The following is a 251,785-nucleotide window of genomic DNA, read 5'->3' as shown; positions in this document are numbered from 1 at the left end:
ATTAATTATCTAAGTAGAGATGGCTGGGCAGGTGCTGTGTTGTAGCTGTATGATGAGAGAGCTGGCAGATCCCATTGCGAGCCACAGTGACCACATCTGCAGCAAGTGTTGGTTGCTGGAGGAACTCCGGCTCAGAATTGATGAGCTGGAGTCCAAGCTCCGGATGCTATGGCACATCCGGGAGGGGGAGAGTTACCTGGACACTTTGTATCAGGAGGCGGTCACACCCGGTAGATTAAGTACCTCAAGTCCGGTAAGTGGTCAGGGTCAGCAGGGTGTGACTGCAAGTGAGGCAGGTAGAGGGATCCTGTGTTCAGGAACAGAGGAGCCTCAGTTCTTGACCTTGTCCAACAGGTACGAGGTACTTGCTCCCTGTGTGGATGAGGAACAGGGCTGTAGGGAGGATGAGCCAGCTGACCACGGCACCGTGGCGCAGGAGGCCATTCAAGAGGGGGGAGCAAAAAGACAAGTGGTAGTTGTAGAGGATTCTATAATTAGGGGAATTTATAGCTTCCTTTGGAAGCAGGATTGAGAGTCCCGCATGGTATGTTGCCTGCCCGGTGCCAGGGTGAGGGACATCTCTGACTGGCTTGAAAGGATATTGGAGAGGGAGGGGGAGGATCCAGTTGCTGTGGTCCATGTCGGGACAAATAACATAGGTAAGACTAGGAAAGAGGACCTGTTTGGGGATTATCAGGAACTAGGAACTAAATTAAAGAACAGGTCCTCAAGGGTTATAATCTCCAGATTACTACCCAAGACACGTGAAAATTGGCATCGGGGCGCGAGAATAAGGGAAGTAAACACATGGCTAAAGGAGTGGTGCGGGAAAGAGGGGTTCCATTTCGTGGGGCGCTGGCATCAGTATTGGAACAGGAGGGATCTGTACCGTTGGGACGGTCTCCACCTGAACCGATCTGGGACCAATGTTCTAGCGAAAAGGGTAAATAGGGTGGTCAAAAGGACTTTAAATTAGAAAGTGGGGCGGGGAGGAAAGGGTAAAACTCCAAGAAGTATGACTAATGGGAAACAAAGCAGCAGGTTAGCGTGTGGGGGGGGGTGGATTCAACTTCATGGAAAATTATGAAAAAACTGAAAAGAAAGGAGAGCCCAGGAGAGGCTATTAAAGTCTCCAGAACACAAAATAGGACATAGGACGGAGTGTTTGGAAAGGGCTAGGAATCTAACTTCAAGCACATCAGATAAAGGGACGACAATGAGAAAGGGGACAGGAAATACAGGACTGAAAGTGTTGTATCTGATTGCACGCAGTATACAAAATAAGGTAAATTAACTTGTGGCGCAGATTGAAATTGGCATGTTTGATGTGGTGGACATCACGGAGACATGGCTGCAAGGGGATCAGGACTGGGAGCTAAATATCCAAGGATATACATTCTATCGAAAAGATAGGCAGGTTGGGAGAGGGGGTGGGGTTGCTTTGTTAGGAAGAAATGAAATTAAATCGATAGCAAGAAATGATGTAGGGTCAGATGATGTAGAATCTGTGTGGGTAGAGTTGAGGAACCGCAAAGGTAAAAAAAAACATAATGGGAGTTATGTACAGGCCTCCGAACAGTCAGGATGTGGGGCACAAGATACACCAGGAGATAGAAAAGGTGTGTAAGAAAGGCAAGGTTACAGTGATCATGGGGGATTTCAATATGCAGGTAGACTGGGAAAATCAGGTTGGTAGTGGATCCCAAGAAAAGGAATTTGTGGAATGTCTACGAGATGGCTTTTTGGAGCAGCTTGTGGTGGAGCCCACTAGGGAACAGGTAATTCTTGATTTAGTGATGCGTAATGAGGCAGATTTGATAAGGGACCTTAAGGTGAAGGAACCCTTAGGAGGAAGTGACCATATTATGATAGAATTTACCCTGCAATTTGAGAGGAAAAAGCTGGAATCAGATGTAATGGTATTACAGTTGAATAAAGGCAACTACAGAGGCATGAGGGAGGAGCTGGCCAGAATTGACTGGGAGATGAGCCTAGCAGGAAAGACAGTGGAACAGCAATGGCAGGAGTTTCTGGGAGTAATTTGGGAGACACAGCAAAAATTCATCCCGAGGAAGAAGAAGCATACTAAAGGGAGGACGAGGCAACCATGGCTGACAAGGGAAGTCAGGGACAGCATAAAAGCTAAAGAGAAAGCATACAATGCGGCGAAGAGTAGTGGGAAACTAGGGGATTGGGAAGCCTACAAAGACCAACAGAGGACCACTAAAAAATAAATAAGGAGGGAGAAGATTAAATATGAGGGTAAACTAGCCTGTAATATAAAAGAAGATTGCAAGAGATTTTTACTTATATAAAGGGTAAGAGAGAGGCAAAAGTGGACATCAGGCCGCTGGAAAATGACGCTGGAGAAGTAGTAGTGGGGAACAAAGAAATGGCGGAGGAACTGAATAGGAACTTTGCGTCAGTCTTCACAGTGGAAAACACGAGTGACATCCCCAAAGTTCAAGAGAGTCGGGGGGCAGAGGTGAGTATGGTGGCCATTACCAAGGAGAAGGCGCTAGGAAAACTGAAAGGTCTGAAGGTGGATAAAGAACCTGGACCAGATGGATTACACCCCAGAGTTCTGAAGGAGATAGCTGAAGAGATAGTGGAGGCGTTAGTGGTGATCTTTCAGGAATCACTGGAGTCAGGGAGGGTGTCAGAGGACTGGAAAATCGCTAATGTAACCCCCGTGTTCAAGAAGGGAGTGAGCCAAAAGATGGGAAATTACTGGCCAATTAGCCTGACCTCGGTCGTTGGTAAGATTTTAGAGTCCATTATTAAGGATGAGATTTCGGAATACTTGGAAGTGCATGGTAAAATCGGGCAAAGTCAGCATGGTTTCATCAAGGGGAGGTCATGCCTGACAAATCTTAGAATTCTTTGAGGAGGTAATGAGTAGGTTAGACAAAGGAGAGCCAATGGATGTTATCTACTTGGACTTCCAGAAGGCCTTTGACAAGGTGCCGCACAGGAGGCTGCTCAGTAAGATGAGAGCCCATGGTGTTAGAGGCAAGGTACTAGCATGGATAGAAGATTGGATGTCTGGCAGGAGGCAGAGAGTGGGGATAAGGGGGTCCTTCTCAGGATGGCGGCCGGTGACTAGTGGAGTTCCGCAGGGGTCAGTGTTGGGACCACAACTTTTCAGGAACTGAGGGCATCCTGGCTAAGTTTGCAGATGATAAAAAGATAGGTGGAGGGACAGGTAGTATTGAGGAGGTGGGGAGGCTGCAGAAGGATTTGGACAGGTTAGGAGAATGGGCAAAGAAGTGGCAGATGGAATGCAACGTGGGGAAGTGTGAGGTCATGCACTTTGGTAGGAAGAATAGAGGCATAGACTATTTTTTAAATGGGGAGAGAATTCAGAAATCTGGAGTGCAAGGGGACTTGGGAGTCCTAGTCCAGGGTTCTCTTAAGGTTAACTTGCAGGTTGAGTCAGTAGTTAGGAAGGCAAATGCAATGTTGGCATTTATTTCGAGAGGACTAGAATATAAAAGCAGGGATGTGCTGCTGAGGCTTTATAAGGCTCTGGTCAGACCGTATTTAGAATATTGTGAGCAATTGTGGGCCCCGTATCTCAGGAAGGATGTGCTGGCCCTGGAGAGGGTCCAGAGGAGGTTCACAAGAATGATCCCAGGAATGTAAGGCTTAACACATGAGGAACGTTTGAGGACTCTGGGTCTATACTCGATGAAGTTTAGAAGGATGAGGGGGGATCTGATTGAAACTTACAGAATACTGAAAGGCCTGGATAGAGTGGACGTGGGGAAGATGTTTCCATTAGTAGGAGAGTCTAGGGCCCAAGGGCACAGCCTCAGAGTAAAGGGAAGACCTTTTAGAACAGAGATGAGGAGAATCTTCTTTAGCTAGAGAGTGGTGAATCTATGGAATTCATTGCCACAGAAGGCTGTGGAGGCCAGGTCATTTAAGACCGAGATAGATAGGTTCTTGATTGGTAAGGGGATCAAAGGTTATGGGGAGAAGGCGGGAGAATGGGGTTGAGAAACTTATCAGCCATGATTGAGTGGCGGAGCAGACTCGATGGGCCGAATGGCCTAATTTCTGCTCCCATGTCTTATGAACTCGCTGGTGTATCAGCAGTGGGATGACCAATTGAATCCATTCCCACATTCCCCACATTTCCAGGTTTTGTCCCCACTCTGAACGGTGCTTTTTTCTTCCATGTTCAAAATCCGAAGATATTCAGATTATGATAAATTGGGCGATTCCGTCAGATCCTGATGTGATGTTTGGTTTGAGTTCCTTGACTGCAAGTTCTTCCCTTCTCCTACCCTCTGAAATTGGTTTAAAACAGAATAAAAGGAGAGAGAAAATCCACAAAAACACAAAGGCAGGTTGTGAAATTGAGCTGAATGAATCCGGGAATTTGTGGGGCCAGCACAAGGAAAAAGTGACCATGAAAACTGTTGGATTGTCATAAAAACCCAACTGGTTCACTAATGTCCTTCAGGGAAGGGAACCTGCCACTCAGTCTGGGCCTACACAAGACTCTGGCCTCTATGGGAGGGGGGAGAGAGAGAGACAAAGAGAGAGAGAGAGAGAGAGAGTGAGCGAGTGAGAGAGTGGTCAGAGCAGGAGAGAGCAAATGAGAGGCATGTAATTTGCCTAAAACCCAACCAGAGCTTTGACGGAACCTCCACCTATAGCAGGGGTGGGGAATCCACGGCCTGTGGGCTGGATCTGGCCCGTTGCTCAATTTTATCCGGCCCGCAGCAAGAGTTCTAAAAGTAAAATTAGCTCCGATGCTTTGTGTAGAGTCTGAACACAGCACCAGATCTCCCTATTGCCGAAATGACTTTGTTTTCTTGCTGTCTCAGTCTCTATTTTTAGTGAGATCTGTACAAACTCATCATGACAGCACGGCTGCTCGTTTGTCTCTGTAACTGACCACGATGCTGTGGGAAAACAATGAAGTCCCGGGTGAACTTTCAGACAGTGTTAGACTTCTGGGTTAGGAAACTCGCCGTCCAATTTCGACAAAAAGAATGGCACCTGGAACGGTGAGAAACATTATGTTTGGCTGTGGTTGATGTTCTGTGGGAAGAGCTCCAAATCAGCAGATGACAAGTTGACAATGCAGTTCTATGTACTAAAGTTCCAGCCACAATGTTAATTTTTCTGTGTGTGTGGCCCGCAACTGATTTTGTCTATGTGTGAATGGCCCGTGATAAGAAAAAGGATCATCAACACTGACCTGGAAGGACCAGGGTGGCAGGTATATGTGAACACCATCACCTCCATGTTCCCCTCCAAGTCACACACCCTCCTGACTTGTCTGACATCCAGTACTGGATGAGCAGAAATTTCCTCCATTTAATTATTGGGAAGACTGAAGCCATTGTCTTCAGTCCCCACTACAAAGTGCAATCCAGAACCAACGATTCCATCCCTCTCCATGGCAACCAGACTGTTCACAACCATGGTGAAATATTTTACCCCAAGATGAGCTTCCAGCCACAAATCCACATCATCACCAAGACCGCCTATTTCCACCTCAGTAATAAAAACAGAAATTGTTGGAAATACTCAGCAGGTCAGGCAGCATCCGTGAAGAGAACAAGAGTTAATGTTTCAGGTTCTGATGAACCTTCCTCAGAAATGGGGAAAGATAGAAATGTAATAGGTTTTGAGTCAAGGAAAAGGAGATTGTGAGGGAAGAACAAAAGGGAAGGCCTGTGATCGGGTGGATCCACCTCAGTAACATCGCCCGGCTTTGCCTCTGCCTCAGCTCAACCATTTCTGAAACTCTCATCCATTCCGTTGTTCCCTCTAGACGTGACTCTGCTGACACTTTCCTATCCAGCCTCCCACATTCAACCTCCATAAACTTGAAATCATCCAAAACTTCACTCTCTGTAATCACAGACTCATAGAATTGTTTGAGCAGTGAAGATCATTCAGCCCTTCCTGTCTGTGCCAGCTCTCCAAATGAGCAATTCACTTAGTGCCATTCTCTCAATTTCTCCCTGTAACCCTGCACATTCTTCCTTTTCAGGTATCATCCAATTTCCTCTTGAATACCTCAATTGAAGCTGCCTTCACCACACTCTCAGACAGCACATCTTAACCACTCACTGTGTGAATAAGTTTCTCCTCATGTCTACATTGATTCTTTTTTCTTAAATCTGTGCTCTCTCGTTCTCGATCCTTCTACCAATTGGAGCAGTTTCTCCCTCTCCACTCTGTCCAGACCCCTCAGATTTGAAGATGTATTCAAAATCATAAGTAAGTCTCACTCCCACATCACCACTCTGCTCATTGCCCTGCACAGGCTCCCAGTGAAGCAACACCTCAATTTTAAAATTCTCATCCTTGTTTTCAAATCCCTCAACAGTTTCTCCCTCTGTTTTTCCAGTCCCTATGATGATTAAAATCATTTCCCACAGACATAACAGACAAACCTTATTCCTTCCATATTCAATGCTGATGATAGTCAGGTCCCGATGAACGGAGTGAATCTTTCAGTTCCTGATGTGATTCTTGAATTGAGTTTCCCGTCTGTTAATCCACCCTTTCTAATGCCCTGTAATAGAAATTTACAATAGCCATCACTGTCTGTCCAGGATAGAAATTGAGAAGAGACAAACATTTCTCTTGGTTTGAGCTTGCTGTGTGTAAATCCTCCCCTTCTAAACCCCTGGAAAAGGCGTTTCCAAAATCCATCCCTGTCAATCCAGGATAGAAATACGCAACATTCTCTCCTCCTGCTACCTGGACCAGGATGACCGCGCATGCGCCCTGCTGCACAGCCGCTCCCCCGGGCCGAGCAGATGGAGATTCAGCCATTTCCAGTCTGTTCGCTGCAAACGCGGGACCGTTAGTTTCTTATTAAGGCTCTGCGGCCTGCACGAAGTGTTTATTAAACCTCCCTGCCCAGTCCGCTGGCTCCATTCCTCCCGCCCACCCACTAACTCTGTTATTCTGCTGCAGTCGCCATTTTCTTACCCACTCTCTGCGGCTCCAGTCACAGGACAGCATATGCGCATGCTCAGCCCAGAGCCCGCAATGCGCAGGTGCCAATCACACTCCGCCATGCGCATGCGTAAGACCCTGGCGCTCTGGATAGGGCACATTCTGTCCCGCATTGAATGCTGGGTGAGAGGACGTTGTTGCATAAACAATAAATTATGATAATCCGATGCCGTAGCTGCCCCTGCAATGAGGACAGGGCACATTCTGTGTCGCTCCGAATGCTGGGTAATAGTCCCGCCATGGAAAAGAGAGTGTTGAATAAATAATTATGTTTTGTGATTTCATTGCGATGGAACCATAGGGGCAAGATATCAAATGATTAAATCCCTTGATTGATAAACCGAACTGCACACGCCCTGCACCATAGTTCTGTCCTGAATGTAATTACCAGCAGTTAGATGTGAACTCACTGGAACCTCAGCAGATCGGGTGAACATTTGATTTTTTTCCCCCCAGACAGGGGACATTTCAACTACGTCTTGCCATTATGAATGTGCTGATTATGAGTGAAATGCTTTGAACTTTTAAAGATGGATTGTTAATATAGTTAAAGGGCAATAATGAACCAAATGGCAATTTTTATGACAATGATCATCACCGTTACTGACACTGGCTGTCAATTACACACATTGATTGATTCATTGAATTTAAATTCCACCAGCTGTGATCCTGATTCCCAACCAGAAAATGCTGAAAGTACTCAGTGGTCATGCCGAGGCTGTGGAAGAAAAACAGTTAATAGTTCAGGTCACTGAACTTCAAACAGAGCTTGAAAATAAATTAGTGATTCAACCGATTTTAGGAAAATACACAGACAGGGAAATGAGGGGAGGAAGGAGAACAAAAGATTGGATGAATTCAGGAGAGCTGAAATAACAAAAGGGATGATGATACAAGACAAAAACTATGGTAATAGAATGAGTAAATAAACAAAAGGTAGGAGAGTCATTCTGTACCTGTTGTCATTCTGCTCTGATTTGAAATGTGTTGCTTTGCTGTTGACCCATTTGACTTCTATCCCACACTGAAAACTCTTAATCCTTCTCCACCAGAGGTTTTATTGAGCAAACACACGCAATCATACAAGAAAAGTGTCATCATTTTTAAACATTGAAATACCAAAACATAGAAATATTTACGACCCAGAAGCTGGCCATTCGATCCATCATGTCCATGTCGGCAGAAAAAGAACAAGCTGAAGAAGGGTCATTCAGACTCGAAACATCAGCAGAAACAGACCACCATGAAAATGGTTCAGTCCTGGATGTGCTTAACAGCAAAATCTATTCCCTGTCCTTATTCGTGAGCTCGCTGGTGTTTCAGGGGGCTCGATGACTGAGTGAGTCACTTCCCACATTCAGTTCATGGGAATGCTTTCTCTCCAATGTGAATGCGCTGGTGCACAGTGAGGTTAGATGATTGCCTGAACCCAGTCCCGCAGTGAGAGCACCTGAATGTCAGTGTGAACTCACTGCGTGTCATCAGGTTGAATATTTGAGTGAATTCCTTCCCACACTCGGAACAGGTGAATGGCCTCTCCCCAGCGTGAGTGCGCAAATGAGTTTCCAGCCTAGAAAGGTAACTATATCCCTTCCTACCATCCCCACATTACCACAGTTACTCCCCGATGTGATAGCGCATGTGTTTAAACAGGTCAGATGATCAGATGAAGCTTCATCCACATACACAACATGTGTACGGTTTCTCCCCACTGTGAATGGTGCTTTTTCCTTCCATGTTCAAAATATGATGATATTCAGGTTACGATTATTTGGGTGACTCCAACAGATCCTGGTGCGATGTTTGGTTTCAGTTTCTCGACTGCAAATCCTCTCCTTCTAATACCCAGTTAAATTGATTTAAAACAGAAAAAAAGGAGTGAGAGAGAACCCACTAAAACACAAAGGCAGGTTCTGAAATTGAGCTGAATGAATCAGTAATTTGTGGAGCTGGCACAGGGGAAAAGTGACCATTAAAGCTGCTGGATTGTCATAAAAACACTGGTTTATTAATGTCCTTCAGGGAAGGGAACCTGCCACCTGGTCTGGGCCTACCAGGACTCTGGTCCATGTGGGAGGAGAGAAAGATGGGGCATGGGAAATGGACTATGCACATCTATAACTCAACCAGAATGTTGACAGAATCGTCCCAGCTCAAAGCCCACACCAGCCAGAATACAAGGGCAGTGGGTGCATGGGAAAACCATCATCTCCAGGACACACACCAGCGAATTCACGCTGGGGAGAGGCCATTCACCTGCTCCGTATGTGAGAAGGGATTTAACTGATCATCTAACTGCTGAGAAACCAACGAGTTCACAAGTGACAGCAGGGGTTCGATTCTGCTGTTATTTCTGCTCTTAATCACATCCAGGACTGAACCATGTTTATCCTGACAGTTGGGGTTTGTTTCTGCTGATGTTAACAATCCCTGTAACTGCAGTAGAGTTATATATTCTGGCTATCAGATTATTTTACTTTTTAACATTTACTCTTCAAATTAAGTACCTTTCTTCTGCCTGTTCGCAAGGTTTTGAAAGATGGAACCAAACAGTGATTTACTTGAACAAAAACAAAAATACCTGGAAAAACTCAGCAGGTCTGACAGCATCTGCAGAGAGGGATACAGTTAACGTTTTGAGTCCAAACGGTTCTTCATCAGAACATCTGAACTAGGGAATAATATAAAAGACGTGAAATATAAGCTGGTTTAAGGAGGGGGGGTGGGGGGAGGAGGAGGAGGAGGTGTGGGACAGGTAGAGCTGGATAGAGGGCTAGTGATAGGTGGAGATTGCCAAAAGATGTCACAGACAAAAGGACAAAGAGATGTTGACGGTGGTGATATGAGCTAAGAAATGTGCTAATGGGGACATTATGGGTAGAAAACAGGATGAGCAAGGGACAGATAGTGAGGATGGGGTGGGGAGGAAATCAAATAGGCTAAAAAGTAGAGATTAAAAAAAATGGAGGGAAATACATTTAAAAATAATGGAAATAGGTGCGAAAAGAAAAATAAAAATATATATAAATTATTGGAAAAAGGGGGGATCAGAAAGGGGGTGGGGATGGAGGAGCGAGTTCATGATCTAAAGTTGTTGAACTTAATATTCAGTCCGGAAGGCTGTAAAGTACCTAGTCGGAAGATGAGGTGCTGTTCCTTTAGTTTGCATTGAGCTTCACTGGAACATTGCAGCAGGCCAAGGATGGACATGTGGGCATAACAGCAGAGTGGTGTGTTGAAATAGCAAGCGACAGGGAGGTCTGGGTCATGCTTGCGGACAGACCGAAGGTGTTCCGCAAAGCGGTCACCCAATCTGCATTTGGTCTCTCCAATTTAGAGGAAACCGCATTGGGAGCAGCGAATGCAGTAGACTAAATTGAGGGAAGTGCAAGTGAAATGCTGCTTCAATTGAAAGGAGTGTTTGGGCCCTTGGACGGTGAGGAGGGGAGAAGTAAAGGGGCAGGTGTTGCACCTTCTGCGGTTGCATGGGAAGGTGCCATGGGAGGGGGTTGAGGTGTAGGGGGTGATGCAGAATGAGCAAGTGACAGATAGCCCGAGTGAGGGTGGGGTGGGGGGAAGGGATCGAAATGGGCTAAAAGGCGGGGATAAAACAATGGATGGAAATAAATTTTAAAAATAATAATAGAAATAAGTGAGGAAAGAAAAATATTAAATATATATAATAATTATGTGAAAAAAGGGGTTCGAAGAGGGGGGTGAGGATGGAGGAGAGAGTTCATAATGTGAAGTTGTTTAACTTCAAACAGAACTTTAAATTCGACCGCCTTCATCCCGGTCATCATTGTAGGGGGCAATGAGCAACAGGGAGCATGCGTGGCCGCCATGTTTACAGAGGCTGCAGACCCGGATGAATGACCCGCAGGAGGGACAATAAATCAGAGATAGAGTTTGGTGTGAAATCAATGGGTTGTTGTAAAACAGGAGATCAGGGTAACAGTCAGAAACAACAACAACTTCTATTAACATCATAAATCATCCCAGTGAGCTTCACAGGGAAATTATAAAACAAAGTGTGACATCCAGACACATAAAGAGATATTAGGGCAGATGATCAAAAGCTGGGGCAAAGAGTTTTAAGGAGAGTCTTAAATAGTCGCTTGGTTGTACAGAACTTGAGTGTTACTGAGAAAACCGGCATGGTCCCAAAACCTTCCGACTTGCGCTCATCAGGGCAGGCGCAAGAATAGCTAATTTCAAAGGGAACAACAATTTATACTGCATGAGAAAAGGGTGCTGATTGGTTGGCCAGTCAGTTCTGATTGGTCATTGCCATGGATAATACACCAGGGAGCAATTGTCCCCCAGGCTTTTCTTTAAGTACATAGAAAGAAAAAAACTAGTAAAGACAAATGTAGGCCCCTTACAGTCCGAAAAAGGAGAATTTATAATAGAAAACAAGGAAATAACATAGCAATTAAACAACTACTTTAGTTCTGTCTTCACAGAGGAAGACACAAATAGCTTCCCAGAAATACAAGGGACCCAAGGGTCCAGTGAGAAGGAGGATTTGAAGGAAATTAGCATTACTAAAACAATCGTGCTGGAGGAATTAATGGAGCTCAAAGCTGATAAATCCCCAGGGCACCATAATCTCCATCCCAGAGGACTAAAGGACGTGATCATGGAAATAGTGGATGCCTTGATTGTCTTCTTCCAAAATTCTGTACATTCTGGTTCAGTCCCAGCAGATTGGAGGGTGGCAAATGTAACCCCACTATTTAACAAAGAAGAGAGGGAGAAAACATGGAATTACAGACCGGTTAGCCTGACCTTGGTAGTAGGGAAAATGCTAGAGTATGTTATAAAGGATGTGATAATAGGACACTTGGAAAATATCAACGGGGTTAGACAAAGTCAACATGGATTTATTAAAGGGAAATCATGTTTGACAAATGTACTGGAGTTCTTTGAGGATGTAACTAGCAGAATAGATACGGGAGAACCAGTGGATGTGGTGTATTTGGCTTTTGAGGAAGCTTTTGATAATGTCCCAAACAAGAGGCTAGTGTTTAAAATTAAAGCACATGGGATTGGGGGTAATATATTGTCATGGATTGAGAATTGGTTAGCAGACAGGAAAGAGAGAGTAGGAATAAGTGGGTCTTTTTCGGAGTGGCAGGCGGTGATTAGTGAGTTACCACAGGGATCAGTGCTTGGGTCCCAGCTATTCACAATATATATCAATGATTTGGATGAGGGAACAAAATGTAATATTTCCAAGTTTGCTGACGACACGAAACTTGGGAATGCGAGCGATGATGAGGGTGTTAAGAGGCTTCAAGGTGATTTAGACACGTTGAGTGAATGGACAAATACATGGCAGGTGCAGTATAACGTGGATAAGTGTGAAGTTACCCACTTCGGTAGAAAAAACAGAATGAAAAAGTATTATTTAAATGGTGATAGATTGGGAAATGTTGATGTTCAAAGGGACCTGCGTGTCCTTGTACACCAATCACTGAAAATAAGCAAGCAGGTGTAGCAGGCAGTGAAGAAGGCAAATTATATTTTGGCCTTCATTGCGAGAGGACTTGAGTACAGGAGCAAGGATGTCTTGCTGCAGCTGTACAGGGCCTTGGTGAGACCACACCTGGAGGATTTGTGTGTAATTTTGGTTTCCTTACCTAAGAAAGCATATACTTGTCACAGAGGGAGTGCAGCGAAGGTTCACCAGTCTGATTCCTGGGATGGCAGGATTGGGCCAACAAGGCCTGTGTTCACTGAAGTTTAGGAGAATGAGAGGGGATCTCATTGGAATGTGTAACATTCTGACCGGGATGGACAGACTGGATGCCACAATTATACCTCAATTGAAATTAGTTGAAACCCCCAACGATTACTACCCTATTGTTTTTGCACTCAGAAATCTGTCTACATATCTGCTCTTCTAACTCCCTTCCACTATTTGGGGGCCTATAGTGCACGCCTATCTGATGTGATTAAAGAGGCAGTGGCAGCATTTATATGAACATGAAAGAGAATAGTAGCAGACTTCAAGAGGATATAGTGAGCCTGGTGAAATGGACAGACTCATAGCAGGATAACTTCAATTTTGTGATATGTGTCGTGATCCATTTTGAATGTTAGACTGAGGAGGGCAATATGAATGAAATTTTCCAATGTTACAGTGGGTGCATTGAACAGAGAAAGCTGCAGTTTCATTTCTGTCTTGCATTTTATCTCTTTAAGATTCAATTTTGGGCTTTTTGGGCATCCTGAAAGCTGTTAACAATTGCTGTAGGGAAATTTGTCAAAAGCACTTTTCCTTCAGGAATTCCTGCATTGTGGAAATGTGAATTATCTTTGTAGAAAGAGGATATGCGGGGGTTTGAATGGATGTTCCGGTTTTTGGTTCATTAAACTGCAAATTCAGTGATATCCCTTTGAAATACGCTAGTTACATCAAGTACCCCGAGACAATTAAAAAATTTCACACTGTCTGGCTGTCAATTCTTCAGAAACATGAAGGAAGCAAAGAGATTATAAAATACAAAAGGTGAGCTTGCAGCTAACCGTTGATTTGAAGGTGTGAGTCTTGTTCAGAACGTGTCACATATTTTTAAACCTGGAAACCTGGGCTGATCCTGAAAGCAGGAATTTATCAAAAGCCACACTGGGCTGCTGCGAATTAAAATACTCTTTTCTCTAAGAATAAAAAAATGAATCTGAAATTTTAAAATATCTCCTGGATGGAATTATTCACACCCTTCTGCTTTTGCAAAACCCATGCCTGTGTGTGTGTGTGTGTGTGTGTCTGTGTGCGCCTGTGTCTGTGTGTCCAAAAATTCACTGTAGTTACTAATGCTTTAAGATAACATGATAGAAAGCCACATAGGCAGCATTGCAAGCAGTGTAGCATTAGATTGCAAAGGGAACTAAAACTTTAAGTGAAAGGGAAAACCTGTGTTAAGATGGAATTCAATGAAGGCAAATGTGAATTAACCCACTTTGAACTGAGAAAGGATTGAAAGATTACTTCCTTAAATGTCGCAAAGCCTGAAACAGGTCCAAAGAGCCTTGAGGGTCCATCGGTTTGAGTGCAGCGTAGCTTTACCGGGTTGATACCTGGATTCCAAGGGTTAGAATTTAATAGGATCAGGGTGATTTGATACAAGTTGTCAAAATATTAAAAGGACCTTATGGGTTAGATGAGGAGAAACTATTTCCACAGGGTGAGGAATCTTGGACAATGGGGTCATAGTGTAAAAATTAAAGCTTTCAGAAGTGAAGTTGGAAACACTTCCCCATGTAAAGGGCCGTAGAAATTTGGAACTGTCTTCTGGAAATTGCAGTGGATACTGAGTCAATTTTTAGTTTTTAAATATAAGAATAACCTGATCTGATGCTTTCAGAAATCCAGGTATTTTTCGGTACATCTCTGTTACTTGCTGACTGTGTGTGTCCGTGTGTATGTCTGTTCGATTGTGTGTATGTGTGTGTGTTTATTTGTGCATCTATTTGTGCATATGTGTATGCATTTGTACCTATGTGTGTGTGTTTGCGAATCTATTTGTTTGTGTCTGTTTCTGTGTGCGCATGTGTGTGTGTCCGTTTATGTGTGTGCATGTGTATGCCTGTTTCTGTGTGTGTGTTCAAGTGTGCGTGTGGGTGACTGTGATTTCTGTGTGTGTATTTTGCTCTCTCCATACCTAAGCTTCCACCAACATCATTTCACCATTTTAATTTGGTTCATGGTGGCCATTTTTACACAAAATTCCTGTTTCATCACAGCAAGACTTCCTTAATATTGTACACCAATTTATGAGACAGCGTAGAGGGAGCTTGACCCTCTGTATAACCCTGTGTTGTTCCTGTTATCAAAGTGTTGGATGCGACAGTTTTACTCCGTATCTACTTCAGCGTTATACCTGTCCTGGGAGTGCTTGATGGGGACAGTGTAGAGGGTGTTTTACTCTGTATATTAATCCGTGCTGTACCTGTCCTTGGAGTGTTTGATGGAGGCTGTTTAGCGGGAACTTAACTCTGTACCTAAACCCGTGATGTACGAGGCCTGGACGTGTTTTGTTGGAACTGTGCATTGGGACCAATATTCTGTGCACAATTATACCCTGTGCTATAGCTGTCCTTGGAGTATTTGATGGGGACAGCGTAGAGTGAGTTTTCCTTTGTGTCTAGCCCTATGCTGTACCAGAACTGGGAGTGTTCGACCAGGAAAGTGTAGAGGGAGCTTTACTTCATTTCTAACCTGATGCTGTCCCTGTCCTGGAAGTGTATCTGGGGAGAGTTCAGACAGTTTGGGCTTTCATCTGTGTCTAACACGATGCTCAGTCAGTAATGGGAGTTTGTTGGGAGCAGTGCAGACGGAGCTTTACTCTGTTCCTAACCCGTGCAGTACCTCTGTACTGTAAGCAGGGGAACTCACCTTGAATTTGTCAGCCTTGCTTCGTGGAATACTTTTGTATTAGTTGGGAATCTTGACCCAGTGAAATTTTTGCCCCTATTATAAGAATATATATTATAACACCTTCTGGTAACATTAAGGTTCCCTGAGTACTGAGTGGAACAAATCATTCCAAAATATATTATTCCTTGGTGATTGTATTGTCTAAATCCAGCCGTGAATTCTCTCCCAGTGTTATTAGTTTTGCACTGACAGGGAGGGGAATAGAATTCAGTCTCCCAGTGATTTTCCAGATTTAACAATTAACGGTTTTAAATGGAAGCTTTTTGAGGGACATTGAGGTTAAGGGTGTGTGTGGGGGGGGGGGGGGGGGGTGGGGGGGAGGAACCTCCCAAATCTAGAGCACGTTTGATGTCAAGGAGCAGACAGGACAGGAGAAGGCAAAATAGGGAAGCTTATATCAGATACTGAGAGCTCACACACACAGGCAAGCACAGGCACAAAACAACACACTCACACATACATACACACTCTCACATGATGGTGCAGCCAATCATTAGGAAGGCAAATGGACTGAGTGTCTTTATTGCCAAAGAGTTGGAGCACATGAGCAAGGAAATGTTTGATGAGGGCAATTTTAGAGGGATTTGCTCTGCAGCTACCCCATTCTCTGCATACCCTGGGAGTGTTTGATGGGGACAGTGTAGAGGGAGCTTTACTCTGTATCTAACCCCATGCTCAACATACCCTGGGAGTGTTTGATGGGGAAAGTGTGGAGGAAGTTTTACTCTGTATCCAACCCCGTTCTGTACCTGTTCTGGGAGTGTGTAATGGGGACAGTGTAGAGGAAGCTTTACACTGTATCTAACCCCATGTTGTACGTGTCGTGGGGTGTTTGATGCAACAGAGTGGAAGGAAACACTTCCACACGAAAAGGGTCGTAGAAGTTTAGAACTGTCTTAGCAAATTGTAATGATACTGAGTCAAATTTTAATTCACAAATCTACGATAGACATGATCTGATCCCTTTCGAAAATCCAAATTTGCTACTGTTCCTCTCTGTCCCTTGCTCAGTGTGTGTGTGCGTGTGTCTGTGTGTGCGTGTGTCTGTGTGTGCGTGTGTCTGTGTGTGCGTGTGTCGGTGTCTCTGTGTGTGTGTCCCTGTTGCTCTACCTGACAGCCTGTAGGTCTTCACATACATCATTTGGCCATTTTAATATGGTTCATGGTGGTTATTTACACACCAAAGTTCTGTTTCATCACAGCAAGTCTTCCTTAATTTTGTACACCAATTGAAGGGACTTTGTAGGGGGAGCTTGACCCTCTCTATCAAACAATCACCAAATCACAGAATCACACAGTGCAGAAGAGGTCCTTCGGCCCATCGAGTCAGCACCGACACGTGAGAAACACCTGACCTACCTACATAATCCCATTTACCAGCACTTGGCCCATAGCCTTGAATGTTTTGACGTGCCAAGTGCTCATCCAGATACTTTTTAAAGGACGCAAGGCAACCCGCCTCCACCACCCTCCCAGACAGCGCATTCCAGACCGTCGATAACCCTGTGTTATACCTGTGCTGCAAGCGTCTGATGGAACAATGAAGAGGAAGGTTTATTCTGTTTCTTATTTCTGCTGTACCTGTCCTGGGCATGTTTGAAAGGGAGATTGCAGAGGGAGCTTCACTCTGTACAGTCCCTGTCCTGGAAGTGTTTGAGAAGAGATTGTAAAGGAAAATTTACTCTGTATCTAACCCTGTGCTGTACCTGGTCTGGATGTGCTTGATGGGGACTGTCCAGAGAGTGATTTATTCGACATCAAGTCCCTTGCGGTTTCTGCTTTGTAAGTGATTGATGGGGAGAGTGTAGAGAGAGGTAACTCTGTGTCTAACCCCATGCTGCACCTGTCCTGGCAGTGTTTCATGGGGACAGTGTAGATGGAGATTTACTCTGTACATAAACCTGTGCTGTAGCTCTCCAGGGGCTGATTAATGGTGACTCTGTATGGGGAGCTTTAACCTGTATCTAACCCCAAGCTATATCAGCCCGAGTGTTTGAGGATAGAGTGTAGAGAGAGCTTTATTCCATATCTAACCCCGTGCTTTGCCTGCCCTGGGAGAGTTTGATGTGGAAACTGCAGAGTGAGCTTCACTATCTATCTCACCCCGTGTTATACCTCCCCTGGGTGTGATTGATGGGGAAAGTGTAGAGGAAGCATTGCTCTGTATCTAATCCCGTGCTGTACCTATCCTGTGAGTGTTTAATGGGGACAGTGTAGAGGGAGATTTACTCTATATCTAACCCTGTGCTGTACCTGTCCTGGATGTGTTTGATGGGGACAGTGTAGAAGGAGGTTTACTCTGTCTCTAACCCTGTGCTGTGCCTGTCCTGGAAGCGTTTGATGGGGCTGTGTACAGGGAGCTTACTCCCCACTTGCCTGGATGAGTGCAGCTCCCACAATACTCACGAAGCTTGACACCATCCAGGACAAAGCACTACAATTGTTTGACACCCCATCCACAAACATTAACTCCCTCCACCACCGACGCACAGTAGCAGCAGTGTGTAGCATCTGCAAGATGCACTGCAGGAATTCACCAAGCCTCCTTAGACAGCACCTTCCATACCCACGACCATTACCATCTAGAAGGACAAGAACAGCAGACACATGGGAACACCACCACCTGGAAGTTCCCCTCCAAGTCACCCACCATCCTGACTTGGAAATATATCACCGTTCCTTCACTGTCGCTGGGTCAAAACCCTGGAACACCTTCCTAAGAGCACTGTGGTTGTACCTACACCACGTGGACTGCAGAGGTTCAAGGATGCAGCTCACCACCACCTTCTCAAGGGCAATTAGGAATGGGCAATACATGTTGGCCTAGCCAGTGACACCCCATGAATAAATTTTTAAAAATAGCCCCGTGCCGTACCTGTCCTGGGAGTGCTGATGAGGACAGTGCAGAGGGAGCTTTATTCTGTTTCTAACCCCGTGCTGTACCTGTCTTGGGAGTGTTTGATGGGGACAGTGCAGGGGGGACTTGGATCTGTATCTAGCTCCCATGCTCTACCTGCCTTAGGAGTGTTTCTGGGGACAGTAGTTCAGACAAACAGAGCTTTCCTATGCATATAAGCCGGTGCTCATTCAATACTAGGAGTGCGTGATGGGAGCAGTGTAGAGGGAGATATATCCTGTATCTAACCCGTTCTGTCCTGTCCTGGGAGTGATTGAAGGGGACAGTGTAGACGACACGTTACTCTGTACCTAACCCATGCAGTACTTGTCCTGAGAGTGTTTGATGGGGACAGTTTGGAGGGAGCTTTAATCTGTATCTAACTCCGTGCTGTACCTGTATTGCGTGTGTTTCATAGGGACAGTGTAGAAGGAGCTTTACTCATTCGCTAAACCTGTGTGGTACCTGTCCTGGGAGTGTTTGATTGGGGCAATGTAGAAGGATCTTCCCTCTGTATCTAACACCGTGCTGTACCTGTGTGGGTACGTTTGATGGGGACAGAGTAGAGGGGTATTTACTCTGTATCTAACACTGTGCTGTACCTGTGTGGGTGCGTTTGATGGGGACAGTGTAGAGGGAGATTTACTTTGTCTCTAACCTTGACCTGTGCCTGCCCTGGGAGTGTTTGATGGGGACATTGTAGAAGGATCTTTACCCTTTGTCTAACCCCGTGCTGTACCTGCCCAGGGAGTGTTTGATGGGGGCAACGTAGAGGGAGATTTACTCTGTATTTAACCCATTGCTGTACCTGTCTTGGGAGTGTTTCATGGTGACAGTGTAGAGGGAGATTTACTCTGTACCTAACCCATAGAGTACCTGCCCTGGGAGTGATTGATGGGGGCAATGTATAGGGAGATTTACTCTGTATTTAACCCCGTGCTGTACCTGTCCTGGGAGTGTTTGATGGGGACAGTGTGGAGGGAGATTTACTCTGTACCTAACCCCATAGAGTACCTGCCCTGGGAGTGATTGATGGGGGCAATGTATAGGGAGATTTACGCTGTATTTAACCCCGTGCTGTACCTGTCCTGGGAGTGTTTGATGGGGACAGTGTAGAGGGAGATTTGCTCTGTGTCTAACCCTGACCTGTGCCTGCCCTGGGAGTGTTTGATGGGGGCAGTGTAGAGGGAGCTTTACTCTGTGTCTAACCCTGTGCCGTACCTTCCCTGGGAGTGTTTGATGGGGGCAGTGTAGAGGGAGCTTTACTCTATATCTAACCCCGTGCTGTACCTTCCCTGGGAGTGTTTGATGGGGGCAGTGTAAAGGGAACTTTACTCTGTATCTAACTCCGTGATGTCCCTGTCCTGGGAGTGTTTGATGGGACAGTGCAGATCGAACTTTACTCTATTTCCAATCTTGTGCTATACTTGCCCTGGGAGCTTTCCGAGGACAGTTCAGACAGACAGAGTTTCACTCCGCATTTAACCCTGTGCTGTAACAGTACTGGGAGTGTTTGATAGGACAGTGCAGATGTAGCTCCAACCTGTGCTGCAAGTGTTTGAGAGGAGGTTGGAAAGGAAACTTTATTCTGGATGTAACCCTGTGCTGTCTCTGGCCTGGAAGTGCTTGATGGGGACTTTCTAGGGAGAGATTTATTCTACATAAAATCGCTTGCAGTTCCTGTACTGGGAGTGTTTGATGGGGACAGTGTAGAAAGAGCTTTATTCCATATCGAACCCTATGTTGTACCTGTCCTGGGATTGTTTGATGTGTCGGTTTAGAGTGAGTCCACTGAGTTTCTAACTCTGTGTTGTACCTGTACTGGGAGTGTTTGATGGGGACAGTGTAGAGGGAGCTTTACTCTGTATCTAACTCTGTGCTGTACCTCTACTGGGAGTGTTTGATGGGGACAGTGTAGAGGGAGACAGAACGCAATGTATTGGTTAAGGGTTTTCTACAGTTTAGATGGAGGTGTAGAATGCTCTCCCCCAGGGGCTGATCTCAGGACCTCTCACATAGAGACCCCTCGAACCTGGTCGATCATTCCCTACTCAGCCTTCAGTGTCCCTCCTCTGGATATTTCACCTGTGGATTCATACAACACACACAGCAAAATCTATGATATGATAGGAAGCAGCAAACACTGTTACACTCAGTACACACGGTACCTTAATGCTGCAATGTTATAAAATCTAGTTAGGTAACTGTCATCGCACAGGGACAACATTTCGCTGGCTCAACATTCTCCCTCTCTCCCTCCCTCTCACCCCATCCCTCACCCCTGCTCCCTCTCCCTCCCTCTCGCCCCGTCCCCATCCCTCATCCCTGCTCTGTCTCTCTCCCTCTCAGCCCGTATTTCTGTCGCCCCCTCTCTCTCTGTCACACTCTATCTTTCTCTTGCCGGCTCACTCTCTCTCTTCCCCTCTCGCTCTCTCTCAGTTTCTCTCTCTCCCCCTCTCTATCCCCATCCATCTCTCTCTGTGAGAATCTGTCAAAAATCCAAAAACATCTGTCAGACATTTTAGGTTTGTTCACGGTGGCCAAGTTATGTTCGCTCAGCACTGGGACATTTATGACAGAGTTGACTCCTCACTCATTAGTAATTTAAATGTGACAGAGACACAGCTTTTCAGCGCACGTTTCTCCCTCCATTTTCCCTCCATTTTAAATATGGGGAAGGGATCTCACACCTTTTTAAAGACGGAGAAGGGATCTCCCTCCTTTTTAAAGACAGAGGAGGGATTTTTCTCCATTTGAAAGATGGAGAAGGGTTCTCCCTCCACACACTCACTCTCAAACACACACTCTCTCCCACACACACATTGTCCCTCACACTCACTGTCCCTCAAACACACACTCTTTTTCACACACACACTCTCCCTCACATAAACCCACTCTCCCTCACACACTCTCCCTCACTCGCACACTCTCCGCATCACACACTCAATCCCTGCCTCACACACACACTCTCTCCTTTACACACATGCTCTCTCCCTCACACACAATCTCGCTCACACACACACTCTCCCTCACACACACATTCTCTTTCACACACACACTCTCCCTCACACAATCCCACTCTCCCTCACACACACTCTCCCTCACTCGCACATTCTCTGCCTCACACACACACACCCTCTGCCTCAAACACACACATTCTCTCGCTCACACACACACTCTCTCCCTCATACACAATCTCCCTCACACATACACTTTCCCTCACACACACACTATCTTAAACAAATTCTCTCTCTCACACACTCTCCCTCAAACACACACTCTCTCTCTCACAAACACTCTCTCTCACACACGCACTCCCCCTCAAACACACGCTCTCCCTCACACTCATTCTCTCTCACACACACACACACCCTCTTTCACACACACTCTCCTTCGCACACAAACTCCCTCACACGCTCTCCCTCAAACACACACTCTCTCTCACACACGCACTCTCCCTCAAACACGCACTCTCCCTCAAACGCACACTCTCTGTCACACAAACACACTCTCTCTCACACACACTCTCCCTCAAAAACACGCTCTCTCTCACACACATACTCTCCCTCACAAACACTCTCCCCCACACACACTCTCCCTCACACACACACTATCTCAGACAGTCTCTATCTCACAGGGAGAGTGAATCCCTGGAGTGATGTTCAGTTAGCTCAGGGAGATTGTGTCAGAGGGAATGGAGCATGGAGAGAGGATCCCTGGGGTGATGTTCAGGGAGATGTTATCAGAGGGAGTGGAGCAGGGGGAGAGGATCCCTGGGGTGATGTTCAGTCAGTTCAGGGAGATGGTATCAGAGGGAATGAGCTGATCAGGGAGACAGTTCATTATCAAAGCTGAAGGGAGAATGACAGGGCTAATGGACTTAACAGAAAAGGTGGAAGTGCACGGCCAATGTGTTTACCTGGACGTGGACCGTGTATCGGTTTAACAGAAAGGGGTGGGTTTGGGTTGGGTGCGGGAAATCACTGTTTGTGTATTTAAGAGAAAATGCGAAGCCAGTGTCTCAGTATCCGATCGGCTCCAGGATCTGGGAACAAGCCTCATGTTTATGTTTACTTGCTGCATAACGTGGAACCCCGTCTTTGGCATTTTCGCGGTTCTGTCCCCCCGGAATGTCCAAGAGACCTAAAGCTCTGTAATAATTTACAGGATTTGCACTCGATCATATATCAGTGCCAGGCACTTCCCAGTCTCTGGAGACTCTCCTTGGTTTGTGCTCCCTGTTCTGCCTGTGTTATTTATTTAGCCCGTGGATCCCCGCCTTCAAAGTGTTTAATCGGATAATGCAGAGGGATCTTTACCCTGTTTATGACCCTGGCTGCACCAACCGTGGGAGTGTTGAATGGGGCACTGTTAAGGAAGTTTTCTGCTTAAATATCCTGTCGTGTATCAGCCTCTGATGAAGCCGATTCCTGCTCTTTAGAATTGCCTGACATATGACTGTGGCCACCCAGAGTATGAGTGAAATCACTGAGGTGACCCTCCCAGTTCAATCATTCTACCTCTGGCAATTGCCAGAAACAGGCAGAGGTAAAGGCCTCGATACACCGATGGGCGGCCTAGTGGAGACTTGTGGGCAAATAGATCCCAGACAGGACCAGTAAAACTGGGAGAAACGTGTAATAGGGAAAATGGAACAGTGTCGATGGGTCTTGGAGAAAGGAATTCAGCAAAGTCACAGTTAGTTCACTTTTCATTCCAGATTTATTCGCAATGTCAGAGGATATTTTACAGGAAAGTTTATTTTAAAGTTAACAGAAGTGAGTATAACGCCTGAGGTCACATTGAGAACAGAACACATGCGCTCTAAGTTGGTAAACTGTATGTACCACTGGAACATAGATCAGAAAGAGAAAACAGCGGCTTAACGGAAAGGGAAGGGAACAATAGTGAATAAGGAATGAGAAAAGTTACTTAATTACAATTGAAATCCTAACTCCAGGGAAATTAGATGCTACAATTACATTACAACCATTATCATCTCGCACATTTCATACAGGGAAACGGAAATACTGTTACAGGTTCGGTTACAGATTCGGGATCACCAAGAGAACATATTTTAAATTGGAATACAGAGATCTTAATGAACAGCTGAGGAAAAGCTACTGGGTCCGAAATTCAACCGATCACTTGATCTGTAAAAGAGGGAGAAAATAATGAAGCAGATGTTTATGATCTGGTGCATTTATGTTATAGTTTTTAGTTGTTGAAACATTTAGAAAGTTTTCAAACCGCTTCTGTCAGATTGTAGTGTTAGTGGATTGAATCTTCTCACCTTCACCAGAGTGACGGCAGTGCTATAGAAAATGCTCAGGAAGAACAAGACAATGAATGTGGAAGCGGTTGTCCAGATGTTCCCGTTATCGTCCTCATTTTCTTCAATCCACATGCGGTCTGTGGAATCTGCAGGGATAGAACCGAGAAATTTTAATTACATTCTTATTAATCGAGGGTGTCTTGTTGTTTTTTTATATATATATTAATTGTATTGTATCTTCCTCAAGCAATTGGTTTGTTCTCTAATTCAATTTTCAATACATATCTATTAATGAATTAGTGACTCTCAGCAATCTCTGTCTGTTACTAACTCCACAGCTGTTCTCACTTTACATTCCTCATCCTTTCCCTATTGGAAAACGTGTTCTTTTCCCCTTCGACACCAGTTTATTTTGGAACAAATTTCGTACTGACCTATCTTTTGATTATATTATGATGGAAATTGCAGGAGGTTTACCAATTGATAACAATTATTTTAATGATAGGTACTGATAGCTACTAATTCCGAGACTCTGAACTCTGTAAGATATCTTTGGTGAATTTTCATCTTATTTGTTTATTTGTGATGGGAATGTTTGGCATATAATTAACTTAAATCAATTTACAATTAAAACATTGCTTCAGTGTGTTTCCTGGGTCTTTATGTGCTCCCAGAAATTTTTGGAAGATGTGTCCGTTAACAAAATATATTTGTATTATTCTTTCGTCTGTAGCTTGGCATTTGCCTTTGTTTTTTAATATTTGCATATGTGTGCAGGAGTATCTCTTGCTCTGCCTTTAACTGTGTTTATGTGCCATGTTATATGAGGGTTGATGTGTGTGTTCATGTGGCATGAGTGTTGATATGCTTATTTATGTGTGGCGCTCCTGTGTGTGTATGTTTGTTCATTTGTAAATGTGTGTGTATCAGTGTGTTAATGTGACTTTATGCGTTAATCTTTATGTTCACTTATTAATGTCTGTGTTAAAGAGTTTGTTTATTTCCATGCCTGTTAATATATCTTATATTGTGCCTTTTTATATTCTATGTTGGCTATGTTAATAATGGTGACCCCATGAGCGTGTGAGTATGTTAAGGTGTGCGTTTATGTATGCGTTGATGGATATTTATAACGATGTGTTTATGTATGTTTACGTGTCCATGTGTACTAAAGCGTGTGTTTATGTTTTTGTTTTTTTATGAGTGCGTGAATATATTCAGTTGTTTCTTGTTCTGTGTTTCTGAAAATGTTAGGTCTGATCATCTGTGTGTCTGTGTGCCCGTGTGTCAATGTTTTAATGTGTTTGTAGAAATGCCTATGTAAGTGTATTATTGTGTGTGATAGTGTGTCTTTAGATCTATATTGTTGTGTTCATTGAAGCATAGTAATGAACATGTTCATGTGTATGTTTACATGTCCTGTATGAGTCTGCAAACGGGGTTGTGTACATCTGTATTTGTGTCTGTTGTGTGTGTATATATGCATATGTGTTTGTGTGCGTACACATGTTTGTAAGTGTGTGACTGTGAGGGCATGTGTGTGAGAGAGTATCTGCGTTTTTAGGTGTGTGCGTGTGTGTGTGTGTGTGTGCGTGTCTGTGTGCATGTGTGTGTGTGTGGTGTTTGTGTGTGCACCTGTGTATGTATGTGTGTTTGACTGTTTGCTGAGTGTGTGTGTATATTTGTGAGTATGTGTTTGCATATGTGCATGTTTGTGGTGTTTTACTGTGAGTGTGCATGACTGCATGTTTTCTGTGTATATATGTGCTCTTGTGAGTGTGTGTGTGGGTTTGTTTGTGTGTATGCCTGTGTGTTTGCCTGTGTATGTTTATTAGTGTGTGGGTCAGTGTTTGCATGTGCATTTGTGTGTGCTTGTGTGTGTGGCTCTGTGCATAAGCATCTGTGTGTATGTATGCTGGTGCTTGTGTACGTATGTGTATGTGTGTGTGTGTCTGTGTGTGTGTGTGTGTGTGTGTGTGTATGCGTGTGTGTGTTTGTGTATGTGTGTCTCTTTTTCCTTGTGTGTGTATGAACCTGTGTGTGTGTGGAAATGTGTGTAAGTATATGCGTGTGTGCGTCTGTGTGTGTGTGTGTGTTTCTGTGTGCCTGTGTATGTTTGTGTGTGTGTGTGTGATCTTCTGCCTGTGTGTGTGTTTGTGGGTGTATATTTATCAGCGTGTGGAGGTGTGTGTTTACACGTGTCTTTTGATTGTGTGACTTTTTTGTATATGTATGTGTGTGTGTGTGTGTGTGTGCGCTTGTGCGCAGGTGTGTGTGCTTGTGCGTGGGTGTGTGTATATGCTTGTGTGATTGTGTGTGCTTGTGTGTGTGCGAGTGTGTCTTTGTCTCTATGTATATATGTGTGTTTGTGTGTGTGTCTGTCTGCCTGCATGTGGATGCCTGTGTGTGCCTGTATGTGTGCTCGTTTATGCATGTGTTTGAGTGTCTGTAAGTGCGTGTGTGTACGCATATCTGTGTCAATGTCTGTGTGTGTGTGTGTGTGTATGTGAATGTGTGTGCTTGTTTATGTATGTTTGTGTGTGTGTGTGTGCCTCTCTGTCTGTCTGTGTGCTTTTGTCTGTCTGTGTGTATGTCAGTCTGTGTTTATGTGTTCGGGCATGTGTGCATGATCTAGTGGTGTGTGTGTGTGTGCTTGTTTATGTATGTTTGTGTGTGTTTTCGTTTGTGTGTGGATGTGTGTGCTTGTTTATGTATGTTTGTGTGTGTGTGTGTGTTTGTTTATGTATGTTTGTGTGTGTGTGTGTGTGCGCCTCTGTGCCTGTCTGTTTGCTTTTGTCTGTCTGTGTGTATGTCAGTCTGTGTTTATGTGTTCAGGCATGTGTGCATGATCTAGCGGGTGTGCGTTTGTGTGTGTGTGTGTGTGTGCGTGTGTGTGTGCCTACCTTTGTGTACGTGTGTGTATGCAATTTTGTTTGTGTCCGCGTATGCGCTTGTTTGTGCTTGTGTCTGTATGTGTGCATATTTGTGTGTGCGTGAGAGAGAACTTGAGTCAGATTGTGTGTGTGCTTCTTTGCGTTTGTGTGTGCTTATAAGCTTGCGTCAGCATGTGGCTGCGTGTGTCTGTGTTTGTTTGTGTGTGTGTGTACCTTTATGTACCAGTGTGTGCATTATTTCTGTCAGTGTCTGCATGTGCGTGTGTTTGTCTCTGTGTCTCTCTGTGTGTGTTTGTCTCTGAGATGGAGAGAGACATCTTGTTTCAGAATGCATGAGTGTCTTTGTTGTGTGTGTGTGTGACCTTCTGCCAGGGTGTGTGTGAGTGTGTCTTTGAGAGATTGTGTGTGCGCGTGTGTGAGAGAGTCTGCGTGTGTGTGTGTGTGTATTTTTACGTACCAGTGTGTGTGCATTTTTTCTGTCAGTGTTTGTGTGTGCACGTGTTTGTGCCTGTGTGTGTGTTTGTCTGTGAGAGAGAGAGAGAGATAAATCTTGTGTTTAAATGCGTGTGTGCCTTTGTTGTGTGTGTGTGTGTGTTATCATGTGCCAGGGTGTGTGTGAGTCTGTCTTTGTCTGTGTGTGTGTATTTGTGTGCGTGTGTGTGTGTGTGTGTGTGTGTGTGTGAGCCTGTATGTGTGAGTGTATTTTTATGTACTAGTGTTTGTGTGCATTTTTTTCCTGTCAGTGTTTGTGTGTGCGTGTGTTTGTGCCTGTGTGCCTCTGTATGTGTTTGTCTGGGAGAGAGAGAGATCTTGAGTCAGAATGCATGTGTGCCTTTGTTGTGTGTGTGTGCGTGTGTGTGTTTGTTTGTGAGTCCGTGTGTGTGTGTGTTTGTGTGCGTGTGTGTTTATGAGCTTGTGTCAGTGTGTGTGCTTTTTTTATTATTGTTCCACATATCTCTGAACATGAAAAACGTGGCCTGACCGTGAAGGTATGATCGATGGAGAACACTATTCTGTATTCTGTGAATGAATGTGTTTTCTGTGGGGTTCAATGAGACATCAAGCGATAGAATGCAAGAATTAAACAGAAGTACCCAGAAACATTAGGAACATAACTGGAAAAATGGGAAGGATTGAATCAGCAGTTCAGTTTTGGATTATGAGAAATCATTGGCATCTTATGATTCACAAGAACAGGAGATTGAAAAGCGTTTCAAAGTTATCATGTTGCACCATGATTGCCATGATTGAAGATTACAATATGAGCGCAGGAATCTAGAAGCCGCCTTGTACCTGAACCCATATCATAGACAGCTGTTGACTTCTAAACCCTCTGCTCTGCGACTGGGAGTTTAGTGAGTTAATGTTCCCCTCTCCACTCCCTCTCGTTGGCTAAACAATTTCCCCTCCGGTTGTCTCTGTTGGGGAGGTGCTGGTACATTGCGTTAACTAATGCCGTCCCCTCTTTCTATGTTGGTTAAGTGGAGTAATATTTAGCGTTCCCGTGTGACCCTCACTTCAGTTCCCAGTGGGTGCGATGCGGCAACTTCCAGCTGGTAGAACTTTGAATGGATGGACATTAAACAGGAACAACGGGATCTAAATGCTGCTGCTGTGTGTGCTGGTGGGAAATGGGACATTGTCAGAATTCACCTCAGCGAGGGGCAAGTTGGTGAAGTAACTTTGCAGAATTCTGTAATGGATGAGAATTATTCTGTCTCTAACCCAGGGTGTATCTGAGCTGGGTGCACTGATTGTACAAGACTCAGGTCTGAGACCTGTAAATTCCCGACATCAACTAAACAGGCCTAACATTAGCAAAACTAGAAAACACAATTAATTAAGTAGCTGTGTATTTAATTCACAATTGGAGGAAAATACTTTATTATTTCTACTAAAGTACGAAATGTAAGCGATAGATTCTCATTGACATGAATTGACGGTGTCCATCAGTGCAAGGGAAATATTCACAAAACTCGGTTTACCGCTGGATTTATCAACCGTTCTGTTGATGATCTTCAAGGGAATCGCTTCATGTCCCACCACACAGGAGTAAGAAGCGCCGCTGGCCCACTCCTCCGCTGCAATGGATAACAGGCTGTACATGAAGAAGGAGTTATTGCCGTTCTCCGCCATCACCTCGGTGTTCTTGTAGTTCCCCGGATTCACCGGCTTGTCATTGATGGTCCACTTGACGAAGATCTCTCGGGGGGAGAAACCTCTCACTAAGCAGCTGAGGGAGATGAATCTCTGAGCGGAGACATCTTCAGCCGGGGGCAGGAGGACAGAGACGGATGGTTCCCGCGGATATTTAGCTGCAAAAAATTTACAATAAATGTCAAAAAAAAAACTGGAGAATTCCAGAGAAAATGACACCGGTGGTTAGATTGTGAGAGAAATGTGTTTTGTTTTGACTTTTCAAGATCTCCATTTTCCACTTTAGGGTCTGACCGGCTTTCTAGCTCGGAGCAGATGTGGATGCAATCATTTACACTGAGAATATGCGGGATTGGATTGGAAAGTTTCATCAGTAACAGGCCATTCGGCGGAACGGTTCTGTGCTGGTGTCTAAACTGTACACCAAGCTCCTCCCACCTTATATCATCAAACCCTGCAGTACAGTTTCTTGTTCATTCACCTACTTATGAATTTACTGCTGGAATGCTTCATGTACGGGCCTAGGGATTTTAGTTAGTGGAATTACCAATCAGACTAGCTCATTAATGCACTGTACACTAATTATTGGTTCTTAAACTTACACTGGGAATTTGCACACTAGCTCACTTATTGATTCATTCTCACCACTTACGTTCTTCCTTGTGGATGGAATTTCTTAAAGGAGTCGGCAGATCCTGATGGCTCACCACGCAGTAGAACTCAGCCCCACTCAGCCAGGCTTGTGTTGAGATATTCAGGTGGCTGACCACGCTGTTAGGATCCTTTCCCGGCTGGACAGCAATCTCTGATTTCAAAGGCTTCTGCTCTTGTGTCCAATTCACGAGGACTCCATAAGGGGCGTTACTCACAATGCAGGTTAAGGTCACTGTCGCCTCCAGTAAGACCTGTTCTATTGGCGGCGGCTGTAGAGTAATTACGGGATCGGTGCAGTCGGAAACTGTGAAGCAGAAATGAATGTCAACCAAAACATCATCTTCAGAATCAGAAACCCAGTATTCAGCTTTCACTCTCACGACGGGAATATTTATTTGACCTCTCCCTGCCATGTAAAGGCCATCATTATTTGAAGGTCAGTGACTTGCAATAATTCCGGGAGACTCCATAACATTCCATGTGTATTTCCAGCCAGAACCACTGGGACTGGATAAACCAAATGCCGGTGCAACAATGTGAATAAATTCAGGTACAATTGTTTTATAGACAGATTATCACTCGTCCCGAAATCAAGGAATGAGAGAATGATAGAATGCTCACAGCACAGGAAGAGACCATTCAGCCCTCTATGTCTCTCTGTAAGGATAATGTGCGCCTTAACCCCATTTATCCTCCCCGTTCTGTCACGTGCGATAACATTTTCAAAAAAACAATGTTAATCTCTTTTTTTGAAATGTCAATTGATTCCCAGCCTCAGAAAATCTTGGGGAAAAGGAAAGTGATAATATTTCACAGTGTGAGGAAAATGTTGTCAAAATCGCCTTCCTCAGGATTTTCCTATCCCTAATTTGGAGGACTAAACATTTCTCCCCTTTTCCAATTTCATTAATTAACCGAAACACCGCAATTCGATCACTCATTAGACTTTTGTACTCAAAGGATTGCAGCCGAGACGATGAAAACTGCTATCAGCGCTGCTCAATCTGAAAACAGCAGCAGAAATAAAGTGCACATCTTTGTCGGAATTGAAGTCGTGGGCAATTACCAGTAAAGGCCTGCAGACATCGATCCTACTCACAATATGAACAATCATTTTCGGATAAAATTAAAACCAATGACTCCTCACTCACTATCCAACTTTTGAACAAAATGTCACCGTGTTTTGTGAGTTGATGGAATCCTGATCATCGGGGGATTCTGATTCAGAAAGAACATGGGTTCAATCCCCACTCCAGATGTTTGAACACAAGTGTAGCTGATACCAGAAATGTAGTACTGATCGAGTACTGTATTGTGAGAGGTACCGACTTCAACATCAACTGTTAGGGCCCGGGACTGCCTGCTTTGTCAGTGTGACATCACGTTTCCCCAAATTCTCCCAAGTTTTGCGTCGTCCACAAACATTTAAACTGTCCCCTGTAAACCAAGATCTAGATCATTTATATATATAAATATTTACCCACTTAGCTATTGTCCCTTTAATTCCATGATCTATAACTTTCCTCACAGGTCTGTTGTGTGTTGTATCGAAAGCCTTTTGGAAGTCCATATAGACCACATCAACGGCCTTGCCCTCATTAACCATCTTTGTTAACTCTTGAAAAAACTCCAGAAAGTTAGTTATACAGGATTTTCCTTTAATAAATCCATGATGACTCTTCCTAATCAATCTACATTATCCCATATGATATTAATTCCATCCGGAATAATTATTTCCAGAAGTTTCCCCACCACCGAAGTTAAACTGACTCGTCTGTAATTGCAGGGCAGACTTTTATAAACTTTGTTGAACAAGAGCATAATATTTGCAATTCTCCAGTCCTCCAGCACCTCCCCAAAATGCAGGGAACGCTGAAAAATTTTTGTCAGTGTCTCTGCAATTTCCACTCTCACTTCCCTCAGTTCTATTGGACGCATCTCACCCGGTCCCGGTGCCTTATCAACTTTAAGTGCCGACAGCTGATGCAATGCCTCCTCCTTATCAATTTTAAACCCTTCTAGTGACTGAGTTTCCTCCTCTGTCACCATGGCCTGGGCAGCATCTACCTCGTAGGTAAAGACAGCTGCAAAGTATTCATTTAACACCTCAGCCAAGCTTCTTGTCTCTATGTGTAAATCTCCTTTTTGATCCTTAATCGGCCTATTCCTCCTTTTACAACCCTTTTATGGTTCATATGCTTCTAGAATACTTTGGGATTTCCTTTTACGTTAGCTGTCAGTCTTTTTTCATAATCCCTCTTTGCTTCTCGTATTTGTTTTTACACATCCCTTCTGAACCTCCTGTATTCAGCTTGATTCTCAAATGTATTTGCTTCCCGGCACCTGCTGTAAGCACACCTTTTCTTCCTTAACTTAATTTCTATCTCCATTGCCATCCAGTGAGCTCTGGATTGGCTTCTCCAGCCCTTCCCTTTTGAGGGAACATACTTTGACTGTGCCGAAACCATCTCACCTTTGAAGTTAGCCGATTGTTCAGCTACTGTTTTTCCCACCAACCTTTGGTTCCAGTCTATCAGGCCCAGCCCCATTCTTGCTCCATTGAAGTCCGCTGTCTGCAAGTTGACTATTCTTACCCTGGATTGATCAATGTGATTTTCCACCGTCATCCAAAACCTTATGATACAATGATCACTGTCCCCTAAATGCTCCCCTCCTGTCAATTTATTTACTTGGCCCACCTCAATCCCAAGAACGATGTCAGGCAGTGCCTCCTTTCTTCTTGCACTGGACACTGCTGTAGGAAATTCTCCAGAGTATAATCTAGGAATGCTGCTCCCTCACTGCCCCTTACGGTACCACTATCCCAGTATATATTCGGGTAATGAACCCCTACCCCCTCCATTATAACTACTCGATGATGTTTAAACCTCTCTGTTATTTCCTTGCTCCTCTCTATCTTCCCACTGGCTATTCCGGTGTACACATTACACCCAGCAATGTACTTGCACCCTTCTTATTCCTTTGCACCAGCCAAATTGGCTCTGTCCTTGAATCGCCTGACACATTTTTTTCTCCAGTATTGCAATATTCTCCTTAACCAAAAACGCCACGACCACCCCACCCCGTTTCTATGCCCTCTCCTGTCTTTTCTGAACATCTTGTAACCAGGAATATTTAACACCCAATTTTGCCCTTCCTTAAGCTTACCGTTATCTCCGTTATCGCCCTAACATCATAGTCCCACAAGACAATCTACGACAGTAACTCCCAAATTTTATTAACTATACTCCGTGCATTCACATACATGCAGTGCAAGACTGATTTAGGCTTCATTGCATGCTCCCTTCTCCTGACTCCATCTATTAACTGACTATACCCTCTTTTAGTGTTAGCTGCCTCTCCCAGAATTCCATGCACCCTGGTATTACTCTCTGACATTCACTCCTTGTTCCTACGCCCCTCCTGAGTTACTTTGAACCCTCCCCAGCAGCAAAACCAAAAATGTTATTTAGTTCTAAAATCCAAATATTGCTGGAAATCTGAAAAAAAAATGTAAATGATTAGCTAAAGTGTGTCTGTTTGCTGGACAGCATGTGTCCCTCATCATACAGAATGAAATCAATTAATACATAAATAAATCCAGTCAGCATCATGTCCCAGTTTATAGGAAACTGTTGTACAGCAAATCGCTGCTGAATATTCTGCTTTACGACAATGAGCACATTTTCACGGTCATTCATTGGCTGTTAAGTGTTTTAGGACAATCTGATGCTGATAAAGACGCTGTGTATATGATAGGATTACTTCAGTGTGTTTTTGTTTCGTTTGGAAGGAAACGCAAGCGGGCAAATTGGCAAATGGGAGACATTCTCTGAATTTTCATCATTCCAAAATAATTCTTGGCTTGGACAGAGATAGGCACCAAGAATGGCCTTGAAATTTCTTGGGTTGTGTCTCTTACCATCAGGTTTGGTGATGTTTCGGCTTTGAGTGACCCCTTTATGAGTGACCAGGCAGGTATAGAGCGTGTGACTGAACCAGTCCCCAGCGGGGACTGTCAGCTGACTGGTCGCTGAGAAGTTCCCGTTCACTTCAAAGCCGGGAGAGGTGACGAAGCCCGAGTCCATGGCCTGTCCATTCTTCATCCACTTCACGTTGATTGAATTTGGACGGAAGTCAACGATTGAACAGACGATGGTTGCAAATCTGCTGCTTGTGATTTCGTCACTGGGACTCACGGTGAGGAGAACAGTTGGATGATGCACCACAATATCTGCAAGAAAATTCATATTATTTGGAAATAATTTTGCTTCAAACCAAACAATTAAAAACTGTAAAACTATTTACATAAAATCCACAGGACAGAACCAGGCCAGCCGGCCCCATAGTTCAATGCTGGACTTTAGGATCCACAAGAACTTCCTCTCGCTCTACTTCATCTTGCAGTATAAAAACCACCTTCTTTACAATCTCCCTCATGTATCTATTAAGATTCCCCTGAACAGGGTCTCAGTAACGTCTCACCTACAAGAAGTCCCACATTCTGCTCATCCTTGGTGTAAAGAAGATTCAGATTTGCCAATTGTTTTTTTTTAACATTCTGTTGTAAACATGAGCTCTAATTCTTGTGTAATCTATCAAATTATTTCAGAAGTCTGAGGACCTTTATTCGGTCCCACCACAGATTTTTATTTTGTCGAGAATAGACCACCAGCCTATTCGCTCTTACTTGACAGATGTAATCTATCAGCTCTGGTATTGTCCTTGTAAGTAGTTTAGCTCCTATTGTGACGCCTCTGTAGCATTCTCCTTACGTGGAAACCAGAACTGCATACAGTATACTCGGTGTGATATGGAGGGGATAACTGCACACAGTACACCTATTGTGATGTGGAGACCTTAATTATACACAGTACACTACGTTGTGATGTGGAGAATAAAACTGTCCACAGTGCAATAACTGTGATGCGGAGACCAGAGCTGTCCATATCACACTAAGTGTGATGTGGAGGCCAGAACTCTACGCAATCCACTAAGTGTGATGTGGAGAATACAGGTATCCACAATACACTAAGTGTGATATGGGCACCTGAACTATACACAATACTCTCACTCCATTCTAACCCATGTGATGCAGAATTTAAACATAACTCATTTGCTGACCACGTTTACCCTTCACCCAGCCCCGGCCCTGCCGCCCTGTGCATCCCACAACACGAACCTGGCATTTCCTTCACCCAGACCGAGTCGCTCCGTCGAACCTCGCAGTAGATTGTGCTGCTTCCCACCTCTGATTCGGTGATGGTTAACTGGCTGCTCAGGGTGTGGGTTCCCTCCTTGTTCAGCACTGATGGGTAAGTCTTCAATCCAGCAGTGATCGTCTCTTGATCTTTCTTCCAGGAAACGCTGGTGATTTCGGGGGAGTAGTCCGCAGCCAAACAGCCGTAGGTCACGGAGCCGGCAGTGTTTGCTTGTTCACAGGAGGAGAGCAGAGCGTAGAGGGTGGGGGGAGACGGTGTCGCTGGGAATGAAGAGTCAATTGAACAAGTTAAAAATTTGATTTGTGCTTATGAAATAAGCAAATTGTTCGAAGTTTAATATTGGTATCATTTATTTCCAAAATACTCTGGTCATAAACTGCATTTAGGAGTTGATATGCCCGACGGGACACGCCCCCATGATGGCCAGTCTTGTAAAAAAAATGAGGCACAAGTCGGAAAAGGGAAATACTGCCCATGAGACCACATAATTGCGAGTTAAATAAGGGATATTGTAACCTGGGCTTCCTCCAGCTCTTGCTCCTCTTTTGAGGAAAACATCAATCATTCCTCAAACACTTTCACTTTAGACCCTTGCACATTATTTCCACTGAGCTCTCGCTTAAAGTATTTTACTATCAACCTCTTATCACCAGCAAATGACTATTTTAATGCAGCAACATTTAGCTATCTCTGGGCCAGGATGGCGGATTATCTTCCATGAAGGACATCAGTGGGCCAGAAGGGTTTTTACACGAACCTATTCTAGTTTCTTGATCAACATGTTGCTGTTTTCAGGGGATAAACTTTGATGATGCTTGGCAGCATTTTCTCTAAAGATTATGTAACTCCGACCGGTGGATTGACTAGCTTCATTACTTACAGACAAACTTTTAGCACTTTTATAAAGCATGACCCAGAGTTGTTCAATGAGACTATTTGATAGCATGGACGGTTGGCTTTCGGCCAATCACAATTCCGAATTAACTCTCCAAAATTGCCAATCTTCAATGATGTTTACAAATAATCCATTTTAATCATAGATAGATCGGTTGATAGATAGAAAGTTAAAGAGATAGAAAGTTAAAGAGCTAGAAAGTTAAATAGATAGAAAGTTAAAGAGATAGAAAGTCAAAGAGATAGATAGATAGATAGATAGATAGATAGATAGATAGATAGATAGATAGATAGATAGATAGATAGATAGATAGATAGATAGATAGATACATAGATACATAGATACATAGATAGACGGATAGATAGAGAGATAAAGAGATATTGATCGAGAGATAGAGACAGAGAGAGACAGACATACAGACAGATAGATAGATAGACCGATCAATCGATGGATGGAAAAATGGATGCATGAATAGATACATGGGCAGAAAAAGGTGATACATCTACACTGCACAATCAAATGTTCACAGTTCACGGACTGCACTGATTAGATACACGAGAGAAGAACATTGAATTTCCACATCAAACCCACAGCCCTAGTAAAGCCCTTAGAACAAGAGTAAAACTGCCTCTATTATAGTTCATCAAATACCGTTAGGACACTTGGGATCGGGTTCTGCATTGAATTAAGTTAAATTCATATTTTTCCAGCTTTCATTCCCACCGTAGTTTGTATGAGACACTGAGTAAGGCACTATACTGTCCACTTAAGTTGCACAATTTCTTTCCAGATTCGATTATATCGCAGAAGGTAACGTTACAGTCAGTTCATTTAACTGTCCTGAAATTGTGCTTTAGATCAGGTCAATCTGATTCAATTATTATCTGATATTGAAAATGTTTAACCATCATCCCTTCATCACAAACTTGGCTTTTTTTTCGAATGAAATGTACTTAAATTAACGATCTGCTACTTCATTGGAGGAATTGAATCATTTACTTTTGCATATCTAGTTCGGAGCACTCAATATGCTTGATACTGATTAAAGTTCCTTGAACATTGACAGTGCCAACATTCTCATGTCAGATACAGAACAGTTGAATTATACTAAAACTCTATTTGCACAGTCCTGTGAAGCGTTGTATTTCCGGAATAGTAATGGTGGGATGCATTCTAAAACACCCTCTATTCTGCACTGTTCGTTAAAACTTGCATTTAGACTGGACCACCAACAAACCCCGGCTCTGATACAACAAACACTGAACAGATAAAATATCTTTCTACACTTTGCATTCCTTCTGAATTCCACAAACTGGGATACTGATCTTAATTCTGAGACAGCTTCTCAAACTTAAGGACAGATTTGTACCTTTCTCCGAGATACAAACTTCTTAAATAAATGGATCGAAATTAATTCCCTGAAATACAGGAGAATGAACCAGAAAGTTCACAACCAGCCAGGAGGCGCCTGATTCTCACACAGTGACAACACAGATAGAAACAGAACAGATGTAAACAATGCAAAAATCATTCTCTTAAAGATAGACTTCTCCAGTATCCATTAATCCGTTTGAATAGATTAAAACTTTTGTAAATTTATGACCACGTCACTTCTCTGAAATTGAGCTGATTCTAAATTGAAAAGCTCCAGCAATTTCTCCCTGTCTGTGTACAGTTTTCACAACAGCCTTAGAGTTAGTTTGGCTGAGAACAGGTACATCAAAATAATTTACATTGAGTGTAATTTATGCCTATAACAGGGACATTGTAACAGAGCAAGAATTTAACAAATCGGGAGATATTTAAACTGAACTCCGATTATTCACTGACATAATTTCAGAATTATGTGTAACCATTGAAACTGCTGAGGCAAAACAGGAAGGTAATTCATTAAATTGTACAGCAACATCCAATGCAGCTGAAGGCAGTTGAGTAAGAAACATGTTTTTTTTCCAAGTTAATTGAAAATAATTTTTAAAATTCTCCAACCATGAGTTTCTACTTTAATCCTGGACTCAGCACAGCACATTTGAGAGATTTTTTGTAATGAATTTGCACTGATCTTAGATTCTATTTTCGCGTTGTTGATATTTTACCCTATTATGTCAAATTAGTTGATAATTTTATTCTTCTTCTGATTTGTCTCTTGTTAATAATAGGCTTAATTAAATTAAGGTGACATTTCTTAAATTAAACAAATAATTCCATACACATTCGGACAAATATATTATTTTACTTTTAATAAATAAAGATTATCTAAAATTTATAAGAATGTGCTCCTATACCTACACCCGTGTAAGCTTTTCATGTTTGTGACTATGTTGGCACGACATAAAAGCTTTTCTGTTCTAAACGTGTATTTCACATGATAGATTTATAAGTGGGTAGCTTAACATTGTTCAAACACTATCCGGGTACTCAAATCGGTAATAAAAAATGGATTGCAATATCCTCTAGTCACTAAAGCAGGACTCCGGAGTTTAAATATCATCCCACATTTCAACAGCAGTTTTATTTTTAATAATTAATGTAGCCCTGGCAGTTTGTCGCCATTTTCGGAGCCTCCCCTAGATAATAATACAGCCAAGCTTCGATATACCACTCCGGTAATCCACACAATGCACGTAAATGTGTTTTAAATATATAATGAAAATAAAATGCTGCGGATGCTGGGAATCTGATATAAAAACGGAAAATGCTGGAAAAACTCAGCACGTCTGGCAGCATCAGTGGAGAGAGAAACAGAGTTAACGTTTCGAATCGGTATTACTCTTCTTCAGATCTCTGCTTCTCCATGGACAGATGCTGCCAGTCCTGCTGAGTACTTTTTCAGCATTTTCTTGTTAAATATATAATGCTGCTTATTGAAATTAAGATCCACAACCATCAATGCAGAACTGAGAGATAACAATTCCTCTGCATCACCCGAGTCACTGAAATTCAACGAGCAAAAAGAACAACGATTTTAATGAGAATTAAAGGTAGCTTCCATTTAATTCAACCCGTATATCTCACAGCTTTGCAAGATTGGTTGTTGTTCTTCAATTCAGAAGTTACATTTATAATTAAGCCAACCTGCTTCAATTGCAATGTTTGTCCATCTCCAGCCTGGAGAACTTTCTCTGAATTTGAATAGAATCATTGAGCAATTCATTAACTGCAAACTGTTTAAAATTGGCTTAGTGATAATGGTCTAAAATTGAAGGAACAACGCTGTTTGGCTGCACAGCAGAGGTTCAGCAACCCGGCAAATATATTAAATTAGCTAGCTGCAATTTACAAAATGCATTTAATATTGATAATTAATTTGCACCTTTCAACTTGCGTAAAACAGAGAGGAACCAATTAATTTAAAATCCCTGTTTGAACTAAACACTGCAGTGCGATCAGTGTGTATTACATTAAAAAAAAATCGAAATTGCTGGAACCTTTGCATTTGTCCGGCTGCTATTAATTGTGCTGGGATTTGCAGCAGGGTTGTGGATAGCACAGATTATCTGCTAAATGTTCATCGATACTATTTTTTATTGTTGTAATCTTGGGAAATATTGCCGCATTATAGCCGTTTGAGTTATATTCATTTAACTCCCCATCACAGTTAAAATTCGCTGCTTTAACATTGCATTATTACCTCAAGTATTAAATAGGAGTATCGGAAACAAAATATTAATTGTTGAATCTGCAATTAGCACTGAAATAAAAATGCATCAATACATCTATCAATATTTATTAAAAAGCCTGCCTGCTTTGTAACTATAACCCTCCTTCATAATGGTTTAAGCAGATGTGATCGACATTACACGTTGTAGAATCACCTAACAGGTCCACGAGCTTTAACTGTTCAAAGTAACCCAGGCATATACTCTCCTCAGCACTTAACACCAAATCACAACACAGAGAGGCTGAATCCAACAACTGATTAATTACCTAAGTCCTTTCAGCAGAATCAGATGCAACATTTCAAGTCAACCTGAATACATCGTACGAAATCGCCTTTCATTGAACAAGTCATTTATTAAAATAAACAGAAATATGAAACAATGGCAGAATAATTGTATTTCGATGGATCATGTTTAATGCATTCTGTTGATTTTCACGATTTATTTAATAATATCGGGCGATATTACTGCATTTTAGTGTTTCAAGTTGTTTTCATTTAAACCTGACCCAGTGTTAACTGTGTTGTTCTTAGTTATGGTAGCATTTCACTTATTTAAGATGAACATTCGTCAACATGATATTGATATTTTTCAGCGCAGTTAACACAAATAAAAATGACAAACATTTATTTTAAAACCCATAGTTTAAAATGACTTTTTGACCTCGATAGCACTCGGTTTCCTGTCTACAATCTTATTTCCAACACTTTTAAACACAATGTTTTCAGTCGATTAGAAAACTTGCAGCAATCAGATGTCACCGAGATTAAACATCGTAGAAACACCAAACTATATAACAAAACTCATGCATTTAAAGTAAGATAGGCACAAATCCTCATCAGCAGATAAAAGGCAAATCACTCAAACAAGTCCTTAAAACTCCCATAGCTTTTTTTTTGCCGAGAAGCAGAAGAATTGTTCAATCCCTTTGCAGCGTAATTAAATGAAACATTGTAAACACAGAATGCAAAGTTTCGGTTAAATCATTAATGACTAAAATAAACAGAAATGTGAAACAACGAAGCAAATTCAACAGCACAGAAAGAAGGCATGTTTCTTACCTGCAGTCACCGTCACCATGGTTCCTTGGCCCCAGTAGTCAGGATAGTCACAGTGTTACATTTGCTGGTCTGGGTCACACAATAACCAGTTCTGCACACAAGGGGAGAAATTCAATATTAATTTAAATGTTACGAACCGAGAAGCAAAGTAAAATCATGATCGGCTTTATCAAAAAAGTAAAATTGTGAAATATTTTTTAAAACTTTATAAATTACACTGTTTTATTTGTATTTCACAGAGTAACTGATGATCATGCATTGAAATCAGCAACCAATGATTTAATAACTAACACTTTAGCACCTCTTGAAACGTGTCAATTGTGGAGTTCCAGGCACAGATAGGGCTTTGTTTAATATAGTTGTATTGTAAGAAAAAATGCATTGACCAAATGCAATCAATTAGCCTCGATGAGGTTTTTTGCATTAACAGTAACGGCTGTGCCCCCCAGTATCACTGTGAGACGCACCATGTCAGAAACAGTGGTGGACTGTAAAATGCGAAATACAGAGATTCAAATCCACAGCGGTCTCAGAAACCTGATTCGGAATCCTCGAGGAATATGTCAGTCAGATATTTCAGTTAGTACTCGTCATTATGTTTATAAAGCTGATCAAAATACACCTCAAACATATGATCCCCTCTTTAGAATGACAATCAAAACTAATAAAATCAACGCTTTTACACATTTCTTTCAATGCAGTGTTACTTCTAACCATTATTTTTAGGTAATTTTTGTTCTCTTTGACATTCCTGCTGTGATACTGATCACAGATTTTAGCATGCTCCCTCTCTGGGGTTTTTGTATGAGGAGCTCGCTATACACAGCACCGTGACCCACTGTAGTACCACAGTGACACAAACCCGCACAAATACTTCTCTCACTCAATTGATTGCAGCAAAAGTTAAAAAAAAATAATAATAATTCAGTCAACAAAAGGTTTGCAGATTTTAATTGTAACCCACCCATGAGTTTTACTCAGAGTAGAGCTTTGGGCTAATATGATCCCCATTCATATGTGGCACCTGGTCGTCAATTGCGGACATTCTAACCATTAGCCATGCTGAATATCTATACAGGCTTACTTGAATTTTTTTAATTGTGTTTTTTTAATTGGTTTCGTTGATAGCTTTAGGAAATACAGCTTTCCAGTCGAGGTTGAAACATATCGCTTGATATATTTTAAACTAACACTGACCTGTGATTCACTGCAATTACTGTCCATCGGTTTCTGTACGAGCTCTGGACTTGTTCAGGTCGCTGTGAGTGTCTTGCACAGTAATAGATGGCGGTGTCTTCTGGTCTCAGATTCTTAATCTCAATATACGTTGTGGGTGAGGTTCTTGAAGGGATGATTCGACCTTCGACTCCAGGCGCGTAATACTTGGTATTGGACGGAGTATTGTAAGCAAGGAGCCACTCCAGCCCTTTCCCAGGAACTTGTTTAACCCAGTTCATATAGTAGCTGTCCAGATTGTATCCGCTCACCGAACATGATATTTTGTGGGATTCGCCGGGCTTTTTTGTCACAGGAGCCGACTGGGTCAGAACAATATCAGATCGGACATCTGTAAATGTTGAAAGAAATGTAATTTCATTAGATAACAATCCAGTAAATGAATATAAATTTACATCAGACAATAAGCAGAGTTCTGTTGTATAACCATACAGTCAGGGATACTTACAGGGGAAACAAGCCATTAAGAAGCTAAGCCACAGCGCAGACAGCATCCTTCAGCCTCTGGGTATAACTGACTTGGGAACGTGTCTCTCCGTCGCAGTAGTGGCTACGGATGGTTGGACCTGGAGCTGAACCGCCCCGTTATTTATATTGCTGGATCCAAATGTGAGAGAGAGGGCTGGAGAATGGGAGTCAACTCTCCTCCCCCAGTAACAGCCTGACTCCTCCTCTTTTTTCCTGTCTGAGTCCAGGTGTGTAAACCATTATTAACTATTGGTAATCCGTGTACCCCAAACAAACCTGGTTTTATTGGCGATTTATTGCTTGGGATTAGATACCATATTTACAAAGCACATTTAGTTTAAACTTGAATTTCTGTTGTATTTACAATCCAGATAAACACCACACATGTGGACAATGTCCAATTAATTCCAGATGGACCTAAACGCTCTCGTGAATTTTTTTTTTGAAGATCTGGCGCGATCTCCCCCGTGTCCAGAGCCAATATTTATCCCTCAGTCAGCATCCCAAAACAGATTATCTGGTGATTCATCGCAGTAGAGTTTGCTGGATCTTGCTGTGTGCAAATTAATGGTCGCGTTTCCCTGCACTACAATGGTGATTATATATTTATCTTAAAAAATCTTCATCGCCTGTAAAGCGATTTGACATACGCTGAGGTTCTCAAAAGCATTTCGTAAATGCAAGACTTTCTTATTCCCTTTGGTTACTGTTTGTTAGATAGAAGATAAAGGATACAAATGTTGCTGATATTTGTCGAGGGAAAGCGATGATGTTTCTCCCAGGGCATCGAAAGTTTCGGAATGGTATCACTTCATTTCAGATATAATCCATCGTGAAATGTGCGGCTTTGCTTTAAAGCAAACCGCCCTGAATCAGCATCCAGACTGGGATTGTAATTCAGAAGACTGACTTTCATTGGGTCAAGTAGAAAATTATTAATGGAATCAAATATTTCAGGTATTGAGATGTTTATATCTGTCTGATACCAGCTCAGCTTACATTGTCTTTTGATTAATTGCAAAGCCGCTCTAAATTATCAGCTAATTTGGCCTTCATTAATTAATGTCTCAAACACTTTACCTTCTTCTATTCGTGTTTATTCTGTTCTGCACATGCCGTATATCAAACACAATTTCCTAACCTCACATCATAAGGAATACAATTTAGATTAACATTGCCTAATGATTCATTAGCTGATGAATGTATTCCCAGTTTGTTCAGCAATACATTCAACCCATATCTCTCCTGCACAGACAGGGACAGAAACCCAGCATTCCACCATCAGGGAGGGGTGATAATTCACATTATAATTTACAGAAAACATCTGTGGCTGCTGTGCTGAAAATTCAACAAGCTGTTTCCAGCCCGCTGATCACAAATAGGAAGCCAACTAGAACCCAGGTGTTATTAGTAATGAATTGTATTTATACATAGATCTGCCCAGCAACAATATGCTCAAATAGTTCAGACTCTTCTCCATTGGTTATATGAACGTCCATTTCGAATTGCTTAATATCTTCACATTGATTCCCAAATATGTGCCTTCTCTGAAGAGCAGGGTTATGAGCCCTAGAGATGATTCCCGCATCCCGGGGCCATTGGCACATCATTGTGCACAAACCGAAGAAATAATTCAAAGAATCAGGGGCCTATCTGACTCTTTAGGAAGCGCAAAACCTGAACGTGATTTGTGGAGGCTGGGGAATATTTGAAACACCAGAATATATAAACCCTGTGGATAATCTCGAGAACCTGGGCCGGGCAGACTTACCAGAAGCACAAATGCTGTTAATTATCCCCAGAATTTGCGTATATCTGAGACAAGCCCCCCTAGGAGCTGAAACCCTGGGGATTGCTTCCAGATGCTGGGTCTATCTGACACGGAATGTTCTGGAATTACAAATCCTATTAATGATTCCTTGGTACTAGGCCTATGTGGCGCAGACACACCTTGGAACGCAAGCCCTGGCATTTTCTCCACATGCTGGGCCTATCTGACACAGACACTCAGGCGAGCACAAACCCTATGAGTAATTCCCTGTTTTGGGGCCTATATGAAACAGGCACATTAGGGAGCACCTCCTGGACTGATTTCCTGCAGTAGAGAATGCATATCCGAGCTTAAAGGGTGAAGCCACTAAACTTGAAGGTGGGAGAATCATTGTCCCACAATAGGCATTTTTTGAAAAATGTTGGGGGAAAAACAGTGCAAGTAATATTAATATGAAAGGATGACAGCGGAGAAAGAAATAGAGTGAAATTCACAGTATTTTGTTGTTGCCTCCCAGATTTATGCACATATGTTTCAGGACTTTATGTTTGAACCCCTCCTATCAGGGTTCTGTCACTTTCACAGCGCTAAAAGTGTCTTTATCAAAGTCAAAAATGAGATGTTTTGTGATTGTGACGTGGGAAACAATCCATTCTCATGATTCTCCAATTGTCTGTAGGGTTTGACATAGTTAAGCATATCTGCCACCCACACCTACTCCCATACCCCCCATACATACTTTCAGGTGACCAGATGCGTTGTACTGCACTCAAATGACCAGAAAATAATTTTATGAAGACATTGATCCCTCTGACGCACCTCTGGATTACCCCAGGTATTAATCTTTGATATCCTCATATTTCTCACCGACGTACCCGTCCGTGACGTCACCCATATACACAGCATCAGACCCCGTACGCATTACACCCAGCTCTAATTCACCATCAGCTTTCCCGATCCCTCCAGTGTTTCTCAGCTGCCAATCCGCTAATCGACCATCAAGTACGAAGTGAGCGGAAATTTCCTCAAACAAAACATTTGGAAAGCGAGGCCTTTTTCTTTAGCCCCAGGACAAAATTAGCCACCGATTACATCTCTTTCCATGATCAATGTCCGAAGATGAACCAGATCACTCGCAGGTTTGGCGCCTGATCTGACCCTGAGCTGAAATTTTCACTCAAGCTTCCCTTAAATAGCAATAAAAACTCTTCTATCTCTATTACATCTCCCGTCTCAGGTCTAGCCTCGGCACAACTGCTGCTGAACGCTTAGCATTTTCTCCTCTAAATTTTACAATTCCAATTGCTTCCTGAGAAGCCTCCCATCTTCCACTTTCTATAAATAAGAGCTCATCCTAATTTCGCCTGCCGGTACCCTAACTCGCACCATGCCCTAAACACCCATCAACCTATTCTCCTTGACGCAATGTGGGTCTCGACTAAGTAATGCATCAGTAATGAAATTATCACTTTAAAAAAATCCCTCCATTTCCTCTTCCCTCACTGACACTCTAACCTCCTTCAGCCTTACAATTACCCTTGAGTTGGTAATGGAATGGTCAATGGGAAATTGCTTTCTAAACAAGAACATAGAATATATGGATTATTAATGCATATTAGTGTTACTAAAGGACCTACATTTTACTTTCAATCAAATGAAATAAAATGTTGAAACCTAGCTCACAAAGATAATCATTTATCTTTGTGAAATTCAAATAGAAATATTAAGAATGATTTGTTTGCCCAAACACACACACACACACACACACACACACACAGGCCTGCACATACACAGAAATACACACGCACACTCACATACAGAGAAACACACACACACACACATGTACACACATTCACATACAGACAAACAGATACACACACATATACATGCACACTCTCACACACACAAACAGAAACACACACAAACACATATCCTCCCTCCATCTCTCTCTCTTTTACAAGCTCTCACACACACAAATACATACAAACAGACGTTGCTTGTTTTCTTTCGACTTGTTACCTTTAGCCAGGTGAGTGTTTTGTGTTTGGTAAACATTAGGACCTTGCGACAGCCCACGTGGGAGTTCTGTATGGCCAACGTTCCAAGCTTTGCCAACACAGCCTGTAAGTCACATGAAAGGTAAATAGGAAAACCTATCCTTAACGTAGGTGAAAAAAAAACCGAAGAACATTCGGCACAGTACACCTCAAGTATGAATTACTAAACATGGCAACCGAGTTTGTCACTAAATATTGAAGCATCAGTGAACTGTTGCTCACCTTTAGTTTTGTAACTCAATTCCGGGCCATCTCTGGATGATCGGTACAAGATGCAGCCCTTCCATTCAACACAATTATTACCCACGTAATACCAGGGCAACTCGGAATTTTACACAGCTGATGATCGGTATTAGCAAGATTAAATGTATTTCTCTATCAAAAATGATTGCAAACTGCCTCCACAAGCAAACATACACCTTCACTTATGTTAAAGCCTATCTATCAATCTACCAGTCACTCAGACAGAGGCAAGCACAGTATAAAGTGAGAAATGTTCTTGTGCAATAATAAGTGAGACAGAGTTTGTGTAACATGAAAAGTAGAATGGTTTGGTGCAGCAATACCTGAGGCTGCTGCCAATGCAGTATAAACAGAGGGATGGTCTCGTGCAGTAGCAACTGAGGTATTGCCCACTGTAAAATAAACCGGGGTCTCGTCCAAGAATTACCGAATCATAGATCCCAAGGTTAGACAGAATCATAGAAATATACAGCATGGGAGGAAGCCATTCGGTCCAATGTGTCTACGTCAACCGACAGGCAACCACTCAACATAATCCCATTTCCCAGCTCTTGGTTCATTGACGTGCAGGTTATGGCACTTCAAGCCTCTACAAGGACTTTAAAAGATGTTATACGGGTTTCTGCATCGACCACTCTTTCAGGCAGTGAATTGCAGATCTCCATCATCCTTTTGATAAAAAGGAAATCCCATTGAATCCCCTATGAATCTCCGACCTCTCACCATAAAAGTAAGTTGAATGTAGATAAACACCACCTCAACCAAGGGGAATCTGGCCTTCCTACTCGCTCTATCTGACCACTCATAATTGTATATACTTCGAATAGTTTCGCCTCAGCCTCTTCTATTCAAAAGGCAACAACCATCGCTTGTCTAACATTTAACCATAATTAGAATTCCCCAGTTCATTCAACATCCACGTAAATCTCCTCTGAACCCACTATCGTTGAATGGCATCTTGCCTGGTTTGAGGTGAACAGGAATGCACGCAGTAGTCAGCCTGTGGCCCAACCATTGTTTTCACAGTTCCAGCATAACTTTCCAACTCTTCTGTGCTATGCTCCCTCTAATACAGTCAACTGTCCCTGTGTAATATTGACCATCTGATATACTTATCCCGCAACCTTCAGGATTCTGAGGTCATGCCCTCCAATGCCCCACTGATCCTTTATACGTGCCAGTCTGGTCTCAGTACATCTTGTAATATAAAAAACACGTGGTCTAGTGCAGTTCTAACTGTGGCAGGGTCTAGTATAATGTTAACAGATGAAGGGGCTAGTTTGGTGGGACGAGTCAGTGCCCAGCGTGAATTAAACACATACGTATATTAACGGAAACCAGGAACAGATGATAACATAAATTTTTGCACGCTCTTCGTCCACTTTTTGTGTTGGGGTGGATATCAAAGCCCCCAAGATGCTAAACTTCCAGATCAAAATTCCTCCTTTATCTAAGGTCAATATAAGTACGTTAAGTGGATTTCAGTCACTTTCTTCTTTTGTGGATGCTTATTCGCACAAAAAGTTATTTTCATCTGCAATTCATTGCATTTCTGACCCTCTGGAACCTCAAGAAGAAGGTGAAGAGCTGCTATATCATAGTGACTTGTTCTTAACGACATAAATATGAGAAATAATAACTGATAGTGACATTTTTACAGTGCCGACTATGACAGCCTTTGGTCACCAGGTGGCATTGATAGCGTGATTGTTTCCATGAAAAAGATACAGATGCTGCCTCAATTATTACTGCACGATTGCATGTCTGTATTTATCTTACAGTAGGCCCTCACTCATTTATTGCTAGTTGTTCTTCATTCTCAGATGTGGACATCGCTGGCGACGCCCAAATTTATGGCCTTTACCCAATTGACCTGGAGGAGGTATTGGAGAGCCACCTCTGTGCGGAGCAAAAACAACAACAGTGCCGTTAGGATGGGAGTTCCGGGGTTTTGACTCAGTAATAAGGAAGGAAATACAATAAATTTCCAGGATACTGTGTGTAACATGGAACGGCACTTGCTGGTGTTGGTGCTTCCATTCACCTGCTGACCTTGTCCTTCTACGGAGCAGGGCACTTGGTTTTCGAAGATGCTGCCGAAGGATTTAGCTGAATGGGATGAAGGGCTTCCGTTAAGTGAAAAAGCGATAAAAAAAAACTTTCTCCTGGAGCAGTTAAAGTTCAGAGATGCTTTGAAAGAAGTGTTCAAGTTTCTGAAGGGTTTTGATAGGCCTTAACCTGACCATGTCTCCATCCATATTACACTGGGCCCAGTTTCGGATATTAATGCAATAAACTGTCTGTCCATCTATGTTTTACATTCAGCCCTGTTTCAGTTATTACGGCACGAAAGAATTTATCTGCTTATTTTGGAATCATCCATGTCCCTATTCATATCGCACTAGATCCACTCTCAGTTATTTCTGTACTACATAATGCCGTCCTTTATATTACAGTAGATCATCTCCATGTTCATACTCTACTCGGCCAGTCATAGTCATTCGTGCACTAATCAGTTTATATTACACCAGACCATATCGCTGTTTATATTACATAAAACCCCTTTTCTATTATTACTGCACTGGACACGATCACAGTTTATATTTGGCTATGGCCAATCTCAGTTATTGTTGTACAGTAATATTTCTGTGTTAGGTAAATAGACAGATGTGTGAAGGGAGAGATATGTCTCATAATAACTAAAGATATATATTGGACTGGATGGGCGGATGCATTTTATTTGCACGAAAAATACGTTTAGCCATTTTTTCATTCATTCATGGGGTGTGAGCGCCGCTGGCTGGGCCAGCATTTATTGCCCATCCCTAATTGCCCTCGAGAATGTGGTGGTGAGGTGCCTTCTTGAACCGCTGCAGTCATGTAGCGCAGATATACCCACCGTGCTGTTAGAGAGGATGTTCCAGGATTTTGATACAGTGACAGTCAAAGAACGGCAGTTACTGCCAAGTCGGGATGGTGACTGGCTTGGAAGGGAACTTCCTGGTGGTAATGTTCCCATGTAACTGTTGTTCTTGTCCTTCTCGATATTTGTGGTCGTAGGTTTAGAAGGTGCTGTCTAAGGAGCCTTGGTGAATTCATGCAGGACATCTTGTAGACGGTACACACTGCTGCTATTGTGAGTCGTTGGTGGAGGGAGTGAATGTTTGTGGATGTGGTGTCAATCAAGCGGGCTGCTTTTCCCTGGATGGTGCCAAGCTTCTTGAAGTTGTTGGAGCTGCACTCACCCAGGCAAGTGGAGAGCTTTCCATCACACTCCTGACCTGGGTCTTCTGATGTTTACAGCCATCAGAAGTTGTGTGCAATTTCTAATTGCTCTTGTACTATGTGGGTTGAAAGGATGGGCCGAATCTTCTAAAAAATCTCGCAAAGGTGAACTGGGTTGAGGGATAGAACTAAAGGTGAGCCAGAATGCTGTGCAGTTTATATTGATTAGTGAAAATATCTATTGTGTTAAAGTTTATGTAAAGTTAAAATGGATGCTAATTTATACAATCTATTAATGTCAAGAAATATTTGCACTGCTGATGTTATAGTTACTTTTTTCCATGGTTGTATGACCGAGCCTGAATATATGTATATGCATGTATTTGTGTCTGTGAGTATGTGCTTATACAAACCACACCATTCCTAATATTTGCAAGTTATTTGCACAAAGATGGATTTGCTTCACTAGCTATTTTTACAATTCTGTATTTTATTCTCGTTTATTGAAAAGGTGTTGAAATTGAATATCAGTGCATTTTTTCATACATTTGTACCAACAACAATGCTGACATCGACACTTTCACAATAGGAGCAATGGCAACCATTGGCCACCAAGTGGCAGTGCAAGATGGTTTGTCCAAAATACATGAAACAGGCACTGCCTCACGCACTAGGCGGTATCATGGTTTATATTACATTAGACACTATCCCAGTTATTACTTTTTTAAAAATCACCTGATTTGGAATCGTTGTCAAGTCCAGCATTGATTATCCATTCCTAATTGTCCTTGAGTAATGGTGATAGGCCACCTTCTTGAACAGCTACGTTCCAGGTGGTGCAGGTGCACCCACAGTGAAATATAAAATACAATTAGCTTAGAGAGGGAGCAAGTATCAAGGGGTTTAACACCTTTGAAACTGCATAGCTTTCAAAGCCCGACCGAAACGTTTCCTAGGCTGTTAAGGGAAGCAAGAGAATAAATGACCGTCATTTTCTAATTCTTTGCAACTTCTGGCATTGTGACACAGGGCTAGAGGACAGCTAATGTTGTATCCTTATTCAAAATGGAGAAAGGTGCAGACTGAATAATTACAGGACCGTCAGCATAGCTCAGTGGTGGGAAAATTATTGGAAAATGAAAAATGTAAGGGACAGGATGGATTGGTATTTGGATGGACAAATTTGGACACCACGGATTTGTGAAAGGAAGGCTATCTTTGACTAACATGGCTGAATTCTTTGAAGAAGTAACAGGAGTGTCGATGAGTACAATGCATTTGATGTAGTCTATGTGGATTTTAACATGATCATGTCCAAGATGGCAAACTAGTCATGAAAGTAAAAGCCTATGAGATCCACGGCAAAATGGCAAGGTAAATCCAAAATTTGATCAAACCCAGGAAGCAAAAATTATTAGACATTGTGCGTTTCTGTAAATTGGAGTGGTATTCCCCATGCCATAGTAATAACATTTCTTGTGTACTTGCACATTAAAGAAATGAGTTTGATTAAGAAAGTTTTAGATGATACACAAACTGGCTGTCTGGTTTTAGAATGAAGCAGGAGGTTGTAGGTTGCAAGAAGTCGATTAGTCTGGTGGACGTAAAAGTGGAATAAAGGGTAGAATCCGGAGAATTGTGAGCCAATATATTTGAGGAAGGTTAATACCGTAAGGGAATATGGTAAATGATGTGCAACTGCGAAGTATAGTGGGGCTATAGAAGGCAGAGTTTCCTGAGGGTGCCTGGACAGCTTGATAACGTGATCATAAAGACAGACAGGGTTCCTGTCTTTATTAGAAGAGGCATAGAACATAAGGGTTGAGACGTTATGCTGTAACTGTGTAAAACACTAGTTAGACCAAAGTTAGAATGCTACGTGCAGTTTTATATCTGGGACTATAGGAAAGATATGACCGGATTAGAGACGATAGAGGAGATTTACGATAACATTGCCTCGTCTGCAAGAAGTTAGCCATTATGGAGGATTGGATAGGCTAGTTTTGTTTACTGTTCATGAAAGAAGGCTGAGAGAAAACCTGACTGAAGTGTATAGGTTATGAAGGATTATGAACAGTGGATGGAAATCCCCATTTTTATTTGGTTGAGAGTCAAAAATAAGGAGGATCATAAGAAAAAGGAGGAGGTTTTGTCCATTCAGCCCATTTAGCCTGCTCTGCCATTCAAGAACATCGAAGCTGATCTGATTCTGGCCTCAGTTCCACTTTCCTGTCTTCTTCTCATGAACCTTGAACTCCTAGTTTATCAGAAATCTGTCTAACTCAGCCATGAATATATTGAATGACCAAACTCCACTACTCTCTGGAGAAGTGAAACCCCAAGACCAATGACTCTCTGAGGGAAGAAATTCCTCCTCATCTCTGTCTTAAATGGGAGAACATTGGTTTTGAAACCGTCTCTCCTAGTTACAGATTCCCCTGCGAAGGGGGAGCATGTTCTGAGCATTTAACAAGTAAAATCACCTCAGGATATTTCAGGTTTCAATAATATGACCTCACATTTCTCTACTTTTCAGTAAGTATGGGAGCAATCTGCTCAACACTTCCTCATAAGACAATCCCTTCCTCCCAGGCATCAGCCTAGTGAAGCTTCTCTGAACTGATTCTGATGCACATATATCTCTATTTACAGAAAACAAAACTGTACGCAATGGTTCAGGTAGCTCCTCACCAATGGCAAGTACAATTATAGCATAAATTCCCTACTTTATAAGTCCGTACACCTTGCAATAAAAACCATTATTCCATTTGCCATAATAATCCATTGCTATGCCCGCATGCGCATGTTTGGTGTGATCCGTGTACAAAGACACGCAGATCTCTCTGTAGAGAAGAATTCTGCAGCCTCTCAATTTAAATAATATGTTGCCTTTCGACTTATTGTGCAAAGCTAGACAACCTCATAGTTTTCCAACCATATATTCTATGTGCCAAATTTCAGCACACTCACTTAAATTGCTTATATGTCATTGTGGCCTCTTTGTATCCTCCTCAGAACTTGTTTTCCTTTCTATTTTTGTATTATCAGCATATTTGGCTACAATACAGTCCACCTCTTCATCCAAGAGTGAATAGAGAATGACAAATGTTTTCACCTAGAGGGTGATGGGAATCTAAAACTCATGATGTGAAAGGGCTGTAGAAACTTGAAGTGAAACAACTTAAAAGGTTACAGGCCAAGTGCTGGAAGCTGGACTAGACTGGTTACTACATGTTCGCTGGGATGAATGCCCCTCTTCCGTGCTATAGATTTTGACGACCATATTATTCATTGTTGTTATATAGGGAGCTTCAGGATTTTGGCCTAGTGACAGTGAAGGAAAGGCGATACATTTCCAAGCCAATGTGGCGTTTGGTCTTGAAGGGAAATTGTAGCTTGTGGTCTTTCCATCGATCTCCCACACTTGTCATTCTAGTTGGTAGCAGTCAGGGGTTTGTACGGAGCTGTCAAAGGACCGTGGGGGAGTTGCCGCACTGCATTTTGCAGATGGTACACCCTGCTGTCTTTGTGCAGCGGCGCTGGATGGAATGGATTTATAAATGGTAGCTGGGATTGCCAATCAGGCGCGATGATTTTCCTTAGATGTTGTCTAACTTCTTGTGAATATAAGAATAGCATTTAGAGAAGACCATGTGGTTCCTCAGACCTGCTCCGGGGTGTGTTGTTGGAGCTGCCCTGATCCAGGCAAGTTGAGGTATTCAATCGCTTTCCTAACGTTTGCATGGACATTGTGGACAGACTTTGGGTAGTCATGAGGTGCGTCACTCGCCATACAATGTGCTGCCTCTGGCCTTTTACAGATTAATCAAATGTGTTGCTGGTTCAGTTAACTTTATTTTCTGCTGTGGCTCCCACAAAGTTCCTGTGTGGGATTCCGCGATGGTAATGTCAATGAATAACAGCGGGAGATGGTTAAATTCTCTCTTGCTGGAGATAGTCATTGCCTGGCACTTGTCACGTCTCATATCAATTTCTGCTCATTAGCCAGAGGTTGAATGTTGCCCACTTGTTTTTTTCATCCCCGCATGGAGGCATGAACTGCTTCAGTATCTGAGGAATCGTGAATGGAACTGAACATTGTGCCAACATTAGCGAACATCGCTACTTCTGACATGATTGTGGAATAAGTCATTAATGAAGCAGCTGAAGATGGCTGGGCCTAGGAAACTCTCGTGAGGAACTCTAAATCGATGCTCTGGCTTGGGATCTTTGGCCTCCATCAACAACAACCATTTTCCTTTGTGCTAGGCATGACCCCAATGAATGGAAAGCTTTCTCCCTGATTCCCATTGACTTACATGTTGCTAAGGATCCTTGGTGCCACAATCTGTCAACCACTACCTTGCTGTCTAGGGCAGTCACTCTCATATTAGGAATTCAGCTGTGTGTCTTTGTTCAAATCAACAACGTGAATTATTCGGGAACTGAAAGGCCCTTGTGAAACCTAAACTGAGCATTGTTGAGCAGCTTGTTGGTTCTGAGCTGCTGCTTGATTGCTTCGGCAGTGACACCTTCCATCAGGTTGCTGATGGCTGAGAGTAGAATGATTGAGGGTCAATGCGTAGGATTGGATTCGTCCTGCATTTTTCACCATGTTGTAGCTTGATCAGGTTGACACCCCATTTTAGATCCTCTTGTTGCTGCATCTGACTTACTCTTCTGCAACCATCATTGAACAATAGTTGATCCCCCAGCTTCATCATAATGGTAGACTGAGGGTTATACATCCCATGAGGTGCATGTTGTGCAGGAATATGAACTTTGCTCGTGGTAATGGCTTTACTGGCGCACAGTTTTTAACTGCTAAGTCTTCTCTAAGTCTATCGTTTTTAGCACAGTGATTATGCCATACATGCTATGGGTGGTGCTCTCAGTCTGAAGATGGGTCTTTGTGCCCAAACGTATAGTGCACTGGACAATCCCACCAATATTGACGTGGAGAGATGTGTCTGTGCCAGGTATAGTGATGAGCGCTGTCTCAAGTACGTTTTCCCCTTTTGTTCTCTTTCCACCTTCTGGAGGGCCGGCCTGGTAGACACATTCTTCATGACTCGGCCAACTTAGTCAATAGTATTGGTACCGAGCCATTCTTGTTGATGGGGATTGAAGTTCCGTTCCCTTTGCTGCTCTCAGTGTTTCTATAAAATTCTGTTCAACTTGATAATGTACTGATTCATTAGCCGAGGTAGGAAAATAGCTAGTAATGAGGAAGTAGATTTTCCACACTTGCCTGATTTGCTGCCATGAGAATTCATGACTTCTGGAGTCAATCGTGAGGCCCCTCAGGGACGGTCCTTCCCGACTAATGTCCCAGCATCTCTTCTAGGTCAATCAGGCGTTTGGGATATTGGCTGAAAGGTTTGAGTATGACTATGTCAGGCGGGTTTTCCCTTTAGACTGTCACATTAAATACTCATATATTATTGAGTACACCAGACACATTTTAGAATTAAATTCCTTGTGCAGACACCCATCTATTTGGCTAAAGGTCTATGAATAGTGCTGAGATTGAACTTTGTTAAGATATTGACTTCATGTTATAAGGTAAACACGCTGACACGTTAATGAGAGCCAAGGCACGGCCGGTATAGGAGAGGAAGGGAGATAGAGCGGGATAGAATGCAGGAAACCCCGCAAAAACATTTTCAATGCTACTATCAACCGGGATCAAAGCATTCTTCGCCACTTTTGAGCACAGATAGGATCTTTATATTGTTATCCCATAACTTATAGAAATGTTCCAAATATCAATCAGTACTGGAATCCTTTGTGTGCTTTGCATTTCTCTCTGTTGTCATTTCTATGTTCTGTTGGTGGGGAAACATCTATTGCATTTCTGTCGCTCAATATTCTGTTCTGAGATTTCTATTTCAGTTTTTATTTGCATAAACGCCTCATTGGTTTCAATGACGTGTTCACAGCAGCAAAATTAGATCAACAGTCACTTATTCATTATGTTCAACTCAAAACAAGTTTATTTTAAGAATATTCGCAGATTGTATAATAAATGAACACAAATATCCGAAAACCTATTGGTACAGATGTTATTTATTTTGAACCAAATATCTCATTAAATTTAAAAACTTGTTTCTGGAGGTACTGCTGCTGAAATCAATTAAGCATCTCTGAACAACTGATTCCGTGCAAGTATTAACGCCTTAAACATAAACATTTTAAATTACTGAACAGAAGAATGACTATAATCACATTTATCCAGAAATTCTAACACACCAACATGTGTATTTTGAAATGTTCACGTTTAGTAAAAACTTGTATTTGTAAAGCGCATATCACCATTTCAGGAGGTACCTAATGACGTTAACCACATTGCTGCGCCTTTTCTTCGAATTATAATCACTTGTGTAATGTTAGAAACACATGAGGCAATTTATGCACAGGAAGCTCCCACCAACAGAGATGTGACAAATGGCCAGGTCATCAATTTATTAGTGATGTTAGTTGTGGGTTAAATATTGACCGAGGATGCAGGGGTGAACTCCCGTGCTCTGTAAAATAGGGTCAGTGGAGATACATACTGAGTATTTCCAGATTTTCTGGCCTTATCTTAGATTGAGAGCATCCGTATTATTTTACGATGTTTTGGCCGTTGTTTTCATTTGTTCTTTGGTTGTGAAAGTCGCAAGCAATGCCAGCCTTAACTGTCCATCCACAAGTACCCTTGAGAAGGTGGTGGGAAGCTGCCATGTTGAACAGCTGCAGTTTGTGCGTTGCACCTCTTATTTGACATTCCTGGAGAGGTTTTGAACCAATTGAATAGCCTTCTGGGCCATTCCAGGGTCAGTTACGACTCAGCCACGTTGTTGTGGGTCTGGCTTCTTGCGCAGGCCAGACTGGTAACGGTAAGGTTTCCTCCTCAAATGACATTAGTGAACCAGTTGGAACTTTATGACAATTCGGTTGTTCGATTATTAATAAAATTAGTATTTTTATTCCAATTTTGTTTTTAATGAATTAATTGAATGGAAATCCCGCCAGCTGCCGTCGTGGGATTTTAAGTCATGTCTCCGGAGCATTTCTGATCTTCTCTGCGTTACTAGCCCAGTTAATTTACCTCTATTCTACTGTTCCCTAGGACTGAGATGACATTACCAACGCCACATCTGAATGATCGCTCCACTGAGCATGCTTCAAACCGGCAGTTGTGGCTCACAGGAAGAGTCATGTAGAATCGAAACGTTAACTCCGTTTCGCTCTCCATAGGTACTGCCAGGCCTGCTGAGTCTTTCCAGCATTTTCTGATTTTAGTTCAGTAGTGGGTGACTGGCCAAGTATGAGAGCCACTAATGCAAGACATTGGGCATATTGCTGTTGCTATTTTGAAATTATAGCATTTGGCTCTATGTATCTAAAGTTCAGGAGCAGACTCCAGTCTTACACACATCAGTTTAGTTGTAAGGGATCATTGTTGTGCAGCCTGGTGATGTGCCTGGCCCTTTTGTAACAGTGCAATTTATTTCCACTAGGCCCATACCACAGCGGCAGGGATTCCTAAATGACCATTTCGAAACAACGAGGCAGATGGTCTCCTGGAAGTTAAGGTTTGCACCTCACTATCTGCACAACAGGGAACTGGATTACTCTCCTCTTCATCGATAATCTTAGGATAGGTTTATCATAAATGGTCCAACTTCTGAGGGAATTTTTGAATAATTAGACAGAAACTATTCCACTGACAGGTGGATCAGTGATGCTGGGGCGTAGAAAAATTCGATATTAGTACACTGATTATATTGCACAGTAAGATGTTTCTAATGATGTAACACTAAACACTATCTCCCTTTTTATTACATTAGGTTATGCATTAATTATAACTGAATTACTCTCTGTCCCTTTCAATACGCCGCAAAGCCCTGCATCAATTATTTCCACACTAGTTTTATCTCCAGTTGGTTGACACTCAGTATTATGTCAGTGATTATCGCTTTAGGCCCTGCCTCAGTTTTATTAAATTGGGCCCAGTAGCAGTAATTCCTGTTCTGTAACAGTTGACATTAATCTAGTCCCTTTATCAGTAATCACTGCACTAGACCCTGCCTCCATTTATATTAATACAGACCGGGTATCAGTAATCACTGTAATAGACCCTGCCTTGGTAAATATTAATACATACCTTGTATCAGCAATCATTGTAAAATCTCCTGTCTCAGTTTATATCAATCCATATATTGTAGCAATAATCACTGTAATAGACCCTTTCTCAGTTGATAATAATCAATACCTTGCATCAGTAATCACTGTAGTAGACCCTGTCTCAGTTAATATCAATCCAGACCTTGTACTGGTAATCATTGTAATAGACCCTGTCTCTGATTATATAATCTAGACCATTTATCACTGCTCATTGTAATAGACCCTGTCTCAGTTTATATTAATCCATAACTTGTATCAGTATTCACTGCAATAGGCCCTGTCTCAGTTAATATTAATCCATGCCTTGTATCAGTAATAACTGTAATAGGCCATATCTCAGTTTATATTAATCCATAACTTCTATCAGTAAATATTGCAATAAACCCTGTCTCAGTTTATTAATCGATGCCATATATCAGTAATCACTGTAATAGACCCAATTTCAGTTTATATTAATGCAGAGATCATCTTAGTAATTACTTTAATGGACCCTGTCTCAGGTTATATTAATCTAGACCCTGCATCAGTAATTATTGAAATAGACTGTCTCAGTTTATCTTAATCTAGACTCTGTATCAGTAATCACTGTAATAGAGATTGTCTCCATTTATCTTCCTCTAAACCCTGTATCAGTAGTACCTGTAATAGGCCCTGTCACAGCTATATTATTCTAGGCCCTATATCAGTAATTACTCTAATAGACACTTTCTCAGTTTACATTAATACAGACATTTTGTATCGGCAATCACTCTAATAGATCCTGTCTCAGTTTATATTAATACAGACATTGTATTGGTAATTATTTTAATGTACCCTGTCTCAGTTTATATGATTCCATACATTGCATCAGTACTCCCTGAAAAAGGCAATGTCTCCGTTTATATTAATCCAGACCCTCTATCAGTGATCACTGTAATAGACCCTGTCTCACTTCATATTAATCTACACCCTGTATCTTGTAATCACCGTAATATACCCTGCCTCAGCTGATATGTATCCACACCTTGTATCAGTAATCACTATAATAGACCATGTCTCAGTTTATATTAATCTAGACCGTGTATTAGTAATCACTCTAGTAGACACTGCCTCAGTTGGTATTAATACATACCTTGTATCAGTAAGCACTGAAAGAGACCCTGCCTCAGTTTATATTCATACAGACCTTGCATCAATAATCACTGCATTAGAAACTGCCTCAGTTTATATCAATCCATACATTGTAATGGTAATCACTGTAATAGGCCCTGTCTTAGTTGATATGAATTAATACCTTGTATCAGTTAGCAGTGAAATAAGCCCTGACTCAGTTTATATGAAAACAGGCCTTGCCTCGATAATGAATAGAATAGACCCTGTCTCAGTTTATACCAATCCAGGCTTTGTATTGGTAATCACTGTAAGAGACCCTGTCTCTGTTAATATTAACCTAGACCATTTATCAGTAATCAATGCAACAGGCCCTGCCTCAGTTTATATTAATCCATGCCATGTATCAGTAATCACTGTAATAGGCCCTGTCTCAGTTGATATGGATCGATACCTTGTGTCAGGAGTCACTGTAACAGTCCCTGTCTCCGTGAATATTAACACAGACATTGCATTGGTTATCACACTAATAGAGCCTGTTTCAGTTGATATTAATCTAGACCCAGTATCAGTAATCAATGCAATAGACTGTGTCTCTGTTGATATTAATCAATACCTTGTATTAGTAATCACTGTAGTAGACCCTGATTCTGTTCATATTAATACACACCTTGCCTCGGTGTCAATGGAATAGATCGTGTATCTGTTTATATCAATCCAGAGCTTGTGTTGGAAATCACTGTAATGGACCCTGTCTCTGTTTATATTAATCTACACAATTTATCGGTAATAACGGTAACAGATACCGTCTCACATTATTTTTTTCGCATACCATGTATCAGTAATCACTGTAATAGACCCTGTCTCAGTTTATATTAATACAGACATTGTATGGCAATTACTGTAATACAGTAGTCTCAGTTTATGTTAATTCATACATTATATCAGTAATCACTGTAATTAGCACTGTCTATTTTTTTAGTAATTCATACATTGCATCAGCAGTCACTGTAATACTCCCAGTCAGAAGATATATTAATAGAGACCTTGTAACAGTAATCACTGCAATAGACTCTGTCTCCGTTTATATTAACACAGAACTTGTATCAGTAATCACTGTAATAGACTCTGTATCCGTTTATATTAATACAGATATTGTCTTGGTAATTACTGTAATAGACCCTGCCTTCACTTATATTAATCAAGACTCTGTATTAGTAATCACTGTAATAGGCCCTGTCTCGGTTTATATTAATGCATACCTTCTATCAGTAATCTCTGTAATAGATCCTGTCTCAGTTTAAATTAATCTAGGCTCTGTAACAGTAATCACTGTAATAGACCCTGTCTCAGTTTCAAATAAACTGGGCCTGGCATCCGTAAACAATGTTGTAGATCCTGTCTCAGTTTATATTAATGCAGATATTGTATTAGTAATTACTGTAATAGATCCTGTCTCCATTTATATTAATCCATACATTGTTTCAGTAATCACTGTAAAAGACACTGCCTCAATTTGGATCAGTCTAGACCCTGTGTCAGTAGTCACCCTAACAGACCCTGCGTCAGTTGATTGAATCCACACCTTGTATCAGCAATCACTGTAATAAATCATATGTCAGTTTATCTTATTCTAGACCCTGTATCAGTTATGACTGTAATAGTCCCTGTCTCAGTTTATATTATTCTAGACCCTGTATCAGTTATCACTGTAATAGACTCTGCCTCAGTTGATATTAATCCATAGGTTGTATCAGTAAACACTCAAAGAGACCCTGCCTCAGTTTACATGAATACGTACATTGTATCAGCAATCACTATAATTGACACTGTCTCAGTTTATATCAATCCATACATTCTAACAGTAATCACTGTAATAAACAGTGTCTCAGTTGATATGAATCAGTACCTTGTATGAGTAATCACTGAAGTAGACCCTGACTCAGCAGTTTATATTAATGAAGACCTGGCCCCGATAATGTCAGGAATAGACCCTCTCTCCGTTTATATCAATCCAGGTCTTGTATTAATAATCACTGTACTAGACCCTGTCCATGTTTATATTAACCTAGACCATGTATCAATAATCAATGTAACAGGCCCTGTCTCAGGATATTTTAATCCATGCCATGTATCATTAATCACTGTGCTAGACCCTGTCTAAGTTAATGTTAATCCAGACCTGTATCAGTAATGACTATTATAGACCCTGTCTCAATTCATATGAATCCATACCTTGTATAAGTAATCACTTCCATAAACACTGCCTCATTTTTTATTAATCTATACACTGAATCAGGGGTCACTGTTTTGGACCCTGTCTCCAATTATATTAATACAGACATTGTATTGGTAATTACTCTAATGGACCCTGTCTGAGGTTATATTAATCTAGGCCATATAACAGTAATCACTGTAATAGACCCTGTCTCAGTTAATATTAATCAGTACCTTGTAACAGTAATCACTGGAGTAGACCCTGACTCAGTTCATATTAAGACACAACTTGTCTCAGTAATCACTGTAATGGACCCTGTCTCTGTTTATATTAATCCATAACTTGTATCAGTATTCACTGCAATAGGCCCTGTCTCACTTAATATTAATCGATGCCTTGTATCAGTAATCACTCTAATAGGCCCTATCGCAGTTTATATTAACCCATAACTTGTATCAGTAATCACTGCAGTAGACCCTGTCTCAGTTTATATTAATCTAGACCCTTCATCAGTAATCATTGAAATAGATTCTGTCTCAGTTTATCTTAATCTAGACTCTGTATCAGTAATCACTGTAATAGAGCCTGTCTCCATTTATCTTCCTCTCAACCATGTATCAGTAGTACCTGTAATAGGCCCTGTCACAGCTTATATTATTCAAGGCTCTATATCAGTAATTACTCAAATGGACAATTTCTCACTTTAGATCAATACAGACCTTTTGTATCGGCAATCACTCTAATAGATCCTGTCTCAGTTCATATTAATACATACATTGTATTGGTAATTACTTTAATATACCCTGTCTCAGTTTATATTAGTCCGTACATTGTATCAGTATTCCCTGCAAAAGGCAATGTCTCTGTTTATATTAATCCAGACCCTGTATCAATAATCACTGTAATAGAACCTGTCTCATTTCATATTAGTCTACACCCTGTATCATTAATCACAGTAATATACCCTGCCTCAGTTGATATGTATCCACACCTTGTATCAGTAATCACTATAATAGACCATGTCTCAGTTTATATTAATCTCGACCCTGTATCAGTAATCACTCCAGTAGACACTGCCTCATTTGGTATTAATACATACCTTGTATCAGTAAGCAATGAAAGAGACCCTGCCTCAGTTTATATTCATACAGACCTTGTATCAGTAATTATTGTATTAGACACTGTCTCAGTTTATATCAACCCATACATTGTAACAGTAATCACAGTAATAGACCCTGTCTTAGTTGATATGAATTAATACCTTGTATCAGTAAGCAGCGAAATAAGCCCTGACTCAGTTTATGTGAAAACACGCCTTGCCTTGATAATGAATGGAATAGACGCTGTCTCAGTTTATACCAATCCAGGCCTTGTATTGTTAATCACTGTAAGAGACCCTGTCTCTGTTTATATTAACCTCGACCACTTTTCAGTAATCAATGCAACCGGCCCTGCCTCAGTTTATTTTATTCCATGCCATGTATCAGTAATCACTGTAATAGACCCTGTCTCCATTTATATTAATCGAGACCCTGTATCAGGAATCACTGTAATAGGCCCTGTCTCAGTTGATATGGATCGATACCTTGTGTCAGGAGTCACTGTAACAGTCCCTGTCTCCATGAATATTAATACAGACAATGCATTGCTTATCACACTAATACAGCCTGTTTCAGTTGATATTAATCTAGACCCAGTATCGGTAATCAATGCAATAGACTGTGTCTCTGTTGACATTAATCAGTACCTTGTATTAGTAATCACTGTTGTAGACCCTGACTCAGTTCATATTAAAACACACCTTGCCTCGGTGTCAATGGAATAGATCGTGTCTCAGTGTATATCAATCTAGAGCTTGCGTTGGAAATCACCCTGTCCCAATTTATATTAATCTAAACAATTTATCAGTAATAACTGTAACAGATAACGTCTCACGTTATTTTTTCGCAAAGCATGTATCAGTAATCACTGTAATAGACCCTGTCTCAGTTTATATTAATATAGATGTTGTGTGGCAATTACTGTAATACAGTAGTCTCAGTTTATGTTAATCCATACATTATATCAGAAATCACTGGAATTAGCAATGTCTTTTTTTTTTAGTAATCCATACTTTGCATCAGCAATCACTGTAATACTCCCAGTCAGAGGATATATTAATAGAGACCTTGTCGCAGTAATCACTGCAATAGACTCTGTCTCCATTTATATTAACGCAGACCTTGCATCAGTAATTACTGTAATAGACTCTGTATCTGTTTATATTAATACAGATATCATCTTGGTAATTACTGTAATAGACCCTGTCTCCGTTCATATTAATCCATACATTGTTTCAGTAATCACTGTAAAAGACACTGCCTCAATTTGGATCAATCTAGACCCTGTGTCAGTAGTCACCCTAACAGACCCTGCGTCAGTTGATTGAATCCACACCTTGTATCAGTAATCACTGTAATAGACCCTGTCTCAGTTTATATTATTCTAGACCCTGTATGAGGAATAACTGTAATAGACTCTGCCTAAATTGATATTAATCCATAAATTGTATCAGTAAACACTGAAAGAGACCCGGCCTCATAAATAGTTACATTGTATCAGCAATCACCATAATTGACACTGTCTCAGTTTACATGAATCCATACATTGTAACAGTAATCACTGTAATAGACAGTGTCTCAGTTGATATGAATCAGTACCTTGTATGAGTAATCACTGAAGTAGACCCTGACTCAGCAGTTTATATTAATAAAGACCTGGCCCCGATAATGTCAGAAATAGACCCTCTCTCAGTTTATATCAATCCAGGTCTTGTATTAATAATCACTATACTAGACCCTGTCCATGTTTATATTAACCTAGACCATATATCAATAATCAATGTAACAGGCCCTGTCTCAGGATATTTTAATCCATGCCATGTATCAGTAATCACTGTACTAGACCCCGTCTAAATTAATGTTAATCCAGACCTGTATCAGTAATGACTGTTACAGACCCTGTCTCAGTTCATATGAATCCATACCTTGTATCAGTAATTACTTCCATAAACACTGCCTCATTTTTTATTAATCTATACACTGAATCAGGGGTCACTGTTTTGGACCCTGTCTCCAATTATATTAAGACATTGTATTGGTAATTACTCTAATGGACCCTGTCTGAGTTTATATTAATCTAGGCCATGTAACAGTAATCACTGTAATAGACCCTGTCTCAGTTAATATTAATCAGTACCTTGTCACAGTAATCACTGGAGTAGACCCTGACTCAGTTCATATTAATTCACAACTTGTCTCATTTATCATTGTAATATACCCTGTCTCAGTTTATATTAATCCATAACTTGTATCAGTATTCACTGCAATAGGCCCTGTCTCACTTAATATTAATCGATGCCTTGTATCAGTAATCACTCTAATAGGCCCTATCTCCGTTTATATTCATCCATAACTTGTATCAGTAATCACTGCAATAGACCCTGTCTCAGTTTATATTAATGCAGAAATTGTATTGGTAATTAATACAATAGACCCTGTTTCAGGTTATATTAATCTTGACCCTTCATCTGTAATCATTGAAATAGATTCTGTCTCAGTTTATCTTAATCTAGTCTCTGTCTCAGTAATCACTGTAATAGAGCCTGTCTCCGTTTATCTTCCTCTCAACCCTGTATCAGTAGTACATTTAATAGGCTCTGTCACAGCTTATATTATTCTAGGCCCTATATCAGTAATTACTCCAATAGACACTTTCTCAGTTTACATTAATCCAGATCTTTTATCGGTAAGCACTCTAATAGACCCTGTCTCAGTTTATAATAATACAGTCATTGTATTGGTAATTACTTTAATATACCCTGTCTCAGTTTATATTATTTCATACATTGTATCAGTACTCACTGTAAAAGGCAATGTCTCAGTTTCTATTAATCTAGACCCTGTATCAGTAATTAATGCATTAGACACTGTCTCAGTTTATATTAATCTAGACCCTGTATCAGTAATCACTGTAATAGACCCTGTCTCAGTTATTATTTTCCATACATTTACCAGTAATCACTGCAAAATGCACTGCCTCAGTTTATATTAATCCAGACCCTTTATCAGTAATCACTGTAATAGACCCTGTCTCAGTTCATATTAATCTACACCGTGTATCAGTAATCACCATAATATACCCTGCCTCAGCTGATATGAATCCACACCTTGTATCAGTAATCACTGTAATAGACCATGTTTCAGTTTATATTAATCTAGACCCTGTATAATTAATCACTCTAGTAGACACTGCCTCCGTTCGTATTAATACATACCATGTATCAGTAAGTACTGAAAGAGACCCTGCCTCAGTTAATATTCATACAGACCTTGTATCAGTAATTATTGTATTAGACACTGTCTCAGTTTATATCAATCCATACATTGTAACGGTAGTCATTGTAATGGACCCTGTCTCAGTTGATATGAATTAATACCTTGTATCAGTAAGCAGTGAAGTAGGCCCTGACTCAGTTTATATTAAAACAGGCCTTGTCTCGATAATGAATGGAATAGACCGTGTCTCAGTTTATACCAATCCAGGCCTTGTATTGGAGATCACTGTATTAGACCCTGTCCCTGTTTAAATTAATCTATACCATGTATCAGTAATCAATGTAATAGACCATGTATCTGTTTATATTAACTTAACCATGTATCAGTAATCAATGCAACAGCCCCTACCTCAGTTTATTTTAATCCATGTCATGTATCAGTAATCACTATAATAGAGCCTGTCTCAGTTTATATTAACCCAGACACTCTAACAGTAATCACTATAATAGACCCTTTCTCAGTTTATATTAATCCAGACACTCCAACGGTAATCACTGTAATAGGCCCTGTCTCAGTTGATATGGATTGATAACTTGTATCAGGAGTCACTGTAACAGTCCCTGTCTCCGTGAATATTAATACAGACATTGCATTGGTAATTACACTATTAGACCCTGTCTCAGGTTATATTAATCTAGACCCAGTATCAGTAATCATTCCAATAGAGCCTGCCTCAGTTTATATTAATCTAGATGTTGTATCAGTAATCAATGTAATAGACTCTGTCTGTGTTTATATTAATCAATACCTTGTATTAGTAATCACTGTAGTAGACCCTGGCTCAGTTCATATTAATACACACCTTGTCTCAGTATCAATGGAATAGACCCTGTCTGAGTTTATATTAATCCAGACCTTGTGTTGGTAATAACTGTAATACACCCTGTCTCTGTTTATATTATTCTACACAATGTATCTGTAATAACTGTAACAGTTACTGTCTCACCTTATTTTTTCCCATTCCATGTATCAGTAATCACTCTAATAGACCCTGTCTCAGTTCATGTTAATATATACATTGTATTTGTAATTACTGTAATACACCCTGTCTCAGTTTATGTTAATCCACACATTACATCAGTAATCACTGTAATTAGCACTGTATATTTTTTTTATTAATCCATACCTTGCATCAGCAGTCACTGTAATACTCACAGTCACAGGATATAGTAATAGAGACCTTGCAACAGCAATCACTGCAATAGACTCTGTCTCCATTTATATTAACACAGACCTTGTATCAGTCATCACTGTAATAGACTCTGTATCCGTTTATGTTAATACAGATATCGTCTTGGTAATTACTGTAATAGATCCTGTCTTCACTTATATTAATCAAGACCCTGTACCAGTAATCGCTGTAATGGGCCCTGTCTCAGTATATATTAATCATACCTTGTATCAGTAATCTCTGTGATACATCCTGTCTCGGTTTAAATTAATCTCAGCTCGGTAACAGTAATCACTTTAATAGGCCCTGTCTCAGTTTATATTAATCATACCATGTATCAATAATCTCTGTGATACATCCTGTCTCAGTTTAAATTAATCTAGGCTCTGTAACAGTAATCACTGTAATAGACCCTGTCTCCGTTTCAATTAAACTAGGCCCGGCATCAGTAATCAATGTTGTAGATCCTGTCTCAGTTTATATTAATACAGATATTGTATTTGATAATTACTCTAATAGACCCTGTCTCCGTTCATATTAATCCATATATTGTTTCAGTAATCACTGTAAAAGATACTGCCTTAATTTAGATAAATCTATACCCTGTGTCAGTAGTCACCCTAACAGGTCCTGCCTTAGTTGCTTGAATCCACACCTTGTATCAGTAATCACTGTAATAAATCATATGTCAGTTTATATTAATCTACACCCTTTATCATTTATCACTGTAATAGACCCTGTCTCAGTTTATGTTAATCCATAGGTTGTATCAGTAAACACTGAAAGAGACCCTGCCTCAGTTTACATTAATACAAACATTGTATCAGCAATCACTGTAATTGACACTGTCTCAGTTTATATCAATCCATACATTGTAACAGTCATCATTGTAATAGACAGTGTCTCAGTTGATATGAATTAGTACCTTGTATGAGTAATCACTGAAGTAGACCCTGACTCAGCAGTTTATATTAATAAAGACCTGGCCCCGATAATGTCAGGAATAGACCCTCTCTCAGTTTATATCAATCCAGGTCTTGTATTGAGAATCACTGTACTAGACCCTGTCCATGTTTATATTAACATAGACCATGTATCAAGTTATTTTAATCCATGCCATGTATCAGTAGTGACTGTTATAGACCCTGTCTCAGTTCATATGAATCCATTCCTTGTATCAGTAATCACTTCCATAAACACTGCCTCATTTTTTTATTAATCCATACACTGTTTCAGGGGTCACTGTCTCCAATTATATTAATACAGGCATTATATTGCTAATTACTCTAATGGACCCTGTCTGACTTTATATTAATCTAGGCCATGTAACAGTGATCACTGTAATAGACCCTGTCTCAGTTGATATTAATCAATACCTTGTCACAGTAATCATTGGAGTAGACCCTGACTCAGTTCATATTAATACACAACTTGTCTCAGTAATCACTGTAATAGACCCTGTCTCAGTTTATATTAATCTAGACAATGTTTCAGTAATAACTGTAATAGACCTTGTTTCAATTTATATTAATCAATACCTTGCATCAGCAATCGCTGTAATAGACCCTATTTCACTTTATATCAATTCAGACCTTGTATCGGTAATCACTCAATAGACCATGTCTCAGTTTATAATGATACAGACATTGTATTGTTAATTACTGTAATAGATCGTCTCCATTTATATTAATCCGTACATTATATCAGTAAACACCGTATAAGACACTGCCTCAGTTTATATTAATCTAGACCCTGTTTCAGTAATCACCATAATAGCCCTTGCCTCAGTTGATATGAATCCATACCTTGTATCAGTAATTAGTGTAATAGACCTTGTCTCAGTTTATATTAATCTAGATCCTGTATCAGTAACCAATGAAAGAGACCCTGCCTCAGATTATATTAATATAGACCTTGTGTCAGCAATCACTGCAATAGACAGTGTCTCAGTTGATATGAATCTATACCTTGTATGAGTAATCACTGAAGTATACCCTGACTCAGTTTATATTAATACAGACCTTGTCTCAATAATGACTGGAATAGACCCTGTCTCATTTTATATCAATCGAGGCCTTGTATTTGTAATCATTGTCACAGGCCATGTCTAAGTTTATATTAATCTAGACCATCTATCAGTAATCAATGTAACTGACCATGCCTCAGTTTATTTTAATCTATGCCATGTATCCGTAATCACTGTAATAGACTCTGTATCAGTTGATATGAATCGATAACTTGTATCAGTAATCACTGTAATAGACTCCGTCTTAGTTTATATGAATCCATACCTTGTATCAGTAATCACTGTCATAAACCCTGTCTCATTTTTTATGAATTCATGCCTTGTATCAGGAGTCAGTGTTATAGACACTGTCTCCATTTATATTAATACAGACATTGTATTGGTAATTACTCAAATAGACTCTTTCTCAGTTTATATTAATCTAGGCCCTGTATCAGTAATCATTCTAATAGAACCTGTCTCAGTTTATGTTAATTGAGACCCTGTAATCGAGATCACCGTAGTAGACCCTGACTCAGTTCATATTAATACATGCCTTGTGTTGGCAATCACTGCAATAGACCTTGTCTCAGTTTATTATAACCCATACCATGTATCAGTAATCACTGCAATGGGCCATGTCTCAGTTCATATCAATCAAGACCTTACATCAGAAATCACTATAATAGACCCTGTCTCAGTTTATATTAATCCACACCTTGTATCAGCATTCACTGTAATAGCCCCTGTCTCTGTTTATATTAATGCAGACATCATATTGGTAATTACTGTAATGGACCCTGTCTTCACTTATTATAATCAAGTCCCTGTATAAGTAATCACTGTTATAGACCCTATCTCCATTTATATTCATCTTTACCTTATATCAGTAATCTCTGTAATAGATGCTGTCTCAGTTTAAATTAATCGGGGCCCTGTATCTGGAATCACTGTGATAGGCCATATCTCCATATATATTCATCTTTACCTTGTGTCAGTAATCTCTGTAATAGACCATGTCTCAGTTTATATTAATCCAGGCCCTGTCTCATCGTGTCAGTAATCGCTGCAATTGATCCTGTTTCAGTTTATATTAATACAGACATTGGGGGTATTGGTAATCACTGTAATAGACCCAGTCTCAGTTTATATTAATCCATACATTGTGTCAATAATCGCTGTAATTGATCCTGTCTCAGTTTATATTAATACAGACACTGGGGGTATTGGTAATTAGTGGAAAAGACACTGGCTCAGTTTATATTAATCTAGACCCTGTATCAGTAATCACTGTAATGGACCCTGTCTCAGTTGATATTAATCGATACTTTGTATCAGTAATCACTGCAGTAGACCCTGACTCAGTCCATATTAATACACACCTTGTCTCGGTAATCACTGAAATGGACCCAGTCTCATTTTATATTAATCCAGACCTTTTGTTGTTAATCGCTGTAATAGACCCTGTCTCTGTTTCTATTAATCTAGACCATGTATCAGTAATAACTGTAACAGACACTGTCTCAGTTTATTATAACCCATGCCATGAATCAGTAATCACTGTGATAGACCCTGTCTCAGTTTATATTAATGCTGACGCTGCATCAGTAAATACTCTCGTAGACCCTGTCTTCGTTTATGTTAATCTAGACCCTGTATCAGTAATCACTGTAATAGGCCCTGTCACAGTTTATATTAATCCATACCTTATATCAGTAATCTCTGTAATAGATGCTGTCTCAGTTTGAATTAATCTATGCCCTTTATCAGTAATCACCTTAATAGACACTATCTCAGTTTAAATTAATCGAGGCCCCATATCAGTAATAACTGTAATAGACTTTGTGTCAGTTTATATTAACCGAGGCCCTGTATCAGTAATTAATGCAATCGACCCTGTCTTAATTTAAATTAATCTAGGCCCTATATCAGTAATCACTGTAATGGACCCTGTCTTCGTTCAATGAAAAGCCAATTTTTTCACATCCTTCAAAGAAGGTGTCAGCAATGATTTGGTGCTTACTTTCCAGTAAGTGCAAACACACGCGTCTTCTGCTTACTGAAGCTCAATGAATGATACTGGGAGAGTTTGGTTTTGTACTGAAGTTGGTGTAGGTTCAACAGTGTCCGTCTGTTCTGTAGCTTATCTCCACACCTGCGGGTAATCTGCTGGAGGGGAGGTGAATTATTGCATAGAGAAAACAATGAGGAGAGGGTTGGTGCGATGACACAAGCCTGTCAGACCCCAGTTTTCACTGAGTTAGGGTCTGTACTGGTTCCGTTGGTGAGGATCAGGGCTTGCAATCCATCGGGGAACAGATGGAGGATGTGAAACATTTCTGATGGCACCAAATTTGAGGGGATACTCCATATGTCTTAATTGTCGGCAGAGGAAAAGACATTTCTGATGCGGAGCAAGTCCGTGTGCTGCTCCTGGCATTTCTGGTGGATTTGCCACACAGTGAAAACCTTTCGATGGGCGAAAATGTCACTGCACCTCTCCAAAGAGCTCTGTGGTCATGGTAAGGGTGTGACTAAGGAGGATGCTTGCAATAATGTTCCTTCTGGAAGACAGCAAAGGGGCTCCTTTTTAGTTACTGCAATCGGGCTTGTCTCTCTTCTTGAGTACGCTCATGATAAGAGCATCCTTGAGGTCCCTCGACATGCAGTCCCTTTCCCATGTGAGGGGTATGAGGATGTAAACCTACATCAGGTGATGTATCGGTAATGACTGCACCAGATTCTGCTCTGTTCATTTTAACCCAGGCCCAGTGTCAGTAATCACAGAACTTAACCTTCCCTCACTTTATGTCAACCTCGGTCTTGCAACAACAATCACTGTACTTGCCCCTGCCCCAGTTTATATTCACCAAGGCTCTTAATCAGTAATTCCTTCACGAGACACTGTCTCAGTTTATATTAATCTCTGCACAGTAACAGTCATCGCTGCACTAGTCACTGTCCCAGTTTATATCAATCTAGGTCCTTTATCAGTACAATCACTACACTTGACCATGCCTCAATTCATTTAAACCTAGACCCTGTTACACTAATCACTGCAACTAGACCTCGTCTCAGTTTATATTCATCCATGGGCTTAGCCAGTAATTCCTTCACTCAGCCCTGTTTCAATTGATATTAATCTAGGCCCTATATCGTCAATCACTGCACCAGGCCCTCCCTCAGTTGTTATTGATCAAACCCTGTATCATCAGCCAGTGCACTTGACCGTGTCTCCGTTTATATTGATCAAACCCTGTATCATCAATCACTGCCCCTAGGCGCAGTATGAAATTATTTTCCTCCAGATACTTTATATGTAATGGCTGCAGTGGATTCTGCCTCAGTTTTACTGCTCTAGACAATGTCACTGTTACTGTTACAGCTGAACATACTTCATCTAATATTAAAATAGTCCATCTCTCTATTTCTATTAAATTATGTTAATCTCGGTTATCACCTTTAAGCCGGAGTGCTTTTAAATTACATAAGGTTGTTCCTCGGTTAGACTGATCCAAACACTGTTTATGTTAACACCACACTAGGCCTCAGCTCATTTAAGACTACACTAAACACCATCTGATAGATAGATAGATAGATAGATAGATAGATAGATAGATAGATAGATAGATAGATAGATAGATAGATAGATAGATAGATAGATAGATAGATAGATAGATAGATAGATAGATAGATAGATAGATAGATAGATAGATAGATAGATAGATAGATAGATAGATAGATAGATAGATAGATAGATAGATAGATAGATAGATAGATAGATAGACTTCACAAAACACATTTAAACTCTCTCTCTCTCTATCTGTCTCTCTCTCTCTCTCTCTCTCTCTCTCTCTCTCAACAGCTCAGCCACTTAACCTCTTTTCTTTCCAAAACAGCAACTCACTCACTTAAACTCTCTCAGACACAACCAAAATTGCTTAACCCCGCTCTCACACAGAGGCCATTTAAACTCTCTTAAACTCTCTCGTCCCTTTCTCAGACAACACATGATTCATTTAAAACATTCTTTATCCGAAGAGTCATCCGTGAGGGGTTTTTTTATTTTTTATTTTTTTCTCCCTGTGATAATCCTTAATCCACCTCCACCTTCAATAAATATGCTACAACCAATATAAATTCATATGTTGTGTTCTTTTATATGGGAAAGGAGGCGAATGCAATGTTAAAACTAGTAACAATCTATGCTGTGCTTCTTGATGCTGTCAGAGTGAGTTCACCCTCACAGGCAGGAAGACTGTTCTTGGTGATAACATGAAACTGACGGCTGCTGTTTCATTCTCAGTTAACACCACTTCCTGTTTCTCTGCTGCTGGTTCCTAACCGCACATCTCGCTTCTGAGCAGAAAATAAATACAGGGGCCACAATCTGGTGGAAACATCTGTCAAGGCGGCCTATATCTGGCCACAGAGTCAGTGCAGTGTCACACAGATCACATTGCGGTGAGATTTACAAATGGGGCTGCTGTGATCTGTTTCTATTTAGAGTTGCCATTCCAGGACATAACTGGATGTGTCTGTGGATCACTCACTGTACTTCCCCTGTTCTCTAAAGCGGGGAAATGACCGCTTGCTCCCTTATATTTTGTGCCATTTCCTCTGTTTCTTGTTGGCTTTATTTCTCAACTTATCTCTCTCACTGCCTCTTCCTTCTTTCCCTTTTCCCTCGCTCAGTTTTATGCTCTGTGTCAGTATCAGCATCTCCCTACATCTCTGCGTCTCTTTCATACACATGTTCAAAATCATTAAGGGTTTGATGGAGTAAATAAAGAGAGCCCGGTTCAACTGGCACAACAATCAGTGATCAGAGATGAGAGATTCAGATTAATTCAACTGGGTGGTGAGAAGAGAACTGATTTTTTTAACACCGGGAGTTGTCATGAGCTGGAATGAACAACCTGAAATGGAGGTAAAAGTAAAATCAACTTTGGAAAGAGGATACATACTTTAAAGCTTAAAAACTGCCCGATAATAAAAACATAGAATCATAGAAAAGTTATGGTACAGAAAGAGGCCATTCAGCCCATCGTGACTGCACAAAAAATAAAAGAAACTCGCCGCTCATTGTAACCCCGCTTTCCAGCACCTGGTCCGTAGCCTTGAAGGTTACAGCACTTCAGGTGCAGGTCCAGGTACCTTTTAAATGAGTTGACCGTTTCAGCCTCAATTGCCAACTTAGGCAGTGAATTCCAGATGCCCTTCCCCTCTGGGCAAAAAGGTTTTTCCTCATGTCCCCTCTAATCCTTCTACCAATCACCTTACTTCTGTTCCGCCTGTTAATTGACCTCTCAGTTACGAGAAACTACTCTTTCCTGTGTACCCTATCTAGGCCCTTCATAATTTTGTACACCTGAATTAGGTCACCCCTTAGCCTTCTCTGTTCTAAGGAAAACAGCCCTAGCCTATATAATCTGTCCTCACAGGTGCTATTTTCAAGCCCTGGCAACATTCTTGTAAATCTCCTCTAAGCTCTCTGCAAGCGATTATGTTTTCCTGTAACGTGGTGACCAGGATTGTACGCAAAGCTGCAGCTGTAGCTTAACCAGCGTTTCATACAGTTCCATTATGACATTCTTGCTTTTCTGTTCAATACCTCGCCCAATAAAGGAAAACATTCCATATGTTTTCTTGACCACCTTGTCCACCTGTTCCACCAACTTTTGGGGAGCTGTGAACATACACCCCAAGGTCTCGCACTTCCTCAACCTCTCAGCATCTTCTTTTATTGAGAATTCCTTTGCTTTGTCCCCTCCCCCATCTCAAATGCATTAGCTCACACTTTTCAAGATTGAATTCCATTTGCCATTTCGCCTACTCAACCAAACCATTGATGTCATTTTGGAGTCAACAGCTATTCTCTCCACTATCAAGTACACGGCCAATTTTTGCGTCATCTGCAAAGTTCCCAGTCATGCCTCCCACATTTAAGTTTAAGTTATTAATAAATATAATAAACAGCAAGGGCCCAGCACTGAGCGCTTTGGAAAAGCACTGGGAACCGTTTCCCTTTCGCAGAAACACCCATTGACCATTACTCTTTGTTTCCTGTCGTGGGACAAATTTGGATCCAACCTGCCACCTTCCCCCGTATATCCTGAGATCTCACTTTCCTGACCATTGGGGAATATAGCTAATTGGACAGACCTTTAAAAGAGCCGACACAAGGCACGATAGGTTTACGGCCTTTTTCAGTGATTTTCTGCTTTTCTTACTGTTTATCTTCCTGTTTTTAATGTATCTTCTTTATGCAGTATCATTTCGGTGCCTACCCCTGTCATTTATTGGGCCCAAATAAATTGTGATAATTACACAGTTTACCTGGTGGGCTAATCCTGCCGTCTGAAAGTGCCTGTACGTGTAATGCTGATAATTGTCAGGTATCTTTCAAGAGTTTTTTATAAACTCCAAGTGAATGTCACTGGATCGAACTCTGATCATAAAATCTCCAACTCCTGAATCTCTGTGGCACTGAATTTTGCCCCGGGGAAATTTTGCTATTTGTCATTTTCAGTCACGATGCGAATCAAGCACAAGATTGAAAATGTCGGTTTCTTTGAGCTGTCAGATTCGGCCCGTGTGCCTCTGTGCAAATCCAAAACTGCAGGATAAACTGTGAAGGAACAGATCCGTTTCTGTTCCTCTATCAGGTGCGTCAGTGTCAGCTCAGATATCAGGAACCTCCGCAGTCCCCATTGTCTCCCCCTTGGGTATAATCACTCTTAGTCAGGTAGAGTCAATCACAAGGGCCTTTGACAAGATATCTCCATGACCTTAGTGTCACACAATTCCCTCCCCCACTCATCATTGCATAGGAGCCTGCACTATCCCCAAAACACCATTGTTTCCTTCCACTTTGCTTTATAATTACATTCGGATGTTCTTTGCTCATTTACCTCGCTCAATGCAAGAGTACAAGCGGTAAAAACGGCCTCTGTCATTCATACATTGCAGGCGGCCTCTGTGATCATTATTATACCAGGCTCCAATCTGCCAGGGCCATGTAATCGCCACTTGTTTCATAAATCTAAATGGAAGAGTTTTGTTTTAGTGAACGCGCACGTTAAACGTGTGATTGTGTCGCAGGAACCCCTGCCTGGCTGGATAGGGACACTGTGCAGGATTGTTCTGTCTGCTATATTCTCTCACCGCTTCTGAGTTCAAGAAAATATTGGGAAAAAGGACGTAAAGGCAATTAAACTTGAATTTACACTGTCACCTGTAGAATCCATCCAGGTTATGGGGTCCAGTCTCTTTTTTTAAATTCATTCACTGCATGCAGGCTTCGCTGGCTGGGCCAGCATTTATTGCCCATCCCATATTTCCCTTGAGAAGGTGGTGGTGAGCTGCCTTCTTGAACCACTGCAGTCCATATGTTGTAGGTACACCCACAGTGTTGTTAGGGAGAGAGTTCTAGGGTTTTAACTGGAGGGAGACTTGAACCCAAATATTTTGACCCAGGAGTCAGAGTGCTGCCAAATATTCGACACCGACATGACCTGTTCACAGTTCCCATCGCAAACCTTATTCCAATCAGAATTCAATGGTCCATGATTCTGTTATTCGGCAAACCATTTGCAACGTTTTCTTGAATCAGTCGCACTAATGTATGACACCCTAACTTCGGTTTTGGCGCACTAGAGACCGATGGTGCTCTCAGCACACTGGATTCAGTGATGTGTTCAGTAATACATTGCAACCTGCGGCTGATAGTATTGGATGGAACACTGTCCTCGTTACTCTAAAATTCAACAATGCCTTTGCTGTAATCACACTGGGCTCTGAGTCCATTCTTAGTGCATTTCCTCCTATTTCGGTAATTATTACACTCCCTCCCGCCACTGTTCCAACCAGAAAATAACCTGCTTCTCGATCCAATTGAATACTCTGCTCTTATTTTGGGAACATTGTTCCCGTCTATTTTCAACAATAACATGTTTCTAACAATGATGAATTTGACAGTAATCACTTAGTGAGACACTGGTACCTATTTCGGATATCATTGTGCAAAGTATTGTATCCATTATCATTAAACAAAGACTTGTTTCGTCTATCTTAACATCCGGTCCTGTCTCTGTTATTACCGTACTAGATTATCTCTGTTTCCATTACAACAGGTCCTATCTTTGTTATTGCTGCACTAGCCCATTTGTCTGTTGATAATACATCGACCCTGCATCTCTTTATGCTACAAAGGGCCTGACTCTTTACATGGAGCATACAGCATAAGAGCAGAATATGCAGTGCAAAAAGGATTAGTGCAGTTGTAGTGGAAAGAGTGGAAGTAACACTCAAAGGTTGCAGAAACAAAAGAGTGAAAATTCCATGGAGATCAAGCAATGTTTCAACCCTTTCCATCCCTAGGAGTAATAAATCATAGAATTACATTTGCATTAACCTCACAACAAGTACAGTTTCAATTTGTCCACATTGCTTCCACAAATGATCACAGACTCATGGTATAGACAGGAGCTTCTGTGAGATGCTGATGTGATCATTTTCCAATAAGCTGCCCTTATTCTCGAGGTGATGTAATCCACATTCGCCCTGATCACCTGAGACAGATAACTCTAGCTGGGAAATGACATAGACAGTCTGAAATCACTTTATAAACAAGAGCACACAGCAGAATGGTTATTAATAAATAGTTACAATATTAAATGATCTTCAGTTGAAAGACATGAATTGTTTTTTTGGGGTGTTAACACATTCACTGGAATTGCAGAAAGACGGTGAGGTGTGTGTGTGTGGGTGTGTTTGTGTGTGTGAGAGAGAGAGAGAGAGACGGACAGACAAACAGGCGGACAGTGAGTTATGCGCTGCATCAGATATAGGGCCGAGCGAGAGATTGGTGATTGGCACCTTCATCTTAGTAATGAAATGGCCAGGATGCCATGACTTTCTACACAATGGCACCGAATAGAGAATGCGACCAAAATTTTTTTTCTGCATTAAAAGATCGGCAGCCACAATTTGAATTGGATAGCATGAAATATCAAAAAAATGGTGACGATGAATTATTTATCTTTGAGAAATTACAAGTATGAAGAATGATTCTCTTCGTGAAAACATACAGAACAGGTGGTATCTGATACATGATACTGCCGACTATAATGAAACTGAATATCAGGCACTGCGTTGAATTGGCCGCCGATATCATGCCGCCCAATTTTGGCCAAGGCCAGGGACCATTTTCCAGCTCATTATCTTTATTTATATTATCTCTCTATTTCACATAGACACAGCCTAGCGCAGTATTAACTGAGACTGGACCTAGCTTAATTTAAGCTAAGAAATTATCTTCTGAACAGGTAATAGAGATCTGGACTCGTGAAATATAAACATAAAAGGGGTCTAGTTTAGCATTAAAAAGGCAGGGTCTAGTGCAATAATAACTGCGACTGCATCTTCTGTAATATGAGACATGGCCTGGTAGAGTATAAACAGATAGGGCTAATGTAATATAAGCAGAGACATGGAATAGTGCAGCAACAACTAAAACAAAGCTTAGTGCTGTATATAGAGACCCTTAGTCCAGCGCAGTAAGAACTGGGACTTTGCCATATGTAATACAAAAAGAGACATGGTTTAGTTCCAGAAAAACTGAGATGGGGCCACGTTCTGATATAATTGAGGCAGGAACTGGTGGAAAAGTATGATAGGATCCATTTAGATATAAACCGAGACAGGGTCAGGTGCAGTAATACTGAGGCAGGGCGGAGTGCACCAAATATTGATACAGCATCTTCAATAATATAAAAGGAAACTGGGTCAAGTTCAATAATTACTGAGACAAGGTCCAGCGTATTAGTAATATACGTGGCCTTGTGTAATATAATCACAGGCATGGTCTGCACTGTATATACAAAGACAGGATCTATTTCAATATAAACACATGCAAGGAAACATCCAGCTGAATGTAAGCAGAGACATGATCTAGTTTTACATGAACAGAGAGATGATCTAGTGTAACGTAAACAGAAATGTGATCTGGTGGATTATAAAGTGAGGCAGTGCAGGGTGCAGTAATAGATGAGACATTAGCGTGTGTAATTTGAACAGAGACATGGACTGACGAAGTAATAAAGGAGACAAGATCTAGTGTAAGGAAGCTGACACAGGGTCTAGTGCAGTTTTACTTGATAAAGAACCTTGTGCAATATAAATTAAAATACGGCCTAGTGCGATCACTCCTAACCAAGTACCTAGATTAATATCAATAGAAACATGGACAAGTGCAGCAATGAGATAGACATGGTGTAGTACAATAGTAACAGAGAAAGGACATTGTGTGATATAAACAGAGAAATTGATATGCAGAGCATTAACTGTGAAATTGTCAAGTTTAGTATAAACGTGGCAGAGTCAAAACTGAGACACAGCCTCGTGTGATGCAAACGTGAGCATGTTCTGATTTAGTATTAAAAGCGACAGGGCCTAGTTCATGAACAATTGAGACATGACCTAGTGTCATGTTAGCCGAGAGATGATTCAGTGCAGTCATAACTGAGAGAAGGGTTGATACAGTATAAAGAGGGCCCGGATCCAGTATATCAACAACAGAGATTGGGCTGAGTAAGGAAACAAATAGACATGACCTGCTGTAAAAAGATCAGAAATATGGCCCTGTGATATGATCAGAGACGGAGTCTAGTTTAATGTGAACAGAGATAGCGCCCATTTCGGTAACAATTGAGACAATGCCTGTTTAATGTAAAGTACCTCGGCTTCACTGCCATCTGCTGGACACACGTTGCTATTGTCAATGCCGTGTAAATGCTAATTTCAGTTAATGCTTGTGATGTTATTGATAAAAATATAAATCATTCAATCATGGAATGCTTGCAGCACAGAAGGAGGCCTGTAAAGCTTAGGAGATTTTGAGATATAAAACCATTTTAGTTAAAATATCTACGTTCCCAATTCTTGATTTATAATAATGGAGTATTCAATTGTGCCTGACCGAACAAGTTCCCAATAAATGGTATTTATGAATCAAGTAAAATTTATTAAGCAATATTTTCAGGAAGAGAGTTCCAAATACTCAAGACCCACAGAGATAAATGAAAATCATCTCATCTACGGATAAAATGAGTATCCCCTTATTTTTAAACAGTGACCATTAGTTCCAGGTTCTCCCATAAGAGGAAACATCCTCTGAACATCCACCCTGTCAAGGACCCCCAGGATCTTACATATTTCAATCAAGTCTCCTGTTACTCTTCTAAACTCCAGCCTAGCCTGTCTAATCTTTCCTCATAAAACAATCCGCCCATTCCAGGTATGAGTCTGGCAAACCTTCTCTGAACTGATACTAAAGCATTTCCATCCTTCCACAAATAAGGTGACCAAAACTGCACACAGTACTCCAGATGTGGTCTCACTAGTGCTTTGTGTAACAAAAGCATAGCATCCCTACTTTTTAATTCAATTTCCCTTTCAATAAATGATAACTTTCTATTTACTAATTACTGGCTGTACCTGCATACTAGCCTTTTGTGATTCACACAGTAAGACATCCAGCTCACTCAATCTCAGAGCTCTGCAATCTCTCACCATTTAGATAATATGCTTCTCTTTTATTCTTCCTGCCAAAATGGACAATTTCAAATTTCTAATATTATACTCCGTTAGCCAGACCTTTGCCCACTCACTTTACCTATCTATGTCTTTTTGTAGCCTCCTTATGTCCTCTTCACAATTTACTTCCCTACCTATTTTTGTGTCATCAGCAAATTTGGAAACCATCCCTTCCTTCCCTTCATGCAAATTATTTATATAAATTGTAAACAGTTGAGGTCCTAGCACTGAGTCCTTTGGCACACTACTCGTTACACCTTGCCAACCTGAAAATTCCATTTATTCCTATTAGCCAGTCAACCTTCTATCCATACTAATATGTTACCCTATATACCATGGGCTTTTGTCTTTCGTAATAATCTTTGATGTGGCACTTTATCCAATGCCTTCTGCCAACCTTACTGCAGTATATCCATCGGTTCCCATTTATCCACAGGCCATGTTACTTGCTCAAAATCATGCTGGCTCTCCCTGATTACCTTGAACTTATCAAAGTTAACTGATACAGCTTTTCTTCATAGTAGCTTCTAACTTTTTCCCCATAACAGATGTCAAGCTAACCGGCCTGCAGTTTCCCACTTTCTGTCTCCTTCCCTTTTCTATCCCAAACTAAAGGGACCTCCGCTGAATCTAGTGAGCTTGGAAAAACATTAAACCATTGCATCAGCTATCTCACTAGCCACCTCTTTTCAGACCCCAGGTTGAAGTCCATCAGGACCCGGGCAGTTGTCAGCCCACAGCTCCAACTATTTACTCAGTACCACTTCTCTGGTGATTGTAATTTTCCTGAGTTCCTCCCTACCTTCCATTTCCTGACTTACAGCTCCCTCTGGAATATTAATTGTATCCTATATAGTAACGACTGATGCAAAGTACCTGTTCGATTCATCTGCCATTTCCGTGGTTTCCATTATCAATTCTTCAGACTCACTTTCTCTGGTGCAAACGCTCACTTTAATAACTCGTTTCTTTACAAAAAAAATATTCATGGAAGCTCTTACTATCTGTTTTTATATTTGTGGCTAACTTTCTGTCGTATTCTATTTTATTCTGCTCCTTATTAAACTTTTAGTCATCTGAAGCTGTTCCTTCTCTTCTGCTCAATCTACTGGCATTCCACCTATCAATGCACAATCATATATTTGTTTTCTTTAAGTTTGGTACTCTCGTTCACCTTTCTAGTTAACCACGGATGGTGTGTTGTCCCCTGGACCTTATTTTTTTACTCGCTGGAATATATCTATCCTGTGTATCTTGATATATCCTCTAAAATGTTTACCATTACTTCTCAATGAACCTATCTCAACTTAATTTGCCAATTCACTTTAGTCAGTTCTGCTTTCATGCCCTCATAATTGCCCTCATTTAACCTTAAAAACACAGTCTCGGACCGACTCCTCTCTCCATCAAACAGAATGTAAAATTCAATCATACGATGGTCACTGCTACCGAGGCGGGTCTTCACCATGAGGTCATTAACTAATCCCATCACGTTGCACAATACCAGGTCTGGTATAGCCTGCTCTCTCGAAAACTAAGAAACAATCCAGGAAGCATTCTATCAGCTCCTCATCTGGGCTACCTTTGCCCATCTGACTTTTCCCGTCCATACGCAGTTTAAAATCTCCCATGATTATTGTCGTGCCTTTCCGACAGGTTCCCATTATTTCTTCCTCTGTGCTGCCATGTGGTTACTATTAGGAGGCCTGCACACGACTCCTACCAGCGATTTCTCTACTTTACCATTTTTCATCTCTATCCAAACCGTTTCCACATCCTGCTTTCAAGAGCTTGTGTCATCCCTCTCTATTCTGCTAAATCATCATTAACTAACAGATCCACCCCTCTACCATTTCCTTTCTTCATGTCCTTCCAAAATGCCCTTTGATATTCAAGTCCCAATCCATGTCCTCCTGCAGCCATGTCTGCAATGGCTATCAAGTAGTACTTCCTTATTTGTGGATGTGCTATTATTTGGAAAGAATCAAAATTAACCTCTTTCATTGGCTTGGGGTGAGGTTCATTTGGTGTCACTTCATCTCTGTATCTAAAGCCATGAACACTGAAGGCAAATCTGCATCTCTTATTCCCTGGGCCCCCGGATGTATATTCAATTCTGAGCAAACAATACACCCTTGTAGATACAGAGCTATTGCAAACAATGTTACATATTCTTATCAATAATACAACTTATCGTATATAGCCACGTCAACACTTGTTTTAGCACCATAACAGTGATACGATACATTATTAGAAAATGTTAATAACACTTCCTACAGTTATATCAAGACAAAGGCTGCCCTCCAATACAGATCTTCTGCTCTACGGATATGGTTCATCAATTGAACCAAGTCATAGATCGTTTAGTTTTAAGATTAGGTGTCGTGTTAAGTTAAAGCTGCTGAATTCACCTTTTTTGTTTATCCGTTTGAAACTGAAAAAGAATCCCTCAATTGCACAATTGAAATAAAACAAATATAATTCATTGAATCTAGGCTTCTCGGTACCTTAAAGTAATTAAGGCAATAACACCAGTTCCTGCTCCCAGCCTAAAATCTACATAGCCTCAGTAGCAGAAACTCAAACTGAGCTGTAAAGATAACATAAATATTATTTTATATCAACATAAAACCCTATAATATTCGTAGTTTTATCACTACTTAAAGGCCATTCCGTTCGTTCTTACTGTTATTGTACTGTGAAGGAATAGTTTATCTCCTGCCACCCCCTGTCTGCTCCTCGTAGGCCAGATGTTTCCCTCCTTTTCATATAATTATCCAAACCCATTTTGAATGACTCGTTTGTCACGGCCTCCACCACATCCTCACGCAGTCCATTCAAGGTCCTATCCACTCTCTACATGAGCAAAAGCGTTTCCTCGTGTCGCTAATGCTTATTTTCCCAATTACCTTAAATCGGTGCCCCTTGGTTCTCCATCCTTCCACCAATTGGACCGTTTTCTACTTTCTACTCTGTCCAGACACATCAAGATTTTGAATACATCTATAAGTTCTACCTCAACCTTTTCTTCTCTATGGAAAACAGTCCCAATTCCTCTAAGCTACCAGTTTAACTGAAGGTCCCCATCCCTGGAACCATTCTCGTGAATCTTTCCTACTCTCTCACTGATACGTTCACACTTTTCCTAAAGTGTGGTGCCCAGAACTGGACAGAAATGCTCATGTTGAGACTTTAACAGTGTTCGAAAAACTCTTTGCTTTTGAACTCTGTGCCCCAATTTATAAAGCTTCAGATACCATACGCTTTATTAACCAGCCTGTCAGTACTAACAACAGAGACAGGACATCGTGTTATATAAACAGAACATGGACTTGTGCAGCATTAACTGTGACCTCCTCTAGCTTAATATAAACATGGCAGGGTCAACTCAAGTAATAACTGAGGGAAAGCCTCGTGTAATGCAAACAGGCACATGTTCAAGTTTTGTACAAAGGAAGACATTGTACAAGGCATTGACAATTGGGACATGAAGTTTTGTCATATAAGCTGAGACATGGTTCCGTGCAGTAATACCTGACAGTGTTTCACAGAACAGAAAGAGGGCCTTGGTTGAGTATGCTATCAGCAGAGATTGGGCGGAAAACAGAAATAAGTGAGACATGACCTCCTCTAATATAATCAATGAAACGACCTAGTGTTATTTAAACAGGCACGGGGTAGTTTGATATGAGTGGAGACAGGGCCAATGCAGAAACCATTGAGAAATGCCTGCTTCACGCAATTTGAGTAATCACGGTTTCGGTTCCATCTGCTGGACAAACCTTGCTATTGCAGATGCTGTGGAAATGCTGATTTAATTTACTGTTTCTGATATCAATCATAGAATCGAAGAATTCTTACAGAAAAGCAGGAGGCCATTTTTCTGGCCCGTGCTACCCCTCTAAAGGAGAAATTGACATAGTTCCACTCTTTTCCCCCTAGTCCAGCATTTTTTCCCTTTTCTGAAAATGATGCAATTTATTTTTGAAAGCATCAATTGAATCTGCCTCCACCCCACACTCAGCCTGTCCACTCCAAATCCTAACCACTCACTGCGCTAAAAAAAGTTTATTTTTAAATGTCGCAGTTGCTTCTTTTCCTGATTATCTTAAATCTGTGCCCTCTTGTTCTCGAACCTTCCACCATCAGGAACACTTTCTCCTTGCCTACTCTGTCCGGACCGTCATGATTCAGGATATCTTTAACAAATCTCCTTTCAAATAAGGAATGGCAAGAGAAGAGAACGCTAATATATTTGTGTTGTGGATACAAAATAATCACATATATGGTGTGTGAAAATGAGATCAAGTGAGGGCATCACAACTGATGCTAGGCGGTCTGTAATTGCGGTAAATATGTACTTTTGTTTCATCTTCTATGAAAGAGGGAACAGTTAACATATACATTTGATCCGCAAATGAGACCATAGGACTTTCAGTGGTAAATTTCTACATTTATTACATTAGCACCAGCATGTTTGATGAAGAGCTGTGGAAATTCAGCTGAATCAATCCACGGCCCAGATACGATGCATCCGACAATTTTTATGGAAATAAGCTAGAAACCAGCAGGTTCTCAGTCATAAAGCTATGAAAAATAATTGAATTCCGCAAAGGCGCCTGGCGAGCAGATAAAATAAATGCAGCGTTTATTGCACTTTGGTAAATTGTTCGCAAAAGTGAGTCAGGAAACTACAGACCATGAGTTACCCATCGTAAACCCATACGAACGGAAGGTTTGTGGGGCATGTGGAGAGAAGGAGAACCTTTCATTGTAGCCAGTAAGTGTCCATGAAGGAAAGGACCTGCTTATCTAGCTGACTGGTCACATTGAACGTGAGCAAACCGAGCTTCATAGGGGCAAGATAGACAGTGGATGTAATGCATTTGGATTTCTGCAGGCTTTCTAAACAGTTCCTCTGGAAAGGATGGGATCCTGGAAGAGATATAGCCACAATAAGAGGGGGAAATGCAAGGGAATCGGAATTAGTTGATTGATAGATTCCAGATTGTAATGATACATGGATTGTATTCGGACAGGAAGAATATTAACTGTGAGATCCCACATTGTTCTGCTTCATTCCTCATTAGTTTAAGATGATAATAAATGAAGCCAGAAGATCAATGCTTACAGCTGCAGTGGGAGGGAAAGGCTAATAAAGATCATAGGTGCACATCTGATCAGGGGAAGCTATGGGCGGATTTAAATACTTGAAAAATAAGCAGAAAGGCAATGGATAGCATTCCTCGGAGAGGAATTCAAAATTTGTCATATGGAGGTAAGGAATGAAGGAAGGAAATATCACATATGGAAAAAAATAACCTGTATGGAAAAAGAAAAAAAACTGTGGTTTCTGACTGACAAGAGTTGATTTTCTTTCAACAATGAGCAAAGCAAATGAGGCCCTGGGACGGACACTGATTCCCTCTCTCCACGTTTCCTGACGCCTTCCCCGGCATAGTGCCAGCCTTGCCGCCTTCCAACCTGCCTCTAATGGACCTGGAAAGTTCAGGTTAATATTCCACTGGGTGTTCGATCTATGGAGCAGACTCTCGAAAGCAGGGAAGCCGTTAACATTGATTCTTACAGGAACACAAGAATAGGAGCAGAAGTCGGCGGAATGGCCGTCGAGCTGCTCTGTCATTCAGAACTTGTGCTTCAACTCCATGTTTCCACCCTTTGCCCATATCCCTTAAATCCCCGAGACACTGTAACTCTGCCTATCCCGAACTTAAGTGGATGGAGAATCCAGAGGTCTCCGCGGTAAAGAGTTCCAAAGATTCACAGCCCTTTGAGTGAAGTAATTTCTCCTCATCTCAGACCAAAATGTTCGGCCCCTTATCCTGAGACCGTTCCCAGTGTTTTAGATTCTCTGACCAGGCTGTAAAGATGTGAAAATAAATTCTCTCCCATATATTGTTTCTGTTTGATATGTACAATTTCCCCCCTAGGACCAAGAACGTGAGAAATGGAGAACATTATCTTGGAGACATAGGTGGTAAAAAAGCTTTAGCAAGATCCAATGTGTCGGGTTGAACATTCACAATGTATTGCAGAGGAATTACAGAGCACAGCTAAGTTTAACTACACCCATTCTGAATGAGATTAAAGTCTGATAACTGTTCCAAATGTGCACATTGCAGTCTGAAATAACTCCCAACAACCAGCTCCAGCCAATACCTCCAATGGGGAATGATGAGAGAGTTCATGTACAGGGTCAGGTGGTAAAAGAGCGAACTCTGCTGCAAACTTCAATCCCACAAAGTATTGTTCCATATTCACAATTCATCAATATGTTTTCAAATGCAACCATGAAGTAACTGAACTTCTCTGAGGCTGGCAAACAGCACCGCCTGTAGTGGCGGTGAGGTGCCAGCAGAGGGTGGGGTTGTATCACTTTAATCACAAAACAATGAAACGGGTTTGAGACGAGGATTTGACCCTTATAATTCATTCATGCGGTACTTTGCCACTGAATAAGACCATTTATCTAAAATTCATCAGCTTGAATACTTGCATTATGTGTCATAAATGCATTGTCAGCATCCTGGAGGTTACCATTGACCAGAAACTAAACTGGGCTAGCAATATAAATACTGTGGCCACAAGAGCAGGTCAGAGAGGCTGGGAATTGTGCGATGAGTAACTCACCTCCTGACTCCCCAAAGCCTGTCCACCATCTAAAGGCACAAGTCAGGATTGTGATGGAATACTCTCCTCTTGCCTGGATTTGTGCAGCTCCTAAACACAAACTCAAGAAGCTTGACACCAAAGCATCCCACTTGACTGGCACCCCATCCACAAACATTCACTCCCTCCACCACCGACGCACAGTAGCAGCAGTGTGTACCATCTACAAGATGCACTGCAGGAATTCACCAAGGCTCCTTCGGCAACACCTTCCAAACTCATGACCACTACCATCTAGAAGGACAAGGGGCGCAGACACATGGGAACACCACCACCTGGAAGTTCCCCTCCAAGTAAGTCACCATCCTGACTTGGAAATATATCGCCGTTCCTTCACTTTCGCTGGGTCAAAATCCTGAACTCCCTCCCTAACAGCACTGTGGGTGTACCTACAGCACATGGACTGCAGCGGCTCAAGAAGGAAGCTCACCACCACCTTCTCAGGGACAACTAAGGATGGGCAATAAATGCTGGCCCAGCCAGTGATGCCTACATCCTATGAAATGAATTAAACATGCCAAAGTACCAATAAATCGACAACTGTCCCAGGTTTAAGCCTGTTGTCAATGTCACTGAAGTTGCATCCCTGTTAGCAAGTTAGTGCTGTTCTGTGTACGTGTCACTGATATGGGGCTGCAGTGTGATTAACCAGCAAACTGAGAGCCTGGTCACCGCCTGCTCACTACATGAATATCAGGATCGCAGCTTCTGTTGATTGACTATTACGGGGGGGTGGTGAGGGGCTCAGGTGTCCAGGACAGACTGAGGGGGATGGGAGGTTAGCCTGACAGATCTCAACCCCCTTGAGAATGAACTCTTTCTCACCCGTGTTCCCTCTTTCAGTGAGACGGGCAGATTCCTGGCAAAGAGGAAGATCTGAAGACCAGTGAGCCTCGATTTATCCTGGACGAATTTCTCTGCCATCTTATTGCCTTCGAATTCGCCACCGCTCACTTGTGCTTAACCTTGTCTTTGGGCGACTGCTGGTGAAATGCAGAATGGACCGACTTCTGCCCCATCGGCATCCGCCCGGCAACATAAACTGTCCTCAGTCAAATATTGCTAACAGCCGAGCGTTTGCCAAGTACCATACACTCTCTCTCCTTAATGCATTCATGGCTCATATTTCTCACCAGGTCAGTTCATATTTTTTAAAGTTTCTTAAATCGCTGCCCTCCATTTCTCCCTTTGTTCTATTTTTGGTCAAGTTGACCAGTTGAAATGACTTGAATGGCGAAGGTCTGATCTGAATGACCATGTCCATCATTTCTGATATTGCTCACGTGCTCTCTCCCTCTCACTGACTGAACCTGTTCCCACATTTCCCATTACTGTTGGGCTCATCCTGGGGCACTGTAGCCATTTGCGAGTCATGAGATCTTGGAATTTTTGAAATGTTTTAATCTTTTCTAAATATTAAAGATTTTCATTGAAATGTACCCATCATGTGTCTTGTCTTTAGATCCTGAAATGTTTTACTCAGCGCAATGTTAGTGTGAAATAGTCTGTCAGGCCCTTAAATGATCATTTTAGTATTAGGTATTCTACCGAGGATGATGTCCGCATTGAAGCTCCACCCTAGGCCCAATAGGGCTGTGCAGTACTGAGCACTGAACTCTAGCAGGTGTCCCATTTTATTTTGTTTTTCTCTTTATGGTTTGTGGGCATCACTGGCAAGGCCAGCATTTTCTGTCCATTCCTAATTGCCATTGAACTGAGTGGCCTGCTGGGGAAAAATTTTAGGGGCATTTAAGAGTCAGCCACATTTGCGGTGGGTCTGGCGTCACATGTAGGCCAGTCTGGGTAAGGACAACAGGTTTCCTTCCCGAGAGGACAGTAGTGAACCAGATGGGTTTTCACAACAATCGATGAGTTTCATTGTCGCCATTACTGAGACGAGCTTCATTTTCTAGACTTGGTGAACTTAAATTCCACGAACTGCTGTAGTGGGATTTGAACCAATGGGCATTCGGTTGGCTCTCTGGATTTCTAGTCCCGTCAGGTTACCATTAATCCTCCATCTCCCCCAGGTGGATTTCAGAGGTGGTTGAATTCAGAACCATGAGACAGGGTAAATTTTTATTTGTTTGCAGGATGTGGGCTTCACTGGCTGGGCCAACATTTATTACCCATCCCTAATTGCCCTTGAAGGTGGTGATGACCTACTGCCTTGAACCAAGGTCAGGATTTGCTGTCCACCCCTAATTGTGAGCGTCATGTCAGGGGACAGTTAAGTGTCAACCACACTTGCTGTGGGTCTGGAGTCATATGTAGGCCAGGTGAGGATGACAGGTTTTTTTCACTAAAGGACAAATGAAACCAATCCATGTGGTGTAGATACACCCACAATGCTGTTGGGTAGTTCCGGGGTTTTGACCCAACGACAGTGAAGGAACGGCTATATATTTCTAACTCAGGATGATGAGTGACTTGGAGGGGAACTTCCAGGAGGTGGTGTTCCCTTGTGTCTGCTGCCCTTGTCCTACTAGATGGCAGTGGCCGTGGGTTTGAAAGGTGCTGCCGAAGGATCCTTGGTGAATTCCTGCAGTGCATCTTGTAAATGGTCCACACTGCTGCTACTGTGCGTCGGTGGTGTAGGGAGTGAGTGTTTGTGGATGTGGTGTCGATCAACCGGCTGCTTTGTCCTCGGTCGTGTCAAGATTATTGAGTGCAGTGGGAGCTGCACTCACGCAGGTAAGTGGGGAGTATTCCATCACACTCCTGACTTGTGCCTTGTAGATTGTGGGCAGACTTTAGGCAGTCAGGAGGTGGGTTACTCGCCACAGGATTCACAGCCTCTGACCTGCTCTTGTAGAAATGGTATTTATGTCGATAGTCCAGTTCAGTTTATGGTCAAGGGTAACCGCCAGGATGTTGATAGTCGGGCATTCAGTGACAGTAATCCCATTGAATGTCAAGGGATGGTTAGGTCCTCTCTTGTTGGACAGGGTCATTGCCTGACACTTGTGTGGTGTGATTGTGACTATCCACTTGTCAGCCCAAGCCTGGATATTATCCAGGTCTTGCTGCATTTGGACATGGACTGCTTCAGTGTCTGAGGAGTCACGAATGGTGCTGAACATTGTGCAATCATCATTGAACATTCCCACTTCTGACCTTATGATGGAAGGAAGGTCATTGATGAAGTAGCTGAAGATGGTTAGGCCAAGGACTCTGCCCTGACGAACTCCTGCAGTGAAGTCCTGGAGCTGAGTTGACTGACCACCAACAACTAAAGCCATCTCCCTTTGTGCTAGGTATGACTCCATCCAGTGGAGAGTTTTCCCCCTGATTCCCATTGACTCCAGTTTTGCTAGGGCTCCTTGATATCAAGGGCAGTCACACGCACTTCATCTCGAGAGTTCAGCTCTTCTGTCCATGTTTGAACTAAGATTGTAATGAGGTCAGGAGCTGAGTGTCCCTGGCAGAACCCAAACTGGGCGACAGTGAGCAGATTATTACTAAAGTGCTGCTTGATAGCACTGATGACCCCTCACTGATGATCGAGAGCAGGCTGATGGGGTGGCAATTGGCTGGGTTCGATTTGTCCTGCTTTTTGCGCACTGGGCAAAATTTCCACACAGCCGGGTAGATGCCAGTGTACTAGATCTACTGAAAGAGCTTGGCTAGGGGTGCGGCAAGCTCTGGAGCACAAGACTTCATTACTATAGCTGGAATATTGTCAGGGCCCATACCTTTTACAGTACCCATTGCCTCTTGGGTGAGGAATGGCAGCGGAGTGGTGAGGTGGGGACATGAACGTTTTGACACAGCAAGTGGTAATGACCTGGAACTCGCTGATCACCAGGATGATCCAAGTGGAAATGATTGATTTCTGAATGAAACTGGGCCCTTGAGGCAAGGCAGCTCTCTGGGCAATAGTAGCTGCATGGGAATGAATGGGGCTGCTCTGTGGGAGCTGGCATTGACAGTGGGCTGAATGGCCTGCAGGTGGGACATAAAGGACTGACTCCAGGTGGGAAGAGGAGGGTCTGTCGAAGGTTTAAAAATGAACTGATTCTCTGCTGTACTAACTTGGCCTAACACTCGTGCCTCTCTCTGAATTCAGGAACGATCATGTTCCCTGGTGAGGGGCCGTCGGGTTCGATGTTGGGGATCGGCGAGACCCTAATGTAAGAGTTGGAGTGACCCTGACTGAGAGTCAATGTCAACAGGGCTGAGCGACATTGAAGGTCGAATATCGCTGATTTAATGTGGCTAATGTTTAGCATGTTGAGGGGAGATAGTGTCCTCATGGTAACGTTGGAATTGATTAATACAGCCTGGAATTATAAAGCTAGTCTCCAAAATGGAGACCAGGACAATTATAGCTAACCAGAACTTGAAAAAAACCATCAGGTTCACTAATGTCGCTTTAGGGAAGGAAATCTGCCGTCCTTACCCGGTCTGGCTTACATGTGACTCCAGACCCACAGCAATGTGGTTGACTCTTAACTGCCCCCGGAAATGGCCGAGCAAGACATTCAGTTCCAGGGTAGTTAAGGATGGGGAGTAAATGCTGGCACTGCCATCGACGCCCACATCCCGAGGAAGATTGAAGAAAAGGGAAGTGCTCCCTGGCAATTGACCTTAAACAGCCTCGCTCCAATTTAAATTCAATTAAAAAGCCAGGAATATGAAGCTCGCCTCAGTCATGGTGACCATGAAACTATCGTACATAGTTGTAAAAACCAATCTGGTTCACTAATGTCCCTTTAGGGAAGGAAATCTGCCATCCTTAACCGGTCTGCCCAACATGTGACTCCAGACCCACCGCTAATGTGGTTGACTCTTTTAACTGCCCCCTGAAATGGCCCAGCAAGACACTCAGTCCACAAGGGCGATTAGGGAGGGGCGTTATATGCCGGCCCAGTCGGCTCCTCTCCAATCCCGTGATCGAGTAACGCGAATAATAGATAATGAAAAATCTATAATCGCTGGCTTTGCAGAATTGACCAGAAACAGTTCGGTATGAGTGAGGCCGCTCCGGTTGGAAATCTCCCCAGCTTCTCGCAATCCACATGGACAGCGGCGGTTCAAGGAGATGGTCCACCATCACCTTCATTAGGGATGGCCAATACATGGGTGGCCTCGCCAGCGATGCCAAACCCCTGTGAACGAGGAACATAGACTGAGAAGCAGAGAAAACTGAGACACGTTTTACATGGGACTGCGACAGCGGCGAGGGCGGTGTAGTATATGGCATCGAGCGGATGATGGAAAGTGCATCTTCTGTGAGGAGCAGCGGCGAGAAGCACCCAAACTCTGTTCGACTATTGAAGTGGGCATTATTATAAGTGATATTTAACCCCCCCAAAGGCACAATTAGGGAGCCTAGAATGTGCTTGTCTAACTTTGAACAAAGAAGTGAGGTTGAGTCACCCATTCATGTTAATTACGACCATTGAACAAACACGTACAAGTGCAGCCCCTTTGACTGTAGTTTCCAATGCAGGAGAATGATCTCGGCTGATTCCCACAGAATGCTAGAAGGAAATGTCGAACACTTATCCTGTGGCCTGTCCGATCACATTGGAAGCCGCCTGTGATTCCTAGAACATTTTCAGGGCATAAATTCATAGACGCAGTCACACTGGGGAGAGACTGTTCACCTGTTCCGAGTGTGGGAAGGGATTCAGTCAGTTACACCACCTCCTGACACATCAGCGAATTCACACTGGGGAGAGGCCATTCAACTGCTCTGAGTGTGGGAAGGGATTCATTAGTGTTTCTAACCTGCTGAGACACCAACACACTCACACTGGGGAAAGACCCTTCACCTGCTCAGAGTGTGGGAAGAGATTCACTCAGTTATCCAGCCTGCTGAGACACCAGCAAATTCACCCTGGGGAGAGGCCATTCACCTGCTCCGAGTGTGGTAAGGGATGCATTGATCCATCCATCCTGCTGAAACACCAGCGAGTTCACAATGGGGAGAAAACTTTTAAATGCCAAGACTGCGGGAAGTGTTTTAAAAGTTCCGGGAACCTGATGTCCCATCAACATGTTCACACTGACGAGAGACCGTTCAGGTGCTCTCACTGTGAGACTGGGTTCAGATGGTCATCTGACCTTAAGTACACCAGAGAATTCACACTGGGGAGAGACCGTTCACCTGTACGGAGTGTGGGAAGGGATTCACTCGATCATCCAACCTGCTGAGGCACCAACGCGTTCACAAGTAACGACAGTGATTGGGATTTGCTGATAATCACATCCAGGACTGAACTATGTTCATTGGGGTCGGTTTCTGTTGAACTTCATAAACTCCAGCCCAGTTATAGGGGGCCATTTGTATTTTTGTAGTGCTCTGTGTTAAATACAGTGTATTGAGTCTTTTTAGTACCTTTAACACAAGTTATTTCCTTTTCACGGACTCTGCCTCTCCCCTGTCACCTCCATCCTCACCTCCAACAACAAGTGTGAGGAGCTCATGGAGCTTCTTTGTCACTAAGACTGAGACAATCTGATCAGCTGCCTCTGCTGCTTCCCTCCCTCACACTAGCCCACTGGGCCAAAGACCTGTCCTCTCGGGACAGGGCTGAATTGCATAGAGTTTGCATCAGGAAGTAAATAAAATAGGTGCATTTCAGGGGGAAATGGATAGCTGTATGAGAAAGAAGGGAATAGATGATTACATTGGTAGATTTAGCTGAGAAAAAATGGGAGGAGGCTCGAGTAGAGCGTAAACACCAGCATGGACTGATTGGGCTGAATGGCCTGGTTCTCTGCTGTATATCCCGTGAACTCCTGTGCAATCTAGTCTAAATCTATGGTATTATCTGTCTGGAAGCAGCATGGCATTAAACTGAAAACTAAAATCAAACTTTACCAGGCCATTGTCCTGACCACCCTGCTGTATGGAGCAGAATCCTGGGTCTGCTCTTGGAGCCACATCAAAGCTCTGGAACACTTCCAGAAAAGACACCCGAGGTCCATCCTGAGAATTAGATGGCAGGACAAAAATCACAAATAACGAGATTCTCCATCACGCTGGGTTCAACAGCTTGGAGACCACCCTCCGGAAAATTCAGCTCCGATGGCCAGGCCATGTTTCCCACATGGACGATCACAGAATTCCCAAGCTGATCTTCCATGGGGAACTGACTCAGGGCAAACAACATCAAGGTGGTCAGTACAACCGATACAAGGACACCCTAAAAAAAGAGCCTCACAAACTTCTGCTTTGCAGACCGCCTCTCCTCGGAAAACACTGCAGTCGACCAGCCGAGTTCTGGTCTCTACATTATAGGAAGGATGTGATAGCACTGGAGAGGGTGCAGAGGAGATTTACCAGGATACTGCCCGGGCTGGAGGGTCTGAGCTATGAGGAAATATTGGATAGGCTGGGGTTGTTTTCCCAAGAGCAGCGAAGGGGGCCTGATAGTGGCATATAAGATTATGAGGGGCATAGTTGGATAGATAGGAAGGCACTTTTTCCATTAGTAGAGGGGTCAATAACCAGGGGGCATAGATTTAAGGTAAGAGGTAGAAGGCTAAGAGGGGAGTTCAGGAGAATTGTTTTTTCACCCAGAGGGCAGTGGGAGTCTAGAACTCACTGCCTGAAAGGGTGTAAATGTTTTGGGTGGTTGAGTCAGAAACTCTTGTAACATTTTAGAAGTACTTAAATATTCACTTGCATTTCCTTAGCCTCCAGGGCTATGGGCCAAGCACTGGATAATGGGACTGGTGTAGTCAGAACTTTGTGAGCAGCGTGGACACAATGGCCTTCTCCTGTGCTCTATGAGTGTATGTGTGGAGGCAAGCACTGAAATTTAGTTCAGCATGTTTCATGGACCATCTACACCAAACTCAACATCCGATGTGCCCACAGGAAGGTCAGAGGCGGTACAGCTGCGGAAGTTAACCCAAGCACCACCAACAATATGAACGGTCAGTTCTGTGGATGTCATTGTTGATCCCACACCGAACTCTTCAGTCAGGAGAGGACCCACAGGAAATGATTAAATCATTTACAGTTTGGGCACTCGAACAATGAGGAGTCTACCCCAACATTATCCCTGTTCTCTGGATCGGGGAACTATACCCTGTCTGTATTACTGTGGTGCTGTTAATAAAGTCAGCGTGAGACAATCTGTTGTTGTGAGCTTGATTATTTGATGTCTGAATCCACAAGATTCACCATTTAGAGTCAACAAGATGAACAAGGAAACACATCACGGCCCAAAACACCAGCTCGATATTCCCAGGAGCAAGTCTGTTATCTGACACCTCGAATAGACAGAACAGAGAAAGATCCCAACTGTAAGAAACCCTCGAATCATTTGTAAATATCTTTCAAATGCTGACAGATTCCAGCCGCTTAGATTTCCATCACATTGAAGTTAATGGAAGGTGAGAGCGCAGTTATTCTAGAACTATGAAAAAACACTAGTTAGAGCACAGCTAGAGTACTGAGTCCAGTTGTAGTCAGCACATTACAGGAAGGATGTGTTCACACTAGAGTGGGCGCAGAAGAGATTTACCTAGATGTTGGCAGGGCTGGATAATTTTAACTCTGAGGAAAGATTGGAGAGCCTGGGATTGTTTTCTTTGGGACAGGGGAGGAAGAGGGGAGATTTAATTGAGGTGTAAAAATTATGAAGGTCCCAGATAGGAAGGACCTATTTCATTTACAGAGGTCAGAACCAAGAGGATAGAGATTTAAAGTAATTAGTGGAAGGATTGGAGGGGAGTTCAATAATGCTTTTACCCAGAGGGTGGTGGGTCTTGGAACTCACTGACTGAAAGTGTGGTGGAGACAGAAATACACAGATTTAAAAAGTACTGGGATATACACTGGATGTGCTGTAACCTACAGGATTACGGACCAAGAGCTGGGAAGCGGGATTAGACTGGATTGCTCATTTTCAGCCAGTACAGACATGATGGGCTGAATGGCCTCCTCTGTGCTATAATTTCTATGATTCTGTGGTGACAAGTGGCTCTCGTGTTTTTATCTGAGACAGGCCTCAGCCCAGTCATTTGCCCCGAGTGTTGATGTGATGGTTCAAGCGAAGAGATGCCGGGTACCGGGAGCAGCAGGAGCAATAAATAAAACCGAGGTGTCAGTAAATACTGATATAGTTTATTTGTATCTAGTTCCATTTTTATAAATTCTGCTGAATGTGGCCCTCACCCAGTGTCAGGATATTGGATCAGAGCCACCATGGAAAATGAATTTGACACCGGTGAGATAGACAATGTCAACCGGATCCTCAGTATCTCTGTAACCTCCTCCAGCCCCACAACCCTTCCTGTAAATACAAGGTGTTGTTCTTGGATTACACCCTGAGATAGACAATGTAATTATATTTTAACCTTTATTCTTCAAGTAAAGTATCTTCATTCAGGCTGTTCTCAAGGTTGTGCAAGATGAAACCAAACAGTGATTTATTTGTACTTCTTGCAGTTTAGTTACTGTATTCACTGCTCACGATGCGATCTGCTCTACATTGGGAAGACCAAACACAGATTGGGTGATCACTTTGTGGAACAACCTCCGTTCAGTCTGTGAGCTTGACCCTGAGCTTCCGATCACTTGTCATTTTAATTCTCTGCCCCACTCCCACTCTGACCTCTCTGTCCTCGGCCTCCTGCACTTTTCCAATGAAGCTCAATGGTGGCTTGAGGAACAGCAGCTCATCTTTCAATTCGGCACTTTACAACCTTCTGGACTCAGCATCGAGTTCAGCAGTTTCTGCACCAACAGAGAGTTGTCAGGATCTGGAATATTCTACCTGAAAAGGTGCTGGAACCTGACTCTGTCAGGAAAATTAAAAGGGAGTTGACAGGGATTTGGGATTGAGGAACTTACAGGGTTACAAACAGAAAGTGGGCGTGTGGGACTAAACACGACTGCTCTTTCAAAGAGGCAGCACAAGCACAAAGGGTTGAATGGCCTCCTTCTGTGCTCTAAGTTTCAATGATTCTAGGAGTTGGCCATTTAGCCCCTCGAGTCTGTCCCACTATGCAATCAGATCACGGCTGATCTGTGACCCTTTGTCTCCTGTCCCTTGATTTATACCTTGTGTTAGGAAGGATCTATCAATGCCAGATTGAAACTGAACATTGATCAAGCATGAACTGCTAATTCAGGAAGAGAATTCCAAACTTCTCCCAACTTTATCTGAAGAAGATTTTCCTAATCTCGCTCCTGAACGTTCTGGCTCTAAGTTTTAGACTATGTTCCTCAGTCCTGGATTCCCCAACCAATGGAAATTGTTCCCCTCTATCTACCACACCATTTCCAATTTATGTCATGAAAACTTAGAGAAAATCCTCCTCAATCTTCTAAATTCCAGGGAATACAAACCTCACCGTGAGATGATGAATATTGGCAGAATGAATAGGGTACTCAATGGTACAGTCCTAAAGAGTCTGTAGGGACTGGGGGAACTGGGGGTTGATGTGCATACACATTTGAAGGCAAAAGGACATATTGAGAGAGCAGTTTGCAAAATATTTGAGATCGTGGGATTCATAAGCAGATTTAATGTGTTTAAACGCATGGAAAATAAGCTGACCCGTCATAAGGCTCTGGTTAGGTCACAACAGGAGTATTGCATCCAGTTCGGGTCTCCACACTTTAGGAAAGGGGTGAGGGTCCTTGAGAGGATGCAGAGGCAATTTACCAGAATGGTTCCAGGAAAAAGGGAATTCGGTTACAAAGGGAGATCGGAGAAGCTGAAGTTGTTCTTGGAGTTACAGAGTTGAGGGGAGATTGGATAGAGGTGAACAGGATTGTGACAGGTTCAGATAAGGTGGACAAAGAAAATGTTGTTTCCATCTGGTGATGGGACAAGGATTAGGGGGACACAGATTGAAGGTTATGGGCAATAGATACAGGGAAAATGCAGGGAGGAACATTTTACACAACAAGTGGTAATAACCCAGAACTCACTGCCGACGAGCAGGCTGGAAGCAGACATGATAAATGCTTTGAAATTAAATTGGACCAGCATTTAAGAGAAATAAACATGCAGGGGGTTGAAGACACAGTGGGGCAATGAGACAGACTGGATTGCTCTACAGAGAGCTGGCACTGACTCAATGGGCTGAATGGCCTCTATCTGTGCTGTAATTACTCTGATGCATTTGTTTGACCACTCCTCATAATTTAACCCTTGGAGTTCAGTTGTTATTCAGGTACATCTGCACTGCTCTCCCACTAAGGCCAATATGGTCTATCCTTCCTAAAGTGTGATGCCCAGAACTGAACACAGTATTCCTGTCCTGATGAAAGGTCATGTTGACTCGAAACATTAACTCTGTTTCTCTCCACAGATGCTGCCAGGCCTGCTGAGTACTTCCAGCATTTTTTATTTTTATGACAGTGGTCATAAAACAGTAGACAGCAGTCTAACCAGGATTTTGAAAATGTCGGTGCTTTTCCCACAAACAGAACAGACAAACCTTTTTCCTTCCACAGTCAAAGTCCGATGATATTCAGGTCCTGAGGAATCGAATGACTCTGTTAGATTTTGATGTGATGTTTGGTTTGAGTTTCCCCGTCTCCAAGTCCATCACATTGAAAATCCTGTAAAAAGGAGATTATAAAAAATCCATCCCTGTCAGTCCAGGATAGAAATTAAGAGACAAACATTTCTCTGGGTTGGAGTTTGCTGTGTGTAAATCCTCCCCTTCTAACCCCCTGTAGAAGGAGTTTCCAAACACTGGGTGTAAACTGGGCTCCGGGAGTTTGTAATCCGGGTTTGGAGTCCTACACCGGGTGTTTGTGAATCCTCCCAGTCCACCCTCCGGCTCCATTCCTCTCCTGCACTCGGCCCTTTCTCACCCGCTGGACTTTCAACCCGACCTCCTTGATCCCGATCCCGCACCCGCGCTGCGCATGCTCCAATTCAAGCCCGGTCACGCCCCTCATTCACTCCGATTGGCCGGAGGAACAGCCGCTCCCGCCGGACCTCCATGCCCGCCCCCTGTCCCTATTGGTCTGGAGCTGCCGTCAATCATTGTGAGCTGGAGCATGTGTAGCGCGTGAAATCAGGCGTGAGGAGAGCTGGAGCGAACGGATTTAAAATGCGGGATTTACAAAGACCGAGTGCGGACTGAGAGCTGGAAAAAAGACCCGTGAGCATAGATAGGGCTGGCGGGTGAGTTGGGAGGCTTTATGAATTCACGGTCTCTGTCCTAAACCCTCAATAAGGAACCATCCTTATCCAAGGAGAAGCAGAGCGCATGTGCGGTCACCATCTTTATATGGGGCAAAGGGCAGCAGAGCGCATGTGCGGTCACCATCTTTATAGAGGGCGAGAAGCAGCAGAGCGCATGTGCGGTCACCATCTTTATAGGGGGCAATGTCCAACAGGGAGCATGCGTGGTCGCCATTTTTACAGAGGCTGCAGGCCCAGATGAATGACCTGCAGGAAGGACAATAAATCAGGGATCGAGTTTGGTGTGAAATCAATGGGTTGTTGTAAAACAGGAGATAAGGGTAACAGTCAGAAACAACAACAACTTCTATTAACATCATAAATCATCCCAGTGAGCTTCACAGGAAATCATAAAATAAAGTATAACATTCAGACACAGAAGGAGGTGACCAAAATACTTAAATAGTCGCTTGTTTGTACGGAATTTGATTATTAACGAAAAAAGAGACAAGCTGTCAAAGCTTTTCCTGTTGCACTCACCAGGACAGATGCAAGAATCCCAAATTTCAAAGGGAACCACAATTTATACTGCACAAGAAAAGGGTGCTGATTGGTTGGCCTGTCGACTCTGATTGGTTGTTGCCATGGACAATACAGCCAGGAGCTGAAATCCCCTCTGCTTTTGTTTAATTCCACAATAGGCTCCATGCCTGGACTTGTTCCTTCTGCCTGCAGAGGACAGGTCCCTGTGGATGAACATACGTAGCTTCTAGCAAGTGCAAGTGAGACACATTACTAGCTTGACTGATAATTTTTGAAATTTGGTTTTCTTCCCTCCATCCTGATGAGTACAAGATAAAATGTTTTAACAGAATATCTTTTTTTTATTAATACTCAGTTGTCTTAAAGGGGGAAAGTGTGGGAGACGGAGAGAATTTCAGAGCTTGGGGTCGAGGGAACTGAAGGCACGGACACTAATGGTGGAGCAATTAAAATAGGGAATGCTAGAATTAGAGCAGTGCAGATATCATAGAGGGTTGTGGGTCTGCAGGAGCCAAAGAGAGGAGGCCATTGGGGGATTTGAAAACAAGGATGAGAATTTTAAAATCGACTTGCTCCTTGAACGGGAGCCAAGGAAGGTCAGGGAATGGGCCTAGCTGTGAGTGAAGACACAGACAGCAAAAATATGGATGTCTTCAAGGTTACAGAGGGTAGAATGTGGGAGACGAGCCAGGAGTGTGTTGGAATGGTCCAGTTTGGAGGTAAAAATGGCCGTGATAAGGGTTTCAGCAGTAGATGAGACACTCCTGAGACAGGGGTGTGGTCAGGTGATATTACAGAGGTGGAAACAGGTGATCTTAGTGATGGCACAGACATGAGATCAGCAGCTCATTTTGAGATCAAATGTGACACCGAGGTTGTGAACAGACTGGTTTAATCTCAGACTGTTCCCAGGGAGAGGGATGGAGTTGGTATCTAGGAAATGGAGATTGGAGCAGGGACCGAAAACAGTGTCTTCAGTCTTCCCAGTGTTAATTAGTGATCAGGAAGAGAAGCAGGAACCAGAATGGGCCATGAGACTGATCCCAGGTTTAACTCAGAGAGGGAGAAGGAAGGAAGGAAACTCTGGGACATTGGGAGAAACCACCTTCATAATCGCTCATTAAATCTCCACAAAGTAAGATTTGGATACAAGGTTAACATCTGCTATTCTGTATGATCAGTCAGGGGGTTTCAGATTAATGTTTTGTCATGAGTAATCACTGAAGTGAATGATCAGACATATTGTCAACTCCAATTATAGAAATTTGTAAAAAAAAGATACAGAAAGAATTGTCCAAAACTCTGTTTGGATTTCAGCACAGGGAGGAGGGAGAGTGTGTGGGACGGGGATTTGCAGCTTTGGGGGAACAAGAGAGGAAAAAATGTTCCATAGAATTGTCTGTTCTGAATTTCTATCCTGTTCTTACAGTGATGGCTCTTGTAAACTCCTTTTACAGATAATTAGAAGGGGAGGATTTTCAGGCAGGAAACCCAAACCAAAAATCACATCAAGATCTGACACAGTCACTCGATTCATCAGGACTTGAATATCATCACCTTTGAATGTGGATGGAGAATCGTTTGTCTGTTCTGTCTGTGGGAAAAGATTTCAAACATCAGTGTGACTGGAAAAGCACCGAGACACACACACACCCGAGTGAGAGTGTTCCAGTGAACTGGCTGTGGAAAGAGCTTTAACCAGTTACACAGCCTGAAATAACATCACACCATTCACAGTGGGGAGAAACTGTACACATGTTCCCTGTGTGGACAAGGATTCAACTGATCATCAAATTTAGAGAGACACAGGGATACCCACACCATGGAGAAACCGTGGAAATGTGAGGACTGTGGGAAAGGATTCAATTGTCCATCCAAACTGGAAATCCATCGACGCAGTCACACTGGGGAGCGGCCGTTCACCTGCTCTGAGTGTGGGAAGGGATTCACTCAGTTATCCCACCTGCTGACACACCAGCGAGTTCACACTGGAGAGGGAGCATTCACCTGCTCCGAGTGTGGGAAGAGATTCACTCGGTCATCATACCTGCTGACACACTAGCGAGTTCACACTGGAGAGAGACCATTCAACTGCACGCTATGTGGGAAAGGATTCACTGAGTCCTCTCACCTACTGAAGCACCAGCGAAGTCACACTGAGGAGAGGCCATTCAGTTGCACGTCCTGTGGAAAGAGATTCAGAACTTCATCGAACCTCAAAGTACACCAGCGAATTCACACTGGAGAGAGGCCTTTCACCTGCTCCGAGTGTGGGAAGGGATTCACTCAGTTATCCCACCTGCTGACACACCAGCGAGTTCACACTGGGGAGAGACCGTTCACCTGCTCCCAATGTGGGAAGGGATTCACTCAGTTATCAAACCTGCACACACACCAGCGAATTCACACAGGGGAAAGACCATTCACCTGCTCCGAGTGTGGGAAGGGATTCCATCGGTCATCAAGCCTGCTGACACACCAGCGAGTTCACACTGGAGAGAGACCATTCAACTGCACGGTATGTGGGAAAGCATTCACTGGGTCCTCTAACCTGCTGAAGCACCAGCGAATTCACACTGAGGAGAGGCCATTCAGTTGTACTTCCTGTGGAAAGAGATTCAAGACTTCATCGAACCTCAAAGTACACCAGCGAATTCAGACTGGAGAGAGGCCTTTCACCTGCTACGAGTGTGGGAAGGGATTCACTCAGTCATCCACCCTACAGACACACCAGTGAGTTCACACTGGAGATAGGCCATTCACCTGCTCTGAGTGTGGGAAGAAATTCACTCTGTTATCCAACCTGCTGAGACACCAGCGAGTTCACACTGGGGAGAGACCATTCACCTGCTCCCAGTGTGGGAAGAAATTCACTCAGTCATCCACCCTGATGAAACACCAGCGAATTCACACTGGAGGGAGACCATTCACCTGCTCCCAGTGTGGGAAGGGATTCACTCAGTTATCCCACCTGCTGAAACACCAGCGAATTCACACAAGGAGAGGGCATTCCGCTGCACTTCCTGTGTAAAGAGATTCAGCCTTCATTCCACCTCAGTGTACACCAGTGAATTCACATTGGAGAGAGAGCGTTCACCTGCTCCAAGTGTGGAAAGGGATTCCCTCATTTATCCAACCTGTTGACACACTAGCGAGTTCAGACTGGGGAGATGCTGTTCACTTTCTCCGAATGTAGGAAGGGATTCACTCAGTCATCCCACCTGTTAACACACCAGCGAGTTCACAAGTGACAGCAGGGGTTGGATTCTGCTGTTATTGCTGCTGTTAATCACATCCAGAACTGAACCATGTTCATTATGACAGTTGTGGTTTGTTTCTATTGATGTTAATAATCCCCGTAACTGGGCTGAAGTTTAATATCTTGATGTCTGTTAAATAAATTAGTTTTGTTTCAAATTCTCAGAATGTCGAGTCCTTGATTTCTCCAGGATAAGAGGAGACTGATTGATGTCCTGTTCCCAACTGCTCCAATTTTTGGATCTTTTCTCCTCTCTAACTCTAAATTCGTTCAGTTCTCAGACCTTTGGTTACTCTCATGAATAAGTCCCAGCTCCCCACACCTCCCAGAGAGCCTTGGGATCCAGGGAAGTATCAGTATTAAAAACAGAAAATGCTGGAAATAACCAATACTTTTCCAAATGCCAATCGATTTTGTCCCGGATTATTGTCTCCAGCCTTTCCCCACCACTGATGTGAAGCTGATTGTCCTGGAATTGCTGTGTTTTTGAACAGGGGTGTATCATTTACAATCTGTCAGTCGTTTGACAACACTACTATATAAGGAGGATTGGAAGATTGTGACCAGAGCCTCCACAAGTTCCATGTGAAGGATGCTGTCTCTGACAGTGCAGCAGTCCCTCAGTGTCACCCTGGAGTGTCAGCCTAGATAATGTGCTCAGGTTTATTAATATTTCCTCTTGTTATTGATGTGGATCATTAAGAAACAATGGACTCTAATTATGTCATCCAGCCCCAGTGCGATGATGTCATGAAGACTATTAAATACCAGCGGAACCTGAGTGAGAGTCTGTATCAATATAACTCAGATCGACACAGCTTGTTGGAACAGACCTGGGGAGAAAGAGGCTCTGAATTTATCACTGGATTTTCTGTTCTCCACAGTTAGGAAAATGGTGATTCTTTCCAAACATCCAAATGACGAATCAAGTCATTAAAGATGATTTGTTGTTTTGAGCTGAATTATTTGGTAGAATTAGCGTGAAGGAGTGGGATTGACCCACAGGCTGAGTCACAACTTTAAGGACAGGAAGAGAGAGAATCTGGAGAGGGGAAAAGAATTAGTGAATTCGTAGGTGACTGGGTACTGAATCTGGAACAATGAGCAGAGAGGGGGAGGAGTGTGTGGGACAGGGATTTATAGATTTGGGGGAATGAAAGGAGAAAGAATATTCCATAGAAACTAGAATAGTCTGTTCTGAATTTCTATCCTGTACTGACATTGATGGCTTTTGTCAACCCTGTTTACAGGGGATTAGAGGGAGAGGATTTTCAGAAACCAAAAATCTTGCAAGATCTTATAGAATCACTGAATTCATAAACGATCAGCCTCTGATTATAGAAGGAAAAATGTTTGTTCTGTCTGTGGGGAAATATTTAAATTACCAGTGTGACTGGAAAATCAGCGGGACACACACACACGAGTCGGAATAGCATCTCGGGGTCAAACCTGACATCACGTGTGCAAAAAGCCTGGTTTATATTCAGACAGTTGTGAGGAAGAGGAATGGAGTTGGTAGCTCGGGAATGAAAACAATGGCTTCAGTCTTCCCAATACTCAATTGGAGGAAATGTCTGCACATTCACCACTGGATATCAGACAAACAGTCTGATAATTTAATAAAAGTGGAGAAGTGGAGAGAGGTGGTGGTGAGGTAGAGCTGGGTACTGTCAGTGTACATGTGATAACTGACACAGTGTTTTCAGATGATATCATTGTGGGGAGAATGTTGATGAGAAATAAGAGGAGGCCAAGGCTGGATCCTTAGGGGACACCAGAGGTAACTGTGGGAGTGGGAAGGGAAGACATTACAAGTGATTCACTGACTATGATTAGACAGAGAAGAATGGAACCAGGAGAGAGCAGCCCCACCCAGCTGGACGACAGTGGAGAGGTGTTGGAGCAGAATGGTGTGGTCAACCCTGTCAAAGGCTGCAGACACATCGAGAAGGGATAGTTTACCTTTATCCCAGTCACATAGGATGTCATTAGTGGCTTTGATCAGAGCAGTGGCAGGGGCAGAAACCTGATTGGAGGGATTGAGACAGGGAGTTCTGGGAAATGTGGGCACAGATTTGGGAGGTGTGAACATGTTTGAGGAGTTTGGAGAGGAAAGGGAGGTTGGAGATGGGACAGCAATTTGTAAGGACAAGGCCAAAGGTTTGTTTATTGACGAGGGCTTGATGATGTCAGATTTGAAGGAGAGAGGGACAGTAACTGAAGAGGGAGAACCATTGACAATCTCAGCGAACATGGGGAAGTTGGGTGACCAGCAGTTTAGTGGGAATAGGGTCAATGCAGCAGGAGGTGGGTCTCATGGACAAGATGAGCATGAAGGTTGCACGAGAGGAAATGGGAGCGAAACTAAAGAAAGATGTGGGTTCAGGGCTCAGACAAGGGGGATCTTTAGAGACAGTTTGTCCCGGTGGGCCAGTGAAAGGGAGGGAAGCAGCAGAGGCAGCTGATCGGATTGTCTCAATCTTAGTGACAAAGAAGCTCCATGAGCTCCACACACTTGTTGTTGGAGGTGAGGATGGAGAAGACAGGGCGAGAGGGAGAGCCCTTCAAAAGGAACTAACTTGTATGTTTAACACAGAGCTGATTTATTTGACTTTATTCAGAATATTAACAGCTGTAACTGGGTTGGAGTTTATTAACATTAGTAGAAACAGACCCCAATCAACATGGTTCAGTCCAGGATGCAATTAACAGCAAAATCCAGACACTGTTGTCACTTGTGAATTCGCTGGTGTCTCAGCAGGTGGGATAACTGAGTAAATCCCTTCTCTCACACGGAGCAGGTGAACGGTCTCTCCCCAGTGTGAACTTGCTGGTGTGTCAACAGGTTGGGTAACCGAGTGAATCCCTTCCCACACGTGGAGCAGGTGAACGGTCTCTCTCCGCTGTGAACTCGCTGGTGTACTGTGAGTTGTGATGACCACCTGAACCCAGTCCCGCAGTGAGAGCAGCTGAATGGTCTCTCATCAGTGTGAACACGTCGATGGGGCATCAGTTCCCCGGAGCTTTTATAGCACTTCCCGCAGTCTGAGCATTTGAACGTCTCTCCCCAGTGTGAATTTGCTGGTGTTTCAGCAGGTTAGTTGACTGAGTGAATCCCTTCCCACACACTGAGCAGACAAATGGTCTCTCCCCAGTGTGAACTCGCTGGTGTGCCAGCAGGTCAGATGTCTGAGTGAATCCTTTCCCACACGTGGAGCAGGTGAACGGTCTCTCCCCAGTGTGAAGTCGCTCAGGTTTCAGCAAGTTGAATGGCTGAGTGAATCCCTTCCCACACACGGAGCAGGCAAATGGTTTCTCCCCAGTGTGAACTCGCTGGTGTGTCAGCAGATGGGATGAACAAGTGAATCCTTTCCCACACATGGAGCAGGTGAATGGTCTCTCTCCGGTGTGACTGTGCCGATGAGTTTCCAGTTCAGACGGGTAATTGAATCCCTTCCCACAGTCCCCGCATTTCCATGGTTTCTCCCTGTTGTGACTGCATTTCTGTTTTGACAGGCCTGATGATCGGCTGAAGCCTCGTCCACATACAGAACACGTGTACGGTTTCTCCCCACTGTGAACGGTGCTTTTTCCTTCCATGTTCAAAATCCGATGATATTCAGGTTATGATAAATTGGGCAACTCTGTCAGATCCAGATGTGATGTTTGGTTTCAGTTTCCCGACTGCAAATCCTCTTCTTCTAATACCCTGTGGAATTGATTTAAAACAGAAAAAAGGGAGTGAGAAAACCCACAAAAACACAAAGGCAGGTTGTGAAATTGAGCTGAATGAATCTGGGACGAGGAAAAAGTGACCATGAAAACTGCTGGATTGTCATAAAACCCAACTGGTTCACTAATGTCCTTCAGGGAAGGGAACCTGCCACCCAGTCTGGGCCTACACGAGACTCTGGTGTCAAAAATAAAACAAGTATTCGGGGCAGCAGGAGACCACATGGCCCTTCGAGCCTGCTCCACCATTCAATACAATTGTGGCTGATCTTGGGCTTCAACTCCACTTTCCCGCCCACTCCCCATATCCCTCAACTCCCTGAGAGACCAAAAATCTCCCCATCTCAGCCTGAAATATATTCAATGATGGAGCATCCACAACTCGCTGGGCTGGAGAATTCTACGTGACAAAAGGAGAAAAGGAGAGAGAGAGAAAGTCAGAGAGAGGAGTGGGAGAAGCAGGGGGTGAGGAGAGGGCTTTTCATAGACCTACAAATAGACCAGAACTTTGACGGAATCTCCCAAACCCTCAACCTCTACCCATGAGAAGGACCAGGGTAGCAGGTGTATGTGAACACCATCACCTCCAAGTTCCCCTCCAAGTCACACACCGTCCTGACTTGTCAGACATCCAGTACTGGATGAACAGAAATTTCCTCCATTTAAATATTGGGAAGATTGAAGCCATTGTCTTCAGTCCCCGCTACAAACTCCACTCCCTAGACAGCGACTACATCCCTCTCCCTGACAACTGTTTGAGACTGAACCAGACTGTTCACAACCATGGTGAAATATTTCACCCCAAGATGAGCTTCCAACCACATATCCACATCATCACCAAGACCGCCTATTTCCATTCTCTACCTCATTTTCCTCCTCTAATTTACTCTGTAAAACCCAGTTCTTTGACCAAACGCTTGATCACCTGCCCTAATGTCTCCTCATGTGGCTCAGTGCTTTGTAACGTTTCTGTGAAATGCCTTGGAACATTGTCTTACATTAAAAGTGCTTTATAAATACAAATTGTTGTTGTTGATTTGGACATATATCACTGTTCCTTCATCATCACTGGGTGAATAACCTGTAACTCCTTACCTAACAGCATTGTGGGAGCACCTTCACCACACGGACTGCAGCGGTTCAAGAAGGTCAAACATCATCTTCTCCACAGGCAACTGGGGATTGGCAATATTTGCTGGTATCTATGGAGAGGGAAACAGAGTAAACATTTCAGGGTTCGCAGAATGATTTACAGGGAGTAAAAATAGTGCAGAATTTGATGGTCAATATAAGCTCAGAAGTGGAATAGAAATGGACTATAGCGCAGGAAAAACAATTCCTGACTATGAGAGATACAGTGGGAAGATAAAGCTGGGAAGGCAGCAGCACATGGTCAGAGGATGGGCAGCGGAGGAAACCTCACTGAGACACAGTCAGCAGAAGTAACAATAAAATACTAAACATAACTCAAATAGATCCAGTATTAGAGACAGAGGAAGGTGGACAATGGCAGAGAGGTGATCAGGGAGGGCAGAGGTGAAACTGAGCAATGGATGGACATGAATTCAGATCCTCAGTAAAGGAGCCACACCAGTCCCAGAGACTTGGAACCTCTCCCAGAAAACAGAGCACCGCACTAAAAGCTCTAAATTGTAGATGGGTGGTGAAAAATATTCACCTCTGAAACAATATCACCATTTTCAAATTTAAACTCTCCTGCTGGAGCCTGCAGCTGGAAAGATAGCAGAAACACTGGAGTCAGAGAAAAATCTCCCAGTTGAGGAAATACCCGGGAAGCGGAGTGATGTCACCGTGTAATTGTTGATGTGTGATGATGTCACCGTGTAATTGTCGATGTGTGATGATGTCACAGACACAGAATATCTGGGTCTGTGCAAACCAGTGATCACCACACATTATGAAGGATGTGAGTGTCCTTGAGAGGGGGCAGAGGAGATTTATCAGAATGGGTCGAGGGATTTTAATTGTAAGATTAAATTCAAGAAACTGAGTTTGTTCTCCTCGGAGTAAAGGAGCTTGAGGGGAGATTTGATAGAGGTGTACAGGATTATGAAAGATAGTTAAATAAAAGCTGTTCCCATTAGCTGATTATGAAAAGATTAAGGGACAGAGATTTAAGATTTTAGGTAAGATCCACAATGTGAGCAAGAGATTTTTTACCCAGTAACTGAAACATTCAAACTCAGAACATTCAAAGGCTGGTGCTATTCAGGTCCTGGTGAATCAAGAGACTTTCAGATTTTGACGTGATGTTTGGTTTCAGTTTCTCATCTCCCTCAAGTATCCCTTGAGTTCCCTTTCCTCTTCTAACATCCTGTAAATGGAATTCAAAAAATCCATCATGGTCAATCCAGGATTGAAATTCAGAAAGAACAAACGTTTCTCTTGAATTCAGAAAGAACAAACATTTCTCTTGGTTTGAGTTTGCTGTGTGTAAATCCTCCCCTTCTAACCCCCTGTAAAAGGAGTTTCCAAAATCCATCCCTGTCAGTCGAGGATAGAAATTCAGAACATTCTCTCCTCCTGCTACCTGGACCAGTATGACCGCGCATGCGCCCTGCTGCACATTGACCCCTATAAAGATGGCGGCCGTCACCCGGGCCCTGGCGAAGGGAGAAATCCAGACGTTTTCGGCCCGTTCTCTGCAAACACAAGACCGGTACCTTGTTACTTGGGGTCTGAGGCCTGCACTGTGTCTTTATAAAGCCTCCCTACCCACTCCGCTGGCTCCATTCCTCCTCACACACCCACTAACTCTGTTAGTTTGCTCCACTCGACATTCCCGCGCTCTGAGTAGCTTCAGTCACAGACCAGTACTGCGCATGCTCATGGATCCGTCCGCAATGCGCATGCCCCACCACACACAGCACTGCGCATGCGTCTGGCTCTGCAGTTGTGAAGATAGGGCACATTCTGCCCCGCAGCGAATGCTGGGTAGTCGATCCGCCATTGAAAGATCACGTTGTAGAACAGAAGCCTCTGTCCTGTAATCAGAATACAATGGGTGCCATAGCGGCAAGACATAAAATTGTTGAATCAATGATTCAGTGGCCAAATTGCTCCGGGGTCCACAGCAATTCTCACCTGGATGTAGAACAAACCCCGACAGTTAGATCTGAACTCAGTGTAGTCTCAGCAGATGGGGTGAGCTAGTAACATTTCCACCGATACATGGAACATTTAAACCGTGTCTTGTCAACATCTCTGCTCTGATTATGGATCAAATCTTTTGAACTTTTAAAGTTGGTGTGTTACCGTGTGGGCAAACTGAATAAAGCACTTTGCACATGTGAAGTATGGTCTCCCACTAGCAAGACTGTGTTGCTGTGTCAGTAAATGGGATGAGAGTGAATCCCTTTCCAATTTTAACTGGTGAACAATCTGTTTACAGTGTGTGTTTACCTAGACATTTTCAGACATGGATCTCGAAATCGACTGGTAATGGGTGCCTCATTCTTAGCACTACATAAGAAAAAGGAACAGGAGTAGGCCATTCGGCCCCTCAAGCCTACTCTGCCATTTAATAAGATCATGGCGGACTTGATAGTCACCTGAAATCTGTATCCCACCTATCATTGATAACCAATCACCCCCTTGCTTCCCAGGGATATATCGACCTCTGCCTTAAAAATATTCAAAGACTTTGCTTCCACAGCCTTTTCGGGAACAGAGTTCCAAAGTTTCACGACTCTCTGAGAGAAAAAAAATCGCCTCATCTCCATTTAAAATGGGTGACCCCTTGTTTTTAAACAGCGAGTCCGAGTTCTAGATTCTCTCACAAGAGGTAACTTCCTCTCCAAATCCGCCCTGTCAAGTACCCTGAGGATTTTTCTGTTTCACTGATCAGTTAAAGTAAAGCAAAATACTGCAGATGCTGGTTATCTGAAATAAAAACAGAAAATGCTGGAATTCACAGCAGATCTGGTAGTGACTGTGGAGAGAGAGACCTGGTTTTCATTTCAGGTCTGTAACCTTTCATCAGAACTGCACTGCATCTGAAATGTTAATAATGCCTCTCAATCCAAAGATGCTGCCAGATGTAGTAAGGGAACTCAAGAAGGAAATGAAAATCCACTTTGAGGATTGGAATCCAATGCGAATGAAGGGTGAACTGCCCGACTGACCAGAGACAGTCAAGGCAGCTTTCCCTTCTTTAAGACGCTGGAACAGTGACTCTAATTTTATCAGCGAAATTAACTGATCTGAGACATTGAAAGGATTCTCGTTACTGCACATCAGGAATTCAAACCTAATATCGGCGTCGGGACAATCAGAATACTTGGTAACAGACAAGACAATGAAAGGCTCGAAGGGAGATGGCACCGGTTGTAGGAGAGCTGGTTCCCGGTGACATGGATGTGTCTGCAGTGGGTGGGATCAGACTGTTTCCATGTATCTGGAATGAATGTCCCACCCGTTGTTTTGGAAGAGTAAAACTGATAGAGCGTGATATCTATCTGGGTAGCGGCAATCTGAAGATTAGACTCACTGACACCCTTGTTAGGATACCTTGTCAGTCAGGTTTGTGTAAGTGTCTGTGGCGCAATTGGTCAGCGTGTTTGCCTGTTAACAGAAAGGTTGGTCATTTAAGACCACCCAGGGGGTGAAGATTTTTACTGTTTTTCCCCCTCAGCACCTATCATTGCCACACAGTTCCAGGTTGTCATTGGGTTCTTGGGCTGCAAGATATCCCCAAACGGTGGCAGGTCTTTTGTTGTTCAGTGAGGTCCCACAAAAACAGCTTCTTTTTAAAATTACGTTTTCTGTCAAATACAATGAGAAAAGATTTGGACCCACTACGTACCTTCATCTAACCCATCAGAAATTCATGAAATTATTGGAATCAAACGAACCCATCAATTATTCTCTCTTCCTCAGCTCCACAGTGAGTGAGACAGGGAAAAGCAGGAAAGCAGCAATATTCCGGCCCCGCACTCTCCAATCACCCGCTGCCAACAGAAAGCGGCGACTGCAGCTTCAATCAGCGGGTTACTGCCCATCCCTGGAACACAAGATACTCCAACCTGGGCTAAACCTCCCAATACACCGAGCACAGGCTCAGGAAAACACAGGTAGATTATATCCCGGTCACTAAACCTCCGAGCAGCATTTACAGAATTCCCGAGTGAGTGAGTCACAAATAAAAGTCACACCAACTTTCTAAACTTTTCACTGTAAAATTCCTTCATTTTATTGAAAATCTGACTGTTATGAATCTGAAAATGAGCACCATGGGATTTGTGTTACCGAGTGACTTGTTTTCCATTGTTTGCCCGTCAGGTTTGCAATTCAATTTGTGTTGGATATTGAAGCGATTCTAATTTCAAAATGAGGACACAAAGCAGGTAAATATTAAATCCAGGAACTAATCCTGAGGAAAATCGATCACAGTATTTGGAAGGAGGTGCAGCTAAGAAGTTGAAGAGGTGAATGATGTTCTTGATGATTGAGAGGAATGCATTGTAACTTTGGGGCATTTGTTGGCCGATTACATTCCACACTTTAAAATTCTGGTCAAGCTGAGGTATCAGGTAGAAAGCAGTAGGTTTAACCATGTATGTTGGGATACAAAACAGTTTTTCATGTTCCTAGCTAGCTTAGTCGGCAGAGCATGAGAATGTTAATCTCTGGGTCATAGATTCGAGCCCCACGCTGGTGCTGTAATACTTTGAAAATCTGAATATAAGTCGTACAGACTAGAAACATTGACCCTCACTCCAGCTGCTGAGTTTTTCCAGCATATCCTGCTTTTGTTTCAGATTTCCATCATTCACAGTAATTTGCTTTTATCTTTTTAATTTGAAATCTTGCTGCTTAAATAAAATACCAACTGATCACTGCGGCTCCTGTGAAACTTACATGGCAGACATTCATCACTGAAAGCAACTGACACACGTCAAATTCAAAGTACTTTCATGTCGCATCTCTTTCCGCTTCTGTCTCGCCCCCAGCTCCCTCTCCCCTTCCAGCTCCCAGGTCAATTAGCTGCTTCATGCAGACACAGTGAATTCGTGGGAATGGGTAAAACTCGTGGGTGAAGAGATACCTGGATCTCATCTTCCCGGTTCTCCCAGATACTGGTTACAGGAATGTGCACAGTGCCGATTATCCACAGTCACTCTCCTCCCAGTTGTTCAGCTTTTTATTTGATTTTCACACTGGGTTTCAATGTGACGTAAGCAGAGCTGTGATATGCTTATATTGTTCAGCAGATGTACTGCAAGAAGATACATGACAGGCCGATGATAACAGTGCTCTTTGGACGCATTGAGCTCCAGTGAAGGATTGGCACAGTTAATGTGTCGCTCAATTAGTCTCGTGACAAATCTTGTGCTGGAAATGACAAGAAAACTCGCTGAATTTGCTCCGTGTTTAGGTTTCAAAAGAGCCGAATACAAGGTAAGAAAGTACATGTCGTTCGAGTGTGTTATAAAATGGCAGAATGACCCGTGCGGTTGCTATAAAATTATAGAAAGTTACAGAACAGAAAGGGGCCATTTGGCCGGCTGTGCTGGTTTGAAAGAGCAGTAGTGATTGTTTGATCCATCAGGTGTGATATTTGTGCCAGTGCAAACAGTAGGCAGCAAAATTCGTACTTCTCCCAGCCATATTTTGCCTCACACCAACATTTCTATAGTCAGTGCTTTGCAACCAGCCCTTGTCCTCTCCTCTTCCTTCATTCCCTTACCCCACTTGAACCAAGTGTGATGTTTTCCAGCTCTGAGGCAAAACTTAAACTCTCACTTCTCTGATTCTGGTGAAGCTTTTAAAAGTTTCCAATCAATGAAAAATCAACACTCGTTCCAACAAGTTCAATAACTCGACGTTCCCTGACCGGGAATCGAACCCAAGTCACGGCGGTGAAAGCACCAAATCCTAACCACTAGACCACCAGGGAATCTGCACTAGCAGTTTTTGCTTTGGCTTATCTACGCTGCTTTTGCCTATTGTTTTTCAGTTCAGATCTCCTTCACTACAAAACTGCTTGTTTAGGTTCAAGATAAACGACTTCTTCAGCCAATGAAAACAACGGTTTCTGTGATCTGGAACATGAAATTGACAGTGAGGTCAAATAGCGCCACAAGCTGCTCATGTATAACTTCCAATTTCCAAAACCCTCCACCCTATTCGCTGTTGGTCCAATGGAAGCGCCGATTCCCAGTCACTGGACATCAGGGAAACTACCAACAAGGCTTGACATTTGCATTATGGAGGCAACTTATGACATTTTCTTTTTCATTCCCGATCTCTTTCACCAGAGACAACTTTCTCCGACCAATTGGTCTGTTTGGGTTGAACACAAGTGACTTCTTCCCCAGTGAGAAGAACCATTGTTGATGGCTGGAACATGAAATCGGTACTTTCCTCCTTTAAGACAGTTCTTAAAGCCTCCCCCTTTGACCGAGCTTTTAGACATCTGACCGAATATGAGGCTCAGTGTCACACTTTGATATATAATGCGCCTGGGGAACGTCTTATGACGTTTCATTAGGTTAAAAGCACTTTAAAATATAAGCTGTTGTTGTAGGATATATATAGAAAGTTTCAGTTTTTTATCTTTTTACTTTTAAAATTTTGCTGCTTGAAATAAAAAAACACCAACTAATCACTGCGGCTCCTGTGAAACTTACAAGACTGTTATTCATCACTGAAAGCAACTGACACACATCTAATTCAAAACACTTTCATGTCGTATCTGTTTCTGCTTCTGTTCCTGTCTCGCCTCCAGCTTCCTCTACCCGTCCAAACCCCAGGTTAATTAACTGCTTGATGCAGACACAGTCAGTTCATGGGAATGGGTAAAACTCGTGGGTAAAGAGACACCTGGATCTCATCTTCCTGGTTCTCCCAGATACTGATTACAGGAATGTGCACAGTGCCGATTATCCACAGTCACTCCCCTCCCAGTTGTTCAGCTTTGAAACTGATTTACACACTGGGTTTCAATGTGAAGAAAGCTGAGCTGTGATAAGCTTATATTGTTCAGCAGATGTACTGCAAGAAGGTACATAACAGACTGATGGTAACAGTGCTCTTTGGACGCGGTGAGCTCCAGTGAAGGATTGGCACCATTAATGTGTCGCTCAATTAGTCTCGTGACAAATCTCATGCTGGAAATGACAAGAAAACTCGCTGAATTTGTTCCTTGTTTAGGTTTCAAAAAAGCCGAATACAAGGTAAGAAAGTACATCTCGCTCGAGTGGGTTATAAAATGTTAGAATGACCCGTGTTGTTGCTATAAAATTATAGAAAGTTACAGCACAGAAAGAGGCCATTCGGCCGGGCGTGCTGCTTTCAAAGAGCAGTAGTGATTGTTTCATCCATCAGGAGTGATTATTTGTGCCAGCACAAACAGTAGGCAGCAAAATTCGTACTTCTCCCACCCATATTTTGCCTCACACCAACATTTCTACTGCCAGTGCTTTGCAACTTTTCCTCTTCCTTCATTCCCTCACTTCACTTGAACCAAGTGTGATGTTTTCCAGCTCTGAGGCGAAACTTAACCTCTCACTTCTCTGATTCTGGTGGAGCTTTTAAACGTTTCCAATCAATGAAAAATCAACACTCGTTCCCACAAATTCAATAACTCAACATTCCCTAACTGGGAATTGAACCCGAGCCACGGCAGTGAAAGCGCCGAATCCTGACCACCAGACCACCAAGGAAACTCTTTCGAGTTACCAACAGTCACAGATTGCAACTTCTTTCGAGTACAATCACAGTTCTTGGTTTTCTGGGAGTGGGACATGAACCCACAACCCTTTGATTCAAAGGCGAGGGTGCTATGAACTGAGCCACAGCTGACACCTCCAGATCACCATGGAAGCTGCACCAGCAGTTTTAGATTTGGTTTATCTGCGCTGCTTTTGCCTATAGTTTTTCAGTTCAGATCTCTTTCACCACAAAGCTGCCTGTTTAGGTTCAAGATAAACGATTTCTTCAGCCAATGAAAACAACGGTTTCTGTGATCTGGAACATGAAATTAACATTGAGGTGACCAAGTTTTTAGACATCTGACCGAATATGTGTCTCGGTGTCACACTTTGATATATAATGCCCCTGGGGAACGTCTTATGACGTTTCATTAGGTAAAAGGCGCTTTATAAATATAAGCTGTTGTTGTTGTAGGATATATATAGAAAGGTTCAGTCTTTTATGTTTTTACTTTTAAAATCTTGCTGCTTGAAAGAAAAAAAACACCGACTAATCACTGCGGCTCCTCTGAAACTTACAAGACTGTCATTGATCAGTGAAAGCAACTGACACACATCAAATTTAAAACACTTTCATGTCGCATCTCATTCTGCTTCTGTCCCTGTATCGCCTCCAGCTCCCTCTACCCGTCCAAACCCCAGGTTAATTAGCGGCTTGAAGCAGAGACAGTCAGTTCGTGGGAATGGGTAAAACTCGTGGGTAAAGAGACACCTGGATCTCATCTTCCTGGTTCTCCCAGATACTGATTACAGGAATGTGCCTAGTGCCGATTATCCACAGTCACTCTCTCCTCCCAGTTGTTCAGCTTTGAAACTGATTTTCACACTGGGTTTCAATGTGAAGAAAGCTGAGCTGTGATCGGCTTATATTGTTCAGCAGATGTACTGCAAGAAGTTACATAACAGGCTGATGGGAGCAGTGCTCTTTGGACGCGGTGAGCTCCAGTGAAGGATTGGCACCATTAACGTGTCGCTCAATTAGTCTCAAATCTCGTGCTGGAAATGACAAGAAAACTCGCTGAATTTGCTCCGTGTTTAGGTTTCAAAAGAGCCGAATACAAGGTAGGAAAGCGCATCTCGCTCGAGTGGGTTATAAAATGGCAGAATGACCCGTGCTGTTGGGAAATATAAAATTATAGAAAGTTACAGCGCAGAAAGAGGCCATTCGGCCGGGCGTGCTGGTTTCAAAGAGCAGTAGTGATTGGTTGATCCTTCAGGAATGATATTTGTGTCAGTGCAAACAGTAGGCAGCAAATTTCGTACTTCTCCCACCCATATTTTGCCTCACACCAACATTTCTATAGTCAGTGCTTTGCACCCAGCCCTTCTCCTCTCCTCTTCCTTCATTCCCTTACCCCACTTGAACTAAGTGTGCTGTTTTCCAGCTCTGAGGCAAAACTTAAAACCACACTCCCCTGATTCTGGTGGAGTTTTAAACGTTTCCAATCAATGAATAACCAACACTCGTTCCAACAAATTGACATTCCCTGACCGGGAATCAAATGCGGGTCGCAGCGCTAAGAGCACCGCATCCTAACCATGAGACCACCAGGGAAGCTGCACCAATAATTTTCGATTTGGCTTATCTACGCTGCTTTTGCCTATTGTTTTTCAGTTCAGATCTCTTTCACCACAAAACTGCCTGTTTAGGTTCAAGATAAACGACTTTGTCAGCCAATGAAAACAACGGTTGCTGTGAGCTTTCTAAGCTTATGTGATCCTTCTCAGTCTTTCATTCCCAATTTGGTGGGAAGAATGAGGAGAGACAGGATAAATTTCGGGGTTCCGGGGAAAAGGCCAGGTAATGGCCATGACAAGACGGGCAGAAAAACTGCTTTCTCTGCTGTAACCTTTCTGATTTCATACAACTAATAATGGTGTAGGAGCAATCTCTGTAGTCGTGGCCGAGTGGTTAAGGCGATGGATTAGAAATCCATTGGGGTTACCCTGCGCAGGTTCGAATCCTGCTGACTACGTTTCCTGTTATTTCTGACTTTGACTGTACGCAGACAGAACTAATTATCGTTTGAATCGAGGAAAAGAGATCCAAACACATCCGTGATTTCTTATGTCCATTCATTGTCAGCCTTCTGCAAATCTCCAGTCGGAAATGAAAAAAAAAAGAGCCAATTTGGTGACATGATTTCATCCTGGCATTTGCCTCTCCTTAAGCCCATGTCACTCTCGGTGTATATCTCTGTTTGTTCTTGTGTGGGGGTCAATGTGGTTTAGTTCCCCGAGGAGGTGAACACATTTTTACGAGCACAAACTGTATTCACATTCGTGGTGCAACTTCACATTACAATGTTACAGTGAAAAATATCAGGATGAAAGAGACAACAGGAGTCTGTCTTTTTCTATGTATGGAGTACAACAACAACTTATATTTATAAAGCTCCTTTTACCTCATGAAACGTCACAAGGCGTTCCCCAGGAGCATTGTATAACAAAGTGTGACACCGAGCCTCATATTCGGTCAGATGACTAAAAGCTCTGTCAAAGGCTTTAAGAACTGTCTTAAAGGAGGAAAGTGTCGATTTCATGTTCCAGCTAACAGCAACGGCTCTTCTCATTGGCTGAAGACGTTACTTGTGTTCAAACGACACAGACCATTTGGTCAAAGAAACTTGTCCCTGGAAAAAGGGATCTGGAAAGGGAAAATGCCACAAGCAGCCTGAATGTGTCAAACTGCTGGGTTAGTGGTTAGAATGCGGTAATTTTATCAGTACAGCCTGCGTTCGATTCCTGGTTAGGGATTTGAAACTTATTCCTCCTGGGCGAGCTGATCAAATCAATGTGATTAATTTGCTGGTTGTAAATAACACTGTAAAACTCTGCTAGAAATGATGGAGTAAGAGTGTAAGTTTCACATCAGAGCTGGAAATGTCACAAGGGCAAAACTCGGGAATAAACCCAGAGTCGGAGTGAGGGAGTGAAAATAAAAGAGAAGGACTGTGATAGGTTACAAAGCACTGACTATAGAGCTGGTGGTGCACGGCAGAATATTATTCCCGTGTTACCCATGTCACATGCAGTTCTAATTTCCTGATTTATCCCATGCCCAACATTACCACTACAGTTTGGTGGCCTATAAACAACTCCCACCAATGTTTGCTGCCTCTTGTTGTTTCTTAGCTCCACCCAAACTAATTCCACATCTTGATCCTTCAATCTAAGATCCTCTGTCACTAATGTACCGATCTCGTTCCTTATTAACAGCGCGACCCCACCTCGTTTTCCTTTTTGTCCATTCTTCCTAAAAGTATTCAGGTCAACCAATCACACTGTTCTTTGAAAGCAGCACCAAGGGCCGAATGGCCTTTTTTCTTTGCTGTAACTTTCTGTCATTTTTTTTTCCTAATACCACGGTTAAGATGAATTTTCTTACCTTCCATATGATGCTTTGAATTCAAGACATTCAGCAAATTCAGCGAGTTTTCTTTTCAGTTATGGCAGGGAATTTGGAACCGGACTCGTTGAGCGGCAACTAAATGTTCTCAATCGTCAGATGCAGCTCACCGAGTTAAAACAGGCACTGTTAGCATCAGCCTGTTATGTACATTCTTGCTGTACATCTTCTGAGCTATAAGCTGATCACAGCTCCACTTTCTGAACATTGAAAGACAGTATGAAAATAAGCACAATTTCAAATCTTAACAACACACATATTTGTGATTTTCTGTGTGTGTCAATGTGGTTCAGTTTCCCATTTTTACCACCCAAACATTGGCCATGTTAGTTCTGTGGCTTCATGTTAAGGTGGTACAGGGAAAAAAAGAGCAGTTTTAAAACATTTCTCTCTTTTCTTTGAGTGGAGACTGTTCAGCAACTAAACCTCCAGATGTTACTGGGTGATGATTGAAGCTTTCACATGATCTTATTAAGTAGCTGAGAACGCTCGAGGGGCCGAATGGCCAATTCCTGATCATAATTTTTTATATTCTAATTCAGTGTGAATGTTGGTGAAGACAATGTTTGTGTCTAATCTGAATGTGGTAGTGAGGCCGAGTGGGCTCAGCCGCTGGTTCAGGTTTCGATCTCTCTGGTGATTTGGGCTTCACTCCCACCGCTGCCAAACTTTCTGGTGGTTTGTTATTTGAGGCGCTTCCAAAAATTCTCCGTGCGGTGAAGGGGCAGCTGAGCTGTGCAGTGTTGTATTTCAGTTGGAAGAATGAGGAGAGACAGTGTAAATCCTAGGGTGACTGGGAAAAGGTGGGACAATGGCACGGACTGGAAGACCTTCTTTCACTGGAACTCCCTGTATTCATTCTATTATTTTAAACAAACAACATGCAGCCTTTACCTCTTTGTCCTGAGTGGCTCAGGCGTTTTTGCATGTGGTTCGAATCCTGCCAACTCCCTTCTTCTCATTCCTGATTGACACAGACTGTCTGCAGAATAAATTATCAGTCAAATGAAAAAGAAAACCACCCAAATACCCCCGTGTTTCTAATTCTGTTCATCTGCAAACATTCACTACATTTGCAGTTTGAAATGGAACAATAATTGGACAAGTTGGTAACATCTTTGCTTTCTGGGTGTTTGTCTCTCCTTTGGCCTCTGTCATTCTCGGTGTATGTGCCTGTGTGTGTTCCTCTGTGTTTCAGCTCTCCGAGGGGATGGATACATAATCACCATCACAAACTTAACTCACATTAATTGTGCAGATTCATATTAAAATGTCAAAGAGAAAAATATCAGGATGAAAGATGCAAGTGGAGTTTGCAATGTTTGGAAGGAGGTGCAGCAAAGAAGTGGAAGATGTGAATGATGTTACTGCTGATTGAGAGGAATGCATTGCAACCTTGTGGATTTTGTCGGTCGATTATCTCTCACACTTTGAAATTCAGAACAAGCTGAGGCTCCAGGGCGGAAGAGACATTGATCTCCCTGAATTTTTGCATAGGAAGCAATGACTGTGTCTGCCTGGCTAGCTTGCCTGGCTAGCTTACCTGTTAAGCGTGGGACTCTTAATGTCTGTGGTGGGTTCGAGCCCCATGTTAGGCGCTGCCATTTTTTAAAGTTTTGCTGCTTTCACATGTGCAGTGTCACCGCTCAAACTGAGTCTTTCTCCATCCCGCTTTGTTAATATCACAGCCGCTGGCTTCTGAGTGAAAACTCCCCTCGGCTTCACTGGAAGCCAGAGAGCTTCGTGCTTCAGATTTGGTGCTTTCACCACCGCAGCCCAGGTTCAACTCCTGATCAGGAGCTAACTTTTTTCTTACCGCTGTGTGAACTGTCACAATGCACAGGAATTCCTCGTGTAAACTGTTAAAGCGAACCTGAAATTTAATGTAGGGAAGTGTGAAGTGATTCATGTTGGTCGGAAGAATGAAGAGAGGCAACATCACATAAAGTGTTCCATTCTGAAGGGGCTTCTGTGTTACAGAGCGAGTGGTTAGGATCTGGAATGCACGGCCTGAGAGTGTGAGGGAGACAGATTCAATCGCGGATTTCAAAAAGAATTGGACAGAAAATTCAGGTCTCCGGGGAAAAGACGGGGGACCATAATGTTCTAACATGAAGTTGCACGAATAATGTGAATGAAGTTTGTGATGGTAAAAAAGTGTTCATCCCCACAGGGAACTGAGCCACATTGACACACACAGAGGAACACACACAGACACATGCACCGAGAGTGACAGAGGCCTCAGGATCCACATACACCCAGAAAGTTAGGATGTCACCAGCTTCTCCAATTATTGTTCCATTTCAGACTGCAGATTTGGTGAATGCTTGCAGATGAACGGAAATGAAGAAATGCGGAACAGAAGCCGGAGAAACACACGGGAGTGTTTGGAAAGTTTTTATTCCATTTCACCAACAATTAATTTAATTCTGGATTCATCTAAAATAAGGAGCAGCAGACAGCGAGGATTCAAACCTACACGGGGAGAGCCCAATAGATTTCAAACCCATTGTCTTAACCACTCATCCGCAATTACAAACCTCACATCAATTTCAATCTTGTTCATATGAAATCACAGAAAGGTTATAACAGAGAAAGAGGGAGTTCGGCCCCACATATCCCTAGTCACCCTGCAATTCATACTGCGTCTCCTTGTTCTTCCTGCCAAGATGAAGATCTTAGTACATCACGGCCACGAGCCGATGCTCAGGTGAAGTGACTGAAAGAACAAATCAAATGAAATTTTGATTCGAACCCACGAAGAGAACAGAGGCCAAATAAAACACCTTAACCCAGCCGGCCACGCTCCCACTATCAAAGGTAAACTAACCATTGCCTTGGGTGGTAACAGCTCCAAAATAGAACATAACAAATAGAAGCAGGAATTGGCCATTTGCCTCTCCAGCGCCTCATAGTGTCAGAGAATCAGTGCTAAGGCTACACACAGATGGAGGCCATTCAGCCTGGGTCGGAGGAACAAAAGACTCAGGGGCAGGAGTGGGACATTCAGCCCCTTGACCCTGCTTCACCATTCATTGAGGTCACGACAAATCTGGTTGTGGTCTCAACTCCGCCTTCCTGCCTGCTCCCCATAACGTTTGACCCCCTTGTCTATCAAAAATCTGTCTAATTCTGGCTTGTGTAAATTCAATGACCAAACCTCTGATGAAAATAATTCCACAGGCGAATGACCCTATGAGAGGAAATAAATCTCCTTAACTCCGTCTGAAAAGGGAGATCTCTTTCTCTTCTGGAAACTAACTCACCTGGTCTCACTACCCCGCGTTTGTCCCTGGAGACCTGCATTTTCTGTCCAATTCTCTTTTGAAATCCGCGATTGAATCTGCCTCCTACCCATACTCTCACGTAGTGCATTCCAGATCCTAACCACTCGCTGTGTAACAGAGAAACCCCTTTAGAATTACCGGCTTCGGGACTATCAGAATACTTGGTAACAGACAAAACACGGAAAGACTCGAAGGGAGACGGCACCGGTTGTAGGAGAGCTGGATCCCGGTGACATGGATGTGTCTGCAGTGGGTGGGATCAGACTTTTTCCATGTGTCCACAATGAATGTCCCAACTTTTATTTGGGAAGAGTAAAACTGATAGGGAATAATTGTCATTGCAGTCACGGCAATCTGAAGCTTTCTCTCACTGAGCCATTGGTTTAGGATATCTTACAGAGTGCAAGCTCTTCTATCAAGTCTCTGTGGCGCAATTGGTCAGCGCGTTCGGCTGTTAACCGAAAGGTTGGTGGTTCGAGACCACCCAGGGACGAAGCTGGCACTTTTTTTCTCCCCATCATTACTCTTTAACGCTCTGATTTGTTTCGGGGCCCTGAAACTACAAGAATATCCATCCCACCTCCCACGTTGAAAACTCGGCTGTCACCCACTTAGTTCCCACACCAAGCTCTGTTTCTGGATATTCATTTCAGACATAACAAAGAATATGAACGATCGTGAACCCCCATCTAAATCAATACAGATCTATGAGGCTATTGGATTGAAACAAACCCGTCAATTAATCGCCTCTTCCTCAGCTCCACCGTGAGTGAGACAGGAAAAGGTAACAATATTCCAGTCCCGCACTCTCCAATCACCCGCTTCCAGCAGAAACATCTTCTTATTTTGCTGAATGTTATCTTCAGAAATGGTGAAGAGCGAATCTAATGTGGATGCAAGATCCTGCATTCAGTTCACATTCAACATCAAACAGGAATGGGAGCGATACAACTTTTCCACACAGTTGGGTGATAATGTTTTCCCCGAGCATCGAATGGAGTAACTTACACATGCGAAATGAGTGGGGTAACCACAACGCTACAGGAACATTTCCCTGCCTGGATCCCAATGGAGCTGTCTGGAATGTTAAACGGTGACGTCATGCAGCAGCACTTTGGGTCTTTGTTTTGAAGAAATGGAATTCGGCTGTTCTCATTAGGAATGCTGGAGACAGACTGATCAACAATGTCATCATCAAATGGCACAGCGCAGTAAGAGGACCTTCCACCCATTCTATTTATAACCAGCCTTTTACAAAGATCTTGCCAATTAGTCCCAGTTTCCTTCTCCCTTTCCATGAATCAGAAATTTCTCCCTTTCAACCATTTCCAAATTCCCTTTTGAAGAAGGAGTTTCTGCAGAATCCATGCAGTTTGCCTTAATGAACATTTCCCTTACCCAATGAAATGAAGAGTTGGACTATGGTTCCTTCTGAAGTTTTTGATATAAACATTAGTTATTTGTGCAATTAATTTCATATTTAATTTACAAAAGACGTTTATTCTGATCGGACATGTCTTCAGAATTTTCTCAGTCATGATGACCATGAAACTATCACTGATTGCTGTACAAACCCATTCACCAGTCCTTTAGGGAATTCAATCGGTCGTCCTTACCTGGTCTGACCCGCCTGTGACTCCAGACCAACAGTGATGTGGTTGATTCTTAACTGCCCTCCGAAATGGTTTAACAAGTTACACAGCTCAAGGACAATTCTGGATGGGCAACAAATGCTGGCCAGTGATGCACATGAAAGAATGAAGATCCATGATGAGGAGCGATGAAAAGTGATTTTCTACCATCTCTCCCATTCCCTTGTGTTCAATCACAGTATCAGTTGCGCCTGCCTTTAGGGTAATGCTAGTCTTTGGTTCACACTAGTAGTCATCTTTCAGTCAATAGGTAACTGTGAATTTGCATTTGTAAGCTCATTAATTCCTGTTGTTGACTAAAGAAACTGGTATTTTTTTTGTGCCTAGTCACTTTCATCCCTCCTGAATTTGAGAATGCTTTTTGAAGTTGGCGAAGGGCAAATTTAATGTGGTGGCAAGGAACTATATTCAGTTAATATTCAGCAACAAATATGAATTATGGAACTTTCCCTCACACTTAGATGTGTAAATCTCGATAGTGTTTCTACCCATTTCCAGACAGGGGACTTTTTGCATGTACTTGATAACCACTACACTACAGAAACAATGGACAGAACCACAGAGAGTGACTTAGTATATCAAACCCTGCAGTCTTACTGCACTTCCAAACCCTGGTTTGTGGAAGTCCAGTTCAGCTAAAAAACAGCCATGCGGCAGAGAAATTGATCTGAAATTAGAATCATAAAATGCCTGAGCACATCAGCAGGTCATTCAACACTTCACACATGTGCGAACTATCTCACTGTAATTCGTCTCATTTATTGTCTCTTTCTCATAACGGTGCCTTTTGGAGAAAATCATTCAAAGCCTGGAGAAGTGCCAATGACACATGGCTGTGAGATAATGTATTCAGTTATTGTTTAGCAACAAATGGGAATTGTGCAACTTCTCACAATTAGATGATTCAGTTTTGATTATGTCTCTGCCAGCTTTTGAACCAGTGACCTTGCGCATGTGAAGCAAATGTGATAACCACTATTTGTATTTTTATTCATTTATGGGACGTGGGCATCGCTGAAACAATTTGTGAGAAAATGCCAAAGGGACTTGTATAGAATTTCAAACTGTGTAGACCTGCTGCACTGCAAGATCCTGTTCTTCAGGAATAAGATTGGGGCGGGGCATTTTGGAATGCTGCAGAGAAATTGATCTAATTGTAAACTGACACCGCTCATTCGGAGGCTATTCGACCCATCGGGTTTGTGCTTTCTTCAAAGAGCTAACCACTTAGCTCCAATATCATTCTCTTCCTTCATAACCCTGCAGATTGTTTTTCCATTTCAAATAATTATGAATTCCTTTTTGAAAACTCTGAGTTAAGAAAAACAATATTGAAAGAGGTGCAGGAGCTTCTGCAGTGTCCATGCTCAGTGTGTAAAAATTAACAAAGTTTCCCTGACCCAATGACACTGAGAGTTGAACTGGGGATTCATTTGTTGTCTTCGAAATGAAGAGGAATATTTATTTATGCAATTGATTTCCTATTGAATATTTAAATGAAGTTTATTCTCACCAAGCATCTCAGTCGATATAAACAATGTAATTCCCCTTATTGTACAGCCTGTTACAGAGGCTGTTATAGAAATAGGGAAAGGTTTGCTACAGCTAAACAAAGCCCTGGTTAGATCACACCTGGAGGACTGTGTATAGTTCTGGGAACGGCAGCTTATAAAGGATCAATATTGGTCTTGGAAACAGGGCAGTGCTGATCCAGCAGATTGTCAGTTCTGGAATGTAAGTGGACATTCTCCCCTCCGCAAACTGAGGTCATCCAAAACTGCTGTCCATGTCTTTACTCACAGCAAGTCCCATTCCCCTATCACCCTCTATTCGCTGACCTACATTGGCTCCCGGTCAAAGAATGCATTTACTTCAAACTTTCTTATCCTTGTGTTAAAATCTCCCATTGTTCTCGCCCCTCCCAATCTCTGAGATCTCCTCGAACCCCACACGCCTCTGAGATATCTGTGCCCCTCTAATCCTGGCCTCTTGTACGTTCCCAATCATAATCGCTCCACCATTGGTGACCGAGGTTTCAGTTACCGAGGCCCCAAGCTCTGGAATTCCCTCCCTCCACCTCGACCTCTCTTTCCTCCTTTAAGACTCTCCGTAAAACCTATCTCTTTGAACAAGCTTTTGTTCACCTGGCCCCACGTCTTCATATGTGTGTCAGTGTCAGACTCTGTTATATAATGATCCTGTCAACAATCTTTGGAGGTTTCATTACGTTAAAAGCGCTATCTAAACGTAAGCTGTTGTTGTAATGGGGCATATAGAGAAGGAGGCAAGTTCCTCTTCCAACTTTCACCCTGATATGTTTTGATCTGAAGTTGCACAACTAATGTGAATAAAGTTTGTTCTGTTAAAAATGTGTCCATTCCCTTGGGGAACTGAACCACATTGACACACACAGACGAACGGAAAGAAGAAACCACGGGAGTGTTTGATTGGTTTTGATTCCGTTTATCCAACAATTAATTCCATGGGCACTATTAAAATCAGTAATGATGAGAACTGAAGCCGGTAGGATCTGTGCCTCTGTGAGGAGACCCCACAGGATTCCAACTCCATCCCCTTATTCACTCCGCTGTGAACACAGGACCTGCACTGACGTCACTGCTGTTTGTATAAAATCACAGATGGCTCCATCAGACGGTCATTCAGCATGTCGTCTCTCTGGAAGAGCAACTCAACTACTGTAATTCCACAGCCCACCTTTTCCCCACAGCAACTCTCCTCGTTTTTCCTGTCAAAATTCAACACCATGCATTCAATATGAGGTGGCATCTGCTTGTCCTAATGGGGCTGCTAAATGTTAAGCAGCGGTGGGACGCAAACTCACGACTCCATAAATACCTCAAGCTAGTGCCTTAGCCATCCCAGCCATGCTGGGCGAAATTTATGAATCATTTCCTTCACAAGTTTTGGCACTGAAATAGAACAAAAGCAATAGAGTAGGAATAGGCAAAATACTGTGGATGCTGGAAATCTTAAACAAAAGCAAAAAATGCTGGAAAATTCAGCAGGTCTGACAGCATCTGTGGAGAGAAAGACAGAATTAACGTTTCGACTCCGTATGACTCTTCTTCAGAGCTAAAGGGAAGTAGAAATATGAAGTCCTACTTCTCTTTAGTTCTGAAGAAGAGTCATACAGACTCGAAACGTTAACTCTGTCTTTCTCTCCACAGATGCTGTCAGACCTGCTGAGTTTTTCCAGCATGTTTTGTTTTTGTTTCAGAGCAGGAATAGATTATTCGGAACCTCAAACCTGCTCCGTCAGTTAATCAGATCATCCTGCACTTCGTAACAAACAGAAATTATCTCCACTCAAAAACACAGTGAGCTGCAGTGAAGGGTTGGCACCATTTAAACTCTCATTGAACTGGTCTGGCTCCAAATCTCCTGCTGGAAATGACAAGAAAACTTATCACTGAATTCTCTCCCGGTCTTGACTTCAGAAGGACAGGACACAAGGTAACAAAGTACATTTCGACAGAATGGGTTATAAAATGGCAGAATGACTGGGAAAGAGCATCCGTGGTGTTGGGAAACATAAAATTAAAGAAAGTTCCAACAAAGAAAGAGGCCATTTGGCCTGGTCTGCTGCTGTCAAAGAGCAGTTGTGATTGGTTGATCAGGAGTGGTCAATTACTCTTCCATTTCCAATTGCGAATTTATTGACTGTTTGCAGATGATCAGAAATAAGGAACACGGGGTATTTGGATATTTTTATTCAATTTAACGGAAAATTCATTCCACAGACCGTCAGTTAAAATCAGGAATGATAAGAAGCATAAACGACCGGGGTCAAACCTGCGTGAGAAAACTCCAGCCGATTTCCAGCCCATCGGTTTAACCAATTCGCCACATTACCTAGTGAAAGTTCGCTATTGTTTGTATAAAATAATAGAATGGAGACAGGGAGTAACAGTGAAATAAGATTTTCAGTCCGTGCCATTGCCCCAACCAACTCTCCCCATTCTCCCAACCAAAATGCAACACGGCACAGATCAGCCGCCCCCTGGCCGCACAGAGGATTTTTTGGAAGCGTCTCAAACAACAAAGTTTAGCAGCCGCGGGACTGGAACCCAAAGCAGGGAAGCCTCGGCCAGCATCTTAGCCCACTCGGCGACTCAGTACCACATTTAGAGCAGAAACAACCATTGCCTTGACCGGCATCGGCTCTGAATTAGAGTGTGGGAAAAATATGATCAGGAATAGGCCATTCGGCCCCTCGAGCATTCTCAGCTACTTCATAAGATCATGTGAAAACTTCAATCATCATCCGCTTTGTAACATCCGGGCATTTAGCAGCTGAACAGTCTCCACCCAAAAAGAAACAGAAATAAATGTCCTCTTGCATCTTTTAAAACAGCGCTTTTGTTTTCTCTGGACCATCTTAATCTGAAGCCACAAAACTATCGTAAACAATGTTTGGATGGTAAAAATGAGGAACTGAACCACATTGACACACACAGAGGAACACACACAGACATCGACACCGAGAGTGACAGAGGACAAGAGATTGTTTCTAAGGAGGGACAAACACCCAGAAAGCAAGCCTGACACCAACCTGGCTCCGTTTTTGTTCCATTTCTGACTGGAAATTTCGTGAATATTTTTCGTGAATGAACAGAAATAGGAAAACGCCCGAGTGTTTGGATGGACTTGATTCAATGTAGCCGATAATTAACTCTGTAAACACAGAGTTAAAACCAAGAATAATGAGAAGCGGGAAACCCCAATGGATTTGGACTCCGTCACCTTCACCATTCAGTCACCACGACTGACTCAATGCACAGGGTGATGTTGTTAGTATAAAATCATGGGTGGCTACAGCAGAGAAGGAGAACATTCTTGTCCGTGCCGGCTCTCTGGAAGAACAATTTAACTCATTCCATAACCCTCGTCTTTTACCTCAAAGCAATTTATTTTGAATCTGTCTCTCCTCGTCTTTCCTGTTAAAATGAAACACCGCACACAAACCGTACAATTCGATTTGAGCTGGCAATTGTTCGACTCGCTGTTCAAGCTGCTCATGTAGAACTTTCAATTTCCAAAACCCACCAACCTCATCACTGCGGCTCCTGTGAAACTGACAAGGGAACACACGGCAGAAATTCATCACTGTAAGTAACTGAACCACATCAAATTCTAAACACGTTTACCTTGAAAGGAGGCTGTGGTACAGTGGTACTTTCACTGGTTTGGGATTCTGGGGATCAAATCTCACCATGGCAAATGGTGAAATTTGTTTTCAATAAAAAATCTTGTGATCATCACTAATTGCAGTAGGGACGAAAACCGGCTGTCACAGCAATAACTCTTATATACTCTCTGGAAGAGGACTGACCTAGCCAGGGACTACCCACCCATCCAGGTTATGAACCCAATCTTTCCCTGGAAAGCAGGGAATGGAAATGTAAGACACGAGAAGGGTTCACAGGACCTGATTGTCCCAGACGCTGATTATAGGAATGTGCATAGTATCAATTATCCACATTCTTGTGTATGTTGTTAAACTTTGAAATTATTTTGAACTGATTTTCAATGTGAAGAATCGGAATGAGCTTATTTTGTTCAGTAGATATACAAGAAGGTACATGCTCATGTGCAAGCACTGCGTGTTTGAAACTCAAGTGAATGGTTCAGATCATTTCTGCAGTTGTACTAATCTGGTTTCAAATTCAGTTCCTAATCTGTTTACTGTCTGGAATTCAAAGTGTTGGATAGAAGGGTAAGATGTACATCTCGCTAGATTGAGCTATGAAATGCCAGAATAACTTAGAGAGATGCAACCGGGGTGTTAGGAATCACAAAATGACAGAAAGGTACAGCAAATAAAGAGGCCATTCGGCCCTGAGTGCTGCTTTCAAAGAGCAGTGTGATTGATCTGAATATTCAAGGGTATTCGTAATTTAGGAAGGATGGGCAAAAAGGGAAAGGAGGCGGGGTCGCACAGTTAATAACGACAAGATCGGTACTTTCGTGAGAGAGGGTCTTAGATTGAAAGATCAAGATGTCGAATCAATTTTGGTGGAGTTAAGAAACGGGCAAGAGGCAACAAACATTGGTGTGAGTTGTTTATTGGTCACCAAACTGCAGTGGTAATGTTGGGTACTGTAATAAATCAGGAAATTAGAGCTGCAAGTAACATGGATAATACAGGAATAATATTCTGCTGTGCACCACCAGCTCTATAGTCAATGCTTTGTAACCCATCACAGCCCTTCTCTTTCATTTTCACACCCTCTGGATCTCTTCTTGACTTGTTGCACGTGTGACATTTCCAGCTCTGATGTGAAACTTTAACTCTCACTCCCCTAACTCTGACAGAGATGTTCTGTGTTGCTTTCAGCCAGGAAGACAATAACATTGGTTTTAACAGTTCGCCCAAGGGCAGTAAATCTCAATTTCCTGACAGGGAATCAAACCTGAGGTGCAGCAGTGAAAGTGCTGAACCCTAACCAGTCGGCCATCGGGGAAGCTGCTAACAGAGCTGGAAATTTGGCTCATGAAGGCTGATTTTGGCATTTTTTCATTCCCGATCCCTTTCACCAGAGATAAATTTCTCTGACCAAATGGTCTGTTCAGGTTGAACACAGTGAGCCAACGAGAAGAACCATTGCTGTTTTCTGGAACATGAAATCGATAGCTTCCTCCATTAATACAGTTCTTCACCTTTGACCGAGCTGTTAGTCATCTGACCGAATATGTGACTCGGTGTCACACTTTGTTATATAATGATCCTGGGGAACACCTTGTGACGTTTCGTTAGGTTAAAGACGCTTTATAAATATAAATTGTTGTTGCAGTTTAACATACAGAGAAATAGACAAACTCCTCTTGCACCTTTTACCCTGAGAGTTTTTCCTCGTAACATTTTAAAATGAAGTTGCGCAACTAAAGTAAATAAAGTTTGTGCTGGTAAAATGTATTCAACCCCTCGGGGAACTGAAGCACATGGGCACATACAGAGGAACACACACAGACGGATACACGGAGTGTGACAGAGGCCTAAGGAGAAACAAACGCCCAGAAAACAAAATGTCACCAACTTGGCTCAGTTTCTGTTTCATATCCGACTGGAGACTTGCAGAAGACTGTCACATAAATGGATTTGTTTGGTTGTTTTTTCTTCTATTTGAATGAGAATTAATTCTACAGTCAAGCAGAAATAACGAGAAGCACAGTCAGCAAGATTCAAACCTACGTCAGGAGGCCCCAATGGATTTTAAACCCATTCACCTTAAAGACTGGGCCACAACTACAGAACTTGCTAACATGCTAATATTATTTGTTTAAAATCTTAGAATGGTTACAGCAGGGAAAGTGGGCCTTCTGCCCGCCCTATCATTGCCATTACCCAACTTTTTCTCCAGAACCCTGCAATTTACACTGTCTCTCCTCGTTCTTCCTACAAAATAATAGCATGTTTAGTTAAAACACAGAAGACTCGTTCAGCCAATAACAGTATCGAGTGTGTTAGACATGAACATGAAGTGGACAGTGAGGTGAAATAGTGCCACAAGCTGCGGATGTACAACTTCCAATTTCCAAAACCCACCAACCTCTTCAATGCGGCTCCTCTGAAACTTTCAAGGCAAATATTAATCCTTAAAAAGGGGCCGCTCCCAGATCTATGCACAGTGCTCCAGGTGTGATCTAACCAGGACTTTGTATAGCTGTAGCAAACCTTTCCCTCTTTTCTATAACAATCTCTGTAACAGGTTGTACAGCAAGAGATATTAGATTGTATATTTCGATTGAGAAAAATGAGGAGGTGCTTGATCTCACAGCCATGTGTCCTGGTCAGTGTTCACGAATATTAATCTGCAATATAATGAAAAAAACACTTAGGCCGACATCGAGGCCATTCGAAATCTATAGAATTATTGAATTCAAACAAACCCATCAATTATTCTCTCTTCCTCAGCTCCACAGTGAGTGAGACAGCGAAAAGCAGAAAAGCAGCAATATTCCGGCCCCGCACTCTCCAATCACCCGCTGCCAGCAGAAAGCAGCGACTGCAGCTTCAATCAGCGGGTTACTGCCCATCCCTGGGACACAAGATACTCCAACCCGGGCCAAACCTCCCAATTCACCGAACACAGGCTCAAGGAAACGCAGGTAGTTTATTTCCCGGTCCCTAACCTCCGAGTAGCATTTACTGAATACCCGAGGGAACGAGTCACAAACAAAAGTAACACCAACTTTCTAAATCTTTTTATTGGATGTGTTCATTTCATTTTAAGTTCTGTAGATGGGAAAATGGCCGAAATAGAGGTTGGTGAATAACAGCTTGGAACCATGTTCCTCTCGCCCACTGCAATGCTGATCCTTCCAATTTACAGGTATTTGGGGGCAATTATCAGTTTGATACTCAGATTAGCTCCGTCTCCATATTATAAGATGAATCTAGAAGCACTGGAGAAGGTAGAACCATAGAACCATAGAACACTACAGCACAGAAAACAGGCCATTCGGCCCTTCTAGTCTGTGCGGAAATATTATTCTACTAGTCCCATTGACCTGCACCTAGTCCATAGCCCTCCAGACCTATCCCATCTATGTATCTATCTAATTTATTCTTAAAACTTAAGAGTGAGCCCGCATTTACCAGGTCAGATGGTAGCTCGTTCCACACTCTAACCACTCTCTGAGTGAAGAAGTTCCCCCTAATGTTCCCCCTAAACCTTTCCCCTTTCACCCTAAAGCCATGTCCTCTCGTGTTTATTTCTCCTAATCTAAGTGGAAAGAGCCTACTCGCATCTACTCTGCCTTTTCCCCTCACAATTTTGTTAACTTCTATCAAATCTCCCCTCATTCTTCTACGCTCCAAGGAATAAAGTCCTAATCTGTTTAATCTTTCCCTGTAACTCAACTCCTTAAGACCCGGCAACAATAAAGATTTACTGGATTGATGTTAGAACTGAAAATTTTTAACTTTCAACAAATATTGAATTGATTAAACAGGTTTTCTCTAGAAAACAGGGTGAGGCATGACCTGATCGAAGCCTTTAATATTCCGAAAGGGTTTGGAAGATGCTTCCACTTACGGATAGACAAGAATAAATAAAAGTTGGTCACCAGGAAATCCAATGTCCAATTCAGAAGCAACGTCTTTAATCAAAGATAAAAGCAGAAAATGATGGAAATACTCAGAAAATCTGGGAATTAAACTATGTCTCTCCTCAGACGCTACCAGACCTGTTTAGAATTGGAAGTTCTGTTTTTATTTCAGATTTACAGCATCGCCTTTCATTTTTTTCTTCAGAAGAGAATGTAGAGCCCATTGCCAGAGGATTAGAAATCCAAGTCTGTGCTGGACACGCCTAGGTAAAGTCACACTGTGAAAACATCATTCAGCAGCTAATTATGGAAAAAGGTTTACTCGATCATCTGATTAGTTGACACAGCAGCAGTCACATCTGATGGAGAAAATTTAGAGATTTCTTGCGTGTGAAGGCATTTACTCAGTTTGGCCACCAGTGAACAATCCAGCTATAAAAGTTCAAAGGATTTGCTCCGCAATAGGCGCATTCTTACTGACAAGACGGAGTTTAAATGTTTGGTGTATGGAAGGATAAATCACTTCTTCACCTCAAATGCGAAGAATCCAGTGAATTCACATCTAACTGTAGGGGTTTGTTTTGTTGTTAATTACACCCAGGACAGAAGCATGGTAGAGGCCGATACAATTTATTGTATCAATTGATTGTATAATTTAAACCTTGACCATAAAGCTGCAATTACCATCGGATCATAAAAATTTATTGGATATGCAATTACGTCCTCCCACCCAGCATTCAATGCGGGACAGAATGTGCCCTATCCAGAGCGCCAGGGTCGTACGCATGCGCATTGCGGAGTCTGATTCGCACCTGCGCATTGCGGGCTCTTGGCTGAGCATGCGCAGTGCTGTCCTGTGACTCGAGTGGCAGAGTGGGTGAGAAAATGGCGACTAGAGCAAAATAACAGAGTTAGTGGGTGTGCGGGAGGAATGGAGCCAGCGGAGTGGGCAGGGAGGTTTTATAAACACTTGGTGCAGCCCGCAGAGCCTTAATCAGAAACTTCAGGCCCCGCGTTTGCAGCGAACAGACCGGATATGGCTGGGTCTCCCTCTTCTCGGCCCGGGGACGCGGCTGTGCAGCAGAGCGCATGCGCGGTCATCCCGGTCCAGGTAGCAGGAGGACAGAATGTTGTGAATATCCTGGACTGACAGGGATGGATTTTGGAAACTCCTTTTCCAGGGGGTTAGAAGGGGAGGATTTACACACAACAAACTCAAACCAAGAGAAATATTTCTCATTTTCTGTCCTGGACTGACAGTGATTGATTGTTTTGTAATCTTTTCATAGGATATCACATGGGAAGGATTTGCAGACGGGAAACTCAAACCAAACATCAGATCAAGATCTGACAGACTCACTCGATTCATCAACCTTTGAGAGTAAGTAATGAGTTTCAGGTCATTATCACTCATTTTTGCTCACACCCCTCCTGTAAATCTTGCTTCATAACTTAAATCTGTGTCCCATAACCCTTTTATGATCAGATAATGTGAACAGCTTTTCTTTAACTACCTCATGTAAACCAATCATTAACTTGTATACCTCTATCAAATTTCCCCTCAATCTACTTTGCTCCAAGGAGAACAACACCAGTTTTTCCAAACTAATCTAAAATCCTTCACCCGTTGAACCACTCTGGTAAGTCTCCTCTGCACCCTCTTAAGGACCCTCTCATCCTTCATAATGTGTTGTGATCAGTGGTTTACACAAACCCAGATGTTCTGTGTCCATGTCTGCGATGTCATCACACATCGACAATTACACTGTGACATCAGCACACATCGATAATTATACTGTGACATCAGCACACGCCGACAATTGCGCGTGACATCACCCCGCTCCCAGGGTATTTCCTCAACTGGGAGATTTTTCTCTGACTTCAGTGATTCTGATATCTTTCCAGCTACAGTCTCCGGCAGGAGTTTCCAAAGCTGAAAAGAGTTAAATTGTTTCACAGGTGAGTAGTTTTGACAATTCATCTACAATTTGGAGCTTTTAGTCCTCTGTTATCCGTGTGAGGTCCGACAGCTCTGCGGCTGGTGTGACTCCTTTACTGTGGATCTGATTCTGTGTCTATCCATTGCTCTGTTTCACCTCTGCCCTCCCTGATCGCCTCTCTGCTGTTGTCTAACTTTCTCTGTCTCTAATAGTGGGTGTATTTTAGCTCTGTTTAGGATTTTACGGTTACTTCTGCCAACTGCTGCCCTGACCATGTGCTGCTGGCTTACCAGCTATAGCTTCCCACCATGTCTTTCATAGTCAGGAGTTGTTTTTCCTGTGTTATAGTCCACCTCGCTTCTACCCCTGAGCTTATATTGATCATCAGCTTCTGTATCATTTTTGTTCCCTGTAGTTCATTCTGCACCCCTGAAATGTTAACTCTGTTTCTCTCTCCACAGATACTGCCTGACCTGCTGTGTATTTCCAGCATTTTCTCTTTTTATTTCAGATTTCCAGCAGCTGCAGTATTTTGCTATTATTTTATTGGCAGGCAAAGTTACTGAGGTGGAAATAGATGGTCTTAGTGATATGTAGTCAGAAGCTCAGCTTAGGGTGAAATATGACACTAAGGTTGTGAACAGTTTGGCTCAGCCTCAGAGTTGTCAGAGAGATGGATGGCATTGATGGTTAGGGAGTGGAGTTTGTAGCAGGGACTGAAGACAATGGCTTCAATCTTCCCAATATTTAAATGGAGGAAATTTCTGTTCATCCAACACTGGATGTTAAACAGGTCAGGATGGTGTGTGACTTGGAGGGGAACTTGGAGGTGATGGTGTTCACATACATATACCCTGGTCTTTCTAGGGGATGGAGGGTGAGGGTTTGGGAGATGTTGGTAGAATTGCAGATGCATAAAATTCCTTTCCTTCACCCCCTGCCTCTCCCATCTCCCTCTCTATTTCCCCCAGTAGATGCTGGTGTTTTGTATAGTCCCTGACCAGTTGGCAGGTTCCCTTCCCTGAAGGACATTAGTGAACCAGTTGGGTTTTTATAACAATCCAGCAGTTTTCATGGTCACTTTTTCCTGGTACTGGCCCCACAAATTACCAGATTCATTCACCTCAATTTCACAACCTGTTTTTGTGTTATTGTGGTTTGTCTCTCATTCACTTTTGTCTATTTAAACTATTTCCCCAGGATTTTCAATTGGGAAACCCAATGTTTCATCAGAATCTAACGGTGTCGCACAATTAGTCGTAACCTGAATTTCATCGGATTTTGAACATGGAAGGAAAAAGCACCGTTCACCGTGGGGAGAAACCGTACATGTGTTCTCTGTGTGGACGAGGCTTCAGCCGATTATCTGGCCTGTCAAAACATAAATGCAGTTACAGTGGGGAGAAACCATGGAAATGTGGAGACTGTGGAAAAGGATTCAATTATCCATCCAGGCTGGATACTCACCAGCGCACACACACTGGGGAGAGGCCTTTCACTTGTTCTGTATGTATGAAGGGATTTATTGATTCATCCACCCTCCTGAGACACCAGCTCATTCACACTGAAGAGAGGCCGTTCACCTGCTCCGAGTGTGGAAAGGGATTCACTTGGGCATCCAACCTGCTGAGGCACCAGCAAATTCACTCTGGGGGGATGCCATTTACCTGCTCCGAGTGTGGGAAGGGATTCATTCAGTTATCCAACCTGCTGACACACCAGAGAGTTCACACTTGGGAGAGGCCATTTACCTGCTCCGAGTGTGGGAAGGCATTCACTCAGTTATCCAACCTGCAGACACACCAGCGAGTTCACACTGGTGAGAGGCCATTTACCTGCTCCGAGTGTGGGAAGGGATTCAGTCAGTCATCCACCCTGCTGAAACACCAGAGAGTTCACTCTGGGGAGAGACCGTTCACCTGCTCCGAGTGTGGGAAGAGATTCACTCAGTCATCAAACCTGCTGATACACCAGAGAGTTCACTCTGGAGAGAGGCAGTTCACCTGCTCCGAGTGCGGGAAGCGATTCACTCAGTTATCCAACCTGCTGACACACCTGCGAGTTCACACTGGGGAGAGACCATTTATCTGCTCCGAGTGTGAGAAGGGATTCGTTAATTTATGCGATCTGTTGAGACACCAGTGAATTCACACTGTGGAGAGACAGTTCACCTGCTCCCACTGTGGGAAGGGCTTCACACAGTCATCCCACTTGCTGAGACATCAGCGAATTCATACTGGAGAGAGGCCGTTCATCTGTCCTGTATGTGGGAAGGGATTCACTGTGTCCTCTGACCTCCTGAAGCACCAGCGAATTCACACTGAGGAGAGGCCGTTCAGCTGCTCCAAGTGTGGGAAGGGATTCACCTGGTCATCCCAACTGATGAGACACCAGCGAGTTCACAAATAACAAACAGGATGTTGCTGTTAATCACATCCAGGACTGAACCTTGTTCATTGTAGTCTGTTTCTGCTGATGTTAATAAACTCTAGCCCAGTTATTGGGGCTAATATTCTGGATAAGGACAAATAAAATATATTTGTGTTAAATATAGCATATTGAGTCTTGTTATTATCTCTACCACAAGTTAGTTTCTCTGGAAGGGCTCTCCCTCTCCCCTCTCTCCTCCATCCTCACCTCGAACAACAAGTGTAAGGAGCTCATGGAGCTTCTTTGTCACTAAGATTGAGACAATCCGATTAGTTGCCGCTGCTGCTTCCCTCCCTTCCACTAGCCCACTGGGACAAACTGCCTGTATAATGTTCCACCTTGTCCAAGCCGTGAACCCACATCTTTCATTAGCTTCTCCCCCATCGCCCTTCCTGCCCTCTCAGTGGTCATCTTGTCCATGAGACACACCTCCTGCTCCATCGACCCTATTCCCACTAAACTGCTGATCCCCCAACTTCCCCATGTTCACTGATATTGTTCACAGTACTCATTCTTCTGGTACTATCCCTCTCTCCTTCAAATCATCACACTTTCCTCAAAAAACAATTACTTAACTCTACTGTCCTTGCAAAGTATTGACCCATCTTCAATCCCCAGTTCCTCTCTGAACTCTTGAAAAGTGTTCACACCTCCCAAATCCGTCTCCATCTTTCCCAGAACTCCCTGTCTGAATCCCTCCAATCAGCTTTCTGCCCCGCAACTGCACTGAAACAGCTCTGATCAAAGCCACCAATGACATCCTATGTGACTGTGATAAAGGTAAACTATCCCTTCTCGACCTGCCTGCAGCCTTTTATCAAGGTTGACCACACCATTCTGCTCCAACACTTCTCCACTGTCGTCCAGCTGGGTGGGTCTGCCCTCTCCTGGTTCCATTCTTCTCTATCTAATCATAGTCAAAGAATCGCTTGGAATGTCTTCCCTTCCCACTCCCACAGTTACCTCTGGTGTCCCCAGAGGACCCAGCCTTGGCTTCCTTTTATTTCTCATCAACATTCTCCCCACAGCGACATCATCTGAAAACACAGTGTCAGTTATCACGTGTACACTGACAGTGCCCAGCTCTACCTCACCACCACCTCTCTCCACTTCTCCACTTTTGTTAAATTATCAGACTGTTTGTGGATGTGCAGAAATTTTCTCCAATTAAATTTTGGGAAGATAGAAGCCATTGTTTTCATTCCTGAGCTTCCAACTCCATTCTTTATCCTATTTCTATCAGGTCATCTCTTAGCCTTCTCTTTTCCAGAGAAAAGAGCTTCAGGGTGTTTAGCCTTTCCTGGCGATTATAATGTATCTCTTTTTGGAACATTTGTGAATGAATTTTTATGCCCCTGGCCCTTGCGACGCCTGACAGCAGTTTCCAGTCTGTATGACCCTTCTTCAGAGGGCGTCTCTATTGGACAGAGCGGTTTCTTGGCCGCAGAGAATTGTGGGATTTTGAAAATGGGAAAAGAAAGCACCGTTCACAGTGTTCTGCATGTGGATGAGGTTTCAGCCGATCATCTGGCCTGGTCAAAACATAAATGCAGTCACAACTGAAAGCAGTTGTGCAAATGTTGACACTGGGAAGGGATTCATTTACCCATCGAAATTGGAAACTCATCGGAGCATTCACACTAGGGAGAGGCCATTGACCTGCTTAAAGTGTCAGAAGGGATTCACTCCGTTATCCCACCTGCAGACACACCAGCGAGTTCTCACTGGGGAGAGGCCATTCATCTGCGCTGTGTGGAAGGAGATTCATTAATTTATCCAACCTGATTGCACATCAAAGAGAGCTTTTAAATTTCAAGACTGTGGGAAGTGCTTTACAAGTTCTCAGGAACTGATCCACCAGCAATGTATTCATTCTGATGAGAGACCGTTCAGATGCCTTCTTTATGGGACTGGGTTCAGGCAATCATCCCACCTCTCTCTACACAAGCGCTCTCACGCTGGGGAGAGGCTGTACACCTGCACTGAGTGTGGGAAGATACGCATTCATTCATCCCACCTGCCGAGACACCAACGAGTTCACAGCGAAATACAGTGATTGGATTTTGCTGTTAATAATATACAAGAATGAACTATACCCATTGGGGTCTGTTTCAGCTGATGTTAATAAACTCCAGCCCAGTTATAAGGTTAATATTCTGGACAAAGATCAAATAAATCAACATTCTATCAAACACAGAGGATGTTGAATTTTTAAAAACATCTCTAACACAAGTTAGTCCTTGTTTTGGACTCTCCCTCTCCCCTGTCTACTGCATCAACACCTCCAACAAGTGTGAGGAGCTCATGGAGCTTCTTTGTCACTCAGATTGAGACAATCCGATCAGCTGCCTCTGCTGCTTCTTTCCCTCCCACGAGTACATCCTTGACCCCGACATCCTTGCAATTCTCATCCAATCTCCGACCACTCTTCCGTCTCCAAAATCATGCTTAACTCCCAAATCCATGTACAATGGTCCTGGAACTTAGGGGTAAAATGACATTGTGAAAGGATTGTTCACCGGCTGATTTGTGACGTTCTTACTGACAAGACGGCGCTTAAATGTTCTGTGTATGAGAAGAAACAATAATTGTTCACACCGCCTACTGAGACTCCAGTGAGTTCACATCTAAATGTAGGGGATTTTACTGCAGTTATTTACACCCAGGACAGTTTTATGGCAGAGGACCCATGCACTTTGTTTGTCATACCAATTGACTGAATAATTTTATATATTGGTCTTGGGCTTCGTTCGTCATCGGATCACAAAACATAATTTTCTATTCAAAAAAACGACCTCTCAATGGCAGCCTGATTACCCAGCCTTCAACAGGGGCCAGAATGTGCCCTATCCTCACAACAGCAGCTCCCTACACATGCGTATTAGGGTGTGTGCTTGGAGCATGCGCAGTGCGGCCCATTTCATGAGCTTGCGCAATACTGGTCTGTGACGGAAGCTGCTCAGTGCGGGTGAGAGAATGTCGAGTGGAGCAAACTAACAGAGTTAGTGGGTATGTGAGGAGGAATGGAGCCGGCGGAGTGGGCAGGGAGGCTTCATAAAAACACAGTGCAGGCCTCAGACCCCAAATAACAAGGTACCGGTCTTGTGTTTGCAGAGAACGGGCCGAAAAATTCTGGATTTCTCCCTTCGCCAGGCCCGGGGTAACGGCCGCCATCTTTATAGGGGGCAATGTGCAGCAGGGCGCATGCGCGGTCATCCTGGTCCAGCGAGCAAGAGGAGAGAATGTTGTGCATTTCTATCCTGGACTGACAGGGATGGATTTTGGAAACTCCTTTTACAGGGGGTTAGAAGGGGAACATTTACAGACGGTTGAGATCTGACAGAGTCACTCAATTCATCAGGACCTGGATCATCCTTTTTTAATGCTCTGTACAAACCGTTTCCCAAACCTGCCACACTCAGTCCAGGATAGAAATTCAGGGCCTGGATTCTATCGGCCTCTGAGTGTAAGCATTGAGTTCCAGGTCATTACCACTCATTGTGCAAACATTTCTTTCTCACATACCTCCTGTACATTTTACCCAAAATCTTAAATCTGCGACCCATAATCCTTTCACGATCTGCTACTGTGAACAGCTTTTCTTTACCTACTTTACGTAAACCTTTCATAATTTTGTGCACCTTTTATTAAATCTTCCCTCCATCTACTTTGCTCCAAGGAGAACAATCCCAGTTTCTCCAATCTAACCTTGCAACTAAAATCCCTCATCCCTCGACCCATTCTGGTAAATCTCCTCTGCCCCCTCTCAAGGATCCTCCCATCCTTCATAATGTGTGGTGATCACTGGTTTGCACAGACCCAGATGTTCTGTGTTCGTGTGTGTGACATCATCACACATCGACAATTACACAGTGACATCATCACACATCGACAATTACACGGTGACATCACCCCGCTCCCCGGGTATTTCCTCAACTGGGAGATTTTTCTCTGACTCCAGTGCTTCTGATATCTTTCTAGCTGCAGGCTCCTGCAGGAGAGTTTAAAGTTGAAAACTGAAATTGTTTCAGAGTTGAGTGTTTTTGACCATTCATCTACATTTTGGAGCTTTTAGTTCTCTCCTCTGTTATTTTTTAGAGGTTCCATCGCTCTGGGGCTAGTGTGGCTCCTTTACTGTGGATCTGAATCCATGTCCATCTTTTGCTCTGTTTCACCTCTGCCCTCCCTGATCACCTCTCTGCCTTTGTCTAACTTCCTCTGTCTCTAATACTGGATGCACTTTAGCTGTGTTTGGCACTTAACTGTTACTTCTGCTGATTGTGTCCAAACAAGGTTTCCACATCTACCCATCCCCTGACCAGCTGTCTTACCAGCTTTGTCTTCCCACAGTATCTTTCACAGTCAGGAATTTTTTTTCCTGTGCTATAGTCCATTTCTCTTCCACTTCTGAGCTTATATTGACCATCAAATTCTGCACCATTTTTATTCCCCCTAAATCATTCTGCACACCCTGAAATGTTAGCTCCACAGATATTGCCTGACCTGCTGAGTATTTCCAGCATTTTCTCTTTTTATTTCAGATTTCCAGCAGCTGCAGTATTTTGCTATTGTTTTATTGCAGGCGTTGCTCGCAGAACCGAGTCTAGAAACACAGACAGACCAATTAAGAGCCGGTTTGTATCAGGGTGGGTGTTGGTTACAGAAGTTGGTCCCTGGCCTCCAGTGTAGGTCCTTTCTCAACCAGTCACTGAATCACTGAATGATTACAATACAGACGGAGGCCATTCAGCTCATTGTGCCCATGCTGGCTCTCTGCAAGAGCACATTAGCCAGTCCCACTCCCCTGCCCTTTCACTAACCAGACCAGCAAATATTGCCTATCCCCAGTTGCCTGTGGAGAAGATGATGTATGACCTTCTTGAACCGCTGCAGTCCGTGTGTTGAAGGTGCTCCCACAATGCTGTTAGGTAAGGAGTTACAGGTTATTCACCCATGATGAAGGAACAGTGCTATATGTCCAAATCAACAACAACAATTTGTGTTTAAATGGTGCCTTTAACTTAATAAAACTTTCCAAGGCATTTCAAAGAACAGCATGCGTTTAAAAAAAAGCATTAGAGATTAGGACTGTACAATCAAAGCTCTCTGCTGTTGACTGAGTTGGCTGATTGATGGACACTGTAACCAGGTCAGTCTGCGTTTCCTCACGGTGAGTCTGCAGTGGTGACCTGAGCCTGAGGAGGAGGAGAGATTAACCCTATGAAGACAGAATAAAACAGCACAACTGCGCTTGCACAACGGCAGCAAACACAGCCTTTAAAATAAGGATGAGAATTTTATAATTTAGGTTCTCCTTAACCCGGAGCGTTTGTAGGTCAGTGAGCTCAGGGGTGATGGGTTAACAAGACTTGGTGCGAGTAAGCACATGGGCAGCAGAGTTTTGGATGACCTCAAGATTACAGGGAGGTTGAATATGGGAGGTTGGCTGGAAGTGTGTTAGGATAGTTCAGTCCAGAGGTAACAGAGGAATGGATGAGAGTTTCAGCAGCAGATGAGCTGAGACTGGGGTGGAGTCGGGCGATGTTACTGAGGTGGAAATACGCGGTCTTGGTGATGAGGTGGATATGTGGTTGGAAGCTCATCTTGGGGTGAAATATTTCACCATGGTTGTGAACAGTCTGGTTCTGTCTCAGACAGTTGTCAGGGAGAGGGATGGAGTCGGTGGCTCGGGAGTGGAGTTTGTAACGGGGGCTGAAGACATTGGCTTCATTCTTCTCAATATTTAAATAGCGGAAATTTCTGTTCATCCAGTACTGGATGTCAGACAAGTCAGGACGGTGTGTGACTTGAAGGGGAAGTTGGAGGTGATGGTGTTCACATACACCGGCTACCCTGGCCCGTCTAGTGGGTGGAGGTTGAGGGCTGGGGAGATTCCTTCAGAGTTCTCCTGCATCTCTCACTTCTCTCTCGCTTTTTCTCCCTCCTCCCCTAGAAGCCCGAATCTTGTGTAGGCCCAGACTGGGTGGCAGGTTCCCTTCCCTGAAGGATATTAGTGAACCAGTTGGGTTTTTAAGACAATCCAGCAGTTTTCATGGTCACTTTTTCCTAGTGCCGACCCCACAAATTCCCAGATTCATTCAGCTCAATTTCACAACCTGCCTTTGTGTTTTTGTGGGTTCTCTCTCACTCCCTTTTTTCTGTTTTAAATCAACTTCACAGGGTAATAGAAGGAGAAGATTTGCTGTTGGGAAACTCACACCAAGACCTGAGAGAGTCACTTGATTCATCAGGACCTGAATATTATCGGCCTTTGAACATGGAAGCAGAAAGCGCTGCTCATGCTGGGGAGAAACCGTGTAAGTGCGGGGACTGTGGGAAGGGATTCAATTACCCGTCTGACCTGGAAACTCATCGACACACTCACACTGGGAAGAAGCCATTCACCTGCCCTGAGTGTGGGAAGGGATTTACTCAGTCATCCACTCTGCTGACACACCAGCGAGTTCACACTGGGGAGAGACCATTCACCTGCTCCGAGTGTGGGAAGGGATTTATTAGTTCAACCAACCTGCTGACACACCAGAGAGTTCACACCGGGGAGAGACCATGCACCTGCTCTGAGCGTGGGATGGGATTCATTATTTCAACCAACCTGCTGACACACCAGCGAGATCACACTGGGGAGAGACCATACACCTGCTCTGAGTGTAGGAAGGGATTCACTAGGTCATCCCATCTACTGAGACATCAGCTGGTTCACTCAGACCAGAGACAGTTTACATGCTCAGTCTGCGGGAAGTGCTATAAAAGCTACCAGGACCTGATCTTGCATCAACGTGTTCACACTGACGAGAGACCGTTCAGGTGCTCTCACTGTGAGACTGGGTTCAGGCGATCATCTGACTTCAATGTACATCAGCGCAGTCACACCGGGGAGAGGCCTTTCACCTGTTCCGTGTGTGGGAAGGGATTCACTCAGTCATCCAACCTGCTGAGACACCAGCGAATTCACACTGGAGAAGGGGCTGCTCACTTGCCCTGACTGTAGGAAGGGATTCATTAATTCAACCTGCCCACTGAAATACCATCGAGTTCACACTGGGGAGAGACCAGTCAGCTGGTCTGTGTGTGGAAAGCGATTCACTCAGTCATTTGTGCTGCTGAGACACCAGCGAGTTGACAAGTAACAGCAAAATCAATCACTGTAGTTAATCACATCCTGGATGGAACCATGTTCATTGGGTTCTGTTTCTGCTGATGTTAATAATCTCCAGCCCCATTATAAAGGCTAATATTGTTGATACTTATCAATTAAATCAACTTGGTGTGAAATATAAGGTGTGTTGAATCTTTTTAATATCTCCAATACTCTGCTTCTCCCCTGTCACCTCCAACAACAAGTGTGAGGAGCTCATGGAGCTTCTTTGTCACTAAGATTGAGGCAATCCGATCAGCTGCCTCTGCTGCTTCCCTCCCTTCCACTCTCCCACTAGGCCAAACTGTCTGTAAGGTTCCTTCTTGTCTGAGCCCTGAATTTACATCTTTCTCCAGTTTCTCTCCCATCTCCCCTCATGTCCTCTCAGTGCTCATCTTGTCCATGAGGCCCTCCTTCTGTGACATCATCCAAAAGCACCATGTTAGTTTTCACATGTACACAGACAACACCCAGCTCTACCTCACCACCATCCCTCTCCATTCCTCCACTGTTACTAAATTATCAAACTGCTTATCCCACATCCAGTACTGGATGAGCAGAAATTTCCTCCAATTAAAAATTGGGAAGACCAAAGCCATTGTCTTCAGTCACCACTACAAATTCCGTTCCCCAACTACCGATTCCATCCCTCTCCCTGGGAACTGACTGAGACTGAACCACGCTGTTCACAATCTTGGTCTTTTATTTGACCCCAAGATGAGTTTCTGACCACATATCCACACCATCACTAACACCAGATATTTCAATCTCCATAACGCTGCCTGTCTGCACCTGACACCAGCTCATCTGCTGCTCAAACCCTCATCCATGTCCGTGTTACCTTTAGACTTGACAATCCCAATACATTCCTAGCCGGCCTCTCACATTCACCCCATCCCACACAGAAACATGAGGTCATCCAAAACTCTGCTGTCCGTGAGCTTTATCAGGCCAAGTCCCCTTCACCCCTGTAGTCATTGACCTAAATTGGCCCCTGTTCAAGCAATGCCTCAATTTTAAAATTCGTAACCTTGTTAGCAAATCTCTGCATGGCATCATCCCTCCCTATCTCTGTAACTCCCAGTCACACAACCCTCTGAGATACCTGTGCTATCTCATTCTGTACTCTTTAGCATCCCTGATTTTAATTACTCCACCATTGGTGGCCGTGCCGAGGCGCAAAGTTCCGGAATTTCCTCCCGAAACCTCTCCAGCTCTCTCTCCTGATTAAAGAGGCTTGTTAATATCTGCTTCTCCAAACAAGGTTCTGTCTATTTACCCTAATATCTCCCCATGTGACTCGATGTCAAATGATTCTTTATGAAAGTCCTGTGAAGGACCTTGGCATGTTTTGTTACATTAAAGGTATTATATGAATACAAGTTGTTTCTGTTTCACGACAGCCAGTTTGTGCACAGTAAGATTCCACAAACAGCAATCAGCCTAACTGCTTAATCTATTTTTTTTTGATGGTGTTAGTTAAAGCATGAATGTTGGTCCCACAGCACCAGGAGAACTCCCCTGTGGACAGGATGTGGAGTTGTTGAGCTCTCCTGAGCTGAGAGTGGAGCTGATTGAGCTGCCGGGCCTGCAGTGTACCTTGAAGAACCGCTGTCTGGGATCTTTCCTCTTAATTCACTGACTCCCAGCTGAAGTTGTTTCTGCAGTAAAATAGTTAACTTTGAATATCAATCCCAATTTAATCTTTGGAGCAAAATCTGTAACTTTAAATCAGCTGTAAAAGAGAATGATAATTCATGCTAATGCATTTGGGGAGGGCAAACAAAGCTGGAGAATACACAATAAACAGGAGAATATTGGGAGGGGTAGAGGAAGTGAGAGACCTCGGAGTCCATGTCCACTGGTCCCTGAAGGTGGCCGGACAGGTGGATCAGGTGGTAAAGAAAGCATATATTTATCAGAACTCACAATACACCAGAACACTCACACTGGGGAGAGGCCATTCACCTGTACGGAGTGTGGGAAGGGATTCACTCAGTCATCCCATCTAGAGACACATCAATGAGTTCACACTGATGAGAGACCATTTAAATGCCCAGACTGTGAGAAGTGCTTTAAAAGTTCCAGTGAATTGATGCACCATGAACGTATTCACACCGACGAGAGACCGTTCAGGTGCTCTCACTGTGGGACTGGGTTCAGATAGTCATCTCAACTCACTGTACACCAGCGAATTCACACTGGAGAGAGGCCGTTCACATGCTCCAAGTGTGGGAAGGGATTCACTCAGTCACTAACCTGCTGAGACACCAGCGAGTTCACAATTAACAAGGGATTGGATTTTGCTGTGAATCACATCCAGGTCTGAACCATGTTCATTGGGGTCTGTTTCTGCTGATGTTAATAAACTCCAGCCCAGTTATAGGGATTTATACTCTGGATAACAATCAGATGAATCAGATTTGTGATAAACACATGGTGTATTGAGTGTTTTTTTAATATCACTAACACAAATTAGTTCCTTTTGAACAAAGGAACATGTCTCAGGACATTGGGACAGCAATGAACAAACACAGGGGAATATTGGATACAGAGTCAAAACAACATTATATTCTTTCTCCGTGCGACCTGTCTCAGAATTCTCTCATCAAACAGACCATCAACATGAGAGGAGTTGACATTTTCAGTCATTCCAAGAGAAAATTAGAGGCTGTAATTATCCACGGATGTTGTTCTGAAATTTTACAACCTCCCACTGTCACCAAAGCTGGCAATAGACAGCTCATTGTTCTAATTGTGTTGTAGCCTCTGTCCCAGATTTTGTTCAATGTAGATTTAATGTTCAGAGAAAGGGGTGAGATTGGATGGTCAAAACCGCTCACAGGCTATGGAGAGTGATGTTGACATGAATGTGCAAAAAACAGTGTTCTTCACAGGCACCAATACTTTATCCCCAGTATTAGTCATTTTGGTCGGTGTTGTCCACCTGATAGGACAGGATGTGTCCTCATGTGTCTGTTTGTATGAGTGCGGGTGTGTCCCTGAGTGTGGAAGTGTGTGTAAATGTGTGTGGGTGTGGAGATGTTGTCTGAGTGTGTGAGACAGAGGGAGAATGTGTGTGTGGGTCTCTGTGTGTGGTTGTCTGTGCTGCTTCTCATTAGCTATAACACAAACCTTCCTCTCCAAGCAGACAACATGGCTCCTGAGAATCCCATCCAGTGATATGAATGGTACGATTCGGAGATCCTTCATCCAGGGTGAAACCACAGGCTGTCTGTGTGCTGTGTAAAACCTGACATCTACACAACCAGGCCCCACTTCTCCTGGAGCAACATGAAGTGTCTGCTGCTTTCCAGATCCATTCCTTTCCCTCACTATTATCCTCAGGTAGTTCACAAATTCCTTGTGTACATCATCCTCCAACACGCCAATTGTTTCCACTTTAAATATTTCCATCAGTCTTTTTCACAGACAGCAATGGGATTGCTGCTATCACAGGAATCAGTTCTGAAATACCGTCCCTCTGATCTTCAGGCTTCCTGGAGTAATACACTGATCCAGATCTTCCCACCTAACACAAATCCATATCCCCACCTGAGTCCCAGATTTTAATGTGATGTCATTTCACCACTTTAAACCTGATTCGGCACACCCCCTCCACACATCTTTGAGATCAGTTGTTCCTTTGTAATCTGGGTTGTTCTGAATGAGGACAATATGAACCTTCTTCCTAACCTGTACTAAACCTTGAAAGGGGGGAATGTGCCTTTAACACATATATGCTTCAAGTTAATAATTCTGCTTTGTCTGACTAACATGGTTAATTTACAGAAGGATTAGGGTATGGTCGAATGGACAGATGTCCAACGGGGACATAAGGGGACTTCTTGCTAATGTCAGGATCACAAGGTTAGACCTTATTTTTACATTGACTTTTTTAACAATTTGCTGATTTTTGATGGAAGGGAAGACAATAAGAAGGTGCTAGAAAGTCGAGGAGGTCGGAGGAAGTGCACTTGTGGTGTGGGGTTGGAGGGGAATAACAGGAACCAGCTATGGGTGCAGACCATTTTTACATAGGCATGAACATACAGGATCGAAATTATAAGCAAAGGCACATGGTTCATTCTGTAATCATGATCAATGCTGTAATATCTACAAAATACTCCAAATGTACGGGAGAAACTTGTATCGATGAGATGTCTTTGGAGCTCTCCTGTATCTGCATATTCGTCATTAAACTTGCTTTTCCATCACACAGCTGACTCATGCCGAGTGTCTTAGATAGTCCTCAGCACCCGTCTGTCGGTTTGTTACGTTACACTGGGTAATGCTTTGTTCAGATCTGACCGATATTAGTGGAATCAAAGGAGACAACTGATTATAAATGTTACTTTATTGCATCTACACAACTACAAACAATAATCTCACGCCCTTCTGCCCACAGGGGACCCTGTGGCGATGGCTGGTCAAGAGATATCCTCAGGTTCCTGGCACCGGTCGTCAACCCAGTCCATAGGTGAAGTCCGAATTCGACTGGAAGGTCCCCGCTTTTATAGTATGGTATAAACAAAGGACTTATCTTGTTTGCTACATTCTTTCTCGAGTTAGTCATGGCCATCCGGTGTTTGCAAACATTAGACAGATTATACGATATTAACCCATGAATATCAATCAGAGACCGTGGCAATCCACAGATTCCCACATGGTTCATTCACTGAAACCAGGGACTCTCCTTGTTCTAACGGTGACATTCCCTGTCTGCCCGGTTATTTCTTGAAGTTAGTCAGCCCTTGAATTGTTTGTACATTGTTTCATCATGTCCCACCCAGCTGGCCACCAGTGCAGAGGCATTGGAGGAGGACGGTTTGGTCCACGTTGTAAGAGGCTGCAGACAGGCCGAGAAGGACAATGAGGGAGTTTTCCTTTGTCACATTCACATCGGGTGTCATTGGTGACTTTGGGAAGAGCCGTTTCGATACCGTGACAGGGACAGAGATCTTATTGGTGGGATTTAAACATGGAGTTCTGGGAAATGTGGACATGGATTTGGGAGGTGATTAGGATTTGGAGTGCGAAGGGAGGTTGGAGCTGGAGCGGGGGTTTAATAGGATAGTGGGGTCAAGTGTTGGTTTTATTGAGGACAGGTGATGATGGCAGATTTGAAGGAGAGATGGGCAGTACCAGGAGAGAGAGAACCGTTAATATCATTGAACTTGGGGAAATTGGGTGATCAGTAGTTTGGAGGGAATAGGGTCGATGGAACAGGTGGTGTGTCTCATGGGCAAAGTGAGCTCTGAGAGGGCAGGAAGGGAAGATGGGAGAGAAACTGGAGAAAGATGTGGGTTCAGGGTTTAGACAAGGGGGAGCGTTAGAGGCAGTTTGGCACAGTGGGCTAATGGAAGGGAGGGAAGCAGCAGAGGCAGCTGATCAGACTGTCTCAATATTGGTGACAAAGAAGCTCCATGAGCTCCTCGCACTTGTTGGAGGTGAGGTTGGAGGAGAGAGGGGAGGGGGAGCCCTTCAAAAGGAACTAATGTCTTAGGGACAGTAAAAAAAAATCAATGTCATGTATTTAATAGAAAGCTAATTTATTTTATTTTTATCCAGAACATTAACACCTATAACTGGGCTGGAGTTTACTAACATCAGCAGAAACAGTCCCCAATGTATATGGTTCAGTTGCAAAACTCAATCACTCTAGTTACTCGTGAACCTGCTGGTGTCTCAGCAGGTTGGATGACTGAGTGAATCCTTTCCCACACTCAAAGCAGGTGAATGGTCTCTCCCCAGTGTGAACTCGCTGGTGTTTCAGGAGGTTGAATGACTGAGTAAATCCCTTCCCACACACGGAGCAGGTGAACGGTCTCTCTCCAGTGTGAACTCGCTGGTGTGAAATAAGGTTTGGTAATCGCCTGAACCCAGTCCCACAGTGAGAGCACCTGAACGGTCTCTCGTCAGTGTGAACACGTTGATGGGATATCAGGTCCCCGGAACTTTTATAGCACTTCCCGCAGTCTGGACATTGAAAAGGTCTCTCCTCACTGTGAACTCGCTGGTGCGTCACCAGATGGGATGAATCAGTGAATCCCTTCCCACATTCTGAACAGGTGAAATGCCTCTCTCCAGTGTGACCATGCTGGTGTCTCAGCAGGTTGGATGACTGAGTGAATCCCTTCCCACACTTGGAACAGATAAATGGCTTCTCTCCAGTGTGAATTCATTGGTGCACAGTCATATGAGATGATCACCTGAACCCAGTCCCAGAGTGAGAGCAGCTGAACAGTCTCTCGTCAGTGTGAACACGTTGATGGGATATCAGTTCCCAGGAACTTTTGAAGTACTTCCCACAGTCTGGGCATTTAAAAGGTCTCTCGTCAGTGTGAACTCACCGGTGTTTCAGTAGGTAGGATGAATGAGTGAATCCCACCCCATACTCGGAGCAGATGAATGGTCTCTCTGCTGTTTGACTGCACCGATGTCTTTCCATGTAATTGAATCCCTTCCCACAGTCCCCACATTTCCACGGTTTCTCCCTGTTGGGACTGCATTTATGTCCTGCCAGGTCAGATGATTGGCTGAAGCCTCATCCACACACAGAACACGTGTATGGTTTCTCCCCACTGTGAACGGTACCTTTTCCTTCCATGTTCAAAATCCAATGATATTCAGGTTACAATAAACTGTGCAACTCCATCAGATCCTGATGTGATGTTTGGTTTCAGTTTCCTGACTGCAAATCCTCTCCTTCTAATATCCTGTGAAATTAATTTAAAACAGAAAAAAGGGAGTGAGAGAGAACCCACAAAAACAGATTATGAAACTGAGCTGAATGAATCTGGGAATTTGTGGGGCCAGCACGAGGGAAAAGTGACTATGAAAGATACTGGATTGTCACAAAGAGTCAACTGGTTCACTAAGGTCCACCAGAGAAAGGACCTTCTACACAGTCTATGCCCATAAATTTCAAGATTGTGCCTGAACACCAAGGTCTAGGTCATAGGAACAGGAGTCCTAACACTGACTCCTGGGGAAATCCACTTTCAACCTTCCTCCATTCTGAAAAATCATTACTCTCTGTTTCCTGTCACTCAGTCAATTTTGTATCCATGTTGCTGCTGCCCATTTTGTTCTATGAGCTATAACTTTGCTCACAAGTCTGTTATGTGGCACTTTACCTAATGCCATTTGGAAGACCATGTACACCACATTAACAGCATTACCCTCATCAACCACACTGTTAACTCTTGAAAAACCTTAAGCAAGTTAGTTTAACATGATTTTCCCTTAATAAACTTGTGCTGGGTTTCCTGAATTAGTCCACATTTGCTTAAGTGACTCTTAATTTTGTCCAGAAATATCACTCCCAAGGATAAACTGACTGGTCTGGTAGTTGCTGGGCTGATCATTACACCCTTTTTGAACAAAGGCGTATGATTTGCAATTCTCCTGTCCTCTGTCACCACTCATGGGTCTGAAGAAGATTGGAATAATATGGTCAGTGCCTCCACAATTTCCACTCTGAATTCCCTCAGTATCCTTGGATACATCTCATCCAATCCTGGTGCCTTGTCAACTTTATCAGCCAACCTATATAATATCTTTTCGTTATCAATATTAAACACCATAAGTGTTTGAACTACCTTCTCTTTAACCATGACCTGTGCAGCATCATCTTCTTTGGTAAAGACAGATGCCAAATATTCAATTATACTTCATCCATGCCCCCTGTGCCAATGGGTAAATCACCTTTTTTTTAACTCCCTAATCAGCCCCTTTCTCCTTTTACCGGCCTGTTACTAGGTATAAGCCAGAGAAAGCGTTTTGATTTCCTTCCATGTTAGCTGCCAGTCTCTTCTCATACTCTCTCTTTGCTTCTCTTACTTTCTTTTTCCAATTTCTCTCTGAATCTTCTTTCTTTATCCTGTCTCTCGGTTGTATTAGCCACCTGATATCTCTGTTAGCAGACTTATTCATCTTCATCTTAATCTCTTCTCTTATTTAGTGAGCTGTGGATATGTTAGCCACACCTTCCTCATTTGTAAGAATATGTCATTACTATGTCTGATCTATTTCCTCTTTAAGGCAGCCCATTCCTTAATTACAGTTTCTAGTGCCAACCTTTGATTCCACTTTACTGGGTCAGATCCATTCCCACCCTATTGAAGTTGGCTTTCCCCAGTTAATTATTCTTTCTCCTACAAGTAACCTTTGCCCACAGACAGACAGGCCAACTGTTTACCTTCCAGATTTAAAGGCCGATGATATTCAGGTCCTCACGAATTGAGTGACTCTGCCAGATCTGAATGGATATTTGATTTGAGTTTCCCATCTGTCAACCCTTAACTTCAAAGATCCAGTATCAGAAATTTACAGAAACACTAACCGTCAGTCGAAGATACAAATTGAGAGAAAAACATTTCTCCTGGTTTGAGTTTGCTGTGTGTAAATCCTCCCCTTCTAACCCCCTGCAAAAGGAGTTTCCAAAATCCATCCCTGTCAGTCCAGGATAGAAATGCACAATATCCTCTTCTCCTGCTTCCTGGACCAGGATGACCGCGCATGCGCCCTGCTGCACATTGCCCCTGTGAAGATGGCGGTTGTTCACTCGGGCCTGTCTCCGAGAGGAGCCGCGGGTCAGAGTTGTCCCCTCTCCATTCGGTGTAACCGCAGGACCGGTAGCTTCTTATTCAAGATTTCAGACCTTCGCAGGGTCTTCATGAAGCCTCCCCGTCCACTCCGCCGCCTCCATCCCTCCCCACTCACCGGCTCCTTTTACTCGCCTGTGTTCGCCATTTCTCAGCGTCTTCCACCAGCTCCAGATGGTACTGCGCATGCTCCAGTCAGAGATCGCAATGCGCATGTAACAGTCACAGCCAGCTACTGCGCCTGCGCGAGGACCGCCTGTCGTGAGGATAGAGCACATTCTGCCCCCCACTGAATCGTGGGTAAATGTACCGCCATTGAAAGGCCTTTTCTGTAAAGATAATTATGTTTAATGTTCCGATGATGATTGGCGCCATAGGGGGCTAATGTATAAAATTATTAATATTGATATGGCAACCATAGTGCACGGCCCCTCCACCATAGTTCTGTCCTGGGTGTAATTAACAACAGATCAAACCCTGACAGTTAGATCTGAACTCACTGGAGTCTCAGCAGCGGCGCAGACAAGTGATTTTTCTCCTCATATTCTGACGACTGAAACTCTGTCTTGTCAGTTGGAATGTAGCAATTGTGGATCTAATCCTTTGACCTTCTAAACTGGAGTGTTAGCAGGTGGGCAGTGAGCAAAGGGTTGCACACATGAAGTATCTGAATGGTCTCCCACAGGTATGACTGTGCTGCTGTGTCAGAAAATGGAATAATGAGGTGAATCCATTTCCACATTCAGGTGGTGAGATTTCATGGCGTGATTTTGCAACATAAGTGTTCGGCTCACACAGGGATCTCAAACCCTTCTGAGAATGTGCTCTACATTCTCAACCACAGTTAGAGAAAGGTGGTGCTGTAAATCTGAAATAAAAAAACAGAATATTGGAATTTTCAGCAGATCTGGCAGTGTCTGTGGATAGTGAAAGATGTATTTAAATTTCAGGGCTGTGGCTTTCCATCAGAATTGCACTGCATCAGTGAGCAGACTTGAAAACTTAACTCTATTTCTCAATTCACAGATTCTCCTGGATGTGCTGAGTATTTCCATGATTTTCTGCTTTTATCTCTGATTGAAGAAGTTGCATATGAATTGTGCATTAGATTTATTGATGACTAATGTACATTTATTCTCAACCATCTACAAGTGGAAAACTCTTCCACTTGTCTACCCTGTCAACCCCTTTCATTATCTTAAAGGCCTTAGTCAGGTCATCCTTCACTTTCATTTCCAGAGAAAAACTTTTCAATCCGTTAAATCTTTGTGAATTTGACATATTTTCCAATTCTGCCATCATTCCGGTAAATCTTTTTTGCACCACCCCCAGTGCTTCGCTCCTTCCTATAATATGGAGGCAGAGCTAATCTGAGCATCAAAGTCACATTGTCCCAAATTCCTGTATGTTGTAAGGATCATTCTTGCAGTGGGAGAGGGAATATGGTTTCGAGCTGTTATTCACCATCCCCTGTTTCAGCCATTCTCCCATAAACTGAAAATAAGATTAGATGAAATGAGCAGATCTAATGAGCCGCTCTGTGACATTATGAATCAATTACAAAGTTGTCTCTCAGCCTTACAGTGAAGCGGAGGGTATTTTTCATTCTAAATTTGCTAATTATACCATTAAGAATACCTGTCAGAGAATGACTAGATTTCAGCATGGGGCCAGTGTAAAGCTCATTTAACATGATTACCAAGCAGTGAAGAGGTGAATTTGTAACTCACATGGACCTTGTTTGTGCATTTCCCAGATTAATAGTTGCACTGAGTCTGTTGTTCTCCCTCTTGATATATTCAAGATGGAAATCCATAAATATTTGGGCACTAAGGGATATGATGATAGGATGGGAAAATGGAGTTGAACTGGAAGAACATTTAATGGTGGAGCAGGCTCAAGGGACCTTTTGGTCCAACCCTGCTCCTATTTCTTGTTTTCTTATGAACATCAGTGTGAATCATTTCCATTCAAGCACAGCAGATGCAGCAGCACCCATCCACCTCCTCCCTTCCCTCATTCCAGGGCCCAAAACACTTTCCAAGGGGCACAGTGATTTACTGGTACTTCTTGCTATTCAGTATTGTCTATTCACTGACCACAGTACGGTTTTCTCTACATTGAGGAGATTAAATCCCAATTGGGTAACTGCTTTGTGGAACATCACCTTTCAGTCTCTAAGTGTGACCCTGAGGTCCTGGTCATTTACCAGTTTAATCTCCACCCACTCCCACTCTGACCTCAGCCTCCTGCACTGTTCCAATGAAGCTAAATGGAAGCTCGAGGAACAGCAGCCCATCATTCATTGGACACTTTACATCCTTCTGGACTCAACATTCATTTTGACAATTTCAGATCATAACCACTGCTCCCATTTTTTCTGACAGTAGGTGCTGGTAATGGTTCTTCTTTTACCATTTATCCCTCCTCTGGGCCTGTGTTGTTTCTCCACTTGTCCCATTAGTTTATTTCCTTGTCTCATTATCACCCAATGCTGCCTTGCACCATCATCCCCTTTGTCATTTAATCACGAGTTCAGGCTCGGACAAGGGGGATCTTTAGAGATAGTTTGTCCCGGTGGGCTAGTGGAAGGAGAGAAGCAGCAGAGGCAGCTGATCAGATTGTCTCAATCTTAGTGACAAAGAAGCTCCATGAGCTCCTCACACTTGTTGCTGGAGGTGGGGATGGAGGAGACAGGGGAGAGGGAGAGCCCTTCAAAAGGAACTAACTTGTGCTAGAAATATCAAAACGACTCAACTGTTCATCGCAAAGCTGATTTATTCCAATTTTATACAGAATCTGTAACTGGGCTGGAGTTTATTAACATCAAAAAGCAACTAACTTGTTAAAAATATTAAAAAGGTTCAATGCATTGTGTTTAACACAATGCTGATTTATTTGACTTTTATCTAAGCGGGCTGGAGTTTATTAATGTCTGCAGAAACACACTATAATGAACATAATTCAGTCCTAAATGTTATTAAGAGCAAAATCCCATCACGACAGTTACTTGTGAACTTGCTGATGTCTTAGCCGATGGGATGACTTACTGAATCCCTTCCCACATTCGGAGCAGGTAAATGGCCTCTCTCCAGTGTGAACTCTCTGGTGTCTCAGCAGGCCGGATGACTGACTGAATCCCTTCCCACATTCGGAGCAGGTAAATGGCCTCTCTCCAGTGTGAACTCTCTGGTGTCTTAGCCGGTGGGATGACTGACTGAATCCCTTCCCACATTCGGAGCAGGTAAATGGCCTCTCTCCAGTGTGAATTGTCTGGTGCAGCAGCAGGTTGAATGACTGACTGAATCCCTTCCCACATTCGGAGCAGGTGAATGGCTTCTCTCCAGTGTGAACTCTCTGGTGTCTCAGCAGGCCGGATGACTGACTGAATCCCTTCCCACATTCGGAGCAGGTGAATGGCCTCTCTCCAGTGTGAACTCGCTGGTGTCTCAGCAGGCCGGATGACTGACTGAATCCCTTCCCGCATTCGGAGCAGGTGAACGGTCTCTCTCCAGTGTGGACTCGCTGGTGTGCGATGAGATGAGATGATTGCCTGAACCCAGTCCCACAGTGAGAGCACCTGAATGGTCTCTCATCATTGTGAACACATTGATGGGACTTTAGTTCCACAGAACTTTTGAAGCACGTCTCACACTGTGGGCATTTAAAAGGTCTCTCATTTGTGTTAACTTGCTGGTGTCCCATGAGGTTGGCTAATTGAGTGAATCCCTTCCCACGCTCAGAGCAAGTGAATGGTCTCTCCCCAGTGTGAGTGCACCAATGAGATCCCAGTTCCAATGAGGATTTGAATCTCTTCCCACAGTCCCCACATTTCCATGGTTTCTCTCCATTGTGACTGCATTTATGCTCCGTCAGGTCAGATGATTGGATGAAGCCTCGTCCACACACACAACACGTGTACGGTTTCTCCCCACTGTGAACGGTGCTTTTTCCTTCCATGTTCAAAATCTGAAGATACTCAGTTTAAGATAAATTAAGTGATTCCATCAGATCCTGGTGTGATGTTTGGTTTCAGTTTCCCGAATGCAAATCCTCCCCCTCTAATCCCCTGTGGAATTGATTTAAAATAGGAAAAGGGGAGTGAGAGAGAACCCACAAAAACACAAAGGCAGGTTGTGAAATTGAGCTGAATGAATCTGGGAATTTGTGGGGCCGGCACTGGGAAAAAGTGACCATGAAAACTGCTGGATCGTCATAAAAACCCAACTGGTTCACTAATGTCCTTCAGGGGAGGGAACCTGCCACCCGGTCTGGGCCTACACAAGACTCTGGCCTCCATAAGAACATACGAAATAGGATCAAGAGAAGTCCTAACACCCTGTCGAGCCTGCTCCACCATTCAATACGATCGTGGCTGATCTTGGGCTTCAACTCCACTTTCCCACCCACTCCCCATATCCCTCGACTCCCTGAAAGACCAAAAATCTGTCCATCTCAGCCGGAAATATATTCAATGATGGAGCATCCACAACTCGCTGGGATGGAGAATTCAATGTGACAGAGAGAGTAAGAGAGAGAGGAGTGGGAGAGACAGAGAGAGAAGGTTACTAAACAAAGCACAGGATGTCAATAAACAGAATTCAAGTGCATGGGATTGGGGTAATATCCTGTTATATTTGAGAATTGGTGAAAAGACAGAAAACAGAGAGTCGGAATAAATGTCTCATTCTCAGGATGACAGGCTGTTTTTGTGGGATACTGCAAGGATCAGTGCTTGGCCCACAGCCATTCACAAACTATACAAATGATTTGAAGGCACTCATTTAAGCAGCACCTAAATTTTTAAACATTCTCATCCTTTTTTTCCTCCATGGTTGTGATCATTCCTATCTCTGTAACCTCCTCCAGCCTCACAATCCCCCTGAGATATCTGCAGTTCTTGAATTCGAGAATAACTGATTTTTATAATTCCATCACTGGTTGCCATTCTGTCAGTTTCCAAGACTCTAGAATTCCCTCCCTAAACCTCTCCGCCTCTCTACCTCATTTGCTTCCTTTAAGATATTCCTTCAGACCGACCTCTTTGACCAAATTATTGGCCACCTGCCCGAGTATCTCCTTGGTTTCTAATATTTCTGTGAAATGTCTTGGTAAACTATATAACAATAAATGTGCGATATAAACACAAATTGTTGTTGTTGATTTGGAGAAATATCAATGTCCCTTCCTCATCGCTGGGTGAATAACCTGTAGCTCCTTACCTACCAGCAGTGTGCGAGCACCTTCACCACACGGACTTAATTAGTTATGGGTTGAAAGGTTATGGGGAGAGGGAGGGAAATTGGAGTTGAGGCCAAAATGAGATCAGCCATGATCATAATGAATGGTGGGGCAGGCTCGAGGGGCTGAATTGCCCACTCCTGCTCCTAGTTCTTATGTTCTTATGTTCAAGGATCTATGGACATGCACACCAAGGGTCTGTACTTCCTCGGGTCCTACCATTCATCATATACTCCCTTGCCCAGTTAGTCCTCCAAAAATGCATCACCTCACACTTTTTGGGATTAAATTCTATTTTCCACTGTTATGCCCATCTGACCAGCCCATCTATATCGTCCTGTTGTCTAAGGGTTTCCTCCTCGCTATTTACCACACTAGTGATTTTTTTGTGTCACCTGTGAACTTACTGATCATACCTCCTACATTCATGTCTACATCATTAATGTCCACTAAAAACAACAAGAGACCCAGCACCGAACCCTGCAGTACGCCACTGGACACAGGATTCCAGTCACAAAAACAACCTTTGACCATCACCCTCTGCCTCCTGACACTGAGCTAATTCTGGATCCAATTTGCCAAATTGCCATGGATCACATGGGCTCTTACCTTCTGGACCTGTCTCCCATGCCAGACCTTGTCAAAAGCCTGAGAGAATTCCATGTGGACTACATCAATTGAACTACCCTCATCTACACACCTCGTTACCTCCTTGAAAAATTCGATCAAATTTGTTAGACATGATCTCTCACTGACAAAGCCATGCTGACTATCCTTGATTAATTCTTGCCTCTCCACGTGGGGATTAATTCTGTCCCTCAGAATGTTTCGAAAAGTTTCCCTACTACTGATGTTGGACTCACTGTCCTATTAGCTCCCTGGTTTATCCCTACCAATCTTCTTTAATAATGGTACCACATTAGCTGTCCTCCAGTCTTCTGGCACCCCTCCTGTGGCCAGAGAGAATTTGAAAAATAATGTCAGGGCCCCTGCAATCTCCTCCCTTGCCTCCCACAGCACCTGGGATACATCTCATCTGGGCCTGGGGATTAATACACTTTTAAGGCCCAATAAAACCGCTAATACTTCCTCCCTCTCAATACTCATTTGTTCAAGTATATCACAGTCCCCCTCCCTGATTTCTTTACCAACATCGTCCTTCTGTATAGTTAATACAGATGCAAAGTACTCATTTAAAACCTCATCTACATCTTCCAGCTCCTCACACAGATTGCCATTTTGGTCCCTGATGGGCCCTAATCTTTCCCTGGTTATCCTCCTGCCCTGAATATACTTATAAAATGCCTTTGGATTTTAACTTATTTCACCCAGCTGTGTTTTTCATGCCCCCTCTTCGCCTTCCTAATTTCTTTTTTAAGTAACCCCCTGCACTTTCTCTACCCATCAAGGGCTCCTGCTGTTTTGAGCCCTCAGTATGTACCATAAGCTTCCCTTTCTTTCCCCCCTCATCTAATCCTGTCAATTCCTCAACATCCCGGTTTCTCTGGACTTGTTGGTCCTTTGTGGGAAAATGTTGGCCCTGCACACTATTTCCTTTTTGAATGACTCCCACTGCTCTGATGATGATTTTCCTACAAGTAGCTGCTCCCAGTCCACTTTGGCCAGGTCCTGTCTTATCATATTGAAATTGGCCTTCCCCCAATTCAAAACCCTTATTTTCGATCCATCTTCGTCCTTTTCCTTAACTACTGAAATCTTACTGAGTTTTGGTCATTATCACTGAACTGCTCCCCCACTGACACTTCTACAACTTGCCCGGCTTTGTTCTCTAAAAGAAGGTCCAGCACCTCTCTTGTAAGACTTTTTATGTGCTGGCTTGAAAATCTCTCCTGGATATATTTGAAGAATTCAGCCCCCTCAAAGTCTTTCACACTTTGTCTATCCCAGTTAATATTGGGGAAGTTGAAATCCCCGACTATTATTACCCTATTATTTTGACACTTATGAGATTTGCCTACATATCTGCCCTTCTATCTCTCCCTGACTGTTTGGGGGTCTATAGTATGCTCACAACAATGTGATTGACCCCTTTTTGTTTTTAAGTTCTACCTATACGGCCTGATTTAAGGAACCTTCTAAGATACCATCCCTCCTTACTGCACTAATTGACTCCTTGATCAATATTGTGACACCACCATCTCTTTTACAACCTCCTGTCTTGCCTGAAGATTCTATATCTCGGAATATTGAGCTGCCAGTCCTGCCCCTCCCTCAGCCATGTCGCTGTGATAGTAATGATATCATATCCCCATGTGTTAATCAGTATCTACAACTCATTTGCCTTACTCACAACACTCCTTACATTAAAATAAATGTCATCCAGCCTTACCATGTTGCCTTGTGCCTTAACTTAACTATGTACACCCTGCCTTCCAGACTGACTTGTTTTTTCTTATATACTTGTATGTACATCACCCCCTACTATACCTCTACTCAGTATCCCACCCCCATGCCCAATTAGTTTAAGAGCCCACCGACAGCACTAGCAAATTTCCCCACACCTTTTAAAGCACTTCTCACACTTAAATTAAAAGATCTCTTGTCAGTGTGAATGTGGTGTCCCAGCAGTTCTGATGATGTCCTGGACCTCTTACCACACTGTGAGCAACTGAACAGCCTCTAGCCAGTCTGAATTCAATGTGTTTCAGCAGGTCAGTCCAAAGAGACAAACATTTCTCTGGGTTTGAGTTTGCTGTGTGTAAATCCTCCCCTTCTAACCCCCTGTAAAAGGAGTTTCCAAACACTCGGTGTAAACTGGGCTCCGGGAGTTTGTAATCCGGGTTTGGAGTCCTACACCGGGTGTTTGTGAACCCTTCCAGTCCACCCTCCGGCTCCATTCCTCTCCTGCACTCGGCCCTTTCTCACCCGCTGGACTTTAAATTCCACCGCAACAAAAACAAAAATACCTGGAAAAACTCAGCAGGTCTGACAGCATCTGCGGAGCAGAACACAGTTAACGTCTCGAGTCCATATGACTCTTAAACAGAACTAAGTAAAAATAGAAGAGAGGTGAAATATCAGCTGGTTTAAGGGGGGGGTGGTGGTGGGACAAGTAGAGCTGGATAGAGGGACAGTGATAGGTGGAGATAACCAAAAGATGTCACAGACAAAAGTGCAAAGAGGTGTTGACGGTGGTGATATTATCTAAGGAATGTGCTAATTAAGGGTAGAAAGCAGGACGAGCAAGGTACAGACAGCCCTAGTGGGGGTGGGGTGAAGGGATTGAAATAGGATAAAAGGTAGAGATAAAGCAATGGATGGAAATACATTTAAAAATAATGGAAATAGGCGGGAAAAGAAAAATCTATTTCAATTATTGGGAAAAATATTCCACCCGGTTCCCCCGCCCACACTGCGCATGCTCCACTCCCAGCAGGCTCCGCCCCTCTCACTCCCATTGGTTGGAGGACCAGTTGCTCCTGCTCGGTCCTCCAATTCCGCCCCTTCTTCCTATTGGTCTGGAGCTGCCGCCAATCATTCGGTGTCGAAACATGCGCAGTCCGTGGAGACAGACGGGAGCTCCAGTGAGCGGATTTAAAATGCGGGTTTTACAAAGACTGAGTGCAGATCCAGAACCGAAAATAAAAGCGTGAACAGAGATAGGGCCGGCGGATGAATTTGGAAGCTTCATAAACTCACGGTACCGGCCCCAATCCCTCAATAAGAAGCCACCATCCCCGGGTTTGCTCGGCGCTGCGGGAGAAATGCCCTAGTTAACGGCCGCCATCTTTATAGGGGCAATGTGGAGATTCGCGCATGCGCGGCCGCCATCTTCATGGGTCAATGTGCTGCAGGGCGCATGCGCAGCCGCCATCCTCACGGGGACAATGAGCAACAGCCCGAGGGAGACGTTCATAAAATGTGTGTTCACCAGGAGTTTTAGATCAGCAACAATAGAATTATAAACCCATAGTCACTCAGCAGTACAGAATTTAAGTATTGCTGAGAAAAGGAGACATATTGCTGATATTTCATGTTGCACTCCTCTGGACAGATGCAAAAAAAACAAATTTCTGAGCGAATAACAATTTGTGCCGCACAAGGAAAGGGTGTTGACTGGTTGGCCAGTCAGCTCTGATTGGTCAAGGCATTACCATGGAGAATTCACCAAAGAGCTATCATCCTCCATGCTTTTGTTTAATTCAACAAACGGCCCCATCCCTGGACATGCACCTTCTGTCTGCAGTGGACAGTTCCCTGTGTATGAATATATGCAGCTTCTAGCAAGCAAAAGTAAGCCACATTTGAGCCCGACTTATAATCTTTGAAATTTGATGTTCTTGCGTCTGTCCCGATGAGTACAAGATAAAAGGTTTCAACAGAATGTCTTTTTTTAGCAATACTCAAGTGTCTTAAAGGGGGAAAATGTGGTAGACAGAGGAAGAGGTGTAGGGAGAGAATTTCAGAATTTGGGAACGAGGGAACTTAAGGCAAGGTCATTAATGCTGGAGCGATTAAAATGGTGAATGTACAAGCTATCAGAATTGGAACAGTGCAGATATCTCAGAGGGTTGTAGGGCTGGAGGAGATTACAGAGAAAGGGAGGGGCGAGGCCATGGAGGGATTTGAAAACAAGGATGAGAATTTTAAAATCAAGCTGTTGCTTGACCGGGATCCAAGACAGGTGAGGAAGCAAATGGGTGACAGAGGAACAGGACTTGCTATGAGTGAAAACGTGGACAGCAGACTTTTGGATGGCTTCACGCTTACGGAGAGTAGAATGTGGGAGACCAGCCAGGAGTGTGTTGGGATAGTCGTTCAAGTCTGGAGGTAACAACGGCAGTGATGAGGGTTTCAGCAGCAGATGCACTGAGACGGGGTGAGGGCGGGTGATGTTACAGAGGCGATCTTAGTGACGGCACCGATATGAGGTCAGAACCTGATCTTGAGATCAAATGTAACACCGAGGTTATCAACAGACTGGTTTAATCTCAGACTGTTCCCAGGGAGAAGGATGGAGTTGGTATCTAGGGAATGGAGATTGGAGCAGGGACTGAAAACAGTGTCTTCAGTCTTCTCAGTGCTTAATTGGAGTTAATTAGTTATCAGGAAGAGAAGCAGTAACCAGAATGGACCATGAGACTGATCCCAGGTTTAACTTAGTTAGAGAGGGAGAGAAGGAAGGAAGGAAACCCAGGGAGGTTTGGAGAAACCATCTTCACAATCGCTCATTAAATCTCCACACAGTAAGTTTTGGACACAAGGTTAATGTCTGCTAGTCTGTAAGGTCGGTCAGGGGGTTTCAGATTAATGTTTTGTCACGAGTAATGACTGAAGTGAATGATGAAACATATTGTTATCTTCAGTTGGACAAATTTGTAACAAAGATACAGGAAGAATTATCCAAAATTCTGTTTGGCTTCAGCACAGGGAGGATGGAGAGTGTGGAACGGGGATTTGCAGCTTTGGGAGAAGGAGACAGGAAATAATGTTCCATAGAAATGAGAATTGTCTGCTCTGAATTTCTATCCTGTTCTTATAGTGATCACTTTTGTAAACTCCTTTTACAGGGTATCGGAAGGGGAGGATTTACAGAGGGGGAACTCAAACCAAACATCACATCAAGATCTGACAGAGTCACTCGATTCATCAGGACCTGAATATTATTGTCTTTGAATGTCGAACAAGAAATATTTGTTCTGTCTGTGGGAAAAGATTTCAAACATCAGTGAGTCTGGAAAAGCACCGAGACACATACACACCTGAATGAGAGTGTTCCAGTGAACTGACAGTGGAAAGAGCTTTAACCAGTTACACAGCCTGAAATAACATCACAGCATTCACAGCAGGGGGACATTGTACACGTGTTCTATGTGTGGACAAGGATTCAACTGATCATCAAACCTGGAGAGACACAGGGACACCTGCACCATGGAGAAACCGTGGAAATGTGAGGACTGTGGGAAAGGATTCAGTTACCCATCCCAGCTGGAAATCCATTGACGCAGTCACACTGGGGAGAGGCCGTTCACCTGCTCCGAGTGTGGGAAGGGATTCACTCTGTCAGCCAACCTGCGAACACACCAGCGAATTCACACTGAGGAGAGACCATTCACCTGCTCTGAGTGTGGGAAGGGATTCACTCAATCATCTGAGCTGCTGAGACACCAGCAGCTACACACTGGAGAGAGGCTGTTCACCGGCTCCGAGTGTGGGACGAGTTTCAATCAGTCATCCCAACTGCTGATACACCAGCGGCTTCACAATGGGGAGAGGCCGTTCACCTGCTCTGAGTGTGGGAAGGGATTCACTCAGCCATCCGGCCTGCTGAGACACCAATGGTTTCATACTGGGGAAAGACCATTCACCCTCTCCGTGTGTGGGAAGGGATTCACTCAGTCATCCCACTTGCGAATACACCAGCGAATTCACACTGGAGAGAGACCATAAGAACATATGGAATAGGAACGGAAGCAGACCATTTGGCCTCTCAAGTTTGCTGTGCCATTCAATAAGATCATGGCTGATCTTCTTGTCTTTGAATTTCCACATTCCCATCTAACCTCGATAACTTTTGATTCGCTTGCCGAACAAGAATCTATCTACCTCTGTCCTAAAAATATTCAATGACCCCACCTCCACCGCCTTCTGAGGCAGAGAGTTCCCATTCGCACATCCCTCTGAGAGAAAAATTTCTCCTTATCTCTGTCCTAAAAGGGCGACCCCCTAATTTTGAAACAGTGCCCCCTAGTTCTGGACTCACCCACAAGAGGAAACATCCTTTCCACATCCACCTTGTCAAGGCCATTCAGGATCCTGTATACTTCAATCTAATCACTCCTCCCTCTTCTAAACTCCAGTGGAAACAAGCCCAGTCTGTCCAACCTTTCCTCATAAGACAGCCTATTCATTCCAGGTAACAATCTAGTGAACATCCTTTGAACCGCCTCCAATGCATTTATATCCTTCCTTAAATAAGGAGACCAAAACTGCACACAGTATTCAAGGTGCAGTCCTGTATAACTGAAGCATAACATCCTTACTTTTATGTTCAACCCCTCTCCTAACAAAGGATAGCATTCCATTAGCCTTATTAATTACTTGCTGTACCTGCATACAAACTTTTTGTGACTCATTTACTAGAACACCTAGGTCCCTCTGCACCTCAGAATTATGCAGCCATTCTCCATTTAAGCAATACTCTGCTTTTTTGTTCTTCCTGCCAAAGTGACTAACTTCACATTTTCCCACATTTCACTCCATTTGCCAGATCTTTGGCCACTTATTCAACCTATCTACATCCATCTGCAACCTCCTCATGTCCTCTTCACAACATACTTTCCTACCTATCTTTGTGCCAAATGCCAATTTAGCAACCATGTCTTCACTCCCCTCATCTAAGTCATTGATGTAAATCATAAAAAGTTGAGGCCCCAGCACAGATCCCTGTGGGACTCCATTCGTCACATCCTGCCAATCAGAAAAAGACCCATTTACACAAACTCTCTGCTTTCTGCCGGCCAGCCAATCTCCTATCCGTGCTAATAAGTTACCCCCTACACCATGTGCTTTTATTTTCCGTAATAATCTTTGATGTGGCACCTTCTCAAATGCCTTCTGGAAATCCAAGTAGAGTACGTCTACAGGCACCCCTTTATCCATTGCGCATGTTACTCCTTCAAAATAACTCCAATCAATTGGTTAAACATGATTTTCCTTTCACAAAACCATGCTGACTCTTCCCAATTGCCTTGAGCTCTTCTAAATGCCCAGCTATAACCTCCTTAATGATTGATTCTGATAACTTCCCCACGACAGACGTCAAGCTAACTGGCTTATAGTTTCCCGTTTTCTGCCTCCCTCCCTTCTTGAATAGAGGGGTTATATTTGCTACTTTCCAATCTGATGGAACGTTTCCAAAATCGAGCGAATTTTGGAAAATTAACACCAGCGCACCGACTACCGCATTAGCCGCCTCTTTTAAGACCCTAGGATGTAGTTCACTGGGTCCCAGAGACTTGACATCGGCAGCTCCTTCAATTTGCTCAGTAACATTTCCCCAGTGATTTCAATTTCACCAAGTTCCTTTCTCCTGTCACCTTCTGATTTGCAGCTATTACTGGAATGTTTTTTGTATCCTCTATATTGAACACAGAAGCAAAATATTATTCATTTCTTCCACCATTTCCTTATCTACTATTAACTCCCCACTGTCACCCTCTAGAGGACCAACACTCACTTTGCTCACTCTTTTCCTTTTTAAGCACCTGTAGAAACACTTGCTATCCATTTTTACATTTCTAGCAAACTTCCTCTCACACTCTAATTTCTTTCTCCTGATTAACCTTCTAGCCATTTTCGACTGTTCTTTATATTCTGTCCCATCATCTGTCCCGCTGCTCATCTTTGCGGAGTTGTCTGCTTTTTCCTTAAGCTGATGCTTTCTTTAACTTCTTTTGTTAACCACAGAACGTGGGTCCTCCCCTTTATAATTTTTCATTATGGTCGGGATGTACTCATTCTGAATACTTTGAAATATCCCCTTAAATGTCTGCCACTGCTTCTCTATTCATCTCTCCTCTAGCCTAGTTTCCCAGTTCACTTCAGCTAGCTTAGCTTTCATCCCCACAAAGTTGCCCTTATTTAAGTTTAAGATACAAGTCTTTGACCCACTCTTCTCCCTTTCAAACTGGATGTAAAATTGAACCATATTGTGCTCGCTGCTACCTAGTAGTGCCCTTACTCTGAGATCATTAATTAATCCTGTTACATTACACAATACCAAGTCAAATATAACCTGCTCTCTGATTGGCTCCTGAACATGCTGCTCTAAGAAACTATCTCAAAAGCATTCTAAGAACTCCTCATCCAGGCTACTACTGCCAATCTGATGTTTCCAGTTAATGTGTAAATTAAAATCACCCATGATTATTGCCGTCCCTTTATCACAAGCACACAATATTTTCTCTTGAATACTTTGTCCTACACTATGGCTGCTGTTAGGGGCCCATCAACCACTCCCACTAATGTCTATTTTTCCCCTACTATTCCTCATCTCCATCCAAACCGATTCTACATCCTGATCTCCTGATCCAAGCTCATCTCTAACTATTGCATCAATGCCCTCGATTAACAATGCAACCCCTCCACCTTTACCTAGCTTCCTATTCTCCTTGAATGTCATGTACCCCTCAATATTAAGGACCCAATCTTAGTTGTCCTGCAGCCACGTCTCCATAATTACTATCAGATCATATTTATTTACTTCTGTGTGGGTCATCAATTCATTTACTTTGTTTTGAATGCTATGTGCATTCAGATAGAGAGCCTTCAGTCTTGTCTTTTTGTTACCGTTGTAACATCTAGTCTTGACTATTGATTTATTCTTAGGTTTTTTCTCTCAGTCCCTTCCTGCCATTCCCTGACCTCATTTCTCATATTACTATTTTGCTCTCCTGTCTTGACTCTACACCTTCAATTGCTACCTCTACCCAAGCTTGATCCCTCACCGCTCTTGTTTAGTTTAAAGCCTTCTCTACTTCCCTGGTTATGCGATTTGTGAGGACACTCATCCCAGCACGGTTCAGGTGTAAACCGTCCCAACGGTACAGCCCCCACTGCCCCCAGCACTGATACCAGTGCCCCACAAACCGGAACCCAGTTCTCCCACACCAATCTTTGAGCCACGCATTGGTCTCGCTAATCTTATTTGCCCGATGCCAATTTGCACGTGGCTCAGGTAATAATCCAGAGATTATTACCTTTGAGTTTCTGCTACATAATTTGGTACCTAGCTTCTTATACTGACTTTACAGAACCTCTTTCCTAGTTCTACCTATGTCATTGGTACGTACATGGACCAGGACAACTGGATTCTCCCCCTCCCATTGCAAGTCCCTCTCCAACCCTGAGCAAATGTCCCGAACCCTGGCACTGGGCAGGCAACATAGCCGCCTGGACTCTCACTTTTTGCTGCAGAAAACAGTGTCAATGCCCTCACTATACTATCCCTTACTACCACTACATTCCTTTTTGCTCCCCCTGCGTGAATGGCTTCCTGTACCACAGTGTCATGGCCAGCCAGCTCATCCACCTTGCACATTTCACTTTCATCCACACAAGTTGTGAGCACCTCAAACCTGTTTGACACTTGCAAAGTCTGAGGCTCCTCCACTACTGCCTGCTCAGTCCCATTACCTGCCTCACTGACAGTCACATCCTCCTGTCCCTCACTGCTGATCAAACAGATGACCCTCTTCTAAGAGGTGTGACTGTCTTCCGGAACAAAGTATCCAGGTATTTCCCCCCGTCCCTTATGTTGTGCAGTGTCTGCAATTCGGTTTCGAGATCAATTATCCTGATCCGGAATTCCTCAAGCTGCTTACACTTCCTGCAGACGTGTTTGTCATGGATCGCCTTGGCATCCAAAAGCTCCCACATCTCACAGCTGCAAGATAACCCCTGTCCTACCATTCTAACTTATGTTATTTAGTTAATTTACTTTAATTACTTTCTTCCTATGTATGCTACAATTTACTGTGTTTACTGAATGCTAGTACCACTGACAACTAAATATTATATGCTTCTTAACTACAAGGGATGTGTATTAGATCTTTATTTAAGTAACTCTATTTTATTGCTTGTTTAAAATCTTTGTTGTTTTATCTGAATTTTAAAGTGTTCAAATTTTGGTTTATTATTGTAACGTTATTTTTATTTATAGATCTACCTGAACTTGCCTGTCCTAAGCTGGTTTCTCACACACTGTCCCTTAGACTCAACACTTACCGACCAATCAACGTACCAGCTTCCTGTGACATCACAGTTGCCTCTTTCCCCCCACTCCTGCTGCCTCACAGCAGCTGCAACAGTGAAACAGCCCGTTCCTCACTCAAATCCCCCGTCTGTATTTATAGACGTTCCTCACTCAAACCTCCCGTCTGTATTTATAGACGCTCCTCACTCAAATACCCCGTCTGTATTTATAGGCGTTCCTCACTCAAATCCCCCGTCTGTATTTATAGACGCTCCTCACTCAAATCCCCGGTCTGTATTGATAGGCGTTCCTCACTCAAATCCGCACTCTGTATTTTCGACGCTCCTCACTCAAATCCCCCGTCTGTATTTATAGATGCTCTTCACTCAAATCCCCTATCTGTGTTTATAGACGCTCCTCACTCAAATCCTCACTCTATTTATAGACGCTCCACACTCAAATTCCCCGTCTGTATTTATAGACGCTCCTCACTCAAATACCCCGTCTGTATTTATAGGCGTTCCTCACTCAAATCCCCTGTCTGTATTTATAGACGCTCCTCACTCAAATCCCCAGTCTGTATTTATAGACGCTCCTCACTCAAATCCCCAATCTGTATTTATAGGCACTCCTCACTCAAATCCCCGCTCTGTATTTATAGATGTTCCTCACTCAAATCCCCTGTCTGTATTTATAGACGCTCCTCACTCAAATCCCCGTCTGTATTTATAGACGCTCCTCACTCAAATCCCCCGTCCGTATTTATAGCCGCTCCTCACTCAAATCCCCGGTCTGTATTTATAGACGCTCCTCACTCCAATCCTCACTCTGTATTTATAGACACTCCTCACTCAAATCCTCACTCTGTATTTATAGACGCTCCTCACTCAAATCCCCGGTCTGTATTTATAGGCACTCCTCACTCAAATCCCCGCTGTGTATTTATAGATGTTCCTCACTCAAATCCCCCGTCTGTATTTATAGACGCTCCTCACTCAAATCCCCGTCTGTATTTATAGACGCTCCTCACTCAAATCCCCCGTCCGTATTTATAGCCGCTCCTCACTCAAATCCCCGGTCTGTATTTATAGACGCTCCTCACTCCAATCCTCACTCTGTATTTATAGACACTCCTCACTCAAATCCTCACTCTGTATTTATAGACGCTCCTCACTCAAATCCCCGGTCTGTATTTATAGGCGCTCCTCACTCAAATCCCCGCTCTGTATTTATATACATTCCTCACTCAAATCCCCGGTCTGTATTTATAGACGCTCCTCACTCAAATCCTCACTCTGTATTTATAGACCCTCGTCACTAAAATCCTCACTCTGTATTTATAGACGCTCCTCACTCAAATCCCCGGTCTGTATTTGTAGGCGCTCCTCACTCAAATCCCCCGTCTGTATTTATAGACGCTCCTCACTCAAATCCCCTATCTGTGTTTACAGACGCTCCTCACTCAAATCCTCACTCTATTTATAGACGCTCCTCACTCAAATCCCCCGTCTGTATTTATAGACGCTCCTCACTCAAATACCCCGTCTGTATTTATAGGCGTTCCTCACTCAAATACCCCGTCTGTATTTATAGACGCTCCTCACTCAAATCCCCAGTCTGTATTTATAGACGCTCTTCACTCAAATCCCCAATCTGTATTTATAGGCACTCCTCACTCAAATCCTCGCTCTGTATTTATAGATGTTCCTCACTCAAATCCCCCATCTGTATTTATAGACGCTCCTCACTCAAATCCCCGGTCTGTATTTATAGACGCTCCTCACTCAAATCCCCGCTCTGTATTTATAGATGTTCCTCACTCAAATCTCCCGTCTGTATTTATAGATGCTCCTCACTCAAATCCCCGTCTGTATTTATAGACGCTCCTCACTCATAACCCCCGTCTGTATTTATAGCCGCTCCTCACTCAAATCCCCGGTCTGTATTTATAGACGCTCCTCACTCCAATCCTCACTCTGTATTTATAGACACTCCTCACTCAAATCCTCACTCTGTATTTATAGACGCTCCTCACTCAAATCCCCCGTCTGTATTTATAGGCGCTCCTCACTCAAATCCCCGGTCTGTATTTATATACATTCCTCACTCAAATCCCCGGTCTGTATTTATAGACGTTCCTCGCTCAAATCCCCGGTCTGTATTTATAGACGCTCCTCACTCAAATCCTCACTCTGTATTTATAGACACTCCTCACTCAAATCCTCACTCTGTATTTATAGACGCTCCTCACTCAAATCCCCGGTCTGTATTTATAGGCGCTCCTCACTCAAATCCCCGCTCTGTATTTATATACATTCCTCACTCAAATCCCCGGTCTGTATTTATAGACGTTCCTCGCTCAAATCCCCGGTCTGTATTTATAGACGCTCCTCACTCAAATCCTCACTCTGTATTTATAGACCCTCGTCACTAAAATCCTCACTCTGTATTTATAGATGCTCCTCACTCAAATCCCCGGTCTGTATTTATAGGCGCTCCTCACTCAAATCACCGCTCTGTATTTGTAGGCGCTCCTCACTCAAATCCCCCGTCTGTATTTATAGACGCTCCTCACTCAAATCCCCTATCTGTGTTTACAGACGCTCCTCACTCAAATCCTCACTCTATTTATAGACGCTCCTCACTCAAATCCCCAGTCTGTATTTGTAGGCGCTCCTCACTCAAATCCCCCATCTGTATTTATAGACGCTCCTCACTCAAATCCCCTATCTGTGTTTACAGACGCTCCTCACTCAAATCCTCACTCTATTTATAGACGCTCCTCACTCAAATCCCCGGTCTGTATTTATAGACGCTCCTCACTCAAATACCCCGTCTGTATTTATAGGCGTTCCTCACTCAAATCCCCCGTCTGTATTTATAGCCGCTCCTCACTCAAATCCCCGGTCTGTATTTATAGATGTTCCTCACTCAAATCCCCCGTCTGTATTTATAGACGCTCCTCACTCAAATCCCCGTCTGTATTTATAGACGCTCCTCACTCAAATCCCCCGTCTGTATTTATAGCCGCTCCTCACTCAAATCCCCGGTCTGTATTTATAGACGCTCCTCACTCCAATCCTCACTCTGTATTTATAGACACTCCTCACTCAAATCCTCACTCTGTATTTATAGACACTCCTCACTCAAATCCCCGGTCTGTATTTATAGGCGCTCCTCACTCAAATCCCCGCTCTGTATTTATATACATTCCTCACTCAAATCCCCGGTCTGTATTTATAGACGTTCCTCGCTCAAATCCCCGGGCTGTATTTATAGACGCTCCTCACTCAAATCCTCACTCTGTATTTATAGACCCTCGTCACTAAAATCCTCACTCTGTATTTATAGACGCTCCTCACTCAAATCCCCGGTCTGTATTTATAGGCGCTCCTCACTCAAATCCCCAGTCTGTATTTATAGGCACTCCTCACTCAAATCCCCGGTCTGTATTTATAGACGTTCCTCATTCAAATCCCCGGTCTGTATTTATAGACACTCCTCACTCAAATCCCCAGTCTGTATTTATAGACGCTCCTCACTCAAATCCCCAGTCTGTACTTATAGACGCTCCACACTCAAATCCCCCGTCTGTATTTATAGACGCTCCACACTCAAATCCCCTGCCTGTATTTATAGATGCTCCTCACTCAAATCCCCAATCTGTAATTATAGACGCTCCTCACTCAAATCCCCCATCTGTATTTATAGACGTTCCTCACTCAATTCCCCAGTCTGTATTTATAGACGTTCCTCACTCAAATCCTCACTCTGTATTTATAGACACTCCTCACTCAAATCCCCAGTCTGTATTTATAGACGTTCCTCACTCAAATCCTCGGTCTGTATTTATAGGCGCTCCTCACTCAAATCCCCAGTCTGTATTTATAGACGCTCCTCACTCAAATCCCCCGTCTGTATTTATAGACGCTCCTCACTCAAATCCCCATTCTGTATTTATAGACGCTCCTCAATCAAATGCCCGGTCTGTATTTATTGGTGCTCCTCAGCTCCCCACTGTCTCCTGCAGGTCTGCTCCACTCTGACTCCCAGCAAGGTAGGTCTCACTCGAATCCCCGACCTGTATTTATAGGTGCTTCTCATCTCCCGAGTATCTCCCACAGGACTGCTCCGCTCCAACTCCCAGCAAGGTAGAGGGATGGAGCCAGTGACTATGGAGTGGAGTTTGTAGCGAGGACTGAAGACAATGGCTTTCGTCTTCTCAATATTTAAATGGAGGAAATTTCTGTTAACCCAGTTCTCCCAGTATCCTTGGGTGCATCTCATTTGGCTCAGGTGACTTCACAACTTTAAAGTAAAAGCAAAATACTGTGGATGTTGGAATTCTGAAACAAAAGCAGAAAATGCTGGAAAAACTCAGTAGGTCTAACAGCATCTGTGGAGAGAGGACAAAACAGTGAGTCATACGGACTCGAAACATTTTTTTTTTCATTCCACAGATGATCTCAGATCTGTTGAGTTTTTCCAGCAGCGAAGGAGGAGTGGGCGGGGCTGGATGACCGAATGCTGGCAGCTGCTCCTCCAGCCAATCAGAGTGAATGAGGGGTGGGGCTGAGCCCGGATCTCCCTCATTGGCTGAAACTCTGCATCATTCTGAAAGCTGATTTGTCGCAAACTCCAGGAGAAAACTGGACCTTTCTGTTTGTGACTTTAAACAGATGAAACCCTGTGGGTGTGGAGCAGACATTTCAACATTTGTTACTGAAATGTGGGAACATGATAAAACAATATACAAACAATTCAAGGGCTGACTTCAAGGAATGACTGGCCAAGCAGGGAAAGTCACCATTAGAACAAGTAGAATCCCTGGTTTCAATAAATGAACGGGCAGAAGGGTTAGGACAGGTTAGGGAGAAGGTTAATCCTGTCATCATTCAGAACATCACATGGAAGCCCAGGCCTGGGAGAGGGGGATCCACCGCAGACATAGGAACAGGGGAATGAAAACAAAAAATGCCGGAAAAACACAGCGGGTCTGAAAGCATCTGCGGAGAGAGAGACAGAGATAATGTTTCGAGTCCGTATAACCCTTCTTCAGATCTAAAAGGAGGTAGAGATGTGGTGAAATATGTACTGATTAAGGAGAGTGAATTTGCCCAATCTCTCTTCATAAGACAGTCCCACCATCCCCGGAACAAACCTATGAACTTTCATTGCACTCCCTCTATGGCAATAATATCCTTCTGAGGCAAGGTGACCAAAACTGCACACACTACTCCAGGTGCATTCTAAACAATTGAAGCAAGACTTTACTACTCCTGTACTCAAATCCTCTTGTGGCAAAAGCTAACATTCCACGAGCCTTCCGAATAGCTTGCTGCATCTGCATGTTAGCCTTCAGCGACTTATGGACAAGGACACCCAGGTCCCTTTGTACATCTACACTTTCTCATCTCTTATTATTTAGGAAATACTCTGAACGTCTGTTCCTTCTGCCATTTTTCCACAATATATTCCATCTGCCATGTTCTTGCCCACTCACTAAGTCAAATCCTCCCATAGCTGCTTTACATCTACCTCACAACACATTCCCACCTCGCTTTGTATCATCTGCGAACTTGGAAGGATTACATTTGGTCCCCACATCCAAATTGTTAATATATATTGTGATCAACTGGGACCCAAGTACTGATCTTTGTGGTACCCCACTAATCACAGCTTACCAACACGAGAATTACCCGTTTATTCCTACTCTCTGTTTTCTGCCTGTTCACCAATCCTTAATCCATGTCAGTGTATTGCCTCCTATCCCATGTGGGTTTATTTTGCTAATTAATATGTCAGGTCCCAGTGACTTATCAACGTTCAATCCCATTCTTACTGATATTAATTTCCTTCAACTCCTTATTCTCCCTACTCCCTTGGATCTCTAAACCTGGGAGATTTCTTGTATCTTCCCCAGTGAAGGCAGACTCAGAATTATCATTTAGCTTCACTGCCATTTCTCTAATCCCCGACTCTGCATGCAATGGACCCACATTTGCCTAAAGCAGCTTTTAGAGTCTGTTTTTATCTTTTCTCTAGATTGCATTCATATGCTATTCTCCCTTTCTTTACCAGTTTCCTGGTCTTCTTTTGTTGTATTTTAAAAGCCTCCCAATCCTCAGGTTTACTACCACTTCTGGCAACTTCATAAGCTTATCTTTAAATCTTATACCATCCTTAACTTCCTTTGTCAGCCACGGTTGACTGACTTTTTGGGGGTTCTGCACCTTGAAGGAAGGTGTATGTGCTGTAAGTTATGTAATAATTCTTTGAAGACTATCCATTGCCTCTGTACATTTTAACGTATTTTCACATTCTATCTCAGCCAATTTCTCCCTCACGCCTTCATAATTTCCTTTATTCAACTTTAACACCCTTGCTTCAGAGTGAACTACCTCATTTTCAAACATAGTATAAAATACTATAATATTGTGTTCACTCGCCCCTCAATGTTCTTTTACAAGAAGATTATTAATTAGTCCTTTTTCATTACATAATGCTAGATCTAAAATAGACTGTCCTCGAGTTGGCTCCTCAACATACTGCTCTAGAAAACCATTCCCAACATACTCCAGAAATTCATCTTCCAATGCATCAGTGCTCAATTGGTTTACCCAGTGTACACGTAGATTGAAGTCATCCATGATCAATGTATAGCCTATGCTACATGCTTCTATCATCTCTTGATTAATACATTACTATTACCATTACTATTTGGTAGGCTATGAACAACTCCAACCAATGTCTGCTACCTTTTGCTAATTCTTAGCTCCACCCAAACAGATTCCACACATTGTTCTTCCAAACTGAGATCCCCTTTACTAATGCACTGATCTCATCCCTTATTATCAGCACAACTCCACCTCTTTGTCTGTCTTTACTAAACTTCCAGTATCCATGAATATTCAGTTTGCAGTTTTTGTCACCATGCAGCCATGTTTCCATAATGGCAATAATATCTTACCCCTATATCTTACTATTTGTGCCTTTTGATCATCGATTGTGAATGCTGTGCGCATTCAGGGAGAGCACCTTTAATTTTGTCTTTTTAACATAATTCTGCATTCGAAGCAGACTCCATGCTCTGCTTTGTTTCTCATGCCTTGTAGCCTCACTACTACTTCCTGTTACCCATTTTACTTCCTTCTCATTTTACACTTAAAGGAGGATGAGTAGAATAAATTAACAGTAACTTCACTTTGCTACACTTCTCCTAACTTTACCTTACTTTAGTTTACTTTATGACTATATTTCACTTTGACTTGATTTAATGTTACTTCCCTATTGCTGGTGTTCCTTACTGAAATCCAGGCAGCTACCTCTTTATAAATGTTATGGTTTTGTTTCTAGTTTTAATATATTTAAACACACTCCCGAACAGCAACTTCTCACCAACCAAGTTTTCCTGCGATGTCGCTCTTGGGTTTATTTTCAAACTCAGCCCACTGCCCGAGTAGAGGTGCTCCTCACAGGTCTGGCTGTCTCCTCTCCCAGAAGGTGAGACACGTCGGGAAGGAACAGAAGGGAACGTTTACCTGTGTCACAGCCACATAGGATCTCACTTGTGACTGATAAGAACTGTTATCGAACTGAGGCAGGGCAGAAACCTGATTGGAGGGATTCAAACAGGGAGTTCTCTGAAAAATGGACACGGATTTGGCAGATTACAAAACGTTTCAGGATTTTTGAATAGAAAGTGAGGCTGGAGATGGGGCAGCAGCATGCAAAGATGGAAGAGTGAAGGGCTTGTTTTTATTTAAGGACGTTGTAACGATGGAAGGTTTAAAGGAGAGAGGCACAGTATCTGAAAAGAGAGAACCATTGACAATGACGGCAAACATGGGGAAGTTGGATGGTCAGTAGTTTAGTGGGAATAGGGTCGATGGAGCAGGTGGTGCACACAGAGGGCATGAGAGGAGATGGGAGAGAAACTGGAAAAAGATGTGTTCACGGCTCAGACATTGGGGGAAATTTAGAGACAGTTTGTCCTGGTGGGTTAGTGGAAGGGAGGGAAGCAGCAGAGGCAGCTGATCGGATTGTCTCAATCTTAGTGACAAAGAAGCTCCATGAGCTCCTCATAATTGTCGTTGGGGCTGAGGATGGAGGAGACAGGGCAAGGGAGAGCCCTTCAAAAGGAACTAACTTGTGCTAGAGATATCAAAAGGACTCAACACACTGTTTATCGCAAAGCTGATTTATTCCAATTTTATACAGAATCTGTAACTGGGCTGGAGTTTATTAACCTCAGCAGAAACACACTCTTATGAATATGCTTCAGACAAGAATATCATTGGGAACTAAATCCAACCACAGCAGTTACTTGTGAACCCGCTGGTGTCTCAGCATATTGGATAACTGTATGAATACCTTCCCACACTCTGAGCAGGTAAATGGCCTCTCCCCAGTGTGAACTCTCTGGTGTCTCAGTAGATGGAATGACCGAGTGAATCCCTTCCCACACTTGGAGCAGGTGAATGGTCTTTCCCCAGTGTGAACTCGTTGGTGTTCCAGGAGGTTGGATGGATCAGCAAATCCCTTTCCACATGTGGAGCAGGTAAATGGTCTCTCTCCAGTGTGAACTCTCTGGTGTCTCAGCAGGCTGGATGAATCAGTGAATCCCTTCCCACAATCAGAACAGGTAAATGGTCTTTCCCCAGTATGAACTCTCTGGTGTCTCAGCAGGGTGCATGAATCAGTGAATCCCTTCCCACAATCAGAACAGGTAAATGGTCTCTCCCCAGTATGAACTCGTTGGTGTCTCAGCAGGGTGCATGAATCAGTGAATCCCTTCCCACAATCAGAACAGGTAAATGGTCTCTCCCCAGTGTGAACTCGCTGGTGTTTCAGTCGGTTGGATGAATCAGCAAATCCCTTTTTACACACAGTGCAGGAAAATGGTCTTTCCCCAGTGTGAACTCGCTTATGTTTCATTAGGGAGGATGAATCAGCAAATCCCTTCTTACACACAGAACAGGTAAACAGTCTCTCCCTAGTGTGAACTTGCTGGTGTCTCAGCAGGTGGAATGACTGAGTGAATCCCTTCCCACACTCGGAGCAGGTGAACGGCCTCTCCCTAGCGTGAACTCGCTGGTGTTTCAGTCGGTTGGATGAATCAGAAAATCCCTTTCCACACACTGAACATATGAATGGCCTCTCTCCAGTGCTTGTACACTGATGGATTTCCAGCTGGGATGGGTCATTGAATCCCTTCCCACAGTCCCCACATTTCCATGGATTCTCTCCATTGTGACTGTGTTTCAACAGGTCAGATGATCGGCTGAAGCCTCGCCCACGCACAGAACATGTGTGCGGTTTCTCCCCACTGTGAACAGGGCTCTTAATCACCATATTCAAAATCCGATGGTATTTGGGTTACGATCAATTGGACAACACTGTCAGATCCTGATGTGATATCGGGTTTGTGATTCTGGACTGCAAACCCTGTGAAAATAGGACAAAACAAACAAAGGTGAGTGAGAGAGAACTCACAAAAACACAAAGGCTGGGTGTGAAATTGAGCTCAATGTGTGGGACTGGCATTAGGAAAAAGTGACCATGAAATTTGCTGGATTATCATAAAAACCCAACTGGTTCACTAATGTCCTTCAGGGAAGGGAACCTACCTTCCAGTCTGGGCCTACACAACTCTACCAGAACTTTGACAGCATTTCCCAATCCCTTATCCTCCAACCTCCATCAGGACCAGGGTAGCAGGTGAATGTGAACACCATCACCTCCAAGTCACACTCCGCCCTGATTTGTCTGACATCCATTACTGGATGGACAGAAACTTCCTCCATTTAAATTTTGGGAAGACTGAAGCCATTGTTTTCATTCCCTGTTACAAACTCCACTCCCCAACTTTCAATGCCTTTCTGACAACTCTGAGGCCGAACCAGACTGTTCACAATCTTGGTGTCATATTTCACCCCAAACTGAGCTTCTGACTACATACCACTAAGGCCGTCCATTTCCACATCAGTCATTTTGCCGAATTTCATTCCTGCCTCAGCTCAGCTGCTGCTGAAACGCATCCATTCCTTTGCTACCTCTAAACTGGAATCATCCTAGCCTGCCACAGAAACAGTGGAGTCATTTAAAACTCCACTTCCCATGTCTTTACTCGCACTTTGTCTCGTTCATCCAACGCCCCTGTTCTCATTGAGCTACATAGGCTCCTCGTTAAGCAGCGCCTCAATGTTCAAATTCTCATCCTTGTTTTGAAATCCCTCAGTGACTACGCTCCTCACTATCTCTATCATATCCTCCAATCTACATCCCTCCCAGATATCTGGACTCATTTCATTCAGGCCGATTGAGCATCCCTGATTTTAATTGACTCACCGTTGGTGACCGTGTCTTCAGCTGCTCAGGCTATAAGCTCTAGAATTCCCTATTTAGTCCTCTCTTTCTCATCCTTTAAGACTCTCCTTAAAACTTGCCTCTTTGACCAAGCTGTTGATCATGTGCCTCAATACCTCCTCATGTGCTTCAGTGTTAAATATTCCGGTATAATATTCCTGTGAAATACTTTGGAACATTCGATTCTAATCAGTGTGCTACATAAATGCAACTTGTTGTTGTTGATTTGGACATTTATCATCGCTGAGTGAAAATCCTGTAACTCCTTACCAAACAGCATTGTTGGAACACCTTCACCACAGTGACTGCAGCGATTCAGGAAGAAGGCCCACCAACACCTGACCAACACACAACTGGGGATTGACAATATCTGCTGCTCTTGTTAGTGACACCCAAATACCAAGAATCGAATTAACAAAAAATCTCGGAAAAAAGGGCACCGTAGAAATACTTGTTACTAAAGCAACACTCTTAAATTGAATGGACGTTTGTCACTCTGTTCTCCCCCAGGATCTACCTCCTTTAACAGCCTCACACTGGAAATTGCTGGGCCAGACTGGGTTGCAAAGTGCTCGGGGTTAACCCCAGCAGCTTCTCCTCCAATTCCACTCCAGCTCAAAATTGATGCAACAAAAAAGACCCCCATTCAACACCCAACCTTAATCAAACCGGCTCCTAATTGGTCTGCCTGTGTTTCCAGACTCGGCTGCATGAAACAATAAAATGAAAGCAAAGCTCTGCAAGACTGGAACTGAAGTTAAGACATAAAATATTTTAAATATCCAGCAGGTCAGGCAGCATGAACAGATTAAGAAACAGAAATAGGGGCTCAGGTCGCTGACCTGCCTTCAGGCTGCACGATAACTCTCGGCGATGGCCGCCGACTAATGGCGGGCAATATTCCCACAATGCTAAGCGCCCCAGAAACCGCTCTATCTAAAAGTTGTTAATTTCCTGTTGGAAGGTCGGTTGCCGCAATCGGCAGGTGGCAACTATGGCGCCGGGAGAGTCAAGGAGGTGAAGAACTGCAGCAAAATACAGGAGGACGGTCACCCGCCATTATTACAGAACAATAAGCCGCGCATCTGCGCTTGCGCACCCACACCAGGGCCGGGACTAACAACTGTCCCGCATCCAGAATCACCGGGACCTGCAGCCTGGAACTGGGAGTGGGAGAAGCGGGAAGAATGAGGAGAAACAATATAATCCAACACTCACAGCAACCTGCAATCCACCTCCATTCCCGGGATAGTGAGACAGAGTTTAGAAACACTCACCAACACGACTCCAGTCAAACTTCCACGAGGAAAGGGGAAGCAGTGACTGTGCCTGCACTGATATAGCCCCAGACCTGTCACTCAAACCCCCCAACTCCGCCCAGTTCACAGCTCAACCTACCAGCTTGCAGCTTCCTGCACCTTGACTCCGCCCGGCCCAGGTTTGGGACAGTCCAAGGTGAGTCCTTCGTGTTACCAGGACAGTGGGGGAGGGGTGACCTCCTACCCTGTGCTTTGTCCCAAATGGTTCCATCCCCCCCTCCCCCAGGGCCCACTAAACACTGCATGCAGACGGCTGATGGACCTTGGATATCCTCACTGACCTGCACAGGTACATTATGCTGCACCCAACACCCGATACACTCTGTAAACAAGTTGTTTTTCTTTTTTTCTGCTGCCCCTTCGCGTAAACATCTTGTTTCATACAAGTTTTGTTAAAGACTTGTTGAATCTTGTTTAATTGCAGGGCTACGGGGCAAAGGCAGGGACGTGGCATTAGGTAAATTGTTTCTTCAGGGGGCTAATACAGACACGATTGGCTGAACGGCCTCCTTCTTTGCTGTAACCATTCTATGATTCTCTGACTTGTCCCTATCGCGCTGCTCCATTCAAAGTGATTCCCAACTTCTGCTATTGTCCCTGGGTCCCTGTTTAATCAAGTAATTCCTCCCCTTTCCCCTGCTCACCCTGTGCAGTGTGTGTGTTAGACATCCTCCGGACACCTCCCCCCACCACCATCACGGCGCCATCCACCATCAGCAGAGTTCTGCTTGTCTGGTTTTAGTTTATATTTACAGAATTGCAGGATTTAGCTTCAAACTCGCCTTAATTGAATCCAGTAAAACGGAAAAATTTTGTCCCACACAACAGGATAGATTCTTTTGTTTAAAGTCAGAGCGAAAAATGCACTTACTGTCCTCAATTAAAGAGGCTCTTCATTTTATTCCGCACCAGACCAGCATCTAAAACAGTGAACATTATCCCCCAGACCCGAATATAAAACAGTGAACATTATCCTCCCAGACCCTAATATAAAACAGTGAACTTTATGCCCCAGACCCGAATATAAAACAGTGAACATTATCCCCCAGACCCTAATATAAAACAGTGAACTTTATCCCCCAGACCTGAATATAAAACAGTGAACATTATCCCCCAGACCCTAATATAAAACAGTGAACATTATCCCCCAGACCCTAATATAAAACAGTGAACTTTATCCCCTAGACCCGAATATAAAACAGTGAACATTCTCCCTCAGACCCAAATATAAAACAATGAGACTGGAGTTTCATGAAAGAGACTTCTGTTATCGATGTGGCAAATTAATTTGGGACAATCTCTGTCTTTACAAACTCTCACAGTCTACAATCCCGACATGAATCTGAAAATGCTGGAATTCCTCAGCAGGTCAGGCCTTCATCTGTGGAGAGAGAAACAGAGTTAACGTGACAGCTCTGTGACCTTTCATCTGACCTGAGAATATATAGAAATGTAGCAGTTCATTACCAGATCAAAAGGAGACGCTTTACAGACTTCGGGGATCAAAATTTGAGTTCAACAATTTTCTATCATAATCTCTGCCCTCATTTGTTACTTATTTCTTTGAGTCCTAGTTTTCCTTTCTTATTTCTCTCATTTTCTTCACATTGCATTCAGACTGTTGTTATCGTGCCATTCACACCTAATCTAGAAGCAGCTTTTGTGTTTTTAATTGTCCCATTACCACTCCCTTTGACCTTGCATTATGACCTTTTGTCAGTTAATCTTTCCCGCCCTGCAGCCTTTCATAGACCTTTCCTTCTGTTCCTCTTCCACCTCCCCCCTTTCAATGGCTCACAGACCTGAAACATTAATTCTCTTTCTCTCTCTACAGATTCTTCCAGACCTGCTGAGTGTTTCCAGTTTTTACTCTTTTCATTTCATATTTTAAGCATTGCAGTAATTTTCGTTTCTCCATTCCAAGCACTCTACCTGACATTATTAATAATTCAATTCAGTTATTCATAAATTAATTTATCTGTACTTTATATCTTGAAAACTGATTATTTTTTTGAGCTATTTATCAGTTATCAGTGTCTTTAAATGTTACAATTTCACAACTCCTCACGTTTTCCTCACACTTCCTGGCACTAATATTAAATCTTTAGTAATCTTAAATGGAAGGGTCAGCCCAGCATTGATAGACCAGTCAGTTTAACCCTTGTGTGGGAAAGTATTTAGAAGCGGCAATTCAGGTCGAAATTAGGTCACTTGTACAATTTGTTCAGGACAATCGTGTTGAAGTAAATTTCTTGAGTTTTTGATAAGGCAACAGATAATGTTGATGAGGGTAACACGGTTGATGTGCACATGAACTGCTAAACGGCATTTGATACAGTGCCAAGTAACAGGATTGTCAGCAGAGTTAAAATCCATGGGGCAGAGGCAGCATTGGCTTTGTGACAGGCAACAACATGCATGGTGAACGGTTGCTTTTTCAAATTGAGGAAAAGTATACAGTGGGATGACAAGGGGTCGGTAGTCTGACCACTGATTTCTTGATATATATTAATGATCTAGACTTGTGTATGCAGGGCTGCATTTCAAAATTTGCAAACGACACCAAATTTTCAAGTTGTGTTTACAGTGGGGAGGATGGTGATAAACCTCAAGAGGACACAGACAAGATGATGGAATGGGCAGACAGGTGGCAGATAAAATTTCATTCAGAGAGGTGTGAAGTGATTCATTTCGGTAGGAAGAACAAGGAGAGGCAATATAAAATAAAGGATACAATTATAAAAGGAGCAGCGTAATCGGAGGCTATATGTGCACAAATCATTGAAGATGGCAGGGCAGGCTGAGAAATTAGTGAATAAAGCATGTGGAATCCTGGGCTTTATGAATACGGGAATAAAATACAAAATCAACCAAGTTAGAATGAACCTGAATAAAACACTGGTTTGGACCCAACTGCAGTATTGTGTCCAATTCTGAGCTTTAGGAAGAATGTGAGAGTGTGCAGGAAAGATTCACGAGAGATAGGAACTTTAATTAGGCGAGGTGAAGTTGGTTTGTTATCCTTGGAAGGGGAACCGTTCTCTTGCATCTTTTCTGGTCCCTCTGTCTTCACTTCCTTCCGAAATTGTAACCATTCAGTGGCGGTTGTGTTAAAAACTTTCTTTCATGGAATGTGGACAGGGACAGCATTTGTTGCCCTTGAAGCAAGTGCTTGCCACACCATTTCAGAGGGTTATTAAGAGTAACCAGATTTCAATGTGGATCTGAAGTCACATGTAAGACCAGGTAAGGACGACAGATTTCCTTCCCGAAAGGGCATTAGTGAACCAGGTGGGTTTTTATGACAATCGACAATGGTTGAATTGTCGCCTTTATTGAGACTCGCTTTCAATTCCAGATTTAATAACTGATTTTAAATCCCACCAGTTGCTGTGGTGGGATTTGAACCCCTGTCCCCAGAGCATCAAGCTGGTTTTCTGGATTATTAGCCCAGTGACATTCCCACCATCTCCCCCAATATATATTTTTATTTATTTTTAGCCAACAGTTGAGTATTTGTCAGTATTTTGTTCCATGTGGTTTCTATTCTGAGTTTCAGACAATTTCTGTGCCAAGTGGACGAGATGTTTAAAGTTCATTCATTTGCCCCTTTTCCATCTCCAGGTCCGGGAAAGACACAGAGAATAATGTCCCCTCATTAAGTATCTATTGACGATACTGAGATGGACAATTCCCGCTCCCCATCTTTCTGGTGGATAATGGATGCTAAGTTACATTTAGGTTTCTCTATAAATTGATCGCTAATTTTATTGAGTTTTGATATATTTATTTTCCCCGAAACCCAGACCCAGGGTAACGGCCGCCATCCTGTTTCAGCAGGGAGCAGGGCGCATGCATGGCCTTCTTGTGGATGTAACAGTGAGTGAGTCCATGGGACATTTATATATTCAGGGTGAGATGTGCTGATCCTCAACCTCTGGCGATACTTCAACCCCACAATCCTAATCTCTGGCTGCCCAGTGTAAAGGGGGGGTGGGGTGGGGGGGTGGGATGGGGGCGGGGTGGTGGGTTTGTTAAATCAGAGAATCTTCTCCTGTAACTGTTCATGGGCCTGTTTAACACAGGGATTTCTAGATCCAGGATGGGTCTGGTCACACTGGCTGCCGACCTCTCTTCCATGGTCTTGTCCGTGCCCGCGGGTCCCTGGTGAGGGAACATGCATTATCCACCGGTACGCTTGATACCTCCCACAACCGGTGGGCACCTCAGGGTACAGAGTGTCTCATAGACACTGGAAACAACATTCTGGTTTATTTAGGAAGGCTCCCTTTGCTTTTGCTGGGACTTTGTTGCTGATTTGAATTTCTTTCAGTTTGATTGGACCACATGTTTGGGTGAAGAATGTACCAAAGAAACTCCAATTTTCTGCTTTGTATTTCTATCCTGTACATACAGTGAATATTTTTGTAAACTCCTTTTACAGGGTACAAGAGGGAGATGATTTGCAAATAGGAAACTCAAACCAAACATCACATCAAGATCTGACAGAGTCACTTGATTCAGCAGGAAACATAGAAAATAGGAGCAGGAGCAGGCCATTCGGCCCTTCGAGCCTGCTCCACCATTCATTATGATCATGGCTGATCATCCAACTAAATAACCTGCTACTGCTTTCTCCCCATATCCTTTGATCCCTTTCGCTCCAAGAGCTATTTGTAACTCCTTCTTGAAAACATTCAAGGTTTTGGCCTCAACTACTTCCCGTGGTAGCGAATTCGATAGGCTCACCACTCTCTGGGTGAAGAATCTTCTCCTCATCTCAGTCCTAAATGGTCTACCCCATATCCTCAGACTGTGACCCCTGGTTCTGGACTCCCCCACCATCGGGAACATCCTTCCTGCATCTCCCCTGCCTTGTCCTGTGAGAATTTTATAGATTTCTATGAGATCCCGCCTCATTCTCCTGCACTCCAGCGAATTTAATCCTAACTAACTCCATCTCTCCTCTTATGTCAGTCCTGCCATCCCAGGAATCAGTCTGGTAAACCTTCGCTGCACTCTCTCTATAGCAAGAACATCCTACCTCAGATAAGGAGACTAAAACTGCACACAATATTCCAGGTATGGTCTCACCAAGGCCCCGTATAATTGCAGCAAGACATCCCTGCTCCTCTGCTTGAATGCTTTCGCTATGAAGGCCAACATACCATTTGCCTTCTTTACTGCCTGCTGCACCTGTATGCTTACCTTCAGCAACTGGTGTACGAGGACACCCACGTCTCATTGCACATTCCCCTCTCTCAATTTATAGCCATTCAGATAATAATATTCCTTCTTGTTTTTGCTACCAAAGTGGATAACCTCACATTTTTCCAAATTATACTGCATCTGCCATGCATTTGCCTATTCACTCAGCTTGTCCAAATCACACTGAAGCATCTCTGCATCCTCCTCACCGCTCACCCTCCCACCTAGCTTTGTGTCATCTGCAAATTTGGAGATATTACATTTAATTCCCTCATCTAAATCATTGATATATATTGTGAAAAACTGGGGTCCCAGTACCTATCCCTGCGCTAGCCCACTAGTCACTGCCTGCCTGCCATTTGGAAAAAGACCCATTTATTCCCACTCTTTGTTTCCTGTCTGCCAACCAGTTTTCTGTACCTCTCAATACAATACCTCCAATCCTATGTGCTCTAATTTTACACGCTGATCTCTTATGTGGGACTTTTTCGAAAGCCTTCTGAAAGTCCAAGTAAACCACATCCACTGGTTCCCCCTCATCAACTCCAGTAGTTTCATCCTCGAAACATTCCAGTAGATTTGTCAAGCATGATTTCCCTTTCATAAATCCACGCTGACTCTGTCCCATTCTGCCACTTTATTTTTCCAAGTGCTCAGCTATTACATCTTTTATAATGGACTCTAGAATTTTCCGCACAACTGACGTCAGGCTGACTGGTCTACAATTCTAGACGTTGGACCTGAATATCATTGATTTTTGACTGTGGAAGGAGAAATATTTGTCTTTTCTGTCTGTGGGAAAAGATTTCAAATGTCAGTGTGACTGGCAAAGCACCGAGACAGACAGGCCCCAGTGAGAGTGCTCCAGTGAACTGACTGTGGAAAGAGCTTTAACCTGTTACACTATCTGAAAAAAAATCTCACCATTCACAGCGGAGAGAAACTGTGCAAGTGTTCTGTGTGTGGACAAGGATTCAACTGATCATCCAACATGGAGAGACACAGGGACACTGACACCATGGAGAGACCGTGGAAATGTGGGGACTGTGGGTTAGGATTCAGATCCACATCTGTGCTGGAAACTCATCAGCGCACTCACACTGGGGAGAGGCCGTTCACCTGCACTGACTGTGGGAAGGGATTCACTCAGATAAGTACCCTCACTTCACATCAACTTGTTCACTCTGACAAGAGACCTTTTAAATGTTCTGACTTTGAAAAATGCTTCAAAAGCAGAAAGATTCTGCTGACACACCAGCAAGTTCACAATGGTCAGAAACCATTCAACTGCTCCAAGTGTGGGAAGAAATTCACTCAACTAACCCAGTTCACATCACATCAACGTGTTCACTCTGAAAAGAGATCTTTTAAACATGCCGACTGTGTGAAAAGCTATAAAAGCAAAATGGGTCTGCTGACACACCAGCGAGTTCACACTGGAGAAAGGCCATTCACCTGCTCCATGTGTGGGAAGGGATTCAGTCATTAATCCACCCTGCAGACAGACCAATGTATTCACAAGTGACTCCCGCTGTTGGATTCTGCTGTTATTGTAGCTGCAAATCACATCCAGGACTGAACCATGCTCTTTCCGACAGTTGCGGTTTGTTTCTGCTGATGTTAATAATCCCTGTAAATGGGCTGGAGTTTAATATCCTGGATAAAGGTTAAATCAATCAGCTTTGTGTCAAACATTGTTGACATATTAGTCGAGGCATTGAATGCAAGAGCAGGGACGTTATGATGGAGCAGTATAAAGCATTAGTTAGGCCACATTTGATGTACTCTGTGCAGATCGGTTTGCCACACTATAGGAAGGATGTGATTGCAATGGAGAGGGAGCAGAGGAGATTCACTCAGGATGTTGCCTGGGCTGGAGCATTTCAGCTATGAAGAGAGACTAGATAGGCTGGGGTTCTTTTCCTTGGAGCAGAGAAGGCTGAGGGTGTACCTGTTGAGGTGTACAAAATTATGAGGGGCATAGATAGCGCGGATAGGAAGACATTTTTCTCTTTAGTGGAGGGGTCAATACTCAGGGGGGCATAGATTTAAGGTAAGGGGCAGAAGGTTTAGAGGGGATTTGAGGATTTTCTTTTCACCCAGAGGGTGGGGGCTATCTGGAACCTGCCGGTGAAGCCTACATCCCATGAATGAATTTTAAAAGAAAGACAACGCTTTCATCCCAGAAATCAACTGAGTGAACCTTCCTTGAAATGCTTCTAATACAACTCTATCCATCCTCAAGATTACCCATAACTATGTTATCATAAGGTGCGAATGGTATGAGCTGGAACTTGGTCTTTTTTATTTTTCAATCCGTTTGCTAACAGAATCTGCCCCTCCCATCCCCAGATTCAGACAATGATTAACTGAGACTCAGTCTCTGATGGCGGCCTTAAAAGTGGATAAATCCCCAGGCCCAGGTGAAATGTGGGACTCAGTGCCTGAGGGAGTGGTAGAGGCAGAAACCCTCACAACAGTTTTGAAGTATTTAGATGAACACTTGAAACACCACAGCTTACAGAGCTACGGGCCAAGTGGTGGAAAATGGATGAGAGTAGATGGGCTTTAATGATGACCACTGCAGGAATTCACCAAGGCTCCTTCGACAGCACCATCCAAACCCATGATCACTACCATCTAGAAGGATCAGGGCAGCAGATAGATGGGAACACAACCACCTGGAAATTCCCCTCCAGGTCACTCATCATCCTGAAATGGAAATATATTGCCATTCCTTCACTGTCGTTGGTTCAAAATCCTAGAAGTCCCTTCCTAACAGCATTGTGGGTGTAGCCACACCACGTGGACTGCAGTGGTTCAAGAAGGCAGCTCATCACCACCTTCTCAAGTGGAACTAGCGGTGGGCAATAAATGCTGGCCCAGCCAGCGAAGCCCATATCCCATGAATGAAGAAGAAAAAACAGGGCATGAGTGATTATTGTGGCCAGTAGAATGAAACAACGCTTTAAATTATCAATACAGTAAGACCTATTCCAGATAAAAATTGTCTCTCAAACATTCAGGAAAGAATTAAACACATTGAACATATCAAAGTGAGTCAAATTAATTTGAAGAAGGAAATAGAATCTGGATTTAGAAAATATCCACAAAGTGGATGCAGGTTAACAGAGCGCTGAAGAATCTTTAAAGTCTGTGCATGAACTTTTGTTTGAACCAGATGTAATTACAACATGTCAATAATTTAGAATTGTGTGGGATGATCAGCAGATGGGGAGGATGAATCTAAGTCGATAGTTATCACATTTTAGCGGAAAAGTTTTGACATTTATTCTTGGTGGCAGCTCAAGTGTTTGTGTTGCTGATTCTGATCATTCTAGTAGCTTTAGTATGTTATCTACAGTTTGTCATTAACAAATTAGGAAAACAAGCTCGTAGCTTAGAAATAGTGAGGTTAGTCAGAAATCAATTGTGAGAAGTCAGAAAGGATATTCCCTTCTCAAGGTGGAGAGATCTGTGAGAAATAACTGTTTAATTAACCTTATAAAATCTTCAGAAATTTAATGAACATTACAGAAATAGTTCTCTCTCTCTCTCTTCCTTGTTTAGGAAGAAAGATTCCTGGGTTGATAAACATAGGACAACGTACCCTTATGATAACTCATCGGGATGGTCTCAGTAGTTATGGGATGGAATTTGTAGTGGTGATTGAAGACAATGGCTTTTGTCTTCAATTTTTAATTGGAGGAAATTTCTGCTCATCCAGTACTGGATGTGGGATAAGCAGTTTGATAATTTAGTAACAGTGGAGGAATGGAGAGGGATGGTGGTGAGGTAGAGCTGGGCGTTGTCAGTGTACATGTGTAAAGTAACACGGTGCTTTTGGATGACGTCACCTAGTGGTAGCATGGAGATGGGAAATAGGAGGGGGCAAAGAGACATCCTGTTTTTAGGATGGGTCAGGATGGTGGATTAAAAGGTGAGAGGGACAGTACCAGAAGAGAGTGAGACAAAACTGTGAATAATATCAGCTAACATGGAGAAGTTGGGTGATCAGTAGATCGGTGAGAGTGGGGTCAGTACAGCAGAAAGTGAGTCTCGTGGACAAGATGAGCACTGAGAGGACATGAGGGGAGATGGGAGAGAAACTGGAGAAAATGTAAGTTCAGGGTTCAATTTGTCCTGGTGGGCTAGTGGAAGGGAGGGAAGCAGCAGAGGCAGCTGATTGGATTTTCTCAATCTTAGTGACAAGGAAGCTCCATGGGCAGAATTTTGCCCTTGGCGTGCGGGCTCGGTGGGGCGAGTGGGGCAGTTGGGAAGCTGACCGCTGCCTGCAATCAGGCCCGGAAGGCAATTTCATACTGGGGGCCAGTTAAGGCCTGCGCTGCGTGAAACGTGAGCAGCAGTGCTCAGTGCTGCCTGTGCGGGCGGGGGGGAGGAGTGCGAGCTGGGCGAGTGTGACCTTTGTGCATGCACGCGAGAGCGATCTACATAATCTCCCTGAGGCAGAGAGCTGTCTCCGGGAGATGGATTGATTTGAAAAAGAAATTAAAGATTTTATACAGGTTATGAAACATGTCCCCTCATATCACTCTGTCACATGATCAGGGAGATGTTTTTAGTTAATAAGATAAAAGCAAAATACTGCAGGGCCGTACTTCTTCAAGACAGGCATTCCTGGAAGAGAAGTGAACTAAATAAGATAAAAGCGAAATACTGCAAAATACTTGTGCAAAAAAACAAAACTCTGTCTCTCCAGAGATGCTGTCAGACCTGCTAAGTTTTTCCAGCATTTTCTCTTTTTGTTTCATGTTTTTAATTCAAGTGTAAAATTTGATTTGCTTCAGGTGACCTCGTCCCGCCCGTGGATGAGGTTACCTGATAAAGGTAAAGGCCGCTTGGTCTTTTCGCCCACCTGCCAACCATTAGGTTCGATGGGCAGCATAAATTTGAATTTAATTAACTTCTTAGTGGCCTTACAGGCTTCTTAATTGTTGGTGAAATATTGCGGGACTGCGCGATGACGTCGGGACACTCGCCCACCGAGCGTAATTTTCTGCCCCATGAGCTCCTCACACTTGTTGTTGGAGGTGAGGATGGAGGAGACGGGGGTGAGGGAGAGCCCTTCAAAAGGAACTAACTTGTGTCTGAGAGATTAAAAACACTTGATACACGGTGAGTTTAACACAAAGCTGATTTATTTGACTTTTATCCAGGATATTACTCCCTATAACTGACCTGGAGTTTATTAACATTAGCAGAAAGAGACCCCAATGAACATGGTTCAGTCCTGGATGTGATTTCACAACAATATCTAATCAGTGTAGTTACTTGTGAACTCGCTGGTGTCTCTGTAAATGGTATAAGCGAGTGAATCCCTTCCCACACCCGGAACAGGTGAACGGTCTCTCCCCCGTGTGAACTCGCTGGTGTCTCAGCAGATGGGATGACTTAGTGAATCCCTTCCCACACTCGGAGCATGTGAACGGCCTCTCCCCAGTGTGAACTCCCTGGTGTTCAGCAAGTTGAGATGACCACCTGAACCCAGTCCCACAGTGAGAGCACCTGAACGGTCTCTCATCAGTGTGATTGCGTTGATGACACATCAGCGCCCCAGAGCATTTATAGCATTTCCCGCAGTCTGGACATTGAAAGGGCCTCTCATCAGTGTGAACTCGCTGGTGTCTCAGCAGGTTGGATGAGGTAATGAATCCCTTCCCACACTCAGAGCATGTGAACGGCCTCTCCCCTGAGTGAGTTCGCTGGTGTCCTGACAGATGAGTTGAACATCTGAACCCAGTCCCACAGTGAGAGCACCTCGTCAGTGTGAACACATTGATGACGCATCAGTTCCTCAGACCCTTTCCAGCACTTCCCACAGTCTGAATATTTAAAAGGCCTCTTATCAGTGTGAACTTGCTGGTGGGTCTTCAGGCTGGATGACTGACTAAATGCCTTCCCACACTGGGAGCAGATGAATGGCCTCTCCCCAGTGTGAGTGCGGCGATGAGTTTCCAGCTTAGACGGGTATCTGAATCCCTTCCCACAATCCCCACATTTCCATGGTATCTCCCTATTGTGAACAGTGCCTTTTCCTTCCATGTTCAAAATCCTATGATATTTAGGTTTCAATAAATTGGGTGACTCTGTGAGATCCTGACGTGATGTTTGGTTTCAGTTTCCTGACTGCAAATCCTCCCCTTCTAATACCCTGTGAAATTGATTTAAAACAGAATAAAGGGAGTGAGAGAGAACCCACAAAAACACAAAGGCAGGTTGTGAAATTGAGCTGAATGAATCTGGGAATTTGTGGGGCCGGCACGAGGAAAAAATGACCATGAAAACTGCTGGATTGTCATAAAAACCCAACTGGTTCACTAATGTCCTTCAGGGAAGGGAACCTGCCACCCGGTCTGGGCCAACACAAGACTCTGGCCTACAAGGGAGGAGAGGGAGACAGAGGTGGGAGAGGCAGGGGGTGAAGGGATACCTACAACACAACAAGAACTTTGACAAAGTCTCCAGAAACCTCAACCTCCACCACCTAAAGGACCAGGATAGCAGGTGTAAGTGAACACCATCACCTCCAAGATCCCTTCCAAGTCACACATCATCCTGACTTGTCTGGATCAACAGAAATTTCCTCCATTTCAATATTGGGGAGACTGAAGCCATTGTCTTCAGTCCCCACAACAAACTCCACTCCCTGACCACCGGCTCCATCGCTCTCCCTGACAACTGTGTGAGGCTGAACCAGACATTCATAGGGACATAGGAGCAGGAGTAGGCCCTTCAGCCCATCAATTCTGCTCTGCCATTCAATCCGATCAAAGTCTTTTTCCCACACTATCCACATAACCCTGTATGTAATTGCTCAACCTGTCATCCATTCCTTTGTTCCCTCTAGACGTAACTATCCTGACACACTCCCGGCCGGCCTCCCACATCCAACCTCCCTGTAATCCAAAACTCTGCTTACTCATAGCGAGTCTTGTTCACCCATCACCCCTGTATTCACTGAGTTACAAAGCCTCTGGGTTAAGGAGGACCTCAATTTTAAATTTCTCATCCTAGTTTTCAAATCCTTCCATGGTCTCTCGCTCCCTACCTCTGTAATCTCCTCCAGCCTCACAGCCCTCCGAGATACCTACACTTCTCTAATTCCGACCTGCTCAGCATTCCTGATTTTAACTGCTCCACCTTTGGTGTCTCCCCCAGCAGCTGCCAAGGCCACAAGGTAATCCATAAAATCTTCCTCTTTCAGTAAACTTGTCCATCTGCCCTGATATCTCTTCATGTGGCTCAGTGTCAAATGTTGCTTTCTAACACTCCTGTGAAACACCTTGGTACGTTCCATTACACAATAGAATTAATTAATTACCATTTCAGGGTGGGCAGAATTTGATGGTCAACATAGGCACTAAAGCGGAAGCGAAATGGACTATAGCTCAGGAAAAACAACTCCTGAAAGACACTGTGGGAAGATAAAGCTGGTGAGCCAGCAGCACATGGTCAGGGGATGGGCAGCAGTGGAAACCTCATTTAGACACAGTTGGCAGAAGGAACAGTAAAATCCTAAAAAAAAACATAGTGAATGATAGAGTGAGCTGGAACTCAATGCTTACAGACAGAGGCCGATAATATTCAGGTCCTGATGAATCGAGTGACACTGTCAGATCTTGATGTGATGTTTGGTTTCAGTTTCCCATCTGCAAATCCTTTGCATTCTACATTCTCTAAAAAGATTATTTAAAAAATCCATCCCTGTCAGTCCAGGATAGAAATTGAGGTGAGACAAACATTCCTCTTGGTTTGAGTTTGCTGTTTGCAAATCCTCCCCTTCTAACCCCCTGGAAAAGGAGTTTCCAAAATCCATCCCTGTCTGTCCAGGATAGAAATTCACAACAAAAACAAAAATACCTGGAAAGACTCAGCAGGTCTGGCAGCATCTGCGGAGGGGAATACAGTTAACATTTTGAGTCCGCATGACTCTTCGCGGACTCGTAACGTTAACTGTGCTCCTCTCTGCAGATGCTGCCAGACCTGCTGAGTTTTTCCAGGTATTTTTGTTTTTGTTTTGGATTTCTGGCATCCACAGTTTTTTGCTTTTATCTTAAAGAAAAGTACAGAACAGGAACAGGCACTTCGGCCCTCCAAGCCTGCGCCGATCATATGGCCCGTCAAACTAAAGCATTTTGCACTTCCAGGGTCCGTATCCCTCTATTCCCATCCTATTCATGTATTTGTCAATCTGTCTCTTAAACACCACTATCGTACCTGCTTCCACCATCTCCTCTGGCAGCGAATTCCAGACACTCACTACCCAATGCGTAAAAAACTTGCCCCGCACATCTCCTCTATAGTTTTCTCCTCTCACCTTAAATCGATGTCCCCTAGTAATTGACTCTTCCACCCTGGGAAAAAGCTTCTGACTATCTACTCTGTACATGCCACTCATAATTTTGTAAACTTCTATCAAGTCGTCCCTCAATCTCCGTCGCTCTAGTGAGAACAATCCGAGTTTCTCCAACCTCTCCTCATAGCTAATAACCTCCAGACCAGGCAGCATCCTGGTAAACCTCCTCTGCACCCTCTCCAATGCCTCCATATCCTTCTGGTAATGTGGTGACCAGAATTGCACGCAATATTCCAAGTGTGGCCTAACCAAGGTTCTATACAGCTGCAGCATGACTTCCCAGCTTTTATACTCAATACTCCTGCCAATGAAGGCAAGCATGCCATATGCCTTCCTGACTACCTTATCCACCTGTGTGGCCACTTTCAGTGACCTGTGGACCTGTACACCCAGATCATTCTGCCCGTCAATGCACTTAAGGGTTCTGCCATTTACTACATAATTCCTGCCTGTATTAGACCTTCCAAAATGCATTACCTCGCATTTGTCTGGATTAAACTCCATCTGCCATTTCTCTGCCCAAGTCTCCAACCGATCTATATCCCGTTTTATCCTTTGACAATCCTCTTCACTATCTGCAACTCCTCCAACCTTAGTGTCGTCTGCAAACTTACTAATTAGCCCAGTTACATTTTCCTCCAAATCATTTATGTATACTACAAACAGCAAAGGTCCCAGCACTGATCCCTGCGGAACTCCACTAGTCACAGCTCTCCATTCAGAAGAGCACCATTCCACTGCTACCCTCTGTCTTCTATGACCAAGCCAATTCTGTATCCATCTTGCCAGCTCACCTCTGATCCCGTGCAACTTTACCTTCTGTACCAGTCTGCCATGAGGGACCTTGTCAAAGGCCTTACTGAAATCCATGTATATAACACCCACTGCCCTTCCATCGTCGATCATCTTTGTCACTTCCTCGAAAAACTCGATCAAACACAACCTCCCCTTCACAAAACCATGCTGCCTCTCACTAATACGCCCATTTGCTTCCAAATGGTAGTAAATCCTGTCACGAAGAATCTTCTCCAATAATTTCCCTACCACTGACGTAAGGCTCACCAGCCTGTAATTTCCTAAATTATCCCTGCTACCCTTCTTAAACAATGGAACAACATTGGCCATTCTCCAGTCCTCTGGGACCTCACCCGTAGCCAGTGAGGATACAAAGATTTCTGTCAAGGCCCCAGCAATCTCCTCCCTTGCCTCCCTCAGTACTCTGGGGTAGATCCCATCTGGCCCTGGGGACTTATCCGACTTAATATTCTTCAAGACGCCTAACACCTCCTCTTTTTTGATCTCAACATGATCCAGGCTATCTACACACCCCTCCCTAGACAAATCGACCGCTAAGCCCTTTTCTTTGGTGAATACTGATGAGAAGTATTCATTTCGTATCTCTCCCATTTCTTCTGGCTCCACACACAGACTCCCACCTCTGTCCCTGAGTGGCCCTACCCTTTCCCTGGCTACCCTCTTGCTTTTTACATATGTATAAAAGGCCTTGGGATTTTCCTTAATCCTGGTTGCCAGTGACTTTTCATGGCTCCTTTTAGCCCTCCTGTCTCCTTGCTTAAGTTTCTTCCTACTTTCTTTATGTTCTCCATGGGCTTCATCTGTTCCCAGGCTTCTAGCCCTTACAAATGTTTCCCTTTTCTTTTTGACTAATCTCACAATATCCTTCGTTATCCAAGGTTCCTGAAACTTGCCATGCTTATCCTTCATCCTAGCAGGAACATGCAGGTCCTGAATTCTTATCAACTGACGTTTGAAAGCCCCCCCACATGTCAGTTGCTGATTTGCCCTCAAACATCCGCCTCCAGTCTAGATTCCTCAGTTCCTGCCTAATATTGTTATAATTAGCCTTCCCCCAATTAAGCACCTTAACCCAAGGACTCCTGTTATCCTTATCCACCAGTACCTTGAAACTTACTGAATTATGGTCAATTTTCCCGAAATGCTCCCCTATTGAAACTTCAACCACCTGGCCGAGTTCATTTCCTAATACCAGGCCCAGTATAGCCCCTTCCCTCGTTGGACTATCTACATATTGTCTCAGGAAGCCCTCCTGGATGCACCTTACAAATTCTGCACCATCCAAACCCCTAGCACTAAGTGATTCCCAGTCAATATAGGGAAAGTTAAAATCACCCACCACAACAACCCTATTGCTTTTACATATTTCCAAAATCTGCCTACATAACTGTTCCTGAATCTCCCGCCGGCAATTGGGAGGCCTAAAGTAAACCCCCAACATTGTGACTGAAACCTTCCTATTCCGGAGCTCTACCTATATTGCCTCGCTGCATGAGCCCACCGAGGTGTCTTCCTGTCGTGCAGCTGTGATATTCCCCTTAACCAGCAGTGCAACTCCCCCACCTCTTCTACATCCCTCTCTATCCTGCCTGAAACATCTAAATCCTGGAACGTTTATCTGCCAATTCTGTCCATCCTTCAACCAAGTCTCTGTAATAGCAATAACATCATAGTCCCAAGTACTAATCCAAGCTCTAAGCTCATCTGCCTTGCCTGTTATACTTCTCGCATTGAAACAAATGCATTTCAGACCCTCAGTCCCACTGTATTCAGTAATTTCTCCCTGCCTGCTCTTCCTCTTAGTCCTACTGGCCATATTCACTGGTTCCCAGTCATTTATTTCTCCTGCTGACCTATTGCTCTGGTTCCCACCCCCCTGCCATACTAGTTTAAACCCTCCCGAGTGACACTAGCAAACCTCGCAGCCAGGATATTGGTGCCCCTCCAGTTTAGATGCAACCCGTCCTTCTTGTACATGTCCCAACTGCCCCAGAAGAGATCCCAATGATCCAGATATCGGAAACCCTCCCTCCTACACCATCTGTTCAGCCACGTGTTTAGCTGCACTATCTTCCTATTTCTAGCCTCACTGGCATGTGGCACAGGGAGTAATCCTGAGATTATAACCCTAGAGGTCCTGGTTTTTAACTTTCTGCCCAACTCACTGAACTCCCGCTGCAGGACCTCGTCACTCTTCCTGCCTATGTCATTAGTACCAATGTGTACCACGACCTCTGGTTGTTCTCCCTCCCCCTTCAAAATGTCCCATACCCGATCAGAGATGTCCTGGACCCTGGCATCAGGGAGGCAACATACCATCCTGGTGTCTCTTTCATGACCACAGAAGCGCCTATCCGAGCCCCTGACTATAGAGTCCCCTATGACAATTGCTCTTCTGTGCTTTGACCCCCCACCCCCCTGCTGAACAACAGAGACAGCCGTGGTGCCACTGCTCTGGCTACTGCTGTTGTTTTCCCCTGATAGGCCATCCCCCCTCCCAACAGTATCCAAAATGGTATACCTGTTAGAGAAGGGGACAGCCACACGGGATTTCTGCACTGACTGCCTGCCCCTTCTAGCAGTCACCCATCTATCTGTCTGTACCTTGGGTGTGACCACACCTCCAAACTCCTGTCAATGACGCTTTCCACCACCTGAATGCTCCTAAGTGCATCCAACTGCTGCTCCAACCGATCCATACGGTCTGTGAGGTGCTGCAATTGGGTACACTTCCTGCAGATGTCGTTGTCTGGGACACTTGAAGCGTCACAGATTTCCCACATCCCATAGGTGAAGCACTTCACCCCAGCAACTGCCATTTCTAGAACTATTTAGTAAATTAATTTAAATCTAATAACTGCCTATTGACTGCTTATTAACTATATGTTCCCTAGGACTAGGTTTCTACTATAAATGCTCAATTCTAAGAACAGTAATCCCCTGATTCTGGTCTAGATACCCTCTGCTTATTAATTAAGTGATTAATTTATTTGGTTTAATTAGTTTAACAATGTTTTAGTTTCAAATTCAGTGTAGATTCTCTACCAGCCAATCAGGGCGCAGATTTGCCGTGACGCCACTGTTATTTTTTAAGACCCGAGGTCAGGTTTTTATACTCCCCTCCCTGGGATTCCGCCCTCCGACTCTGCTCCCTGGAACTAGGTTCGCTGCAAACGCGGGAGCGTTAGTTTCTTATTAAGGGTCTGCGGCCTGCACCAAGTGTTTATGAAGCCTCCCTGCTCACTCCGCAGGCTCCATTCCTCCCGCCCACCCACTAACTATTATTCTGCTGCAGTCGCCATTTTCTCACCCACTCGCTGCGGCTCTGGTCACAGGACAGCATTGCGCATGCCCAGGTAGGAGACCGCAATGCGCAGGTGCCAAACGCACGCCGCAATGCGCATGCGCATATCCGTGAGACTCTGGAGAGGGCACAAGTTTTCCCGCTGTGAATGCCGGGTGACAGGCCCGCCATTAGAAGCCGATATAGTTACATGTAAAAATAATTTTTTATGATCCGATGATGACTGGAGATTTCGGATAAAAATATAAAATTATTAAATCAGTTGAGGCAACAAAGTGCACACGCCTCTACCATACTTCTGTCCTGGGTGTTATGAACAGCAGAACAAACCCCTACAGTTAGATGTCAATACACTGGATTCTACGCAGGTGAGGTGAAGAGTGATTTTTCTTTCCATACACTGAACATTTAATCTCCGTCTTGCCTGTAAGAATGTGGATTAAATCTTTTGCACTTTTAAAGCCGGACAGTTAACTGGTGGCCAAACTTTGCACACATGAACTACTTGAATTTTCTCCATCAGATGTGACTGCTGCTGTGTCAACTAATCAGATGATCCAGTGAATCATTTCCACATTCAGTTCTGATGAAGGGTCATAAATTAACTGTATTCCTCTCCGCAGATGCTGTCAGACCTGCTGAGTTTTCCAGCTATTTTTATTTTTGTTTCAGCTGGTGAATAATGTTTTCACAGTGTGACTTTACCCAGGAGTGTGCGGCTCAGAATTGGAACTCAAATCCTTCTGGAAATGTGTTCTACATTCTCATCCAAGGAAAAGAGAAAAGCGGTGCTGTAAATCTGAAATAAAAACAAGACATTTTGGAATTCGAAACAGGACTGGTAACGTCAGTGGAGAGAGAAATATTTTTCCTCTCAGGTCTGTGACTTTTCAGCAGGATTGTACTGAGTCAGTGCACAGACCTGAAAACATAACTCTGACTCTCAATCCACAGAAATTCCCAAATATGCTGAGTATTTCTATCATATTCAGCCTTTATCTCTGGTCAAAGGCGTTGCTTCTGAAATGGACATTGGATTTATTGGTGTCTAAGTTATGTTGATTCTTGTCTATCTGCAAGTAGAAACATCTTCAAAACCCTTTTCTAATATTAACAGCTTCGATCAAGTCATCACTCACCCTGTTTTCTAGAGAAAATCTGTTTAACCTGTTCAATCGTTCTTGAATGTTATAACTTTTCAGTTCTGGCATCATTACTGTAAATCTTTCTTGCACTTTTTACAGGGTTTCTGGATGAACATAATGATATGGAGATGGAGCGTCCCTTTCAAAATAGGCACTTTTATCATGATTCTGTTGTGTACCTTCTTGCAGTAAATAAACAACATAAGCTCATCCCAGCTCCGCTTTCTTCACATTGAAAACCAGTGTGAAAATATGAACAGGCTTAACAGGGTGCACAAGACTGGGAAGAAAGTGTGACTGTGCATAATTGATACTGTGCACATTCCTGTAATCAGTATCTGGGACAATCAGGAAAATGAGATCCTGTAAATCCATTCCTTCTCAAAGCCTCGTGTCTTTCATTCCCTGTCCCTGCTTTCCAGGGAAATATTGAGTTCGTGAACTGACTTTGCCTGCATCAAGCAATTAATTGACCTGGGAACTTGACGGGCAGAGGGAGCTAGAGGCGAGGCAGAGACAGAAGCAGAAACAGCTGCAGCATATAAGTGTTTAGAATTTGATGTGTGTCAGTTACTTTCAGTGATAAATGTCTGCCATGTGTTCCCTTGCCAGTTTCACAAGAGCCGTAGTGATGATATTGGTGGGTTTTGGAAATTGAAAGTTGTACATGAGCAGTTTGAACAACAGGTCGAACAAGTGCCAGCTCAAGTTGTATCGTAGGGGTTTTTGTGAGGTGTTTAATTTTAACAGGAAGGACGAGGAGGGACAAAATCGACATAAATTGCTGTGGGGAAAATTGTGGGATTATGAAATTAATTAAATTGCTCTTCCAGAGAGCCGACACGGCCGGGTGGTCTAAGGGGGTTGGGTTAAGACTCCAGTCTTCCGTATGTGTTGCCCTTTCAGTCACGTCATCTCAGAATGGGCTCGAAGTAAGTGACGTAATAAGATCTTCACTTTGGTAGGTAGACAAGGAGAGTCAGTGTAAATTTCTGGGGAACATGTGGAGCCGAATGCACTCTTTCTCTGCTATAACCGTTCTGGGAGGTAATATGACTAACATTAGAATTGTTTTAAGGTCTGTAGTCGGGGCCAAGTGGTTAAGGTGATGATTTTATAATCTGTTGGTGTCTTCTGACACAAGTTCGAGTCTGGGTGAATATAAATCTTTCTTTAGTTGCCTCCTGAATTAATTGCTGGTTAGATTGAATAAAACTCTTCCAAACACTCCCGTGTGCTTTGCCTGCTTCACTTCCGTGTTTATTCATTTCTGTTCATGTATAAACATTCACTAAACTTGCAACCTGAAAAGGAACAGTAATTGGCCAAGTCGGTGACATCCTTGCTTTCCGGGTGTTTGTCTCTCCTGAGGCCTCTGTCACTCTCGGTGTCTATGTCTGTGTGTGTTCCTGTGTGTGTCAATGTGGTTCAGTTCCCCAAGGCGATGGACACCTTATTATCATCACAAGCTTTATTCACATGAGTTAAACTCAGAACAAGCTGAGACACGAAGTGGAAATCAGGATTTCTATCCCTGTATTTTGGAATATGAAAGATTGTACTTGCATGCCCGGCGAGCTCCATCGCTAGAGGATGAAACTCTTAATTTCCGGGCCGTGTGTTCGAGCCCCACGCTGGGCGCCATTATTCCTGAAAACTTTGCAGCTTCCATAGGTGATTCCCAGCTCTCCATTGCTTCGGCAGTGTCACCACTCAAACTGAGACTTTCTCCATCCCACTTTGTGAAAACCAGAGTTGCTGGTTTATGTGTGAAAACGTCACTGGAAGCCAGAGTGTTTCGAGCTGAGGATGTGGCGCGTTTACTGCCGCAGTCTAAGTTCAATTCCCGGACAAAATCGTTTCCTTATGGCTGTGTGAACTGTCACAATGAACAGAAATCCCTGATTAAATGAAACCAGGTCTGGCAGCGTCTGTGGAGTGAGAAAGAGAGTTAATCTTCCAGCTGGATGATCTTTCATCAGAGCTGGAAAAGTCAGAGATGTAACAGGTGGAAAACAAGTCCAGAGGCGGAGGAAGGTGAGTGAAAGGACAAAAGGGAAGGAATGTGATAGGTTACAAGGCCTGAGAGAGAAACGTACTAAAGGGATGAGGGTGCAAAATGTGGGTGGGAATGGGACTGATTTTTCTTCCTGTTGCTCAAACTGGGACAAATATCACTCCTGATCAACCAATCACAACTGCTCTCTCAAAGCAGCACGATGGGCCGAATGGCCTGTTTCTGTGCTGTACCTTTCTATAATTGTTTCATTTCCATCCCCACTGCTGCTGCCTTCACAGTCATTACAACCCATTCCAGCAAAATCCACCTTCTTCCCTTGTGTTCAGCTCCTTTGACGTCATGGGGCTGAGCAAATTCAGGGAGAATTTTTTTGCCATTTGGCACGAGATTCAGAACCAGATCTAGGGGATATTTGTGTCGGTGTAAACAGTGAAATCTCCCCTATTACCCCCACATTTTTCCTTGCACCATCATCTCTACAGTTATTGATTTGCAGCCTATCACAGCCCTTCTCTCATTTCCTATCTTCACCTCTGTATTTGTTCGTGGCCTGTTGCATGGGTGACGTTTCCAGCTCTGATGCAAAACTCCAGCTCTCACTCCACTGATTCAGGCGGAGCTGATGTGCGTTTTCAGTTTTCAATCAGGAAGTAATGCACATTTATTTTAATAATTCGCATGACATTTATAAGCGCCGAATCCTAACTACTAGACCCCCAGGCTTGCTACTTCACAGCCCGACTTATCCATGCTATCTGTGCATTTTATTTTCATTTCACATCGCTTTCACCAGAGACACTTCTCTCCCACAAAATGACACGTTTATGTAGAACACAAACGACTTCTTCAGCCAATGACAACAGCGATTGCTGTTAGTTGGAGCAGCATTCATTGTCACACAGTCCCGGGTTGTCATTGGGTCCTTAAGTGACAATAAAGGGCAGAAATCGCCAACTCTTCTGTTACCCGGCGAGTTCCAAAAAATATGTTTTTTATTGAATATTCATTTTGAATATTCTCCACTCACACGCTGCCAGCTGAAGGATATCCTCATTTTGCTGACTGTCCACTTTGTGAAAGGACGAAGAGCAAGTGCAATCCGGCTGTTAGATTCTGCATTCAGCTAATATTCAAGAACAAGCAGGAGCAAAGCAACTTTTCCTCTCACCTAACTGAACAAGTTTCAACAATGTTTCTGCCCGGTTTTGAACCGGGGACCTTTTGCGTGTAAGGCGAACATGATAACCACTACACTACAGAAACTCGACACACAAGGAGCCGAGTACACCTGACTGTAATGCAGTTCCACAGCAGCACTTTAGGCCTTTGTTTTGAAGGAATTGAATTCGGCTGTTCTCATCAGGAATGCTGGAGACAGACTGATCAACAATGTCATCATCAAATGGCACAGCATGTTGGGGAGTTATTAGATCATCGCAGCGTCTTTTTTAAAGAGCAATCAATTAGTCCCAATATTCTTCTCTCTTTCCATAAGCCTCAATTTCTCTATTTCAAGTAACTGTCTAATTCACTTTTGAAGAAGGAGTTTCTGCAGAATCCATGCACAGTTTCCCTGATCCAGTGACATGAAGATTTGGACTTGGGTTTCTTCCAGTCCCTGGAGGAGTGGATCCGAATCCCAGCGCTGCCGGAGTTTAAGTCACATTCCCACTTTCGGGCACTTTAGGAATTCCCTTTCGGAGAACAAGAGGAGATTCTAGTTTAATATAGGGCGGGTTGCGGTCCTTTATTTTGTTTGGAAAAACACGGAGAGGCAATAAAAATCTAATGTTGTTGGAGTAAAGGCGGGTGTGTGGAATTGGTTGAGCTGCTCTTCCAGAGAGCCAGCACAGACACGATGGGCCGATTGACTTATTTTGCAGCCGTTCCTGATTTGATAAGAACACATTTGAGCTCGCGAGCAGCTGTTGGTCATAATTCAAAGTTTACGGTGATGGATTTCAAATCCATTGGGGTTTCCCCCTGTAGGTTTGAATCCTGCTGACTACAGTTCACATTATTAATCATTTTAACCACGTGCCGCCAACCTCATCCCTGCGGCTCCTGTGAAACTGACAAGGCGACACACGGCAGAAATTCATCACTGAAAGTAACTGACACACATCAAATTCTGCTGCTTTCATGTCACACCTTTTAACTTCCTGTTCTCCCTCTCAGACATTTCCAGGTCTATCAAATGTCACCCACCTGGGACTTAGCATCCACCTCGGTCTATTAAATATGGTCGACTTTCCCGTGTGCTCCATTTAGCCGGTGGCTCCATAGCTCAGTGTTTGGTCCGCTGGTTTTATAAACCAGGGGTTGCGAGTTCAACCTTCACTAGGGCCCACGATTGATCCTTAGCTGAGAATACCGAGTTATGTGGAAAGCTGAAAAACCGCAGAACACTATATAAGAAAAAGTTTGCTTTTTGAAGCATTTTGCTTTTAAGTTAAAGAACTGCGGATGCTGGAAATCTGAAATAAAAACTAAAAATGCTGGAAAAACTCAGCATCTGACAGCATCTGTGGAGAGAGAAACAGAGTCAATGTCTCGAGTCCGTGTGATCTTCTTCAGAGCTGAAGAGAAGCAGAAATGTTCACTTTTTATACTGTTTACGAGGGGGTGGGGTGGAGCAGGTGGGGAGGTCAAGAGGAATTGACAAAGATATTATGGGCACAAGACAAAGGGAGTGTTAATGATAGCGGTGAGGGCTAAAAATGGTGCTGATAGTTGCATAAAGGTAAGAAAGCAGAATGTGTGAATAGCAGAACAATGATCAGCACTCTGTGAAAGAACAACATAGAGCAATGACAGTTGGCCATTTAGGGGCCTCTCTCTTCACCTTCCAAGGGCCCAAACACTCCTTTCAGGTGAAGCAGCGCTTCAGTTGCACCTCCAATTTGGTCCATTGCATTTGCTGCTCCCAATGTGGTCTCCCCTACATTGGAGAGACCAAACGCAGACTGGGCGACCGCTTTGCAGAACACCTTCAGTCTGTCTGCAAGCATGACCCGGACCTCCCTGTCACTTGCCATTTTAATACTCCACCCTGCTCTCATGCCCACATGTCTATCATTGGCCTGCTGCAATGTCCCAGTGAAGCTAAACACAAACTGGAGGAACAACACCTCATCTTCCGATTAGGCACTTTCCAGCCTTCCGGATTTAACACTGAGTTCAGCAGCTTCAGATCATGAACTCTCTCCTCCATTTTCACCCTTTTCAAAATCTCTTTATAAAAAAGTATTTTATTAACATATTATTCATTCATTTATTCATTATTTCACCCCACCCCTTTTTATTATCCCCTTTTCTATCTTTTTTCCCCAATTATCTCCCCCTCCCACATCCCACCCCCAAAAGGGCCATCTGTTACTCGTTCCATGTTGTTTTTTCACAGAGCGCTGACCCTTGTTCTGCTATTCACACATTCTGCTTTCTTACCTTTATACCACTATCAGCACCTTCTTCAGCCCTCACCACTACCATTAACATCCCCTTTGCCTTGTGCCCAGGGCATCTTCGTCAGTCTCTCCTTAGCCCCCACGTATCGCTGACCTTCTAACCAGAATTACCTGCTCAACCCGTCCCGCCCCGCCCCCTCCCCGCCCTCTCCCCGCCCAGCCCCGCCCACTCACCGTCCCGCCCCGCCCCCTCCCCGCCCCGCTTAAACAGGAGAATTCAAACAATTTCTACTTCCCTTCATCTCTGAAGAAGAGTCATACGGACTTGAAACGTGAACAGTGTTTCCCTCACCGCTAAGTCTGTGAGAAAACTCAAAACTGTTGAGTTTTTCCAGGAATTTCTGTTTTTATAATATATCAGAAGTGACTGGACAACAAGATGTAAGACGGAGAAAAATGTAGTAAAGACTGAAGTAACTCAGTTAGTCGTAGTAATTTTTCAAAAGCAACAAAGCAGAACACGTTTGAAAAGGTGAGAAAGATGTGCTGATGTTCAAAGAGACTCGGCTGCACTTGTGCAAAGAACGTGGAAAGTTACATTAGTCCCTACAGCACAATTGATCAGCGTGTTCGACGAACTGACAGTTTGGTGGTTCTCAGGGACGAAGCTTCCAATGTTTTTTCCTCCCATCAACATTCATTGTCACACAGATCTGGGTTGTCAACGGCGTCAAGAAATTTTCCACAAATGTTGCCAGTTCTACTGCTCTGCAGTGAGTTTTGAACCAGAGAATCTTCCCCATGTAAAGCAAATGTGATAATCACTGGACTACAAAAACTATACGCAGCTCCTTGCAAAACGACCTAGAATATTAAACTTTGCTGTCTTATTGCAGTTCCGAACCTTTTTTTATGGAAGTACAATTCGGCTGAGAACCTGAGCCATGCGGCAGAGAAATTGATCTAACATTAGAATCATCAGATGACACAGCACATCAGCAGCTCATTCAACACTTCCCACATGTGCGAACAACCTTGAAGCAAATCCGTCCGCATCTTTCTTTCTTTTTTCAGAGCCATGCATTTTTCAGAATATTACACAAAACCTGGAGAAGTATAAATGTCACATGGTTTTGAAATGTTGCATCCAGTTACTATTTAACAACAAACGGGAACGATGCAACCTTTCTTCACACTGAATTCTGTTAATGCTTCTACCCCATTTCGAGCGGGGAAACTTTCCGTGTGTGAGAGACCGTGATCCCTATTACCCTACACAAACCCTGCAATGTAGCGGGGAAACTTTCCGTGTGTGAGAGACTGTGATCCCTATTACCCTACACAAACCCTGCAATGTGATGAGCCCAATTTAACACACAGAAGGCAGAGAGCCGGGTATTTTAGGATTAGAACGACGTAACTAGTGGAGTGCCATCAGGATCAGTCTCAGGGACTCAATTATTTACTATCTACACTAATGACATGGAGGAGGGAGCAGAGTGTAATGTATCCAAATTTTCTGACGATACAAAAATAGGTGGGAGGTCAGGTTGTGATGAGGACTTGAAGAATCTTCAAGGGGATATAAATAAGTTGAGTCAGTGGGCAAAAGTTGGCAGATGGAGTTTAATGTAGGAAAGTTTAAGATAATACACATTGCTAGGAAGAATTGAAAGGCAGAATATTATTTAACTGGAGGGAGACTCCAAAAAAGTGCAGCACAGAGGGATCAGGGTGTTCCTATGCATGAAACATAAAAACTTGGCATTCAGGTGCAGCAAGTAATTAAGAAGACAAATGGAATTTTGGCCTGTTTTGCTCGTGGTTGGAGTTTAAAAATCGGGAAGTCTTGTTACAGCTGTACAGGGTGTTGGTGAGGCCGCACCTGGAGTCCTGTGTACAGTTTTGGTCCCCAGGTTTAAGGAAGCATATATTGACATTGCAGGCAGTTCAAAAGAGATTCACTAGGCTGATTCCTGGGATGAAGGGGTTGACTTATCAAGAACTGTGAAGCAGGTGACGACTTTATTCGTTAGCGTTTAGCAGACTGAGGGGTGATCTTATTGAAACGTGCAAGATTCTGAGGACGCTGACAGATGGATGTTGAGAAGATGTTTCCACTAATGGGGGAACTGCCAACTAGAGGACATAGTTACAGAATCAGGTGCACTCATTTAAAACTGAGATGCGAAGGAATTTCTTCTCCCAGAGGGTAGTGAATGTTTGGAATTCTCTACCCAAGAGAGTTGTGGAGGGTTGCTCACTGAGAGTATTTAAAGACGAAGTAGATATATTTTTGAAATATCGGGGATTGAGGGCTATGAGGAGCTGGCAGCAAAGAGGAGTTGAGGCCTAGGGCAGATTAGCCATGATCTTATTGAATAGTGGGGTAGGCTTGCAGGGCCGAATGGCCGACTCCTGCTCCTATTTCTAATGTTCTTACGTTCTTATGAAACGTGTCTCTGGTGAAAGAGGTCTGAAACGAAAATAAAAGGCACAGGTAGCATAGATAAGCCGGGTTGTGAGGCTTGTGAGCAGCTTTCTTGGTGGTCTAGAGGTCAGGATTCAGCGCTTTCACTGCTGTGGTTCAGGTTTGATTCCCGGTCAGAGAATGGAGATTTACTGACCTCGTGCAAACTGTTAAAATGAGTCTGAGTTGTTTCTTGATTAAAAACAGAAGACGCTCATCTCTGCAATAATCAGTGGAGTGAGAACTGGAGTTCTTCCTCAGAGCTGGAAATGTCACCCGTGCAACAGGTCGAGAACAAATATAGAGGTGAAGATAGGGAATGAGAGAAGGTCTGTGATAGGTTGCAAAGCCCTAACCAGAGAGATGTTGCTGCAAGGCAAAATATAGCGGAAATAAGGGAAGCTTTATTGTTTACACCGACACAAATACCTCCCAGATCTGGTTCTATATCTTGTGTTAAGCGGGAAGAAAGCTTCTCCCTGAATCTTCCACTTTTTAGCTGCACCTCCTTCCAAACAGTGCAAACTCCTCCTGCATCTTCCATCCTGATATTTTTCTCTGTGAAATTTGAAACTAATCTGAATAAAGTTTGTGATGGTAAAAATATGTTCATGCCCTTGGGGAACTGAACCACATTGACACACACAGAGGAACAAACACGGACATATACATCGAGAGTGACAGAGTGCAAGGGAGTTTCTCGAAGGAGAGACAAACACCCAGAAATCAAGCCTGACACCAACCTGGTTCCGTTTTTATTCCATTTCTCGCTGCAACTTTTGCGAATCTTTGCAGACGAATAGAAATTAGAGAACGCTGGAGGTTTTAGATGATTTTTATTCAATTTATTCGGACAATTAATTGTGCAGGTACACTGTAAAATTCAGGAATGATAAGAAGCATAATTGGCAGGATTCCAGCCATCCTGTGGAGATCCCAATGCATTCAAAACCCGTCACCTTAACCACTCAGTCACGAATCCAAGCCCCAGATTTGCATTAATGATTTTTGTATAAAATCATAGACGGCTACATCAGACGGTCATTCAGCATGTTGTTCACATGCCGACCCTCTGGAAGAGCAACTCAACGACTGCAATTCCACACCCCGCCTTTTCCCCACAACAACTGGTATTTATATTGTCTCTCCTCGTTCTTCCTATCAAAATAAAACACCACACACTCCGCTGGGTTTAATGTGAGCTGGTCTCTGTTGGTCCAAATAGGGCTGATCCCAAAAGGTAGATCACCTGAACGTTTGGCAGTGGTGGAATTGGCCTCTGTCAAGACTGGAGCCTTAATCCAGCGCATTAAACCGCTCGGCCACACTACCACGTTGTATATGGCTGCTCCTAATTTCCTTCACTTGTATTATCATCGAAATAGAACAGAAGCAAAGGAGCAGGAACATGTCATTGGGAAACTCGAACCAGCTCTGGCAGTTAATCAGATCATCCTGCACTTTGTAACATACAGAAATCATCTCCATTGTTTTTTTTTCCTGTGGTGACTGTGCGTGTTTGCTCAATGAAATGTTGGTAAAAGGTATCGACTGAGGAAAATGAGGAGATGATTGGTCAGAATAGACATTTGTTTTCTGAAAATTCGATCTGAAGTCAACTATTTTTAAAATTTGAATAATTGTAAAAGAATTCAGAATCCAACCCTTCATCTCAATGAGTCAGGGAATCTTTGTTAACTTTCACACACTGAGCATGGACACGGCAGCAGCTCCTGTACCTTTTCAATATTGTTTCTCTTAACTCAGAGTTTTCAAAAGGGAATTGGACAATTAATTGAAAGGGAGAAAAAATTCAGAGTTATGGAAAGAGACAAAGAAATTGAGATTAACTCGAAAGCTCTTTGTGAAAATCTGACATCGATACTATGGGCCTCTTGTAAAGTTGTGCCTTTTGATGATGACATTATTGGATCAGTCTGTCTCCAGCATCCCTAAATAGAGCAGCTGAATTCCATTTCTTCAAAATAAAGACTCAAAGTGTTGCTGCATGACGTCACCGCTTAACATTTTAGTGAGGCCCATTGAGCTTTTCTCCCGTCTCCTGTTTCTGCAGGGCAGTGGTTATCATGTTTACCTCATATGTGAAGAGTTGCCCCGTTCGAAATTGGCCAGAACCATCATCAAAACTTGCAGATTGAAGTTTGTTGAAGACAGCAGGATGCAGTCATGTGTCCTGGTCACTGTTTATCCTTCAACCAAGATTATAAGCTCTGCGCATTGTCAAGTCCTTGGCTTTGTGTGTTTGTTGAGCAGTGATTGGCTGCCGTGCTCCCTGCATGAAAACAATGACTCTCCTTCAATAAAAGCAAAATACTGGAAATTTGGAATAAAAACATTAAATGCAGGTAGAACTCAGCAGTTCTGACAGCGTCTGTGGAAAGCAAAACCTGAGTTTCTCCAGTATTTTCTGTTTTTACTTCAGTGCTTAATTGGCTTGAAAGTGGCTTCAGACATCCGCTGGTCAGGAAAAGCACTGTATAAATGCAAGTCTGTCTTTCCTTCACTATCTTTAAATCCCAGTCCTGTGGTTACTGACCCCCGTCAGTGGAAACAGTTTCTCCCTATTTGCACCATCAAGCCGCCCGTCCCCACTGCCCCCACCCACATCATTTTGAACAGCTCCATGAAATCTCCACTTAAACTTCTTTGCTCTAAAGAGAACAATCCCAGTCTCTATAATCTCTTCACAAAACTGAATTTCCTCATCTCTGGACATGATGCAAGGTGGGGGATTCAGATGAGATTGTGGAAAATATTGTCAGTTGGCAGGTGGGAAAATGGAGAAGGAACCAAAACAGAAAACCCAGTCTCCAGCTTTGTGAATCTTTAGAAACTCTTTGGGAACCGGAATCAGAGGAGAATGAAGGGTGAACTGTTCGACTGACCAGAGACAGTCAAGGCACCTTTCCCTTCTTTAAGACGCTGGAACATTGACTCTGGTGTTATCAGTGAAATTAACTGATCTGAGACATTGAAAGGATTCTCGTTACTGCACATCAGGAATTCAAACCTAATATCAGCTTCAGGACAATCAGAATACTTGGTAACAGTCAAGACAGCGAAAGGCTCGAAGGGAGACGGCACCAGTTGTAGGAGAGCTGGTTCCCGGTGACATGGATGTGTCTGCAGTGGGTGGGATCAGACTGTTTCCATGTATCCACAATGAATGTCTCACCCTTTATTTTGGAAGAGTAAAACTGATAGAGACAATTGTCATTCCGGTAGCAGCAATCTGAAGATCGAACTCACTGGTTTAGGTCTTCATCAGCCTCTGTGGCGCAATTGGTCAACGCGTTCGGCTGTTAACCGAAAGGTTGGTGGTTCGAGACCACTCAGTGGCGAAGCTGTCGCTATTTTCTCCCCATCAGCATTGATTATCATACAATTCCGGGTTGTCATTGGGTTCTTGCGCTGAAACGGAAAATCCCCAAATTGTTGCCAGTTCCACTGTTATCCAGTGAGCTCCCAGGTAGTTGGCTTTTGTCGAATATTAATTTCAAATATAATGAGAAAACAATTAGACTGACCATGTACCGATATCTAGCCCATTGGAAATTTATGAAGTTATTGGATTGAAACAAACCCATCAATTATTCTCTCTTCCTCAGCTCCACAGTGAGTGAGATGGGGAAAAGCAGAAAAGCAGCAATATTCCGGCCCCGGACTCTCCGCAGAAAGCGGCAACTGGAGCTTCAATCAGCGGGTTACTGCTCATCTCTGGGACACAAGTTACTCCAACCAAAGCCAAACCTCCCAATACACCGAGCACAGGCTCAGGAAAATGCGGGTAGATTATATCCCGGTCACAAAACCTCCGGGCAGCATTTACACAATAATTAGTGAGTCACAAATAAAAGTCACACACTCTTTCTAAATCGTTTCACTGTAAATTCCCTTCACTTTATTGAAAAGTTAACTGTTGTGAATCTGAAAATGAGCATCATGGGATTTGTGTTACCGAGTGCCATTATTCCATTGTTTGTCCGTCAGGTTTGCAACTCAAATTGTGTTGGATATTGAAGCGATTCTGATTTCAAAATGAGGTCACAAAGCAGCTAAACATTAAATCCAGAAACAAATCCTGAGGAAAATGGATCACAATGTTTGGAAGGAGGTGCAGCTGAGAAGCCGAATCTGTGAATGGCGTTATTAATGAATGAGTGAAAAGCATTGGATCAATGGTCAATCTCCGTAGCCGAATGGTTAAATGGATGGTTCTAAAACCCATTGGAGTCTCCGCAGGTAAATTCAAACCTTACCGAATGTTCTTCTTATTATTGTTGATTTCAACCAGGTGTCCACAGAACTCCCGGATCAATGGAACAAAAAACATCCAAAAATTCTCCTGATTTTTGGACTCTAAGGGAATGAAGGGCTATCGGGATCGGGTGGGAAATTGTTATTGAGGCTGGAGATTCGTCATGATCTTATTAAGTGACGGAGGAGGCTTGTGGGGCCTTATGAAGTATTTCTGCTGCTTTGCTCCTGTTCTGTTTGAGTAGCAATACCAGCCAAGGTGATGGGCACTAATAGCCTGAGTTCGGCAGATTGGCTATAGGTGGTTGAAGGTGTCACTCTTCACTGAGTGGTGAAAAGGATGCTTTTAAAATCCACTGGGGTTTCCCCAGGAAAGTTCCAATCTTACTGACTGTGCTTCTTATTATTGCTGATTTCAACCAGGTGTCCACAGAACTCTCGGATCAATGGAAGAGAAAACGTCCAAAAATTCTCCTGATTTTTGGACTCTAAGGGAATGAAGGGCGATCGGGATCGGGAGGGAAATTGGAGTTGAGGTTGGGGATCTACTATGATCTTATAAAGTGACGGAGGAGGCTTGTGGGGCCTTATGACGTATTGTTGCTGCTTTGATTCTGTTCTATTTCAGGAGCAATATCAGAAAAAGCAATGGGCAGTAGCATCCTGAGCTCGGTAATTCAGCTGAGTTGTTGTAGGTGCTGGTTTAAGGTTTCACTCTTTATTGAGGTGTGGTTCCTAATCCCACTGCTGCTAAATTGTCCTATTGGTCGAAAAGGTGCCAGCTCACCAGTTAAAACAGGTTTGTGCGGTGTTTCACTTTAACAGGAAGAACGAGGAGACACAATAAAAATATAAATGGCTGTGGAGAAAATGTGGGGTTGTTGAATTAGCTAAATTCCTCTTCCATAATCTGGCAGGGCCAGACTGGGCCGAATTTCCTCCTCCTCTGCTGTAGACATCTATAATTTTATACGATCAACACTAACTTATCCATAGGACCAATCATCGTGGCCGAGTGGTTCAGGCGCTGGAGTCCAGATCCAGTCAAGTTGAAGTAGAGTAGTATCGTGAGCTTGATAGCGCAGCTGTAGTGATTTTCAATGGTTTAAGATCTCATTCTTTATTGAGGCGTGGTTTCAAATCCCACTGCTGCTAAAATTGCCCTATTGGTCGAAAAAGTGCCAGCTCACAGTTAAAGCAGGTATATGCCGTGTTTCACTTTAACAGTAATACTGAGGAGAGACAATGAACATATAAATGGCTGCAGAGAAAAGGCGGGATTGTTGAATGAACTGAATTCCTCTTCCATGAGCTGGCACGGACACGATGAGCCGAATGTCCTCCCTCTCTGCTGTGGCCGCCTATAATTTTATACCAACAAAATTACCCTGTGCATAGGGGCAGTCATCGTAGCCGAGTGGTTTAGGCGATGGAGTCCAAATCCATTGGGGTTTCCTGCTTCTCATTATTCCAGTTTTTAACTCTGTGTCTACAGAGTTAATTATCGGCTACATTGAATAAAATCCAACAAAACAAGCGGGCATTTTCCTATTTCTGTTCGTTAACGAAACCTGCAGTGGAAATGGAGCAAAACTTAGTGTCATGCTTGCTTTCTGGGCGTTTGTCTCTCCTTAGGGTCAAACCCTTGCCCTCTGTCAGTCTCGGTGTATATCCCTGTGTGTGTTCCTCTGTGTGTGTCAATGTGGTTCAGTTTCCCGAGGAGGTGAACACATTTCTACCATCACAAACTGTATTCACATTAGTTGTGCAACTTCAGATGAAAATGTTACAGAGAAAAATATCAGGATGAAAGATGCAAGAGGAGTTTGCAATGTTTGGAAGGAGATGCAGCTAAGAAGTGGAAGATGGGAATGATGTTGTTGATGATTGAGAGGAATGTATTGCAAACTTGGGGCTTGTGTAGTTTGATTACCTTCTACACTTTGAAATTCAGAACAAGCTGAGGCTCCAGGTGGAAAGCAACAGTTGTCTCCATGTATGTGGGGATACATATGTTGTGTGTGCCCGGCTAGTTCAACAGGTAGATCAAAGGCTCTAAATCTCAGGGTCGTGGGCTCGCCGCACGTTGAGTGCAGTTTCTTTCAAACAAATAACCACCAACCTCTGTTCCTTTGAAACTGGCACACGACGGATATTCACCACTGATTCAAAGCACTTCCATGTCACATCTCTTTCTGTCTCACCTCCAGCTCTCTCCGCCCTTCCAGGAGCTGTTTGACCACACACAGTCAGTTCGTGCAAACGTAATACACAACGTGATCGGTTTACAGATAACAGGCTAAAGAGACACCAGGATCTTCCTGATTCCCCCAGGTACTGATTACAGGAATGTGCACAGTGCCGATTATCCACAGTCACACACTCCTTCCAGTCTTGTCTACATTGTTCAGCTTTGAAATTTCTCTTATTTTCACACTGGATTTCAATGTAAAGAAAACAGAGCTGTGATAAGCTTATACTGTTCAGCAGATATACTGCAAGAAGTTACATAACAGGCTGATGATAACAGTGCTCTTTGGTCGCAGTGAGCTCCAGTGAAGGATTGGCACCATTAATGTGTCGTTCAATTAGTCTTGTGATTGGTTGGTCCATCAGGAGTGATATTTTTGTCAATGCAAACAGTAGGCACCAGAATTTGCCCTTCTCCCACCCATATTTTGCCTGGCACCACCATCCCTATGGCCAGTGCTTTGCAAACAGCCCTTCTCTTGTCCTTCTTTTACTCCGCTTCTGTCTTTGTTCCCGGCCTGTTCTAAGTGTGATATTTCCAACTCTGAGGCGAAACTTAAACTGATTCTGGTGGAGCTGCTAAATGTTTTCAATCAATAAGTAATTAATACTCATTTTGACAATTCCACAAGATCAATAAAGCTTCATTCCCTGACCGGGAATCGAACCCTGGCCGCGGCGGTGAAAGCGCCGAATCCTGACCACTAGACCACCAGGGAAACTGGCAGACTTGTTTCAGTTTGGTTTATTGACGCTGCTTTTATCCCTGTTTCCACTTTAAATGGAATGAATTCTTCAGTCAATGACAACAACGGTTTCTGTGAGCTGGAACATGAAATTGACAGTGAGGTGAAATATCCCCATAAGCTGCTCATGTGTAACTGTCAATTTCCTAAACCCACCAACCTGATCACTGCGGTTGTTGTGAAATTGACAAGGGAACACATGGCAGACATTCATCACTGAAAGTAACTGACACACTTCTAAACACTTCTAAACACTTTCATGTCGCATCTGTTTCTGCTTCTGTCCCTGCCTCGCCTCCAGTTCCCTCTGCCCGTCCAGCTCCCAGGTCAATTAGCTGCTTGATGCAGACACAGTCAGTTCATGAACCCAAGCTTTCCCTGGAAAGCAGGGACAGAGAATGCGGGACCCAGGGATTTTAGAAAGAAGAGGTTTGCAGATGACATGGTAAAGATAATCTGGGATCTCATCTTCCTGATTCTCCCAGACACTGATGACACGAATGTGCAGAGTGCCGATTATCCAGAGTTGCAGACTCCTTCCAGTCTTGTGCAAGTAGTTGAGCTTTGAACCCACTCACAAAAGTGGATTATAAAATGGCAGAATGAGTGTGAAAGAAGTGGTGTTGGGAAATATCAAATTATAGAAAGTTACAGCAAAAAAAGAGGCCATTCGGCCCTGTGTGCGACTTTCAAAGAACTCCAAAGAAGAGTCACACGGAATTGCAACATTAATTCTATTTCTCTACCAGAAATATTGCCAGACATGCTGAATTTTTCAAGCATTTTCTGTTTTCACTTCAGATTTCCCGCATCCGCAGTATTTTGCTTTTATCTCTGGGTTTCTAGCCCAGTGACAATGCCAATACTCCATCTCCTGAATGCTCTGATTTGATTTGAACATGTTTTCCCGAAAGAAGTGCTGTTAGTAGCGGACGAGTATTGGGGGCGATTGTTTCTGACATCCATCGGGGTTTCCCCAATGTTGGTTTGCTGACTGCGGTTCTCATTATTCCCGATTTTGACCAACACAATTAGTTATCGGGTAAATAGAATCAAACAAAAACTTCCGCGCTTTCTTATTTCCATTCATCTGCAAGGATTTGCGAAATCTGCAGACGGAAATGGAGTAAAACTGAGCGAGTTTGGTGTTTTTCTGGGTGTTTGTCTCTCCTTAGCCCTCTGTCACTGTCGATGTATATGTCTGTGAGTGTCCCGCTGTGTGTGTCAATGTGGTTCAGTTCCTCATTTTTAGCAGTCCCCACTTTATTCACCTTACTTGTGTGGCTTCATATTAAAATCGTACAAAGAAAATAAAAACCGGTTTAAAAGGTTCAGGAGGAATTTTCTTTCTGTATTTCTGAGTGGAGACTGTTCAGTTACTAAGTGTCCGAATGTTACAAAGCGGAGGGCGATTGAAATTTTCACTGAGCAACATTTAAACAGACACCGAGTCCTTGTGGTCGAGTGGTTAAGGCAATGGACACATCGAAAGAATGAATTTGTAAATACAAACAGTCCAAACTGATATCCCTCGGACATGAGGAACTGTATTTCTTCTCGAAGTTGTTCCACGTGTGACATTTGCAGCTCTGATGTGAAACTTCAACTCTCACTCCACTGATTCGGGCGGAGCTGTTGTGCGTTTCGGTTTTCAATCAATAAGTAAATGAGGCCTGTTTTAACAGTTTGTACCAGATCAATAAACCTTCATTGCCTGGCCGGGAATCGAGACCGGGCCACAGCGGTGAATGGGCCGAATCTTTACCTCTAAATCACGAGGAAAGCTGTCTATAACTCTTGCAACGTGCTTTATCTGGGCCACATTTGCCATTTCTCAGACACTTTCACCAGAGGTGTTTTTAAGGGGTAGCTGCAGTGAAGGATTCGCACCAATATAGTGTCGTTCAATTGGTCTGGTTCCAAATCCTGCTCAGGAATTTAAGAAAAACTTGGAGTTTGCTCAGTGTCTTGACTTCAAAAGCGAGAATGTAAGAAAGTACATTCCCCCAAGTGTGTAATAAAATGTCGGAATGACTGGGAAATTATGCTGGGAAACATAAAATAATAGACAGTTACAGCAAAGAAAGAGGCCATTCGGCCTGGCGCGCTGCTTTCAAAGAGCAGTTCTGATTGATTGGTCAGGAGTGATATTTGTGTCAGTGAAAACAGTCGGCAGTAAAATCTCTCACATTACCACGGCAGACTTTCATCACTGAAAGCAACTGACACACGTCAAATTCTGCCGCTTTCATGTCGCATCTTTAACTTCCTGTTCTCCCTTTCAGGCATTTCCAGGTCTATCAAATATTATCCATGCAGAACGTTGTCCTGTTCCTCGTTCCACTAGGAGAATTACTGTGAGTGGGGTATAGTAACTGGCTCCATCGCTCAGTGGTTTAGAGCACTGGTCTTGTAAACCAGGGGTCGTGAGTTCAATTCTCACTGGAGCCTGCAATTAATAATTATGAAATTTGGTAACAAGGTAATCTTTGAGGAGAGCACTGTAAAAAGATAAAAGCTGGAAATTCAAAACAAAAAAAAAATACCTGGAAAAACTCAGCAGGTCCGACAGCATCCGCGGAGAGGAACACAGTTAGTGTTTCTAGTCCGGATGGCAACAAGATGGCAGATGGATTATAATGTAGGCAGGTGCGATTATGTTCACTTGGTTATAAAAATGAGAATAACAGAATGCTTTTAAAATGTGAGAAATTTGTAAGTGCTGATGTTCAAAGAAACTTGGGTGTGCTTGTGCAAGAAATGTGGAAAGTTAGCATGCAGGATCAGCATGTTGGCCTTTATTGCAAGGGGATTGGAGAGCAAGAATAAAGAAGGGGTTTGGTGAGATGGCATCGGGAATTCCGTGTGCTGTTTTCATCTCCACATTTACAAAAGAATAGACTTGCATTGGGGACGGTGCAGGGAAGGTTCACTAAATTGGTCTCTGGAATTTATTCTCTGGAGTTTAGAAGAATGAACGCCAATCTGATTGAAACCTGTAAAATTCTGAGAGGGCTTGATAGGGTAGACACAGGGATTGTTTCCGCTGGTCAGGGAGTCTAAAACACTGGGGCACAGTCTCAGGGTAAAGGGTCGATAATTTCGGGCTGAGATGAGGAGAAATTACTTCATCCAAAGGGTTGTGAACCTTTGAATTCTCTACCCAGAGGGTTGTGGATGTTCCAACATTAAATACATTTAAGGCTGGGATGGACAGATGTTTGGTCTCTCGGGGGACTAAGGGATATGGGGAACGGGCAGGATAATGGAGTTGAAGCCAAGATCAGCCATGATCGAATTGAATGATGGGACAAGCTCGATGAGCCGTGTGGTCTACTCCTGCTTCTATTTCTTGTGATCATATGTATAATAAAGACAGTAATTCGTGTTATAATAATAACAGAAAGTATTGGAAGTTCTCAGCTGGTCTGACAGCAACTGTGAAGGGAGAAACAGAGTGAAGGTTTCGAGTCTAATTTGACACTTTTCCAAACCATATATTGGCTGCTAGTTATGACATTTTTCACAACATCAAGACAGAATTGAACCCAGTTGGTGAAAGCACCGAGGCTGAACCACTAGAGAGTTAGCTTCCAACTGAAGGTTTAATGGTTTAAGAAAACCAAGGGTCAAATAGACTCCCTCTCTTCCTGCTTCTACTCATATTACCGAAATAATTCTGCTTTGTGTCCTTTGGCTACAAGGAAATGTTGTCCAAACTTTGCCAGCCCTGCTGTTATTCGGTAAGTTCTCACACAAGTATTGTGTGTCTCCAAATATTGCGTGCAGTTCTGGAATCAGCATCATAGGAAGGGTGTGATTGCACTGGAGAGAGTGCAGAGGAGATTTACCACGATGTTGCCTGAGCTGGAGAGTTTTAGTTATGAAGAGAGATTAGATAGGATGGGGTTATTTTTCTTGGAGCAGAGGAGATTGAGCGGGGACATGATTGAGGTGTATAAAATTATGAGGCGCATAGATAGAGTAGACAGGAAGGAACATTTCCCCTTGGTTGGGGGATCAATAACCAGGGAGCATAGATTTAAGATAAGGGGAAGGAGGTTTAGAGGGAATGTGAGGAAGAATTATTTCACCCAGAGGTTAGTGGAAATCTGGAACTCACTGCCTGAAAGGGTGGTAGAGGCAGAGACCCTCATAACATTCAAAACGTATTTGAATGTGCACTTGCAATGCCATGGCATTGAAGGCTATGGGCCTAGTGCTGGAAAATGGGATTAGAACAGTTAGGTACTTGTTTGACGGCGCAGATTCGATGGGCTGAAGGGCCTCTTTCTGTGCTGTAGACCTCTATGACTCTATGACTAAATAGATTTATGAATATTCATTTCAAATAACGCGAGAAACTGAAAGAAACATGTGCATAACATCCAACCTATTGGAAAGATTGGGTTCAAAGCAACGAATAGAAATTGACTGTCAAATTGCATATATAGAACTGGAACACACCATCACAATGAATGAATCCACTGTCTGTTCAAATGTTGCTCAGTGAAAATTTCAATCATCCTCCGCTGTGTAACATATAGGCTCTGAGTCAATAAGCAGTCTCCACTCAAATAAACACAAAGGGTCAATCTCCTGTTACAACTTTTCAACCTGTTGTTATTCTCTGTGCCATTTGCCATGAAGATATATAACGGAAGTGAATAAAATTTGCGATGGTAAAAAATGTGTTCACCCCTCGGGGAACTGAACCACACTGACACACACAGAAATATACAACGTGAGTGGTAGCGAGCAAGGGTTTATCTCTAAGGACAGAAAAACTGTCAGAACGCAAGAATGGCACAAATTAGTTCAGTTTTGTATCATTTCTGACTGCAAATTCAGCGAATGCTTATGGATCAACAGAAATGAAGCAACACGGAAGTGAAGTGTTTGGAAGCTGCTGATTCCATTTAACCAATAGTTCATTCTGGAGGCAGCAAAACGAAGGAACAGCGAGAAGTACAGTCAGCAGGACTCTAACCCACGTGGGGAGACCCCAATGGATTTTAAACCCATCCCTTTAACCACTCAGTCACGGCTGCAGGCCTTATACTAGCGTCATTCTTGTTCATATAAAATCATGGAATGGTTACAGCAGAGAATGAGAACATTCAGCCCCACCTATTCCCAGTCACCCTGCAATTACGACAGCCTCCCTTGTTCTACCTACCAAGACGAACTACATCATATGTCAAATACCCCAAGCCTATTCTAAGGGATTTGATGAAACGGCTGAAAGACAAACCAACTGAAACTTTGGCAATGGTGGGATTAAAATCCATGACTTAATAGGAACTGGTGCTTAAATCCAGTGCCTGAGACCACTCGCATGCGCTACTGCTGGCAATATGATAGTAACCATTGCCTTGATTGGTAACGGTACTGAATTGGAACATAACAAATAGCAACAGGAATAGACCATTTTGTCTTTCGAACCCATCACTAACCATAAATTCAGAGCCAAAAACAACATATAGAAACCATTCAGCGGGGTCAGAGGAACATAGGCCATTCAGCTCTTTGGCCCTGCTTAACCATTCAATAAGATGAAGGCTGATCTGGTTGTGGTCTCAACTCCACTTTCCTGTCTGTCTGTTCCCACCCCCCCCCCCCCACCCCCTCCCAACGCCCTCAGAACTCCCCACAACCCTTGACTTCCTTGTCTACAAAAAATCTGTCTAAATCAGCCTTGACGAAATTCAATGACCCAACCTCCACTGCTTTCTGGAGAAAATTCCTCAGACTAACGGCCATCTGAAAAAAAAACTCTTCATCTGCGTCTGAAAAGGGAGACCTCTTACTCTTCTGGAATTAACTCACCTGGTCACTCTCCCCTAACTTTACCATGGACATGTTGCAGTATTTGGTCCAATTCCCTTTTGAATTCCGCTGCTGAATCTGCCATCCCCACATTCTCTATCTAACCCAGCCGCCGGATCCATCCCTCCCAGGTCGCCATGTGGAAATGCATGGTGACCCTGCACTGAAGAACAGGTCCCAGACATACTCAGCTACTTGACAACAGAACAACATGAAGTGACTATTGTGGAAAATTGAATGAGACAACATTTTAAATAATCAAGATATTGACACACACTCCATAGAGAAACTGGCTTTCAAACAATCAGGATAGAATTAAACACACCAGTACCTATCAGAGGGAGTAAAATTAACGTGAAGAGGGAAACAAAATCTAGATTTAGAAAATATCCACAAGGTGGATGAAGGTGAATAGTGACCTAGAGAATCTTTAAAGTCCGTGCATGAACTTCTGTTTGAACCAGATGTATTTACCAATGTCAATAATTTAAAATTGTGTGAGATGATCTGCAGGTGGGGAGGATGAATCTCAGTCGACAGTTATCACATTTAGTGGATAAAGTTTTCTCATTTACTCTTGGTGGCAGCTCAAGGGTTTGTGTTGCTGATTCTGATCATTCTAGTAGCTTTAGTATGTTATCCACGGTTTGTCATAAAGAAATTAGGAAAACAAGCTCGTAGCATAGAAATAGTGAGGTTAGTCAGAAATCAGTTGTGAGAAATCAATAAGGATATTCCTTTCTCAAGGTGTGGAGATCTGTAAGAAATCACTGTCAAATAACCTTATAAAATCTTCAGAAGTGTATTGAATATTGTAGGAATGGCTCTCCCTCCCCCCCTCTCTCTCTCTCTCTCGCTTAGGAACAAAGATTCCTGGCTTGACAAACATAGGAAAACATATCCCAATGTTAGCTCATAGGGATGGACTCGGGAGTTAAGGAACGGAATTTGTACTGCTGACTGAAGACAATGGCTTTGATCTACCCAATTCTTAAAAGGAGCAAATTTCTGCTCATCCTGTATGGAATGTTGGATAAGCAGTTTGATAATTTAGTAACAGTGGAGGAATGGAGAGGGATGGTGGTGAGGTAGAGCTGGGTGTTGTCAGTGCACATGTGAAAACTAACATGGTGCTTTTGGATGATGTCACCTATTGGCAGCATGTAGATGAGAAATAGGAGGTAGCAAGGATAGATTCTTTTTTTAGGATGGATGATGACGGTGGATTTAAAGGTGAGAGGGACATTATCAGAAGAGAGGGAAAAAAACATGAACAATATCAGCCAACATGGAGAAGGTGAATGGTCAGCAGTTCAGTTGGGAATATGGTCACTGGATCAGAAGGCGAGTCTCATGGACAAGATGAACACTGAAAGGTTATGAAGGGAAATAGGAAACTGGAGAAAGATCTGAGTTCAGAGCTCGGACATGGGGGATCTTTAGAGAAAGTTGACCCGGTGAACTAGTGGGAGGGAGGGAAGCAGCAGAGGCAACTGATCGGATTGACTCAATCTTAGTGACAAAGAAGCTCCATGAGCTCCTCACACTTGCTGTTGGAGGTGAGAACAGAACAGGCAGGGGAGAGAGAGAGAGCACTTCAAAAGGAACTAACTTCTGTAGTGAAATGAAAAAGACTCGATACACTGTGTGTTTGACACAAAGCTAGTTTGTTTGACACAAAGATAGTTTATTTGACTTTAATCCAGAACTTTAACCCCTATAACTGGGTTGGAGTTTATAAACATCAGCAGAAACAGACCCCATAGAACATGGTTCAGTCCCAAATGTGATTAACAGCAAAATCCAATCACTGTAGTTACTTATCAACTTGAGTTAATGTTTCGAGTCCATGTGACTCTTCTGAAGAAGAGTCTATGTGGACTCAAAACGTAAACTTTGTTTTTTCTGTTCACAGATGCTGCCAGACCTGCTGAGTCTTTCTACACTTTGTTTTATTTCAGATTTCCAGCATCTGCAGTATTTTATCTTTATACTTGTGAACTGGTTGTTATCTCTGCAGTGTGGATGAACAACCAAATGACTTGCCACACTCGGAGCGTGAGAACAGCCTCTCCCCAGTGTAAATTCACTGGTGTACAGTGAGGTCAGAGGATTGCCTGACCCCAGGCCCATTATGAGAGCACCTCAACGGTCTTTCGTCAGTCTGAACATGTTAATAAGGCATCAGTTGCCTGGAACATTTCTAGCACTTCCCGCAGTCCGGGCATTTAAAAGGCCTCATCAGTGTGAACTCACTAGTGTGTCTGCAGATGGGATAACTGAGTGAATCCCTTTCCACAGTTGGAGCAGTTGAATGGTCTCTCGTCAGTGTGAACATGTTGATGGGAACCAATGAACATTCTCCACTCTCACAATCCGCCACTTCCGGCTGCTCTCCGGCACCAACCTCAAGCAAAGAGAGCAGGAGACTCCGAGCATGCGCCATCCACCCGGACAACCCGTGGCAGATAGAGCGGTCTCTGAGGCGCATTGGATTGTGGGTAATCAGGCCGCCATTAGGGACCGCGTCTCAGTTAATCTTTGCCTGAAACTGGGAAAGCAAGAGGAAGGTTCTGTTCGCATAGGGATAGAAAATAAGAAAGATCAAGTTCCAACTCCTGCCATTCGGACTAGAGATGATAGGGGACGAAAAGGAGGATTTACACATGGGGGCAAATGGCATAGCCGAGAGTTGAAATGATTACTTTGCAACTGCCTTTACAAAGGTAGAAAATGCTACCCAGACCATGGTGAAAGAGGAGGTGATTCAGATTCAGAAAGGTTTAAAATTGAATTCGAGGAGATATTAGATAGGTTATCAATACTTAAAGTTGTGAAACAAAAACAGAACATTCTGGAAAAACTCAGCCGGTCTGACAGCATCTGTGGAATGAAAAAAAAACAATTAATGTTTTGAGTCCGTATGACTTACTGTTTTGTTCTCCCTCCACAGATGCTGTTAGACCTACTGAGTTTTTCCAGCATTTTCTGCTTTTGTTTCAGAATTCCAACATCCACAGTATTTTGCTTTTGCTTTAAAGTTGTGAAATCACCTGAGCCAAAAGAGATGCACCCAATGATCCTCGGAGAAATAAGAGTGAAATTTATAGAGGCACTGGCCATAATATTTAATTGTGCCTTAGACTCAGGTGCCAAAGGGCTAGAAAATTGCAGAAGTTACACCCTTGTGCCAGAATAGGTGTCAGGATAAGCCCAGAAACTGCAGGCCAATTACTTTAACTTCAGTGGTGAGAAACTTCTAGAAACTATAATTTAGACGAAGCTAACAGTCACATGGACAAATGCACGTTAATAAAGGAAAGACAACATGGACTTCTTAGGAGAATATCATGTTTAAATTCCTGGAGTTGTTTGAAGAGGTAACAGAGAGGGTTGATGAGGGCAATGCTCTCGATGTGGTGTACATGGACTTTCAAAAGGCATTTGGTACAGGGCTGCACAACAGACTTTTAAGCAAAATTATAGCTCATGGAATAAATGGGACAGTAGCCACATGGATACAGAATTGGCTCAGTGGAAGGAAACAGAAAGTAGTTAATGGATGTTTTTCAGGCTGGTGGAAGGTTTGTAATGGTGTTCCCCAGGGGTTAGTGTTGGGACTCGGGCTTTCCCTGATATATATTAATGACCTAAACCTTGGTGTAAAGGGAAAAATTTCAACGTTTGCAGAAGATGCAAAAGGGGTTGAAGGAGAAAAGGACCTGGGTGCATATGTCCATAAGTCATTGAATGTGGCAGGAGAGTGATTGAGAGAGTGATTCATAAAATATACAGTATCCTGGGTTTTATTAATAGTGGCATAGAGTAGAAGAGCAAGGAGGTCATGTATAAGTCACTCGCTTGGCCTCAGGTGGTTTATTGCATCCATTTCTGGGCGCCACACTTCAGGAAGAATGTGAAGGCATTGGAGAGGGTGCAGAAAAGATTCACAAGCTTGATTCCAGGGAGGAAGGACAGCTCATAAGAAGATAAGTTGGAGAAATTAGGACTGTTTTCATTAGAGAAATGGATATTTGGCAGAGTTATTCAAAATCAAGTGGGGGCTACACAGATTAGATAAGGAGAAACTGTTCCCACTCATCAAAGGATTGAGAACAGGAGGGTATAGTTTTAAAGTGATCGGTAAAAGAATCAACAATGATATGAGAAAAATCCTTTCACGCAGTATCTGGTTAGGGTCTGGAATGCTTTGTGTGGGAGTGTGGTGGAGGCAGGTCCAATTGAAGCATTTGGGCAGGAATTAGGCTGTTATCTGAAAAGGAAGAATATACAGGTTTATGGGGAAAAGGCAGAAGAATAGGACTGGTTGAGTTGCTCATTCAGAGAGCCAGTGCAGACACGATGGGCCAAATGGCCTCCTTCAGCGCCAAACCAAATCTATAATGTGGTAGAAATTATTGGTTTATTCTGACAGTCAATCTCTATCAATATGTTTGTAACAGAGCAACATCCCATTGTTCTCCCAGTTTTACATTCTAACAGGAAGTTCCAGGTGTTTGTAGCGCTGTGATCTTGTGGTGTGGACAGTAACATGGTCAATCTTGTGGAAAGAGTCTGATACATCGAGAGTGATATGGTCTGCAAGATAGAATCTGTGTGAGTCATTGGAATAGGATTGTGTCATAGTTCAATGAGATCTGACCACTTACTGAGTGAGTCTGTACAAGTGTAACTAAGATACACACAGCTTGTGTCAGAGTTCAGTGAGATCTGATCACTTAATGAGTGAGTCTGAATAAGTGAGGGTGAGATTCTGCTAACATAGACATTGCAAATTAAGAATGACAAGGTCCATCTCCTACCATTTGCACACTGCAATAATGGACCTGTTGGCAAATACTTGGTAATTAATCTGTTTCAACAAGTCTGTAACAAGCTAACACACTGTTGTTCTGCTGTGCTTTATATTTTAATGGGCATTAGCAGACATTTTTATTGCTATGAGCTTGGGTAGTGGCTATGTCTTCACTCTTCTATGTTGATCTTATCAAGAAGGGCTGCTGCAGAAAGAAGGGCTTGGTCTGTCAGACGCGGTCACTGTGAAAGTGATAATGAAACATCTGTGTGTCAAAGTTCAGTGACACCTGATCACTTACCGAGTGTGAATCTATGAAAATGTAACTCAAATAATCTCAGCTCCTGCAGGTGATTCTCTGGCTACAATGACATAGATAAGAAAGGAATCAGGAGCATGTAGTCCCACCCAGCTGGACACCAGTGCAGAAGCATTGGGGGAGGATGGTTCGGTCAATGGTGTCAAAGACCACAGACAGGCCAAGATGGACAATGAGGGAAAATTTACCTTTGTCACATTCACAGAGGATGTAATTTTTGACTTTTATGAGAGCTGTTTCAATTTTCTTAATGGTGGGATTGAACCATCGAGTTTCATGAAAGATTGGCATGGATTTTGGAGGTGACCAGGACTTCGGAGAGAAAAGGGTGGAGAGAAATGGGGAGATAGTTTGCAAGGGCATTGGGGTCAAGAATTGGTTTTATTGTGGAGGGAGTGATGATGGCAGATTTGAAGGAGAGGGAAAGTGCTTCAAAGGAAATAACTTGTGTTCGAGATATTAAAAAGACTCAACCCACTGCGTTTAAAACAAAACTGATTTATTTGATTTTTATACAGAATATTAACCAGAATGACAGGGCTGGGGTTTATTAACATCAGCAGAAACAGACCCCAATGACCATGTCCTGGATGTGATTAACAGCAAAATCCAATGCAGTTACTTATGAAATCATTGGTGTTTCACCGGGTTAGCTGACCGAGTGTTGGAAGTGATTCATTCAGAGCAGGTGAACAGTTTCTCCCCAGTGTGAACTCGCTGGTGCGTCAGCAGGTGGGATGACTGAGTGAATCCTTTCCCACACTTGGAGCATCTGAACGGCCACTCCCCAGTGTGAACTTGCTGGCGTACAGTAAGTTGAGATGATCGCCTGAACCCAGTCCCACAGTGAAAGCACCTGAACGGTCTCTCATCAGTGTGGGACACAAGTTACCCAGAACTTTTAAAGCACTTCTCGCAGTCTGGGCATTTAAAAGGCCACTCGGCAATATGAATTTTTTGACGTGTCTGTTGGTGGGATAACTGAGTAAATCGCTTCTCACACTCGGAGCAGCTGAACAACTTCTCCCCAATGTGAATTCGCTGGTGTCTCAGCAGGGTGGATAACTGAGTGAATCCCTTCCCACACTCCGTACAGGTGAATGGCCTCTCCTCAGTATGTGTGCTGCTGCATGGTGAGTTCAGATAAACGCCTGAACCCAGTCCCACAGTGAGAGCACCTGAACGGTCTCTCGTCAGTGTGAACACGCTGGTGCGCCAGCAGGTTGGATCAATCAGTGAATCCCCTCTCACACTCGGAGCAGGAGAACAGCTTTTCCCCAGTGTGAACCTGCTGGTGTATCACCAGGCTAGATGACTGAGTGAATCCTTTCCCACAAATGGAGCAAGTGAACGGTCTCTCCCCAGTGTGAACTCATTGGTGTGTGAGCAGATTGGATGAATTAATGAATCCCTTCCCACGCTTTGGCAGGTGAACAGCCTCTCCCCAGTGTGACTGTCCTGATGAGTTTCCTGCTGAACTGTATAAGTAAATCCCTTCCTATAATCTGCACGTTTTCACAGCTTCTCCCCGTTGTGGCTGTATTTATGTTCTGACAGGCCAGATGATTCGCTAAAGCCTCGTCCACACACAGAACACATGTACAGTTTCTCCCCACTGTGAACGGTGCTTTGTCCTTCCATGTTCAAAATCCAATGATATTCAGGTTACGATAAATTTGGTGAGTCCATCAGATCCTGATGTGATGTTTTGTTTCACTTCCCCAAAATAAAATCCTCCCCTTCTAATACCCTGTGAAATTGATATAAAACAGAAAAAAGGGAGTGAGAGAGAACCCACAAAAACACAAAGGCACGTTGTGAAATTGAGCTGAATGAATCTGGGAATTTGTGGGGCTGGCACGAGGAAAAAATGACCATGAAAACTGCTGGATTGTCATAAAAACCCAACTGGTTCACTAATGTCCTTCAGGGAAGGGAACCTGTCACCCGGTCTGGGCCTACACAAGACTCTGGACTCCACTGGAGCAAATAGAGAGGGAGGTCGGAGAGGCACTGGATAAAGCAGAGGGATAAACTCTAAATCTCCATCCCTAGAAGGACCAGGGTAACAGGTGTATGTGAACACCATTACCTCCAAGTTCCCCTCCAAGTCACACACCGTCCTGACTTGTCTGACATCCAGTACTGGATTAACAGAAATTTCCTCCTTTTAAATATTGAGAAGACTAAAGCCATTGTCTTCAGTCCCCGCTACAAACTCCACTCCATAGTCACTGGCTCCATCCCTCTACCTTGCTGGGAGTTGGAGTGGAGCGGACCTGTGGGAGATACTCAGGAGATGAGAAGCGCCTATAAATACAGGTCGGGGATTCGAGTGAGGCCTACCATGCTGGGAGTTAGAGCAGAGCGGACCTGCAGGAGACAGTGGGGAGCTGAGGAGCCACTATAAATACAGACCGGGGATTTGAGTGTGGAGCGTCTATAAATACAGACTGGGGATTTGAGTGAGGAGCCTCTATAAATACAGACTGAGGATTTGAGTGAGGAGCATCTATAATTACAGACCGAGGATTTGAGTGAGGAGTGTCTATAAACACAGACCGGGGATTTGAGTGAGGAGTGTCTATAAATACAGACTGGGGATTTGAGTGAGGAACGTCTATAAATACAGACCGGGGATTTGAGTGAGGAGTGTCTATAAATACAGACTGGGGGTTTGAGTGAGGAACGTCTATAAATACAGACCGGGGATTTGGGTGAGGAACGTCTATAAATAAAGACTGGGGATTTGATGAGGAGTGTCTATAAATACAGACCGGGGATTTGAGTGAGGAGTGTCTATAAATACAAACCGGGGATTTGAGTGAGGAGTGTCTATAAATACAGAACGGGGATTTGAGTGAGGAGTGTCTATAAATACAGACCGGGGATTTGAGTGAGGAGCGTCTATAAATACAGACCGGGGATTTGATTGAGGAGTGTCTATAAATACAGACCGGGGATTTGAGTGAGGAGTGTCTATAAATACAGAGTGAGGATTTGAGTGAGGAGTGTCTATAAATACAGACCAGGGATTTGAGTGAGGAACGTCTATAAATACAGACCGGGGATTTGAGTGAGGAGCGTCTATAAATACAGACTGGGGATTTGAGTGAGGAACGTCTATAAATACAGACCGGGGATTTGAGTGAGGAACGTCTATAAATACAGACCGGGGATGTGAGTGAGGAGCGTCTATAAATACAGACCGGGGATTTGAGTGAGGAGCACCTATAAATACAGACGGGGGACCTGAGTGAGGAACGTCTATAAATACAGACGGGGAATTTGAGTGAGGAACGTCTATAAACACAGACGGGGAATTTGAGTGAGGAGTGTCTATAAATACAGACCGGGGATTTGAGTGAGGAGTGTCTATAAATACAGACCGGGGATTTGAGTGAGGAGCGTCTATAAATACAGACCGGGGATTTGAGTGAGGAGTGTCTATAAATACAGACTGGGGATTTGAGTGACGAGTGTCTATAAATACAGAGTGAGGATTTGAGTGAGGAGCGTCTATAAATACAGACCGGGGATTTGAGTGAGGAGCGTCTATAAATACAGACCGGGGATTTGAGTGAGGAACGTCTGTAAATACGGACCGGGGATTTGAATGTGGAACGTCTATAAATACAGACCAGGGATTTGAGTGAGGAGCGTCTATAAATACAGACTGGGGATTTGAGTGAGGAGTGTCTATAAATACAGACGGGGGACTTGAGTGAGGAGCGCCTATAAATACAGACGGGGGATTTGAGTGAGGAATGTCTATAAATACAGACTGGGGATTTGAGTGAGGAATGTCTATAAATACAGACCGGGGATTTGAGTGAGGAACGTCTATAAATACAGACCAGGGATTTGAGTGAGGAGTGTCTATAAATACAGACGGGGGACTTGAGTGAGGAGCGCCTATAAATACAGACGGGGGACTTGAGTGAGGAGCGCCTATAAATACAGATGGGGGATTTGAGTGAGCAACGTCTATAAATACAGACTGGGGATTTGAGTGAGGAATGTCTATAAATACAGACGGGGATTTTGAGTGAGGAACGTCTATAAACACAGACGGGGGATTTGAGTGAGGAGTGTCTATAAATACAGACTGGGGATTTGAGTGAGGAGTGTCTATAAATACAGACGGGGGACTTGAGTGAGGAGCGCCTATAAATACAGACGGGGGATTTGAGTGAGGAATGTCTATAAATACAGACCGGGGATTTGAGTGAGGAATGTCTATAAATACAGACCGGGGATTTGAGTGAGGAACGTCTATAAATACAGATTGGGGATTTGAGTGAGGAGTGTCCATAAATACAGACGGGGGACTTGAGTGAGGAGCGCCTATAAATACAGATGGGGGATTTGAGTGAGCAACGTCTATAAATACAGACTGGGGATTTGAGTGAGGAATGTCTATAAATACAGATGGGGATTTTGAGTGAGGAACGTCTATAAACACAGACGGGGGATTTGAGTGAGGAACGTCTATAAATACAGACCGGGGATTTGAGTGAGGAGCGTCTATAAATACAGACGGGGGATTTGAGTGTGGAATGGGCTGTTTCACTGTTGCAGTTGCTGTGAGGCAGCAGGAGTGGGGGGGAAAGAGGCAACTGTGATGTCACAGGAAGCTGGTACGTTGATTGGTCGGTAAGTGTTCAGTCTAAGGGACAGTGTGTGAGAAACCAGCTTAGGACAGGCGAGTTCAGGTAGATCTATAAATAAAAATAACTTTACAATAAGAAACCAAAATTTGAAATCTTTAAAATTCAACTAAAACAACAAAGATTTTAAACAAGCAATAAAATAGAGTTACTTAAATAAACATCTAATACACATCCCTTGTAGTTAAGAAGCATATAATCTTTAGTTGTCAGTGATACTAGCATTCAGTAAACACAGTAAATTGTAGCATACATGGGAAGAAAGTAATTAAAGTAAATTAACTAAATAACATAAGTTAGAATGGTAGGACAGGGGTTATGTTGCAGCTGTGAGATGTGGGAGCTCTTGGATGCCAAGGCGATCCATGACAAACACGTCTGCAGGAAGTGTCAGCAGCTTGAGGAATTCCGGATCAGGATTATTGATCTGGAAACCGAAATTCAGACACTGTACAACATAAGGGATGGGGAGAAACACCTGGATACTTTGTTCCAGAAGACAGTCACACCTCTTAGAAGAGGGTCATCTGTTTGATCAGCAGTGAGGGACAGGAGGATGTGACTGTCAGTGAGGCAGGTAATGGGACTGAGCAGGCAGTAGTGGAGGAGCCTCAGACTTTGCAAGTGTCAAACAGGTTTGAGGTGCTCACAACCTGTGTGGATGAAAGTGAAATGTGCAAGGTGGATGAGCTGGCTGGCCATGACACTGTGGTACAGGAAGCCATTCACGCAGGGGAAGCAAAAAGGAATGTAGTGGTAGTAAGGGATAGTATAGTGAGGGCATTGACACTGTTTTCTGCAGCAAAAAGTGAGAGTCCAGACGGTTGTGTTGCCTGCCCAGTGCCAGGGTTTGGGACATCTGCTCAGGGCTGGAGAGGGACTTGCAATGGGAGGGGGCGAATCCAGTTGTAGTGGTCCATGTAAGTACCAATGACAAAGGTAGAACTAGGAAAGAGGTTCTGTAAAGTGAGTATGAGGAGCTAGGTACCAAATTATGTAGCAGAAACTCAAAGGTAATAATCTCTGGATTATTACCTGAGCCACGTGCAAATTGGCATCGGGCAAATAAGATTAGCGAGACCAATGCGTGGCTCAAAGATTGGTGTGGGAGAAGTGGGTTCCGGTTTGTGGGGCACTGGTATCAGTGCTGGGGACAGTGGGGGCTGTACCGTTGGGATGGTTTACACCTGAACCGTGCTGGGATGAGTGTCCTTGCAAATCGCATAGCTCAGGAAGTAGAGAGGGCTTTAAACTAAACAAGAGTGGTGAGGGATCAAGCTTGAGTAGAGGTAGCAATTCAAGGTGTAGAGTCAAGACAGGAGAGCAAAATAGTAATATGAGAAATGAGGTCAGGGAATGTCAGGAAAGGACTGAGAGAAAAAACCTAAGTATAAATCAACAGTCAAGACTAGATGTTACAACGGTAACAAAAAGACAAGACTGAAGGCTCTCTATCTGAATGCACATAGCATTCAAAACAAAGTAAATGAATTGATGACCCACACAGAAGTAAATAAATATGATCTGATAGTAATTATGGAGATGTGGCTGCAGGACAACTAAGATTGGGTCCTTAATATTAAACATGACATTCAAGGAGAATAGGAAGCTAGGTAAAGGTGGCGGGGTTGCATTGTTAATCAAAGAGGGCATTGGTGCAATAGTTAGAGATGAGCTTGGATCAGGAGATTGACCTTGGATCAGGAGATCAGGATGTAGAATCAGTTTGGGTGCAGATGAGGAATAGTAGGCAAAAAACAGTCATTAGTGGGAGTGGTTGACGGGCCCCTAACAGCAGCCATAGTGTAGGGCAAAGTATTCAAGAGAAAATATTGTGTGCTTGTGATAAAGGGACGGCAATAATCATGGGTGATTTTAATCTACACATTAACTGGAAAAATCAGATTGGCACTAATAGCCTGGATGAGGAGTTCTTAGAATGCTTTTAAGATAGTTTCTTAGAGCAGCATGTTCAAGAGCCAATAAGAGAGCAGGTTATATTTGAATTGGTATTGTGTAATGTAACAGGATTAATTAATGACCTCAGAGTAAGGGCACTACTAGGTAGCAGCGAGCACAATATGGTTGAATTTTACATCCAGTTTGAAAGGGAGAAGAGTGGGTCAAAGACTAGTATCTTAAACTTAAATAAGGGCAATTATGTGGGGATGAAAGCTGAGCTAGCTGAAGTGAACTGGGAAACGAAGCTGGAGGGTAGATCAATCGAGAAGCAGTGGCAGACATTTAAGGGGATATTTCAAAGTATTCAGAATGAGTACATCCCGACCATAAAGAAAAATTATAAGGGGAGGACCCACCATCTGTGGTTAACTAAAGAAGTTAAAGAAAGCATCAGCTTAAGGAAAAAGCATACAACTCTGCAAAGATGAGCAGCAGGACAGATGATTGGACAGAATATAAAGAACAGTCGAAAATGGCTAAAAGGTTAATCAGGAGAAAGAAATTAGAGTGTGAGAGGAAGTTTGCTAGAAATGTAAAAATGGATAGCAAGTGTTTCTACAGGTGCTTAAAAAGGAAAAGAGTAAGCAAAGTGAGTGTTGGTCCTCTAGAGGGTGACAGTGGGGAGTTAATAGTAGATAAGGAAATGGTGGAAGAAATGAATAATATTTTGCTTCTGTGTTCAATATAGAGGATACAAAAAACATTCCAGTAAAAGCTGCAAATCAGAAGGTGACAGGAGAAAGGAACTTGGTGAAATTGAAATCACTGGGGAAATGGTACTGACCAAATTGAAGGAGCTGCCGATGTCAAGTCTCTGGGAGCCAATGAACTACATCCTAGGGTCTTAAAAGAGGCGGCTAATGCGGTAGTCGGTGCGCTGGTGTTAATTTTCCAAAATTCGCTCGATTCTGGAAAGGTTCCGTCAGATTGGAAAGCAGCAAATATAACCCCTCTATTCAAGAAGGGAGGGAGGCAGAAAGCAGGAAACTATAGGCCAGTTAGCTTGACGTCTGTTGTGGGGAAGTTATCAGAATCAATCATTAAGGAGGTTATAGCTGGGCACTTAGAAGAGCTCAAGGCAATTGGGAAGAGTCAGTATGGTTTTGTGAAAGGAAAATCATGTTTAACCATTTGATCGGAGTTTGTTTGAAGGAGTAACATGCGCAATGGATAAAGTGGAGCCTGTAGACCTACTGGACTTGGATTTCCAGAAGACGTTTGATAAGGTGCCACATCAAAGATTATTACGGAAAATAAAAGCGCATGGTGTAGGGGGTAACTTACTAGCATGGATAGGAGATTCGCTGGCTGGCAGAAAGCAGGGAGTATGTGTAAATGGGTCTTTTTCTGATTGGCAGGATGTGACGAATGGAGTTCCACAGGGGTCTGTGCTGGGGCCTCAACTTTTGATGATTTACATTAATGACTTAGATGAGGGGAGTGAAGACATGGTCGCTAAATTGGCAGATGGCACAAAGATAGGTAGGAAAGTATGTTGTGAAGAGGACATGAGGAGGTTGCAGATGGATGTAGATAGGTTGAATGAGTGGCCAAAGATCTGGCAAATGGAGTGAAATGTGGGAAAATGTGAAGTTGGTCACTTTGGCAGGAAGAACAAAAAAGCAGAGTATTGCTTAAATGGAGAATGGCTGCTTAATTCTGAGGTCCAGAGGGACCTAGGTGTTCTAGTAAATGAGTCAGAAAGAGTTTGTATGCAGGTACAGCAAGTAATTAATAAGGCTAATGGAATGCTATCCTTTGTTAGGAGAGGGGTTGAACATAAAAGTAAGGATGTTATGCTTGAGTTATGCAGGACTGCACCTTGAATACTGTGTGTGGTTTTGGTCTCCTTATTTAAGGAAGGATATAAATGCATTGGAAGCGGTTCAAAGGATGTTCACGAGATTGATATCTGGAATGAGCAGGCTGTCTTATGAGGAAAGGTTGGACAGACTGGGCTTGTTTCCACTGGAGTTTAGAAGAGGGAGGAGTGATTTGATTGAAGTATACAAGATCCTGAATGGCCTTGACAAGGCGGACATTGAAAGGATGTTTCCTCTTGTGGGTGAGTCCAGAACTAGGGGGCACTGTTTCAAAATTAGGGGGTTGTCCTTTTAGGACAGAGATGAGGAGAATTTTTTTTCTCTCAGAGGGATGTGCGAATGGGAACTCTCTGCCTCAGAAGACGGTGGAGCGGGGTGATTGAATATTTTTAAGACAGAGGTAGATACATTCTTGTTAGGCAAGGGAATCAAAGGTTATCAAGGTTAGATGGGAATGTGGAAATTCAAACACAAGAAGATCAGCCATGATCTCATTGAACGGCACAGCAAGCTTGAGAGGCCAAATGGTCTGCTCCCGTTCCTATTCCATATGTTCTTATGGTCTCTCTCCAGTGTGAATTCGCTGGTGTATTCTCAAGTGGGATGACTGAGTGAATCCATTCCCACACATGAAGCAGGTGAATGGTCTTTCCCCAGTATGAAACCGTTGGTGTCTCAGCAGGCCGGATGGCTGAGTGAATCCCTTCCCACACACGGAGCAGGTGAAAGGTCTCTTTCCAGTGTGAAACCGCTGGTGTATTCGCAGGTGGGATGGCTGAGTGAATCCCTTCCCACACTCAGAGCAAGTGAATGGTCTCTGTCGAGTGTGAATTCGCTGGTGTGTTTGGAGCCTGGATGACTGAGTGAATCCCTTCCCACACTCGGAACGGGTGAATGGTCTCTCCCCATTGTGAAACTGCTGGTGTGTTCGCATGTGGGATGGCTGAGTGAAACCCTTCCCACACTCAGAGCAGGTGAACGGCCTCTCTCCACTGTGAACTCGCCGGTCTATCAGCAGGACAGATGACTGAGTGAATCCCTTCCCACACTCGGAGCAGGTGAACAGCCTCTCCCCGGTGTGACTGCGTCGATGGATTTCCAGCTGGGATGGGTAATTGAATCCTTTCCCACAATCCTCACATTTCCATGGTTTCTCCATGGTCCAGGTGTCCCTGTGTCTCTCCAGGTTTGATGATCAGTTGAATCCTTGTCCAAACAGAGAACATGTGTACAGTCTCCCCTGCTGTGAATGGTGTGATGTTATTTCAGTCTGTGTAACTGGTTAAAGCTCTTTCCACAGTCAGTTCACTGGAACACTCTCACTCGGGTGTGTGTGTGTCTCGGTGCTTTTCCAGACACACTGATGTTTGAAATCTTTTCCCACGGACAGAACTGACAAACATTTCTCCTTCCACATTCAAAGACCGATGATATTCAGGTCCCAATGAATCGAGTGACTGTCAGATCTTGATGTGGTGTTTGGTTTGAGTTCCCTCTCTGTAAATCCTCCCCTTCCGATACCCTGTAAAAGGAGTTTACAAAAGTGATCACTATAAGAACAGGATAGAAATTCAGAGCAGACAATTCTCATTTCTATGGAACATTATTTCCTGTCTTCTTCTCCCAAAGCTGCAAATCCCTGTCCCACACACTCTCCCTCCTCCCTGTGCTGAAGCCAAACAGAGTTTTGGATAATTTTTCCTGTATCTTTTTAACAAATTTGTCCAACTGAAGATAACAATATGTTTGATCATTCACTCCAGTACTTGTGACAAAACATTAATCTGAAACCCCCTGACCAACCATACCGAATAGCAGATGTTAACCTTGTGTCCAAACCTTGCTGTGTGGAGAGTTAATGAGTGATTGTGAAGGTGGTTTCTCGAAACCTCCCAGGGTTTCCTTCCTTCCTTCTCTCCCTCTCTAACTATGTTAAACCATGGGATCAGTCGCATGGCCCATTCTGGTTACTGCTTCTCTTCCTGATGACTAATTAACTCCAGTTATATACTGAGAAGACTGAAGACACTGTTTTGAATCCCTGCTTCAATCTCCATTTCCCAGGTACAAACTCCACCTCTCTCTCTGGGAACAGTCTGAGATTAAGCCAGTCTGTTCACAACTTTGATGTTACATTTGATCTTGAGATGAGCTTTTGACCTCATATCTGTGCCATCTCTAAGATAGCCTGTTTCCACCCGACCTCACCCTGTCTCAATGCTTCTGCTGCTGAAACCCTCACCCCTGCCGTTGTTACCTCCAGACCTGAACGACTATCCCAACACATTCCTGGCTGGCCTCCCACATTCTACTCTCCGTAAACATGAAGCCATCCAAAAGTCTGCTGTCCATGTCTTCACTCGTAGCAAGTCCTGTTTCACTATCACCCCTGTGCTTCCTGACCTGCCTTGGCTCCCAGTCAAGCAACAACTTGATTTTAAAATTCTCATCCTTGTTTTCAAATCCCTCCAAGTCCATGCCCCTCCCTTTCTCTGTAATCTCCTCCAGCCACATTACCCTCTGAGATATGTGCTCTGCTCGAATTCTGGCCTTGCACATTCCCTATTTTATTTGCTCCAGCATTAATGACCATGCCTGAAGTTCCCTCGTTCCCAAACTCTGAATTTCTCCCCCTAAACAGTGCAGTAGATGCCGGGATGCTGAATAAATTTAAGGAGGAGATAGACAGATTTTTAATTAGTAATGGGTTGAAAGGTTATGGGGAGAGGGCGGGAAATTGGAGTTGAGGCCGAAATGAGATTAGCCATGATCGTATTGAATGGCGGGGCAGGCTCGAGGGGCTGAATTGCTTATTTCTGCTCCTAGTTCTTATGTAGACCTCTCCCTTTGTCTGCCACATTTCCCTCCTTTAAGTCACTTGAGTATTGCTTAAAAAAAAAGACATTCTGTCAAAACTTTTATCTTGTACTCATCAGGACAGACGCAAGGACACTGAATTTCAAAGATTATCAGTCGGGCTCAAAATGTGGCTCACTTATGCTTGCTAGAAGCTACATATATTCATACACAGGGACCTGTCCACTGCAGACAGAAGGAGCATATCCAGGGATGGGGCCGTTTGTTGAATTAAACAAAAGCATGGAGGATGATAGCTCTTTGGTGCATTCTCCATGGTAATGCCTTGACCAATCAGAGCTGACTGGCTAAACCAGTCAACACCCTTTCCTTGTGCAGCATAAATTGTTCGTTGAGAAATTTGGGTTTTTTGCATCTGTCCAGAGGAGTGCAACATGAAATATCAGCAATATGTCTCCCTTTTTCAGTAATACTTAAATTCTGTACTATTGAGTGACTGTGGGTTTATAATTCTATTGTTGCTGATCTAAAACTCCTGGTGAACACACATTTTATGAACGTCTCCCTCGGGTTGTTGTTCATTGTCTCCGAAAGGATGGCGGCTGCGCATGCGCCTGTCCCGACATTACCCCTATAAAGATGGCGGCCGCGCATGCGCCCGTCCCGACATTACCCTATAAAGATGGCGGCCGTTTACTCGGGCCTACCTCCCGTAGCGCCGAGCAAACCCGAGACTGGTGGCTTTTTATTGAGGGTTTGGGGCCGGTACCGTAAGTTTATGAAAGTTCCAAACTCACCCGCCGGCCCTATCTCTGTTCACAGGTTTATTTTCGGCCCTGGATCCGCACTCGGTACTTGTCAAACCCGGATTTTAAATCCGTTCGTTCGAGCTCTCTTCCCGTCTGTCTCCACCGATTGCGCATGCTCCGACTCCAAATGATTGGCGGCAGCTCCGGACCAATAGAAAGAAGAGGAGGAGGTGGAGGACGGAGCGGGAGCAGCTGGTCCTCCAGCCAATCGGAATGAATGAGGGACGGAGCCTGTTGGGAGTGGAGCATGCGCAATGAGTGCGGGGGACCGGAACGAAAGCGGTGGAATTTAAAGTCCAGCGGGTGAGATAGAGCCGAGTGCAGGAGAGGAATGGAGCCGGAGGGTGGACTGGGAGGGTTCACAAACACCCGGTGTAGGTCTCCAAACCCGGATTACAAACTCCCGGAGCCCAGTTTACACCCAGTGTTTGGAAACTCCTTTTACAGGGGGTTAGAAGGGGAGGATTTACACACAGCAAACTCCAACCCAGAGAAATGTTTGTCTCTTTGGACTGACCTGCTGAAACACATTGAATTCACACTGGCGACAGGCTGTTCAGTTGCTCACAGTGTGGTAAGAGGTTCAGGACATCATTCTACCCGCTGAGACACCAGCGCATTCACACTGACAAGAGACATTTTAAATTACCAGAGTGTGAGAAGTGCTTTAAAAGGTGTGGGGAACCTTGCGGGGAGATTTGCTCGTGCTGTCGGTGGGCTCTTAAACAATTTTGGCATGGGGGTGGGATACTGAGTGGAGGTATAGTAGGGGGTGATGTACATACAAGTATATAAGAAAAAACAAGTCAGTCTGGAAGGCAGGGTGCACATAGTCAAGTTAAGGCACAAGGCAACATGGCAAGGCTGGAGGACATTTATTTTAATGTAAGGAGTGTTGTGAGGAAGGCAGATGAGTTGCAGATGCTGATTAACACATGGGGATATGATATCATTACTATCACGGCGACATGGCTGAGGGAGGGGCAGGACTGGCAGCTCAATATTCCGAGGTATAGAATCTTCAGGTGAGACAGGAAGGGGGCGGAGGTTGTAAAAGAGATGGTGGTGTCACAATATTGATCAAGGAGACAATTACTGCAGTAAGGAGGGATGGTATCTTAGAAGGTTCCTTAAATCAGGCCGTATAGGTCGAACTTAAAAACAAAAAGGGGGCAATGACATTGTTGGGAGCATACTATAGACCCCCAAACAGTCAGGGAGAGATAGAAGGGCAGATATGTAGGCAAATCTCAGAAGTGTCAAAATAATAGGGTAATAATAGTCGGGTATTTCAACTTCCCCAATATTAACTGGGATAGACAAAGTGTGAAAGACTTTGAGGGGGCTGAATTCTTCAAATGTATCCAGGAGAGATTTTCAAGCCAGCGCATAAAAAGTCCTACAAGAGAGGTGCTGGACCTTCTTTTAGAGAACAATGCTGGGCAAGTTGTAGAAGTGTCAGTGGGGGAGCAGTTCAGTGATAATGACCATAACTCAGTAAGATTTAAGTAGTTATGGAAAAGGACGAAGATAGATCGAAAATAAGGGTTTTGAATTGGGGGAAGGCCAATTTCAATATGATAAGACAAGACCTGGTCAAAGCAACTGGCAGCAGCTACTTGTAGGAAAATCAACATCAGAGCAGTGGGAGTCATTCAAAAAGGAAATAGTGAGAGTGCAGGGCCAACATTTTCCCACAAAGGACCGACAAGTCCAGAGAAACCGGGATGTTGAGGAATTGACAGGATTAGATAAGGGGGAAAAAAAGGGAAGCTTATACCAAGGGCTCAAAACAGCAGGAGCCCTTGATGGGTAGAGAAAGTGCAGGGGGTTACTTAAAAAAGAAATTAGGAAGGCGAAGAGGGGGCATGAAAAACACAGCTGGGTGAAATAAGTTAAAATCCAAAGGCATTTTATAAGTATATTCGGGGCAAGAGGATAACCAGGGAAAGATTAGGGCCCATCAGGGACCAAAATGGCAATCTGTGTGAGGAAGCTGGAAGATGTAGGTGAGGTTTTAAATGAGTACTTTGCATCTGTATTAACTATACAGAAGGACGATTTAGATATAGAAATCAGGGAGGGGGACTGTGATATACTTCAACAAATGAGTATTGAGAGGGAGGAGGTATTAGTGGTTTTATTGGGCCTTAAAAGTGTATTAATCCCCAGGCCCAGATGAGATGTATCCCAGGTGCTGTGGGAGGCAAGGGAGGAGATTGCTGGGGCCCTGACATTAATTTTCAAATCCTCTCTGGTCACAAGAGAAGGACCAGAGGACAGCTAATGTGGTACCATTATTAAGGAAGAATGGTAGGGATAAACCAGGGAGCTAATAGGCCAGCGAGTCCAACATCAGTGGTAGGGAAACCTTTGGAAACGTTCTGAGGGACAGAATTAATCCCCACGTGGAGAGGCAATAATTAATCAAGGATAGTCAGCGTGGCTTTGTCAGTGAGAGATCATGTCTAACAAATTTGATTGAATTTTTCGAGGAGGTGACGAGGTGTGTCGATGAGGGTAGTTCAATTGATGTAGTCCACATGGAATTCTCTAAGGCTTTTGACAAGGTCTGGCATGGGAGACAGGTCCAGAAGGTAAAAGCCCAAGTGATCCAGGACAATTTGGCAAATTGGATCCAGAATTAGCTCAGTGTCGGGAGGCAGAGGGTGATGGTCAAAGGTTGTTTTTGTGACTGGAAGCCTGTGTCCAGTGGCGTACTGCAGGGTTTGGTGCTGGGTCCCTTGTTGTTTTTAGTGGACATTAATGATGTAGACATGAATGTAGGAGGTATGATCAGTAAGTTCACAGGTAACACAAAAAAATCACTAGGGTGGTAAATAGCGAGGAGGAAACCCTTAGACTACAGGACAATATAGACGGGCTGGTCAGATGGGCAGAACACTGGAAAATGGAACTTAATCCCAAAAAGTGTGAGATGATGCATTTCGGGAGGACTAACTAGGCAATGAGCATATGATGAATGGTAGGACCCGGGAAATACAGACCCTTGGTGTGCATGTCCATAGATCCTTGAACATAAGAACTAGGAGCAGGAGGGGGCAGTTCAGCCCCTCGAGCCTGCCCCGCCATTCATTATAATCATGGCTGATCTCATTTTGGCCTCAACTCCAATTTCCCTCCCTCACCCCATAACCTTTCAACCCATTACTAATTAAGTCCGTGTGGTGAAGATGCTCGCACAATGCTGTTAGGTAAGGAGCTACAGGTTATTCACCCAGCGATGAGGAAGGGACATTGATATATCTCCAAATCAACAACAACAATTTGTGTTTATATCACACATTTATTGTTATATAGTTTACCAAGACATTTCACAGAAATGTTAGAAACCAAGGAGATACTCGGGCAGGTGGCCAATAATTTGGTCAAAGAGGTCGGTCTGAAGGAGTATCTTAAAGGATGCAAATGAGGCAGCGAGGCAGAGAGGTTTAGGGAGGGAATTCTAGAGTCTTGGAAACTGACAGAATGGCAACCAGTGATCGAATTATTAAAATCAGTAATTCTCGAATTCGAGAAGAGCAGATATCTCGGGAGGATTGTGAGGCTGGAGGAGGTTACAGAGATATGAATGATCACAACCATGGAGGAAAACAAGGATGAGAATGTGAAAATTTAGGTGCTGCTTAAATGAGTGCCTTCAAATCATTTGTATAGTTTGTGAATGGCTGTGGGCCAAGCACTGATCTTTGTAGTATCCCACAAATAACAGCCTGTCATCCTGAGAATGAGACATTTATTCCGACTCTCTGTTTTCTGTCGGTTCACCAATTCTCAATCTATAACAGGATATTACCCCAATCCCATACACTTGAATTCTGTTTATTGACATCCTGTGCTTTGTTTAGTAACCTTCTCTCTCTGTCTCTCCCACTCCTCTCTCTCTTTCTCTCTCTGTCACATTGAATTCTCCAGCCCAGTGGGTTGTGGATGCTCCATCATTGAATATATTTCCAGCTGAGATGGAGAGATTTTTGGTGTCTCAGGGAGTCGAGGGATATGGGGAGTGGGTGGGAAAGTGGAGTTGAAGCCCAAGATCAGCCACGATCGTATTGAATGGTGGAGCAGGCTCGACGGGGTGTTAGGTCTTCTCTTGTTCCTATTTTGTATGTTCTTATAGAGGCCAGAGTCTTGTGTTGGCCCAGACCGGGTGGCAGGTTCCCTCCCCTGATGGACATTAGTGAACCAGTTAGGTTTTTATGACGATCCAGCAGTTTTCATGGTCACTTTTTCCCAGTGCCGGCCCCACAAATTCCCAGATTCATTCAGCTCAATTTCACAACCTGCCTTTGCGTTTTTGTGGGTGTTCTCTCACTCCCTTTTTCTGTTTTAAATCAATTCCACAGGGGATTAGAAGGGGAGGATTTGCAGTCACGAAACTGAAACCAAACATCACATCAGGATCTGATGGAGTCGCCTAATTCATCTTAAACTGAGTATCTTCAGATTTTGAATATGGAAGGAAAAAGCACCGTTCACAGTGGGGAGAAACCGTACACGTGTTCGGTGTGTGGACGAGGCTTCAGCCGATCATCTGACCTGATGGAGCATAAATGCAGTCACAATGGAGAGAAACCATGGAAATCTAGGGACTGTGGGAAGAGATTCAAATCCCCATTGGAACTGGGAACTCATTGGTGCACTCACACTGGGGATAGACCATTCACTTGCTCTGACCATGGGAAGGGATTCACTCAGTCATCCAACCTGCTGCTGCACCAGAGAGTTCACACTGGAGAGAGGCCATTTACCTGCTCCGAATGTGGGAAGGGATTCAGTCAGTCATCCGACCTGCTACTGCACCAGAGAGTTCACACTGGAGAGAGGCCATTTACCTGCTCCGAATGTGGGAAGGGATTCAGTCAGTCATCCGGCCTGCTGAGACACCAAAGAGTTCACACTGGAGACAGGCCATTTACCTGCTCTGAATGTGGGAAGGGATTCATTCAGTCATCCGACTGGCTGAGTCACCAGAGAGTTCACACTGGAGAGAGGCCATTTACCTGCTCCGAATGTGGGAAGGGATTCAGTCAGTCATCCGGCCTGCTGCTGCACCAGAGAGTTCACACTTGCGAGAGGCCATTTATCTGCTCCGAATGTGGGAAGGGATTCAGTCAGTCATCCGGCCTGCTGAGACACCAGAGAGTTCACACTGGAGAGAGGCCATTTACCTGCTCCGAATGTGGCAAGGGATTCAGTCAGTCATCTGGCCTGCTGAGTCACCAGAGAGTTCACACTGGAGAGAGGCCATTTACCTGCTCCGAATGTGGGAAGGGATTCAGTCAGTCATCCGGCCTGCTGCTGCACCAGAGAGTTCACACTGGAGAGAGGCCATTTACCTGCTCCGAATGTGGGAAGGGATTCAGTCAGTCATCCGGCCTGCTGAGACACCAGAGAGTTCACAAGTAACTGTCGTGATGGAATTTTGCTCTTAATAACATTCAGGACTGAAGTATGTTCATTATAGTGTGTTTCTGTAGACACTAATAAACTGCAGCCCACTTCGATAAAAGTCAAATAAATCAGCATTGTGTTAAACACAATGCGTTGAACCTTTTTTACTATTTTTAACACGTTAGTTCCTTTTTGATGTTAATAAACTCCAGCCCAGTTACAGATTATGTATAAAATTGGAATAAATCAGCTTTGCGATGAACAGTTGAGTCGTTTTGATATTTCTAGCACAAGTTAGTTCCTTTTGAAGGGCTCTCCCTCTCCCCTGTCTCTTCCATCTTCACCGCCAGCAACAAGTGTGAGGAGCTCATGGAGCTTCTTTGTCACTAAGATTGAGACAATCTGATCAGCTGCCTCTGCTGCTTCCCTCCTTCCACTAGCCCACTGGGACAAACTATCTCTAAAGATACCCCTCGTCCGAGCCTGAACTCATGATTAAATGACAAAGGGGATGATGGTGCAAGGCAGCATTGGGTGATAATGAGACAAGGAAATAAACTAATGGGACAAGTGGAGAAACAACACAGGCCCAGAGGAGGGATGAATGGTAAAAGAAGAACCATTACCAGCACCTACTGTCAGAAAAAATGGGAGCAGTGGTTATGATCTGAAATTGTCAAAATGAAGGTTGAGTCCAGAAGGATGTAAAGTGTCCAATGAAAGATGGGCTGCTGTTCCTCGAGCTTCCATTGAGCTTCATTGGAACAGTGCAGGAGGCTGAGGTCAAAGTGGGAGTGGGTGGAGAATAAACTGGTAAATGACCAGGACCTCAGGGTCACACTTGGAGACTGAAAGGTGATGTTCCACAAAGCAGTTACCCAATTGGGATTTAATCTCCTCAATGTAGAGAAAACCGTACTGTGGTCAGTGAATAGACAATACTGAATAGCAAGAAGTACCAGTTAATCACTGTGCCCCTTGGAAAGTGTTTTGGGCCCTGCTGCATCTGCTGTGCCTGAATGGAAATGATTCACAGTAATGTTAATAAGAACACAAGAAATAGGAGCAGGGTTGGACTAAAAGGCCTGCTCCACCATTAAATGTTCTTCCAGCTCAACTCCACTTTCCCATCCTATCACCATATCCCTTAGTGCCCAAATATTTATGGATTTCCATCTCGAACATATCAAGATGGAGAACAACAGACTCAGTGCAACTATTAATCTGGGAAATGCACAAACAAGGTGCATGTGAATTACAAATTCACCTCTTCACTGCTTGGTAATCATGTTAAATGAGCTTTACACTGGCCCGATGCTGAAATCTAGTCATTCTCTGACAGGTATTCTTAATGGTATAATTAGCAAATTTAGAATGAAAAATATTTTCTGCTTCACTGTAAGGCTGAGAGACAACTTTGTAATTGATTCACAATGTCACAGACTGGCTCATTAGATCTGCTCATTTCATCTAATCTTATTTTCAGCTAATGGGAGAATGGCTGAAACAGGGGATGGTGAATAACAGCTCGAAACCACAGTCCCCTCTCCCACTGCCATAATGGTCCTTACAACATACAGGAATTTGGGACAATGTGACTTAGATGCTCAGATTAGCTCTGTCTCCATATTATAGGAAGGAGCGAAGCACTGGGGATGGTGCAAAAAGGATTTACTGGAATGATGCCAGAATTGGAAAATATGTCAAATTCACAAAGATTTAACAGATTGAAAAGTTTTTCTCTGGAAAAGAAAGTGAGGGATGACCTGACTAAGGCCTTTAAGATAATGAAAGGGGTTGACAGGGTAGAGAAGTGGAAGAGTTTTCCACTTGTAGATGGTTGAGAATAAATATACATTAGTCATCAATAAATCTAATGCACAATTCATATGCAACTTCTTCAATCAGAGATAAAAGCAGAAAATCATGGAAATACTCAGCACATCCAGGAGAATCTGTGAATTGAGAAATAGAGTTAAGTTTTCAAGCCTGCTCACTGATGCAGTGCAGTTCTGATGGAAAGTCACAGCCCTGAAATTTAAATACATCTTTCACTCTCCACAGATCTGCTGAAAATTCCAATATTTTGTTTTTCTATTTCAAGATTTAGAGCACCACCTTTCTCTAACTGTGGTTGAGAATGTAGAGCACTATCTTAGAAGGGTTTGAGATCCCAGTGTGAGCTGAAACTCATGTTTCAAAATCACACCATGAAATCACACCAGCTAAATGTGGAAATGGATTTACCTCGTTATTCCATTTTCTGACACAGCAGGCACAGTCACACCTGTGGGAGACCATTCAGATACTTCATGTGTGCAACCCTTTGCTCACTGCCCACCTGCTAACACTCCAGTTTTAGAAGGTCAAAGGATTAGATCCACAATTGCTACATTCCAGCTGACAAGACAGAGTTTCAGTAGTCAGAATATGGGAAGAAAAAGCACTTGTCTGCGCCGCTGCTGAGACTCCAGTGAGTTCAGATCTAACTGTCAGGGTTTGTTCTGTTGTTAATTACACCCAGGACAGAACTATGGTGGAGGGGCCGTGCACAATGGTTGCCATATCAATATTAATAATTTTATATATTGGCCCTATGGCGCCAATCATCATCGGATCATAAAACATAGTTATCTTATCAGAAAAAGCCTTTCAATTGCGGTACGTTTACCCAGCATTCAGTGGGGGGCAGAATGTGCCCTATCCACACAACAGGCGGTGCTCGCGCAGGCGCAGTAGCTGGCAGTGACTGGTACATGCGCATTGCGATCTCTGACTGGAGCATGCGCAGTACCATCTGTACCTGGAGCTGGTGGAAGACGCTGAGAAATGGCGAACACAGGCGAATAAAAGGAGCCGGTGAGTGGGGAGGGATGGAGGCGGCGGAGTGGGCGGGGAGGCTTCATGAAGACCCTGTGAAGGTCTGAAATCTTCAATAAAAAGCTACCGGTCCTGCGGTTACACCGAATGGAGAGGGGACAACTCTGACCCGCGTCTCCTCTCGGAGACAGGCCCGAGTTAACAACCGCCATCTTCACAGGAGCAATGTGCAGCAGAGCGCATGCGCGGTCATCCTGGTCAGGCAGCAGGAGGAGAGGATACTGTGCATTTCTATCCTGGACTGACAGGGATGGATTTTGGAAACTCCTTTTACAGGGGGTTAGAAGGGGAGGATTTACACACAGCAAACTCAAACCAAGAGAAATGTTTGTCTCTTCTCAATTTCTATCTTGGACTGACGGTTAGTGTTTTTGTAAATTTCTGATACTGGATCTTAGAAGTGGAGGGTTGACAGACGGGAAACTCAAATCAAACATCAGTTCAGATCTGGCAGAGTCACTCGATTCATGAGGACCTGAATATCATCGGCCTTTAAATCTGGAAGGTAAACAGTTGGCCTGTCTGTCTGTGGGCAAAGGTTAATTGTAGAAGAAAGAATAATTAACTGGGGAAAGCCAACTTCAATAGGGTGGGAATGGATCTGACCCAGTAAAGTGGAATCAAAGGTTGGCAGGAGAAACTGTAATTGAGGAATGGGCTGCCTTAAAGAGGAAATAGATCAGACATTGTAACGACATATTCTTATAAATGAGGAAGGTGTGGCTAACATATCCACAGCTCACTAAATAAGAGAAGAGATTAAGATGAAGATGAATAAGTCTGCTAACAGAGATATCAGGTGGCTAATACAACTGAGAGACAGGATAAAGAAAGAATATTCAGAGAGAAATTGGAAAAAGAAAGTAAGAGAAGCAAAGAGAGAGTATGAGAAGAGACTGGCAGCTAACATGGAAGGAAATCAAAACGCTTTCTCTGGCTGATACCTAGTAACAGGGTGGTAAAAGGAGAAAGGGGCTGATTAGGGATTTATGCAAAGGTGATTTACCCATTGGGACAGGGGGTATGGATGAGGTATAAATGAATATTTGGCATCTGTCTGTACCAAAGAAGATGATGCTGCACAGGTCATGGTTAAAGAGGAGGTAGTTCAAACACTTGTGATGTTTAATATTGATAAGGAGAAGGTATTATATAGGCTGTCTGATAAAGTTGACAAGGCACCAGGATTAGATGAGTTGTATCCAAGGATACTGAGGGAATTCAGAATGGAAATTGTGGAGGCACTGACCATATTATTCCAATCTCCTTCAGACCCATGAGTGGTGACAGAGGACAGGAGAATTCCAAATCATACACCTTTGTTCAAAAAGGGTGTAATGATAAGCCCAGCAACTTCCAGACCAGTCAGTTTAACCTTGGGAGTGATAATTCTGGACAAAATTAATAGTCACTTAAGCAAATGTGGGCTAATTCAGGGAAGCCAGCTCAAGTTTGTTAAGGGAAAATCATGTTAAACTAACTTGCTTCAGGTTTTTCAAGAGGTAACAGTGTGGTTGATGAGGGTAATGCTGTTAATGTGGTGTACACGGTCTTCCAAATGGCATTTGATAAAGTGCCACATAACAGACTTGTGAGCAAAGTTATAGCTTATAGAACAAAATGGGCAGCAGCAACATGGGTACAAAATTAACCGAGTGACAGGAAACAGAGAGTAATGATTTTTCAGAATGGAGGAAGGTTGAAAGTGGATTTCCCCAGGAGTCAGTGTTAGGACTCCTGCTCCTATGACCTAGACCTTAGTGTTCAGGCACAATTTTGAAATTTATGGGCACAGACTGTGTAGAAGGTCCTTTCTCTGGTGGACCTTAGTGAACCAGTTGAGTTTTTGTGACAATCCAGCATCTTTCATGGTCACTTTTTCCTCGTGCCTGCCCCACAAATTCCCAGATTCATTCAGCTCAATTTCACAACCTGCCTTTGTGTTTTTGTGGGTTCTCTCTCACTCCCTCTTTCTGTTTTAAATCAATTCCACAGGATATTAGAAGGAGAGGATTTGCAGTCAAGAAACTGAAACCAAACATCACATCAGGATCTGATGGATTGCACAGTTTATCGTAGCCTGAATATCATCGGATTTTGAACATGGAAGGAAAAAGCACCGTTCACAGTGGGGAGAAACCATACACGTGTTGTGTTTGTGGACAAGGCTTCAGCCAATCATCTAATGTGGCAGGACATAAATGCAGTCCCAACAGGGAGAAACCGTGGAAATGTGGGGACTGTGGGAAGGGATTCAATTACATGGAAAGACATCAGTGCAGTCAAACAGCAGAGATATCGTTCATCTGCTCCGAGTGTGGGAAGGGATTCACTCGTTCATCCTACCTACTGAAACACCAGCGAGTTCACACTGACGAGAGACCTTTTAAATGCTTGGACTGCGGGAAGTGCTACAAAACTTCCTGGGAACTGATGTCCCATCAACGCGTTCACACTGACGAGAGACTGTTCAGCTGCTCTTACTGTGGGACTGGGTTCAGGCGATCATCTCATCTGACTGTGCACCAACCAATTCACACTGGGGAGAAGCCATTTATCTGTTCCAAGTGTGGGAAGGGATTCACTCAGTCATCCAACCTGCTGAGACACCAGCATGGTCACACTGGAGAGAGGCATTTCACCTTTTCAGAATGTGGGAAGGGATTCACTGATTCATCCCATCTGGTAACTCACCAGCGAGTTCACAGTGAGGAGAGACCTTTTCAATGTCCAGACTGCGGGAAGTGCTATAAAAGTTCCGGGGACCTGGTGTCCCATCAACGTGTTCACACTGACGAGAGACCTTTCAGGTGCTCTCACTGTGGGGCTGGATTCAGGCGATCAGCTAATCTTATTTCACACCAGCGAGTTCACACTGGTGGAGAGAGGCCGTTCACCTGCCCCGTGTGTGGGAAGGGATTTACTCAGTCATCCAACCTCCTGAAACACCAGCGAGTTCACAGTGGGGAGAGACCTTTCACCTGCTCCGAGTGTGGGAAAGGATTCACTCAGTCATCCAACCTCCTGAAACACCAGCGAGTTCACACTGGGGAGCGACCGTTCACCTGCTTTGAGTGTGGGAAAGGATTCACTCAGTCATCCAACCTGCTGAGACACCAGCAGGTTCACGAGTAACTACAGTGATTGAGTTTTGCAACTGAACCATGTTTCACTGGGGTCTGTTTCTGCTGATGTTAGTAAACTCCAGCCCAGTTATCGTTAATGTTCTGGATAAAAATAGAATCAATTAGCTTTCTATTAAATAGATGATGTTGAATCTTTTTACTATCCCTAAGACACTAGTTCCTTTTAAAGTGCTCTCCCTCTCCCCTGTCTCCTCCATCCTCACCTCCAACAACAAGTGTGAGGAGCTCATGGAGCTTCTTTGTCACTGAGATTGAGACAATCCGATCAGCTGCCTCTGCTGCTTCCCTCCCTTCCACTAGCCCACCGGGACAAACTGTCTCTAAAGATCCCCCATGTCCGAGTTCTGAACCCACATCTTTCTCCAGTTTCTCTCCCATCTCCCCTTCCTGCCCTCTCAGAGCTCACTTTGTCCATGAGACCCACCTCCTGCTCCATCGACCCTATTCCCACTAAACTGCTGATCACCCATTTTCCCCATGTTCATTGATATTAACGGTTCTCTCTCTCCTGGTACTGCCCATCTCTCCTTTAAATCTGCCATCATCACCTGTCCTCAATAAAACCAACACTTGACCCCACGATCCTATTAAACTCCCGCTCCAGCTCCCACCTCCTTTCGCTCTCCAAAGCCCTGATCACCTCCCAAATCCATGTCCACATTTCCCAGAACTCCATGTTTAAATCCCTCCAATAAGATCTCTGTCCCTGTCACGGTATCGAAATAGCTCTTCCCAAAGTCACCAATGACACCCGATGTGAATGTGACATTGTCCTTCTCGGCCTGTCTGCAGCCTCTAACAATGTGGACCAAACCGTCCTCCTCCAATGCCTCTGCACTGGTGGCCAGCTGGGTGGGACATGATGAAACAATGTACAAACAATTCAAGGGCTGACTGACTTCAAGAAATAACTGGACAAACTGGGAATGTCACCGTTACAACAAGGAGAGTCCGTGGTTTCAGAGAATGAACTGACAGAAGGGTGTTGTGGAGTATCTAAGACACTCGACATGAGTCAGCTGTGTGATGGAAAAGCAACATTAACGACAAATATCGGGATACAGGAGATCCCCAAAGACATCTCATCGATACAAGTTTCTCCCGTACGTTTGGAGTATTTTGTAGACATTACAGCATTGATCATGATTACAGAATGAACCGTGTGCCCTTGTTTATAATTTCGATCCTGTACATTCATGCCTATGTAGAACTGGTCTGCACCCATAGCTGGTTCCTCTGTTATTCCCCTCCCACCCCACACCACAAGTGCACTTCCTCCAACCTTCTCGACTTTCTAGTTCCTTCTCACTGTCTCCCTTTCCATCAAAAATCAGCAAATTGTTATAAAAATCAATGTAAAAATAATGTCTAACCTTGTAATCCCGACATTAGCAAGAAGTCCCCTTATGTCGCCGTTGGACATCTGTCCATTCGACCATACCCTAATCCTTCTGTAAATTAACCATGTCAGTTCGACTAAGCAGAATTATTAACTTGAAGTATGTATGTGTTAATGACGCATTCCCCCCTTTCAAGGGTTAGGACAGGTTAGGAAGAAGGTTCATATTGTCATCATTCAGAACAACCCAGATTACAAAGGAACAACTGATCTCAAAGACAACCTCTTGTCGTATGTGTGGAGGGGGTGTGCTGACTCAGGTTTAAAGGGGTGAAATGACATCACATTAAAATCTGGAACTCAGATGGGGATATGGATTTGTGTTTGGTGGGAAGATCTGGATCAGTATATTACTCCAGGAAGCCTGAAGATCAGAGGGACAGTATTTCAGAACTGATTCCTGTGATCGCAGCAATCCCATTGCTGTCTGTGAAAAAGACCGATGGAAATATTTAAAGTGGAAACCGTAGGCGTGTTGGAGGATGTTGTACACAAGGAATTTGTGAACTATCTGAGGACAATAGTGAGGGGAAAGGAATGGATCTGGAAAGCAGCAGACACTTCATGTTGCTCCAGGAGAAGTGGGGCCTGGTTGTATAGGTGTCAGGTTTTACACAGCACACAGTCAGCCTGTGGTTTCACCCTGGATGAAGGATCTCCGAATCGTACCATTCACATCACTGGATGGGATTCTCAGGAGCCACGTTGTCTGCTTGGAGAGGAAGGTTTGTGTTATAGCTATTGAGAAGCAGCACAGACAACCACTCACAGAGACCCACACACACATTCTCTGTCTGTCTCACACACTCAGACATCCTCTCCACACCCATACACTTTTACACACATTTCCATACTCAGGGACACACCCGCACTCATAAAAACAGACACATGAGGACACATCCTGTCCTATCAGGTGGACAACACCAACCAAAGTGACTGTTACTGGGGATAAAGTATTGGTGCCTGTGAAGAACACTGTTTTTGGCACATTCAAGTGAACATCACCCTCCATATCCTGTGAGCGGTTCTGACCATCCAATATCACCCCTTTCTCTGAACATTAAATCTACATTGAACAAAATCTGGGACAGAGGCTACAACACAATTAGAACAATGAGCTGTCTATTGCCAGCTTTGGTGATAGTGGGAGGTTGTAAAATTTCAGAACAACATCCTGGATAATTACAGCCTCTAATTTCCTCTTGGAATGACTGAAAATGTCAATTCCTCTCATGTTGATGGTCTGTTTGATGAGAGAATTCTGAGACAGGTCACATGGGGAAAGAATATAATGTTGTTTTGACTCTGTATCCAACATTCCCCTGAGTTTGTTCATTGCTGCCCCAATGTCCTGAGACATGTTCCTTTGTTCAAAAATAACTATTTTGTGTTAGCAATATTAAAAAAGACTCAATACACCATATGTTTAACACAAATCTGATTGTTATCCAGAATATAAACCCCTATAACTGGGCTGGAGTTTATTAACATCAGCAGAAACAGACCCCAATGAACATGGTTCAGACCTGGATGTGATTCACAGCAAAATCCAATCACTTGTTAGTTGTGAACTTGCTGGTGTCTCAGCAGGTTAGCGGCTGATTGAATCCCTTCCCACACTCGGAGCAGCTGAACGGCCTCTCTCCAGTGTGAATTCATTGGTGTACAGTGAGTTGAGATGACCATCTGAACCCAGTCCCACAGTGAGAGCACCTGAACGGTCTCTCGTCAGTGTGAACACGTTGATGGGACATCAGTTCACTGGAATTTTAAAGCACTTCTCTGTCCATTTTAAAGTCCACTCGGCAGTGTGAATTTGTTGATGT

General features: G+C 43.4%; 2 protein-coding genes, 7 non-coding genes and 1 gene segment (V, D, J or C); 5 read left to right on the top strand and 5 right to left on the bottom strand.

Annotated features, from left to right (window-relative positions):
- Positions 1–23,040: 23,040 nt before the first annotated feature.
- Positions 23,041–40,264, bottom strand: LOC144698515 (Ig heavy chain C region, membrane-bound form-like). The segment is given in 7 exon segments: positions 23,041–23,488; positions 23,629–23,756; positions 28,490–28,819; positions 29,314–29,619; positions 33,238–33,549; positions 34,498–34,797; positions 40,153–40,264. Coding segments are annotated over 7 exon segments (1,404 nt in total).
- A 283-nt stretch (positions 40,265–40,547) lies between these two features.
- Positions 40,548–177,336, bottom strand: LOC144698514 (uncharacterized; the record flags this gene model as incomplete). Its single annotated transcript, XM_078570452.1, has 7 exons — positions 40,548–40,640; positions 41,370–41,719; positions 105,512–105,798; positions 149,469–149,756; positions 155,455–155,988; positions 156,325–156,342; positions 176,693–177,336. Coding segments are annotated over 7 exons (2,214 nt in total), but the record flags the coding sequence as incomplete, so codon positions are not given.
- On the bottom strand, positions 112,966–113,037 carry trnae-uuc (transfer RNA glutamic acid (anticodon UUC)). Its single transcript has one exon. It is a non-coding gene; the product is annotated as a tRNA-Glu (tRNA).
- Positions 116,748–116,829, top strand: trnas-aga (transfer RNA serine (anticodon AGA)). The gene has a single exon. It is a non-coding gene; the product is annotated as a tRNA-Ser (tRNA).
- Positions 121,969–122,042, top strand: trnan-guu (transfer RNA asparagine (anticodon GUU)). Its single transcript has one exon. It is a non-coding gene; the product is annotated as a tRNA-Asn (tRNA).
- Positions 177,337–202,113: 24,777 nt separating the features above from the next.
- On the bottom strand, positions 202,114–202,186 carry trnav-uac (transfer RNA valine (anticodon UAC)). Its single transcript has one exon. It is a non-coding gene; the product is annotated as a tRNA-Val (tRNA).
- A 7,902-nt stretch (positions 202,187–210,088) lies between these two features.
- Positions 210,089–210,162, top strand: trnan-guu (transfer RNA asparagine (anticodon GUU)). The gene has a single exon. It is a non-coding gene; the product is annotated as a tRNA-Asn (tRNA).
- A 3,813-nt stretch (positions 210,163–213,975) lies between these two features.
- trnae-uuc (transfer RNA glutamic acid (anticodon UUC)) lies at positions 213,976–214,047 on the bottom strand. The gene has a single exon. It is a non-coding gene; the product is annotated as a tRNA-Glu (tRNA).
- Positions 214,048–216,451: 2,404 nt separating this feature from the next.
- On the top strand, positions 216,452–216,525 carry trnat-ugu (transfer RNA threonine (anticodon UGU)). Its single transcript has one exon. It is a non-coding gene; the product is annotated as a tRNA-Thr (tRNA).
- A 20,424-nt stretch (positions 216,526–236,949) lies between these two features.
- On the top strand, positions 236,950–248,549 carry LOC144698513 (uncharacterized). The gene is made up of 4 exons (XM_078570451.1): positions 236,950–237,080; positions 241,730–242,545; positions 247,544–247,620; positions 247,780–248,549. The coding sequence occupies exons 1-4, from the start codon at positions 236,950–236,952 to the stop codon at positions 248,547–248,549; spliced, it is 1,794 nt and encodes a 597-aa protein (XP_078426577.1).
- Positions 248,550–251,785: the final 3,236 nt, after the last annotated feature.

Source organism: Cetorhinus maximus, chromosome 23 (genome assembly GCF_964194155.1).
Source record: "Cetorhinus maximus chromosome 23, sCetMax3.hap1.1, whole genome shotgun sequence".
Taxonomy (NCBI): Eukaryota; Metazoa; Chordata; class Chondrichthyes; order Lamniformes; family Cetorhinidae; genus Cetorhinus; species Cetorhinus maximus.
This window is presented reverse-complemented; position numbering and strand designations above follow the sequence as displayed.

What these genes read in the sequence shown, in the direction of transcription:
- LOC144698513 (XM_078570451.1), top strand. Translation starts at nt 236,950, where the DNA reads ATGGCGGCCGCGCATGCGCCCGTCCCGACATTACCCTATAAAGATGGC. An exon ending in AGACACCAGAGAGTTCACAA is followed by an intron (nt 242,546 to 247,543) that starts GTAACTGTCGTG and finishes CACCGTTCACAG; the next exon opens with TGGGGAGAAACCATACACGT. An exon ending in TGTGGCAGGACATAAATGCA is followed by an intron (nt 247,621 to 247,779) that starts GTCCCAACAGGG and finishes AACACCAGCGAG; the next exon opens with TTCACACTGACGAGAGACCT.